The sequence below is a fragment of the Schistocerca americana genome, chromosome 6 (genome assembly GCF_021461395.2).
Source record: "Schistocerca americana isolate TAMUIC-IGC-003095 chromosome 6, iqSchAmer2.1, whole genome shotgun sequence".
NCBI classification, from domain to species: Eukaryota; Metazoa; Arthropoda; class Insecta; order Orthoptera; family Acrididae; genus Schistocerca; species Schistocerca americana.
In genome coordinates this window covers 513,931,269-514,219,626 of record NC_060124.1, presented here as the reverse complement: position 1 = coordinate 514,219,626, position 288,358 = coordinate 513,931,269, and the positions used below count along the sequence as shown (strand labels likewise).

The 288,358-nt window shown below is 42.7% G+C and overlaps 2 protein-coding genes across 2 annotated transcripts; one reads left to right on the top strand and one right to left on the bottom strand.

Moving 5' to 3' along the window:
* Positions 1–55,493: 55,493 nt before the first annotated feature.
* Positions 55,494–173,631, bottom strand: LOC124619577 (astakine-like). Its single transcript, XM_047146069.1, has 3 exons — positions 173,541–173,631; positions 62,237–62,359; positions 55,494–55,889 (listed from the first exon to the last, which is right to left on the bottom strand). The coding sequence occupies exons 1-3, from the start codon at positions 173,545–173,547 to the stop codon at positions 55,693–55,695; spliced, it is 327 nt and encodes a 108-aa protein (XP_047002025.1). The 5' UTR covers positions 173,548–173,631; the 3' UTR covers positions 55,494–55,692.
* On the top strand, positions 170,616–277,098 carry LOC124619576 (astakine-like). Its single transcript, XM_047146068.1, has 3 exons — positions 170,616–170,674; positions 254,261–254,415; positions 276,580–277,098. The coding sequence occupies exons 2-3, from the start codon at positions 254,265–254,267 to the stop codon at positions 276,813–276,815; spliced, it is 387 nt and encodes a 128-aa protein (XP_047002024.1). The 5' UTR covers positions 170,616–170,674; positions 254,261–254,264; the 3' UTR covers positions 276,816–277,098.
* The last annotated feature ends 11,260 nt before the right edge of the window (positions 277,099–288,358 follow it).

Sequence of the window (288,358 nt, the reverse complement as noted above, 5' to 3'; positions counted from 1 at the left end):
CTCTTCCCGTTGTCCTCGGGGAGGTAACACGGACAATCCATCGATAGTTACGTCACGGTTAATGTCCACTACAAAACCTAAATTACAATCAGTTCTAATTGTCTCGTTTCTTTCCGCACGAAGTTTCTCCAACCCTCATTGTTCAAAAAATTCTCTTTGCCGCGACTCGTTTAATTCTATTTCATTCCTGTCTGTTCGTTCCTTAAGAGAAGAGAGTTCTTGTTTTTCCTTTTCCAACTCACTTGTAATCTGAGATAATTTTTCTTCCTGTATATTGTTTATAACTGTTTTAACTTCCTCCAGAGAATCAGTAAATTCATTCCTGGTAGCTTTAACAATGTTTTGAATCTCTTCTCTTAAATCATTCTTGTTAATTTCGAGATCGGTGGAGAGATTTGATTTCAGACTGGCAAAATCTTCCGAAAGCTTATGTATATCTTGTATCAGCTTATCTTTTTCTTCTCTAGACTCACGAATTTGTGTTTGCAATTGAGAAGCTACTTCTGTTATCTGTTCCATAACTTCTTGTCTGGAAGTACCATTATCCTTTCTAATATCATTTACCTGTCCACCGATCTCGACTTTCAAAGCATCTATACTATTATCTAAGGACTGCAACAATTCGGTTGTCGTTGTGTCCATAGACTGTGACAATTCGGTTTTCGTATCATCTAACTTAACTGAAAGAGCCTGAAGAATACTACTAATACCGGCCAATTGAGTAGCTTCAGATAAATTTTCCTTCTCCAGCTGTGCACACCTTTCGTTCACATGCTTCGATTGTTCGGCTATGACTTTTCTAATTTCCCTGTGTTCCTTTCTGGTTCCCCTACGGTCTCGTTCGACCTGCTCCCTTTCATCTGTTATCAATGGTTCACCTTCTTGCGCTTCCATTTTATAGCGAAAACCCACAAATACAATGACTCAAAGCCGGTCGGTGTAGCCGTGCGGTTAAAGGCGCTTCAGTCTGGAACCGCGTGACCGCTACGGTCGCAGATTAGAATCCTGCCTCGAGCATGGATGTGTGTGATGTCCTTAGGTTAGTTAGGTTTAAATAGTTCTAAGTTCTAGGCGACTGATGACCTCAGAAGTTAAGTCGCATAGTGCTCAGAGCCATTTGAACCAATGACTCACAGTTATACTGTTGTTCCGTGCTCACTTCGGTCCTAGCCTTCTACAAATTAATACACTCATTCGCACTTCGCGTTACACTCCCGTAATGAAAACGACTCACCGGGTCTGTCTTGCACTGCTACAACGACGAGCTGCCGGCCTCGTCGTCTGCAACCCGCGTCTACTGCAACTGCGTCGCTGTCTCCGACCAGCGACACTGTAACGGCGTCGCTGACCACTAGCAGCTACTCTGCACCGGCGTCGTCGGCTGCAAACGGCACTACGGCAACGGGCGTCGCCGGCCGCTAACTGCTACACAGCTACGGTGTCGTCGGCTGCAAACGGCGCTACGGCAACGGGCGTCGCCGGCCGCTAACTGCTACACAGCTACGGTGTCGTCGGCTGCAAACTGCGTTACGGCAACGGGCGTCGCCGACTGCGAGCAGCGACAACTCGAACCTGTACAAACTCTTTACGAAATCGACGGTGGGGTTTCTTCCTCCCCACCACTGCAGTCGTATCGGCTGTCTTGACTTCAGCCGTTACGCACTCCGATCACTGCCACGCTCTATCCAGCTTCGGTGTCCTGTCACGGTCGCCACGTCTGCGCTGAACCGCCGATCCTGTCGCAGCAACTCAGCAACGATGTCTGCAGCAGGGGAAAGAAAGGCAATCTGCAAACCAAAAGGCTTCACAACAGCCCAACCGTGTACCCAATATCGACGGTCAGCCGCAGATCAAATTACAAGTTCTTTTCCTAGTTACTTGAAAAATCCTTAAAGAAAAACATTAAGCTGTAGCAGATTCAACCTAGAAGATAAGGATAGACGCAGCAAAATTCACCAGTCCCTGTTGTTGAAAAGTTTGGGTCTAGTTTAGCAGGGGATGCAACCCGTCGGCTTTGACCTTTGACGTCAGAATTGCCCAGAGAGCATGTATTACAAAGATGAAAGAGCTGAGAAGAATGTTCAGAAACAAAGGAATGCAAGAGAGAATGTACTTCACATATATAAGGGCCAGTAGTATTTTCACGTCAACGATATCGCGTGCTTGTATCTTAGTATTTCTCCGCAAAATACAATGGAAGGAAATGAATTAAATATATTACTAGCAAAGAATACATCACGCTACATGTATGTCAGTGGTATCTCGAAACTCTTTCGAACTGTATTGCTTAAGTGCAGTACGGGATACAAGTTTAGCGTAATACAAGTTTAGCGTACGTCGATTTCTTAGTTTTAATTAGCATTGCTGTCCTGTTGTTCACTTGAACTATGTATCCCCTGCTTCACAAAACCGTAAATGAATAACCGGGTACAAATTAAAAGCTCATTCGAAGTGTGTTGCTTAAGTACAGTACGGAATACGAGTTTGTCGTAAGTCGATTTCTTCGTTTTCACTAGCATTACTGTCCTGTTCTTCACTTGTACGGCCGGTCGCGGTGGTCTAGCGGTTCTGGCGCTGCAGTCCGGAACCGCGGGACTGCTACGGTCGCAGGTTCGAATCCTGCCTCGGGCATGAGTGTGTGTGATGTCCTTAGGTTAGTTAGGTTTCAGTAGTTCTAAGTTCTAGGGGACTTATGACCTAAGATGTTGAGTCCCATAGTGCTCAGAGCCATTTCACTTGTACGATGTATCCTCCGCTTCAGTAAACCCTAAATGGGACACGGGATACAAATTGTAGATGTGTTGTTTATTTCATCTCCGCTATTACTAAGAGTCTTTTCTTACGTACATATCAGTACTACTGATGACAGAAGGACCTAGGTATGTAATATATGTATACCAGACTTCCGTTGACCTCTATATATGTACACTGGTAACTAAAAGGTGGAAATAGACGTACGTTACATTTGCAACCTGTACCTCAATTGAACTACACGGAGATAAGAAGACGACACATGTACAATTTGTATCCCGTACTTCACTATGGGGTACAGTTTTTTGTTGCCTTGGACACTAATGGTATCCCATTCGTTACTTGAGCTATATGGCTATATGCAACATTTGTATCTTGCTCGCCAATTGACATATACAGTGCTAGTGTAAAGGCGAAGTGAAGGACGGGATACAAACTTTAGTTGTGTCGGGGGTTTCGCCTTTAATATAACAAGTATACATTCGAAAATGTCATACTGATGCAAGTGCTGGGAAACGAAAGAAGATCAACGTCTGAGAAATTTCTATTAAGTACTTCACAACACGAAAATACACATATTGGTGGAATAAAACAGTGAAATATGTCAAAATAGCGTAATACAGTGAAAGAAGCAAATGGAAATATGGAAGAATAACCGAAGCTCGCCTAGACAGACAGTAAAATCACATACCCACACTCACAACAAACACAACATTACGAAACCTCTCTCTCTCTCTCTCTCTCTCTATCCCTCTCCCCCCCTCCCCCCCCCCACACACACAGACTCATTCACCACCCCCCCAACCCCCCACCCCCACTGTGAAATTAGCTGAGATGTTTGGGACGGTACATTTTGCCAACATGTTTAATAAAATATTTAAACGTGCAATTGTCCGCGGAATACTTTTTCTCCACGGATACTCATCTAGGTGGCTTTGAAGTGTCGAAATTGACGTTTCTCTTACCCTATAAGAGATTTCACCGCTGACCAGTACCCCTCTCGCCCGCATCTCGTGGTCGTGCGGTAGCGTTCTCGCTTCCCACGCCCGGGTTCCCGGGTTCGATTCCCGGCGGGGTCAGGGATTTTCTCTGCCTTCGTGATGGCTGGGTGTTGTGTGATGTCCTTAGGTTAGTTAGGTTTAAGTAGTTCTAAGTTCTAGGGGACTGATGACCATAGATGTTAAGTCCCATAGTGCTCAGAGCCATTTGAACCATTTTTTGAGTACCCCTCTATACCGTTAGTGCAGGCGCCTGTGGATAATGATCTAAACTCAATGTTCTGGTTTACTACAAGATGTTGATAACCCCTATCCCCTAAATCCCTATATGAAGAAAACCCGTCTGATATAACGATAGAACCCTCTGCAACCTGATCTTCAACTAACCTAACCAAAACTTCCTTACGTCTATTTGGTACTACTCTGAACACTACATCGTCACAATGCTGACCTGAAACTACTGCCCGCCACACCCATAATCCCATCAGAGGTTCCCCCCTGTTGTACTTCCTTTTCCCAAAATGCGACTCGTAAGTTTCGGCCATAACACCCGCCAACCCCCCTTCCCCCCCCCCCCCCCCCCTCCCCCAACGGCCCACTATATTTCATATATTCCACACAAACTTCCCTACAAAACGAGTACCAGTCCACTACCGTACGCTTACTCACACGACATTCATGCACACAAAGCCACACAGGATATCTTAAACACCAACAGTAAGTGATTTTCATTATGTCTCTCAGGGCGAGCTTAGATTTCTCGAACCACGTTCCCCTCCTAATAGATCGCCAAAACCGGTCTCTGCTGCACCTCCATACAAATAAGTCGTGAGTACGGCGACTTGATACACTGGTGAGGCGCATATGTTCGCCGCACTCACGACATCGGACGTATTCAGCTACAAGACCACACATTTGCAAGAAACAAATTGTGGTCAACATATCTTCGCCCATAGCTTCGCTTAAATCGTCAAGATTCATTGCAACAGACAAATCCATTCCTATAAACGAAAATAAGAGACTAAAAATTGCTCTACAATAACAAACTAATACTCCGAATTACCTCAATATCATTTTGAATAAAATTAAGTACCTTTTGAATAAGAAACAACCAACTAATATAATTAAATCACACGATGAATAATTTAAGGAATACCAAGGGATCGCTTTTAGATTCACATTCAATTATTTTAATGTACAATGATAGCGCTTATCCGGAACACAGGGCTGTTTTATCATCTACGCCTCGAAGTGAAGACATTAATATCTATGACTAATGCATGACGTCATTGGTCAAAGCCGGCGGGTTGTCTCCCCTGCTTCACTAGACCCAAAAATTTTATCGCAAAAAATTTTTTTGACAGTTCAACAAAGTCACAGAGTTTCTATAGGTTCGTTGTGCGGTCTGATACTCCTTGATATCTTTGCCGGAATAAATTGAAATTCTCCTAATTTTTCCTTAAATAATTAATTAATGTCACTAAAGAATCAATCTTGTTCTCATTTAACGAAATATTTCACTTTAAAACCGATGTTCTTGACCACAATCGCCGATAAAGTTTTAAAACAGAATTTTAATACACTTCACAGTGTCGATTATTTTCAAAATGTCAATACGTGTCGACTTCTCATTAAAAAAAATTAAACTAGTTAATTATTGAAGATCGTCCACACTCCTGATAAAATTCTGCCAGAATCTGTTTAACAAGTCTGAATTTTAATAAAATTTGCAAATTTCACACAAAAGTAATATTTACGATGTTCGTCGTAACAACAGAGTCAACTGACTGTTTGAACTTCCAACTTGAAGTTTATTTAACCGTTGATAACCAATTGACATCCAATTACAAACTATATCATTCCACATTCAACACTGAACTCCCTTTCATTTTATAAAAAAAAAACATAAAACATATTTTAATAAAGGTCAGCATGATGTTTCAGCGGTTCTTCCAGCCGCCGGCCGTCGACTACGATGCAATAGTGGTTAGCTCTCGTCGTCCGCCACGTCTTGAGTCCCCACTGGATCAGCTTGCTGCCACACTCGACATGAAAGAAAAGAAACAAAATCTTTTTAAATAACAAGTCTTCACTTAAGATACTACAAATCGGTAAAGAAACGCGATGTTTCCTGATTAGACTTTTGAAACACCACAGCTGGAAAGGCGTTTCGGCTGCTGGAATTGGTATCAATCGGTCAGGTGGGTTCTGAGGAACTGCCTTTCTCTTCTGGCACTCTCTACAGTGCGACACACAGTATCGGACACTCCTAAATAAACCTGGCCGGAAAAATCTCTTGCGGATTCTATCGTAGGTCTTAATAAATCCTAAATGTCCGGTCTCAGGTGTGTCATGAAATTTCTGTAGGACATCTAATCGAATGTGTTTGGGAATCACTGCTGGCCAGCTCTTTCCAAACGGATCAAAGTTTTTCTTGCAAAGTAATCCATTAACTACCTTAAATTGTCCTTTCACATCCTCTGACCGATTTAAGGCAAGCATAATTCAAGATATCTTGGCATCCTTCTTCTGCTCAGCAGAGAGATCCTGGAGTGCAGCGAGACAGGCACTATCTTCATCAAAGTCTTGACTGTCTTGCACAGGGTTTCTTGAGAGACAGTCGGCATTTTGGTGCTTTTTTCCACTTTTGTACACTATGGTAATATCACACTCTTGAAGACGTAGTGCCCAGCTGGCGAGTCGTCCTGTTGGGTCCTTAAGACCTATCAGCCAACAAGGTGAATGATGGTCTGTAACAACTGTGAATGGCCTTCCATAGAGATACTGTCGAAATTTGCCCATGGCCCAGATCACAGCAAGGCATTCTCTTTCTGTAGTTGAGTGTTTCTCTCCGATTTTGTAAGTGTCCTAGAAGCTCTTTTCCATCCGAAATATGCACCAGAACAGCACCGAGCCCATACCCACTGGCGTCTGTGTGTAGTTCTGTAGGTGGTCTCTCATCAGACAGTCCAAGTACAGGGTCAGTCGTCAGAGCCTCTCGCAGCACATCGAAAGAATCTTGTTGAGCACCACCCCAGATAAATTTGGTATCAGCTTTTAACAACTATTGGAGTAGCCTGGCTTTGATACAAATGTCTTTGATAAATCGACTGTAATAAGTATTCCGAGGAAGCTTCTCACATCTCTAATACTTTTAGGAAAAGGAAATTCCGTTATAGATCTCACCTTTTCTGGGTCTGGCCGCACACCTTCGTTTGACACAAGGTGTCAAAGTATTTTGATTTCTTTTGCTCCAAAGAGACACTTTCTTGGATTACGTCTCAGTCCGCCTTGTTGGAAACACTTAAGAACGTCCGTCAGTCTTTATATATGTTCATCAAATGTCTCTAAGAACACTATGTCATCTAAATAACAAAGACACATCGTCCACTTCAGGTGACGTAGAAGATTATCCATCATCCGTTCAAAAGTTGCTGGTGCATTACACAAACCGAACGGCATTACCTTAAACTCATACAGACCCTCAGGGGTAATAAATGCAGTTTTGTCACGATCAGCCTCATCTACTTCGATTTGCCAGTATCCAGAGTACATGTCCATGGTTGAGAGGGTAAAAGTCCTTTTTAGTTATCTTGTTAAGATTCCTGTAATCAACACAAAAGTGCCAACTGCCATTCTTCTTCCTGACGAGGACCACTGGTGACGTCCATGAGCTCTGTGAAGGCTGAATGATGTCATTCTTCATCATTTTTCTATCTCGTCGCGAATTGTTTGACGTTCCGTTGCTGACACACGGTATGCTCTCCGGCTTATTGGTTGATGGTCTCTAGTGCTAATCCGGTGCTTCACCGTCGATTTGTCTAATTTGCTCTTCACCTGTGGATTGAAGCATTGAGAGAACTCTTGCAGAATGGCATGTAGCTTCTTCTGTTGTTTCTTAGTGAGATCTGGTGATAGTCGAGCTAGAAGATCTTCTCTCGTGTTGGTAGCTCTAATTTCGCCCACAGACTCGGCATGGGAGGTTTCTATGCTGCTCAGCTGTTCTTCAATCAACGGCTCGGCGTTTGCTACGCACATGCGTCTTGGAAGGATCTGCGGTTCTCGGCGAAAGTTAACTATCCACAATTCACCGAATCCGTTTTTAAACGAGACGACAGAGGCTGGGATGACCAAGTTATTCTTCAGTGGTATGCTTCTCTTACATTCCATTATAAGATCCATGGGTTGATGCATGGCATGACACTTGACAGTTACCTTTCCAGCGCTGACTGCAGGAATGATCACTTCATCCAGCACACATAGTCTCCACACACTCGGATGCACATCTTCCTGTCCACAGTATCTCATCTCGTCTAGCATAATCTTCGAACGACCACAATCTGTAATTGCCTGAGAAGCTTTCAAAAAGAACCATCCGAGAATGACGTCATGACTACACTCTTGTAAGACGATGAATTCTAAGGGCTGTGTATGTCCACTTATACCCACACGAATGGTACATCTTCCTGTAGGTTTTACATATTTCCCTTTAGCCACCTTCAGCATAGCTGTTTTGCTGTCGACGCATATGGTTTTCTGCAACTGGCGATGGTATTTCTCCGAAATGACTGAATATGATGCTCCAGAGTCCACAAGAGCTTGGGCTGGTCGGCCATCCACCTCCAAGGAAGGTCGCACCCTTCAGTTTTCCAGGTGCGGCTAGCTTCTAAACGGTGATGGAGTCCTTGATCGGCGTGTTGGGGAGCGTCCTCTCCAGCGGCTAGCTTGCAGCGATGGTGACCTACGTCGTCCTGCACCCACATCTTCCTGTTCATCTTCGTCGTCCCGGAGTTGGCGTCAGCTAAGATCGGTCTGCTGTCTTCTGACGCGGGCGTGATCAAATATCCGGCGCCTTTTTCGACAATAGCGCACCACATGTCCCGGTCGTCTACAGTGGAAACATACTGGTTGGTTATCCTGGGTCCTCCAGACGTCAGTCTCCTTGGTGCCCAAACGCGTTCCTCTTGCGGCATTGTAGGAACGTAACTCCGCCAAGGTCTCCACTTTTTCGCCGTTTTAAAGGGAAATAAAGGACGAGAGACTGGGTTCAATTTCTCTTCAACTTCCTTCCTTATGACCTCTTGAAGCGTATTGGTTTTTTGCTCGCCGTGCAATACAAGTGCCTTCTGCACTTCCTCTCTCACTATCTGACGACGAACACTTGTGACATCAGTTGCTTCCTCCATCACAGACATCGATATGACGCTTGGAATCCGTTCAAACTTCTAGCGTGTAATTCTTTTTTGATGCATTGTCTCGGTATACTGGCACCATTTTATGGATTCGTCTGCTGTCGAAACGTCATTCAGGAGTAGGGCTTGATACATGTCCTCAGCAACACCCTTCATGAGACGTGCAACCTTATTTTCCTCCTTTACTCTAGGATCCACTACTTTACACAGCTCGAAGACGTCTTGAATGTAGGATGCTGTAGTTTCTCCTGGACGCTGTGCCCTGCACTTTAATTTATCTTCAGCCTTGCACTTCTGTCGTTGTATGTCGCCAAAATACTTGCTCAGTTTCGCCTGGAATACTTCCCAGCTTGTGAACTTCTCCTCACTGTTCTCATACCATTGCTTGGCAGTGCCCTCCAAGTAGAAAAATACTTTAGCCAAACACACGGTGTCATCCCATTTGTTAAATTTGGCTATACGCTCATATACCTGCAGCCATTGTTTGGATCTTGGCCATCGTCACCAGAGAACCTGGGAGGATGTCTCATGTGGTGGCACACAGCGCTGTCATCGTAACGTCTTCTTCTTCTGCTTCCGGTAGACTGCGATCTGTTGAATATGGTTCGAACTCGGGTTCCTCGCCAATTAAACGGCAGCTCTGTCGTAACCTGATGGGAGGCACTGTGTCGTCTATAATGTGCGCTATCACAAGTTCCAATACCCAGCGTCTCCAAGAGAATAATGTCACGTAGAAGAAGGTGTAATTAGATGAATGACGAACACTAACTTCACTTAAAGAAGGCTTATTTTTCCTCAGACAACGCAATATGACAGGTGCTAAGTGATTTGGAACTACAGCATACCATCCTTTGATTCATGGTCTGGCTGAAGAGTGTCACTGCACATTGGAGGTGGCACTCATACGTCACAGAGGACTGTGGACTGAGACTGTGGGTCCTTCTCAGAGTTCGCATAGTACAAAAACATGGTCTCAGAACCATAGTGGTCTTATTTCTATATGAGGAAACAGTATCCTTGCCAGGGGACTTCGTACTACAAGAGTCTTCACCTACACTCCCACACCTAGAGGACTTAGTTTCAGATGTCAAGGACCACACAAGTATGCCTCCATTACCATTGTCCCTCCCACACTCGGTGCCTAAAGTCTTTGTTCACAAAGCTTTCGCAACCTGTGACTTTGTAATGTTAAGAAATGACACAGTAAGAACTGCCTTAGACCCATCCTAATAAAGCCCCAACAAAATGCTCCGAAAGGATGATTGAACCTTCTACATATTATTAAACAGAAAACATACAACCGTGTCATTTAACCAACTGTAACCCGTGTGGACAGTACAAGACACTCACCGAACGACCACACATGGCAAGCACCTCTCACTTGCACACTTGCTGATGCTACTATTATCAACGTCATACTGCGGACCTTAAAATTTTGATTGAACGTCTGCAACTTGATTCCCAAGGATCTCAGTGTCAGTCATAGACAATGACCTCATCACTGAAGGTCAGCATGCTGATAACCAGATTGTAGACAGCACTATCACACGTCATTTACTCAAGACCAGCAAGCTGCCAGACGACATCGATACCGTTGCCTTCATATCCAGTTAAGGTGTCCTCATAATCATGGCGCCAAGTTTACTTCTGATGAACCCCTCGCTATTGCTGGGCCTACCCAGCCCTTTCGGCACACCCTCCATGCTACCATCCCCAGATACCACTTACGCTATGACCAGCCCCACCGCAAGCCGACCCACCTCTTTAATTACCACCTGTGGGCCATTCAACGTATGCTACTGCCCGACGATATCACCATTGCACAGACGACAATGCACCCTGAAAACCTATCTATCTCCATGCAGTCCCTCTGCCACTTCACTCCATGCCCCCTCACTCACAGTGCTCCACACCTGGGGGGGGGGCAGTGTGTGTGTGTGTGGGGGGGGGGGTCTCTGTGGGAACACTGCACTCACAAATTGATAAATAGCATCACTGGTCTGTGACTGGAGCTGTGGGCAGCAACTCTGACAGATAGTCTGGTTTATGGCATTGTTTTGTTTGATTCCTTGTCTTGTGTATGCTCTGTGCGATAACAAAAGGCTTTACATTGTATCTGGGTTGAGATATTAGTAGTTATCATCATCGCCTATAACCTGCAGAAGGAAAGCCCTTACACATCGTCCATACAGTTCCAAAGCCTTCCCCATGCGATTTCCATATTTTTCGACCCATGAACGAGAACATTCGTGGCCACTAATTTGCTTTGGACGAGTTATATAACAAGATGTAGATAGAGGAGGTTAACAATATTAAATTCTTGGGATAACTGCTGAAGTGTCTAAACAAATCTTTATTTGCAATGTGAATAATGTCAGACAGGTGATCTAAATGCAAAGAAGCTTGCATACTTCTCTCACTTACATTCCTAAATGTCGTAAGGGATAATTTTTTGAGGAAATTCATGGAACCAACCTAAATATTTCAAAGTCCAAAATGTGTAATTCTATTTATTTGTTGTGTCAAACCTGGAATGTCTTGCAGAGGCCTGTTCAAGGAACTGATGTTACTATGTTCTCAATACATTTATTCCTTAATGAAATTTGTCATAAATAATATATCTAGTATCCATACCAATATCTTAGATCATGGAATCAATATCAGAACTAAGAATAATCGAAATACCGATTTCGATTTGGTCCAGAAAGGCGTCCCGTAATCAGGAACATACTTTTTCATTAACTTGCCAGTAGCCATAAATGTTTAGCAACTAATAAAGCTCAGCATAAAAAGAACCCCTCCTACACCACTGGCGAATTTCATTGTAGAATTAATTGATGCTGAAACGTGTTTGGCAATTATTTTGTGAGACATATGGAAATGTGTGTGTGTGACATCCCAATCTGACAATAATCAAATTTTGATTGAGAACAAAAAAGAAACAGAAATTAATTGTTCCTCCAAGGAATTATAGAGAGACCAGTTCTCAACTATCTGACTGTGAATTTTAAAATAATTCTCTAATGTCTCCTGACAACTGTCCTGCAATGCTCCTGTTCGCAACAGACAGCTTACCTCGTCTTGCTGCTACAACTGTGTGATCAGCAACATGCTAAAATATTTCAAAAAGCAATACTGCGATCCATGCATAGTTCAATGCATGGAATAATGGCAGCAATTGCTGCCATAATTTGATACAGAGAAATTGAATGATCATGAGGGTTTGTTCAACTAGCCTTAAATGATGTAAAGAAAAATTTAAGAAGCTAATAAAGTCTATAGTCTACTACATTTGCAAAATTATTTAAACACTGACAAACTTTACACGGACTTTTAATTATTCCACAATGTCTATACTCGATAAACATGTTTCTGGCCACAACAAAGATACAAATATTGCTTTCAATGTATGGATACACAAATCTGACAAAATCTCTCCACTTTGTAAGCAACCAACAACTACGTGCAGTGAAAAGGTAAATTATGAAAACTCCTCAATTAATACCAAAGTCTCATGAGGCACTACCAGCACAATCATGGCAGCCTGAGACCTCTCATGTCATGCAGCTTCTCTCCAGCACACACTGTATCCAATCACTTCCACCTCCCCTCGATTACTATTCGCTTGCTACTACTCGTGATAATAATATCTCAGACTCAGAGTTTATGTATACACACAGCACAATCACAGAAGTTCAACTTTCATACCACATATACTCTCTTCTAAGAATTTTGTAGGGTGATTCTTGCCTAACATGTTGGCAAGGAACAAATGCAAAATTTTTACATGACAAAATTAAGATGTCTTACAAAAGTGTTAGAATACATAAACATAAGCATAAGATCACATAAATTATGTACATAACAGGAAATTGATAAGGTGAACATGTAGTCAAGAAAAAATAATATACAAGTATCATCTTGTGCATCTAAGCGCTCATAACCACCTGACACTGACGGCATTTCATTTGAGAGGATAACAAAATGTTATTTATAGTTCTTCAAGAGCGTAAAAAAGATTCTTTCAGTTGTGTGAATACTTATATTACATAGAACTACAAATAGGGCAAAGGGAGAGAAATTAAATATACAAGTATCATTGTGCTGGTGAGCACTCAAATCTGCCTGACAGTGGCAGTAGATCATTTGAAAAGATAACAAAATATTGTTTATAGATGTTTAACAGAGTAAAAATCATCTGGCAGTAGAAAACCAGGTAAAGAAACACATGTTTTAGGTGCAACAGACTCAGGGACAACTCACAAGATGTCCACTGACAACCACACCGAAATGTCATTATATTAATTTGACAACACACAAATCTGAGGTGTAAGCAGACTCAGGGACTCATTACACACATTATGTCCACTGACAACCAGACCAAAATGCTTTAGTGTGTCACTCCTTTTCATGTTCAGATAAAGATACCGTACAGAATCAGTAGTAACAGTATGAAGCACAGGTATACCTTGTTAAGTACCAAAGAATTCATGATGATCATAAAACATTGATGTTGTATTCCTTTGAGAAAAAAAGTTCTCATAACTAACGTAGGAGATCAAAAGCCTCGTATATGACACTGTAACAGATGCAAGTCATAGTGAATAAATAAATAATAGTGAGGTATATGCACTTGAATATAAAAGTCAATATTACGTGAAGAGGCACATAACCTCAGAACTCAGTAAATAACTCAAAATATGTATGACCACAGATAATTATATAAGTGTGGCAAGTTCCTTGAAGTACAGTTGAAAATATGAAGTTTAGGCCAATCACATAGTGGTAAACTTGTTCTGTATAAATTCATTTTCTGATGGTACAGTATACAGCGTACCACAAAGTACATGTCTTGATCCAGAACGTACAAAATATGTGACATATAACGTCACTGAATAATATACAGATTTGTCCAAAGACATTAACGGTCACATATCCAAAAAATGTTACAATTAATAGTGGATTGTAGAGTTGATATGTATGTAGTATTACAAGTCGTTTAAATTATCATTGAATAGAAAATTATCATTGCTCAAAAATACATTTATGTACACAGAAGTTCACATAATCCAATTTCTGTGGGAGATATTAAGAACAAATATAAATGAATGTGCATGCAATTCCTTCTTATACAGTATAAGTAACTTGAGCTCCAGTCAAAATAAGCTGGTAAAGAATGTCATTTCTTATAACTGCATTTTCATTTAGTTCTTATGACTTATTACACATTCAATCATTGAGCAAAGGGTCTGTAATTATCACAAGTACTTCCTTATTATTACACCATAATAATTCATTTCTCAAAAGTCGTACTAACATTTACAGGACGATCATCGAACAGAAAATAGCAGGTAGCAACACAAGGTCCTTATCATCAGAAGTCGAATGTCTGATTGTCCATGAAACAGTGTGCACGCCATCATTTTTTATTTCAACTGTTTCTTCACAATAATGAAAAACTGCCCTACAGAGACGTGTACCAGTATAAAGTGCACGTCGTGGACATTAATTACAAAATTGATTTCAAATCTAAGAACTCGTTCATAGCAGAATTTGGTGGTTTAAATCACCGTGTACTGAACACTAGGTTATGCTCCATAGATGAAATGAAAAAAAGTCACCCGACACTAGCATGGATCCATTTGATGTATGTAGTTAATTTACCCTTAGTAATTTCTATTTGTATAAAAATTTTACTTGTAAGCTTAAAAACGATTTTCTTTCAGTACAATCTATGTAGGTTGTACATTACATAATAGTAATTCTATAGCAAAAACGTAGCATGTAACCTGATAACGATGTAGTATCTGATGCCATCATGAGACAATGTGAGATATGATGAAATGACATTCCTGCTGTCGTCCGTAGCTCGTGGTCTCGCGATCGCGTTCTCGCTTCCCGAGCGTGGGGTCCCGGGTTCGATTTCCGGCGGGGTCAGGGATTTTCACCAGCCTTGAGATGACTGGGTGTTTGTGTTGTCCTCAGCATTTCATCATCATTCACGAAAGTGGCGAATTTGGACTGAGCAAAGGTTGGGAATTTGTACGGCCGCTGATAACCGCGCCCCCACAAACCAAATCATCATCATCATCATCATCATCATCATCATCATCATCATTCCTGCTGTCTGACCATCAACATCTGTCTAACTCCTGAGTGCAGGGATGACTGGCAACGTCGCTTACATTATGCCCTTGGATCCACCGTCCCTTGTCATCATCTACAAAAAACCAGTCAGCCATCAAGCATCTCCTGTTTTCTGGCCCTGTAATACAGACTATAACAGTCATTTTTCTGCATCCATCCTACAGGAAAATTAAAGAGACCTTTGGAGAAAAGAGAGCCACTTGTATGAATATCAAGAGCTCAGATAGAAACCCAGTTCTAAGTAAAGGAGGGAAAGCAGAAAGGTGCAAGGAGTATATAGAGGGTCTATACAAGGGTGATGTACTTCAGGACAATATTATGGAAATGGACGAGAATGTAGACGAAGATGAAATGGGAGATACGATATTGCGTGAAGAGTTTGACAGAGCACTGAAAGACCTGAGTCAAAACAAGGCCCCTGGAGTAGACAACATTCCATTAGAACTACTGACGGCCTTGGGAGAGCCAGTCCTGACAAAACTCTACCATCTGGTGAGCTAGATGTACGAGACAGGCGAAATACCCTCAGACTTCAAGAAGAATATAATAACTCAAATCCCAAAGAAATCTGTTGTTGGCAGATGTGAAAATTACCGAACTATCAGTTTAATAAGTCACGGCTGCAAAATAATAACGCGAATTCTATACAGACGAATGGAAAAACTGGTAGAAGCCGACCTCGGGGAAGATCAGTTTGGATTCCATAGAAATGTTGGAACACGTGAGGCAATACTGACCCTACGACTTATTTTAGAAGAAAGATTAACGAAAGGAAAACCTACGTTCCTAGCATTTGTAGACTTAGAGAAAGCTTTTGACAATGTTGACCAGAATACTCTCTTTCAAATTCCAAAGGTGGCAGGGGTAAAATACAGGGAGCGAAAGGCTATTTACAATTTGTACAGAAACCAGATGGCAGTTATAAGAGTCGAGGGGCATGAAAGGGAAGCAGTGGCTGGGAAGGGAGTGAGACAGGGTTGTAGCCTCTCCCCGATGTTACTCAATCTGTATATTGAGCAAGCAGTAAAGGAAACAAAAGAAAAATTCGGAGTAGGTATTAAAATCCATGGAGAAGAAATAAAAACTTTGAGGTTCGCCGATGACATTTTAATTCTGTCAGAGACAGCAAAGGACATGGAAGAGCAGTTGAACGGAATGGACAGTATGTTGAAACAAGGATATAAGATGAACATCAACAAAAGCAATACGAGGTAATAGAATGTAGTCGAATTAAGTCGGATGATGCTGAGGGAATTAGATTAGGAAATGAGACACTTAAAGTAGTAAAGGAAGTTTGGTATTTTGGGAGCAAACTAACTGATGATGGTCAAGTAGAGAGGATATAAAAGGTAGACGCAATGGCAAGGAAAGCGTTTCTGAAGAAAAGAAATTTGTTAACATCGAGTATAGATTTAATTGTCAGGAAGTCGTTATTGAAAGTATTTGTATGGAGTATAGCAATGCATGGAAGTGAAACATGGACGATAAATAGTTTGGACAAGAAGAGAATAGAAGCTTTCGAAATGTGGTGCTACAGAAGAATGCTGAAGATTAGATGGGTAGATCACACAACTAATGAGGAGGTATCAAGTGCCATTGGGGAGGATTTTGTGGCACAACTTGACAAGAAGAAGGGACCGGTTGGTAGGACATGTTCTGAGGCATCAAGGGATCACAAATTTAGCATTGGAGGGCAGCGTGGAGGGTAAAAATCGTAGAGGGAGACCAAGAGATGAATACACCAAGCAGATTCAGAAGGATGTAGGTTGCAGTAGGTACTGGGAGATGAAGAAGCTTGCACAGGATAGATTAGCATGGAGAGCTGCATCAAACCAGTATCAGGACTGAAGACCACAACCACAACAACATCCTGTATATTGTATTATTTGTGTGGTGCTGTCTCTGAGAAACAATGATAATGAGAACATAAATTAAAAGTTGTGTGTGTGGTTTTAATCACATAAGCTGAAAGTTTTTCTAACGAATTTGAGCTGTATAAACAGTCACTAAGACTTGTACTAAATGATAATTTTTATTGAAAACTACTTTCCCAAAAATCGTTTTTTAAGGATCATGCTTAACAGAGTTAGTATGTGTAATCTGTTTTGTACCGTTCTCACCGTTCAGTGCTTCATAACAACTCGAACTCTGTAAAATGTTAACGTCTGAAGACCATGTTGCTGTTTTCTCAGGTTTTTCTGTTGACTATGCCCAAATGGAGGGCGTAAGGGGCAAATATTTACTTAAATAGTTCTGAGTATAGAAATAATTCCAGACTTCAACTCTAAGTCATGACAATATTTTATTACAAACTTTAAGCAATCTACTACGATAAAAGGGCTTATCTGTATGTCACGACAAAAAGATCAGTTTTCTCATATTAATTATCTGAAACTGTATGGAAAAATCTGTTGTTTACTTATTGCCAAACACTCTTTCGGCAAATCAACTTCGTATTACACTAACTAAAAGCATGTAATGACTATCACTGTGTCAGAGCAGAGCCCCTGAGTGAAACGTTATTGAATGGCGTTTCCAAAGTCTGTAATACACATTGTCTTCGCATTCAAGGGAGCAATATACCGAACCACTAGATTTAACTAAAATCAGCGATCAAATTTTGTGCTCATAATAGAGATTATATCTATCTAACGAATTAATATACCTTTTAGTGTACTCTTGAAGAATTTTTGCAGTAATAACTAACTGGGACTTAATAATGTTTCATTTGAATTATGTTTCATATATATTTATTCCCTATGAGCCATAAGTACGCCATCATTTACTACACACATCATTTGCGCCTGCTGTCTATTTGTAATAAAGTTCGATTATCATTGCTGTTTTTCTGCAAAGCTAACTTTTTTCATTGACAGTGACAATTAAACGGTGAAGTGTCACGAAGCTCACTATTTTCCAACTATGACCTTTGGCTATAAAAAAATCTCAATATTCCGACGAGAAAAGGTATGACGACACCACAGATAAATTTGATCGACATCACTAAACGTATTATTGTTTTCTTGTCGGTTGTGTAACGGTACACTCTCCTTCCACAAACTTTTTTTTTTACCAAACCTGTAGTGTTACACTGCATCATTTTGGAAATGGTGCTGTCATTCGACAAAGAGCCAGGTGAAGCTTTCAAAACTTGTGAAAGATAGGGCACAGAGTGTAAACTTCCTAAAAAATGAATAAAACAATAAACTAACATTTCGACGGGTTTTACGAGCACAAAAGGCTGACAGAAGCCTGTAACTATATTTAGTGTCATTTATTAGCGAAATGATTGACACTAATTGTTCAGAACTAAATGCAAGATTATAAGGGATGAAGGAAATTATAGACGCACACGAGATAATACAACTTCTCTTCTTCTCCTCTACCCCTTGCGTCGAATATTATAAAAATGAAGCACGTAAGTGTCCAATGACATTTCCTGATGATGTACTCCCTCTATTTCTAGACTAGCTGTTGTTGATAAAAACTTCAAACAATGTGCAAATTTCGAAATTTTCTGGTGTACAAAAGATGTGGCAGATTTGTTGTTAGTGACACATATATACTTGACAGAAAACAACCAGATGCCCGCATCTCGTGGTCGTGCGGTAGCGTTCTCGCTTCCCACGCCCGGGTTCCCGGGTTCGATTCCCGGCGGGGTCAGGGATTTTCTCTGCCTCGTGATGGCTGGGTGTTGTGTGCTGTCCTTAGGTTAGTTAGGTTTAAGTAGTTCTAAGTTCTAGGGGACTGATGACCAAAGATGTTAAGTCCCATTGTGCTCAGAGCCATTTGAACCATTTTTGAAACCAACCAGATAAAAATGGTTCAAATGGCTCTGAGCACTATGGGACTCAACTGCTGAGGTCATCAGTCCCCTAGAACTTAGAACTACTTAAACCTAACTAACCTAAGGAAATCACACACATCCATGCCCGAAGCAGGATTCGAACCTGCGACCGTAGCGGTCGCGCGGTTCCAGACTGTAGCGCCTAGAACCGTTCGGCCACTCCGGCCGGCCCAACCAGATAGCTGCGTGGTTTAGTACGCTGCTTCCGGGATTCTTTCTGGAAACGGATTTAATCGGGCTAGCAGATAAACGACGAGGGCCGGTGTCCCGACCAGCCAGGATGTGCTTTTTAGGCACCTTTCCGCATTCGTTTAGATGAATACCGGGATGGTACCCACGCCCCGTATCAGTCACACGACTCGCAAATATTTCGAAAAACTTTGTCACACTTCCACATGGGTAACATTCTCCAGGTGGGGAGGGGTAGCGAAACGAAGGGCATCTGGCATTGTCAAACGGATCAACATGCCGACCCCGTGACGACACTGTATAAGGCCAAGAAAAAAGAAAAAAGAAGATATAACTGGTATCGCGACACCATATCTCACGTTCTTTGATTCATATTCTGTATGATGGTTATCGGACTGCTGAGAATTAATTAAATTCTTGCTGGCCATACTGTCTGTGTTTATACAGCGCCTCTGCGTTCACATTACAGTTCAAATGGCTCTGAGCACTATGGGACTCAACTTCTGAGGTCATTAGTCCCCTAGAACTTAGAACTAGTTAAACCTAACTAACCTAAGGACATCACAAACATCCATGCCCGAGGCAGGATTCGAACCTGCGACCGTAGCGGTCTTGCGGTTCCAGACTGCAGCGCCTTTAACCGCACGGCCACTTCGGCCGGCTCACATTACAGTGCCCTTCAGACGTGCTGACGCGCTAATATGAAGATACAGACACCGTACAAACATTTGTAACCGTCAATAACATATACATTCCTCGGCAGGCTAAAACGAGTATAAACTATTTGCCACTCCCTGTGTGGGAATCGCGAAATGTGCTAGCACAAGGGTTACAGATTCTGTGACACATCGAGGTGTTGGTCGGTCCCCGAGTCGTGCACGTATAACCACAGTGGAATGGTAAAAATTTAAGGGATATCGTTCAATCGAGAAACACAGCGTACGGCGACCTTTACGTATCATAGGGTCTTACAACGACTCCGCACACAGGCTCGCCTTCAATAACTTTAAATCGCTGGACATTCTGCAACGAGCTCAGTGTGTCAATGCGTATATTGCTTCTCAACTTAACCATTACGCGCACGTATGACCGATGACAGACACGATGGCTTCCAGGGTACAACAGGTCACGTGGTGAAAGCTGGTGTAGTTTTTTAAGATACGTTTTGTTATCCTCACTTTACCCTTCCACAAAGGCGTTGGGCTCAATCACGTCAAGCACAGGGCACTGGCGCTGTACCTTCGCTCAATAGGGCGACTCTGGCTTTCACCAACAGAGAATCGACATGGCGTCCTGATAGCAGAGGTGTGGCCCCACACACGCTGTTCCCACCGCAGCCTGTTGGACATTTATCGCTCTCGCTGTCGCATGTTAGGAAGCTGTATGTCGGGAGTTATACCAGAGACATGGAATGCGACAGCAAAGTTTTATTATAGTGTTCTCCAACGCTGGAATCCGGCTAGCGATATTGTACGACCATATCCCAGGACGCGAGGATGGCGAGTCATCAACGCTCCCTTCCTGTCCACTTTTGTGCCGTCGACGTGGTATGTGGTCACTAATGAGAAATTTCCGACCCGACGAAAGCTACGAACTAACTGACTATCCCAGGTGCCCCCGTTGCACGACGGTGGATACGGACGAACAGAGACTGAACTGTGGCCCTGCACGCGAGTGCAGGAAACTGATCCGCCAGATGCTGGCTTTCCTCCTACGCCGCCACTTTGCTTGTGCCCCTGGACCTCTTTCATCCCGTCGAAGTCTGTTTCCCGATGACCCGGATGAATGGCGATACGCTACATGTACCGCGATGGCGCAAAGGAAGTCCTCGATTTGTGGCAATACATGATGGACGTTTTCATTGTCTTAACGAACAGAACGAAATACCGGAACTTTTTTGCTAACTATTTGGGGTCGTCGTTCATGGACCCACCGTCCAGCTGGGATGTGCCGGATGTGAGAAGTTGAGTTGCAGACGTAATGTTTGCACGATCTCTTTACGGTAACAGAAACAGTCTCTGACTGTGTGCAGCGGTCCCGGACACCGTTGAAATGACGACCGCGTCTTACTTCAAATGGCTCTGAGGACTATGGGACTTAACATCTGAGGTCACCAGTCCCCTAGAGTTATAACTACTTAAACCTAACTAACCTAAGGACATCACACACATCCATGACCGAGGCAGGATTCGAACCTGGGACCGTTGCGGTCGCGCGGCTCCATACTGAAGCGCCTAGGACCACTCGGTCATAACGGCCGGCGCCTCTTACTGGCCGCCCGCTTCGATAAGGTGATCCCAGCAGGCAAGATGGCTCTCTTTCGTTCACATTGTCGTCATAATGTTTGCGTATGACTCCCTTGTGTTCGTTGATTAAAGATCGCCTTGCCCCCCCCCCCCCCCCCCTACCCCACCCAGCCTGCCACTGACTGTGCTCCTCAATTTATGAAATCAAAAATTAGTAAAACGTGGTAGACTGCGGCACTCGTGGAGTATCGCTGCCGCATGTGGTGAGTTCTAGAAGTGTTTATGTTGTTTCTTCAAAAAGAAAAGCAAGAAAATGCAATATAAGTAAGAAAATCAATGGAAAAAAAATAAAAAATAAAAAATGGTAAGGCGACCACTCGCGACAAAAAAGTAGTCTGAAAAAAGATGGTGCGGCGACAGCGAAAAAAAAGGGGTTAAGGCAACCGTTCGCAATAAATGGGAAATCCGGTATCGAGTCCCGGTCTGGGACATATTTTCATGTGGCGCAAACAGCGGACGTCAATTCACATTCACAAAATCCGAATCCATTTCGTAATAAACTAAAGATTTACCTATTGTTTCGATGTAGACAGTCTCTTCGTAGCAGGACACCTCCAGAAAGGCTCTTCTCTTTGTTGGTGCACAAAAATGGTTCAAATGGCTCTGAGCAATATGTGACTAAACTTCTGAGGTCATCAGTCCCCTAGAACTTGGAACTATTTAAACCTAACTAACCTAAGGACATCACACACATCCATGTCCGAGGCAGGATTCGAACCTGCGACCGTAGCAGCAGCTCGGTTCCGGACAGAAGCGCCTAGAATCGCTCGACCGCAGCGGCCGGCTTTTGTTGGTGCTAATACACCACTGCGCGGCAGTTTGCCTTCTTACGTGATCTTACCAGGTTGGTGCGTAAGCTCGTAGTGCTTTTCCATAAGTTTAATAAACACGACAGATACACATAACAGATACTTCGGTCATCAATAATATATCCTCCATTGTTTACAGCAGCCTGCCAACGCGGGGGTAGCTTCTCGATTCCGTGATTGCAGAAGTCAGTGATTTTGAGGCGAGGTAATCGTCGAGCCATGTTCGGAGCGCATTTTCATCCGGAAAGGAAGTTCCTTGAGGTCGTTCGATAGAGAGCGGGAAAGGTGAAAATCTGAGGGCGCAAGATCGGATGTATAATAAGGGTGTGGAATGATTTCCCAACCCAACTCCTCTATAGTATTTTCCTTTTTTTTTCTTTTTTTTTCAGTGTAGCAGAATGCGAGCGGGCGTTATCGCGGAGTAGCATCACTTCATTCAGTCTTCCTGGTCGTTATTCTTGGATTGTGTCTGCAAGACGTCTCAGTTGTTGACAATAAATGTCAGGTGATGGTTACACTTCGGGGAAGCAATTTGTAGTACACCACACCGTTGCTGTTCCGTCAGATGCGTAACATTATCTTTTGTGGATTCTCTCTGGTCATATAACGGCTAGTTGCTATTTTGTTTGGGCTCACCCGTTCCATTCTTCTTGTTACGTTAGCATAAAGACGCCATTTCGTGTCACCAGTAGCGATGCAGCATAGGAATGGTCGGTGTTGTTCACGAGGCAACTGATGATAGCAAGCAGAGTTGCACATATTGCCAAACGCTGATTTTGTATGATTTTGGCTTAGAGCATACGATACCCATACATCCGATATTTAAACCTTCCCAATTGCATACAAGTGTCGCATGATGTTGGACTGATCACATTTCATCATATTTACCAGTGTTCGAGTACAGTGACGTGGATATTTGTGAATTAATGCGTTTGAGCGTTCTTCATCAGACCCAGAAGGTTTTCCTGAACGTGGAGGAGTCACTAATGTAAAAACGATCCTCCTTGAAAAGAGAAAACCATTTTCTTGCCGTTCTCTAAAGGCATTATCACCATACATGGCGCAAATTTTTCTGGCTACCTCAACTACTGTCACCCCTCTACTGAAATCAAACAGAAGAATATGTCGGAAACATTGCGATCCTTGGCACTCCATTTTCTAGTGTCATGTTTACCATCGTGATCTTCGCAGGCAAATTGGTGAAGAATACGTCAACGACTTAGCTGTCATTCCGTTTGCGCAGGAAGAGGTTGCGTTGAAAATTCAAAACTTGAAAAATAAGAAGGCCCCCGGCCCGGATGGTGTGCATGCTGAGGCTGCTGCCCCTCTCATTGTTCCGTACCTGACAAAATTGTTTAACGATTGTCTACTGGAGGATAGAGTTCCGGCCACCTGGAAGTTGGCTAGTGTCATAATCATTAAAAAATCGGAGGATAAAGATCCGACGGATGCCAATACATACAGGCCAATCTGCCTACTAAACATCTTAGGGAAATTGCAGGAGAGACTATTGTGTAATAGACTTCAAACTCACCGGCAGCTGAGGGGCCTATCACCCCATCAGTTTGGCTTTCGCCCGAAGAAATCTATTGAAGATGCAATTAACAGAGCAATCGATATTACCAAGAATACGGACTACAGTTATGATCTGGCAGTGTTCATAGACATTTCAAGCGCCTTTGACAATCTCTGGTGGCCTGCCCTGTTCGCAAGATTGCGGGACTTGCAAATTCCAACTGCATTGTACACAAACTTTCTTGATTACTGCAGACATAGGACGGTAGAATGGAGGGCAGGGAATCAGACGGTTGTCAAAAGGATATCTAAGGATTGCCCTCAAGGTTCCATCTGTGGTCCCATTTTTTGGGACATTGTAATTGAACCACTGCTGGACATGATAGATAAGGATAGGAGGGCCTTACGGATTGTTGCTTATGCTGACGACCTAATGGTGTCAGTATCAGCAAACTCTCGGAAACAACTAGAGATTATGACTACTGACTTGCTTCATGACATTACTGATTGGTGTAAGAAAAACAAACTGACTATGGCTGCGGATAAGACTGTGTATATGCTCCTAAAGGTTCAGCTGCTACGTAACCCAATTATTAAACTTAATGACGTGTCACTGAAACGACAAGAGGTAGAGCGGTATTTAGGGCTTTATTTGGATGAGAAGCAGTATTTCATAACACATTCAAGGATAATGACGGAAAAAGGATTGAGTATTGTGCATAAAGTGGCGAGACTGAACAGTGCCTCCTTCAGGCTGCCGCTGAACGTTATGAGAGCGTATCACACTGCTCTATTTGAATCTATTACATGCTTTGCAGCTAGTGTCTGGGCACATCGGCTGCACCTAGGTACCCACGTAAACACAGTTAGGCGTGGCCAACGGAGTGTTCTGCTCCGATTGTCAGGGGCGTTCAATACCACTTCCATCGAAGCCTTGTGTGTTGTACTAGGTGTATGCCCAATTGATCTTACCATCAGGCAACGTGCGGCAGCCTACTGGTTGAGGAAAGGGGAAGAAAGGAAGGTGAGAGATATTACGGGGCAAAATCTAAGGAATATGAAGGATTTAAGAGACTGGAAGCTACAGGCATGGCAGTCTGAATGGGAAGCGACAGACAAAGGACAACGAGTGTACAACTTTTTTCCTGATGTACGTGAGAGATTAAGATTGCGACACTGTGATCCTGCGAGCGGTAAGGTCCATTTCCTGACGGGTTATGGACCATATCCTGCGCATTTACAACGAGTGGGATTAAGAGAGACAAATGTATGTGCGTGTGGTCAACTCGGTACACCGGAACACGTCGTCCTACACTATCACAGGCTTTCAAGGACACGAGAACCAACTGTTAGCGAGGACTTATATAGTTTAATAAGACAGCAGGATGAGTGGGTGAGGCTGAATAATTTAAGTAACGACATTTCAAATGTACTCTTCGAAAAGGTTAGGGAGGATCGGCCTTATGCACAGGTCAGACTGGCTGCACAGGTTAGGCAGTATCAATGGAGCGACACTGACACAGACTCAAATTCAGACTGAGACTCAGATTCAGTTGTGGACGTGGACATGGTATGAAGGTTCTGGCATCCCAAGAGCGACTGGCTCCAAGTCAGTTTCGAGCCCTCGCACTTGGGCGTGCATGCATACAAGTAGATGTGTATTAATAATCCATATAATTGTATAACCACTATGTATTGCTTAAAATTGTTCCTGTTTTGGTAACTAATGTTAATGTGAACTGTATTGGTATTTATGTGTAATGTTTTAGTAACAAATGTTAATGTACTTCTAAGATTAAAAATTGGTATACACTTCTCATGAACACGGTAGTATATATTATTCTTGTTTTATTGTATGATTACTAATGTTTATGCTTCTTGTTTGCAATAGAGTAACGACGATATATAGAGGTTCAAATGTACAAAAGCCACGTTCACTATGACATGCTCGAGGATTTGCCGAGTCCTCATGTGGGTGTGGCTCACCGTGGAATCAGAGCTTCCAGTTTTTAGTCATTCTTGTTTTGTCCATCTGCTAAGGAAGTAGATCTTAAGTTTACAAATTATCTTATGTAAATTTTATTATTCTTTGATTTTATATATTTCTTAAATTTCAAACATTCAAATTGTTTTTAGAGTTTCTTCGTATTAACAATATATACAAAAAAAGAAATATTAAACAGAGGAAGGTTAATGGCAGACCGTGCAAGAAATCCGGTCCGCCGCCACGTGGCTAGGGACGGGCAACGGTGTGAGAACTTTTATGACCATCTGAAAGCTCTCACACTAACGCTACGTTTTATAGTAGCAGTACAATCCACCATAGCTACTAGACGGTGGGCTTCTCAGTAAGTTACATGGAAAAAAAAGTCCGCAACTCCACTATCTCCAAACGACAATATGTAAACTCAAAGAGCAACAGTGAAGTACAAATTAAAAATGACAATCGATAAATAAGCTCATAGCAATCGGAATACCAACATTCAAAACAAGAACGCTACTAACTTATGCACCAACCTAATATAATGAATATATCGCAATACATTTATTACTGTGTCTGTTATCATATATTATAACAGTCTTTTTCTCATGATATTTAAATACCGGTAAGTAAGAAGTTATCACTAAATTGACTATGTTCTCCGACAACCAGACGAACTGTTCTGCAGGTGCTAAACACAGTGTTGCCAACAGAGCGAAGGACGTAGTTTTAGGTCCTCCAGTATTTCTATAGCCAGTTTTCGACCAATGCAGTGTTCGATATTACCGCAGGACAATGTGTATAGAATTCTATTGTCTCATGGCGTTTATTTCATCTACCATGTTGTTGCAATTGACCGTATTCTCATTGCGGGTGGTTTGAAGATTATGGGAATTGGGACAACGATATCTACGACGAAATTGGCTTGCCCGGCTCTGTTGATCACTATTATGTCAAGTTTATTACAAGGGATTGTTCATTGGTTATTATGCTGCAGTTCCCGTAAATAATGAAATTTCTATTTACCACAAGAGTGAGAGGATCGTATCTGCAGAATCGAGGAAAGTCTTTCACTAATTGATACAGTTCTCTCTCCTTCTAGTAGATAATTTTGCCGGTAGTTCCTAAGTCCCCCAGTTTGTGCACCCACTTATTCTGTGCCTACAAGTCGATATTATTCCGGCTGTGGTCATCTGCATGTTTAACGTACAGTTTATAGTAATAATATTATTGCGCTGTTTGAGACTTTTCCGACATAGTAACTGCTTCATTGGTTCACGGGCGTCGCGTCGGACAAGCTGCACAATACTTCAACGAAACAGCTGCTCGTGATCTTCAGGCGTTTACTGACGTGTTGCTCCAGTGGCTCGCCAATACATAAGCTGGCTCGCTATGAAAGGGCAAGAGTCAAGGAGTGGGGCTATAACGTCATCGTAGACGAGTCATAGAGCACGGCGACATCCAGTGCCCCCTGCCGGAGAAACGGGCCTCGGTCTTCGCATTCGCGACTCTGGGAAATCGGGGCTCAGCGGGCGCGCGGCCAAACTATTGGCGCCCGATTTAAGAGTGCGGATTCCTATTCCCCATCTGTGTTAACTCTGAAAGGTGGCTACACTGAGCCACAGCACCAGAGATTGCGCCAAAGAGTATTATTCCGCCGCCTCCACTGGCAGTGCTTGTCGAGAACTCGTAGTAGTAGAGTGCTTGCTGAGATGTCGTAGTGAAAAGTTCTTGTCGAGAAGTCGTAGTGGAGAGTGCTTGTTCCATGTTTTATGCAGTTGTTTGATGGGATAGACAGCAGATGTTGTTCTAATGGAGATATTGTAATGATCAGAGTGCTTTTCGTCAATACATATGAAGGTAAAAAATTCCCTATTCTTTTTATTATTTCAATGTCTTAAACAATGCCTCGTCACAGGTTCAGTCAACAAAGCATCTGGCTTGTGTTCTTGTATTAGAGTGTGGTGGTGGTGGTGGTTAGTGTTTAACGTCCCGTCGACAACGAGGTCATTAGAGACGGAGCGCAAACTCGGGTTAGGGAAGGATTGGGAAGGAAATCGGCCGTGCCCTTTCAAAGGAACCATCCCGGCTGTATTAGAGTGTAATTCTGGTTTTCTTGCGCAATTATAGTATTTCTATTTTTTTTAATTACTTCAGTATAAATGGTATTTAAAATTTCTTGTCTTGTTGAAGAAGAACCGTGCCAGATGTGTACGTTGAATCACACTCCCACACACAGAACAATTACACTTGTGTTTTGGTTACGTAGGTTTTGTAGTTGCTGGGGACTTAATTAATTAATTGTGTTAACGAAAATTTTCTTTCATTCTTTGTTGTTATTCTATGCAGTCAGATGGCGTACAAATACTACTCAGGGCCAACCGTTTACGAGACCTCGTAATCGGACATACAGCGACTAAAAATTTAAAAAGTATTTGCATTTCATATTTATTTAATTAAGCCCCCATGCACGTGGCGACCGCTGCTTCGGATCGTCCCTTGGAATTCTTCTGATTGCAAAAATAGCAGACAGTAGTATTGTTGTAGTAATTTGTAGTTTAGTAATTGTAGTCTATATTGCATGTGTAGATTTGGTAATTGTCATTCTTCCAATGGTTTTTTTTTTTTTTTTTTTTTTTTTTTTTGCAGAATTTAATTTTTGTTGTCTTGTCTACGGGTTTGACAATTTAGTGCAATTATTTCAATTGTTCGTTAATCGTGTTTGAGTGAAACATTTCGTGTGAATGGTATTGTTGGAGATAAAGAGTCATTGTGTGTAATTTTTGTATAGTGACGAGTTTTGTATGTTTTGTAAATGATTACGCGATCGATGAAAAAGGCGAAAATGATGAATAGTGAGAATGACAAAATTGTTGACATGGCGAATTCGCCAACACAGGAGAACAGTATGATGAATAATGAAGTAGAAAATAATTTAATAAGCAGGGAAAATAGTCCGGAACCATTTCAAAACCTTTCACAATCAAAAAATTTTCAGAATACGAGATTAACGACAGAAGATTCTGCAATAGTATCGAACACAGATAGCTTTACAGCTATGACGAAGGAAACTGGTTTTGCGGGAAATGTTAGGGGCGAAAAGAATTTCGAACCAGTTACTATGGAGCGGTTGATGAATGCTATATTAAATGTGGGATCACAGTTACGATCTGAAATTAAAACTGATATGGGAACAATGGAAACACGGTTGGACTCACAAATAGGAACAATTAGAACTGAGATAGGAACAATTAAAACAGAGATGGGAACTTTGGCATTTGAATTAAAAACTGATATGGGAACAATGGAAACACAGTTAAGATCTGAATTAAAAACAGTGGGATCACAGTTACGATCTGAAATTAAAACAATGGAAACACGGTTAGACTCACGAATAGGGACATGTTTCAAAAACATAAAAGATGCATTAAAGAAAGAAATTAGAGAAGAAGTACTACCGATTTTGAATGCTCACAATAATAGATTATTTTCAATAGAAATCAGACAAAAGGAACAGGATAGAGAACAGGAGGAAAGAGATCGCGTGATAGTACAGAAATTTTCAGAGTTAAATTTACAACGTGCACACGATAAGGAAGAAATATTTGAGAGAATCGAGGAATCCGTACCAAATGACAGAATAAATAACCTAACACAACAATATGAACAGTTAACTACCAAATGTGTTAATACTGAAACCCGAGTCGCGACACTTACGGAAGGCGTAAATAAACAGAAAGAACAAATAGGTGATTTATCGGAAAGAGTTGAGGAGATTTCAGATAAATTGACAAGTCTTAGTTTAAATGGGGACAGAGATTCAGATGATACAGCACCATTGCCATTTGCAGAACCCGAAGAGTACCAGAGCATAAATAAGCATGTTGAAAATCAGGGAAAATTTAATGAACCCGTTAAAAGGGAAGTTGAGGCATTACGAAAGCAAGTCAAACAAATTGAAGGCGAAATCGTAGGAAAAGACAGCAGAAGAAATTTAGAATCACAGATAGCAGAGGGCTTTGACGAAAATAATTTGTTTCATTTACGGGATGCAACAAGAGAGCGCCAGGCGCGTGAACTTGACAATAATCGACATTCAGACTGGGACAGACGCGGTAGGTCTTTGTCGCCACGAGGCGAAAACTTTGACTATAAACACTTTTTGACTGTTCGGAAATTTAAGATCTTTCGTAATTCTAAGAATGACATACATCCATGTTCATGGTTAGATCAATTTATGTACGCACTTCCACCGAATTGGCCACTAAGTCACAAACTGGAATTTATGTGTGGATATTTAGAAAACGAACCGGCGACGCGCATGCGTGCACTTATTAGAGATTGTAATAATCTAAATGATTTTTATCATGCATTTCTATCGGCATATTGGTCCTAAAACACGCAAGACAGAGTCAAACATAGTCTGATTATGCAGCGTAATTTTAAACAGTCTGAGTTCCGCACGCCGGCAGAATACTTTGAAGACATGATTCGAAAGAATCAGTTCCTGTCCAACCCCTATAGCCCGACTGAATTAATTCGCATTTGTTTAACTAAGCTGCCGCAATCCATAAGACAAATTGCTTTAGCCAGAAGATGTAAAGACGACATTGAGACTTTTAAGACTTTGCTACAAGAACTTGAGTATGACAACGACGACGGGACTTCTTGTAATTTTTTCAGTAACAGTAATTACAATAGATTTTCAGAGAAAAGGAATAGTGAGCGGAACGGGCGTTATATGGGTAACTTTGAGAATGACAGACGAAACAGACAGGACAATAGATACCAGCCTTATGACAATAACAGACGTTCTAACAGAAATTACACAGACAATAACGGTAATTCCTATCGGAATGATTACTCATACGGAAACAGTAATCGGTATCATCAATACAGAAATTATTCATACAATAATAGAAATTCTTACTACATAAATGACCAGGGTAGTAGATCTAACAGTAATTTCAGAAGTGACAGTCGAAATTACACAAGAAGCAGTCATGCAGACAGACAGGAAAATAGAAATTTTAATGACAGACACAACCAAGAATTTACATGTAACCGACAGGAGGGACCTAACTGGCATCCTCCGCGTGACAGAAATTCAGAGACACAAGTGCAAATAGTAGAAATTGATCCGCGAAATGACGGGAATAATCAAAGACGTGACGCAAACAATCGTCAATGACTTGCAGCTTCGGCTTCTGGCAGCAATATAGACGGTTCAGAAAGTAATGACACTACGACTTTACACTACGTACGCCTGGAAGATATGAGAGACATTTTGCTAGACGAAAAGGAAAATAATGTAGACGCATTTTTACATCCTGTTATTGAAGTATGTGTGGGTAAGATTAAGTTCACTGCAGTTTTAGATTCTGGGAGCCCATTGAATGTCATTAGTGAATCAGTTTTTCGTATATGTGTAAGAACTATTGCTTATCCTGTGTTACCTGTTTCTAAAACTACAATTCGAGGAGCGATTTCTGGAAAAAGTGTGGAAGTCAAACAACAGACCAACTTAAATTTCATTTGTCAAGGATACGAATTTTCTGCTAATTTTATTATTGTTCCATTACTCAGTACACAAATTATATTAGGTATGGAGTTTCTTAACACACATAAGCCAATTTTGAACTTTAAAGAAGGAAGTGTGAATTTGACTGTTGCCGGAATGCCGAAATGTTTGAAATTTTTCGAGTGTTTAGCAAGATCGGAATCAGATACAAAATGTTTAAGGTTTCTTACTTCTGATGTTTTCGTTGAGCATTATGACGACAGTGTGTTTATTCATGACAACGACAATAGATACAGAGGCGCGATGGATGATATAATTAATAGCGAAGAATTAATTAATGAAAAGGTTAAGAAAGCTGAAGTGCCAGATGACGTTGCAAGAGAAGAGCTGCACCACATTTTGACTTCACATGCTACAGTATTTAGTCATCACATAGGAACTATACAAGGCTTACAATATTTATTTAAAGTAAAAGAACACACACCATTTCGCGGGAAAACGTACGCTATTCCTTTGGCGTACAGAGACAAGATTAAGAGTGAACTTCAATACATGATAGATCAAGGCATTATTGAGCCAGCAGTCAGTCCTTATACCAGCCCATTACACGTTGTTCTTAAAAAGGATGGGTCAATTCGTTTGGTTCTGGATTCCAGACAGATAAATAATATCATCATTCCTGAAACTGACCGTCCACAAAATTCAGATGAACTTTTTCAACATTTCCATGGAATTAAAGTTTTATCCACGATTGATATGCGCGCAAGTTTTTGGCAAATAGAACTCCACCCTGATTGTAGAAAATACACTACCTTTTTAGCCTTTGGTAACTGTTACCAGTTTCGGAAATTACCATTTGGACTTACTGTATCTTCAGCAGCATTCATTCGTAGTTTAAACGAAATCTTACCTGTTTATCTTCGTGACAATATTACTTCATATGTTGACGATATTCTTATTGCTAAACGTTCCTGGAGTGAGCATAACAAAATTTTAGATTCATTATTACGTATTTTTGCACGAGTTGGCATTACAGTGAATTTGGAAAAATCTGAATTTGGTCGTTCTCAGGTGAAATTTCTCGGTCACATTATTTCTACAGAAGGTGTTCTCCCTGATCCAGAAAAACTAGACGCTATTCGTAATTATGCTGTTCCTTCCACAAAACGTGATATTCGTAGTTTCCTTGGTGTCTGTAATTTTTCTAGACGCTTTTTTAGATTGGACAATTTGGCCACACCTCGTTTATGTGAACTGTCGGGAAAGAAATCTAATTGGTATTGGGATGAGGAAGCTCAGTCAGAATTTGAACAACTTCGTGATGCTTTAGTTGCTGCTCCACTTCTTTCACATCCGGATTTATCTAAAGACTTTTGTTTGGCGACGGACTCATCATACAAAGACCTAGGTGCACACTTATTTCAAGAGACAGAAGAAAACGGCGTTGTAGTACAGAAAACTATTGCATTTGGAAGTCGTGTTCTCTCTAAATCAGAAAAGAATTATTCGATTACGGAACTTGAAGCTTTGGCTGTTGTTTGGGCTTTCACAAAATTTCGCGTATTTTTGTTTGGCAGACATACTAAGGTTTACACCGATCATCGAGCTCTGGAATTTCTTATGTCAACAAAATTAATTCATGGAAGATTGTCACAATGGGGGTTGTATCTACAGGAATTTGACTTTAGTATTGTTTACATACAGGGTTCTTCAAATATTGTTGCTGATGCTTTATCACGTGCACCTATGGGTTTGAAACAAAGTGCTGAAGAGGACTGCAAGGAAAACCATTATTGTTTGATGTATATTCAAGGTGTTGCGTTTGAGAATTTTATTTCGTCTTCGCTCCAGGACATCGCTAAGGAGCAAAGAAAGGATCCAATCTGGAAGGACATTAAGGAGAAGTGGAGGAGAAAGGAAAGCGTAGCGATCAGACAGTATTATTTAGTGCGCAATGATATTCTTTTTAAACGAAAATCGGTCGACAACTCTGTTTGGTTAGTTTGTATTCCTGATGAGTGGGTTAATAAACTGATTTGGTATACGCATTTCAGTTATGCACACTTTGGTCCCAGAAAATGCTTTCATAAATTGCGAGAAAATTGCTACTTCAGTAATATGGAAAAACGTATTCGATCTGTTCTTGCCAAATGCAAATTATGTCAAAATGCTAAGCCGCCAACTATTTCTCACAGAGCACCGTTGTTTCCTATCATTCCAGCGAAATTAAAGGACATGGCTGCAGTCGATTTGTTCGGTCCAGTGGTTCGTTCTACTAATGGTTTTGCGTAGATTTTAGTAGCAGTGGAATTGACATCAAAATATTTGTGTTTTACACCTTTACGCAAAGCAACAGCTCGTTCAGTATCTAATGCTTTCATCAAACATTTTCTTAAAGAAGTGGGTCATGTTGATAAAGTTATATCAGATAATGGATCACAGTTTCGCTCTAAAATTTGGCTTTGTACTCTACGGCGTCGTAAAATCAAACCAATTTTCATTTCACTTTTTCACCCTCAATCTAATGCTTCAGAGAGATGGATGAAGGAAATCAATAAATTGTGCCGTCTTTATTGTCATCAGAATCACAGAACTTGGGATCAGTATCTTCATATTTTTCAAAACGTTCTGAACGAACTCCCTAATGACTCAACTTCTTTACCGCCAATACTGATATTAAAAAACAAAGCACCGACAAATTGCATTTCTGAAATCGTTCCTTTTCCGCCTTCACGAAAACTGCGGCATTCTGAAGTTGTGAATCTGGCTCTACAAAATATTGCATCTGCGGCTGCTAGAAGAGAGAAATCAGCTAAACGTCCTGGTCGTTTAAAAATCTTGTCAGTTGGTCAAAAGGTGTTAATTAAGTCTCATCGTTTGTCTCACAAAGGAAAGGGCTTGTGTCGCAATTTTTTTCTGCTTTATAACGGTCCATATAGGATTCGCAAAATTATTCATGATAACACTGTCGAAGTAGAAACTCTTAAATCTCGGCACTCTAAAGGAATACATCATATATCGAACGTTAAAATTTTTGTGGAATGACATACTTTTGAGAACTAACAGTTATACGTAAACACACGGAGAGTACAAGGATACCGCGCCGTATTCTGGCGGCGGCACATACTCAAAGCAACAGTCAAGTCTGCGCGGCGCACAAGGCAGTCGTTGACCGCAAACAATTACTTCCTACGTCACGCGCCTACAGCTGATCGAGCGCTCAGTGCGAATGCACTGATAGCCGTAAACAAATACACAGTCTAATTTCTCCGAATAAATTCAGTATAAAGCTATAGTGACTTGATAAATTACGTTATTAACGTTCAGTATTTTTCAGGATACGGTTGTATAAAATATTTAAGAACTTCAGGTAAATTCTGTGTGTCTCCGATGTTAAGAGAACTTGCTATCGAGAACATTTCAGGAAGAATGTAATTTCGAAGAAGAAACTAATAAACCAAAAAGGTAACTGTTAATTGAGTTTATTTTTCAGGTAACATAATTCCACTTAGGTACGTACTTTAGACGTAATTTGCTGCTCGCGATTACGTGATTCATACTTTGTGCTAATTTCATGTTCTATGAATTTACTTGTGAAGCGACGTGCTTGCGTACATTAACTGATATTGACAATGATTGATTAATGAACAGGGTTGTTACTTGTGTATATTATGCATCGCTTGGCTGCTATGCTTTTTCACTGATGTCATATTTTTCTATTATGTGCCTTCTGTGCTTATTTATTTAAATTATAATTGTCATCTGATTAATTGTGCTGATATGGTTATGTATGTAGGTTATACTTTGTGATTTATCTGCTTGCGCCTTCATGTTTACTTATTAAGATTACATATGAACATTTATTTGCTTATGCTGATATGATGCTAATGACCTGTTTATTACGTAAGATATATGTTTGCTGCTGTGCGTATGGATTGCATATTTACACATTTCTGTTTTGTTTTCATAACTACTCTTCAATTTAGAATATAGAAATGCTGATAAACTGTGTTCAAACATGGAGTTTAGGTCACACTATGGTATTAATTATAGATTGTTTGCTTGGCAGAGCCTCGTTGTAGGGATTGTGCTGCATCCACTTATTGACATTCTGTTCTCTACTGGTATATTTACTCGCTATTGCATGTTTTGCTTACGCTCAGTGCCTTATATTTTTAAGATAAGAAAATGAACTGCTATAATTCTACGAACTACATTAGTACAAGAAACTTCATTGAAGTCACATGAGCTGGAAGTTTTATGGAAGCTGTATAAATTTATGCTAATAGGAAGGAAGCTAACGACATGACATACCAACACTAGGTTTAGACCATTGACAGTTATTACACTGCATTCTTCGTGAGCAATTGAAATAGCAAGTTACACTTGACACAAAAAATACTCCACATGTTTGCTTCTGCCATGATTCTTGAAGTGGTGTACACACTGTGAAATATTATGATCATTCACACTCCGTAATCGTACTTAATTACTGAGAGTTATTCGAACTAAAGTCGGTTAGAGGTCATGTATGCATTTCTTTTATTTAATGATGGACAAGGTAACCAAAATGTATCTTATAATTCATAATGAGTAGAAGATTTGGGTCAGATGGATTACACAGAGGTTGTGTGTGGACATTGTGTCTACGGATTGTATGGGATGATGAACTGAAGTTTGCACTAGGATTTTATCTGTACTTGTTCGAGGAGACTGACTAGAGGAAAGAGTTGTTATGGAAGTGAAATGATATTGGTAATAAGGTTTGTATGTATCGACGTATTGAAGAGGTATTATTGAGGTATTGAGAATATGTGAAGTTGATGATTATTGGAGTTTTGGTGGACAAGAGGTAAGGTAAATGATATTGATGATAAGGTTTATACGTATCGACATAAGAGGTATTATTGAAGTATTGAGATTATGTGATGCTGATGATTATTGGAGTTTTGGTGGATAAGAGGTAAAGTAAGTGAGGAGCATTTTTTTTTGTTGGTTTATATGGAACAAGGATGATGAAGATGGCAGACTAGAACACTAAAGTGGAAGGAAGATTGTATACACACACTTTGTTAAATCACTAAGCAGTATATACTTTTTTTTGGAGAGAGGAAGTAATTGCATATCTTGGCTCACTGACAGTTGTTCAGCAACCGTACATTTTGATCTGGCTTGGCAAACATTGGTCTCGACATGATGACTATGACGTAGGCTAACTATTATTGACTGTTATACATTGCTGCCACTACTACTTGATACACATGATGAACATCAAATTTTGACAGAACTGCATTTACACAGTTAACACTATTCAATTACACAGTAGTACTTGTTGTTGTTGTTGTGGTCTTCAGTCCTGAGACTGGTTTGATGCAGCTCTCCATGCTACTCTATCCTGCGCAAGCTTCTTCATCTCCCAGTACCTACTGCAACCTACATCCTTCTGAATCTGCTTAGTGTATTCATCTCTTGGTCTCCCTCTACGATTTTTACCTTCCACACTGCCCTCCAATGCTAAATTTTTGATCCCTTGATGCCTCAAAACATGTCCTACCAACCGATCCCTTCTTCTAGTCAAGTTGTGCCACAAACTTCTCTTCTCCCCTGCCCTATTCAATACCTCCTCATTAGTTACATGATCTATCCACCTTATCTTCAGCATTCTTCTGTAGCACCACATTTCGGAAGCTTCTATTCTCTTCTTGTTCAAACTGGTTATCGTCCATGTTTCACTTCCATACATGGCTACACTCCATACAAATACTTTCAGAAACGACTTCCTGACAGTTAAATCTATACTCGATGTTAACAAATTTCTCTTCTTCAGAAACGATTTCTTTGCCATTGCCAGTCTACATTTTATATCCTCTCTACTTCGACCATCATCAGTTATTTTACTCCCTAAATAGCAAAACTCCTTTACTACTTTAAGTGTCTCATTTCCTAATCTAATCCCCTCAGCATCACCCGATTTAATTTGACTACATTCCATTGTCCTCGTTTTGCTTTTGTTGATGTTCATCTTATATCCTCCTTTCAAGACACTGTCCATTCCGTTCAACTGCTCTTCCAAGTCCTTTGCTGTCTCTGGCAGAATTACAATGTTATTGGCGAACCTCAAAGTTTTTATTTCTTCTCCATGGATTTTAATACCTACTCCAAATTTTTCTTTTGTTTCCTTTACTGCTTGCTCAATATACAAATTGAATGACATCGGGGAGAGGCTACAACCCTGTCTCACTCCTGTCTCACAGTAGTACTTAATGTGGATGAAAGATGAGTGAGTGTGTTTTGTGTGTTTGTCCTTCCTAATCCCAGATAAGTGGTACCGACTTATCTCCTATATATTATTTTACTTGTTTGTTGTGGCTTGCACTGACACCCATAAATATTATAGGTTTACTGACATTTGTGTATTTGTAATAGTTAATATGACAATTATCTGATATCATTTGTGTGTTTGTGTAAGAGCATTGATAATAATTTTGTAAAAGCAATTGTGTGTGCATTTAAACTATTGTTCATGCCTGAACTGTCTGATTAGTGATGGTGAATATTATGGACTGTTACCTGCACTTCTTCAACATAATGGGTGCCACTTAGAAATGTTTAATTTCTGCTGATGAACTGTGTGATTAGTGATAGTGAATTTTATGGACTGTTACTTGCACTTTTTCTACATGATTGGTGCCACTAGGTCATGTTTAATTTCTGCTTATAAACTCTGATGAACAGTGTGATTAATGATAGTGAATATTATGGACTGCTGTCTGGACCTGCTCATCATTGCTGGGTGCCACTGATGGACTGTTTCTACTGAAATGATGTCACTTGTTGCTGTCTGCACCTGTCAACATTACTGGGCGCCACTGATGGAACTGCTCCTACTGAAATAATTTCACTTGTTGGTGTTTGCACCTGTTCAACATTGCTGGGTGCCACTGATGGACTGCTTCTACTGAGATAATGTGACTTGTAGGTATCTGTACCTGTTCAACATTGCTGGGTGCCACTAATGGAACTGCTTCTGCTGAATGATGTCACTTGTTGGAGTCTGCACCTGTTGACCATTGCTGGGTGCTACTGCTGGAACTATCACATACTTGTTTTTTTTTAATCATTGAAAGCATTTTATGTGAACATTTGTATAAACTGATTTTTTGTGTATTGTGTAAACTATTATGTAAAGTCACATGTATGAAAGAATTTGTATTGCTTACTGTATTTCATATATTAGGTTATTGAAAGGTCAGTGCAAAGCCAAGATTTTATCTAATTAATATTATCTTTTATTTTTGTCTGTATTTTTGTGGACGAATTTGGTGGTATTTTCACCATCAATTCTGGCAAAAATACCATCAAATTCTGGCCCGTGGAGGACGGGCATATGAAAGGTGGCTACACTGAGCCACAGCGCCAGAGATTGCGCCAAAGAGTATTATTCCGCCGCCTCCACTGGCAGTGCTTGTCGAGAACTCGTAGTAGTAGAGTGGTTGCTGAGATGTCGTAGTGAAAAGTTCTTGTCGAGAAGTCGTAGTGAAGAGTGCTTGTTCCATGTTTTATGCAGTTGTTTGATGGGATAGACAGCAGATGTTGTTCTAATGGAGATATTGTAATGATCAGAGTGCTTTTCTTCAATACATATGAAGGTAAAAAATTCCCTATTCTTTTTATTATTTCAATGTCTTAAACAATGCCTCGTCATAGGTTCAGTCAACAAAGCATCTGGCTTGTGTTCTTGTATTAGAGTGTAATTCTGGTTTTCTTGTGCAATTATAGTATTTCTATTTTTTTAATTACTTCAGTATAAATGGTATTTAAAATTTCTTGTCTTGTTGAAGAAGAACTGTGCCAGATGTGTACGTTGAATCACACTCCCACACACAGAACAATTACACTTGTGTTTTGGTTTCGTAGGTTTTATAGTTGCTGGGGACTTAATTAATTAATTGTGTTAACGAAAATTTTCTTTCATTCTTTGTTGTTATTCTATGCAGTCATATGGCGTACAAATACTACTCAGGGCCAACCGTTTACGAGACCTCGTAATCGGACATACAGCGACTAAAAATTTAAAAAGTACTTGCATTTCATATTTACACTCCTGGAAATGGAAAAAAGAACACATTGACACCGGTGTGTCAGACCCACCATACTTGCTCCGGCCACTGCGAGAGGGCTGTACAAGCAATGATCACACGCACGGCACAGCGGACACACCAGGAACCGCGGTGTTGGCCATCGAATGGCGCTAGCTGCGCAGCATTTGTGCACCGCCGCCGTCAGTGTCAGCCAGTTTGCCGTGGCATACGGAGCTCCATCGCAGTCTTTAACACTGGTAGCATGCCGCGACAGCGTGGACGTGAACCGTATGTGCAGTTGACGGACTTTGAGCGAGAGCGTATAGTGGGCATGCGGGAGGCCGGGTGGACGTACCGCCGAATTGCTCAACACGTGGGGCGTGAGGTCTCCACAGTACATCGATGTTGTCGCCAGTGGTCGGCGGAAGGTGCACGTGCCCGTCGACCTGGGACCGGACCGCAGCGACGCACGGATGCACGCCAAGACCGTAGGATCCTACGCAGTGCCGTAGGGGACCGCACCGCCACTTCCCAGCAAATTAGGGACACTGTTGCTCCTGGGGTATCGGCGAGGACCATTCGCAACCGTCTCCATGAAGCTGGGCTACGGTCCCGCACACCGTTAGGCCGTCTTCCGCTCACGCCCCAACATCGTGCAGCCCGCCTCCAGTGGTGTCGCGACAGGCGTGAATGGAGGGACGAATGGAGATGCGTCGTCTTCAGCGATGAGAGTCGCTTCTGCCTTGGTGCCAATGATGGTCGTATGCGTGTTTGGCGCCGTGCAGGTGAGCGCCACAATCAGGACTGCATACGACCGAGGCACACAGGGCCAACACCTGGCATCATGGTGTGGGGAGCGATCTCCTACACTGGCCGTACACCACTGGTGATCGTCGAGGGGACACTGAATAGTGCACAGTACATCCAAACCGTCATCTAACCCATCGTTCTACCATTCCTAGACCGGCAAGGGAACTTGCTGTTTCAACAGGACAATGCACTTCCGCATGTATCCCGTGCCACCCAACGTGCTCTAGAAGGTGTAAGTCAACTACCCAGGCCAGCAAGATCTCCGGATCTGTCCCCCATTGAGCATGTTTGGGACTGGATGAAGCGTCGTCTCACGCGGTCTGCACGTCCAGCACGAACGCTGGTCCAACTGAGGCGCCAGGTGGAAATGGCATGGCAAGCCGTTCCACAGGACTACATCCAGCATCTCTACGATCGTCTCCATGGGAGAATAACAGCCTGCATTGCTGCGAAAGGTGGATATACACTGTACTAGTGCCGACATTGTGCATGCTCTGTTGCCTGTGTCTAGGTGCCTGTGGTTCTGTCAGTGTGATCATGTGATGTATCTGACCCCAGGAATGTGTCAATAAAGTTTCCCCTTCCTGGGACAATGAATTCACGGTGTTCTTATTTCAATTTCCAGGAGTGTATTTAATTAAGCCTGTATGTAGGCTGTTTAGGTTTTCTTATTGGTAACGCCACCTCTGTATGATAATCACTGGCTGTGCTGTGTGCAGTCTGTGGCTGCTTTGCATTGTTGTAATACTCGCCATTGTAGTGTTAGGCAGCTGGCTGTGAACAGCACGTAGCGTTGCGCAGTTGGAGGTGAGCCACCAGCAGTGGTGGATGTGGGGAGAGAGATGGCGGAGTTTTGTAATTTGTCATGAACTGCTATATATATTATGACTATCAAGGTAAATACATTGTTTGTTCTCTATTAATATCTTTCATTTGCTAACTATCCCTATCAGTAGTTAGTGCCTTCCGTAGTTTGAATCTTTTATTTAGCTGGCAGTAGTGGCGCTCGCTGTACTGCAGTAGTTCGAGTAATGAAGATTTTTGTGAGGTAAGTGATTTCTGAAAGGTATAGTTCAATGTTACTCAGGGCCATTCTTTTGCAGGGATTTTTGAAAGTCAGATTGCGTTGCGCTAAAAATATTGTATGTCAGTTTAAGCACAGTCATGTATAATTGTTCAAAGGGGACGTTTCATATGTCGACCCTTAGCCGAGGATACCTCACTGGAATCTTCTGATTTTTTCTTGTAGTTTGTGTACTTAGTGTAGATTTTGTTTGTTGCTAGCGCGTAATTGTAGAGAGAATCTCCTTTGTAGTTGCAGTCTTTCATTGTTGTACAGTAAAACAGTTGTGGCATGCATGTAGATTTGCACCAAGCATTTCGCTGCTGCGCTTGCAATTAACGAAATATTATCTTCAGTGTTATGTTAATGTGTTTCCCTACTTTTGCTCTTCAAATTGTGTTTTTCTGTGTTGTCGTGTGAAATATTGTGACAATAATGGCGTGTGAAAAACGTAACACTAGGCTCCAAAGTAAATTGAGAAATGACAGCGAAGACGAAAGCTGTGTGTTAGCGCCACCGTGTAATGAATTAACTAACGTTCAAAGTAGTAATTTGGTAATTGTGCATAGGGAAATGGAGCGGGCTGCAAATAAAGGTGTAGGCAGTGAAACAATTAGTGAACAGGGAAGCATTATCGATCGATCGGTCGGCAACAGCTCGCCTCAGGAATCCGAAATGACAGGACACAATTTCGCAAATACTGTAGATTCAGGTTTTGGGTCCTCACCGTTTTCTCAAATGAGTCAAGACACATTTTCTGCTTGTCAAAATGTAAATGTTGCCGGTGAAAATGCACTGCAAAAAAGCATAGAGAAACAGATTCCACACACTAATACATTACTATTGCAATTAATGCAACAAATGGAACAAAATCAGAGACAAATGGGACAAAATCTTCAAAAGTTAGACACAATGGAACAAAATCTTCAAAAGTTAGATACAATGGAACAAAATCAGAGACAAACACAGCAACAGTTAGACACAATGAAACAAAATCAGAGACAAACACAGCAACAGCTTCAAAAGTTAGACTCATTGGAACAAACTCTTGAACAAACACGCGAAGATTTAACTACTGAGTTACATAACATTGAATCGAAATGACGTAAAAACTCAAATTTGTGAGCATTTTCAACCTATTTTTTCGCGGCATGAAAATGCATTACAGAATCACGAAGCAGCCATAAAAGAACTGCAAACTATTGTTCATGAAAATCATGAGACCTTGCAAGCTAAATTTGACTCAGTTGCATCTACCGATTCGGTTACGCAACTTGCAAAAACTCAGGAAAACTTAAAGGACACAGTAGATACTCTGAAACTTGGTTCAGGAAAACACACTGAGGAAATAAGTACACTATCGGAGAAAGTAGCCGAACTTTCGGATCAATTCACTAATTTATCCACAAAGGTAGATGATGATCTGAATGACACAAGACCCGTAGCCTTCACTGACACAGAAGAGTATGAACAAATTAGAAAATTCGAACAAAATCAAAATCAAATTAATACGCAATACAAAAGAGAAATCTGGGAAGTACAAGATCAGTTGGCACAAGTAATACAAAAATTTCATATTTCAGAGGACACTCGCGCTGCAACACGGGAAGAGGGACTTAGAAATACGGAACACCCACAAGATAATAACACAGGACACTTCGGAAATTATGAAAGAAATTGGCAAGGTGCACCGAATTTTGGGATGGAACCGCCGACACGACGTAACAATGACCGATATGCGACTCGCCGACATGATGATTTTGACTATAAGCTGTTCATTACTACACGTAAATTCAAAACGTTTAAGAATTCTGCCAACGACATTCATCCACAAGCATGGCTCCATCAATTCTCTCATTCTTTTCCTCCCAACTGCTCGTTAGAACACAGGTTAGAATTTATGTGTGGCTACTTAGAGAATGAACCAGCTGTAAGAATGCGATCGGTCATTCACGATTGCCACAGTGAAGGAGAATTTTATCATGCCTTCCTCTCAGCATATTGGTCTCAAGTTACACAAGACCGAGTAAAACATAGCATCATAATGATGAAACATTTCGAACAATCTGAATTCTCCAGTCTTGTGAAATATTTTGATGACATGTTGCACAAGAATCAGTACCTGTCAAACCCATACAGCCCCTCAGAACTCATCTGCATTTGCTTAATCAAATTACCTGAACATTTACGACATATTATTTTAGCAGGACGTTGCAAAGAAGACAATGAGGCTTTTCAGGGACTGTTACAAGAACTGGAAATTGACACTGACAATCGGGGAACGCGGAAACAGGAGTACAACAATTACAGGTCACATCTGTCACAATTGCGAGATGAAAGAAATAATAACTGGACACGACAAGGCTATTCTCACAACGCAAATCGTGACCAAAACAGACACCACCCATATGACAACCACTGGCAGAGTAATAATAGTTACAGAGAAAGATCGCATTTCCGTAGTAATGACTATCACAGAGACAATCAGAGAAACAGACAATATGGGAACCAAAACAATTATTATCAAGGGAGGCAGAATAACTTCAGACGCAACAGTTCAGCGCGCAGTTACGATTCCGGGAGAAATTCTCCATCACATGACTGACAGACAAGAAACTACAGGTACTACCGACATGACGACAGACGATATAATCATAACGACAGACCTGAATTTCATCAGAACTGGCGGGATTTAAACAGGGCTGGGCCCTCTGGGCAAGGTGAATTCGTAGAAGTTAAGTCTCCTAATCCCAATAACGACGCGCGTCAACAAAGGAACAGACAATGACTCGCACCACAGGCAGCCACCTGCGCCGGCTGGCTCAGAGAAAAATAACATAGACGCTAACCTTGAGAAAAACTTTAGCATTCCTTACCGACGTATAAAACATGACAATTGCTTTTCAGTTGAAAGTCTGCGTGTTAGGAAGAGCAAAGGTTTACAACACATTTCACATGTAAGACCGTTTATTGAAAGATAATCTGCTTTTTAGCTTAGTCTTTGAAATAAAATTTTTCGCTTCACATTTCTAGTATGCTTTGTCAGACTTAGAATCTGTTACCATGCAACAATGTTTGAAGTTAAATATCCAGTCAAGAACCAAGAGAACTTATTTAAACAGAAATTACGAATGCATTGTTATTACGAACAGACGACACAGTGTTATTGTGTGTGTACATTCTTGCTTGTTAGTTGCACAATTACGTAACGACTATAAGGCTCACATACTTAGAACATTTACCAGTACTGCTAATGAGATTTTAATGCAACATTTTGGTTTACTTGAAAATACATTCTGAATTAAAGTACTTTCTGTGCGATACCAGATGACAAAGAGGTTAGTTTATGTGACAGCTACACGATTTTATCACGACGCTACTAATGAGTGTCAATTTACAATGTTGCTTTTGCGGTGTTTCTGTTTTATATCTGCACAGTTTTTCTGAATTATTCTGGAAAGTAAAACATGTTTTAGTAATAACTTTTGTGCTATAGTTACAAGGAGACAGCCTTTTCCTTAGGACAACAATATTTACAGCGCAGTACTTTCCTCATCACGGCAATAAGCGTAATAACTAAGATATCTATACGCAAAGCATTTCACTGTTGTTTATCATGAGGTAAGTACATTGACTTCTGCAGAACTTAGCTTTCGGAGGACAATAACTACGACACTTCCACAGAGATTACTCACAACAAGACGCACAGTTTAGCGCTACAGTACACCTATTTGTGTGATTAATTTTATACTTAAAACATTTATTTTTAAAGATATTTGAAGTACAATGATACAAAGGTTTTCCGTAATAATTTCATTCCATTGTTGTAATCTGTAACACCTGAGGGTATAATTACATTAATCCTCAGGGGGGTACACGCCTACTTTGTGTACCATGTGTTTGGCAAGCACAAGGAGCCCTAGCTAATATGGTATCTGCTTATACAACTTTACACATCGGTACCATATTTCTCTAACACAGAATTACACAGCTATCTGATTATTTGACAGAGAAACAAACATCTTTTTACTACGTCAGTGACAGATGTTTACGCAATTACACAGTTGGATAACTTCACACTTATGAAACTGTATTTTGTCTGTACTTTGTGAACTGTTCATATTTTTTCAGACCCATTGTGATACCATGAGAGCTTTGAATGATGTCTTTGGTAAGGGAGCATGATTTTTAAAGTACGTTTGAGGCAGATGACACTTTTGACATGAGCAGAGAATTTTTTTAGGTTTTGAAACTATTGAAGGAAGCTACGACGATTTTGAGATTTGGCTGAGGTTTTATGATGTTATGATAACGATGTGTATTACGCTGTTGTGGTATGTTTATGATTAATAAGCTGATGCTGTATGAGTTATTTGATTATGCTACGTATCTGTGATGATGAAATATTGAAGAAGTGTCGACGAATAAGGTAACAAATAATGAGTAGTGGTTAGGGACGCTGATTTGTGAAAAAGGTTGTTGGTAACCAAGAATCGTACTTTAAGAGTTATGAAATGTGTGTAAATGCATGAATGTATCACAATGCCGACGAAAAACGTTTTGAACACTGTTATATTCATACGATTTTGTATCTACACATTTGCAACGAAAATTCTCGACCTGTGAAATTTTCATATGAGACTGTCACTGTAGCGGAAACTGGTGTCGTAAATATTTCGGTAAGAAAGTTAAGTGACCACCTGCACCTAATGCGTCGTGGGCACCCAGCTGGGTGACAGTCGCCTTAAAAAAAAGCCATTAGCGTGTGCCTTCCAGAGGCACAGGTCGAAAAAAAAAAGGGAGGCCATTATCCTCGCTATTGACGTTCCTTTGTAGAAAGCATCGTAAATACGACACCCTCAAACTTGAAAACATGATTACACTGTAGAGTTCTTAATTTATGACATTTACTGAAATGAAATGATGAGAAACATTTTATGTGTATTGTCTTGCTAGTTGAAAGATTGTTTACTGCATTATGAAATGCCATATGGCTAGTGAATGACGTTTGACGCCTTGCTTTGCCTATGTTGTTTAATATTTAGTTCCTAGCTGCACTGCAGCATTGGTTATTATAAAATTTAATATATGTACTAATATCACTATTTTCTGTCTACAGACCCAGTAAAGAATACGTTTCTGGTAAACTTTCTTGGAAAAGAGAGCACAAATAGACATTTCCCTTCACAGGAATTGCATAAATACTATTTTTAATGACTTGGTAATTTCTTTTCTAGAATAAATTGTGATGCATCACTCTAGTGTTAAGATGTGACATAGGTATTAGAGATGGTCATTTTCAGTGTAATATTTTTTCTGCTTGAGCTTTGTCATGTTTAGATATAAGCTGCTGTTTGCCAGGCATAGTGCTACTGAATTTTAATTTGTGTTACTCTGCTCAGCCAGATTTATTTTTCTTGTTTGCTGCACATTGCCACATATTAGTTGTAATGTTGAATTGCTTGGTAATTTAGATTTACTGTAGCTTGCTTTGCAAATTTCCATTTTTTTATTGCTGTTTGTATTAATTGTTTTATGCTGCTGCATTGCATCATCCCTTAGTTTAGCATCTGAGCTCAATAGATTTAAGTTAGCTTACGAGGGGGTAGACTATATAAGAAACTGACTATGGACAATAGGAAAAAAATGCATTGAGAACTTACATGAAAAAGATTTGGGCCAAAATGAGTATTGTACAGCGGAGGAAAAACTATTTTGAAAGAGGATGTGAACAGAATACAGACAGCAGGCTTAGATAGTACTTTTGGGAATAATGATGAACAAAGGGAGATCTCCACGCAAAATACTGCAGTAAAACAAACCCTGTCCTTTCCTTTTGTGTCATCCCTCTATATGTTTGTGTACCCTTGTGTATTTGTGTTTTTCCTGTCTTTATGTGTTTATCTGATAAGACTTATGTTGTAGAATTTTTCTAGTACTAAGCTACATTCACTATGATGAGGAATACTGTTATCCTCAAATATAATTGGCATTAATAATATGTTATTTACCTTGTAAATATGCTTAGACATTATTTGTTCTGTTTTGTTTTAATGCTCATGTGTGAAGTTGATGTTTCAAAATTTATTCTGATCTTTTATGTATCTACTTATCTCATAATTCCTGTAACATTGATGTATATGTTTATTTCTATTCTTTTGTAAAGCCTGTATTACTACAAATGTTATCTGTATTATTATGTTTTTAATGATGTTTTCTGTATCTTTGTAATTGTATTCTTGTGTTATAAAATTGTAATTGTCACCATTCATCATATTATTAACTTGTAAGTTCCATTTCACTGCACACGTTTCTGTTGGTCATAGTATATGGACAATATGTGAGAAGTAGAGACTGATAGTGTTTGCACGTGTGTTAATAATTCAGCAAGGGACTGGATAACAGCATTGCTGGTTCTAAGGACAATTCCAAAAACTTTGTGAGTGAACAAGTGGGGGTTTGGGACTTGCGATATTATCCGCAAGACTCTTCAATGGTGATTGTGCACCTGCACAATCACAACAGATGGCTGCTGGCCATCTCTACAAGGACTACAGTGGGTCTGCATCTTTGATGATCCATCAGTACCATTATTTCTACAAGGACTGCAGTGGGTCTGCACCTCTGATGGCCCACCAATACCGTAATCTCAACCAGGACTACAGTGGGTCTACTCTGTGATGACCTACCTACCAATATTCTTCAAAACGTCGACTGACTCTGCTGTGGGTTTGCTCTGTTGTGGCCCATTATCTGTCAGCATGTCAAGAGTCAGCACTGTCTTTCCGTTGGAAGGACAATGCTACTTCTTCAAGACTGCATGGAAATCCACTACTTCCATGTGCATTTTCTTTTACTGCTCAGACTTTGAGAAAAACACTGCTATTCTACTGTTATGTACGATTAGGACTGTCTTTATGGACTGTGAGAAAATTTTGCCTTTGGACCAACATTGTATCAATAAGTGTGTGCATTTGATTTCTTTGTTATTGTAATTATGAAAAATTTTTTCAAGTCATTATTGGCCACTGCCCAAAGCAATTTGTAAAATTTTTTGTGGGGAGCATGGGGGCTATGTAAGTAGGCTGTTTAGCTTTTCTTATTGGTAACGCCACCTCTGTATGAAAATCACTGGCTGTGCTATGTGCAGTCTGTGGCTGCTTTGCATTGTTGTAATACTCGCCATTGTAGTGTTAGGCAGCTGGCTGTGAACAGCGCGTAGCGTTGCGCAGTTGGAGGTGAGCCGCCAGCAGTGGTGGGTGTGGGAAGAGAGATGGCGGAGTTTTGTAATTTGTCATGAACTGCTATATATATTATGACTATCAAGGTAAATACATTGTTTGTTCTCTATTAATATCTTTCATTTGCTAACTATCCCTATTAGTAGTTAGTGCCTTCCGTAGTTTGAATCTTTTATTTAGCTGGCAGTAGTGGCGCTCGCTGTACTGCAGTAGTTCGAGTAATGAAGATTTTTGTGAGGTAAGTGATTTCTGAAAGGTATAGTTTAATGTTACTCAGGGCCATTCTTTTGCAGGGATTTTTGAAAGTCAGATTGCGTTGCGCTAAAAATATTGTATGTCGGTTTAAGCACAGTCATGTATAATTCTTCAAAGGGGACGTTTCAAGCCCCCATGCAACTCTGATTAGTTCGTCTGCAGCCGACAGTGCCTTAGTACGCCAGTGCTGCTTCACATACCTTACTGGGCTGACCCCGGCGGGGTCAGGGATTTTCTCTGCCTCGTGATGACTGGGTGTTGTGTGATGTCCTTAGGTTAGTTAGGTTTAAGTAGTTCTAAGTTCTAGGGGACTGATGACCATAGATGTTAAGTCCCATAGTGCTCAGAGCCATTGGAACCATTTTTGTAGTACGGCCACATGGAGCAGCAATGTTTCCTGCATTTTTGGAACAACTTAACTCCCTCCTTCCGAGCATTTGCTTCACCAAGGAAGTGGAGAATAATGAAGACCCCTCCCGTTCTTAGATGTCTTGGTCAGCAGAAAAGAAGTTGGTTCCTTGGGTCACAGTGTGTTACGTAAACCAACTAACACTGAGCCATAGCTACGAGCTACTATCACCTATCTGAATGCAGTGGCGTATTACGGACTCTCGCCCATAGGGCTAGAGTTATCTCGGATGCAGCTTATCAGCAGAACTTAGCCATCTTCGCTCTGTGTTTGTACAAAACTGGTGCTCTGATAAACAGATTCGTAATGCACTTCAACCTACTCGCACTAAACCTCAAGAACAGCCTGAAGAAACAGAAAACACCACGAGGATCTTTTTTCTACTACCCTATGTTGGTGACGTATCCCTTAAGATCGGCAAGCTGTTCAAGATACGTCAAATAAATCGTGTCTTCCGCCATCCAGTGCGAGTGCAAACGATGCTGGGTTCTGTGAAAGACAAACTAGGCCTAAGGGGACCAGGGATGAATCAAATCCTGTGCCAGTGTGGGAAATCATACACTGGCCAGACGTGTCGCACTGTTAGAGATAGATGCGCTCAACATAGACGTCACATCATACTGGGCCAGCTGGAAAAGTCTGCTTTTGCTGAACACTGTCTTGACATTAATTAAGCCGGCCGCGGTGGCCGAGAGGTTCTAGGCGCTTCAGTCCGGAACCACGTGGCTGCTACTGTCGCAGGTTCGAATCGTGCCTCTGGCATGGATGTGTGTGATGTCCTTAGTTTAGTTAGGTTAACGTAGTTCTAAGTTCTAGGGGACTGATGACCTCAGATGTTAAGTCCCATAGTGCTCAGAGCCATTTGAACCATTTGTCAGATATGATGGATTTTTATCAACAGTTCTCTATCACTGTATTGTTTTCATGTGCGAGGAAGAAAGAGTACACTGGTTCAAATGGCTCTGAGCACTATGGGACTTAACTTCTGAGGTCATCAGTCCCCTAGAACTTATAACTAGTTAAACCTAACTAACCTAAGGACATCACAAACATCCATACCCGAGGCAGGATTCGAACCTGCGACCGTAGCGGTCTTGCTGTTCCAGACTGCAGCGCCTTTAACCGCACGGCCACTTCGGCCGGCCTTGTGGGAAAGGTAACTCTAAATGGCTATCCAGTATCCTCTGTGTGCACTTGTAGGTGTAATTACACTTGGCTTGATTTCCACCTACGTTGGCGTTTGACCATGTGGGGAGTCAGAACGAAGCTTCCCTAGTGTTTACACACTTGGCTAATCGTATGCCAGGGCGCAACGGCAGCAGTAGGCACAGCAGCGCGCCCCAGGCCTGGAACGCCAGTATACTGGCTCAGACACAGGCGTCCCCTGCAAGGAGTCTCATCCATCTTCATGGCAAACCAGCCCGCAGTCTGCAATTGCTGGGAATTCACAATCCAAAGTACGATGCTCACTATAGTAAAATGCATTGCAGCTCAGAATCTGAATCTGATTTTGACACGAAGTTCTGGTTTTATTATACATAATCTTTCCGATTCTAAACAGACGTTTCTGGCAAAGCAAGTACCTGAAACAAAACGCAATTCTCATGAACATTTTGTGCTCACATGTGAATTTTCTGACGTCCAGTTTATAAACAGTGCAGTGCAGTTCTTAGCTTGTTAAAGACCGTTACTTTCAAAGAAATTTTGATTGTTCATTATGAACTTAATAAGAATTTGCATCTGTTTTTCGTATCTCCATGGTCTTTAAATACTACATGCAAGAACACTTTTCCTGGCTTTCCTTCTAATCTGATCTCTGTGACAACGGCACAGTTTCATACACGAGGCTTTGACTGAAGTACTCCATCAGTCCTACAAAGAAATTGACTGTAACTACAGAGTGAATGACACAGCAGTCTGAGGAATAGTCAGCGAAGTAATATGTGCAATTATAGTCTCGAAGAAATGAAAGTTACATAATTAACTTTTTGTTTGTTTTCAGGTTAGTCATATATCTGCAGTCCTGGTACACGTTGGAATTCCAACGTCGTAGTACTGCAGCACGCCGCTATACGAACGGAAACAAAATGGCGCAACCCGTTAATGAAATGGACATGTGCTGCACTGTATCGGCGTGCTACGGTACCGTGTGGCGAGAACTTCAATGTGAACCAGGACTGGAAAAACGTATCTGCAAACAAACAAATAATTAATAATGTAACTTTATTTTTTGAAGCGATAATTAAATCTTTACCGCTCTTATGTGAAGGGCTTATTTCAATAGTGGTACAAGTCCATTTTGTTCATATTGAGATATAGAGTCTTAAAGTTAAATAAGCGCTGAAAAATCTGCAGTTGATATACCAGAAATATTCAAGCATATGGCTTCTTGCTAGAAATGAACCTTTCTTTCTGTTTGTTTGGCTCATTAATTTCAGAAGCATTTTAGACAGAAAAGTGGATGTAATGAACTTGTACCACTATTGAAATAAGCCCTTCATATAACCTACTTACCTCCTTGGGCTGACTTCTGAAACATGGAGAAAAATTGATGTCTTATAAAAAACGAATTTGGTTTTCCCTCCTTTCTGTGATGAAAGAGGTGGCAAATAGAGACTGTCAATTATAAACCGAACACCCGCTACAACAAGGCCACGGAATTGCACCACACGTGCCAAGACATTTATCCCACAGGGTCATCCGAATGAGAGCGACGTTCACGCATGTCTTTCTTCAGGTCGCCAAAGAAGTGAAAATCACACAGTGAAAGATCTGGGCTGTACGGATGATGTTGCAGTGTTTTCCAACCAAATCGCTGAAGCTTAGCCTTTGTCCGACTGGCAGTGTGGGGGCGGGCATTATCGTGCTGCGGGACGATTCTGTCCGACAGCACTCCTGGGCGACTGGCTTTCTCACGCGTCGCAGTTTCTGCAAAGTGTGTTCATAGCGCTGCCCATAGACTGTGGTTCCACGCTCGAGGAACTCGACCAGGGGACCCCTGCAATCCTGTTACGCGATAACTCCCACCCCAACACTGCCAGTTGGGCGAAGGCTACACTTCAGCGACTTGGTTCGGGAACTCTGCAGCATATTCCTTCCAGCTCGGACCATTCACTGTGTGAAATGGTTCAAATGGCTCTGAGCACTATGGGACTAAACGTCTGAGGTCGTCAGTCCCCTATAACTTAGAACTACTTAAACCTAACTAACCTAAGGACATTACACACATCCATGTCCGAGGCAGGATTCGAACCTGCGACCGTAGCGGTCGCGCGGTTCCAGACTGTAGCGCCTAGAGCCGCTCGGCCACCTCGGCCGGCTGTGTGAGTTTCATATCTTTGGCGACCTGAGAAAGGCATGAGTGGATGTCAGTTCCAGTCGAAAGAGGAAGTCCAAGAGTGGGTGCGGCTGTGTATCCGTCACCGGCAGACCGCGTTCTACGGAACGAGAACTGACTGTCTCATCTCCCAGTGGGACAAATGTCTTAACGCGTTTAGTGATTACTTTCAAATGGAACCATTCCATGGTCCCGTTGTGAAGGGTGTTCGGTTTCCATTTGAATACCCTCATACAACTGTTGCTAAACCCGATAAATGAAATGTGACACGACAAGCGATCTATTTGAAATACACTGTTTTATTCACAAATGCCCTGACAGCACTTGGTGGACAGATTACAGTTAACTGGTTCGATCCTAATGAGTAATCCTCATCAGTTAAAATCCAGTATCTTACTAGGAAAGTAACGTGTCAAATAATCAAACGTAATTTGTGACCACTTAAAAGCAACTGACAAGCGATCACAGTGCGCCCTTAACGACAACGAATTACCCGCTTTGAAAATGTAGCGCATCTTATTGTGTATGGCAAAAACTCTCTGTGTCACTTACTGCAGGATGAGCAGCCATAGGCAGCGTAGGCCAACTATACTGGAAAAACCAAAATTAAAACAGTGAATATCATATTGTAAAGAGAGAAATGTTGTTGAACCTCGTCATAATCAAACGTTTTTTTCTTCGTAAGTTGAACCGTAATGTAAGTAATCACCCACTGAGCACCCTGAATGGTTTGCCATAGCATTAGTATGAAATGCTTATTTAATTCGTGGCTCCCAAATATGTATGAAAGTAGGAACTGAAATAAATGAAAAATGTTATCTTCACATTTATTAAATTTTCAGAGGACAGGCCGACGTAAATTTGTGTTTCATTCACATTATGAGCCCCAGTAAAGCAAATACATCTGTATTACGTTGTAGTGATGTATTCCCACGTAGGTTATTGGACCGTGCCACGCGGGGTAGCCGTGCGGTCTTGGGCGTCTTGTAACGGTCCGCGCGGCTCCCCCGGCTGAGGTTCGAGTCCTCTCTCGGGCATGGGCGTAGGTGTCGTCCTTAGCGTAAGTTAGTTCAAGTTAGATTAAGTAGTGCGTAAGCTTAGGGACCGATGACGTCAGCAGTTTGGTCCCATATGATCTTACCACAAATTTCCAATTTTTTTATTGAACCGTGAAGTTCCCAACAGGTTCCTTTTCCTTTGTTGATTTTCTCGTTATTTGTAAACACTGTTCTGTGCTCCTGTTACTTTCATTTTTTTTTATATTTTGTGGGCAACGTGGGCAGTGCAGACTGCGACGACCGCCATTTCTGAATACGCTCTGACAATATCTGTCAATTCACTTCTAAAGCAACTGAATACAGTCTAGAATAGATCAGGCACAGGTTTGTAACCATTAAACTAATTCGTATAAATGGATCACTGACGCCAACAGTTATTTTACATGAAGGAATGAGAAATAAATTACTTTATGTCACCACATATAGCTTGTTTTATTATTGCTTATTCTCATGTCCTACAAATACCTTTAACAAACAAATGTAACAGTGCAGATGTTTCTTCGCTTCAGCGTACAAGGTAGTCTAATTAATGTAGAGTAACATAAAATTAAGTCATGAGCAGAGTAATTTCATAGCATGGAGACAGCCTGAAATGACCCCTTCGCAGAAAAAAAAATTGTATTTAATGTCCCATCCACATAATTTATTTGCAAAGAATGGGGGCCAATTAAAGATGAATGATGAGATAGAAACACATTAAGAAATTTTATATGAAATTTATCAGGGTTTGTATTTAACGATTTCCACAGAATAGCACGAGAAAGTACAAGGAATGTAAGGAAAGAGGTGTAGCTCTCTATACTTTACGTCACTGAACCAGGTGTGTAACTTGCAAGAGTCAGCCATTTACTGCGCGGATTTTTATCGGTCACGGGATGTCACTGCGAAAGTCAGTGAGAAAGACTTGCGTTTTGGACGCGACTCCAAATCATGAGAGACACTGCAATTTTATCACCTCAAATCCACATTAGACTGCATTACCGTGTTAAAATGTAATTTAATGGCAAGTAATGTTGTTGTCTTCTTTGCAGATGCCAATAGCGCCCTGCCTACGTCTCCGATTTCTGGATTCGTTAATGGGAAAACATAAGGGGACGAAATTAGGGTTCACCCTAAAGCTGACTAGGTATCGAAATACAAACTCTAACTGTACAAGGATCAAGAATGAGGAAGAAATAGGCCAAGTCTTCCTCTTTTATTGCCGAAAAGAACTATCTCGGCATTTGATTTGGGGGATTCAGAGAAACCACAGATCATCTAAATTGGGATGGACACAGGCTCAGTTTCAACTAGTCTCGCCCAGAATGTGAAACCCAAGTCCCACAGCTGTAGTGTCACCTCACTCGATATAATCTACATAAGGTATTCCAACTGTATACTGGTTACATGTAAAATGGTACATTCTTCTGAAAGCACAGTTGAAACATAGGAAACTGTGCGGGCCAGAAAAAGGCAGCGATCGCTAGGTATGTCTATTTGCCAGATGGATCTCGTAACTAAATGATTGATTTGAAAGTCACATACAATGCTTCATGTGTTTCGTTTTGGTGGTGGTGTGGATAGTGGGTTTACGTAATGTAGTCAGTTGTTGAATCAAATGACTAAGCTAGCAATACTTGCATGCATTTTCCTTTCATTTCTAGTAATGTTAAAATGTAGTTTCTTCTAGTTCGATTACTCTCTGGGTCTTCACATAATGCAAGATGCCCTTAAAACATCTAAAGTGTTCCTGAAGCACATCTTGATGAGTAATTTCAGTGCGAATAGTGCTCCTAACACAATATCTGAGTTTAGTTGGTACTAACTACAGACGAAGAACTGAGCGACTGAATACGATATGGGAAATGGTAAGATACAGACTCGGAAGGGAGAAAGGAAGGAATGGCGCAGAGAGATAATGCTCGATTAGCAACAATAATGTATCCACAGTCAGACAATTACAATTTGATTAAAATGACGTCATGGTTGACGACAAATGGGAGGGGTGGTGGCACCTGTGATGTCTGTTGGAGATGAAATCTTTGTCGAATTGGCGCTTTTCCATGTGACTGCCGTGACGTATTTTACGTTGCCTCTGGTTTACAACCTCTGATTATTCCAAACAACGAATCTTCCAGTTTGCGTCTTCGTACTGATGCTGATGAAGTTGTCGCAGTGAGTCGGTGAGCGTCTGAGACGCCCGCTAGTAGGTACAGGTTCCATCGGCGCACTGTAGGCCGTTCAGGCAGGGACAGACGTACGTGTAGACGCCCGTATACAGAGAACCCTCATCGCCCGGGTCGGCGGACAGCCAGAAGTCCTGTGGTTGGTTGTTCGGCCGGCAGGAGTCACCACTCACACCCTTCAGGGAACAGATGGGCAAACCGTACCTGCCGCCGCCTGTAACAGGAAGGAGTCGCCGTCAGACAGCAGTTAGGGTTCGCAGCTGTGCCACCAGGCAGCAGAGGAAAAATATTTGTTACATTAATTAACGGTCTGTATAGAAAAAGTATGACTGGCTTGCCGGCGGGCGCCATTGTGAGCCCATTGCAGAGCTGCTCATACTTAAATGGACCGCTACAGTGCACGCACTAATACAAAAAACGAAAAAGAAAACAAAAACCGACGCACAACGAAGAAGTTATCCGAATGGGACGGAAATCAGTAGATGTACATGTACAGATAAACAAATGATTACAATTTCAGAAAAACTGGGTGATTTATTGAAGAGAAGGAGCTTCACAAATTGCTCAAGTCAATAACTCATTGATTCACCTCTGGCCCTTGCTGTTGTTGTGGTTTTCAGTCCTGAGACTGGTTTGATGCAGCTCTCCATGCTACTCTATCCTGTGCAAGCTTCTTCATCTCCCAGTACCTACTGCAACCTACATCCTTCTGAATCTGTTCAGCGTATTCATCTCTTGGTCTCTCTCTACGATTTTTACCCTGCACGCTGCCCTTCAGTACTAAATTGGTGATCCCTTGATGCCTCAGAATATGCCCTACCAACCAATCCCTTCTTCTAGTCAAATAGTGCCAAAAATTTCTCTTCTCTCCAATTCAAATCAACACCTTCTCATTAGTTATGTGATCTACCCGTCTAATCTTCAGCATTTCGAAAGCTTCTATTCTCTTCTTGTCTAAACTATTTCTCGTCCACTTTTCACTTCCATACATGGCTACACTCCATACAAATACTTTCAGAAACGACTTTCTGACACTTAAATCTATACTCGATGTTAACAAATTTCTGTTCTTCAGATACGCTTTCCTTGCCATTGCCAGTCTACATTTTATATCCTCTGTACTTCGACCATCAGTTATTTTGCTCCCCAAATAGAGAAACTCATTTACTACTTTAAGCGTCTCATTTCCTAATCTAATTCCCGCAGCATCACCCGATTTAATTTGACTACATTCCATTATCCTCGTTTTGCTTTTGTTGATGTTCATCTTATATCCTCCTTCCAAGGCGCTGTCCATTCCGTTCAGCTGCTCTTCCAGGTCCTTTGCTGGCCCTGATAGAATTACAATGTCGTCGGCGAACCTCAAAGTTTTTATTTCTTCTCCATGGATTTTAATTCCTACTCCGAATTTTTGTTTTGTTTCCTTTGCTGCTTGCTCAATATACACATTGAATAACATCGGGGATAGGCTACAACCCTGTCTCACTCCCTTCCCAACTACTGCTACCCTTTCATGCCCCTCGACTCTTATAACTGCCATCTGGTTTCTGTACAAAATCCTTTCGCTCCCTGTATTTTACTCCTGCCACCTTCAGAATTTGAAAGTGAGTATTCCAGACAACATTGTCAAAAGCTTTCTCGAAGTCTACAAATGCTAGGAACGTAGGTTTGCCCTTTCCTTAATCTATTTTCTAAGATAAGTCGTAGGGTCAGTATTGCCTCACGTGTTCCAACATTTCTACGGAACCTGGCCCTTATGCAAGCCGTTATACCGCTTTGGTATTGATTGACGGTGTTGTTGGATGTTCTCCTGACGGATATCGTGTCAAATTCTGTCCAATTGGCGCGTTAAATCTTCAGAATCCCGAGCTGGTTCCAGTGCGGTGTCCCTAATGCTCCAAACGTTCACGATTGAGGAGAGATCCAGTGACCTTGCAGGCCAAGCTAGGCTTTGGCAAGCACGAAAAATTGCTGGGACTGCAGGTGTGTGCCTGCCCTCAGACTAATGCAGACACTCACGTGGAGGCGACTCCTCCACACCATCAGGGGATTGAGCGGTGCCGGTCATTAACACGACGATCCTCGCCAAGGCGTGGTATGTCGCTCAGCTGCTGACTGCCCCGAAACTTCTGGTAAATTCGATTACGAAAGCAGTTTACTGGCTGCTGTGGCGACACTCCATCTTCAAAGTGCGAGCCACCGCCTGTGACCTCGATCGGTCACTCGGGGGACTGGGATTGATCGATCTCCCGCGGAAGTGCACGGCACTCCTCGTCCACCGAACAAAAACGCTGCAGACCGACCATCCGAACGGGACAACGGCAGCCATATTGGATCGATACCGGCCTCAGTCACAATGCGCTCCAGTTTCAGTAGTGGGCATCCGCTACGTCAGGGAATTTTATCTCGCACGCAGTTATGTCTTGGAGGCGGCTACAGATCGGAATACGTCGGAGCGACGGATCTATGAAGCTCTCCTAGGCTGTCCACCAGCGCACAAACTGGAAATACGGATACCAGCGGTCGTCTTGAAGCAGGCATGGGCTAATATTAACAACCCATTCCTGCCGTCGGACATCAGTTCGTTGTGGTACCGAGTCGTCAGTGACACCTTTCCAACTAACAAGGGAACATCCCCATCGCACCCCCTCAGATTTAGTTATAAGTTGGCACAGTGGATAGGCCTTGAAAAACTGAACACAGATCGATCGAGAAAACAGAAAGAAGTTATGTGGAACTATGAAAAAATAAGCAAAATATACAAACTGGGTCGTCCATGTGTAATACAGCCACTATAAAGGGCAATATGAGACTGGGAGCGCCGTGGTCCCGTGGTTAGTGTGAACAGTTGCAAAACGAGAGGTCTTCAGTTCGAATCTTCCCTCGGTCGAAAGTTTTAACTTTTTATTTTCAGTTTATGCGAAAAACTCTTATGTTTTCATCACTTTTTTTGGTTGGTTGGTTGGTTGTTTTGGGGAAGCAGACAAGACAGCGAGGTCATCGGTCTCATCGGATTAGGGAAGGATGGGGAAGGAAGTCGGCCGTGCCCTTTCAGAGGAACCATCCCGGCATTTACCTGGAGTGATTTAGGGAAATCACGGAAAACCTAAATCAGGATGGCCGGACGCGGGATTGAACCGTCGTCCTCCAGAATGCGACTTTTTTTTGGAGTGATTATTACATCCACAAGAAAACCTACATCGGGCAAGGTAGAAGAATCTTTTCACCCATTCGCCAAGTGTACTAGTTAGGTGGGTCGACAACATATTCCTGTCATGTGACGCACACGCTGTCACCAGTGTCGTATACAAAATATCAGACGTGTTTTCCTGTGGAGGAATCGGTTGACCAATGACCTTGCGATCAAATGTTTTCGGTTCCCATTGGAGAGGCACATCCTTTCGTCAACTAATCACACGGTTTTGCGGTGCAGTCGCAAAACACAGACACTAAACTTATTACAGTGAATAGAGACGTCAATGAACGAACGGACAGATCATAACTTTGCGAAAATAAAGAAAGCAAAATTTTCAGTCGAGGGCAGATTTGAACCTAGGACCTCTCGTTCCGCAGCTGTCCACGCTAACCACGGGCCCCCGGCGCTCCTCGCCTCATATTGCCCTTAATATTTCCTATCTTACACATGGACGACCCAGTTTGTATATTTTGCTTATTTTTTCATAGTTCCACACAACTTCTTTCTGTTTTCTCAATTGATCTGTGTTCAGTTTTTCAAGGCCTATCCACTGTGCCAACTTATAACTAAATCTGAGGGGGGTGTGATGGGGATGTTCCCTTGTAAGCAGCGTCTAGCAGACATTCACCTCAGCCAGACGAACGAGTGCAGCCAGTGTGGAGCTGCCGACACCAGAGACCACCGTATAGCGTGCCGCTACGTATGGGGAGTATGGGAGTTGTGCCCACTGATGGTGGGGCTTATCAACCACACTGTACCTTCTAGTGTGACACCAATGTGGATTATCCGTCCTGACCTTAAACTGCACCCAAAGAAGAAGTGCACCGCCGTGGCCTGGCTCCTGGGACACACTGCCTACGCCATTTTTGAGTTACAACTCAGTGGCGCCGTGTAGTACATGGCCTACCTGTGGGAATCTCATCAACGATTGCAATGTTCACCGCAGTACCGCGAACATTTTGCCCACACTTTATCGGTTGCGTTATTGTACGGATATCAGAGGATGCTTCACTTACAGTGAATACTTTCGCTGGAAGAATCCCATTTGTTTCTCTTTTCTCATTATAGTTTTCCATTTTCTCTTAGTTTCTTACCTGATACACTTATCTCAATTTTTGTTTACGTTTGGCAACTCATACTGATTTTTTTTTAGAACTGTTTATTGTTGTAACGATGCTATGTTCATAAATAAATTTGATAGTCGATATTGCGTTCGCACAGTCCAGAACATTTATTTTTCCAAAAAAAAAAAAAAAAAAAAAAAAAAAAAAAAAAAAAAAAAAGACAAGCTATAGAAACTATCGCCCTGTGCGGGCGGTCATTATGTTGCTGATGACTTGCCATGAAGGGCAACGAAACAGGGAGTAATACATCGCCGACGTATCGCTTTGCTGTAAGGGTGCTGCGGATGACAACCAAAGGTGTCCAACCGTGGAATAAAATGGCACCCCAGACCATCACGCTCTTACGGCAGGCGACAGTTAGGTTGGTATTCCATCCCTGTCTAGGTCGTCACTAGACACGTATCTAGCCTGGAATCTCATTGACTGGAGTAGAACTGTCTTCAGTGATGCCTCCAGCTTCGAACTTAGCACCGATTACCTGCGAAGACCTGTCTGGAGGCGCCTCGGACTGTCAAATCTCACCTTGGCCAGTAAGGTTGCCAGAGTTCTCCAGAATTGAGAATGTTTGTAGCATTATGGGCAGGTGCCTCCAAATAGCTCTGAATTTTGACGATCTTACTAGCCAGATGGACAGAATTTGGCACGGTATCTCTCTGAGAGACATGCAACAACTCTATCAATAACTGCTTGCATAAGGGCCAGCGTGTAACTTGTTCGACGCTCAGTTTAGTTGCCCTTCTGGCGACCCAAACTGGGCTTACATTTTACACGGCGAGAGTTTGTACTGCTTGTCTTCGTGCTTGCCTAATCTCACCTTGGCCAGTAAAGTTGCCGGAGTTCTCCACAACTGAGAATGTTTGGAGCATTATGGGCAGGTGCCTCCACATAGCTCGGAATTTTGACAATCTTACGATCTTACTAGCCAGTTGGACAGAATTTGGTACGATATCCCTCAGAGAGACATGCAACAAATCTACCAATAACTGCTTGCGTAAGGGCCAGCGTGTAACTGACTTGCTCGCTTTTTGATGCTCTTTCCCTTGAATAAACCATCCGATTGTTCTGAAACTGTCATTTGTTTGTCTGTACATGTACATCACATAGATCGATTTCCGCCGTATTTGAATAATGCCTTCGTGGTGCGTCGTTTTGTCTTACAGTCCATATAGCATAGGTGCAGTGAAATGACGATTGCGGTTTGTTTTTTGTCTTAGAGTGTATTTAGCCGTTTCTAGTTGTGGAACTCCCCCCTTTCGCCCAACAGAGTCCACTTTGAATCTCCTCGTGATTTAGTTTCACACACATCCGCCCCTTTACAATTTTTGTGACCTACAATCCTTTCCCCTCTTCTTCTTCTTCTTCTACTACTACTACTGCTTGTCTTTATCCACTACTTCTTCCCCCTTCTACTCCAATTTTATTTTGCCCTTCCTCATTTCATTTTTGCTTAGTTCAAAGATACGTCTCCAAAGAAATTTCGTCCCGGTTCCCAAACCCTATAGCACGGTCGGCGAAAGAAGAACCCCTGTAGCTGGCAGTGCTGTTGCCTGCTTTCAACTGCAAGGTGCATAGAACTATATTACAGTGTCACACTTCTTTGAAATATATCTCTTGTAAATACTAGGACCTCACTCTAACTTTTATAAAAGGTATGATAAAAATACTACAGTAGAGCGTCAAAGATTTTCTACATCCGAATCTACTTCTGCTTGGCTACTCTGCAAATTACACTTAAGTGCCTGGCAGAGGGTTCTTGGAACCACTCTCACACTATGATTCCACTCTCTAACAGCTTGCGGAAGAAAACAACACCTTTATCCCTCCGTGGGAGCTCTGATTTCCCTCATTTTATTATGATGATCGTTTCTTCCTATATAGGCCGGCATCAACAAACAATTTTCGCATTCGACGTTGGTGACTGAAATTTAGTGAGAAGATCCCCCCCGGAATAAAAAAGCCTTTGTTTAATTATTCCCACCACAAATCCTTTATCATGTCAGTGACACTCTCTCCTATTTCGCGATAATACAAAACGTGCTGCCCTTCTTTGAACTATCTCGATGTACTCTGTTAATCCTATCTGGTAAAGATCCCACACCACGCAGCAGTACTCCTGAAGAGGTTGGATAAGTAGGCAGTCTCTCTAGTACATCTGTTATATTTTTTTATAATGAACGGGGTAAAGACGCTGCTGGCTCCTCTGGTAGCTGCAATTGGTGAGCGAGAGTCTGTAGCACTTACCGATCATGCAACAATGACCCTCAGGACACACCTCGCCCTTCCCGCAGGACAGGTAACCCGCTTGCACGCTCAGCACCATGGTGATAGCAAAGATGGCTGCTACTGAGGTCTTCATGGTGACACCTGAAACAATATCAGTGGACTAGTTCTTCAGAGCAATGCACTTGTAGAGACATCAGTGATGTTGCAGCAGCAGAGGCAATGATGCGAAGTCGGAATTTAATTCTGCTACCTTCCAGGTAAAGGTAGCACCCAACAGCGGCCAAGAGCGCACCTAGAATTCCTTGAGATCTCCATGCAGACTCGGGGACTTCTGAGAAGGCGATCCCACAATACGTATACAAACTTCCGCAGGCTGAAAGGCAGCTAAGAGCGTTTCATTATGTTCAGGTGTAATTGTGTCTGCATTACTCTGCCTGGCGGATCGTGGAAGGTTTCACTGGACTCGTCGATGTCGTAGATGTCTACATAGTATTGGTGTAAGCTACGCACTATATCGGCTTGCTCCATTACGATACGTCCATAATCTGTCGTGGGAGAATGAATACAAGGGCGTCGGCGGCGGGTCTGATGCTGAAGCAATGATATAAGGAAGTCAGTTCTTCCGTCACCAATGAACGTGTCTTGGATCGCATTTTCAAACCTTCCATTTATATTCTCTTCAAGGTCAACAATTTTGCTTTTACGCGCCTCTACATAATTCGTAGAGGGACGTGATTCGCAGCATCACGAAGTTCACACAGGATGGAACAGTAATATTAGTAAGTTCTCCGAAAGTCTCGCGCTTTGGCAGCACGGAAAAGTATCAATGTTTGCCTGAGCCTCGATTTTGCCAGCTGTGTCCACCAGTCAAGGGTGGAAGAGTACTTCCCAGTGGACCGTAGAGTACGCTCCCACACGCATCACGTCATCGAGAGAGGAGTCAGCTAGGTGAGCGACGTTTAACATCTACGGAGTGCGAAACCATTTGACTGGTCGCCGTTCAAAATTGAGAGTTATAGACACATTACAGTGATCCGTAAAGGAAGTTGGGGTGACTCCAACATTAAGAGTACAATCGCGCAGGTTGTCTGATAAGTAAAACCTATCTAATCTGCTGCTAGAAGTGGGAGTAAAGTGGGTAATTTTAACTAACGTCGGGTATTTACATGTCCAGACGTCTTGCAGGCATTAAGAGTGGACCAATTCATGTAATTCACGATAGAAATTAAAATTTGGAGATTGATCTGCAGGACCCAACACCCAGCTAAAATCACCACCCAACAGAATGCCCGGAGGACTCTTAAGCAACAAATAAACAATTTCCTCTTTAGAAAAACGCGAACGATCCACTGCGCGACCAGTGCCAGAAGGGGCATATAAAAGAACCAAGGTATAATTCAAAAGTTGACAACCAATGCCCCTGCCAGAATCCAACATTTCCACCTCAGCAACAGGAATGCTTTCGCGACAGAATAAGGCGGTCCCCGTAGAATATTCAGATGTTATATTAAAGATCACAAGAAAACCAGGTAAGGATAAATGTCTAAATAACACCTCCTGTAAGAAGACTATGTCCGCACATAAATGAAGTGGAGTATCGAAGCCAATCGCAATTCTGATTCCACACGATTAACATTTAAGGAAAGTAACGTGTAGGCTTGGGTCCCTAATCACAGTTATACAGGGATGTACGGAACGAACCGAGCAGAATTAGATAGGCAGCTGAGCGTCAAGGTCTATTGCGAAGCCCACAAATAAATCAATCGGGGGACCAGAATCCCCGTAATCACAACCTTCTTTCTTAAATTTCTTACGTGCCACCGCACGGTCAGGTTGTATACGCTGTTTCTGTCGGCTACGTGGCATGGCGGCCTCTGCAGAAGGGGATATGGAAGGGGTCATAGGCACAGCTTCCTGCCCCTCAGAAGAAGGGTCATCTCATACAGGTCCAGTCACTAAGGCGGAAGCATTCTGTGGACCTACCAATGCAAAATATGATACTTGGTCGCTAATTTTATTCTCCTCGAGATTTGTTCTAGCTCGCATGGATATGCGTGTTGTCCTTAGGTTAGTTAGGTTTAAGTAGTTCTAAGTTCTAGGGGAATGATGACCTCAGAAGTTAAGTCCCATAGTGCTCAGAGCCATTTGAACCATTTTTTTGTAGGCTGCAAATTCAGGAAACTGTAGGCGGCTGAATACGAAGGAGCAGGAGGACTTGTAACGAGGACCCAAAGACAAAGGGGGGACTCCGCTCCCTCTCCACACACAGGCGGCTCAGAAGGAGGCACATCGCGAGCAGGAGGGATGCTGGAGGTAACTTCTTCGCCACCCACCGTACCACGGACGGGATGTATCGTAGCATCGACAGGAGCAGGAGACACAATCGATGCGGAGAAGGTTGGGGCAGAAGGCGAAGCCAAGTCCTCACCCTCGCCAATTTGAATGCGACGTCGCTTCTTTGTTACTCTCCTGGGGGCGATGGAATCTGAACCTGCCGCGGAGGTAAAGGCGGATATTCATTTACACGGTTATCGGAACTGACTTTTTGTTCATTATGAGCCGAAGAAGAAGTAGGTGCAACGTCGGGAGTGGAAGGAACGAGATCAGCAACCGTCAATTTGCGACGCTGCACTAATGACGGCTTTAATACAAAAACCCTCCGCGGGCAATTAGAGCGAACGTGTCCACTTTCACTACATAGGAAGCAGGTTCCCTCTTGGCCGGTAACGCGGTAACCACTCACTTTTAACACTGTGATCAGAGTTGAGCAGATCAACGTTCACGACGGACGTTTTTCAAGTTATCGAAAGGAGTCGATATGTCCTTTAGAGCCGGCCGGGGTGGCCGAGCGGTTCTAGGCGCTACAGTCTAGAACCGCGGGACCGCTACTGTCGCAGGTTCGAATCCTGCCTCGGGCATGGATGTGCGTGCTGTCCTTAGGTTAGTTAGGTTTAAGTAGTTCTAAGTTCTAGGGGACTGATGACCTCAGAAGCTAAGTCTCATAGTGCTCAGAGCCATTTGAACCATTTTTTTTTTTTGTCCTTTAGAAAATTGTCATCAGCCCCCGGCGGGAGGATGAAGACTCGAAAATTGATATAGTCAATTTCAGCATCTGCGGGTGACACCATGCTAACATAATTATAGCGATGCTTGAACGGGACTTGAGAACCACTTCGCGACAGTAATCTTTCAACGTGAAGGGGATCCATAAATTTCACATAAAACACGTTCTCGTCTGCGTCAAAACAAGCGGTGTGGACGTGATCAGAGTTCTCATGGATTGTATCGACAAGCCAATCGTGGATTTCTAGAGACGCGGACTGCACGTGTGGCGTTGTTTTATCGAAAGTAAATCTCACAGTACCTTTTCGTGGAATACATGTGGAAACCATGGTAGCCACAGGGGAGCGCCCGACGCCGCTGCAAATAGACGAACACTAAACAGAAAATAAGGCGGAGTCGAGGCGCTACGAAACACTCGGTAGACAGAACAACACTGACGAGGAAAACTCCACACAAGCGACGCTGCGGCATCTGAAATAAACAAGAACCTTCCCGCTCGGTGCTCGAAGCGGAACTGAGTGGAGAAGGTGAATTCATTGCCCAGCTAGCTTTATCAGTTATATGAATGCGTGGTGTCTATTCTTTGGGACATGTTAATGACGCGTTCATGAAACTTAGCTGAACGAAGGCGATACATCAATTCAGACCAGTAGCTTATGGTGCACATGCACCCTCAAAAACCTGTTATATTTCATTGTTCAAGCAGATTTTTATACACTACTGGCCATTAAAATTGCTACACCAAGAAGAAATGCAGATGATAAACGGGTATTCATTGGACAGATATATTATACTAAAACTGACATGTGATTACATTTTGCCGGCCGCGGTGGTCTAGTGGTTCTAGGCGCGCAGTCCGGAACCGCGGGACTGCTACGGTCGCAGGTTCGAATCCTGCCTCGGGCATGGATGTGTGTGATGTCCTTAGGTTAGGTAGGTTTAAGTAGTTCTAAGTTCTAGGGGACTGATGACCACAGATGTTAAGTCCCATAGTGCTCAGAGCCATTTTTTTTTAATTACATTTTCACGCAGTTTGAGTGCATAGATCCTGAGAAATCAGTACCCAGAAACACCACCTCTGGCCGTAATAAAGGCCTTGATACGCCTGGGCATTGAGTCAAACAGAGTGTGGATGGCGTGTACAGGTACAGCAGCCCATGCAGCTTCAACACGATACCACAGTTCATCAAGAGTAGTGACTGGCGTATTGTGACGAGCCAGTTGCTCGGCTACCATTGACCAGACGTTTTCAATTGGTGAGAGATCTGGAGAATGCTGGCCAGGGCAGCAGTCGAATATTTTCTGTGCCCAGATAGGCCCGTACACGACCTGCAACATGCAGTCGTGCATTATCCTGCTGAAATGTAGGGTTTCGCAGAAATCGAATGAAGATTAAAGTTACAGGTAGTAACACATCTGAAATGTAACGTCCACTGTTCAAAGTGCCGTCAATGCGAACCGAGACGTGTAGCTAATGGCACCCCATACCATCATGCCGGGTGATACGCCAGTATGGCGATGACGAATTCACGCTTCCAATGTGCGTGCACCGCGATGTCGCCAAACACGGATGCGACCATCATGATGCTGTAAACAGAACGTGGATTAATCCGAAAAAATGACATTTTGCCATTCCTGCACCCAGGTTCGTCGTTGAGTACACCATCGCAGGCGCTCCTGTCTGTGATGCAGCGTCAAGGGTAACCGCAGCCATGGTCTCCGAGCTGATAGTCCATGCTGCTGCAAACGTCGTTTAACTGTTCGTGCAGATGGTTGTTGTGGTGTCACCGCCAGACATCACACTTGCTAGGTGGTAGCTTTAAATCGGCCGCGGTCCATTAGTATACGACGGACCCGCGTGTCGCCACTATCAGTGATAGCAGACCGAGCGCCGCCACACGGCAAGTCTAGAGAGACTTACTAGCACTCGCCCCAGTTGTACAGCCGACGTTGCTAGCAAAGGTTCAGTGAGAATTACGCTCTCTTTTGCCGAGACGATAGTTAGCATAGCCTTCAGCTAAGTCAATTGCTACGACCTAGCAAGGCGCCATTTATCCTTTGCTATGTATCTAATGAAGCATACCTCAAGCCAGCCTGCGTAAGTTTAAACGCGTGCCCTTCGGTTACCCGTCACTGTGGACTGGCTGTTTTGTCAGTCCACAACAGTTGTTGTCTTGCAAACGTCCCCATCTGTTGACTCAGGGATCGAGACGTGGCTGCACGATCCGTTACAACTGTGCGGATAAGATGGCTGTCATCTCGACGGCTAGTGATATGAGGCGGTTGGGATCCTGCACGGCGTTCCGTATTACCCTCCTGAACCCACCGATTCCATATTCTGCTAACAGTCACTGGACCTCGACCAACGAGAGCAGCAATGCTGCGATACGACAAAGCGCAATCGCGATAGGCTACAATCCGATTTTTATCAAAGTCGGAAACGTGATGGTACACATTTCTGGTCCTTACACGAGGCATCACAACGACGTTTCACCAGGCAACGCCGATCAACTGCTGTTTGTGTATGAGAAATCGGTTGGAAACTTTCCTCATGTCAGCGCGTTGTAGGTGTCGCCACCGGCGCCAACCTTGTGTGAATGCTCTGAAAAGCTAATCATTTGCATATCACAGCATCTTCTTCCTGTCGGTTAAACTTCGCGTCTGTAGCACGTCATCTTCGTGGTGTAGCAGTTTTAATGGCCAGTAGTGTAGTTTCTGTTCTATAAGCTGCACAGAACTGTGTGCAAGTGAATCTTGCTAAAATTTAAACAGAAACCACTTGCATTAAACCATCTGTTCTGTTTTCAGATACTTCTTAAGATGAATTTTCAGTAAGAAGACTGACAGATTTTATTAATATACTTGTATAATGTGCAAAAACGACGAATGGAACCCAGTAGTACACCACGCCGTTTTGCTTCGACTTCTGAGTGCAAATGCTATGTGATGGACATATAACATGGATCTGCTGTATTCTGGTTTCTGTCCTTCCGATAAGATGGAAAACCATAAACCAGGGGTATTTACTATTCCGTTGTTTTCACTTCTGCATGGGGATATCGTAGTTCACGCACTCAACAGCCTTAACCAATTCACAGATTATTCCCAATGGTACAAATTACTAATCTGTTGATTCTGCTAAATAATTTGTCAAGGTAAATAAGCCTGTTTAGTTGAATGTTGTTTTGGAAATCCAGACTCTTTTACTGTTGAGTTTGTTGCATACAACTTTCTCCGATTTTTTGGAACTATTGGGAATGATGGGACGAGTGAAGTGGCTTATTTCTGTTTGTTGACTTGACACTAGACATGTAACTAACGATGTTGAGTGGAGCATAGGCAATGTATCAAATAGTACTGTTGAAGACATATATTCATGGCTTGTAGAGAATAAATTAATGCTAAATCACAGTAAGACTCACTGTTTTCCAGTTTCTAACCCAAAACTGAACTAAAACTGACATTTTGATCACATAGAATTGGCATATGATTTGCGAGTCTGAACAATTCAAATTCCTCGATGTTCATATAGGTGGTAAACTGCCATGGATAACCCATGTTCAGGATCTTGTTTAAAAACTCACTGCTACTGTATTTACCATCCGAAACGCACGTGCAATGAGTAATAGTCCAATAAAAGTTAATCTACTTCGCTTATTTTTACTCACTTACGAGACACAGCGTTAAATTCGGGGGTGACTCTTCCCATTCACAAAGGGTATTTTTGGCTCAGAAGCGGGCAATTCGACCAGTGTGTGGCATACGTTTGTGAACATCCTGCTGCCCTTATTCATTGGTCTGGGAATTCTGACATTCGCGTCTTGAATTTTTTTAAAATTTCATTTATTATTAACAATTCGAGCTTAGTCCCATGAATTAGCAGCCTTCACGAAGTTAATGCTCGCAGAAATGTAATCTGCATTTGGATCGCCCCTCCTTGACTGTCGTCCAGAAACGTGTGCTATTCTGCTGCATTCATTTTCAGTGAACTATCACAAGAAATAAAAAATCCAAGCACTAACCGACGCACTTTCAAATCTAAGCTAAACAACTTCCTCATAAGTCACTCTTTCTGTTCTGTTGAGGAGTTCGTGGAAAAAAGTTAAGCAAATTTCTGCGTTGTAAGGTTATGGTAATATACACTGCGGAGACAAAAGTCATGGGATGACTCCAAATATCGTGTCGGTAATCCTTTTTCCCTGCATAGTGCAGCTTCAGACAAGGTTTGTTGTTGGAAGGAAGCAGTTAAGGTGATATCGTCTGGGTTTTAGAGGGGCGGCTTCCGATTTCGGTATGGATATATTCCGGTAGGCATTGTTGTAAGCTTGGATCATTTGTGACCACTGTCCGCTGCGAGATTGAGCGACACCTGGCAACGCCACGGGCACGTGATGGGCTTAGAAGAGTACATAAGCGGCACAGAGACAAATGAAGAATCATTCTAGCGACGACATGGGCCGCAAGTCGCTGGAGTCCCCTGCAGAAATACTGATCCATGCTACGTCAAAAAGCCCTCCATAATTGCGAAAGTGTGGCCGGTGCAGGATTTTGTGCACGAACTGAGTCTCAATTATGTCCCATAAATTTTATGGGACTCATGTCGGGCGATCTGGGTGGCCAAATCATTCGTTTGAATTGTTCAAGATGTTCTTCAAACCGCTAGCGAACAATTGTGTCCCGGTGACATGGCGCATTGCCATCTATAAAAATTCCATCTTTGTTTTGGAACACGAAATCCACGAATGGCAGGAAATTGTCTGCAAATAATCGCACGTAACCATTTTCAGCCACTGATCGGTTCAGTTGGACCAGACGACCCAATCCATTCCATGTAAATATAGCCCACACCAATATGAAGCCACCACCAGTTTGCACAGTGCCCTGTTGACAACTTGGATCCATAGGATTCGTGAGGTCTACGCCACACTCGAACCATATCATCACCGAACCTACCGACATCTGTACTCGTCCGACCAGGCCACGGTTTTCCCCGTCGCCTAGTGGTCACGAACCCAGGAGAGGCGCTGCAGGTGACGTCGTGCTGTTAGCAAAGGCACTCGCGTTGGTCTTCCCCTGCCACAGCTCATTAATGCCAAATTTCGCCGCACTGTCCTAACGGATACGTTAGTCGTACGTCCCACATTCACTTCTGCGGTTATTTCACGCAGTGTTGCTTGTCTGTTAGCACTGACAACTCTACGCAAACGACGCTGCTCTAGGTAGTTAAGTGAAGGCCGTCGGCCACTGCGTTGTCCGTGATGAGAGGTAACGCCTGAAATTTGTAATTCTCGGCACACTCTTGACACTGTGGGTCTCGGAATACTGAACTGCCCAACGATTTCCGAAATGAAATATCCCACGCGTCTAGCTCCAATTGGCATTCCGTGTTGAAAGTCTGTTAATCCCCATCGTGCGGCCATAATCAGGTCGGAAACCTTTTCACACGACTCACTTGGGTACAAATGACAGATCCCCCAATGCATGCGCTTTTATACCTTGCGTGGGCGATACTACCGCCGTCTGTATATGTGCGTATCGCTATCCGACGACTTTTGCCCACTCAATGTACTCGTATACTTAACTGCTAGTCGTCAGCATGGAATTTGTGCATATTTTATTTTATCTCTTATTAACTTTTCTGATGTAAAATTCATGCACTGACTCGTTCCATGGCCATCGAGATTTGCTCTTCAGTTTGGGCTGTTGGAACAAGATGTGCAAAATAAATAAATGAAAACACTAAACAGTATATTTAAATCTATATAGGAGACTACCACTATCGAGAAATTGATTACAAAGTGAGTTAACATTTTGCAAAGTTCACCTGAACAACATTTGATTGTTTCAGTATAGGCGCTGCAGTCTGGAGCCGAGCGGCCGCTACAGTCGCAGGTTCGAATCCTGCCTCGGGTACGGATGTGTGTGATATCCTTAGGTTGGTTAGGTTTAATTAGTTCTGAGTTCTAGGCTACTGATGACCTCAGAAGTTAAGTCGCATAGTGCTCAGAGCCATTTGAACCATATAGTAACAAAGTTAGCTGGGGTATGATGATGATCAAGTCCCATACACCGAGGAGCGTAGTGAACGATGCGGGACCCGCACCGCCGACTGGGCAAGCTCCTAGCGGAGGTGGTTTTCCATTGCCTTCCTCCGACCGTAATGGGGATGAATGATGATGAAGACAACACAAGAACACCAAGTAATCTCGAGGGAGCAAAAATCCCTGACCCCGCCGCGAATCGAACCCGGGACCCCGTGAGCGGGAAGCGAGAACGCTACCGCGAGGCCACGAGCTGCTGGGGTAACAGGAATACAAGCTGAAACGAACTAAACTTTAACTTGCCTCTGGACTAAAATCCTCAGTCTGTGAAAGTTTTCCATTACCAAAAGCTACTAAAATTTTACTATAGAACAATTATTTTCGTCAATTTGCATCATTACTGGAAGTCTTTGAAGTTTAAAATTGTATCACAAGTCTATCATTCTGAAGCACAGGCGTCCAAGGTGGAATGGTCAATATTCTGGAACATGACAAGAACGCTCATTCAAAGAAAAAACGTTTAGTAATCATAGTCCGAAAAACTGATACCTTAAGAGCTGTGGGCACTTCTTCATCTTAAGTAATTTGAAGAAACACTTTGCTTTCCTCATTCCTAATGCCTCGTTGTCGACGGAATGTTAAACATTAATCTCCTCCTCCTCTTTGCTTTCCACATTTCGGTACAATGTAATATGAACCAAATGGTTCAAATGGCTCTGAGCACTATGGGACTCAACTGCTGAGGTCATTAGTCCCCTAGAACTTAGAACTAGTTAAACCGAACTAACCTAAGGACATCACAAACATCCATGCCCGAGGCAGGATTCGAACCTGCGACCGTAGCGGTCTTGCGGTTCCAGACTGTAGCGCCTTTAATATGAACCAAGCCAACAAGAAATTTCTAGTAAACATGAGCTTGTTCAGTAAAAGAGGTTTGATTTGTTTCAGAGCATCGAAGATGAAGTAGAGCTCATAGCTCTTAATGTAGCCATTTTAGAGTCGGTGTTCACTAGTTTAACTTGGTTCGAATGATCCTTTCTGTCATATTCCTGAATACTGACCACTCCTCTTCGGACACCCAGTATGTTACCTATCCAGTACTAGAATCAGAAACTAAGACAACTCTGGAGGACTTAAGATGAAATAACGCAGAAGGGATAAATAAGATTCCTCCAGAATTTCTAAAATCATTGGCAGAAGTGGCAACAAAACGGCTATTCACGTTGGTGTCTGTAGAATATATGAATCTGGCGACATATCAACTGACTTCAGAAAAAACATCATGCACACAATTCCGAAGACTGCAAGAGCTGACACGTGTGAGAATTATCGCACAATCAGCTTAACAGCTCATGCATACAAGTTGCTGACAAGAATAACATACAAAAGAACTGAAAAGAAAATTAAGAATATGTTAAATGACGATCAGTTTGGCTTTAGGAAAGGTAAAGGCAAGAGACAGGGAATTCTGACGTTGCGGTTGATAATGGAAGCAAGACTAAAGAAAAATCGCCTCGGGCATGGATGGGTGTGATGTCCTTAGGTTAGTTAGGTTTAAGCAGTTCTAAGTTCTAGGGGACTGATGACCTCAGCAGTTAAGTCCCATAGTGCTCAGAGCCATTTATTTTATAAAGAAAAATCAAGACGCGTTCATAGGATCTGTCGAACTGGAAAAACCGTTCGACAATGTAAAATGGTGCAAGATGATCGAAATTCTGAAAGAAAGAAGGGTAGGCTATAGGGAAAGACGGGTAATACACATTATTTTCAAGAGCCAAGAGGGAATGGGAAGACTGGACGACCAAGAACTAAGTGCTCGGATTTAAAAGGGTGTAGGACCGGGATGTAGTCTTTCGCCCCTACTGTTCAATCTGCACATCAAAAAAGCATGATGCAAATTAAAGAAAACTGCAGGAGTGGAATTAAAATTCAAGGTGAAAGGATATCAGATTCACTGATGACATTACTACCCTGTGTGAAAGTGAAGCAGAATTACATGATCTGTTGGAGGGAATGAACAATCTAGAGTACAGAATATGGACTGGGAGTAAACCGAGGAAAGACGAAAGTAACGAGACGTAGCACAAATTAAAACAGCGAGAAAAGAACAGCGAGAAACTTGATTGGGACTGATGGTCACAAAGGTGATGAAGTCAAGGAATTCGACTACCTAGGCAGCAAAATAATCAGTGACAAACGGAGCAAGGAGGACATCAAAAGCAAACTGGCAAGGCAAAAAGGGCATTCCTGGCCGAGAGAAGCCTTCTAGTGTCAAACATCGGCCTTAATTTGAGGAAGAAATTTCTGAGAATGTGCGTTTGGAGCACAGCATTGTATGTTACTGAAACATGGACGGCACGAAAACCGGAACAGAAGAGAATCGAAGCGTCTGAGATGTGGTGCTACAGACGTATGTTGAAAATTGGGTGGAGTGATAAGTTAAGGAAGGAGGAGGTTCTGCGCAGAATCTGAGATGAGAGGAATGTATGGAAAACATTGCGAAAGGGAATGGACAGGATGACGGGACATCAATTAAGACATCAGGGAATGACTTCCATGGTACTAGAGGGAGCTTTAGAGGGTAAAAACTGTAGAGGAAAACGGAGACTGAAACCACTGAAACCAATCCAGCAAATAATTGAGGACGTAGGTTGCAAGAGCTACTGTGAGAAGAAGAGGTTGGCAAAAGAGATGAATTCGCGGCAGTCCGCATCAAACCAGAATCAGAAAACTAATGACTCAAAAAAAAAACAGTAATTAATATTCCTGTCACGCCCGGCACAACAGAGTGCATGTTGTAGGGGGGAAACCGAGGGCGAACTGCCGAAGGTTGTCAGGCGACTCACCTGCTCTGGAGTGGCTTTGGCGAGGTGGGCGGGCTATGCTCTGACCACTGGCAGGCTTGTCCGGTAGGAGCTCCGGGTATATACCCTCCGGTTTTTATCTCGGGAGCAAGCCAGTTGCTTCACGTGGTGTACGATTTTGAAATCGCGTAATCATGTTTGTCTTCTATTTAAATCGTGGTATCAGGTAGTAATCGGTTAATCTTGGCTGATCGTTTAATTTACGATAGAGGTGCATCACGTTTTTATTCTGTCTGCGAGGCTAAACAAGTAGATATGACGTGCGAGATAGCAGGCCTGTGGCCTTTCAAGGTCTTTTTTTTCTTTTTCTTTTTTTTTTAAGCGTGTGTGCCTCCGAGTATACCACCGAATAAACGAGTCACCGATACAGCACTACCGGACTGAAGACAATGGCAGTGCACCGCCCAGCGTGACCACAACTGATTCTGACCTTGGAGAGTAAAACCGATGGTGACAGACTGTGTGTTTTCTCTTGCACCTTCGTAGTGTCGAAAATTAAAGCAACAAACCGGTTTTCCTGCCCTGTGTCAAATTCGCGATATAATGATAGAAACGGTCAACCATGTGTCCTTACGATCGTGTTCTGCACGGAAGATGACATTCCGGTGAACGGGCAACCGTGCCAACGATGACGTCAGGGCACCTATGAAACGAGATAGTGTTTGTCGGGTAGCACTACATACACAATCGCTGTGTACACAATCACAGACGGTGCAGTATGGCACAAAGAAGATGCCTACCAGAGTCTCTGCGGTGGAGGGCCAGGGGAAGAATGGAAGCTGGAAAATCTCAAACTGATGAGGCCCGACGGCTTATTGTGAATCGTTCTGTTGTTTCTCGGATGCGGCGATAGTTTACAGAGACAGAAGCTCTATCTCGAAGACCAGGGCAGGGCCGACCACGTGTGACTTCAGAAGAGAGGACCATTATTCGGCTGTGAGGGCATGACAGTACCGCCTTAGTACTGCACGGCATCTGGCATGTGAGATGGCAGCACTCACTGGACGTGTTGTATAGAGGCAAAAGGCGCATAGAAAGCTTCGGCAGAGTGGCTTTTATTGTCAGAGGTCTGCTGTACGTCTACCTCCGACGCGTATTCACAGAAGAGAACATCTAGAGTGGGCCAATGTTGTTTTCGCAGATGAGTCCTTGTTTAGTCTGGAGAGCGATTCTCGATGGATTCGCATCTGGAGGGAACATAGAACACGATTTAGGGTCCCAAACATTGTGCAAGAAGGCCGATATCGAGGAGGATCCGTAATGGTGTGAGCAGGGATTATGTTTACCACTCGAACCTCTCTTCATGAAATTGTATGGGTGAATCGGCAATGTTTAACTGCCGTCAGGTATCATGACGAGATCTTGAACCTCATTTGCGGTTGTTGCGAGGTGCTGTTTGCCCAAACTTCGTACTAATAGACTACATAATGCACGACCTCATAGAGCACAGGTGGTTGATGTTTGCTTGGAAACAGGAGGTATTGCACGCATGGTGTGGCCTGCTATCTCTCCCGATTTGAAACCCATAGAGCGTGTCTGGGATCCACTAGGTAGTCGGGTTGCATCATGTCAGCATCCACCAACCACTGCTGGAAGAATGGGCGTTATTGGCTCAACATGAGACTGAGGACATCAGTCACAGCATGCCCCGACGTTGTCAGGCCTATACTGGTGCCACATGTGGCCACTCCCCATACTGAGCAGTTTAACAAGTTGTCGGACAGCCTGCAGGGGAATGGCACATCGTATTCCCTGCAGGGCTCCTCGACTGCTTGGTCTGCTTTGCCGTTCCCACAGATTCCCTCATGCCTAGGTACCCAGCGAGGTGATACATGCTAGTAGGGCACTGAATAAATCAGTGCAGGTAAGAGTCCTTTTGCTGGAATAACTGCTCATCAGATGCACTTCTGAGGTAAATACAATGTACTGATAAGAAAACTGGGTCGTGTGGTGGAAGAAAACGATTGGACAGCTATGGATGTCCCCTTGTTTCGAGCCATCAGCGTATACTCCATTAAAATCATGTTGGCTGTCTAAAATATCATAAAACATCTACCATACATTCCTTCTTAAAACTGTCGAATTTAAAATAATTCTAGGCCTCTTTAGCAGACGACGTGGAGATTTACACAAATCGTGGCGTAAAATTTTAAAGTCAATAATATCCGTAAGTCAGACCTTCGCGCAGATCCTAAAAGGCCTCGTTGCTAGCGTTCTACTGCGGAATACTTGTGCCACTAGCGGACGAGTCCAGTATGACATATAGACGTCTGTGGCGTAGATATGGTTTTGGAGGCTTTCCCCATCTCTGTATACACTACTGGCCATTAAAATTGCTACACCACGAAGATGCCGTGCTACAGACGCGAAATTTAACCGACAGGAAGAAGATGCTGCGATATGCAAATGATTACCTTTTCAGAGCATTCACACAAGGTTGGCGCCGGTGGCGACACCTACAACGTGCTGACATGAGGAACGTTTCCAACGGATTTCTCATACACAAGCAGCAATTGACCGGCGTTGCCTGGTGGAACGTTGTTGTCATGCTTCGTGTAAGGAGGAGTAATGCGTACGATCACGTTTCCGACTTTGATAAAGGTCGGATTGTAGCCTATCGCGGTTGCGGTTTATCGTATCGCGACATTGCTGCTCGCGTTGGTCGAGATCCAGTGACTGTTAGCAGAATATGGAATCGGTGGGTTCAGGAGGGTAATACGGAACGCCGTGCTGGATCCCAACGGCCTCGTATCACTAGCAATCGAGATGACAGGCATCTTATCCGCATGGCTGTAACGGATCGTGCAGCCACGTCTCGATCCTTGAGTCAACAGATGGGGACATTTGCAAGACAACAACCATCTGCACGAACAGTTTGACGACGTTTGCAGCAGCATGGACTATCATAGCGCAGACCGTGGCTGCGGTTACCCTTGGCGTTGCATCACAGACAGGAGCGTCTGTGATGGTGTACTCAACGACGAACCTGGGTGCACGAATGGCAAAACGTCATTTTTCGGATGAATCCAGGTTCTGTTTACAGCATCATAATGGTCGCATCCGTGTCTGGCGACATCGCTGTGAACGCACATTGGAAGCGTGTATTCGTCATCGCCATACTGGCGCATCACAAGGCGTGATGGTATGGGGTGCCATTGGTTACAGGTCTCGGTCACCTCTTGTTCGCATTGACGGCGCTTTGAACAGTGGACGTTACTTTTCAGATGTGTTACGACCCGTGGCTCTACCCTTCATTCGATCCCTGCGAAACCATACATTTCAGCAGGATAATGCACGACCGCATGTTGCAGGTCCTGTACGGGCCTTTCTGGATACAGAAAACGTTCGACTGCTGCCCTGGCCAGCACATTCTCCAGATCTTACCAACTGAATACGTCTGGTCAATGGTGGCTGAGCAACTGGCTCGTCACAATACGCCAGTCACTACTCTTGTTGAAATGTGTTATCGTGTTGAAGCTGCATGGGCAGCTGTATCTGTACACGCCATCCAAGCTCTGTTTGACTCAATGCTCAGGCGTATTAACGCCGATATTACGGCCCGAAGGGGTTGTTCTGGGTACTGATTTCTCAGGATCTATCCACCCAAACTTCCTGAAAATGTAATCACATGTCAGTTCTAGTATAATATATTTGTCTAATGAATACCCGTTTATCATCTGCATTTCTTCTTGGTGTAGCAATTTTAATGGCCAGTAGTGTACAAAAGGCCATGTTGCAACTGACTCCCTCTATCACTCACTGACGCATCATCGCTCAGCCGAAATCGCTAAGGATAGAAACTACTTTTTTGGAGAGGGTGTTGATCTTATACTGTAAGCATAGTTTAAGAAGGGATTGTTCGAAATTCCACCCTTAAGGGAGTGAAATAAGGGATGAAAGATTTTTTTTAAAAATATGTCTCTAGTATGGCAATTTTGAAGCTAGACTTACGAAAATTGGTATTTGGTTTCTCGGTCGAAAATTAAGTAATTCATTTTTTTTGGAAATGTAATCCTTATTGGGGTGAACTACTGGGTGGAAAGTTTTTTTTAAATAAATAATCATTAACGAACTGATAAAGTTCTTTTAAAGCTACATCCACGTGAACTCGTATTTGACCTCTCGGTTACAAATAAAAGGCAAGTATTTCAGTGTTTTACTAAATTCAACCCCTTAGGGGATTAAAGAGAGGATGAAACGTTTATGAAAATATTTTCATTCTCAAAGTATTTTTTAAGCTAAATCTTTGAAAATTAGTGTTTGGTTTCTTGGTTGGAAATGAAAAAATGCGTTTCACTGTTGTGGAACTTCAACCCCTAAGGAGGTGAAACACGGCCGGACTGATTCACTAACTCATCATCGCCCAACCCAAACCGCTAAGGACAGAAACTTTAAATTTGGAGAGAGTATCGATCTTACATTCTAGGAATCGATTAAGAAGAAATTCTTCGAAATTCCACTCTAAAGGGGCCGAAATATGGGATGGAAGGCTTTCCGAAAATACGTTGCTATTAAGGCAGTTATGAAGCTAAAACTACAAAAACTGGTGTTTGGTTTCTCAATCAGAAATAAATAAATACGTGTTTCAACTTTTTTGGAAATTCAACTACTAAGGAGGTAAAATAGTGAGTGAAAGATTTTTGTAAAATTAATCATTATCAAAGAAACTGCTAACTCATTTTTAATGCTACATCTATAAAAACTGGAATTTGACTTCTCGGTCAGAAAATAAAAAAAGATACGTGCTTCGGTGTTTTTGGCTGTCCAACCCACTAAGGATGTGATACAGGGAATGAAAAGTTTTACGAAATTATTTAATTATGAAAGTACCTTCTATGAACATTTGTATTTGGCTTCTCTGTTAGAAATTTTAAAAAATGTATTTCACTGCTTTTGGAAATTAAACCCTGAACGGGGTGAAGTAGGTGGTGAAAATTTTTTAAAAAATTTGTTTATAAATATTTAAAGCTAAATCTATGAAAATTGATGCTTCACTTCTCGGTCTGATATAAATAATTGTGTTAGGGGATAAAAGTTTCTGTGGAAATATCTTCACATGAATGCAAAATGCATTATGAACAAAAATCGCTTTTTGGTCAGAAATATATTCGGGAAAGCCCATGCTTGTATGGCCTTAAGTAGCGTGAAATGTTTGAAAGGTGTTGCAATTTTTGAACAACATGAAAATTCGATTAAAGGAAAACAAAAAAATCTGTGCTGACCATACAGTCCGCACGAGCGAAGCTAGTGGCACGCCACAGAGACACGGGATAGGGGTGGCCCTAAGGGCTACTGTAATCAGCCTAATTCCCTCACTATCCACCGGCTATAAATGTAACGGTATTCCAGACGCTTAAACCATGCACGCACAATCAATGGTACCCGTACGATAGTTTGTAGGAGGGAGGTGGGCTAGTACTGGGAGTATGGTGTATTTTTAATATTTTGAGAGACGAATGGTGATTGTAAGTAGCCTGTTAAAAATCTGTGTAATACCGTCTTTTAAAATAATTTTCCTGAAAGATAAACACGCAACTACACTATACTTATTTCCGTTATCCGAGAGCTGTGGAGGGCGGGTATACGAAGGTGCCATGATGGACGCCCCCCCCCCCCCCCCTTGCCCACGAGTATGGGTGTCCTAGTCCACAGTCAAGACGAAATTGCACCAAAGGGTCCTTACTTCTGGAGCAGATGGGCTCGGTCTACTCCATGCCAGCTAAAAGTAATGTAATTTGAAATACGGTCCCTAACTTAAAATCAATACCGTGGTTCAGAAATATCACCACTTCTTTAAAATTAAGAGCAATGTCTCTTATTCTCATTTCAGGAAAGTAAAAAAACAGAACGTGAACGGTTAAAAAGGAAACGAACAGACTTATCGCTTGAAAAATTAAAATCTTTCTCCTCCATCCATTCCTCCGTCTTTGTAATTGTCAGCTGCAAATGACGGGTTGCTGTTCCTGTAGAGTTGGAGGTGGAACAGACAACGAATTTTGCAGGATTTTTCACTGTCGATGTTATACTATTAACAGCTATAGCAAAGATATACTTACAGGGGGCAATTCCATTTTCCACCCTAGCTATTATATCATAAGTGTCATTTATACCATGACCATGTCCTTTCGGCTGTTTGCTATTTTCAAGTCCTATACTAGTAAACTCACACCACCGCTTTTTGTGGCTGCACACAAATGTACATCTATCATTTTAATATGTAGCTGCTGTCGTAGTAGACAAGAGCGACAAGAACGTTTCAAGCTTTGACGATTATGGAATACTGTTTTGCCGGCCGGTGTGGCCGAGCGGTTCTAGGCGCTACAGTCTGGAACCGCGCGACCGCTACGGTCGCAGGTTCGAATCCTGCCTCGGGCATGTATGTGTGTGATGTCCTTAGGTTAGTTAGGTTTAAGTAGTTCTAAGTTCTAGGGGACTTATGACCACAGCAGTTGAGTCCCATAGTGCTCAGAGCCATTTGAACCATTTGAATACTGTTTTCGCTCGAGTTTACTACGATAGTGGTTACATATTATACATATTAAAATGATCGATGTATATTTGTACACACTCACAAAACAGTACAAATCTGCTGATCGCGGTGTAAACGACAGTGATTTTATGATAACCAGGGTATGAAATGGAACTGTCCTTCAATGAGTTTGTGGGTGTGGCATCTGAAATGAAAATAGTTGCACCTCATTTCTTGTTTCAAGTAGTCAGAAAAGACGCCGCCAATTTGATATTTAAAATAACGTGGGGAGGGGAAGCACCGCATAACGACGGGAAGACATGCGCAGAAGCCCTATTCATGGAGCTGTCCAAGGATATTGTGCCTCCAAGTGGTGCCAAAGGCCTTCTATAAGACAAAAAATGCGCCTGTTGGTTGAAGCATAGAAGCTTTCAGAATGGCTAGGCTATCAAATGAGAAATGAGATACCCAGAACCCACGCTGAAAGCGACTAAATAGGTATCTGGACTCTAAGATCCAGAGAAGGCAGCGGTTGATTATAGGTTTCAAGAGTTTTCCTACGTAGCTACTGAGGGAAACACTAGCATTACTCGGCCGTGTGCGGTCCTCCCTTCAAGAGAAGAATTAAAATGGCTTCGCTCCGCGAGTCAGGAAATTATCCTGACTGGGCAAATTAATTGGAGGATTTCTTTTTTTTTCTTCTGTGAGGTGCCACTACGTGGTGCAATGGACCCTACTGCGGCCAGTGAAGTGTTACAGGCTTCAGACAACGCAGAAACTAGGTACCACGTGAGAGAGTTGCAGTTCTCTTTCATCACTGCTGAAGTTATAACTGCTTCTCACAGTGATCAGCTTGTGGGTTCGGAGAGCCGGGTGCTGACTGGAGGTGGCGGTAAGTCGGCGAAATATTCCTCACTGTCCAGGCGATGTCTCGTGGGATGATCTGGAGACTGGCGTATCGGATTGCAGCAGCCACTGGACATCTCCCAGAAATCCCCTATCGGTCTTCTATAAATGTGTACTCTTTAGTCTAAACGTTTCCGGTATCCAGGAACTATTGCCACAATCTCTGGCAGATTAAAACTGTGTGCCGGACCGAGACTCGAACTCGGGACCTTTGCCTTTCGCGGACAAGTGCTTTAATCTGACAGGAAGTTTCATATCAGCGCACACTCCGCTGCAGAGTGAAAATTTCATTCTGGAAACATCCCTCAGGCTGTGGCTAAGCCACGTCTCCGCAATATCCTCTCTTCCAGGAGTGCTAGACCGAGCGAGGTGGCGCAGTGGTTAGCACACTGGACTCGCATTCGGGAGGACGACGGTTCAATCCCGTCTCCGGCCATCCTGATTTAGGTTTTCCGTGATTTCCCTAAATCGTTTCAGGCAAATGCCGGGATTGTTCCTTTGAAAGGGCACGGCCGATTTCCTTCCACATCCTTCCGTAACCCGAGCTTGCGCTCCGTCTCTAATGACCTCGTTGTCGACGGGACGTTAAACACTAATCACCACCAGGAGTGCTAGTTCTGCAAGGTTCTCGGGAGAGCTTCTGTAAAGTTTGGAAGGTAGGAGACGAGGTACTGGCAGAAGTAAAGCTTTGAGGACAGGGCGTGAGTCGTGCTTGGGTAGCTCAGTTGGCAGAGCACTTGCCCGCGAAAGGCAAAGGTCCCGAGTTCGAGTCTCGGTCCGGCATACAGTTTTAATCTGCCAGGAAGTTTCATATCAGCGCACACTCCGCTGCAGAGTGAAAATCTCATTCTATCTGCTGTTCCTTAATAAATAGACATTTCACACTTTCTATCCGAAAGACGCTGAGCTTGGCCGGCACTTCAAACTACACTCAGCCGCCTGCTGTCTCTGACACCCAAACTTCCAGATGTCGGACACCCAGATCGGTACCGAACGTTGTGTGTCGGTAGAGTATCAACCAAAGCACCGATTTAGTTCGTGCTATGTGCTGTCGTCCAGTAGAACAAGCGTAAGAGGTAATTAAAAGTAACACCAGAAATACGGAGCCGAGGAAAAGCATGTCTGTGAGAAATTGCGCTACGCAACTCTCGCGGGTGTGTTGGTAGAACGTGAGGTCGAAGTATCAAAGGTCCCTCGTTCATACCCGACTGATGACAAATTTTTTAACTGTTTAAGCGTGAAGGTGTTATGTAGGAGAACATTTAACTGGCATGTGAAACGACTTTTAGGATTTTGTGGCAGTGTTCTTTTGGCAGTCTGCTTTCGCTTCGTTAGTTGCTAGAAGCAAACCTATAGAGTAGATGTATACGGATAAGTGTGATGTTCTGTCTCAAATGGTCACCAGTCGGGTTTGAACGCGGAACCTTTGATAATACTACCTCACGCTCTAACAACTGACCCAGGGGAGATGTATAACTTAAATTCTCACAGATATGCTTTTCCTCGGCTCCGAATTTGTGGTGTTACTTTTAATTACCTTTTACGCATGTTCCACTGGAGGACAGCACATAACACGAACTAAATCGGTTGGTTGATACTCTGTCGAAATACAACATTTGGTACCGATCTCGGTGTCTGACATCCGGAGGTTTCGGTGTGAGGAGCGGCTGCCTCTTCAGTTGACAGTCATGAAGACTGCGGAATGGATGATTCGGTGTGGTGAAATGCGTTGGTAATGTGACCCATCGATTCATTGACGCTGTGACGACGTTCAGACGTAGCAAGCTGGCTGTACAGCGTTCAGTTTGCATTATGGAACGTGTGAAATTGCAATCCTGGGTTGCTTCTGGCACTAGAGAGGTACTGCGTATTCTGAGCAGAAAATCGCTGCACCAGCGACAGCGTTCCTGGAATCTTGACATCATCACATGATGACAAATACATCAAGGCAGTGACATCATAGCCCCTGGAATTCTAACATCACTGCATCCCCAAGTACATGTAACTGCCCTGTAATGGCCACCCCCACCCTGTGGCCCCAGTTCGTCAATGCCATCGTACTGTCTGCAAATGATGTGCGAGCTCAGGCTCTTACATTTCATTTATATACCAACACTGGGCAAGCGACTTTCAATAAAAAAATGTTCAAATGTGTGTGAAATCTTATGGGACTTAACAGCTAAGGTCATCAGTCCCTAAGCTTACACACTGCTTAACCTAAATTATCCTAAGGACAAACACACACACCCATGCCCAAGGGAGGACTCGAACCTCCGCCGGGATCAGCCGCACAGTCCATGACTGCAGCGCCTCAGACCGCTCGGCTAATCAGGCGCGGCTACAATTAAAATGTCTGCCCTGTACATGAATGTATACAGGGTGAGGCAGCTAAGTCATAACATCCCTCATATCTCCCCAACCGTAATAGATACAAAGATGCCGTTGGGCAGTGAATTGCAGGGTCAGGGTCTACATGGCATTTCCGTCACAGTTTCTTGGATCAGACACGTACACCAACGAAGAAAACTTGTATATGCTTCTAGTGTATGGTGAAAGCAGAAGAAATGCTTTTAGAGTACTAAAGCGATATGGAGAGCTGTATCGTGATCGTGAGCGTCCTACGCGCCATCTTCTTGCACGTATTTGCAAGAAACTACTCGAATCGGGATCATGGAACGTCATACAGAGGACAAGGCAGAAAACTGCAACTGGCGAGGTACGTGAAGAGGGCGTTCTAGCGTGGGCGCATAACGACCCTACTATTTCGTCGCGACGTATCACCTCGGAATGTGGTATAAGTCAGAGAAGTTCAAATGGCTCTGAGCACTATGGGACTTAATTTCTAAGGTCATCAGTTTCCTAGAACTTAGAACTACTTAAACCTAACTAACCTAAGGACATCACAAACATCCATGCCCGAGGCAGGATTCGAACCTGCGATCGTAGCGGTCGCGCCGTTCCAGACTGTAGCGCCTAGATCCGCTCGGCCACTCTGGCCGGCCGTCAGAGAAGTGGTCTACGCATATTGCACCGGCACAGATTTCACCCGTTTCACTTCTCATTACATCAAGCACTCTCCGACGTGGATTTCGAACGGCGCCAGGAATTTAGCCGGTTTGCTCTGCAGCGCCTAGAAGATGATCCAACGTTTTTTTTAACGGGTACTTTTTACTGATGAAGCGACTTTCACCAACCATCGTAATGTGAATTTGCGTAATATGCATTACTGGTCAATAGAGAACCCTCATTGGCTTCGGCAGGTACAGCATCAGCAACCGTGGAGAGTTAACGTGTGGTGCGGCATAGTCGGAAATGTCATTGTGGGGCCGTACGTCACTCCGGGTATACTAACTGGCAATAACTATCCACAGGTCCTGCGAAACGTTCTGCCCTTTTGCTGGAAGAGGTACCACTAGCTACTCTTCAGTGCATGTGGTTCCAACATGACGGCTGTCCTGCTCACTCTTCCCGTGTGGCTAGAGAGCTGGCTAGAGAGCTGTTAAATGAAAAGTTCTCGGATTGTTGGATAGGACGACGTGTTGAAGTGAAGTGGCCAGCCCGGTCTCCTGATTTGACCCCTTTTAATTTTTTTCTATGGGGAGCAACCAAACATAAAGTGTCTGCTCAAATACCAACTACGCCAGACGATATGAAGGAACGTATCATCGAAGCGTGCGCTGATATCTCACGTGACACCCTCACAGCCGTTCGCAAATCATTCGAACGGTGACTACAAATGTGCATCGCAGCAGAGGGGAAGCATTTTGAGCACGTGCTTTATTAAAGTTTTTTTATCATGTACAGTATGTATTTTGCATCTTTCTGTGTATTTGCTTCGTATTGTGATCAATAGTAAATATTTTCAAATAAAAAACAAATACGTACGAAATAATTATGACCAATAAGAGCCTCCTCATTTACATTTGTATTTCTGTTACTTAAAATGTATTAATACCTTGTAGTATTTTAATACTGTATGTTTTGTACTATTTGGTATCACAGTTGTCAAATAACTGAATAATATTTTGCGCAGAATATCGCAGTATGTATTACTATTGTCGGGTAAATGGGTGTGTTTGTGTAAGGAGGGACTCGCAACGTTTACCATGTACTCTACACAACAGGATAGGTCGCATTGGACAACGCCGCTTCGAAGGACGAACACGATATGAGAACATATCTGTGTCTCAAAAACTATTCGCGTAAATATTATGATATACACATATTTGAAACCGTCTTTTTAAGCCCATCACGTTACGCTAAAATTTAACATAGGGTTCAATTTAAAAAAAACAAAGATGGCCTCATATCTCTGTAATAAAAAATAGCACAAACATGAAATATGAAGCATTCAAGTAGTCCAATTCACAGCCCAAACCCCATCTTTGTGTCTATTACGGTTGAGGAGATGCAGCGGGTGTTATGACTTAGTTGCCTCCCCCTTTATAATGAATGTGTAAGTCCAGGTTGTGGACACATGGTTGATGACATATCAGCTGCCCAGTTTGTGAAGCATGCTTAGATAGCCTAATGCAAAGGCGACTGCTCACCGTAAGTGGAAAATTTGGGTTCGAGTCCCCGTCCAGCTCAAATATTCATTGTTGTCATTCCATTATACACCTGATGATTGTCCATATTTGGAACTAGAAATACATTTCATGTAATTCAGGATGTTGTTCCTCCCAAACAGTCTGTAGTGTTGAATCAAATGTAGGGTTGACCAATGTTTTCTCCAGCACTGTTGTACAGTATTTTTTTGTAGTTGTGACATCATAGACAGCATCTTGTCCATTAAAATTTTTTGAGATTTCGTTACATCACACTCAGCATTTAACAGGCCGTGACAGAAAGAGCTCCTACAAAAACATTTAAGGTTCTGTGTTACCCCTTGATCCACTGGTTGAATCAGTGATGTAACCTTTGGTGGTAGGAGTGTAGCAAATATGATTCCAGAAACTAACTCAGGTACTGGCAGATGTCCTTTATAGTATTCCAAAATTAGGATGGCTTTGCTGTCTTCTTGTACGCTCTTGAAGTTTTCTTTGACTTTTGGCACAAAATGATGAAGCAGCCAGTTTTTGAAAACGGTGGTGGTCATCCACGCATTTGATTGAGAGTCATAATGAATAGGCAAGTTTGTAATATTGGTAAATTCTCACGCTTTTTCAGGTTTACCAATAACAAAAGTGTTATTCGCTGGCTTCCAGACACATTAGACACAGCAAAACTGTTAATTTGTCTCCGTTTTGTTAAAATCATTAAGCTGCCTTGCGACCTCCCTCAGCTAGAACAGAAGTTGGTAAGCACCACCACAGTACACCTATTTCATCGGCATTGTAAATCTCATCAGTTGTTGGATTACTGTATGTGATTATTTCTTCACACTCATATTCGTATTCTTCTGCTGAGTCTTGGTTCTCCGAAAGTGTTTTTCCAGTTACATCAAGTCTTCGAATTTCATGCCGAAACTTAAAGTTTCTCAGCCAACCATCGGGAAAACTGCATTCACTTTCTGCAACACCTAAATCTTGTCCAATTTTTTTTTTTATTTTGCCTTTTCAATAGCCATTGGCTCAATTACTGGCTTCCCTTCTAAGCATACTGCGCTGAACCATTTGTACACTACGATGTCTAATTTTTCCAGTTTAGGTTCTTATAATGTTCGTCTGGATGCCAATTTTTCAGTTGCTACCGATTAATCAAATTTCATTGGTTCATATTTTCTATTTTTATGCCATCAATAGTTGATGAGCCAATATTAAATTCATTCATCAAAATAGTTCTGTTTTCCCCTTTCTCCAGGCGTTTGATGATTTCCAGTTTCTGGTTGATGGTCAGAGTTAAGTGCATGCATTTCTCTCCTGATTTAGAAGTTGAAGGTTTTGGATTGAAGAACATTGTCACTCCTTAAATGTCAAAGCTTCCACAGTCAAACTGATATCTACGTTCATCACTGCAATGAAGATTCTAGTTTGCAAGACAAATTGGCGAAAAGCGCTCGCAATTAGAACAATGAACTGAACCTGTGTGTGGTGACACCTGAGATCGGCCGAGTGAAGTCAGAATGCTTCCGATTGATTCTGAACAATGCTTACTACGTCTAACACTAGCAGACACATAGTGCACCCTCCTGAGTGGTTCTGAACTGGGGATGGCGCCAGACCATTAGGCATTCCAGACTGTTTGATGCCAGACTAATGAAAGTCTACTGCACACCTTCAGTCAGGGATATTGGTCGAAGGAGACGCCGCAGGTGGTTCTAATGCGTCTCATCCCCAACCAGAGACACTGCTGGCAGTTTCTATAGCGTAGAGTGTATCCCTGATTGTTCCCCAGGTTGTTATCAGCTTGACGATGGATCCATTTCGTGGGACTAGTCACTCTGGACACAGCAGCAAGTCGCTGTATGTGTCATGCAAGTTGGCGGGATATTTCAGTCTGTCTCCAGAACATATCCCACACCTAAATCAGCAGCCATATGATGGATATTTTTCCCAATCCGAAAATTTCATCTTTGGACAGCGACTGGAACCCTCCAAACGATAGAGCTTGTTGCATAGTGTACCCGTAGAGATTATTGACACTCAAGTAGATGTAACTCAAAACGTCATATAGTCTGCGCTCGTCCTCGCTCATTCGTCAGGTATTGACCTTGGCACACCTGTGGACACACTGGCAAAGTCCCCACCAGAACCCAGGTTTGAAAAGAGGAAACATATCGGCATCAGTCAGCAGTTCGATATCGATACATGTCTTTTTAGACACTTCATCCCACGAAAGCTTGATACGGTGTAATAGAAATCAGGATCCACAGTCTTTGTTCCCAGACATAGACTCCATATTTTTACAAAAGCATCTGCGAACAATCACACGTTTGTCTCCATGTATAAATCAGCTTATATCTCTAAATTAGAGATGCTGAAATCCTACAAAACATATGCCATGTACCTCTATTCCATATCTGTTGCGGCAGTGCCTGTGAGTTAGTTGGTGAATGGAGTTGTACTGGGCAGTGTTGTTTCATGGAGTCTCTCCATGGAATCTATCTACTGATATGGGAATACCCCCTCTTTCTTCACAAGCTGAAACTTTGCATCATTGAGATATGTGGCTCTGGTGTTGAACATATCAAATGGTTCAAATGGATCTGAGCACTATGCGACTTAACTTCTGAGGTCATCAGTCGCCTAGAACTTAGAACTAATTAAACCTAACTAACCTAAGGACATCACACACATCCATGCCCGAGGCAGGATTCGAACCTGCGACCGTAGCAGTCACTCGGCTCCAGACTGTAGCGCCTAGAACCACACGGCCACTCCGGCCGGCTTGTACATATCCTCCTGATGTGTTGTCTCAGCAAGTTTATAAAGAAGTTTGTACATGAATCGTAACTAATCAAGGAATCAGAGTGATATTTTTGATGTGATTCACTTGGCGAATGAAATGTAGTTTTCTACATTATCAGGTATGACACTGACCTTATCTTTTCCCAAACCGATATCATCTAAGTGCTCAACAAAACTGTGAACATCATACCCGCTCAAATTATGGAAGAAGACAGATATGTGTCATGACAGTTTTTATTTCAAGTTGCGTGCATTGTGAGCTGCACCACAGAACTTATTCGCTAGACGACAGTGCTCTCTATGTGGAGTTTCCACTTTTCTGTCTAAAGGCAACCAACAAGTATGACACTCAGCTGCCTGCTAGTATAATGCATCATTGGCCTACAGGTTAGTCACTGTAATGTTGTTGCCATGAAGAACATTAACACTCAATGCAAGTTTCTCGAGCTCAGAGAGCAACAATCTCGCAGGATTATCCACGTCATACGATTCGAATTTTTGAGATTGGTGTCATATGAGCATACAACTTGGTATACTGCCACATGTGCTAGACTTTGTTCTGTGAAAGTGTTAGGCTGTGGGATCACAATCGCAGTTAACCACTGGAATCAGTAAGCACTCAAATTCAGTATGTATAATGAAGGGATAGCGTTCCTGTTGGTGAATGTCGTTAATCTTTTAAAACTTTTTATCCTCAGTGGGCATTTCCACGCGTACCAGTTCCTTGCTTGAGTAGACATTCAGACACCTTTCTAAATGCAAAAATGCATTGTCCCTTACTTTTACTCAGCTGGGAGCAAAGTAGGTGGGACATATTCTTGATTCAGGCAGAGTGATGCTTGTCACTTTTGGAGAAGGGCAGCAAATCTATATGTTTGGGATACTGACTGGCTGCTTTGGAAAAGTAGAGGTATCTAACTACTTGATGCTACACATCTACTGGCTTCCTTCTTTCTCACCTACACCCAGATCTTAAACATGAACTGAATATTCAGGGTTCTGCCTCTCAAATTTTGGTAGGTTTGGGATTGACATGAGGAATGAGGTGCTTTTGAAGTTATAATGCCTGCAGACATTAAATGTCTTGTATTAATGTGTAAGATCTGCGTTATCTGAATAATTTATATTGCAAGCAAGAAGTGACCATTCAAAGCAATATTCATCCTCATAATCCGGATTCTGGACATTAATAGACGATTTTTTAGCAGTGACATCTTTTGGAAGAGTGATGAAACAGGAACCCCCATTAATGGGATCAGAAACCTGTAAGTACGTATATAAGTGGAGCACTGGCTGAGTGAATAACCAAACACTCTTTCCAGCATATCGGAAAAACAGCTCAAAAGGATGCTCTCGGTAAAAGTACCATACCACTCTGCAATTGACTCACCCTGCGATATCACGCTATCCTCCCCCAAAAATTTTGACAATGGTTGTTTCTGCAGCATAACAGCCTTCTTGAGTGAGTGCATCAGCTCACAGCGCAGATTTCCTTTGCACCTGATTGTGGGGTGCCAATGACCAATGATGGTTTCAGGAAGCTTCCTTTCGAACACTGCTTGGCAATCATGGAGGAAGGTAGCTGGATCTCGATGTCTTACATTGATGTTAACAATGCAGGATTGCAAGACCATATGGGTGAAAGCACCAGCAACCACAGAGTAGTCTAACGCAAATGCAAGATGTACTTGCTGTTCATTAACAGAACAAAGTGCAGGACAGTTACTGCTAGGACTGGCATAATAGCTAGATGTGCCCAAACAAGGTGGTGACAACCCTTGGTGTTGTGACATAGATGGACCCACTTGCAAGGTGTAGGACGGTGCTGGCCACATCAGCAATGCGTTCTATGGCAGTGTTGTTAGCACCAGTGTTGCTCATGAAGGTCTGACCCTGTGTAGGGAGCTCACCTCTGATGATGCTCACAAAGGTGGCAATTACAGGTCATTAAGCAATTATGAAACACTTCACAACAGCCTAGAAGCGTAATGTGAAATTATACACACACGTACATACACATATATAAGCATAATTATAAAGACATTTGTTTTTTAGGCAGACGGGAGACAATGTGACTACTTATGAGCATCGAAAATTTATGCACACGCTCAAGTAGAAAAAAAATAAATAAATAAAAACAGATATTTATGTAGAAACTCTGCATCGTCATTACCATTTGCAGCAGCATCAGATATTTGGATAACAGGTAACCATCTACCAAATTAATGACACATATCTTTGACATAGATATTTGGTGTGACGTCAAAGCGAGTGACTGCGTGCCAGATCGCTCTTCAAGTTTTTATATATATTTTAGGTTTCAGATACATATTTTAACGGTTTTTGTAATAATATTTACTATTTAAGTGACTTATTAGTGGTTTCTTCATTCACCTCTGCCTTTCTTCTGTTGTGACCTGATATTTGTGAGTGTTTCGTATCGAGCAACGTAACCTATTACCTGTGTTTACATTCCGCGCTGACCAGTTGCAGCTGTAGCGGCGCATCGAAAGCTAAGTACTAATTAATTGTTTGTGTATAGTGGTTTATTTAGGAACTTTGGTAGTCTTCAACCGGAGTTTTTTGTGTTTTCTGGTGAAATAATTTCAGAAGAACCTTTTGAGAACTGTCTTCAGCTTCGTTACTGTGTCATTAGGCGCTTGATTCTCTTTCTGTATTAGGCTTTTCTTATATTCACATTTCTTGTTTATTAATACTGTTAATAATAGTAGTTACTTCCCTTGTAGAGTGAGTTTGTGATTATTGTAGTCAGGTTTTTAACATCTTCTTATTGCAGTAGCGGAACTTAGAAAAAGTAAAATTTTACCATGAGTGAGAAGTGTGGGCTTTGCCGTAGGTTCGTGAGTAGTGGATTGCGGTGTGAGACTTGTTCGAAGTATTTTCACTGGGAGGAATGCAGTGGGGAAGCCAGTGGGCATTCTGGTGAGATCCTCTCCTGGAACTGCAGGTTATGTAGTAAGAGTAAGTTGATAGAGGAGCAGGAGCGTAAGATCTGTGCCCTTCAGGTGCAGATGAAAAACGCACAGGAGGAGCTAGATAGGATGAGGAGGGAGAAGGGGGTTGGGGAATAGGAGCTGGCTGTTGGCAAGAGATCTGCTAGGAGAAGAAGATTTTCAGATCGTTTTACTATTGGTGTTTACAGTAGATATGACCAACTGTCAGAGTCTAGTGGAGAGGAATCTCTAGTAGCTGTAGATGTAGGAAGTATGCAGCAGACCTCAGTAGTTACGGTGGCTAGAACAGTTGCAAACTCGAAGAGGAAGAAGAAGGTTCTGCTGTTAGGTAGTTCTCATGGCAGAGGTGTAGGCCAGCAGTTGCAGGAAGTGCTGGGGAGTGAGTACCAGGTCACCAGCATTGTGAAGCCTCATGCAGGATTGACTCAGGTGACTGTTAACATAGGGGGGTTATGTAGGGATTTTACTAAAGAGGATCAGGTAGTGATTGTGGGTGGGGCTGGTAATAGCATTGATACAGATGGGGATTATGACATAGATGGTGACCTGAAAAAGATAGCCACTCATTTCGTGGAACTGTTTCAGCGTCACTATCGGCCTCATCTTAATATAGCCGTCAGGCGTAATAACATGAGACTTGGGGTGCGCTGATGACAGAAAGCATGGGTCACATTTCAGTGGTGTCGGTGGAGTCTATCAGCAGGACGGGTTTCACTAGACATGGCCTGCACCTCAACAGGTACGTGAAGGGGAGGTTGGCAAAGCTTATAGGTGACAGCACAGGTGGGGTTGGTGGGATCACTCATGGGAAAATTCCAACAGTAGTGGGTATTAGAGCTGCACCATTTTTAGATTGAAGTCAGCTGATAGGTATTCCTGCTTAAGGGAAGTCACTCTAACAAGGGAACCACTTTTGACAAAGCTTAGGTATCCGAGTAATGAGGGAATTAGTATATTTCATCAAAATATACAAGGTATTAGATATAAAGTTAGTGAACTGCTTATAGATGTTGACTCTGAAATTATTGGTATATCTGAACACTTCTTAAATAAGGAGATAATTCAAAGGCTTCCTTTACCAGGATGCAGGTTGGCTGGCAGTTTTTCGAGGAGCTCTTTGCGGTGTGGGGGAGTAGCCATGTATGTGAAAAACGGCACCACATTTGAGTCAATTGATGTTTCAAAGTATTGCACTGAAAAGGTGTTTGAATGTTGTGCAAGTGTGGTTAAATTTAACGGAGCTAAACTTCTAACTGTTGTTATTTATAGATCCCCAGACTCCGATTTCACAACATATTTGCTAAAGCTAGAGGAGGTTCTTGGTTCACTTTATAGGAAATACAAAAAGTTAGTTATATGTGGTGACTTCAATATTAATTGTATAAGTGATTGTACAAGGAAGAGGATGCTGGTAGACCTCCTTAATTCATATAATCTTATGCAAACCGTATTCTTTCTAACGAGAGTGCAAGAGAATAGTATAACAACCATAGATAACATTTTTGTTCATTCCTCATTATTAGAAGGGCATTCTGTTAGCAAAAAGGTGAATGGCCTTTCAGATCATGATACACAAATTTTAACTCTAAAAGATTTTTATGCTGCAACACGTGTTAAATATAGTCATCAGCTGTTTAGGAAAGCTGATCCAGTTGCTGTAGAGACCTTTGTAAACCTTATCAACGAACAAGAGAGGCAAGATGTTTATAGCGCTGATACAGTAGACGATAAATATAATGCTTTTCTCAAGACTTTTCTCATGCTCTTTGAAAGTTGCTTTCCGTTAGAACGTTCAAAACAGGGTACTAGCACAAACAGGCAGCCTGGGTGGCTGACTAGAGGGATAAGAATATCTTGTAGAACAAAGTGGCAATTATATCAAAACGCTAGAAACAGTCAAAATCTAAGTGCAGCAGTCCATTACAAACAGTATTGTAAGGTGCTTAAAAATGTTATTAGGAAGGCAAGAAGTATGTAGTATGCAGATAGAATAGCTAAGTCTCAGGATAAAATTAAAACCATATGGTCAATCGTAAAGGAAGTGGCTGGTCTGCAGAGACAGGTCGAGGATACAGAATCAGTGCATAGTGGGAATGTCCGTGTTACTGATAAGTCGCATATATGTACAGTATTTAATAATCACTTTCTGAATATAGCAGGTGAAAAGGAATCATATAGCGCTCTTAGAAAAAAGTGTTCCGAGACTGTTACCTGAAATGCTCCTCCATGATACTGACAAGAGGGAGATTGAGTTAATAATTAAATCACTAAAGATCAAGAACTCTCATGGATATGAGATATATTGTGGAAAGCCCATGTCCAGGATCTTGTTCAGAAACTAAATGCTGCTTTATTTACCATTAGAACAGTATCTGAAATAAGTGACACTTCAACACGAAAAGTAGTCTACTTCGCATATTTTCATACGCTTATGTCGTATGGTATTATTTTTTGGGGTAATTCTTCTCATTCAAAAAGGGTATTTTTGGCTCAAAAACGGGCTGTTCGAGCTATATGTGGTGTAAGTTCGAGAACCTCTTGTCGACCCCTATTCAATAGTCTGGGAATTCTGACATTGCCCTTACAGTATATATTTTCTTTAATGTCGTTTGTTGTTAGCAATATTAGCCTATTCCCAAGAGTTAGCAGCTTTCACTCAGTTAATACTAGGCGGAAATCCAATCTGCATGTGGAATGCACTTCCTTGACTCATGTGTAGAAAGGATTCTGCTGCATCCATTATCAATAAGCAACCACAAGAACTCAAAAATCTTAGCAGTAGCCCAAACTCTTAAGTCTAAACTGAAGAGTTTCCTCATGGCACACTCCTTCTATTCTGTCGAGGAGCTCCTGGAAGAGCTAAAAAATTAAGCAAATTCCAGTGTTACATTGTTGATTTTCTTTATTTAAACTTACGACTTGTCACCTGAATACGTTTTTTTATATTTCATTTTATCTGTGTCTAATATCGTGTTATAATTTCATGTATTGACTCGTTCCGTGACCATGGAGACTTCTCCTTAATTTGGTCCCACAGAACAATAAATAAATAAATAAAAATAAATAAATAAATTGTCACATTAACTCTCTAGAACAAACAAGGATAATTGTTAAGTATATACGAAACAACAACAGAACTGTTTGTAATGCATATATAAACACATACACATATACATGTATACTACATATCGTTGTTGTCATGGTAGATATCTGGGATGGCATGGCTAACGTATCAGTACATGGACTTACATCCACATGCCATCCCACTGATTCCATGAATGCTGATGGCATATCACGTGCATCAGATTCTGAAACAGCGAGGCAAAAGCATTGGCCAAGCAAGAAAGAAATACAGACACTCACACATGTATAGAGATATGTTCCATACCAGGTCCCTGACTTATGTCTTTGTGGCTCATCGAAAAATTTTCAACCAAATCTTAGCAGCAACATAAAAGTCAATATATATCGAAAAATAATAAGACACACACATAAAATAACTGCTACTTAAGCACAATATTCTCATCCTGCATTAACTCCACATATAATGTTTTGTTGAGGAGAAGTGATGAAGGATTCCTATCATCATAACCCCTCTCCCTGAAGTGGGAATGCTTACTTGCATCTGTTTGATGTTTCATGACTGACAGTTAGACATCGATCAAATAAAAATGGATAGGGGCTGTTCAGTGCTGGTTATATATTCGGCAGTCAGGATGCACATTCAACCAGTTGCACATACAAATGCACGTTAGCGCATTTCCTCGATTGCATTCAGCAAATTTTATTTTTGCACAGTACAAATTTTACTGCGCATGTTTCATTGATTCTAGTAAAATAATACCATGCATTTTCGCAACTCTTAGCATGTATGCATTGTAAGGTGTCAGGCAAATCCAACACCTTCCACGAAAACCCTGACATGATAAGCAAATTCAGTAGTATGTCACATAGCTCCGAATAAATCGTGACATTAAATTAACCAAAGTAATACGGGTAACGAGTGAGCAAATGGAATACCACAGACTAACACAAGAATGCCTAAATGCATGTCATACCTTCCCACCATGAGACAGATGCAGTTCCGAGGGGAGAAACGAGAACAGAAGCCGAGAGCAGAACCGTGTTAAGCTAGAAGGCCCCACGATAAGGGACGGACACCCACGTCGCCAGCTAACCACCAGGACCACCCCCAGCCCATGTTAGAAACTAGAGCCCTCCAGAAGAACAGTATAGATCTTACGACAACACTAAAAGGGCCACACCAGCCGCAGGTTTTAGAGTGAGACTCTTTCGCGTCTCTGTTACGTTGCAAACGTTAAAAACATTGCCCCACAACGAAAAGTATAGCGTTTCTCATTGGATAGACAGAATTTTTGTAGGCGGAGCTTAAGGTTAACATTGAGACCCTGATTGGTCAGATGAAAACACAGCCAGATATTTTTTTTTTAAACCAACTTTGGTAAATTGTAGTAAGGAGAAGTTAAGAGAGAGTTGCTTCCAAGACGGCGAACTGTATGGAGCTGCGCCGGCCGCATCCCCCTGACGAACACCGACAAGGTAATGAACGCACGCGATTCCGCACTTTTGAGCGCATAAAGCTTCACTCAGAACTGCAGAAGTCTCATCTGTTACATCCCCTTTTTACGTAATACTAGTGTCGATCGTCAATTAAATCTCATGGTATTCACATTTGCTACGTAAGTTAAATTCTGAAACGCAATGATTTCTCTGTTATATAATTACTGAGAAGCCACATCAGCCACTGTAATTTACAAGTTGGATAAGTAATCAAAGATAATTGAGGGTCACTGTGGACCATTCTGATAGTTTTCTCTTTTGTGAAACTTAATTTAAACCTAGATTATAGATGTGATATGGCATAGGTCATCCTTCGATCCATTGCAGAACTTGGATACCCACTCAGGGAATAATCGTTCACATTTTTGTTGAACACAGTTGGTTTTTATCATCCTGTAGTAAAATATTTCCTTTTATCAATAGTGCAATTTATAAACAATGTTTTGTGAGTAGAATAAAATTTCCAATGGTAAACTTAACTGCTTTTTCGACGTTATTTTACCAGCTAACTAAAAATAGGAAAGCCTTGAACCCCTTCCACTAAATTTAGTTAGAATTAAGATTCTTTTACAGGGAGTGCAGTGGAGCTGACGCTGAAATCATTAAGTATTTGGTTATATCATCGCTAGTCTCACTGAACTCTTCTGAACTCTACATGTCATGTGTGGTCTGGCGTCTCCTTACCAGCATATGGTCCCGGGTTCAAACTAGTCAATTCCCTAAAAAACAAGCTCAGAGCGTCATTGCGTAAAAGTGGTAGGGAGACACGACTTAGAACAAACAGACACCATGCAGAATGTTAGAGCATAACAAAACGATAAAACACAAGGTGTACTGTTGCCACGCAACATACGTGCAATCAACTGCAGACGTTGTTAGTACCTGCAGCAGCATCTGAAACTGGGATGCACGCTGCAGAACCACAAATGTATGTTTCAAGTCAGTTTGGATTGTGCAATGAAGTGGCAAGGTTAGCCAGACAAGATACTGAACCAATACCTGACAATGGAAAGCCAGGTCGCGAAGAGTACAGTGCAATGCATTCAGCTACACGTTCACAACCGATGGAAGAAAATTATTGCGTACCACTCCAACGATACTACGCAAGGGTAGGCGAAAGTTACAGTGGACAATATCCAATGGATCTACCACAATCGGAAAGAACGACGGGAGAAATGATCAGAAACAAAAGTGGCGAGGAATCGCGAATTTCATATGGAACTATGACGAAGTACGACAACGATCATTTCCTCACAGTCAGATAATTTCAACACTTTAGAGAAGGAAACTCATTACATCCACGAACCTTTATTGATCAATTCCGAGTAGGATTACCAGAACACTGGGCGCTATCACACAAATTAGACTTTATATGTGCTCACATGTCAGGAACAGTCGCAGAAACCATGCAGAATGTTGCAGCGACATGCCGATCGTACAAAGATTTCAGAGAGAGGTTTCTCTCACGATATTGGTCCAGCGAAGCACAGAACAGAGTGATGTAAGAATTGTTACAGAACCCATATTTTGAAAATTCAGGAGAGAAGAGTCCCGTGAAATTTTTCGAAGTAATGGAAAAGAAAAATGAATGCTTAGATGTACCATACAGTGACGGAGAGTTGCTTAAATTATGCGCGATGAAGTTACCATTGAAATACCAGCAATCATTAGTAGGTCGCGGAGGTAATGTCGAATCATTTAAAGGTATTCTAAGGGAACTAGCGTTCATATTTTCGGAAGATGACGCAAGAAAAAGACGAAGCGCACGTGAAAACGAAAGCAAAAAGCAGTGGAATCCACAAGACACAGTACGAAGAAACAATAATTACGAACCACGTGAAAACTTCGCACGAAGAAACGACAATAGATTTCAACAAAGAACCGGTTATGGATTTAGAAGAGAATATGGCAATAACTATAATTCACCCAGGAACGGCAACAACTATTACAGAGGGAATAAAGACAACCGGAACGGGTATTGGAGCGCCACTAGACCGACAAATTATCAACAAAGAAATCAATATCAACAAGCGGAACAAGAAAAGAGAATACAGATAGAAGAGGTGGATATAAGACCACCAAACCCCGAAAAACGTTTGATTTGACAGCTAAGCGCCCATGCCAAAGGGAATGACGCGCCGACCCAGGACAATTGCAGCACCATGAACAGAGAAGTAAATAACTTATCACGAGAAGAGAAGAAGGAAGAAACAAATCCGCAGGGACCAGATGAAAACGAAGACAGGAAAATAACAATATCGTGTGGGAACGAAATTAATTGGGAGAATACTGACGAGGAAGATTAATTACCAGAGGCATGCACAACGAATGTAGGAGGAAAGGACGAAGTAATGAGTATTGCAGAGCTATTTGAGATGGAAACCAGAGAAAGCGAATTCAATGAGGATAATACACAGTCGACAGAAGTTGAAAATAAGTTACTAGTGGGCACACAACCCAACGTATATAATGAAGGAAGTTATGAAGCGATAATTAGAGCATTTAGATGCGATTATGTGGAAGTAGCGACGAAGAAGGAGAAGATAGACGAGGATGAGGAAAAAGTAGAGGATGTTGAAGAAAGCGTAAATGAAGGAAGAAATAGAGAAAAGCAAATAAAAGAGAGAGAATTAGCAGTCGAAGCTTATCCTACAGAAATTTCGAATTCACAAGGAAAATTCCTGAAAAGACTCATGTATGATTCAGTGGAGGATTCGTTGATGCAAGAAGAAGAACAGAATCAACCCTTTCAAATTCAACCAATTGTAAAGGCCATGGTAAAGCATATCCCAGTCAATATTGTAATTGATAGCGGAAGTGAACTGACTGCGATCTCAGAAAATTTATTCATGCAGTGTAATGCCAATGAGGAATTGCCAGTTCTGAAAACACGTAAGATTAATGTAAGAGGTCCTATTAGAAACAATGCTGCGGAAGTTACGAGACAAACAAGGTTAACTAATTCGTGTCAAGGTCAAAAGATCGAAGCCAACTTCTTGATTATAGCTAAACTAACTGTAGATTTGATTATAGGTGCAGATTTTTTAAATGAGAGACGAGCGATAATAGATATGGGGAAAGGTAGCATAACATTCGGGAAAGTCACACTTCTCTTTGAGCAAAAGCTAAAAGCAAAAGAAATACCAGTTATAAACAGACAATTAAGAATGACGCGAGATAAAGAGGATGAAGAATTAGAATGGTATGCACAAAAGGGGGAATCGCCTCAACTCATGTTAGAAGTCCATAAAGAAATCGACGAAAAATTGCAAGAAGTTCAAGATATTTCGGAACACAGTAAAAGAGAATTAGAGGGTATTTTACGAGATAAAGCAGAGGTATTTTTATCTAAGACTGGCAGTATTAAACACTTTCAGTACAAGTTTGAAGTTAAACAGCACAAACCATTTCGAGTGCCACCCTATACAATCCCATTAAGCTACAGGAATAAAGTATTCCAGGAGATATCTAAAATGTTAGATGACTATATTATTGAACCAGCTACCTCCACATATAACAGCCCGCTCCATATTGTACAAAAACGAGATGGGAGCGTCAGGTTAGTGCTTGATTCCAGACAGATCAACACAATCATAATCACTGAGACAGATCGCCCAGAAAAATTAGAGGAATTGATACAAAACTTCCACGGTGCTAAGATATTTTCATCAATTGATTTACGGAGTAGTTTCTGGCAAATAGAATTGGCCCCAGAATGTAGAAAATTTACAGCATTTATCGTATTCGGTAGATGTTACCAGTTTAAACGATTGCCATTTGGTTTAAACATATCATCAGCAGCGTTTATTAGGGGGTTTAATACTATACTCAGTCCTGAAATTTTACAAAAAATTACTTGTTATGTTGATGATGTGATTATAGCAGAACCCTCTTGGGAACATCACAACGACACATTAAATCAGTTTTTACAGATCATGAAAGAGCATGGAGTCACAGTATATATAACAAAATCCAAATTTGGAAGGCGAGAGGTCAAATTTCTAGGACACATAATTTCAGAGAAAGGGGTAATGCCTGACCCAGAAAAACTAACGGCAATCAAAGAATTCTGTACTCCATATAATAAGAAAACTCTCAGAGGATTTCCAGGTCTCACCGGATTCTATAAAAAATTCATTTGGATCGACTCTCTCGCAACACTACGCTTATGTGCATTGACTGGAAAAAACACGCCATGGGTATGGGATCAACAAGCCAATGAAGAATTTTTAAAAGTGAAAAACGCACTAACAACAGCACCGATTTTAGCACATCCTGATCTAACACAAAATTTTTGTATGGCCACTGATAGCGCGAAAACAGGTTTAGGAGTTGTTTTATTCCAAGAATACTAACAGGCAGGGCTAATTTCATATAGAACAATTGCATTTGCCAGTCGGGTACTCACAAAAAGCGAGAAAAACTATTCAGTCGCGGAGCTGGAAGCATTGGCCATTGTATGGGGCTTCCAACGTTTTCGATACTTACTATTCGGAAGAAAAACAAAAGTATACACAGACCACAAAGCATTAGAATTTCTTTTATCCGCCAAACTAACTCAAGGGAGGTTAGCCAGATTGATGTTAATACTACAAGAATTTGACTTCACTATTACACACATACCAGGACCAGCGAATGTATTAGCAGATGCTTTATCACGATGTCCACAGGGTGCATCCAATAACATAGGTTTAGAAGCAGCAGAAGACCAGTTTACAATGTACTATATGAAACAAGTACCTTTCGAAAACTACATTACGACAGCATTGAAAAACATAGGCAAAGTACAGGACAGGATCCCGAAATACTAGGAATCAAACACAAATGGAGAAGTAAGGATTTTCCAGACATTCGACAGCACTATCTCATAAAAAACAATGTTTTATTTTTTAGGCGAAATGTTGCAACGAATGAATGGTTAATTTATATCCCAGATAAACTAATTAATCATATGGTATACACATTTAAGTAATGGCCACTTCAGACTAAAGAAATGCATTTTTAAAAATAGAACAAACAAGCCATTTTCCTAATATGGAAAGACGAATTAGAACAGTATTAGTCAAATGCAAAAAATGTATGAGGGCTAAACACGTCACTTTCCAAACCAAACCACCTATGTTTCCAATAATCCCTAAAAAATTAAAACAAATAGCTGCAACACATTTGATGGGGCCCCTGCCACGCACAAAAATGGATATATTTTCATATTTGTCGTTTTGGAACTTACTTCTAAATATGTTACCTTGACACCATTAAAACGAGCAACAGGTCTTACTATAAGTAAAGCATTTAGACAAGATTTTCTCAGACAAGTAGGTCGAGTGGAACGAATAATTTCGGATAATGGCCCACAATACAAATCAGTGCAATGGCAGAACACGTAAAAACAACACAAAATAAAACCCATCTACATATCTAAGTACAAACCTAGCGTAAATCCAGGAGAACGATCTATGAAGGACATAGGCACTTTATGCCGACTATATGCAGGAAAAAGACACAACACTTGGCATATATACCTTAAAGATTTTCAAGAAGTAATAAATGGAATGCCACATAGCACTACACTACTACCTCCAGTTACTGTACTAAAAAATATTGAACCCCCAAACATAACCAGAGAAAATTTTAGATTTCCTATTGTACCACGTAGACAGCACAAACAAGTCATAGCAACAGCACTCTCCAACATCAGAAAGGCAGCCATTAAAAGAAAAGAAAGAGGAGATAGAACAGCTATTAAAAGAACATTCTCAGTAGGCCAGAAAGTATTTGTAAAAACACAACTCAACTGCTAACTTTTAGAGAATACCACCACCACCACCACCTCTGATATGCTTCAGAGCACTCAAGAAACGCTACTGCATGGTTTGAGGTTTCTGTGTCCTGTTTGTGTACCAAATCGTGAAAGTTCATCCAACTGTTAAGCTTTGATGGGAAGTTGAGCAGTTTCGCAAAAGCTTGTTTCCTGACGTCTTATAATACCCTGTTCAAGAAACTCATGTGGTTCAGAGATTTTCTCTAATTGCTCTGTGTAAAAGCTTCCAGCAGTTTCCTCACCTTCGCTGTGCTTTAAGATGCATCTTCCTTTAACAGTACAGCTGGTAAATCTTCTCAAATGCAGTTTAGTATTTGGAAATACACGCCATATCACCTACGCTGAGCTTCCGCTTATATGGATCCATCATCTTAATACGACTGTACAGTGTATTTAGAAGCCTATTGTCACGGACATCAATAGGTCTCATCTTAATTGTATGATGGGTAATTCGATTATACTCTTCAATAATTTGCACTACCTTCAAAGACTAAATTTCATTCGCATCCAGTTAGTGAACATTCAGTTCAACTGTTCAACAATATTACCTTTCAAGTGGGAGAATAGTGAGCAGTGGTTTATCCCATATCGCCTATTACCACTGTGAGATGCCCATTGTAAAATTCGTAGGTTGTGAGGACACCGATTTGTTCCAGCCTACAGCAGTTGTTCAAACATCTGCATGAATTCCTTCTCCATCCTTATTTTCACAGGTAGATCCTCCCTTTGTATTTGTAATATATATCTATGATCATTAAAATGTATTTGAAACCTTTATTAGATAATGAATATTCTCAAATATTACAAAATCAGCCTGCCATCGATCATCAACATAAATCGTATTATGACATGTCTGTGCAGAAATGTTCTGTGCACTGGTCTGTCGAACTCATGAACAACCATCCCCATAGTTACTCAATTATATATCTTTCTCGAAGCCCTGAAATGATTGATGATATTTTTTTCACGTGACCTATATTCCCTGCACAGTAGTTGTAATTGTTCTATAGTTTCATTCAGGTCCTACGTGTACACCAGAAGGAGATTTTTCAATATTTTATGCTGAAAATCGTCGCCTTTTCCTCTCTTATGTGCAGCTGCTAACGTGGGTTTAATTTTATTCTTGTATTTTTTACTGATTGAGTCTTTCATTAATCCTTTTGAGGTATTTCCTGTCCCATGTGCATTAATCGTATGTAATATGTCACCATACACTTTTATGTCTTTCAGGAGAGATACTTTTAGACATTTAAAGTTTTTAAGAATATTAGCTCTATGAAACCTGGTGTTCTTTCAGATTCCCTATTCTGAACTTGTAATGCAATCTAAATTAGACGTATAGGGTAATTACCTAACGTACATGGTTTCTTCCAGCTACCCCATACGTTTTGTCTAACTCGTCTTCACTGTGATGGCTGATGAAACTGGTAACAGCACATCCTCACCCTCATCCTCCCCCTCCCCTCTCCCTTCCCCACCCCATGCTCCTCCCCTTCCCCCTCCCCTCCCCCTCTCCCTATCCCTCCCCTCCCCATGCCTCTCCCCCTCATCCTTCCATCCATAGGGTGTGACAGTCTTTTCAGATTTTCAGTTACTGGTTTGAACGTTTCCAAGAGAGATTAATCTCGTTACAAATGCCCTAATTTTAACAGTCGTAATTTCCTTTGAGTAGCTCTCTGCGCTTGAATAACTTTACACTTTGTCAGCGACATGATTTTGTGTACTAAGTCACGTTTGTGGTGGCATGCAACTTATATGTATACTCTGAAACTGCTTCATATGTCTTGCCCTGATAAAACTAAGTGCATTTATTAGTACTGCACTGACTTCTTCAATTCTGGCATTCAGCACCTCATCTTTTCTAGCTGCTGTCTCAATGCAGCCTTCCATTTCAATTAATTTTGCGTTGATTGCCTTGATTTTCCCATCGATGTCTGACTCAAATAAAAGGCAGCACTTTCATATGATGGCGGTCACAAAAATATTTGCTTATTGGACCCTAGTTATTCATTACGGTGTCATCAAATTGTTCGGTTTTAGTGTCTCAGGTGGTGGAATTTCAGTTCGCTAAATGTCTGGTAGCTTACTCCATCTCAACCTGCTTCCATGTGGAAACATTTTCACTAATAGGTAATATTTGGGATGAAATGGGGGTTTTGAAAATATATATAAATGTTCGACGCGAGTTCCCTCAGGATGTGTCAGCAGCGACAAAATAAGATTAGTTCAAAATACACTCCTGGAAATGGAAAAAAGAACACATTGACACCGGTGTGTCAGACCCACCATACTTGCTCCGGACACTGCGAGAGGGCTGTACAAGCACTGATCACACGCACGGCACAGCGGACACACCAGGAACCGCGGTGTTGGCCGTCGAATGGCGCAGCATTTGTGCACCGCCGCCGTCAGTGTCAGCCAGTTTGCCGTGGCATACGGAGCTCCATCGCAGTCTTTAACACTGGTAGCATGCCGCGACAGCGTGGACGTGAACCGTATGTGCAGTTGACGGACTTTGAGCGAGGGCGTATAGTGGGCATGCGGGAGGCCGGGTGGACGTACCGCCGAATTGCTCAACACGTGGGGCGTGAGGTCTCCACAGTACATCGATGTTGTCGCCAGTGGTCGGCGGAAGGTGCACGTGCCCGTCGACCTGGCACCGGACCGCAGCGACGCACGGATGCACGCCAAGACCGTAGAATCCTACGCAGTGCCGTAGGGGACCGCACCGCCACTTCCCAGCAAATTAGGGACACTGTTGCTCCTGGGGTATCGGCGAGGACCATTCGCAACCGTCTCCATGAAGCTGGGCTACGGTCCCGCACACCGTTAGGCCGTCTTCCGCTCACGCCCCAACATCGTGCAGCCCGCCTCCAGTGGTGTCGCGACAGGCGTGAATGGAGGGACGAATGGAGACGTGTCGTCTTCAGCGATGAGAGTCGCTTCTGCCTTGGTGCCAATGATGGTCGTATGCGTGTTTGGCGCCGTGCAGGTGAGCGCCACAATCAGGACTGCATACGACCGAGGCACACAGGGCCAACACCCGGCATCATGGTGTGGGGAGCGATCTCCTACACTGGCCGTACACCACTGGTGATCGTCGAGGGGACACTGAATAGTGCACGGTACATCCAAACCGTCATCGAACCCATCGCTCTACCATTCCTAGACCGGCAAGGGAACTTGCTGTTCCAACAGGACAATGCACGTCCGCATGTATTCCGTGCCACCCAACGTGCTCTAGAAGGTGTAAGTCAACTACCCTGGCCAGCAAGATCTCCGGATCTGTCCCCCATTGAGCATGTTTGGGACTGGATGAAGCGTCGTCTCACGCGGTCTGCACGTCCAGCACGAACGCTGGTCCAACTGAGGCGCCAGGTGGAAATGGCATGGCAAGCCGTTCCACAGGACTACATCCAGCATCTCTACGATCGTCTCCATGGGAGAATAGCAGCCTGCATTGCTGCGAAAGGTGGATATATACTGTAATAGTGCCGACATTGTGCATGCTCTGTTGCCTGTGTCTATGTGCCTGTGGTTCTGTCAGTGTGACCATGTGATGTATCTGACCCCAGGAATGTGTCAATAAAGTTTCCCCTTCCTGGGACAATGAATTCACGGTGTTCTTATTTCAATTTCCAAGAGTGTAGTTCAAATGGCTCTGAGCACTATGGGACATAACTGCTGAGGTCATCAGCCCCCTAGAACTTAGAACTACTTAAACCTAACTAACCTAAGGACATCACACACTTCCATGCCCGAGGCAGGATTCGAACCTGCGACTGTAGCGGTCGCGCGGTTCCAGATTGTAGCGCCTAGAACCGCTCGGCCAGTCCGGCTGGCTAAGATCAGTCTTTCTGCAATCAGGTGACCTGATAATCAAAGAGTGTAGGTATGTTAACAGGGAGTAATAAATCATTCCTTTTCTTCTCTTGGTTTCCATTATCATTCCAGGACCAGTCGCTTACTGCAATACTCTGTCCACTTGGTTATCATGGCTACTGTTAGGACGCAGGGGATATTATAGAGAAATAACACACATAAATCTCAAACTTTTTTATTTATTAAGACTTATGTATCGCTGGGTATATAAACAAACTTAAGTAAGACCGTAATACTGAGCCCACATCTGGCAAATTTGATTCATTGATTTCAATTTCCATTGATGCACAGCGTGAATCGTAGAGCTGAGTTATGATTTGTTCCAGTGGGTGGAGAGTTTGGCGAGCTAACTCGAGCAGATTACTCCACCACTTCTCATAGAATGGGTGAACATATGGCTGCCACCTTAGTTGACACTCCACCTTATGCTTTATTGCTTAGCTGGTATATATTAAATTCTTAAGTCTGCTCCTGGACATATATGCTGTCTCTGTTGTTTAATATTTCAACTGTTCTAGAGAAATCCCTTGCAGAGATTGTAGTATCACCCAGTATAACTGATGGAGAGTGAACGTTTCCATTTAACGAAGATGAAATCTGCATTGTCACGTCACATATTCCACACCACTCATCCATGGGTAATATTGCTTTGATGTCACTAACTCGAGGGTTTTCAAATACCACCACCAGGCAGTACACCTGATTCAATATCATAATGACACCGATACGGTACGTTTACAGCCACCGATGTTTAAAACTTTGGTTGATTGAACAGCACTGTTTCCACGCCAGCTGGCTGCTGCAGCAATCAATTCACCACACTTCCAAGGAAAAAAAGAGAAGGATTATTCGTTAAGCATATTTGTTTCTCATCTACTTTCTATTCATCATCGTGAGTGCCAATACTTACACTTCCTTCTGGCAGAATTGATATATGTCTCGACATCTTTACCTTTATACGTATATTATCTTGACAATCTAAAAAAAGGATGCACTGTCCTCTACTGTCAGTTCACCATCATTAAAATGAATGCAGAACGATGGTCACTGTCAACTTATATATACTGCAAGTTAAGACCACAGAACCACTTTGAATACGGTCTGTAATTTGCAAAACAGATATTCTGGAGCTAATTACCCATGTATACGTCACTGAAGATGTCTGTTGTATGGTTAACCATTATTTTTATAGGAAACCTTGGAATTACATTGGTTCTTTACAAGGACAGTGCTCCTCCTTTGCGGAGATGGGGGAGGTGGGACGGGAGTCGAAGAGAGAAGACTGCTAGACAACTGCTTCCTGCTGAATAAACAAAGGTTGGTTGTGATGCCAATGACCACTAACTGGTTGGGGACGCAGTGACACCAACAGCAGAGGTGAGTATCTACTGGAATAGCTATTGAAGAGCAATTTAGAGATCTTGAATAAGGGTAGGAAACCTAATTGCAGGAATATAAGAAAGGAAGAAGTAATGTACATAACTTTTAGGATCATCATAAGGGATAGCTACATCAAACAATGGCATGTGGCGATAGAGCTGTCCTCATCTTACCATAAGTACATTAAGTTTGGGGTTGAAACGGTTGTCATGCAGCCCATGGCCTACAGGAATTTAAGGAAAACAGATCGGGACTAATACAAGAAACATTTAAACTCACGCTTGTCTGCACTTAAATCGTCGATAAGAAATCGACTACATTTGGAGGAAATGACAGATGAACTGGCGCCTGTCATCATGCTTTCGTACTCAGAAAATTGTCCTATCGCCAAGAAGTGCACAAGCAGAAACGTACAATGGTGTAACTATAATCTGGAATTGTAAAGATAGAAGGTAAGAAGACTGTTGAATTTTGCAATAAGGAAAAGACAATGGGCAAAATACCAGGAGGTACTAAGACTGCAAGGAAGGAGGACCGTGGGTGTACAAGAAGAGTGCATGAAACAATAGGTGTACTCCTCACTTCCCTCAATGCATTCTGGCATATGACACAGCTCAAAATTCAATACCTGCGAGATACTGTTTTACAGGAAAGCAACGGGAGAAGTGAGAATCTGTCAGAGAATGCGTTGACTTCAAGAAAATCCATTGGGTAGGCGGCGGCAACGTTTCGACCGATGAGTTCACCCGGCCAGATGGAATTTTTCCAGCTCTGCTACAAAAGCATAAAAGGGATTAAACAGACCACTTTTCAGAATGCAGGAGTCATTCCTAATGCTCGGAGGACAGTGAACGTTGTTTCCAGAATGAGATTTTCGACCGAGACTCGAACTCGGCACCTTTGCCTTTCGTGGGCAAGTGCTCTACCAACGTTTTTCTCATTCCGATGCCAGGTAGAAGTGATCATACCAAGGCTAAGAACATGAGACCAATCAATCCGTCCTCCTTTCTTTTAAAGACTTTAGAGAAATTAGTTAATGTGCAGGTTAGGAAAGGAGGTTAATTAAGGACCCTCTACACGAAAATTAACAGGCATTTCATACAGACAAATCATGCGAAACAGCACTTTACTAACTTGTTGGAAAGGTGGAAAAAGCTCTTCACTTTGAGGAAATTGCTCTCTGCGTCTCTCTGAATATTGCAGGGACTTTAAGCAATACGATCTTCGAATCCATGGACAGGGCTGCAGAAGCTCATAGTATTAAGACCACTATATGCGTGTGAATTAAGATTTTGCTGAGTAAACGAAAGGTAGCAGCCGCCGTGACAAATAAGAAAATGGTAATCAAAACCAGCAGTGGAGGCCCCCAAGATGGGATTTTGTCCCCACTATTGTGGATCCTAGTGGTGAATGAACACATTAAAGAATTAAATGCTACAGGTTACTTTTGCCAAATGTATGCAGGCGAATTAGTTGTAGTAATAACCGTCAGATTTTCAAGTTCTGTTAAGAAAATGGCACAATTCTCTCTGAAAATTACGCAGAACAGCTGTAGGAAACAGGATGTAGGGTCCCTCCCAAACCATTCATGAGGAAGCATATCCGGCACACGTACTGAAATCTGAAACTCTTTGACGAAACTCTACCTGTAGATGCTTTTTGCTGAGAGCACCGTGAGGCTTATGAAGTAATGAAGTGGAGGAACCAATACCAAATTGATACCGTCAGTTTGCCCATGAGATGCACAAGGACAGCTCAACGGAGCGACCGACGCTTGCGATAGGTAGGTATCCGAGTCATGATCATCCTCACAGTTATAACACGCCTCAGATGTTGCATCCGTTTTTATAGGGGGAAAAAAGCAGTTGGTCTTATCATCTCGCTTAGTTATTCCACCCACAGAGCCACTGTTTCGCTAGACCAGCGAATATAAATACAGTACGGATATTTTTCAAAACTACGGAGTATAATCGTGTTTCCGACAACAAAACAGTGAGAACTTATCTCACGTAACACTGGAAAACTGTTCGGGAACAATTATTCGTAACTGGTTATCCTGTCTCGTGTAAAAGTATCCTAAACAGTAATTAATCTTGAGAGAGAGAAACAGTACTGATTTCAAGCACATCGAACAGAATGTAAAGAGACAATTGGAATTTTAACAAGCCAATAAAAGACACAGTGCTGAAAATAGCGACCTGACCCATATGTTAGCGACTTGTTGGCATGGAAGCTAAGTCACTACAGAAAGATTGTCGGTCTTTACTCCCGGAAAGTTTTCGATATCAAGATGACCCGGGAGCGACGGTTCATGATGGAACGTTACACTGCAATCTATTAAAATTGTAACAACAAGAGTTTTCCACGTATGCGGCTGATCACACGCTGTTTAGAGTACTATCAGATATCAGCGAATGCTTCTTTTTGTCCTATGGATATGGATGTTCAGTATCTTCTACAATTCATCGTAACTTACCTAAGGAATATGACGTAAAATATGGAACGTCCCTCTCACTCAAAACATTGTTTCTGCAAAACCCGAACCGAGATGGCGCAGTGGATGGCAGACTGGACTCGCATTCGAGAGGACGACAGTTCAAGTCTGCATCCAACCATCCTGATTTAGGCTCTCCGTGCTTTACGTAAAACGGTCCAGGTAAATGCCGGGATGGTTTCTTCAAAAGGGCAGAGCTGAATTCCTTCCTCATCCTTCAAACAATCCGATCGTGTCCTCCGTCTCTAACGACCTCGTTGTGGGAGGATGTTAAACTCTTTCTTTGTTTCTACAATACCCTCCCGTTCATATGCAATTTCTGTAACTGAATCGTTAGTGCTGGGTTACAAAGTCGTAGCTTCTAGTTTCGTGTCTTTCCGCCTAACAGATGTCGCAATTGTCACGACGTTTAGAGAATGTGTAGTACAAAATTGCTTTCGCCTTTCGTCGTTAATGGCTGAAGATAACTGACATACTAGCGCCAGTGAGGTTTCTCTACAAGGCGTCAACCTCAACTCCTCGGCCTACCTCTGCACAGCTACAACCAAAATATACTTAACGTTGTTTTTGAGGAACACTAATGAATTCTTTACATAGACATATTCTTGGCGAAAGAATTCATCAATTGTGTTGATATTATAAAGAGTAGTACATCGCTATTTTTTCAGTCTCAGTTGCAAATTATTTTACAATATGGTTCGGATTGCCTGTTCATCTTCAGATCTTCACTTTTCTTTTGCGTGGGCCTTTTCCCGTAGTGACGCAGGGTCGGCATGGTTAATCGGATTTGGCAACGTTAATTTAAGGGGTGGCCGGATGCCCTACCTGCCGCCACCCCGTACCCCCCAGGACGGAGTTAGTGTACCCCAACTGTCTGCGTCTAGTGTAATCCATGGAATAGTGTGAATGTGTTCAGATGTCTGCGAGCCGTGTAACTGAGGCGGGATGTGGGGACCAGCCCACTATTAACCAAGTCGGATGTGGAAAACCGCCTAAAAACGACATCCAGGCTGGCCGGCACTCCGGCCTCCGTTGTTAATCCGCCGGGCGGATTCGATCTGGGGCCGGCGCGCCTACCAGAGTCCAGGAAGCAGCGCATTAGCGCTCTCGGCTAACCTGGCAGGTATCTTCAGATCTTCACTGTCGGAAAAAAAATCGCAATGACAAGAAACAAATCATGTAGAGTAATGACATTTCGGGAATACATTTGTTTGGGTAATGTATTTAAATGATTAACGTTGCAAAATCACAGGCTAATGTTAGGAGAGACGTAAGCCACTGCAAATGTGAAACGCTGGCACATTAACAACCGGTGTATCTGCCAAAATGTTGAATGCGTGCATGCAAACGTGCATGCATTGTGTCGTACAGGTGCCGCAGGTCAGTTTGTGGGCTGGAGCTCCAAGCCTGTTTCACTTGGTAGGCCAGTACAGGGACGATTAGTGCTGGTTATGGATGAGACTGGCGTTGTCATCCGATGGTATCCTATATATGCTCGATTGAAGACCGGTCTGGTGACTGAGCAGGCCAGGGCAATTTGTCGACACATGTTGAGTTACAACAGCTGTTATGTGGGCAAGCGTTGTCCTGTTGGAAAACATCCCCTGGAATGCGGTTCATGAATGGCAACACAGCAGATCGAATTGTCACATTGACGAACAAACTTGAGTGCGTGGAATAACCGCGAGAGTGTTTCCGCTGTCATACGAATTCTCACCCGAGACCAATGATGTCCAGCCCAAATCCTGTATCATTTCTGTGACACTCTCTCCCATATTTCGCGATAATACAAAACGTGCTGCCCTTCTTTGAACTTTTTCGATGTACTCCATCAGTCCTATCTGCTAAGGATCCCACACCGCACAGCAGTATTCTAAAAGAGAACGGACAAGCGTAGTGTAGGCAGTCTCCTTAGTAGGTCTGTTACATTTTCTATGTGTCCCACCAATAAAACACAGTCTTTGGTTAGCCTTCCCCACAACATTTTCTGTGCGTTCCTCCCAATTTAAGTTGTTCGTAAGTGTAATACCTAGGTATTTAGTTGAATTTACGGCTTTTAGATTAGACTGATTTATCGTGTAACCAAAGTTTAACGAATTCCCTTTAGGACACAGGCAAGCTGGTTTAGATGGTCACCAGGTACCCTCCTAAAAAACACATGACCATCAGTGGCAACGAAACAGCACCGGATTTCATCGGAAAACACAACAGACCTCCGTCCTGCCCTCCAATGGGCTCTCACTAGACAGTATTGCCGTCACAAATGGGAATGGTTTGGGGTCAATGGAATGCACGCTACAGGTGGTGTGTCAGAGCTGTCGTTGAAGTAACCGATTTGTAACAGTTCGTTGCGTCACTATGCTGCTCAAATTGCTGCTGCAGATGCAGTACGATGCGCCAGAGCTATAAACCGAACGCGATAGTCTCCCCTCTCGGTAGTTCCACGTGGCCGTCCATAGCGCGGTCTTCTCGTGACCGTACTTTCCCGTGATCACCGCTGCCAGCAATCATGCACAGTGCTACATTCCTGCCAAGCCTTTCTGCGATATCCGGAAGGGAATCCAGCTTCTCGTAGCCCTATTACACGACCTTCTTCAAAATCAGTGAGCTGTTGATCATGGCGTCGTTGTTGCCTTAAGATATTCTTTACAAACATCATCTCACAACGTCCGTCTTCAAAGGTAACAAACGCTCATGACCGTTACAGCGACTATTTAAAGCCAACCCGATTTGTATCCTCATAGTAGGGCCACAGGCGCCTCTCTTATCTGACTGGCGCCAAATTTCAATAGACGTCATCCTTTGAATGTAGAAACATGCCTACCACCTTTCGTTTACCTCACTCAACTGCTTCTTGGTGTTGCATTTTTTTCCCGTCAGTATGTATAGTTGTGTAAGCCACCCGTCGTGTCTGTGTCGGAACTGCACACTTCAGTATTATGGGCCGGGACTATACATCAGTACTATGTTCAGTTTCGACACAAACACGACGGGTTTCTTAGGCAGCTACAAATAACTGAAGATGATCGAGAGAGATCGAAATTAGTCACACTATTACACAAAAAGTGCAAGTGTGACAGAAAAATAAGCAATATATATTTTTAAAAAATCTGAGATTGTTGAAGCAACAGCAATCACTGTGTCAGCGACAGAAGAACTAAATAAGAATTCGAGACCCTGTGCTTTCATTGTACCATAGAAAGTGATTGGTTTCTCCGTTTATTTTGTGGTTTCTCGGGTATGAATCTTAAGAAAAATGTCGGTTCTAAACTGGCCAGTATTGTTAAATGAAGCAGTTTTCTGAGGCAACAGACCCAATACACTGTACCAATGACTAGGCAGTGTAATGAATCTTAGGCTGCGTTCTACAATAGACCGGATTTTCACACTTAGGTTCAATGCCGACATTCACATTAATGTGGATAACGTTCCACGATGACACTTTGGTTACAAATAAAGCAATATTACTTTTATGTAACTCCTCAACTAAAAGTGTTTTTCATCGTATGGACGTGTAGGGGCTGCATCTGAAGGCGAGCAGGGAATGAAAAAAAAAAAGCATTACGAAACTAAAAAAAAGTATTGTGAAATAATAACGGCCACAAGAATTCTACTCGAAAGTACACATCTTAGTACATCTGTGAAATAAGAAGCTGCAGCTGGGTACCATTCAGCATTCCCTTCTCCTTGCGTCCTAGTATGCCTCAATCCTGTCTGGCATACTGTCCAGAAGGTTTTCGAGACGTTGCTGCTCAAATCGATCTCACTTTTCGACGCCAGCCCTCCTGAGATCAGCCAGTGTTTGAGAAAAATTTGTGTTTGAGAAAAAGTTTCAACTGGTCCCAAGCACTCCGAGTCGAGTTCACGCAGACTTCCACCTGGTGGAAGGTGTTCACGAATGCTCGTTCATTATCGACTTGAAAGGCGAACCCATGGACGAAATATTGGCTGTAGGGCCGCACGATAGGTTGTAAGGTTCTGCTTTGCAACTGCACATCTCTCAAGTTACTCTGGTGATCGAAGGGAGACGTCTCGTATCGGCACATGACACCGGCCAAAATAAGACTGACCCAGTTCCCAGCTTACCCGAGAGACAGCACGTTTGCCATTGGCCATCTGTACACTCTTTTACTAGCAACATCAGGCATCAAATAAACCTTGCACGTGAACGGAGAATCCGACGCTACTGGTCCAGGTTGCTTTTCGTGTGTTCCCTTGCTCACCTTCATCGCGCACCACGATCCTCTGGGGCTTTGTACTACTTTTCATAATAAACGGATAGATGCCAGACTGATCGGGTTGCAACGCTCGCATACCATACCGTCTAGTTCGACAGAGCCGTCCTGGTCGCTTCCAAAAGGTTAGCCTGAAGCGTGAAGTCTTGCATTGTTATGGGGAACCCTCTAACCACAGCTTATAGGCAGCGCTCATCAGCTCATATTGTTGTCCACTGGCGACCACTGTGAGGCAGTTCTTCAATGTTTTGTGTCTAGGGCAGTAACTGAATGTTCGAATGACGTCACTGTGGTGTACATCAGTTCAGAAGGTGGTGTGACAGCAGTCGTCGACTTCTGTACTGCACGCTGAAAACTGGCGTTTCCCACAACTCCTCTTCAGATAAGAAAGCTAACTATTCACAGTGGGGTTAGACACTTGTTACAAAACATACTTCTGCCACATTACTCCTCTCCATTGCGGCACTTGCTTCACCAGCACACTGCAACCCCATTTTAAAATCCACCAAGTTAAAATGTGTGCACTACACGTACTGTTTGTAAATCAGTGGACTGATGCACTTCTTACTTCTGAACTGGCAGAAACTGGAAGACTTCAGGCTGTTAATTCTTTGTGTCTGACCACAGCCGTAAACAGTAACAATATTACTCAAATGTTCAAATGTGTGTGAAATCTTACGGGACTTAACTGCTAAGGTCATCAGTCCCTAAGCTTACACACTACTTAACCTAAATTATACTAAGGACAAACACACACACCCATGCCCGAGGGAGGACTCGAACCTCCGCCGGGACCAGCCGCACAGTCCGTAACTGCAGCGCCCAAGACCGCTCGGCTAATCCCGCGCGGCAACAATATTTCTATTAATAATAATGTGTACAGCAGTATAGTAGGCCTTATGTAGTTATTGCTGTGTCGTGCCGTCAATTAATTCGTTTATCTGTTTCGAAGCGAGTAATGAAACAACTTCTACACTACTGCAGGTACTATCTACAAATTGGAGTAAACATTTTCTTGAAATATTTACTATTTATTACGCACGTGTCTCACTTTTATCATCAACAACGTACGGGACAAATCACGGTATACGTGTGTAGTGGATGGACTATGCCAGGAACCTGTAATGCTACTAATCGTGAAAAAGTAACTGTTGTAACTTATCCATTCAGTATTAGAGTCATAAAAACGATGATAATACTGACGATATTTTGAAAATAATTTAATTTCGTGACTGAAACAGAATCGAATCATTTAGTTTTTACCACTCAGAAAATTTTTCATTTTACCCCTCAGCAGATAATGACCCCCAGGTTGGGAACCACTGATGTAGATGCACGGGCCACACTACAGAATCAAATGATAACTTTTGACGTTAAGTCCAAGCCAAATGAGCTACAGGATCATTTAAACACAAAGCCCAAACTAAGAGAGTTAAATGATCTCTTAGATCCAAAGTCCAAGACAAATATTTGATAACGAGCAAGTTGGATGCTCAATCAATGGCTGCCTGATGACCACGGCTTGGTTGCACACTGAGCTCGTATGTAACTACGATACTGAAGTTTGATGCAATATCCGTTCGGACATGAACGCATGCATGTCCCCCCATCCCCACCCCGCACTCCGCCCGTACCGGAATTATAGTAAGTGTATGAGTGCAGGTTGTGACGCATGAATGACGACCTATGTAAATTTACGTCTGGTGGTGAGTCGTGCATGGATAGTCAAAGCGATTAAGATGACCGCTCTCCTAAAGCGGGAAATCCGGGTTCGAGTCCCTGTCCAGAACAAATTTTCATTGTCATCATTCCATTATACAGTTGATGGTTATCCGTATTAGCAGCTGCGAATACAGTTCGTATATCGGAGCTGTAACCCGGAACTGGATGGCCTGGGGCACTACGGCCTCCCAAATGCTGGCTGAGGGGAAGGTTACGTGCCCACTCACTTTGCGAACACGTGATCGTCGTACTTAAATAACTTTGGCAACGTCTGTGCCGACCTTCGCGCCGCTGATCCGAGTAGAGCCTTCCTCAAGCAGAACTGGGAACATGTTATTATCGTACTGTTGAAGTCTGCTGGGTATGCGGCCCGGCAGCACTGGCTGTATTGCCGTAGGACCTAACACCCAAACCTTCAGATGTCAGACACTCAGGTCGGTACCAAACGTTGCATATCGATAGAGTATCAACCACAACACCGATATAAACTGAAGAGCCAAAGAAACTGCTACACCTGCCTAACATCACATACGGCCCCCGCGAGCACGCAGAAGTGTCGCAACACGACGTGGCATGGACTCAACGTCTGAAGTAGTGCTCGAGGGAACTGCCACCACGAATCCTGCAGGGCTGTCCGTAAGTCCTAAAGAGTACGAGGAGGTGGTGATCTCTTCTGAACAGCACTTTCCAAGGCATCCCAGATATGCCCAATAATGTGCATGTCTGGGGAGTTTGGTGGCCAGCGGAAGTGTTTAAACTCAGAAGAGTGTTCCTGGAGCCACCCTGTAGCAATTCTGGACGTATGGGTTGTCGCATTGTCCTGCTGGAATTGCGTTTGACCGTCGGAATGCACAATGGACATGAATGGATGCAGATGATCAGACATGACGCTTATGTACGTGTCAACTGTCAGAGTCGTATCTAGACGTATCAGGGGTCCCATACCCCTCCAACTGCACATGCCCCATACCATTACAATGCCTCCACCAGTTTGAACTGTCCCCTGATGACATGCAGGGTCCGTGGATTCATGAGGTTGTCTCCATACCCGTAGAAATCCATCCGCTCGAAACAATCTGAAACGAGACTCGTCCGACCAGTAAACATGTTTTCAGTCATCAACAGTCCAATGTCGGTGTCGTCGGGCCCACGTGAGGGTTTAAGCTTTGTGTCGTGCAGTCATCAAGGGTACATGAGTGGGCATTCGGCTTCGAAAGCGCATATCGCTTATGTTTCGTTGAATGGTTCACACGCTGACATCTGTTGATGGTCCAGTGTTGAATTCTTCATCAATTTGCTGAAGGGTTGCACTTCTGTCGCGTTGAACGATTCTCTTCAGTCATCGTTGGTCCCGTTCTTGCAGGTCTTTTCCCGGCCTTAGCAGTGTCAGAGTTTTGATGTTTTACCGGGTTCCTTATATTCACGGCACACTCATGAAATGGTCGTGAGGGAAAATCGCCACTTCATCGCTTCCTCGGATATGCTGTGTCCCATAGCTCTCGTGTCGACTATAAAACCACGTTCAAACTCACGTCTTGATAACCTGCCATTGGAGCAGCAGTATCCGATCTAACAACTGCACCAGACACTTTTTGTCTTGTATAGGCGTTGCCGACGACAGCGCCGTATTCTGCCCGTTTACATATCTCTGTATTGGAATACGCATCTGTGTACCAGTTTCTTTTGCGATTCAGTATAGTTTGTGGTATGTGCTGCCGTCTAGCAGTAAGTGCGTAGACGGTAAGTAGTACGTACCACATGACCTATGGCGCATGGGTGAATCACAATTGTGAACATCTACTGTGTGGAGTTCACGTGGGGATGTCGGTAGAAAGATAGTTCGTCGTATATATACGCTTTTTTTGGTCTGGGTTATCCCTTTAAGCACCATTGCGAACTCTGGCGTTTTGTCTCTGAATCGTACTGAAAAAACTAACTTTCATCACCAGTGATAACACGACTCAACTATTCTAGATTGATTTCCGTTTGCTCTAACAGATCAGCTGCCACATTTTTCCTTGTTTCTCGCTGTTGTGGTGTAATATTTTTTGGGGACAATTTTTGTACAAATCTTTCTCATACAAAGATCTTCAGTTATTATTAGACGAACCGTTTCACGATTTATGTTCAGTTCTTCTGCAATCATTTTCATAGATAATCTTCAATCAGATCGTATGAGTTCACGCACCCTGGTCAAGTTGTCATCCGTCCGTGAGGTTGATGGTTGTCCACTGCAGTCTTCATCTTCAACATTCATTCTACCTTCACTAAACATTTTATGCCAACGAAAAACTTGAGCGCTTGACATAAACTCCTCTCCAAAAGCCTTCTGAAGCTTACTGTAAGTTGTCATCGCGTTTTCACCAAATTTAACACAAAAAGAAATGGCATACCGTTGCACAATATTATGCAGTTCCATTTCCGTGACGAGAGACACAAATACATGTTAACTTATTACAGCACAACTCACGGCCGGCCGAAGTGGCCGTGCGGTTGAAGGCGCTGCAGTCTGGAACCGCAAGACCGCTACGGTCGCAGGTTCGAATCCTGCCTCGGGCATGGATGTTTGTGATGTCTTTAGGTTAGTTAGGTTTAACTAGTTCTAAGTTCTAGGGGACTAATGACCTCAGCAGTTGAGTCCCATAGTGCTCAGAGCCATTTGAACCATTTGAACCACAACTCACGACTGAGCAGTTGCATCGATGTGCTGCTTGGACTAGAAGCAGCTTCAAGGCCAAAGATATTGTGCCTACGCAAGCCTGCAGGGATGCCACATCTTGCAGAGAAAATCAGTTTCATTACTTTATTGTTGCAGCTCGTATAGAATGCTGTGCACTTAAGCAAATTTTCTCAAATTTCTTCCTGAAATTTAGAAGAATTAACTTCTTTTAGCTCGAAATGTCCTTTTTGCCAGTGCTGATCTGCTGTTTTGTCCCCCTTGCATTGTCCGTAATGTGGTATTTTACTTCCAAGGCAGCAGCATTTCTCCACTTCGTTTACCATGTGATCTCCAATTTCTATGATAAGCATATCGCTAACCTCATTTCTGCTACAATCAATCCAAATTCTGTTGTCATTAGAATTTCAAGAGGTCCTGTAATTCTTATTCACCTTCACTGAATACAGCAGTACCACCCGCTCATGTTAATTCTGATATCCACCCTGCAATTTAATCCCACTCCCGATCGTTTCTTTCGTTCCTCTCACTGATTCTTCGTTGCACAGGTTGCATTATTTAAGAGAAAGACTGCAACCCCGCCATATGCAGTTTTTTATCTTTTATAATCTAAGCACTTCTTCCTTGGTCTTTTATCTTTATTGTACCTTCTTAGTTCCTATACAAAGTGACCTATATTTGAAAGACCAATTAAAAACTACAGTTAGAAACTTGTTCCTTAAAAAATGTGAAATGGTACTAAAAACAGTTTGTAAACTATGTGCTGTGTCATCAGTTGAAATACTCTGTGCTACTGTGTGGCAATGACTATATTGGCAATACGGTTTTTGTCAATATTTCAATATTACCTCATAATAAATAATAAAACGTCCTGAATGAAGGACTATCGTACTCTAATAAAGTAAATCTTTTATTCAGTTTACAAAAATGGCATTATTGTCCCATATTTCTTTGACTAGGAGGGTAAAACAGTTACAGCCACTTTCCATCATTACGTAGCCAAACTTGAAAACTTCTTACAGATTCAACTTCATAACTTAGGACTGGATAACAGTGATGTTTCGTTCCAACAAGACAGCTCTACAGCGCATATCGATGAGATATCACTGAGAGTGCTTTAGAGACCTAGTTTCTGGAAAACTTAATGGCGTTACGCGAAGATGTTGGTTGGCAACTCCGTTCGCCAGACCTCGCTCCAAATTTTTTTTTCTTTGGCGTGACCTTAAAGCTAAGCTCTACACACATCGACCCAACACTCTTGGCGACCTCAAGAAAGGAATCGAAGCTGAAGTAGTAGCCATTCCACAAGATATGTAATGACAGAAAGAAAATGTGGGAGATTTTTTAGGTTCAAAATGGCTCTGAGCACTATGGGACTTAGCATCTGAGGTTATCAGTCCCGTGGAACTTAGAACTACTTAAACCTAACTAACCTAAGGACATCACACACATTCATGCCCGAAGGAGGATTCGAACCTGCGACCGTAGCGGTCGCGCAGTTCCAGACTGAAGCGCCTAGAACCGCTCGGCCACACTGGCGGGCGATTTTTTAGGTCACCCAGTATATGTTATATATTATTTCTTCCCTGTAGCCTCTATCTGTTTTTTTCTCAGAAGTTCGACATCTTGTACAAGTTTTCGTCATCAAAAGCTTTTTCTTAAGTCTTGCTTCCATTAACAAGCACATAGTCAGAACGGATTATCCATCGTCTTCACCTTTCCAAAAGCCAAACTGTTTGTCATATTAACATATTCTCAAATTTTTCTTTTCAATTCACCTGTGTATTATTATCGTCGGTAACTTGGCTGAATTAACTTTCAGCTAATTCTGCGGTAGATCTCTCAGTTATCCGCCTTTGATGTGTTCGGGAGTGTCTTGATAACACTCTGAAAGACTGATGGTATGTTTTCAGACTCACAGATTCTGCTCTTTAACTTGAATAATTGTTTGGTGCCACATACTACAATGATTTTAGAAATTATTAATGAATGTTACCGTTACCATCTTCCTTTCATGATCGTTAGTGTTTCAAATATAGACTAATTCTGGACACCCAATGTCTTCCAAATCTATACACGTTTCTTCTCATATTACGTTATCAAACAGTTTCCATCCCACGTATTGACGTCAATCTACTCTTCACGCACATCCGATCTCTCCTTTGCGTTTAGTAGTGTAATTTCATTTGAATTCTTAATGTTCACTCCTGTGCTTTTAATTACACAGGAAGTTATTTTTACTTTTCTACGCCGTGCATCTGTCTTTCTTCTTAGAATTCTTTAGATGTTTACTGCAGGCATTTCAATTTAGTTTTCCTGCACTATTTTTTAATCCTCATTTCTAAGCAACTTATTTTGTTACATTCTTTTATTTTCCTGAATATTTTTGTGGCTTCCTCTTTCGCTGACTATTTTAAGTATTACTTGTGTTACGTAAGTTTTCGTCGTAGTCACCTTCCTTGTACATATAATCATTTGTCCAACTTCTGTGACTGCCCTTTTCAGAGATGCTCATTTTTCTTCAGCTTAGCTGTTTACTGTAGTATTTGTTGCTTAACTGGCTAATGTACTATTCGTTATGCCAATACCTACAGCCTGGGAGAACTTCAGACTCACATCACTCCCCATTACTTCAATACCCTACTTTTTTACTCACTGATTCTCTTGACGATCTCTGAGCCTTCAGTTTACTCTTCCACATTACTAAACTCTGATCCCAGCCAAGATCTGTCCCTGGGTATGCCTTACAATCCAACATCATCTCGTGTCTGTACGTCTTCTCCAAGTATACCTCCTCCTCTTGTGATTACTGAACAGTGTACACGTGTTTACTATTATTACTAGCGCATATCTATACGAAACCCAAGCCACATTTTTTTCTTTCTTATCCTCACTGCCGAGTCTGTACTCTCCCTTAACTCTACCTTCCTTCCATCCCGTTCCTATCCCAATGGTTTTAGATTTTTATTCCCCTTTTTGGGTTGGTTTACTGTTGATTCTGATTAGAATAATCTTACCATTGAACTCTCAACAGTAACTCACTTGGTGCCCTGCCCTTCCATTCATAATGAATGCTACTCCTGTTGATTTTCTCTGTTCCTGTTGGTGTTAACCTACATTTTCCGTAATACATCTACACTGAAACTTTATATTTCCACTAAGAGAGGTGTCGCAATGGTTAAAGCACTGAACTCGCATTCGGGGGACGATGGTTCAAATCCCCATCCGACCATCGAGATTCAGGTTTTCCGCGAATTCCCCAGGTACCAATGTGATCAAAAGTATCCAGACACCCCCCAAACATGCATTTTTCGTATTAGGTGCATTGTGCTGCCACCTACTGACAGATACTCCATATCACCGACCTAAGTAGTCATTAGACATCGTGAGAGTGCAGAATGGGGCGCTCCGCGGAACTCACGGATCTCGGACGTGGTTAGGTGATTGGGTATCACTTGTGTCATACGTCTGTAAGCGAGATTTCCACACTCCTGAACATCCTTGGGTCCACTGTTTCCGATGTCATAATGAAGTGGAAACGTGAAAAGACACGTACTGCACAAAAGCGCACAGGCTGATCTCGTCTGTTGATTGACAGACCGCCGACAGTTGAAGAGAGTCGTAATGTGTAATAGGCAGACTCTATCCAGACCATCACACAGAAATTCCAAAGTGCATCTGGATTCACTGCAAGTACTATGATAGTTTGGCGGGAGGTGAGAAAACTTGGATTTCATGGACGAGCGGCTGCTCATAAGGCACACATCACGCCGGTAAATGGTGTAAGGAGCGTAAACATTGGACGATTAAACAGCGGAAAAACGTTGCGTGGAGTGACGAACCACGGTACACAATATGGCGATCCGATGGCAGGATGTAGGTGTGTTGAAAGCCCAGTGAACAGCATCTGCCAGCGTGTGTAGTGATAACAGTAAAATTCGAAGGCGATGGTGTTATGGTGTGGTCGTGTTTTGCATGGAGGAGGCTTGCACCCCTTGTTATTTTCCTCGGCACTAACACAGCACAGGCCTATATTGATGTTTTAAGCATCATCTTGCTTCCCACTGTTGAAGAGCAAATCGGTGATGACAGCTTCCACTCTCGCGGATGTATGTTCAATCAGTTTCTGGAAGTTTTCTTGGGGAATGGCAGCCCATTCTTCACTGAGTGCTGCGTTGTATCGATGTCGGTCGGTGAGGCCTGGCACGAAGTCGGCCTTCCAAAACATCCAAAAGGTGTTCTATAGGATTCAGGTCAGGACGCTGTGCAGGCCAGTCCATTACAGGGATGTTAATGTTGTGTAACCACTCCGCCACACGCCGTGTGTTACGAACAGGTTCAAAAAATGACTCGGAGCGCTATGGGACTTAACACCCGAGGTCATCAGTCCCCTAGAACTTAGAACTACTTAAACCTAACTAACCTAAGGACATCACACACATCCATGCCCGAGGTAGGATTCGAACCTGCGACCGTAGCGGTCGCGCGGTTCCAGACTGTAGCGCTTAGAACCGCACAACATCAAGAGAAACTAGAGGAAATAACCGAATTTTACTGTCTCGGTAGCAAAGTGGATGTCTACAGTAAATGTCTCTCCCTACCATAAAATATCAGGGTACCTACCCAAATGTGACCTGAAGTGGAATGACCACATAAAACAAACAGCAGAAAAAGCAGCTGCTAGACGCAGATTCGTAGGCACAACCTTGAGGAAATATAACCGATTCTTGAGTATTGTGCATCAATTTGGGATCCTTACCAGGGAGGACTGATAGAAGAGATTGAGAAGATCCAACAATGAGTGGCCCTTTACATTACAGGATCATTTAGTCGGCGCGATAGCGTTAAAGTGATGCTACACGAAGTCCATTAGCAGTCTTTACAAGAGAAGCGTCGTGCATCACGGAGATGGTTACTGTTGAAATTTCGATAGACCGCTTTCCGAGAAGAGTCGGACAGTTTTTACACGCTCCCATATACATCTCGTCTAATGACCACGACGAGAAAATTCTAGAAACTAGAGCCAATACAGAGGCTAACCGACAATCATTCTTCCCACGCACCATTCACAAGTGGAACTGGGTAGGGGAGATCAGTTAGTGGTACCAGACGTACCCTCCGTCACACACCATTAGGTGGCTCGCAGAATATGATGAAGATGTCGATGAAATGATAACTTCCAATCAACCATATGAAATGCTTTTTGTGGATCGGTATATGCGAAACATGTTTTTCAGTTTACTTCCGTTGCCTTCTACATCTTCACGCCATTGACCATTGCTGATCCTTCCGCATTTTTAGGTACTTTTTCTCCTCGAGGGCAAATGTGTGTCGTCGACCGCCATCCGAACCTCCGCACTCTTTGACAAGGCCGTAGGCAACATGAAGGGGAATCCTCCTACAGAAAATATTCAGGTCGCCACTGGTAACTATTTTTATTCAAAATCTAACTGGCGGATGGCACCGAATTCGGGTCCCAGGACCGTTTGATAAATAACCAAAAACGCTACCAAGGTGCTACAGAGTACAAATAGTGTTTATAGAGGGTGGTCCATTGATAGTGACCGGGCCAAACATCTCACGAAATAAGCATCAAACGAAAAAACTACAAAGAACGAAACTCGTCTAGTTTGATGGGGGAAACCAGATGGCGCTATGGTTGGCCCGCTAGATGGTGCTGACATAGGTCAAACGGATATCAATTGCGTTTTTTAAATAGGAACCCCCATTGTTCATTACATATTCGTGTAGAACGTAAAGAAATATGAATGTTTTAGTTGGACCACTTTTTTTCGCTTTGTGATAGATGGCGCTGTAATAGTCACAAACGTATAAGTACGTGGTGTCACGTAACATTCCGCCATTGCGGAGGGTATTTGATTAGTGATACATTACCCGTGTTAAAATGGACCGTTTACCAATTGCGGAAAAGGTCGATATCGTGTTGATGTATGGCTATTGTGATCAAAGTGCCCAACGGGCGTGTGCTATGTATGCTGCTCGGTATCCTGAACGACTTCATGTAAGTGTCCGGACCGTTCGCCGGATAGTCCCGTTATTTAAGGAAACAGGAAGTGTTCAGCCTCATGTGAAACGTCAACCACGACCTGCAACAAATGATGATGCCCAAGTAGGTGTTATAGGTGCTGTCGCGGCTAATCCGCACATCAGTAGCAGACAAATTGAGCGAGAATCGGGAATCTCAAAAACGTCGTTGATGAAAATGCTTCATCAACATCGATGGCACCCGTATCATATTTCTATGCACCAGGAATTGCATGGCAACGACTTTGATCGTCGTGTACAGTTCTGCCACTGGGCACAAGAGAAATTACGGGACGATGACAGATTTTTTGCACGTGTTCTATTTAGCGACGAAGCGTCATTTGCCATCAGCGGTAACGTAAACCGGCATAATATGCACTACGGGCAGCGGAAAATCCACGATGGCTGCGACAAGTGGAACATCAGCGACCTTCGCGGGTTGCTATATGGTGCGGCATTATAGGAGGAAGGGTAATTGGGCTCCCATTTTATTGATGGCAATCTAAATGGTGCAATGTATGCTGATTTCCTACGTAATGTTCTACCGATGTTAGTACAAGATGTTTCACTGCATGACAGAATGGCGATGTACTTCCAACTTGATGGATGTCCGGCACATAGCTCGCGTGCGGTTGAAGCGGTGATTTGGTCGTCGAAGCACAATACCATGGCCTGCACGTTCACCGGATCTGACGCCCCGGATTTTTTTTTTTTTTTTTTTTTTTTTTTTGTCGTCAGTTTACTGACTGGTTTGATGCGGCCCGCCACAAATTCCTTTCCTGTGCTAACCTCTTCATCTCAGAGTAACACTTGCAACCTACGTCCTCAATTATTTGCTTGACGTATTCCAATCTCTGTCTTCCTCTACAGTTTTTGCCCTCTACAGCTCCTTCTAGTACCATGGAAGTCATTCCCTCATGTCTTAGCAGATTTTCTATCATTCTGTCCCTTCTCCTTATCAGTGTTTTCCACATATTCCTTTCCTCTCCGATTCTGCGTAGAACCTCCTCATTCCTTACCTTATCAGTCCACCTAATTTTCAACATTCGTCTATAGCAGCACATCTCAAATGCTTCGATTCTCTTCTGCTCCGGTTTTCCCATAGTCCATGTTTCACTACCATACAATGCTGTACTCCAGACGTACATCCTCAGAAATGTCTTCCTCAAATTAAGGCCGGTATTTGATATTAGTAGACTTTTCTTGGCCAGAAATGCCTTTTTTGCCATAGCGAGTCTGCTTTTGATGTCCTCCTTGCTCCGTCCGTCATTGGTTATTTTACTGCCTAGGTAGCAGAATTCCTTAACTTCATTGACTTCGTGACCATCAATCCTGATGTTAAGTTTCTCGCTGTTCTCATTTCTACTACTTCTCATTACCTTCGTCTTTCTCCGATTTACTCTCAAACCATACTGTGTACTGATTAGACTGTTCATTCCGTTCAGCAGATCATTTAATTCTTCTTCACTTTCACTCAGGATAGCAATGTCATCAGCGAATCGTTTCATTGATATCCTTTCACCTTGTATTTTAATTCCACTCCTGAAACTTTCTTTTATTTCCATCATTGCTTCCTCGATGTACAGATTGAAGAGTAGGGGCGAAAGGCTACAGCCTTGTCTTACACCCTTCCTAATACCAGCACTTCGTTCTTGATCGTCCGCTCTTATTATTCCCTCTTGGTTGTTGTACATATTGTATATGACCCGTCTCTCCCTATAGCTTACCCCTACTTTTTTCAGAATCTCGAACAGCTTGCACCATTTTATATTGTCGAACGCTTTTTCCAGGTCGACAAATCCTATGAATGTGTCTTGATTTTTCTTTGGCCTTGCTTCCATTATTAGCCGTAACGTCAGAATTGCCTCTCTCGTCCCTTTACTTTTCCTAAAGCCGAACTGACCGTCACCTAGCGCATTCTCAATTTTCTTTTCCATTCTTCTGTATATTATTCTTACAGTGGGGAATGTTGAAGGATATTTGCTATCGTGATCCACCGACATCGCCTGACAACATGCGTCAGCGCATTGACAATGCATGTGCGAACATTACGAAAGGCGAACTACTTGCTGTTGAGAGGGATGTCGTTACACGTATTGCCAAATGCATTGAGGTTCACGGACATCATTTTGAGCATTTACTGCATTAATGTGGTATTTACAGATAGTCACGCTGTAACAGCATGCGTTCTCAGAAACAATAAATTCACAAAGGTACATATATCACATTGGAACAACCGAAATAAAATGTTCAAACGTACCTACGTTCTGTATTTTAATTTATAAAACCTACCTGTTACCAACTGTTCGTCTAAAATTGTGAGCCATATGTTTGTCACTATTACAGCGCCATCTATCACAAAGCGAAAGAAGTGGTCCAACTAAAACATTCATATTTATTGACGTACTGCACGAATATGCAATAAACAAAGGGGATTCTTATTTAAAAAAACGCATTTGATATGCGTTTGACCTATGGCAGCGCCATCTAGCGGGCTAATCATAGCTCCATCTGGTTTCCACCTTCAAGCTAGACAAGTTTCGTTTTTTGTAGTTTTTTCTTTTGACGCTTATTTCGTGAGATATTTGGCCCGGTCACCATCAATGGACCACCCTGTATAGCTGTCGAAAGTAATGTGTTCCAGTTGATTGGCGTTCTCCATTGTTTATAATTTCTCTTTTAGTCACGTCTTTGGTTTTCTTCTGAAAAGCTTTATCACAGATACTGACAAACACTGCACCACTCGGCATCAGTTTTAACAACTTGAAGTTGCAGTAAAGTTGGTTTCGTTTAGCTTCAGTAAATACGAACTATTTATTCCTAAACATAAAGGCAACACAATTCGTAAACATATGAAAAACCTGAGACCGAACTGCCGCTCTTCAATTATGGGGTTCTAATGTCGTGAATCGTATTTGTATGAAATACTGCAAATATTCACGTCTCAGTGGCCGAGCTTCACCGTACTAGCTATAGTCTGATGCATAAACGATGGCGGTTCGCGCAGGTCGACATATGCAGTATTTGCAGTATGCGCTTACACATGCTTTGCCCTTGATATAAGCATGTGTCCTGCCAATTAAGTGCCTCATTTGCTTCTGTAGAGTTTGTACACAACTGGCCATTAAAATTGCTACACCACGAAGATGACAGGTTCCAGACGCGAAATTTAACCCACAGGAAGAAGATGCTGTGATATGCAAATGATTAGCTTTTCAGAGCATTCACACAAGGTTGGCGCCGGTGGCGACACCTACAACGTGATGACATGGGGAAAGTTTCCAACCGATTTCTCATACAAAAACAGCAGTTGACCGGTGTTGCCTGGTGAAACGTTGTGATGCCTCGTGTAAGGAGGAGAAATGCGTACCATCTTGTTTCCGACTTTGATGGACTATCAGCTCGGAGATCATGGCTGCGGTTACCCTTGACGCTGCATCACAGACAGGAACGCCTGCGATGGTGTACTCAACGACGAACCTGGGTGCACGAATGGCAAAACGTCATTTTTAGGATGAATCCAGGTTCTGTTTACAGCATATGTTGGTCGCATCCGTGTTTGGTGACATCGCGGTGAACGCACATTGGAAGCGTGTATTCGTCATCGCCATTCTGGCGTATCACCCGGCGTGATGGTATGGGGTACCACTGGCTACACGTCTCGGTTACCTCTTGTTCGCATTAACGGCACTTCGAACAGTGTGTGTTACGACCCGTGGCTTTACCCTTCATTCGATCCCTGCGAAACCCTACATTTCAGCAGAATAATGCACGACCGCATATTGCAGGTCCTGTACGGGCCTTTCTCGATACAGGACATGTTCGACTGCTGCCCTGGCCAGCACATTCTACAGATATCTCACCAATTGAAAACGTCTGGTCAATGGTGGCCGAGCAAATGGCTCCTCACAATACGCCAGTCGCTACTCTTGATGAACTGTCGTATCGTGTTGAAGCTGCATGGGCAGCTGTACCTGTACACGCCATCCAAACTGTGTTTGACTCAATGCCCAGGCGTACCAAGACCGTTATTACGGCCAGAGGTGGTTGTTCTGGGTACTGATTTCTCAGGATCTATGCACCCAAATGGCGTGAAAATGTAATCACATGTCAGTTCTAGTATAATATATTTGTCCAATGAATACCCGTTTATCATCTGCGTTTCTTCTTGGTGTAGCAATTTTAATGGCCAGTAGTGTAGCTTGCAACAACCATCAGTCAGAACAACTCGCAACGAAGGGAATAAAAATTCTCCAAGTAATTCGCTACGATCACATTTAATGCTCGCATTGGGAGCAGAGCGCTAAGACCACTATTCAACGCTTACTGGCTGTCGGAGAATGCGCTGCGTAGGTGCGCAGAACTACCGTAAACTCGACCGCCATCACTTGTGACTCCAGCTATAGTACGGTCCAGCCGGCTTATCCCAGATGCCCGCAGGCGGCCCAGGGCATTCCTAACTCACTTGCGTCGTTCTCCTCCTAAAACTGCTCAGTGATAACTTCATTCTGACAGGCAAGATTATCCTTTAACAAACAGAACGATAAGTGCAATTTACGGTCTAGATTTGAGAGACGACCTTGTCGTGCGATAATGAGATTTTAAATCTGACACGTTCTGTGCCTGTTTCAGTACAATCTGCTCATCAACGGATAGATCCCCGAAACGCACGCATGAATCCTATCTACTTAGGTGCACCAAAATAAATTGTTTAACGATATCAGGTCGTTACTCCCTTAGTAACTACCAGACAATGGCGTCCGCGCTACAGTCCCGTGTAAGAATAGGTGGGATCCTCCTTAACAGAAATCCCATCAAGTAGTAGACATAAAGAGATCAGCGTCAGCATGGTTACTAGAGATATATATAGCTATTCTTTGGGACGGGCGGACCTCTACGTCTACATAGATGCTCCGCAAGCCATTGTACGGTGCGTGGCGGAGGGTACCCTGTACCAATACTAGTCTTTTCCTTTCCCGTTCCACGCCCAGCGACTTGTATTTCTGTATTCCTGAGCTTCCCGGAACATTTTTGTGCTTCCTCCTTTCATCAATCAACTGAAGTATTTCTTCTGTTACCCATGGTTTCTTCGCAGTTACTTTCTTTGTACCTATATTTTCCTTGCCAACTTCCGAGATGGCCCTTTCTTCAGATGTGCACTCCTATTCAAACGACTATCTATATGCCTCCTTATGAAACTTAATTTCTCTTATCTCATCTTCGTGGTCGTTACGCGTAATGTACGTTCGCGTCAGTAGAATCGTCAAAGTCAGCTTCAGATGCCGGTTCTCTAAATTGTCTCAATAGAGTTTTTCGAAAAGAACGTCGCTTTCCCTCCAGGAATTATCATTTGAGTTCCTGAAGCATCTCCGTAACACCTACGTGTTGTTCGAACTTCTTTTTTTTTTGTCATCAGTCTTCTGACTGGTTTGATGCGGCCCGCCACGAATTCCTCTCCTGTGCTAACCTCTTCATCTCGGAGTAGCACTTACAGTTTACGTCCTAAATTATAAGCTGGATGTATTCCAATCTCTGTCTTCCTCTATATTTTTTGCCTCCTACAGCTCTTTCTAGTACCATGGAAGTCTTTCCCTCATGTCTTAACAGATGTTCTATCATCCTGTCCCTTCTCCTTATCAGTGTTTTCCACCTTTTCCTTTCCGATTCTGCGTAGAACCCCCTCATTCCTTATCTTATCAGTCCACCTAATTTTCAACATTCATCTGTAGCACCACATATCAAATGCTTCGACTCTCTTCTGTTCCGGTTTTGTTCAAATGTATGTGAAATCTTATGGGACTTAACTGCTAAGGTCATCAGTCCCTAAGCTTACACACTACTTAACCTAAATTATCCTAAGGACAAACACACACACCCATGCCCGAGGGAGGACTCCAACCTCTGCCGGGACTAGCCGCAAAGTCCATGACTGCAGCGCCCAAGACAGCTCGGCTAATCCCGCGCGGCTTGTTCCGGTTTTCCCACAGTCCATGTTTCACTGCTATACAATGCTGTACTACAGACGTACATCCTCAGAAATTTCTTCCTCAAATTAAGGCCGATATTTGATATTAGTAGACTTCTCTTGGCCAGGAATGCCTTTTTTGCCATAGCGAGTCTGCTTTTGATGTCCTCCTTGCTCCGTCCGTCATTGGTTATTTTACTGCCTAGGTAGCTGTATTCCTTAACTTCATCTACTTCGTGACCATCAGTCCTGATGTTAAGTTTCTCGCTGTTCTCATTTCTGTTACTTCTCATTACCTGCGTCTTTCTTCCATTTACTCTCAGTCCATACTATATACTCATTACACTGTTCATTCCATTCAGCAGATCATGTAATTCTTCTTCACTTTCACTCATGATAGCAATGTCATCAGCGAATCGTATCACTGATATCCTTTCACCTTGAATGTGAATTCCGCTCCTGAACCTTTCTTTTATTTCCATCATTGGTTCCTCGATGTAGGAACAGTAGGGGCGAAAGGCTACTTTCTTGTCTTACACCCTTTTTAATACGAGGACTTAGTTCTTGGTCGTCCACTCTTCTTAATCCGTCTTGGCTGTTGTACATATTGTATACGACCCGTCTCTCCCTATAGCTTACTCTGACTTTTTTTCAGAATTTCGAACATCTTGCACCATTTTACACTGTCGAACGCTTCTTCCAGGTCGACAAATCCTATGAACGTCTTGATTTTTCTTTAGTCTTGCTTCCATTATTAACGACAACGTCAGAATTGCCTCTCTTTGCCTTCACTTTTCCTAAAGCCAAACAGATCGTCATATAGCGCATCCTCAATTTTCTTTTCCATTCTCCTGTTTATTATTCTTGTAGGCAATTTGAATGCATGAGCTGTTAAGCTGATTGTGCGATAATTCTCGCACTTGTTAGCTCTTGCCGTCTTCGGAACTGTGTGGATGATGCTTTTCCGAAAGTCCGATGGTACGTCGCCAGACTCATACATTCTACATAGCAACGTGAATAGTCATTTTTTTGCCACTTCCCCCAATGATTTTAGAAATTATCTATCCCTTCTTCCATATTAGACCTTAAGTCGTCCTAAGCTCTTTTAAATTCTGATTCTATTATTGGATACCTTATCTCTTCTAAATCACACTTTTTTGACATAGCTAGTCTGCTTTTGATGTCCTCCTTGCTACGTCCGTCATTGGTTATTTTACTGCCTAGGTAGCTGTATTCCTTAACTTCATCTACTTCGTGACCATCAGTCCTGATGTTAAGTTTCTGGCTGTTCTCATTTCTGTTACTTCTCATTACCTTCGTCGAGGGAGGACTCGAACTTCCGCTGGGACGAAAAGGAAGTACAATTAAACCATTCACCAAGAGAAATGTGGCCGTTACTCACAAACGGTGATTCTTCTTCGTATGAGAAAAGATTAACTCACACAAAAATAGATTGCCAACTCCATTGGAATTTTGGTGGAATCCACGTAACCCATGGTATTTTTAACACTGAGCGACTGAAATGGAAACTTACCAAAGGATTTTATTCCTTCTCTTGATCTGAGCAGTATTAAAATAATGACGAGCGTTCCTTCAGGCGGAATGATAGGCACATGCCGGATGGTGGTTACTCACCTACGACTTGCCAAACTGACAATATGTGATCTGGAATAAAATAGTTGTTATGGAGAAAAATAAACAATTGATCTGTCGCACAAAACAATGGTCAGTGTATCGTCAGCAGCGGAGAATAATGCGCGCGACAGGAATGCACAAGCTAGCCATTTATGAATTGTTAACATCCATATCAGAGTAATCACAGTGAGACTTCTATACTTCAGATCTTGGACGCTTTTTACCAGGATCACACCTGTGAAGATTACCCCTTTCTAAATTTTTGTAACAGATCGTACAGATACGCCACCATACTAGGCAGCGAGAAGATAACCTTGTTTTACTTTCCTACCTTGATTCTTAATCACATGATTTTATAATATTCCTTGCTTCCTTATTCACTACCCTCTGTCCCTTCTTGCGATCTGAAAACATCTAGCCGGCCGGTGTGGCCCTGCGGTTCTAGGCGCTTCAGTTTGGAACCGCGTGACCGCTACGGTCGCAGGTTCGAATCCTGCCTCGGGCATGTATGTGTGTGATGTCCTTAGGTTAGTTAGGTTTAAGTAGTTCTAAGTTCTAGGGGACTGACGACCTCAGCAGTTATGTCCCATAGTGCTTAGAGCCATTTGATTTTTGAACTTCTCTTGGCCGGTCTACTTTTTATGCCCTCCTTTCTTCGTTTGTCACGGATTATTTTGCTTCCTATGGTATTAGAATTCCTTAACTTCGTCTGCTACTTAGTGACCACTAATTTGGAAGTTATATTTCTCGCTATTCTCATCTCTGGTGTTCCTCATTACTTTTGTTGTTTTCCGGTTTACTCTTAATCTGTATTCCGTACTCATTAGACTGTTATACGGCCAACCAGGGTTCGATCTTATCTACGTGCCGATAGGGTTGTATTTCATTTTTGTAATTGTTTTAAAAATTACAACGACTTTTAAATAAAGTTAATGAGCTAAAGAATTATCAATTACATCAAAAGTATTTTTTTTTTTTGCTTATGAAATGACTGTCATAGCTACTTAAAATATGAATTACACTCATCAATATATTTTTTTTAAAAACTTCAATATTTTAAATGTTTTTCAATGGAGGTAAATTAATTACAACTGTCACAAAATTCTGGGTGGAGTTTCCATTACACAAATTTCTCTACAATATCAAGTTCATTTGTCAATTTCGTACGATTTATGAGGGACAATTGCTTACAGGAACAACGTTTAAAAAAAAATAGTCAAAAAACATACTTCGTTGACATTCCCGGCAAACTTCTCTTTCATCAGAAAGCCCGGAACCATACCAAGCATATCGGATCATTTCCTTAAAAATTGGCATTGTCAGCTGATGATGCACTATTGATTGTATTTTTATACAGTTTTCACGAGAATTTTTTTCTCTATTAATTTCTATAAGATAAGCGCAATTTCGTATATGATTTATCAGATTTTTTTTCTTTCCTATAGAAATAGACGTCACATAAAACAAAGTTTTAATCTTGATGAAGGTTTCTCGGGTCTCCAGCCGGGTGGTAGCGTTGATATCTCGCGACGTTTCGGGAAGTGTCATACTACCCATCTTCTTCGCCAGAAGATGGGTAGTATAACACTTCCCGAAACGTCGCGAGATATCAACGCTGTCACCCGGCTGGAGACATGACAAACCTTCATCACTAGTTTACGCCGGGAAAGCCTACAGTCACACAGTTTTAATCTGCCGAAAAGTTTCATATTAGCGCACACTCCGCTGCAGAGTGAAAATCTCATTCTAGACGTCACATAGTTGAACGAGTGGAGTAAATTTCGAGGGACTCACTTTAATTGTACATGTTGGTGATTTCTTGCCATCCTGAAAGATTTCGTCGTATAATTCAGGTTTTCCTTGTTCATCTCGAGAGTCAATAATTAACAGAAACCGTTCTTGACCCACACAAGATTTCAAACACCGGCTGAGAAAGTCAGTATACAGCACTGTCGTTAGCTTCCCAGATTTGGAAGACGTTATAACAACGTTTTTTATAATTTTGTTCATATTCTTTTACTGTTTTTTGAACTCGGGAACCAAAGTTACCGGATAGCTCCTGTAAATAAACACGTGAGGTAGGATGTTTCCAGACAGGTTGAGAACATATTGAGCTGTGAATGTACGCGTCACTTTATTTATGTCGTGTCCTTTGTGGAAAATACTTTTGCTTCCATTGACAGCCAGAATAGTGTTGTACACCGACTGATACTGACAGCCTGGAAAGAAAAACCAACCGCAGTTAAAATATTTTGTCAGATAATCGTAAAAGTAGAGAGCACAATGAATTTTTAAATACCGTGCAATGAGTATCTGTCTGATCAGTGTTGATAACATAACCTTTCTTGGAACTCGGTAGCAATGTTAACGCCTGGGTTCGAAAAGTGTCTGCAAAACTTAAGGTTTCTTCGATCGTCGCAGTTTTTTTTCTTGAAACGAATCTTGTCACTTCTCGCTGACGAATTCCGTGCTTATTTTTTAATTTTTGAACCCAGCTGTCAGATGCTTTAAATTCAAAATCTGTAAACCGTTGTGCTGCTGCTAAAGCCCACTGTTATGAATTCCTCCTGGTCACCTGCTGGTAATTCTCTCGGGATTCAACAAAACGATCTTACGTCCAGGAAGTGATTGCTGCGTACTTACGAAACTGATTGCCTTCTTTTTTTAATTTCTTCTTCCCATTGAGCTAAATATTCCTTCTTTCTTAACCGGCTGCATCCTTCTTTTGCAATGTTTGTAGTTTTCACGTGGGTTGAGCCTTCGCGATATTAACAACGTTAATTTTGTAATCCAAAGAAAGACGACCTGCTTCTCTTGCCTTCTTTTCTTCTGTTTCATATTCAAAAGATGAGCTATGGTCTTTGTACTTTTCGAAAGGTTCACCTTCACAGTTTTCATTTTCGTGAGCAAGTTCATCATCAGCCGCAAGTAGTTTTTCAGCCAACATGTCCACAGTAGGTCTGTAAATTTATTCACCCAAGAACATTGCTTCACGAGAAACTGTCGTTGAAGATTCCGATGCAACCAAATTGTTTCCCGTAAGCAAGCTTTCGTAATAAATAAACGCATCTTTTAACATCAGCTTCGATACCTCACTGTACAATAAATCTGCACCTTCTCATACTTTAGCGATGTTTTCATCGACAGACATTTTTAATTGACAATATTGTAAAATTTCCGATAATATTGCATAGTACAGAGCGCTCCAATCTCTGCGAAAGTCAGGAATGAACTTGCACTGTAGCGGGAAATGTCCACTTCTCGGCCGGCCGGTGTGGCTGAGCGGATCTAGGCGCTACAGTCTGGAACCGCGTGACCGCTACGGTCGCCGGTTCGAACCCTGCCTCGGGCATGGGTGTGTGTGATGTCCTTAGGTTAGTTAGGTTTAAGTAGTTCTAAGTTCTAGGGGACTGATCAGCCCAGAAATTAAGTCTCATACTGCTCAGCGCCATTTGAACCATTTTTTGTCCACTGCTCGATTACTTCCGTGTGGGGCCTTAAAACTCCCTGACTGTCTGCCTGTTTGTATATGGGATAATGCAACAGCTACACTCTATTTCCACGAAGACACCGGTTCGAATTTACAACGAATATTTATAACGTTTCCACAGCTTACAAAATCGCCCAGTTTTGTAATAATATTGTAATGACAGTAATTAACGCTTTAATTTACCTCCATTAAAATGCATTTGAAATTATTCACCTGTTTAAAAATAAAGTTTTGACGAGTGTAATTCACATTTTAAGTAGCCTGTGACAGCCATTTCATAAACAAAATAAAATTATTTATAATTTAATTGGTAATACTTTAGGTCATTAACATTAGTCAAAAGTTTTTATAATTTTTAAAACATTTAAGAAAGCAAAATAAAACCAATCCTGCCGGTAGGATCGAACCCGGATCGGCCGAATGACATTCTAGCAAGCTACTGACTGCCTTTTATCATTATTATTATTATTCCACAAAAACAGTAACAAAAATCACTAGCCTACAATGAAATGACATAAATAAGATGACAGCTAATTGCAGTCATCAGTTGCAGCATTCATAGAATGAGGAATGGTATTCAGTCTTTAGCATTAGCACAAATTCAGCAACGTCCTCCATTCGAGAGCAACTTCACTATCACCTTCAACTGGTGGCAGTTCAGCGTCCACATTTTTTTCTTCTGCAGCCTGAGGTTCCTCTTCATCAATTTCAAGACCCAAGTCGATCATTCACTAAATCCTTGATGCATGCTCCTAAGTCTCCTCAAGGGTAAATTACGTGGACGGAAGAGCAGTTCCGAACAGCAACATCGCAAAATCCTTCACTGCCTTTTCATTTTTGTCGGTTTCAGCCTTCTAACAGCATGCTTAAGGAGTTAAAGATCTTTCTATGTAAGAGACACCAGATGTTTGCCGTCATAGTCTTATATCTGCTACACTACTTATTTATTTTTCATGTGTGACTTGTAGGCCCTGTTGATGCCCTGGAAAGGAGGACGGAAGCCAGGAGCAAGTGGCTGAAGGGGACAAATCTGGCACAGGGCAAAGCACAATTAGAGGAGGTCCCAAAGACTACACAAGCAACTCTGAGAAGAGCAAAGAGGAAATACATAAGGGATATCATCATTGAAGCAGAAACAGACTTCAGAGAACAAAAGTCTAGGGAAATGTTTCTGAAGATGAAGTACCTCTGCAAAGGTCACCAGGCCAAGCAGAAATTTGTCAAAGATTCCCATGATAAGATCCTGAAGAGAGACGGAAAGAGTACTTTCGACAGCTGCTGAATTGTGATGAACCCGAACTGCAGTTTGATTTCTAATACCCAATTACAGTCGATGCAGATGATTCCCCACCTACCCTGGATGAGATAAAAACCAGAATCAGACACCTTAAGCAGAATAAGAGTCCAGGTGAAGATGGAATACAGGCTGAAATGATCCTGGCAGGAGGAGAGAAACTTGCAATATGGACCAAAGAAGAATAACCAGCAGAATAGAAAACATCTCTGATTTGTCCAATACATAAGAAGGGCGACAAACCGAATGTGACAACGATCGAGGAATCGCCTTGCTTAACGTCTGCTATAAGATCCTGTCCAATTGCCTCGTAAATAGGATTCAGCCAGGGGCAGAATCGGTGATTGGGGAGTACCAGGGAGGTTTCCGGCCGGGACGGTCAACAGCAGATCACATCTTCAGTATCTGGCAGCTCACTGAGAAACTGGGTGAATATGGTAAAGATTTACATATTTTATTCGTTGATTTTAAGAAGGCCTATGACTGCATACATCGCAAGAGCCTGCTCAACTGATTAAGGTAGTTTGGCATGGCAGAGATACTCATTAATCTGATAAAGATCTGTCTGAACGAAACACGTGCAAAGGTGAAGATGGGAAATCGTGTAACTGAGGAATTTGAAATTGTGATAGGACTCAGGCAAGGAGATGGGTTGTCCCCTATCCTGTTCAACTTTGCCCTCGAGAAGATCGTACGCGAGACCTACCAAGAGAACGAAGGGATTGAAATCGAAGGAAAGAGACTGGCATACTTAGCCTATGCATACAACATCTGTTTACTCTCTAGGTCGGAAGAGGAGTTGGCGCAAATGACCAAAGCACTAAAAGAGGCTGCCAGCAAATTTGGGCTAAACATAAACGAAGCAAAGACAGAGTACCTCGTTATGACGCGTGGTCAGTGTCAGACTGCTGGTCATCTTCAATCACTGCAGGTTGGGGACCAGTCCTACAAGTGAGTGCATGAATTCAAATACCTAGGGGCATTTTTCACTGAGAACTCGTCATGTGAAGCAGAGATCAATGCCAGAATACAAGCAGGAAACCGATCTTACCACAGCCTAGCACAACTGCTTCGGTCCAGATATCTCTCCAGACAGTTCAAGATTCGACTGTAAAAAACGCTGATCCAGCCTGTTGTTCTATATGGCTGTGAGACATGGAGTATCCTTAAACAGGACTTCCATAAGCTCCTTGTTTTTGAGAGAAAAGTGCTTCGGAAGATCTTCGGTCGGGTTCTGGATGCAGATACAGGGGAATGGAGGATCAGATACAACCAAGAGCTTGAGGAACTATACCAGCAGCTCAATATAGCAGGAACTGTCAAAGCCAGATGAATGCAGTGGGCCGGCCATGTGGCCCGGATGGAGGATCGCAGATGGCCTCGGAAGCTCCTGGATTTCATACCAACAGGGAGACCCAAGAAGCGTTGGAGGGATGGACTCCATGAAGATTTAAACAAAGTGTCAATAGATGTGGATGGATGGCAGATAACAGCAATGGACAGAATACAGTGGAGGAGGAAACTTGTAGATGCGTGCGGTCCACTGGGCCTGTTCACGTCGTAGTAGTAGTAGTAGTAGTAGTAGTTGTAGTAGTAGACTTGTAGGGGAGGTTAGGGGGGGTACGCGCTGCGGAAGAAGTGGGGCCTCTCTCCGGCACTGCTAATTTTTCGTGGCCCAACCCATACCATCTCCACGAGGAGTCCACGTATCCCTAACCTATACCCTTTCTGTTGAAGGCAATCTGGAGTATGTTACCATATTTCTCATTGTGGTTCTGATACTTAACTGTCTCTTTGAATTCCGTTTCCATATACATTTTGTATTCAATATCTTCATCACTGCCAATATTGTTAAAAGTGTAACTTGTATATTTGCCCATTAACCAAATCACTGCGCTATTTTTCGCCTGAGGGCAGTAACTTTCTTCTGGTCTGAAGAAAATATTAGTCGATACATTGTTTGCGGAAGTTCTTGTTATTTGAACAGTTATCTCGCTGGTCCACCTCCAGTTGATAATCCGATCTCGATGGGCACAGTATCAACAAGGTTGCATTTACTGCCGAGGTTAGTGTCGCTTAAACCGATGGCACAGAGACGCACATTAGTACTGATGATTTTATTGATTGCCTTGTACCATTCTGTCCTCACGTCAGACGAAAGAACGTTACTGCCGATGTTTTTCCAGACTACATTCCTTGTTATTCTAGCATATTTAGTTTCTATGTTAATTTTCCTTTTGTGTTTCTTTCATTCTGCTAAAATCGCCTTTGCTGTAATGTTTTTGGATTTTAAAAGCTTTTTGCTGAGGTAGCTCCATTCAAGATAAAAACTCCCAAACATATCTTACTTTAAAGCTTATTTTTTTGTATATTGATCGGCGGTTTTACACTTTCCGGCCTAACAAGGTTTTACTGTAATACATTCTGGATTGTTACACATTATCCTCAATGTACGTTTGACATACAACGCCATCGCTTTAGACTTGGTATCGGTTAGACCCACTCCTCCACTGCTTGGATTCAACACTGCTGTCTTCACAGACACTCGGAACAACTCCCCTTTCCATAAGAACTTTGCTAATGGTGGTATGGGGAGAACCTGGCCATTAATATTGCTACACCAAGAAGAAATGCAGATGATAAACGGGGACGGCCGCGGTGGTCTAGCGGTTCAAGGCGCTCAGTCCGGAACCGCGCGGCTGCTACGGTCGCAGGTTCGAATCCTGCCTCGGGCATGGATGTGTGTGATATCCTTAGGTTAGTTAGGTTTAAGTAGTTATAAGTTCTAGGGGACTGATGACCACAGATGTCCCATAGTGCTCAGAGCCATTTGAACCATTTTTTTGAATAACGGGTATTCATTGGACAAATATATTATACTAGAATTGACATGTGATTACATTTTCACGTAATTTGGGTGCATAGATCCTGAGAAATCAGTACCCAGAACAACTACCTCTGGCCGTAATAACGGCCTTGATACACCTTGGCGTTGAGTCAAACAGAGCTTGGATGGCGTGTACAGGTACAGCTGCCCGTGCAGCTTCAACACGATACCACAGTTCATCAAGAGTAGTGACTGGCGTATTGTGACGAGCCAGTTGTTCGGCCACCTTTGACCAGACGTTTTCAGTTGGTTAGAGATCTGGAGAATGTGTTGGCCAGGGCAGCAGTCGAACATTTTCTGTATCCAGAAAGGCCCGTACAGGACCTGCAACAAGCGGTCGTGCATTATCCTGCTGAAATGTAGGGTTTCACAGGGATGGAATGAAGGGTACCGCCACGGGTTGTAACACATCTGAAATGTAACGTCTACTGTTCAAAGTGCCGTCAGTGCGAACAAGAGGCGACCGAGACGTGTAACGAATGGCACCCCATACCATCACGCCGCGTGATACGCCAGTATGGCGATGACGAATACACGCTTCCAATGTGCGTTCACCGCGATGTCGCCAAACACGGATGCGACCATCATGATGCTGCACACAGAACCTGTATTCATAAAAAAAAAATGACGTTTTGCCATTCGTGCACCCAGGTTCGTCGTTGAGTACACCATCGCAGGCGATCGTGACTGTGTTGCAGCGTCAAGGGTAACCGCAGCCATGGTCTCCGAGCTGATAGTCCATGCTGCTGCAAACGTCGTCGAACTGTTCGTACAGATGGTTGTTGTCTTGCAAACGTCCCCATCTGTTGACTCAGGGATCGAGACGTGGCTGCACGATCCGTTACAGCCATGCGGATAAGTTGCCTGTCATCTCGACTGCTAGTGATACGAGGCAGTTTGGGTCCAGCACGGCGTTCCGTATTACCCTCCTGAATCCACCGATTCCATATTCTGGTAACAGTCATTGAATCTCGACCAACGCGAGCAGCAATGTCACAATACGATAAACCGCAATCGCGATAGGCTACAATCCGACCTTTATCAAAGTGGGAAACGTGATATTACGCATTTCCGCTCCTTACACGAGGCATCACAACAACGTTTCACCAGGCAACGCCTGTCAGCTGCTCTTTGTGTATGAGTAATCGGTTGGAAACTTTCCTCATGTCAGCACGTTGTAGGTGTCGCCACCGGCGCCAACCTTGTGTGAATGCTCTGCAGAGCTAATCATTTGCATATCACAGCATCTTCTTCCTGTGGGTTAAATATCGCGTCTGTAGCACGTCATCTTCGTGGTGTAGCAATTTTAATGGCCAGTAGTGTAGTAGGCTTTGGATAAAATATGCGTGTTGATGAACTGTATGCTCTGGAACTGATTTATGCTACGTTGACAATTTTCAATCAAAGTTCCCTTGAGTTTCTTTGCCACTTCCCACCAATTTATTACTATCATTTTTAGAAGGCAAGTTGTCAGTACTATTCCAAGGGCCTTGCGTGCACTAACATGGTTCGCCCACTCAGTGTGCAAGTTGGCAAGCCCCTTTATATTCAGAAATTTACTTTTGTTTTCATCTACCACGGTCTTTGTTCCTTGAACGGTAATGTCTGTCCGTCTATGCCGTAGCTGTCTCAGGAAAGGTTCCAACGATATAACGAAGAGAAGCATTGATAAGGGGCTTCCTCAAGTAAGGCCCCTTTTTTTCAATTTGTTTTGGCAGTTGACACTTAAAGGAGTTTTGTGCCGTAACAGCCATTGCCATGTTCATGATGATGTCGATGGTTTTTGGCAAGAAGTCCATTCGGCGCATTGTCCCTGTCAGGTATTTGTGATTAATTTCATCAAATGCCTCATGGAAGCCTGTGAAAAGCAGTCCACATTTTATATTACGTGTGTGTGTCAGCGCAGTGACACTGCGGTACACAGTCGCAGTTTTTAAAATCGCAAAGGCACTGCTTCTATAAGCACAGATCTGCTTTTGGCTTATGATGTCAGCAGTGCACGGTATAAAGCGCTTATTAATTACTAGAGCTGTAATTTTATAATTGGAATTTAAAAGCGAGATCGGCAGTAGGTTCTTTATTTTTTTGCAGCGTCTCTGCTTCAGGATCAACACAAATTTGCATTGCTTGAACTCTCTAGGCACTGGCTTTCCCCGTAAGACTTCATTGACAATTTCGGCGAGCTTGTCTCCTTTTAGGTCCAAAATCGTTTATTGAATTCAACGGGCAGTCCGTCAGGTCCTGGAGATTTCCTAGATGGAGAGCTGCGCATGATTTCCAATACGTCGTCCTTGGTGATTTCCGAATAAATGTTCTCATCATCATCTCGCTCAGTTCGTGGAAGATACGTACCAAAGAGCTCATCATATTCTTATTCGTTGTTTCCCCCCGATGCATACATGCGATCATAGTACGTAGAGATTTCTTTAGTTATTCCCTCCTTGGTGGTGGTTATGGAACCATCATCGATTTTAAGTTTCTCCATGAAAATTCTTCTTCCATTCTTGGCGTGTCTGACATGATAGCACAATGCAGCAGTATCATCTTCGATTATACACTTTGCTTTCGATTTTATCTTAAGTCCCTCCCACGTTTCAAAATTGTTAACTTTGTTTTTCTTTGCTTGATGTCTTTTAATCATGTAGGAACTGCGTCTGTCTGATCGTAGAGGTCCCTTAACTCACTAAAGCAGAATTCTAGCCTGTTTACTTTCTCTGGTTTTATCTACAGAGAAAGATATTAAAACTTTCCTTACGTCCGGGTTCGCCCTTCGGGTCCACCACACTTGGAAGGTTGTACAGTGAATGGAGACACATTTCTCAAGCTCTGTTTAGGTCATCTTCTAAGACTTCTTCTGATAATAACGATACAGTTAGATTCCACTGGCTTCTTACTCTTCGGGTAGGTTGTGGTTTTATTTTACGTAGGTTAACAACGCACTATTGTCGGCAAAATTAACGGGAACAGATTCTGTTTTCAACCCTTTGTCAGATAATTTTTCCAATATGTAAATTCTGTCAATCCTACTACAGGAATTCTCAAAAGTATGAGCGAAGTTCACCATTGTCGAATATTTTATTCCTCACCCATCTTTCAGTTGTAAATACACAAAAAGACCTCTCAAGTCACTTGAATAATTGAAGTTGGGAATGGATTATTCCTCAGTGAATAAATTATGCTTTCTGTAAAGAATGTGGCTTTGAAGCTCTCTTAATGCTGCCAGAAGGCGCATATAAATTTACAATAGTAATTCCTGCTATATTTATTCCAATGCCTCGCCCCGATTCCAATTTATCAACGTTATGTACGGGGACAACTTCTCTAACTAAAACGGCGGTGAAGACACTTGTTTCAATGGATATATTGCAAAAAACCAACATAACTGGAAAAATTTAGTTGTGGGGACACCACTTCCTGTAGGAGAGCAATGTCCATCCTTGACTCTTATAGAAATTGTTTCCGTGCCTGACTCATAAAGTAACTGTTTCAGAGCAGCTATTTTTACATCCAACTCTATCCTATTAATGTTTAACGTGGTAATCGTATATGACTCTAGCACTGGAGAGTGACTCTTTTTCTTGTCTATAATTTCGTGCCATTCCTTGCTGGATCCTTCCTGAGAATCTGACGGGAGACTACCATCCCGGTTTGAACTGAAATCTTTCTTTTTACTTTCATTACGGTTTGCATTGACACTGGCCTTGACCGAATGTCTGCTCCGCCGAATCCCTGAGTAGTTTTCCATTCAGAGCGGTGTCGGTGAAGCTGAGTGTGCCAGCATCTCGTCTGCCGAGCGCTGTGCAACGCAGTTCGCAAACATTCCTCCAGCGTCCGGTCACTTCTGTGATCATTTGCGTTTGCTGTTTGTTTGTTACTGCTATAAAATTCCGCTTGTTCGTTGTGGTATGTGGGCGGTGACTTCACCTGTTGTTGACAATCACACTCTACCTCGTCACGTTTGCTTTCAGTTGCATCCGCGGGTGAGTCTGTTTACATCGACTGACATGCAGGTACTGCAGCGATGGGTTGTGACGTGGGCCGGCGAATTGCCACCTACTGGCGGGTCCTGGACTACAATATGGGCTGTGGCGTCCCCTCGCCCTGTTCGATTGACGGTGGCGTACTCCATTCATCTACTGATATATTTGACTCAGAGGTTGAATCTATGCTAACAATATTCTCTGAAATTAAAGTTTCCAATATTGTTTGCTGAATGTTACCTACATACAGCATTCAGTGTCAGGTTGATTTCCTCTCCATCTGTGCTACTGGCGTCACAGGTTCTCCTGTCAGCCCCGGATCTACGATATTTCCGAACCAGGGAAATGGCACCCCCCCCCCCCCCCCCCATCCCTCTCTCTCGAGCGTTTGAGATAGGACACCAAACTTTTAAAAAATCGTTTTTTTCAAAAATATGTTCATTTTCTAGTGCACATCATTCTGAAGAGTTTGATATACAGTGTGGTCCATTGGTCGTAACCGGGCCAAATATCTCACCAAATAAGCGTCAAATGAAAAAACTACAAAGAACGATATTGTCTAGCTTGAAGGGGGAAACCAGATGGCGCTATGGTTGGCCCGCTAGATGGCGCTACCATAGGTCAAGCGGATATCAACTGCGTTTTTTTAAAACAGGAACCCCCATTTTTTATTACATATTCGTGTTGTACGTAAATAAATATGAATGTTTTAGTTGGACCACTTTTTTTGCTTTGTCATAGATGGCGCTGTAATAGTCACAACATATGGGTCACAATTTTAGACGAACAGTTGGTAACAGGTAGGTTTTTTAATTTAAAATACAGAGCGTATGTACGTTTGAAGATTTTACTTCGATTGTTCTAATGTGATACATGTTCCTTTGTGAACTTATCATTTCTGAGAACGCATGATGTTACAGTGTGATTACCTGTAAATACCACATTAATGCAATAAATGCTCAAAATGATGTCCGTCAACTTCAATGCATTTGGCAATACGTGTAACGACATTCCCCTCAACAGCGAGTAGTTCGCCTTCCGTAATGTTTGCACATGCATTGACAATGCGCTGACGCATGTTGTCAGGCGTTGTCGGTGGATCACGATAACAAATATCCTTCAACTTTCCCCACAGAAAGAAATCTGGGGACGTCCGATCCGGTGAACGTGAGAGCCATTGTATGGTGTTTCGACGACCAATCCACCTGTCATGAAATATGCTATTCAATACCGCTTCAACCGCACGCGAGCTATGTGCCGGACATGCATCATGTTGGATGTACATCGCCATTCTGTCATGCAGTGAAACATCTTGAAGTAACATCGGTAGAACATTACGTAGGAAATCAGCATACATTGCACCATTTAGATTGCCATCGATAAAATGGGGGCCAATTATCCTTCCTCCCATAATGCCGCAGCATACATTAACCCGCCAAGGTTGCTGATGTTCCACTTGTGGCACCATCGTGGATTTTCCGTTGCCCAATAGTGCATATTATGCCGGTTTACATTACCGCTATTGTGAATGATGCTTCGTCGCTAAATAGAACGCGCGCAAAAAATCTGTCATCGTCTCGTAATTTCTCTTGTGCTCAGTGGCAGAACTGTACGCGACGTTCAAAGTCGTCGCCATGCAATTCCTGGTGCATAGAAATATGGTACGGGTGCAATCGATGTTGATCTAGCATTCTCAACACCGACGTTCTTGAGATGCCCGATTCTCTCGAAATTTTTCTGCTATTGATGAGCGGATTAGCCGCGACAGCAGCTAAAACACCCACTTGGGCATTACCATTTGTTGCAGGTCGTGGTTGACGTTTCACATGTGGCTGAACACTTCCTGTTTCCTTAAATAACGTAACTATCCGGCGAACGGTCTGGACACCTCGATGATGTCGTCCAGGATACTGAGCAGCATGCATAGCACACGCCCGTTGGGCATTTTGACCACAATAGCCATACATCAACACGATATCGACCTTTTCCGCAATGGTAAACGGTCCATTTTAACACGGGTAATGTATCACGAAGCAAATACCGTCCGCACTGGTGGAATGTTACGTGATACCACGTACTTATACGTTTGTTACTATTACAGCGCCATCTATCACAAACCGAAAAAAGTGGTCCAACTAAAACATCCGTAAAAACGCAGTTGATATCCGTTTGACCTATGGCAGCGCCATTTAGCGGGCCAACCATAGCGCCATCTGGTTTCCCCCTTCAAGCTGGACGTGTTTCGTTCTTTGTAGTTTTTTCGTTTGATGCTTATTTCGTGAGATATTTGTCCCGGACACTATCAATGGACCACCCTGTGTAAAACATATATGTTGAGGAAATGTAAGGCATGTTATTTCGGCTTAAGCGTGCCAAAGTGCAGTGCCACGCCTCTCCACATACTATTCTTCTGCCACATGTCACTGCATTTCGCTCTCTGGAATTCAAACGACTATACTTTGTAGTGGATGTCATCAAGTCTATGTTCAGGACAGTGGAAGTGTCCTGTGGTGCTCCTCCTGGTCCCAGTCGGCCGGATTGACAACCTACCTCCTTTGGAAAGAACTCACAATTAAATCTGGGAGGGGTTATTTGTAGCTGGAAGAATAAAAACTCTTCAGAAATTTGCACCCTTTATTGCCTATTAGCTAATGACTTTCTCTTTCGTGTGACATAAAATTAAATGTATAAAACACAAAACCAGTAAAGACAAGAGACAAGAGACAAGCAAGACAGTACACATCTCTTCAACCCTTAGGTCCCAGCATTCTTTACCCTCTAATCTTGCTACAGCTTTACACGGAGTGCCTTCCTTTCTGCGAAAGAATCTATTACCTCATCAAAGTTCGTTAATCGTTTTGCTACACGAAAAATCAAAATGTCGTTGCCTAATACTGAAAAAGCAGTTAACACGAATAGTTCCCAAGAGTGGTGTGATTTCTCGATTTGATTACCTTTATTCTGTCACTACTAAAACGAAATTGATCTTTCTAAATTTGCGGCAACTGTAACACGCCAAATAAGACAGGCTGTTTAGGCACAAATTGTCATTTTTGTCTAGCTAATCTGCATAAATAAATGACAGAGTGTAATTCACGAAGTACCATTATCAAATGGAAATAGTTTCACATTTCATTCAGATTCTCTTGCATCAGATAGAATAGTAGTAGTACGAAATTTTTATATACACTACTATCCATTAAAATTGCTACACCACGAAGATGACGTGCTACAGACGCGATATTTAACCCACAGGAAGAAGATGCTGTGATATGCAAATGATTAGCGTTTCAGAGCATTCACACAAGGTTGGCGCCGGTGGCGACACCCACAACGTGCTGACATCAGAAAAGTTTCCAAGCGATTTCTCATACACAAACAGCAGTTAACCGGCGTTGCCTCGTGAAACGTTGTTGTGATGCCACGTGTAAGGAGCAGAAATGCGTACCATCACGTTTCCGACTTTGATAAAGGTCGGATTGTAGCCTATCGCGATTGCGGTTTATCGTATCGCGACATTGCTGCTCGCGTTGGTCGAGATCCAATGACTGTTAGCAGAATTTGGAATCGGTGGGTTCAGGAGGGTAATACGGAACGCCGTGCTGGATCCCAACGGACTCGTATCACTAGCAGTCGAGATGACAGGCATCTTATCCGTATGGCAGTATCGGATCGTGCAGCCACGTCTCGATTCCTGAGTCAACAGATGGGGACGTTTGCAGGACAACAACCATCTGCACGAACAGTTCGACGACGTTTCCAGCAGCATGGAACATCAGCGCGGAGACCATGGCTGCGGTTACCCTTGACGCTGCAACACAGACACGATCGCCTGCGATGGTGTACTCAACGACGAACCTGGGTGCACGAATGGCAAAACGTCATTTTTTCGAATGAATCCATGTTCTGTTTACAGCATCATGATGGTCGCATCCGTGTTTGGCGACATCGCGGTGAACGCACATTGGAAGCGTGTATTCGTCATCGCCATACTGGCGTATCGCGCGGCGTGATGGTATGGGGTGCCATTCGTTACACGTCTCGGTCACCTCTTGTTCACATTGACGGCACTTTGAACAGTGGACATTACATTTCAGATGTGTTACGATCCGTGGTTCTACCCTACATTCGATCCCTGCGAAACCTTACTTTTCCGCAGGCTAATGGACGACCGCAAGTTTCTGCTCCTGTACAGGCCTTTCTGGCTACAGAAAATGTTCGACTGCTGCCCTGGCCAGCACATTCTCCAGATCTCTCACCAATAGAAAATATCTGGTCAATGGTGGCCGAGCAACTGGCTCGTCAGAATACGCCATTCACTACTCTTGATGAACTGTGGTATCGTGTTGAAGCTGCATGGGCAGCTGTACCTGTACACGCCATTCAAGCTCTGTTTGACTCAATGCCCAGGCGTATCAAGGCCGTTATTACGGCCAGAGGTGGTTGTTCTGGGTACTGATTTCTCAGGATCTATGCACCCAAACTGCGTGAAACTGTAATCAGATGTCAGTTCTAGTATAATATATTTGTCCAATGAATACCCGTTTATCATCTACATTCCTTCTTGATGTAGTAATTTTAATGGCCAGTTTGTATCAACGCTGATCTTTCGCACACCGAATCAACCACACGAACAAACAGCGATTGGCATTCACCCGTTTGAGTTTATTCGGCTCAGCTCGTATGGCCCCGTCCCCTTCTGTCTGCGGGAGTTTTTTATTTCTAGATCCGAAGGGGATTCTCCTGGCAGAGACATCATGTACACTATGCACGCATTCAAAAATCAACGTATGATTCGTTCAGAAATCAACTTAGAATGTGTTCAAAAACGTTTAAAAACCAACAGGGATGCAGTTCAAAATCATTTGAATAATCGACAGACCAATGTGCGCTGGATGCTAGGTGCGTTGTGAAACACGGTTTTCTTCTTCAAGAATATTAAATTGCCGCCCCCTGAAATTGCCGCCCGGGGCAGATACCCCAGTTCTCCCCCCCCCCCCCTCCCCCCTTTGCAACAGGTTTGTCTACAGTGTCTTTCCTAGGTTCAAATGTTCAAATGTTTGTGAATTCGTAAGGGACCAAACTGCTGAGGTCATCGGTCCCTAGGCATACACACTACTGAAACTAACTTCAACTGACTTATTCTAAGAACAACACACTCACCCATTCCCGAAGGAGGACTCGAACTTTCGGCGGCAGTGGCCGCGCAGTCCGTTACATGGAGCCTCAAACCGCCCGGCCAATCAGCGCGGCCTTTCCTAAGTGAAGGGAGAAAGGCTTCAAGAGTATCTTGTGGCCTCTCCTGCACATTTCCCGTAATCCTCGAATTTTCGCCACCCGTCATCCGTTTTTCTGTCACAAGATCAGCCATTGTTAATGTTTTAGGCTGTTGTAAATCGTTCTGCAACGCATACACCTTTTCTGGACAGTTTTGCCGGTGATGCACACCTTTATTACACATGTGGGAAGTCGAAGTCTATCCATTGTATGTAACGTGGGCCTTATAACCGCAGACCAAAACATGGGATGGCGTATTTCGTTTGACATGTATATCCTCAGAACGAACACCATTAAAGTATTAAAATCTATGTTGGCTTGACGATCGTTCATTACGAATTTGTCGGGTGTCTCCATACTTAGATGACACGTCTTTTAAGTAGCAGTTTTCTATTTCAGGAGGCAAATTAAATATTCTGACTTATCTATAATCAGCATCAGCATTTGAAATGGTAACTGTACTCACCGAAATGTCGCGATGGTGAAATTCAGCTTTCCCTTCAAATTTCTATAAACTCCGCTCCAGCGCCAACGGGGAAAGCAGCTTCACAAAAAAGCACTATCGCCCTAAGTCGTAACAGGCAGTGTGCGTCTGATCAGAAGTAATGCCAATTCAGTCATGAATTTCCAGTGAACTGGCTGAAAATTACGGGTTGCTTTGTCAAGTCCAAATCTTAGAGTAAGCTTCCTGGGAAACGTGAAAGCCTGTCAGTGGAACAGCTGGAGAAAACAAGGAAACTAAAAGACTTTATCACTACAATCACAATTTTACACAACACTGTAACGCACAGAATCAATACAAATTCGCGACATCCAAACAGAACAGCGCCGTGTTTGAAGCACCACAACGTGTCTGCTCAGGACGGCCGCAAAAGCCTCTATTCTGGTTCCAGATAAACGAAACTTTTGTGTCAGTTGCTTGTCGAAAGGTGGACAGCGCTTGAAGTTGAACTGTCAGGAATATAACCAAATTTTTAAATTATTTCTGAGAACGAACCATACTATGATCTCTGTTTACGTTACTGAGCAGAGCAACTACTGAGCTACTTCACCTCTGTCTTCGAACACTACTTTTGACCGCTTATGATATGCGTATCAGCTACGCTTAAACCTTTAGAAGCCTCTTTTCTCGGAATTTTTTCGATACTGCGCTTTAAGACTTCTGCGAGTGGACACCTCTGACAGCCGACCTGCGAAGTCTCATTCCGAACTAAATTTGCGAGACCGGAAGCTCCCCTTGTTAGAATTTCGTTATGAGGTGTTCTAACACAAAATGTAATTGTTCGTAAGATACTTTACAGTTGCAGGTAATAAACAGCTTTTCTCAGCTTTCCGACTAATTGTATTAACAGAACCTTTGAACTTTACCTTCCATACTCTCGTAAAATAAAATATCGTCACTCTCTCAAACAGAAAATCACTGAACACCAATAAATTACCAAACGTAATACTTCAAATATAACAACAAAGACAGTAAACGTGAAAACCAGAATACTGATTATCCATACAAAATTTGTTCAGAAAATCAGCAAAGTACTATCTGATTTTACATACTTTCCGAAAAATAAAAATTTAAAAAAAAATCTCGCTCACATTTGCCAGCCGAGCGGTCTAAGGCGCTGCAGTCATGGACTGTGCGGCTGGTCCCGGCGCAGGTTCGAGTCCTCCCTCAGGCATGCGTGTGTGTGTTTGTCCTTAGGATAATTTAGGTTAAGTAGTGAGTAAGCTTAGGGTCTGATGACCTTAGCAGTTAGGTCCCATAAGATTTCACACATTTGCACATTTGCCAACGGGTAATGGGCCGTCCCAAAGAAATCCATCGGAGCATTTTTTTCACTGTTTAGACTATGCAGACACTGTATACATGGAACACATTAACACATTATACATTATACTTACACACATTATACATTATACTTACAGGAACTTCATTTTTCTTTACTATAGTGCACTATCTTTACCATTACAGTTTTTTTACTAGCACTTACGACTCAAGGTTGTTCTTTGATAACTCGTGGTACTGACACATTAATTCTGGTTTTAAACACTGTTACTCGCCAACCGAAATTGCTGGTCCTAGGCGATGTGTTTCCTCCGTGTTTCCCTAACTACAGCCATCATGTGTGTGTAGGCCGACTGCGTCTCTTGTTACTGACTGCTCATCTGATTTGGCTCCTAGTGCACATCATTTGATTACATGTGCTCTGAAATTTCCCATGATTCCACCTAACATTAACTTTAGTATAAGTACATGAAACAAAAACACATATTTTAGAAGCGTGATAATACCAGTTGCTTAATTTGCCATGCTGAATATTTTCTTAATTATTTTCTTATTCTGCCCAAGTGGCAACTCAAAAGACCCTTCAAGTGACAGTTTTATTAACTTATGAATATTTCTTTTTCCAATTCATTTCTTTAATTAATTATCCTGTAATAAACAACTAGCTCATTGTATGAGAAACTAATATTTTCACTGTCTCGTTCAAATATTTTTTCAAAGTATAATTTCATTAACTAATGATTTTATTACATTATCCTTTAATTGAACACATAACCATAAATATAATCCCATAAACGGAAACAATTATATGTACGAAGTTCATTTACTCGTATACCTTGAGGTCAATACCTTTCACCTGGTCTGTTTTCTAACATACTGAGTTGTGTCCTTGATTACGTCACGCCTGCGTTCATGAATTCTGGTATTCCCGCCGCGTCAGCTGCCGGCCACGCCACCCAGAGGCTCTTAACACCTCTCCAGCCCTTTCCGGCCCTTGAGATGCCCTCCCAGCGCCACAACGTGTCTCACGTGCTCCCGTGGAGCTCATTCACCTCACGCTGTGTACTATGTACAAACATGGAACTGAGCACCCGTTATCTGTGCGTGTGTGTGTGTGTGTGTGTGTGTGTGTGTGTGTGTGTGTGTGTGTGTGTTGTGTGAACTCCTAAGGGATCAAACGGCTGAGGTCATCGGTCCCTAGTCTTACACACTACTTAAGGGGCTCCGGAAAGGCTCAAAATCATGAAAAGTTCAATTTTTACTTTTTTGCGTTTTCTGAATCTGCAGACTATTACCTTTTAATAGATATATAATTTATTCAATTCCGAAGACTACAACTATTTTTAAATTTTTTTTTGAAATGTGTTCTACATGGGCGTGACCCACTGTGGCGCTGTTAAACTGCTGTCAAATGGTGTTATTATTAACGTCCGTGTTCATCAGGTACATTTTAGTGATGTGAGATAAAGTATGGGTTGTGGCTAACCTGTGATGGTTCAATATATATCGCTGGTGTGATTGTCGATTGTTTCATGTTTATCTACTCTGTCGTTATCTCGAAAATATTCGTAATTAATTCTGTTTCTTGAGTCTCTGTTTTGTTAAAGTATAATAATGAGTAAAAGTAAAGTTATTAGAAATCCTCTGAAGGCTTTTAAGAAAAAGAGAAATGGTGGAAAGCCAAAGGTATGTGTTATTACTGTACACAATAAAGACGATAACCAAGTGAGTGAACCTAACCTCTCAAGTACACCTGCCCATAGCAGTCAAGGTGGGAAAGAAAATACTTCACAGAAGAAGCTTGGTTCAATGAGTGAAAACTATGAATGTTTTATGGGCGAATCGGATGTGAATGAAATATCTGATATGTCGGTTCTCAAAGGATTTTTTTCAAATTGTGTAAGATGTATTCATTGTAGTGAAGTCGGTCTGGAACTCTCCATAATAAAGCACGTAGGACTTGCTAATGAAATACAACTGAAATGTGATAAGTGTTCATACATGACCACCTTTTGGAACAGTGTTGCAGTAACTGCAACTGAAGAAAATGGTAGCAAAATCTACGAACACAACAACAAGCGATGCTTGCTTTAGACAAGGAACGTCTTCGGGCTGCAGACAGGGCTGTAAAGAGTCTAGAAATACAAGCAAGAGTAATTCCAATAAATAATCTGTAAAAAGTTCAACTTCCTACCTCAAATACTTTGTGAGGAAAGATGTAATTTATAAGCGTTATTTTAACATTGGAAGTATAGGGCGTTCCGGAGCCCCTTAAGATAACTTATGCTAAGAACAACACACACACCATTGTGCGAGGGAGGACTCGACCCTCTGGCGGGAGACCCGTTATCTCAAAATTCTTAAAACTATTGTTTCTCTTAATTCTCTTACGTTCTTACTGTGCATCTACACAGTGAAAGATGCGTCGCATCTGGGTCTTTTAAGTACGTTTCATGCGTTTGTTTAGTAAAGAGATGTTCTCTCGGTAGCTCGTATTCAAACTTGTCAGAGCCTCCAGGTTTCCCGTTAACTATCATGATATCTCTTAACATCAACTACATTGTGTATACTGAACCGTGGTACTGCTCAATTCTTTAGAAAATCAAAATTACAATCTCACCACAGTTATTTAAAGAAAATAGGAAGCCCGGGATCACTTTATTATAAACTTCAGTTCGGGCATTTGCCCTCTTACTGAAGCTGTACACAAATTTTCACATTGATTGAATTACGTAAACACGAATAAGAATCATATTTTGCATCCGCAACCAAAAACGGTGAATAATCAGTCAAACAATCGTTCTTGTTTAACCAAATCTCACAAGGCAAGTAACACTATACACTTCCAAATGGTTCAAATGGCTCTGAGCACTATGGGACTTAACAAACAAATGGTTCAAATGGCTCTGAGCACTATGGGACTTAACATCTGAGGTCATCAGTCCCCTAGAACTTAGAACTACTTAAACCTAACTAACCTAAGGATATCACACACATCCTTGCCGAAGGCAGTATTCGAACCTGCGGCCGTAGCGGTCGCGCTGTTCCAGAGTGAAGCGCCTAGAACTGCTCGGCCACATCGGCTGGCTATACACTTCCAGCCCGAAGTTACACAGCCACATAATACCACAACTTCCTTTAAAAAAAACAAAGATCTTAAAGCTTAATAAAACTGAACTGCCCACATAAAGATCCACAGTGAAACATGCTTATACTAAAATTGCAAAGTGGGTCAACCAAGGTCGCAAAACTGGCACACAGGAAAAATAACAAGTTGCACATTCACTAAAGATACACAAATGATTCACTTAACTGTTGAATAAGAATGGCTAATAATAACCAGTAAAATAACTTACAGAAACGCTAATATTAACAACGTGGCCTCACTTAATTTTAGAGAACAGCGTTAAGGCCCACAGCAGTATTTGGAAGCAATAACGCTGCGGCCGGCAGGCAATACGAGCGTTCACTCCCCACGGCTTGTGCACAAGCTCACAAGCAGGCGGTATATATTTATATCTAGTCCGACCGGCCTCACAATGTGCGGTCCTGACAAGAATCCATAACCGCACCGACGCCAGGAAACGAGCAGACTTAACAAATGGCCTGCAGCGCAAATAGATTGCAATGAAAACTGGAATATATAATAAGCATGCCCCAAAATTCTTATGGAGCAATACTCTAACAGTAGCCAACTCCCAGTAAATTAGCAGGAAACTTAGAGATCACTTGCAGTTGTCTTAAGGCACTTTCAACATTAAATAAACATACCAAATCCTGCCGTGACAAATGATTATAACATTAACTATACGGCTGCTGGGAGCGTACACAATGGCAACCAGTCCCCAAGCGGTCAATATGCCCTAAAACAAGTTAAAACTTGCATTAAAACCACTTAAAACACACACTCCACAAATGATGAGAAACGAAATGTGGAACATCAGCCTCCTTGAAATAGCCACTGTGGAACCAAGTTCAGAACCATCTCCGGCAGCTACCCATGCCGCAATAAGTTTCAACAATCTTCTTAGTTAAACACAGAATAACTTGGAGCTTGCAAATTGCGAGCTGGGAAGCTGTTCAGCGTGATACGACGAACCCACCACAATTTTATACGTCATGGCGCCCAGTGATCGGCGCCGGACATGCGACGCGACAAAAGACAAGGACGGCGAGGCCCATGCACCACGGTTGGGCACGCCGGCTTGTTTTCAACACAAGTTGGCTCGATGAACTCCGACCGGAGATTCCCCGTCACACGTTCACCCGGAAAACCCGCCGGGGGGGGGGGGGGGGGGGGGGAGCAGTCAAAGATAGCGAGACAGCCGAATATCGATATCAGCAATGCAAGTAGAACACCCTAGCACCAGCTGCTACGGCTCACATAACTCTTATTACTTTGGACTCAGGATGTGTCACTTTTACTACGTTTGGATTTGGTACTCTGCTCACCACATATAGGCTTTCAAACATTATTGACTTTCTTCATCTTAAAAATAAACTTCGTCTGAACAGGCCTTGGAAGGCCCAACGGTACCGCCCGGCTGTCGTGTCATCTTCAGCCCTTAGGCGTCACTTGATGCGGATATGGAGGGGCTTGTGGTCAGCACACCGCTCTCCCGGCCGTACGTCAGTTTAGGAGACCGGAGCCGCTACTTCTCAGTCAAGTAGCTGCTCTGATTCCCTAATTAGGGCTGAGTGCATCCCGCTTGCCGACAGCGCTCGGCAGACTGAATGCTTACCCATACATGTGCTAGACCACCCCGACAGCGCTTAACTTCGGTGATCTGACGGGAGCCGGTGTTACCACTGCGGCGGGACAGTTGACCTTTCATAATCTTCACCAATGATTTTTGGTCATCTTCCATTAATTTCGTACTTTTCAAAAATACGTTCTGTTTACCACTATGTCAATGATTCTCACTATTTTTTCTCTGTATCTCATTTTCATCAATATTTGTTTCTTTATTCCACCGGCGTCTACGACTTCAAATCGCGACGCTGGTAATCCTGCTTCGTTCTCTTTACCTGTCATTTCCTCATACGATCCTTCTTTTACAATGGCATCCTACATTTTGTCTACAATTATGACAATGTAAATTGTCGTCAGTGTTTTCTCTGTCACAATCATTATTTTGTTTACCGCTACCGATACGCGAGCTCCTTCGTTTCCCACCTGCTCCAATTCTCTTTTTTTTTTTTTTTTTTTTTTTGGGGGGGGGGGGGGGGTGCTTAGGAAGCACGACTCACGCCCCGTCCTCACAGCTTAGGAAACGAGGTACTGGCGGAAGTAAAGCTGTGAGGACGGGGCGTGAGTCGTGCTTGGGTAACTCAGTTGGTAGAGCACTTGCCCGCGAAAGGCAAAGGTCCCGAGTTCGAGTCTCGGTCGGGCACACAGTTTTAATCTACCAGGAAGTTTCATATCAGCGCACACTCCGCTGCAGAGTGAAAATCTCATTCTGGAAACATCCCCCACGCTGTGGCTAAGTCATGTCTCCGCAATATCCTTTCTTTCAGGAGTGCTAGTCCTGCATGGTTCGCAGGAGAGCTTCTGTAAAGTTTGGAAGGTAGGAGACGAGGTACTGGCAGAAGTAAAGCTGTGACGACGGGGTGTGAGTCGTGCTTGGGTAGCTCAGTTGATAGAGCACTTGCCCGCGAAAGGCAAAGGTCTCGTGTTCGAGTCTCGGTCCGGCACACAGTTTTAATCTGCCAGGAAGTTTCATATCAGCGGACACTCCACTGCAGAGTGAAAATCTCATTCTGGAAACATCCCCTAGGCTGTGGCTGAGCCATGTCTCCGCAATATCCTTTCTTTCAGGAGTGCTAGTCCTGCATGGTTCGCAGGAGAGCTTCTGTAAAGTTTGGAAGGTAGGAGACGAGGTACTGGCGGAAGTAAAGCTGTGAGGACGGGGTGTGAGTCGTGCTTGGGTAGCTCAGCTGATAGAGCACTTGCCCGCGAAAGGGAAAGGTCCCGAGTTCGAGTCTCGGTCCGGCACACAGTTGTAATCTGCCAGGAAGTTTCATTCTCATGTTTATTTCTGTAATTCCCTATTTGGCGCACTTTACTCTTGTGAGAATCTTGTGTAACCTCCCTACATTTATGTATTGGCCTTCATTACCAACTTTTCCATTCTTCTTCCTATGGTTACACGTACTCTGTACTTTTCTCTTAGTAGCAAATTTGCGGGAAGGAACTGTTTTCACAGAGTGGTCTTCTTTCGTATCATTTCCACGATTGATATATACTGCAACACAACTTCTTAATTCTGAAGTTTCTTCTATTCTTTCAGCAAAGATATCAGTGCCTCTCGCAGTAAAATCGCTGAGCTCCTGCTGAATGCCAGCTGCACTGTCAAATATCTCTTTGCATTAGTTTCTAATCAATGTATTCTGTTAGACATAGCTGACCCAGTTCCACCGACATTTTTATTTACATTGGAGATTGACACATCATATTTTTCAGTCAACTTACTGAAATTTTATAATTAATATTATGTTATATTTCGTTTATACACCTGCTCTGATTTACTGCTGCTGCTTCCCCACTCACATCTCATTTCGATAAATCTTTATTTCCTCGTCTACAGCTTAAATTTTTTTTAGTCTCCCTAATGTATTTCTCTGATGCATCAGTGGTTATTTTGTTAGTCTCCTGAATGACTTTCATTAGCTGCCGTTTAGTGTCCCTAGCAGTTTCTTCTATTTTATTGTCATCCGTTTCTAGCTGTTGGTTAGTCTCAACTAGCGGTTGTTTAGTATCCGTGGCAATCTCTTCTATTTTATTGTTAGTCGGTTCTAGTTGTTGGTTACTCTCAGCTAGCTGTTGTTTAGCATCCGTAGCAGTTTCTTTTATTTCGTTGTTAATTGCTTCTAGTTCACTCATCAACTGCATACTAAATTCTATGACTTCCTTTTTCTTATCTTCACTTCCTATAGTCGTGCACTCACAACCGCCTGAGTGTTTGACTTAACCATGTTCAATTGCTTCACGCGCGATGCCGTCGCGTCGCGTTATTTCCTCTGGTTATGCGGCGTGCAATGCTACCTACCTTCTCTTTTCTCTGCTATCTTCTCTTTTCTCTGCTACGACATCTTCTCGACGATCGTTCGTTAAGTATCACTCGCCAATGTTTCGTAATCTGTGGATTCTATTAGGATTTTGCGCTGCGCACCGTTTTAATATTGCTGCCCGAAAATCACAAATCTTCGTCACTTTTTACAGTTATTGTTCACTACCCGCTTGCTGTCGAACTGCACTTCCTGTTCTTCACACAAATGAGTAATGAACAGATTATTACGTCGCAAATTATCCAACTGCGTTCGTATTTCACACTCAAAAGATGCCTGTTACATCCACTGCAATTTACCCGAATGCGACCAGTTCATCCCACGCAAGGTATGCGAAATGCAATAACTCCCCACTTGTACTAATCCTCCACAAATGTCTCTGTTTAGTTAGTGAGTCCGTAAAGGATGGCATGAGAGGTATACAGTATGATTGGTCATGCTTTTCCATCCGAGTTTTGAGGAGATTAAGACAAACTGTCCTTGGACTACCTCACTGAATCGTCGCGTAGGATTCTTTCTACCTTTTTTTTGCCGAGAAGCTCTCAAATTTTATGCCCATCGCGTGAAGTGCAATTCTACTTCCTGTCGTTATAAATGATGAAACGGGAAGGTATTATTCGGAGTAACGTTCAAAAGAGATGCCATTATGATATATTTATTTACTAAACATCGTAAACTGATAATATTGTCACAGTTAATGATGATTAACTGAAAACTAACACTTGCCTGAGATCATGGTCTACGACAGAACTAGATTGGAAGGCACGTATCGGCAACTGGCGACTATGGTGCGCAGCCTATACCTCGTACTTACACTCGTGATATTTCATAGCCGTTCGTACATTTTCGCTAGCTTAAAATTATTCATTTATTTATGTAGGTGATCGATTTCTGGCTATGTAATATTGTTGTAAGAATTTACTTATGACCTGTAGGCTTCCCCTAATATATGCTTTAGAAAAAGCGACTTTTACTACCCGATATTTATTAAGCAAGATTACTTGCTTCACGCCAGAATAACTGTGTTTTCCCTTCATGCCTCGCTGCTGACGTAACGGGCGTTCCCATGTCTAGCCACCGCACCTCACACCAACGTCCACTGACACGCTATATGGTCCACCGGTTCCTTCAGTCAGCGTGGGAATTGAAATCTTATTCCCCTCTGTGTGCGTTCTGCAGTACCGCTTTAGTCAATGAATGGTACATGGTATCTCCAGACGCGATACAAAACTATACAACTAGAAAATAAGGAAGTAAAATGTGACTTGAAGAAAAGGGATATCTTCGTTTTTAGAGATGTCCACTCCTCGTGAACTGAACTGCCTACTGTGGTGTTCCTTATTGCAGTTTCATCATTCCTCACTACTTCACTATCCCACTTCCTTCCACACTGATCCTTCTGGACGATTCTCTTAAACTTCAGCTTACTCTTCATCATTATTAAATTATGATCGGAGTCTGTATCTGCATTTGGGCATGTTTTGCAATCCAATATCTACGAGGGTGAGTCAAATGTAAACCTTAAATATTTTTTTTAAAATATTATGTATTGTGCAGAAGTGGTATAAAGCTGTATCACATTTCAACATAATCTCCCCCACGCTCAATGCAAGTCCTCCAGCGCTTACAATGTGCATAAATTTCTTTAGAAAAAATAATCTTTTGATAGTCCGCGCAACCACTCATCCTCCGCAACCACTCATGCACCGCGTGGCGTTCCTCTTCAGCAGAAAGGAACTTCTTTCCTCCCATTGCGTCTTTGAGTGGTCCAAACATATGGAAATCAGTTGGGTCAAGGTCTGGTGAGTATGGTGGATGAGGAAGACACTCAAAATAAAGGTCTGTGATTGTTGCAACTGTTGCAAGGCCAGTGTGGGGTCTTTCATTGTCATGTTGCAAAAGGAAACCTGCTGACAACAATCCACGTCGCTTTCATTTGATTGCAAACCGCAGATGATTTTTTAGGAGATCTGTGTATGATGCACTGGTGACAGTGGTCCCTCTAGGCATATAAAGCTCCAAAATGACGCCCTTTTCGTCCCAAAAGAGAGTCAGCATAACCTTCCCTGCTGATGGTTCTGTTCGAAACTTCTTTGGTTTTGGTGATGAGGAATGGCGCCATTCCTTGCTCGCTCTTGCTCAGGTTTCGTTCCCAGTAACGATTCTTGCAAGGAAGCCATCACCTTCTCCTTCAAAGCGCCGAGGAAGTTCTTCACAAGCATCAACACGTCGTTCTCTCATTTCAGGAGTCAGCTGCCGTGGCACCCATCTTGCAGACACTTTGTGAAACTGGAGCACCTCATGCACAGTGTGGTGTGCTGATCCATGACTAATCTATAAACATGCTGCAATGTCATTCAGTGTCACTCGGCGGTTTTCCTTCACTATGGCTTCAACTGCTGCAATGTTCTGTGGAGTCTCAACTCGTTGTGCCTGACCTGGACGAGGAGCATCTTCCAGTGAAGTCACACCATTTGCGAACTTCCTACTCCATTCGTAGACTTGCTTCTGTGACAAACATGCATCACCATACTGAACCTTCATTCGTTGATGAATTTCAATAGGTTTCACAACTTCACTACGCAAAAACCGACTAACAGAACGCTGTTCTTCCCTGGTGCAGGTCGCAAGTGGGGCGGCCATCTTTACACTGATACTGCGACGGTATGTGTGCATCTGCACTATGCTGCAACATACAGGCACACATACTTACAGGATAACTGTGCGAAATTTCGATTTGTTATTACAAATTTAAGGTTTTCATTTGGCTCACCCTCGTAGTTTCGTAATCTCTGTCTGACAGTGATGCAATCTATCTGGAATCTTCCCGTGCTTCTGCGTCGTTTCCAAGTATACCTCCTCCTCCTGTGATTTTTGAACACAGTATGCGGTATTACCATCTGAAATTTATCGCAGAACTCAATTAGTATCCCTCCTCTCTGATTCCTAACGCCTAGCTCGTATTCTCGGGTAAACCTTTCATTCTGTTCCTTCCCATTCAGCAGCCTTGCAATCCCTCATGATCATTAGATTATCATCTCCGTTCACATACTGAATTACCCGTTTAATATCCTCATAAATTTTCTCTGTCTCTTCATCTTCTGCTTGCGATGTCGTCATCTATACGTGAGCGAGAACTAGACATTCAAATTTGAGCAGAACAGTTAAACATACATGGACATAGATAGTGTGGGGAGATGTGTTTGGCAGTGGCCGAAAGGGACAGAAAAGTCAATTTGGTGCATGTTCCAGGATTTTCGCTTTACGTTTGAGCCTCGTTCCCCATAATTGGACGCGCTAGGCGACCATTACATAATTCACCTATGAGCCGTGCACCGCTCGTGTTCATGCCATTTATTGTTTGTCATATTCTATTACTGTACTGCTGCCTCGTTTTCTTATTCCATTTACTGGCGTCACTAACTTCCTGCCCTACTTGTCCGTGAGCCGCAGCAGCAGCGCGTATCAATAAGTAGACTGTCGTACCGTCTCTGGATCGAGCGATAGTATTTCCGGTTCGTTGTGTATCTGGCAGGCAGTACGGGACGGACCTGCAGTGTAGTCGGGACAGAGAGCCGGTGAGGCGCGGACAGCCAGTGCTCGCCGACCGCTGGCGACACACATGAACTGTCCGACGGAGGGACATTGGAACGGGACGACCATTGGTTGGTTGTTCGGTTGGTCGTCTCATCGGCCGACATATATTTGGTCCTTTCAGCGTTTCCGGGCCTGGGAGCTGGTTGGTTGGCGTGGAGGAGCGAGGAAGTCTCTGTGGCGCTTGTGTGGCCGGGCCGGCTGGTGGCGTCCACGAGCTGTCGGAGTGTGGGGGCTGTTCCCACTGCTACGAGCTCCGTGGCTCACCGATCCCGGACACGAAAGTTGAGTCTTTACTTAATCTACCAGCCAGCCCCAACTGTTCACATTGTGTTGTTTGAACTTCGTTGTGGGCTGTTGGGACTTTCCCGCGAGAAACAACGTGTGTTTTCAAGTTGGCGAAATTCTAGCCGCTTTTCTGTGGAGTTAACTTAACTTGATTATTTTTTAATTGCCTTGTGGCCCTTAACGATCCTGTTACCTGTCCTGGTCGTTGACGTAAATTCACGCAATGTATTTTCCTCGTCATGTTGTGGCTGTCCAGCATGGCGTGTAGTTTGACAGCTGAATGTGTAATTCGTTGCGGGCGCCGATTCCTTCTGCTATGTTGCATTGAACTCCCTGTTGTGTGCTGGTCGGGTGGAGCAGAAGTTGTCCCGTCGCTTCCCCCGTTGACTGTCTGTCAGTTGGGTTGCCATCGGATTGAGAATTGTTTTGCCGACTGACTGTCCCACCTAAGCGAGCGTTAGTGTTTGAATTCCAGGCCGACCCTTGGAAACTTTTGGCCGCTGCCTTTTCTTATTTGTCCTTGTTGTTTGTTTATTGATGACTTCTAGACGATTTTAAATTAAAGTTGTTTTGCCCTTAAGGCGTCAGGCCTTTAGTCTGATTTAAAGAAATTTTAGGATAAGGCCTTCTGCCTTTTAAATTCAGATTCCTGTTTGTGAGTCTTACCTTATTGGCCTTCAGCGGATTTTAAATTAGTTTTGCCCTTGAATTGTGAGATTGAATGGCGCATTTAGCCGGGAATTAAGTTCTAAAATTAATGTTTGGCTTGCTCTGTTTTTAATGTTTTCTTTGCTCTTGTAATGCTTGGCAAATGAATAAAGTAGTATGTTCGAGTGAAACTGACAGCCACCCATTTTGACCCGTTTCCACAAACCAAACTATCTGTCCTCTCCTGCGGGTACAGCATGGGATCTCAGCCTATACGACCGGCTCAATAACTCTCAACCGTTTTTCGAATGTTTACATAAAGGTAGTGTCTGGAATTAGTTGTGTATACTGACAGAGCTTATCGACTATTAGCAGGTTTCTTTATTGGGGCTTCAGAGGTACAAACTGAAAACTGGACGAAGGAAGAGAGATGGAGAAGGACAGGACAACACGTACACTACGCAGCAAAATTAAAGGATCACTTTGTGAAACCCATTGCGACGCATGGGTTTGAAATTTGGGTCAAAGTTAACCACAACCGTTCTCTGTTATGGTCCAAATGCCTGGCGCCCTGCGACGTAACCCTCGGGCTCGTTGACGCTCTAAACAGCAAGGTGTACACACATACGAAAAAAAGGGCCGAGTTCAGCAGTTCATGTGAGTTGGGTTAATGATTGGCACCAAATTTCAGCACCGTTGAGCCCAACGCCGTGTCGTGTCACACCCCCTCTTACCAACATTTCACACTTTCTTTTGAAGCCGCTGCGATGGGGGTCACAACTGTAAAGCCCACTTTGAAATGGCGGTTTTCTGATGGATGACGAGGAAAATCTATTCAGACGCACCAACAGTAAGAATCGACACTAAACGGTCTTAGGGAGTGGCATATAGGGAGTCAATGAAACCGCCACTCTCCTTTGCCATGTATTCCCACATGTTTCGCGATCGAAAACGATAATTCGCAGCGTGATGAGCAACAGGACTATATTCTTGACACCTTATGACACTGCCAATACCCCTAGGTTGCTTCAGCCACACACTAAGAACATCTTTGGCTAGCAACCCCACTGAACGCCACGAAACCCTTTTGGAACGCAGAGTGAGGGCAATTTTTGCTCTGCTCTACAAGATGGTTACGTTAGGGACCATTCAAAACCATCCCACGAAATCTGCACATGATCCGTAGCAGCCTTCCTGCTTTGCGTCCTCCTATGATGTGTTTGCAGGGGGGAGAAAGGTGCGGCATTGACACATGGCGTGAATAAAGCGCCAAAGGGTCTCTCTACGACCAACCAGTAGGACAACACACTCGGTGCCACCTGTGTATCTTTCTTGAGCACCTAAAAAATGTACCTCTAAAGGGAAAACCCGTGACGAGAATCCCAGGCGCCTGCAGGTAGGCTACACTGCTGCTCTTGCACCTGTTAGTAGGCATGTTGAATCGGTAGACGTGGAAGGACAGGAAGGATTGCCTTTTTCCAAGTGCCTAGGACTTCGTCAAAGATTGTTTTTGTACAGGTACATTTTTAACATGCTCAACAATGGTGGCCGGGTGGCACCGAGTGTGTTGGCGAACTGGGGGTGGCAGACGGGCCCTATGGATTAATATTCACACATGTGTCAATGTCCACCTGCCCGCGAACATGCCAGAGAAGTGCACGAAACAGGTGGACTGAAAAACCATAAACACCTTTTGCTGCTTCAGACCACGTTCAGTTTCGCCAAATGGTTTTGAACAGTCCCTAGTGGTTCCACCCTACACAGTATAGCAAAAACTGCAGTCTCGCTATATTCCAAAGTGGTGTAATAACGTTCAGTGGCGTTGCTGGCCAACGATGTCTTTACAGTAGACTTGAATCGCCCGTGGGGTGTTAGCAGTGTCAAAGATGTCAAGAACGCCGCCTCGTTGCTTGTCAATGCGGAAGACCGCACTGCATTTCCTTCTCTAAATCCTCGAACGAACGAAAAAATGGTTGACATCGAAATAAGTGTCCAAGGAATAGAAAAGCAACTGAAATCACTCAACAGAGGAAAGTCCACTGGACCTGACGGGGTGCCAATTCGATTCTACACAGAGTACGCGAAAGAACTTGCCCTCCTTCTAACAGCCGTATACCGCAAGTCTCTAGAGGAACGGAATGATTGGAAAAGAGGACAGGTAGTTCTAGGTTTCAAGATGGGTCGTCGAGCAGATGCGCAAAACTATAGGCCTATATCTCTGACATCGATCTGTTGTAGAATTTTAGAACATGTTTTTCGCTCGTGTATCATGTCATTTCTGGAATCCCAGAATCTACTCTGCAGCAATCAGCATGGATTCCGGAAACAGCGATTGTGTGAGACCCAATTCGCTTTATTTGTTCATGAGACCCAGAAAATATTAGATACAGGCTCCCAGGTAGATGCCATTTTCCTTTACTTCCGAAAGGCGTTCGATACAGTTCCGCACTGTCGCCTGATAATCAAAGTAAGAGCCTACGGAATCTCAGATCAGCTGTGTGGCTGGATTGAAAAGTTTTTAGCAAACAGAACACAGCATGTTGTTCTCAATGGAGAGACGTCTACAGACGTTAAAGTAACCTCTGGCGTGCCACAGGGCAGTGTTATGGGACCATTGCTTTTCACAATATATATATAAATGACCTAGTAGATAGTATCGGAAGTTCGATGCGGATTTTCGCGGATGATGCTGTAGTGTACAGAGAAGTTGCAGCATTAGAAAATTGCAGTGAAATGCAGGAAGATCTGCAGCGGATAGGCACTTGCTGCAGGGAGTGGCGAGTGACCCTTAACATAGACAAATGTAATGTATTGCGAATACATAGAAAGAAGGATCCTTTATTGTATGATTATATGATAGCGGAACAAACACTGGTAGCAGTTACTTCTGTAAAATATCTGGGAGTACGCGTACGGAACGATTTCAAGTGGAATGATCATATAAAATTAATTATTGGTAAGGCGGGTGCCAGATTGAGATCCATTGGGAGAGTCCATCAACAAAGGAGGTGGCTTACAAAACACTCGTTCGACCTATACTTGAGTATTGCTCATCAGTGTGGGATCCGTACCAGGTCGGGTTGACAGAGGAGATAGAGAAGATCCAAAGAAGAGCAGTGCGTTTCGTCACAGAGTTGTTTGGTAAGCATGATAGCGTTACGGAGATGGTTAGCAAACTCAAGTGGCCGACTCTGCAAGAGAGGCGCTCTGCATCGCGGTGTAGCTTGGTGTCCAGGTTTCGAGAGGGTGCGTTTCTGGATGAGGTATCGAATATATTGCTTCCCCCTACATATACCACCCGAGGAGATCACGAATGTAAAATTAGAGAGATTCGAGCGCACACGGAGGCTTTCCGGCAGTCGTTCCTCCCGCGAACCATACGCGACTGGAACAGGAAAGGGAGGTAATGATAGTTGCACGTTAAGTGGCCTCCGCCACACACCGTTGCGTGGCTTGCGGAGTATAAATGTAGATGTAGATGTAGACACTGCGAAATATCGTTTCCGACTGCCAAATTCGTGGGAATCAACGCCGCAAGAAGAGGCGTGGTTTTATTGACGCCCTCTATGCCACTCCCTAAGGCCTTTTCGTGTCGATTCTGAGCCGCTGTCTGTCTGAAACATTTCCTCGGCCATCCATAAGAAAGCTGCGTTATTTCAATGCTGTTTCAGACCTCCATCGCAGAGGCATCAAAAGAAGGGCTGAAACGTTAGTAAGAGAGGGTGTCACACGTCCGCGGTAGCGCGATGGGCAGAGTTCTGGTTAAGTTTGGTGCCAGAGTGACATCATTAACCCACCTGATGTCTCACACGAACTTTTGAGCTGAGGCCTATTTTTCCCATGTGTTGACACCTTGCTTTTCGAAGCGTCGCCGCCGCCACAGGGCGCTGCGCTTTTGTACCATTAAGCAGAAAGGTTGAGCCAAATTTCAAACTTATACATCCCAATGGGAGACAATTACAGGTGAAAGTAGGCTGTTTAGGTTTTTATGTTGGTAACGCCACGTAGCACTCTGTATGAAAATCACTGGCTGTGCTGTGTGCAGTCTGTGGCTGGTTGGCATTGTTTGAATAGTAGCTATTGTAGTATTGGGCAGTTGGATGTGAACAGCGCGTAGCGTTGCGCAGTTGGAGGTGAGCCGCCAGCTGTGGTGGATGTGGAGAGAGAGATGGCAGAATTTTGAGAGCGGACGATCTGGACGTGTGTCCATCACAAAGAGTAAATTTGTAATATTGGATATCACTAACTGATATATATATGATGACTTTTGAACATTATTGAGGTAAATACGTTGTTTGTTCTCTATCAAAATCTTTCATTTGCTGTTGTGTTGGTAGAAGAGCGAACACCGTGTTGCAAGAGGAGGCCGAAATGCACGCGTTTTAGCTCACGCAGGCTGGCGTGAGGAGGGAAGAACTATACTGACATGAGGTCTGGAACATGACAAGGAATGGGAATTCAGAAAGCGGACGTAATTTGTTTCATACTTAACTTTAATCCATTAATGATTAACGTCGCTCTTGACGGTATATGATTCACAATATTATCTGTTCAGATTATAGTAACTGAAAATGGCGCCTTGCTAGGTCGTAGCAAATGACGTAGCTGAAGGCTATGCTAAACTGCCGTCTCTGCAAATGAGAGCGTATGTAGACAGTGAACCATCGCTAGCAAAGTCGGCTGTATAACTGGGGCGAGTGCTAGGGAGTCTCTCTACACTAGACCTGCTCTGTGGCGGCGCTCGGTCTGCAATCACTGATAGTGGCGACACGCGGGTCCGACGTATACTAACGGACCGCGGCCGATTTAAAGGCTACTACCTAGCAAGTGTGGTGTCTGGCGGTGGCACCACACTAACTATGCCCTATCAGTAGTTAGTCCCTTCAGTAGTTAGAATCTTTTATTCAGCAGACAGTATTGGCGCACGTTGTATTGCAGTAGTTTGAGTAACAAAGATTTTTGTGAGGTAAGTGATTCATGAAAGGTATAGGTTATTGCTAGTGAGGGACATTCTTTTGTAGGGATTACTGAAAGTCAGATTGCGTTGCGCTAAAAAAATATTGTGTGTCAGTTTAGTGATGATCAGAATAAGTAAAGAGAGGAATGTCTGAGTACGTTCAGTTTTGCTCAGTTGTTTGAAAATCAAATAACGTAAGAGGTTTATCAGCACAGTAATTCATTAATTTTTCTAAGGGGATGTTTCACAGAGTTTCGATAAGTGATCCTTTGTGTTGCGCAGTCTAATTGGAGTTGTAAGACTGCAGACACAGTAGCTCCAAGGATGAGACAGTCTGATTCCGTCATAAGGAAAGTACTAATCGCATATTTGCTGCCGTGCAGCATAACTTTTATCGCTGGTTCTGTATGAGGGCGGCGGACGACGGGTAGGGATACAAACCATACCTGGCCCTCCCTCTTTTCCCTTCCACATACTTCAAAGCTAAGCAGGGGCGAAAGCAATTGTGCAATAATTTTTAGTTTTATCCATTTGTGCTCCACATTTTCGTCCCCCGAGAAGAACTGTTGTATGTCGACTACTCGTACTACGCGCAGTTTGTGTTACGGCGTAAAGCCAAGCGCAGGCATGCCAGTCGGGATCGATAGAGCGGAGAGGGCTGTGACGTCAGCCAACTGCACGCTGACCGACCCATCTCCAGGACGACAACGCCACAGCAGCCGTCTCCGTGCGAAGAGGACATAAGCGCCACACCCGACTGGTCGCAGCCCAGTTGAACAGAAACTTCAAGACCAGCGACCTGAATACAAGCATCATCTCTATTACTTCGCTTGTATTAGGATTGTTTAATATTGAACAACCTTGCTTATTTTGCATGTCGCCGCCCTTTGCTTGCGACACATCTTTATAACACAAAGTTAAGTATTGTACACTACTGGCCATTCAAATTGCTATACCAAGAAGAAATGCAGATGATAAACGGGTATTCATTGTACAAATATATTATACTATAACTGACATGTGATTACATTTTCACTCAATTTGGGTGCATAGATCCTGAGAAGTCAGTACCCAGAACAACCACCTCAGGCCGTAATAACGGCCTTGGTACGCCTGGACATCGAGTCAAACAGATCTTGGATGGCGTGTACAGGTACAGCTGGTCAACTAGCTTCATCACAATACCACAGTTCATCAAGAGTAGTGACTGACGTATTGTGACGAGCCAGTTGCTCGGCCACCATTGACCAGACGTTTTCAGTTGGTGAGAGATCTGGAGATTGTGCTGGCCAGGGCAGCAGTCGAAAATTTTCTGTATCCAGAAAGGCCAGTACAGGAGCTGCTTTGCATTATCCTGCTGAAATGTAGGGTTTCGCAGGGATCGAATGAAGGGTAGAGCCACGAGTCGTAACACATCTGAAATGTAACGTCCACTGTTCAAAGTGCCGTCAACGCGAACAAGAGGTGACCGATACGTGTAACCAATGGCACCCCATACAATCACGCCGGGTGATACGCCAGTATGGCGATGACAAATACACGCTTCCAATGTGCGTCCACCGCGATGTCGCCAAACACGGATGCAACCATCATGATGCTGTAAACAGAACCTGGATTCATCCGAAAAAATTACGTTTTGCCATTCGTGCAGCCAGGTTCGTCGTTGAGTACACCATCGCAGACGCTCCTGTCTGTGATGCAGCGTCAACGGTGACGGCAGCCATGGTCTCCAAGCTGATAGTCCATGCTGCTGCGAACGTCGTCGAACTGTTCGTGCAGATCGTTGTCGTCTTGCAAACGTCCCCATCTGTTGACTCAGGGATCGAGACGTGGCTGCACGATCCGTTACAGCCATGCAGATAGGAAGCCTGTCATCTCGACTGCTAGTGATACGAGGCCGTTGTGATCCAGCACGGTGTTCCGTATTACCCTCCTGAACCCAACGATTCCATATTCTGCTAACAGTCATTGGATCTCGATCAACGCGAGCAGCAATGTCGAGATACGACAAACCGCAATCGCAATAGGCTACAATCCGACCTTCATTAAAGTCGGAAACGTGATGGTACACATTTCTCATCCGTACACGAGGCATCTCAACAACGTCTCACCAGGCAATGCCGGTCAACTGCTGTTTGTGTACGAGAAATCGGTTGGAAACTTTCCTCATGTCAGCACGTTGTAGGTGTCGCCACCGGCGCCAACCTTGTGTGAATGCTCTGAAAAACTAATCATTTACATATCACAGCATCTTCTTCCTGTTCGGTTAAATTTCGCGTCTGTAGCACGTCATCTTCGTGGTGTAGCAGTTTTAATGGCCCGTAGTGTATGTGCTCATTTTGTAATAAAACTCATTAAAACGATTTACCTGAATTGTTGTCTAGCGATCCTAGAAAGCAGGTTTCCTAGACACTCCATCTTTGACGACTAGGCAGGACTTAACAGTTTGCTTCCTGGGACACTTGGTGTGAAAGAAAAGTTTTTTAACTTTGTTAACATTCCTGCTGACACCGGTAGTCATTGGTGCTAAAACACGTTTGTGATACCCGATTCCCAGTTCTACGAAAATTGAATCGAAAAGTCCAGGTGTATTAGATACCAATACATCTAAGACGATGCCTTCTAATAAGTGGGAACGGTATTCGAATGAATATCCACCCGAAAATACTCCACGCCTGTTGTGAAGTGACGAGCACCCTTTACAATTCAGGAATTCTGTTGCTGGGCCAAATTTAAGTGATTTTCTGTAGAATACACACATTTTGCTCAAATTATGGCTGTGCTTAGTATTTTCGTGAAAAACAGTCTGGTTTTTAGGAGCATGACGCTGAGTAATCGATAGAGGATGGCGAAACCTTATCCATTTGTCACCGAGCGCCGAGGGGCAACGGGAGCGACGTTCAGAAATGGGCAGGTCACGGGTCACTGGTGACGAATGGCCGGTGACCTCAGAGCCATCTGGGACTGGGGCTGGAACTAGAGCGTGTCGCATGGCGAGGCTTAAGAGCGGCCACAGTCCGGCAGGCGTGTCCTGGGCAGGCGCAGGCGGGATCCTGGGGCGAATCTCTCTCTCTGCACCAAACCAGGTAAACAGACCGCATACTGCCGCCTGCTCGCTTCTGTGTATAAGGGGCGCAAAGCTAGGTACTTCTCATCGTTCATTCGCCTATTAAGGTATCAATAATTTCACCTCGTTATTCATCTCTTGGATGACACGCCTAGAAAGGTTGTAATCTTAGTCCGATAGTATAACATATAGTCACCATTCCACTTATGCGTTTCAAACACATAAAATGCACACCCCACGTTCAGTGACATCAGGCGAACACAATACTTGTTCTACTGTTACTGTGTACTGGTGTCACTATGCGGCATGTGCAATAGTTATTGCCTATAGATGATCACTGTATGGATGAAACGTTCTTGCGTTTTTTTTCAATGACAGAATAAAATAACACGATATGTCAATATCTCCGATGAGCGAATTTAATTGTTCTTTCAGTTCGTTATCCTTTCGTCACACGATGACAATGCTCTCTAGTTTATATACTGTGGATTACAGCGTCCCGCGATATTTGCTACATACAGGTATTTCATATCACCGGAAAAAAAAGAAAACAGGAAAAAAGGTTTATTTAAATTTCTACATTTCAAATAGTACCTGAGTGAAGGAACACGCACACATGACAATTCATAATATATCAATAGTAGTGCTGCTAGGAAGTGATTTGAGGATAACATATACAAATTTTGTATTAGCAAATAAATTGGAAAAATGAAAAAAAAAACATATAGAGTGAGTGTCTTCAGTACTGTAGCGTAAGGTATAGCAGTAAATTCGATTTAATGCTACACAGAACAAATCGTCATGGACAGGTGTATTTTGTGGCCGAGCGGTTCTAGGCGCTTCAGTCTAGAATCGCGCGACCGCTACGGTCGCAGGTTCGAGCCCTGCCTCGGGCATGGATGTGTGTGATATCCTTAGGTTAGTTAGGTTTAAGTAGTTCTAAGTTCAAGGGGACTGATGACCTCAGATGTTAAGTGCCATAGTGCTCACAACCATTTGAACCATTTTTGAACAGGTGTATTTGTGACATGTAACTGACGAACGTTGGTAGTAATGCAACAGAACGTCAAATTAGAACTGGAGACTGTTATGACTCCAGTTCTATGTATTCACATAGCACCTCTATTGGCAAACAAAACACCTTATTACAGCTGCAGCTTGAGATTAGACACGAATCCTCGTATGCTAACTTACAAATACCGTATATACCGTACTTCAGTCCATTTTAGGTCAATTAATATTATACTTATTGTGTATGTGCAATATGCGTATTTCATAACACATGTAATTAATAAGAAATCGATTTCGTTATGTATTAAGGAACGAAATTCATCCTCCTGCATTCAACATTTCTTAGAAATGGAGATATTCCTTGAACAATAAACAAACATTAACAATCAGTCATCATTAAGGCAAAAGAAAGGGAGATTAGGATCTGAAGTCCCGTCGCAGACGAGGCAAACTGAGACGGAGCACAAACGTGGGAAAGGATGTCGGCCTTGATCTTCCATGGAACCACCCCGGTTATCGACATACCCGATTTTAGAAAATCACCTGAAACCTAAATTTGTTTTGCTAGACAGGGATTTGAATCTCCGTGCCCCTGAATACAAGTCCAGCCTGCTAAACACAGCGCCACCTCGCTCGGTGAGATTACAGTGGAGAAACTAGAAGGATACATGAAAAAAAGCCGAGCTTGAAGCTCTTAAACGAGAAGTGCAGTCTTTTTGTATATGTGAGAATGTAAATGATAACAAAAATAATCTAGGTCTGTGTTTGTGATGTATGTGACCTAACAGTAAAATTGTGGCACAGAAAAAATTCTATGGAAAACCATTAGCAAAATTCCTGGTATTTAGGAATATTTAACCTGCTGCCAGAACAAACAGTAGACGCAAAATGTTGAGGCAGACAAAGATTAGAATATCTATTTGAGAATACGGAGAATTTTGAGTGAAGTAGAAATATAGAGCAAAAGTTTAGCACAACAATAGAAGAAATGGAGGGCAGCATCGTACCAGTCAAAGAACTGATGAAAAGAAGTCAGATTTGACAGGTGGAATATTTCGACATAAGGACACACAACAAAAGTGGGAAATTCTATTCAGGCTATCTTCAGGAATAAAAATGGCTGCGTGCTAGCAGCCCGGAGTGGCCATGCGGTTCTAGGCGCTACAGTCTGGAACCGAGTGACCGCTACGGTCGCAGGTTCTAATCCTGCCTCGGGCATGGACGTGTGTGATGTCCCTAGGTTAGTTAGGTTTAATTAGTTCTAAGTTCTAGGCGACTGATGACCTCAGAACTTAAGTCGCATAGTGCTCAGGGCCATTTGAACCATTTGTTACGCGCTAAGCAACGGCTATCTCTTCTCCTAGGTTGGACCTTGTTTTCCATAACCTCTGTTCATAACAACATTTGTCGGTGTTTTATTTCAATATCTGTCGTTGGAAGATGGCCTACACAAAAAAATTACGTGTGAGAAAAACGGAACGAAAACCAATACAGCTATCAAAATGTCTCATGCGGAAGGCACCTTATCATGACCGAAGAACGTCGAGAGACACGGCAAGGTAAGAAGCATTTTATGGAAAGATAAAGTTAATATATACATACCACCTTCTCCTCGTACCGTAAATCTTCCGACCCCTCTGAAGCTCTTGTCCCACATAATCTACCGTAAGCCAATGTTTTCATGTTCACATGCATGCTGCAATCAACGACCTTAGCACTCTTTAACATACATTTCAGTTTTCCTCTTCGACTGTTTCCTCCAAATAAATCAGAAGTGGACATCTTGTGACATATCCGCATCACTTCTCCGTGTAATAAACACACATGTCGCCTTCTGTCGCGTATTTATTTTCCGTCATTAACATACTGCTTACCTTTCATTACATGGAACCACGGACAAACAAGAAATCACGTGAATACGTGTGAAAGTTATGTCAATGAAGAATGCTTAGTGTTTGAAGGCTGCGATTCCGAAGTCTCTAAAAATATTGTACACTACTTGAGACACTCTACACGTGGACCAAAGGCACAGTACCCATCGACAATGCGAGACTTACTTCGGGGAGTTTCAAATCGATCGCCGGCCGTTGCGGCCGAGCGGTTCAAGGCGCTTCAGTCCGGAACCACGCGACTGCTACGGTCGCAGGTCCGAATCCTGCCTCGCGCATGGATGTGTATGATGTCCTTAGGTTAGTTAGGTTTAAGTAGTTCTAAGTTCTAGGGGACTGAAGACCTTAAATGTTAAGTCCCATTAGTGCTGAGAGCCATTTGAACCATTTTCAAATCGATCTCCGGCACTGAAATGATGTAAATAGTTGCTGACTCCTTATTTTTGTATTTGCGACGCCGTACAGTGCTGTACAAAGAAACAGAACATCGCAAACCGAAACATTCGACTCGTCTCGTCTTAGAGCACTTTACACAACTGTAGTCAGAATACAGAATCTACTATGAAATTTTCTTGTTTCGTCTAAAACCTCGCCTCAATGATTAAGGTTGCAAAATCTCCGTAAATGCTGTAGCGATCTGTTCAACTGAGCGATGCGGCACATTGGTGAGACACTGCGCTCGCTTTCAGGAGGATAGCGCTTCAAATCCCGGTTGCATCATCCAGATTCAGTCTCCTCGTGCTTTCCCTAAACGACTTAAGGCGATTGCCGCTATAGTCCATTTGATAAACAACGAGGACGATTTCCTTTCACAATCAGAGCTTGCCCTTCATCTCCAATGACTCGTCGTCGACTGTACGTGAAACTAAAATAGCTCCCTATGCTCAACTATACATCCATTCTCGATGGCTTCACATGTAGCAAAGCATAAACGGTGCACCGAGCGCATAAGGCTGCTACCGTAACGTAATAATACTGGAGTCGGTAAAGTGGCACACCGCCCATAAACATATTTAATTTGAATAACAGCTTGGAAATAATTGATGTTATTAAGCTAATTTTGCTTCCTTCCACCCTTCCTTCGTGAACAATTCGCTGTAGCTCGTCCAAAAAGTATAATTGCATTTTTTCATCTTTTGCATTCGATAACATCGAATTGCGACGCTAACTGACAATGTTAACTAACTCTACAAAACAGTCATTGCTTTATTTGAATATGTAAGAGCTATAGGAAATGCTACAAGTGCTCTGATTGAGAACCTAACTATGTTATAACTAGATGGCGGATTGACATGTACTGGAAGAAAAATATATATGCTGGATTGCAAAACTTAAGGACGAAAGTAACTTTCGCATAATAATCTTTCCTTCATGGGGGACCTCAGTCATATGGAATTGATTGAAAGAAATTTCCTCCATTTGACTGTTAATTGTTCACTTATTTTGCACAATCATGATTTCGGCTTTGTGACCATTATCAAGTGCATGTTGAAACGTTAAAATATGTCTGACCTATCTGTGACATGTCATAGTCGAAAGAACATATTTCTGGTCTTATGGACCACTTGTCGTATGAAAGGATACGAGTACATATCGAATATACATGATATGGCTGACATTGTGCACAATGAGAAACCATTGACAGACTGTATGGCGTATTTAACAGCTAATATATTCGTGTGATCTGAAAATTGTTTTGTAATGCCCCAGAGACCATACTGAAACGCGACGACTCCAGCGCAATTATTTTATCTGAATAAAAATGTCGTTTCTGTTCGTCTCATCGCGTGTTTCTTTCAGTTACCTTCTGTACTGTACTGTACTGTACTATAGCAGTCATTTCCATGTATGATACCAGTTTCATCGAGTTACGTTACTTTTCAGTGCCACATCATGCGAAGGTTACTTTTCTCCTTATGTTTTACACACCAGTGAAATATGCTTGCATTTATGCGCAAAAATAAACACTAAAATTCCGTAAATATACAATAATACAATTGGAGGCCTGCCCCACCTTCGCAGGGTATTGAAATGGAAATGCAGTCCCATGCTTCTTTACAGAGCGTAGGGGAACGATGCGGGACACCCGCACCGCTTTACTAGGCAAGGTCCTAGTGGAGGTGGTTTTCCATTGCCTTCCTCCGACCGTGATGGGGATGAATGATGATGATGAAGACAACACAACAACACCCAGTCATCTCGAGGCATGAAAAATCCCCGACCCCGCCGGGAATCGAACCCGGGACCCTGTGCTCGGGATGCTACCGCGAGACCACGAGCAGCGGACTCGCAGCGTATTATTAAATAACTAACAGCCGGACAACTTGTCTGCCGTAGCGGTTACGATATAAATTATACATAAGCAAATCTTCCTTTTGAATCAGTCTATCAATTTGTGGAAACCTTATCGGTGGTGGTGGTTAGTGTTTAACGTCCCGTCGACAACGAGGTCATTAGAGACGGAGCGCAAGCTCGGGTTAGGGAAGGATTGGGAAGGAAATCGGCCGTGCCCTTTCAAAGGAACCATCCCGGCATTTGCCTGAAACGATTTAGGGAAATCACGGAAAACCTAAATCAGGATGGCCGGAGACGGGATTGAACCGTCGTCCTCCCGAATGCGAGTCCAGTGTACTAACCACTGCGCCACCTCGCTCGGTAAACCTTATCGAAATCTCTTCAGACTTACTGAGATTAGCCTTCACATACAGACAGAAAAACGCGGAGGGGGGGGGGGGGGAATGAGGGGGGAGGGAGCTTTAATTTATAATATATATATAGATTTGGAAAATATAAGTACAAAAAATTTAACAGCTAGACAACTGAAAGTAACGAACAAGTATAAAATGGGAATTCCTTACAGAGTCGCAAGCACATTTCATCTTACTACTAGCGTATCTGTTATGAGGTACGGAGTGTCTCAGGAAGAATGGGGAATATTCAGAGCTACGACAGGAACGACAATTCGTAGCAAAAATGATAGTGAACATGAATGCTAAAATGCATACTTCAAGAGCCATGAGCACTTCATTATCTTCGATACTGCGAAGTAAATCTCTTCCATCCCATGCTCCTTACTCTCAGTATTTTGGGAGATAGTAGTATGGACCAAAACAAGAAAACTTTATCAAGTAAACCACGGCTCTAAAATGCATGCCTTAACAGCTGTGATCACTTGTTCAGTAAAACAGATGTGTTTCACAGTAGCGAAGATAAACAAGTGCTCTTAGCACTTAAGGTGTGCTTTTTAGAGCCCATGTTTACCCTGTGTTTTTTTGCATCGAATGCTCATTCCTACCATTTCCCTGAATACTGATCTTTCCTCGTGCGATTCTCTGTATCAAGAAAAAAAAATTTTAAGATTTTTTGTAATAAATTCATTTGTTTTTGAGGAAATAGATAAATTTCAAGTGCGAAAAGTTTGTTTGTACTTCATGTGGTTTTAGATGGGAGGCTGCAAATTTATTTAAACGCAGCTCAAGGTATAATTCAGTTTTTTGTTCTTATTTTTTATTTTATTATATTTTATTTATTTATTTATTTGCTAACGGACGTATACCGGATATTCTATACATTTTATTTGTGCACTCAGCTCTGAATAAAGTGAACCAAATCAGTTCTTTCTTCATATCGAGTCGACAGGAATTTTCATGCCAGCATATTTTTTAATAAATGTAAGCGCAGAATTGTTCAGGTCATCCGACACTACGTTTGCCGACACAAGAGCTCTGAACTGACTCATGCAACGTACACTGTTGTTTGCAGTACTTTCAATACCAACCAATTTCATAACGTTTGCATGGTCACACGAATTTTATTTCACTTCTTTTTTTAACATGGAACGAAATCTGATTGTGATGCTTAATCTCGAAACAATATTTACAAGCTTTCTGCAGGTTACACCGGAACGTTTATTAATGTAATTTCAGAATTGTGTGTATTTTACTAGCAAACACAAAAATTGCTTCCCGTTGAAGCCGTACGAGCTTTAAACTACTGTCGCAGTAAAAAATTGATTCAAATGGCTCTGGGCACTATGGGACTAAACATCTGAGGTCATCAGTCCCCTAGAACTTAGAACTACTTAAACCTAACTAACCTAAGAACATCACACACATCCATGCCCGACGCAGGATTCGAACCTGCGACCGTAGCAGTCGCGCGGTTCCGGACTGAAGTGCCTAGATCCGATGACTTGGACAGGGTTTGTGATTGGTGTAAAGAATGGCAGCTAACTGTAAATATAGATAAATGTAAATTAATGCAGATGAATAGGAAAGAGAATCCCGTAATATTTGAATACTCCATTAGTAGTGTAGCGCTTGACACAGTCACGTCGATTAAATATTTGCGCGTAACATTGTAGAGCGATATGAAGTGGGACAAGCATGTAATGGCAGTTGTGGGGAAGGCAGATAATCGTCTTCGGTTCATTGGTAGAATTTTGGGAAGATGTGGTTCATCTGTAAAGGAGACCGCTAATAAAACACTAATACGACCTATTCTTGAGTACCGCTCGAGGGATTGAGATCCCTATCAGGTCGGATTGAGGGAGGACATAGAAGCAATTCACAGGCGGGCTGCTAGATTTGTTACTGGTAGGTTTGATCATCACGCGAGTGTTACGGAAATGCTTCAGGAACTCGGGTGGGAGTCTATGGAGGAAAGGAGGCGTTCTTTTCGTGAATCGCTACTGAGGAAATTTAGAGAACCAGCATTTGAGGCTGACTGCAGAACAATTTTACTGCCGGCAACTTATATTTCGCGGAAAGACCACAAAGATAAGATAAGAGATATTAAGGCTCGTACATAGGCACATAGGCAGACATTTTTCCTTCGTTCTGTTTGGGAGTGGAACAGGGAGAGAAGATGCTAGTTTTGGTACGAGGTACCCTCCGCCACGCACCGTATGGTGGATTGCGGAGTATGTATGTAGATGTAGATGTAGATGTAGATGTAGTTAATCGCCTAAGGCCGAAATTGCAATCGTGAAATAAAGAAAATGTTACAGTCACTGGCGTAAATATGATGTGTTTTATATACATCTTAACAATTCAGGTGCTGCAACATCGTAAATAAATAAAAAGTGCAGGAAAACCGAGGCGGAATGGCTGCGGGAAAAATGCGAAGACATCGAAAAAGAAATGGTCGTCGGAAGGAATGATTCAGATGTAGAAAAGTCAACACAAACTTTGATGAAATTAAAAGAAAAAGCGTCAACGTTAAGAATGGAAACGCAACTCCACTGTTACATGCAAAGGAGAGAGCGGGTGGATGGAAAGAGTATATTGGAATCCTCTACATGCAGAATTAACTGTTTGATGACGTGATAGAAGAAGAAATAGGAGTCGATATAGAAGATAAAGGGGATCCAATATTGGAGTCAGAGTTTAACAGAGTTTTGGAAGAAATGTTATCAGATAAACCAGAAGGGATAGCTAACATTTCTTCGTAATTTCAAAAATCGTTGAACGACGAGGCAGCCCAAAGACTGGTTGGTAGAATTTATGATACTTACCATCAGATTTTTCGAAAAATATCACCAACACCACCCGAAGATACCAAGACCAAGTAAATGCAAGAACTATTGTACTATCAGCTTAACATCTCATGCACCCAAATTACACAGAAGAATGGAAAAGAAAATTGATGATCCGTTAAATGACGATTAGTTTGCTTTAGGAATGGTAAATGAACCAGAGAGGCTGTTCTGATGTTGCGCTTGACACAGGAAGCAAGAGTTAAGAAAAATCATGTGAGCGTTCATAGGATTTTTCAACCTTGAATGAGCAAACTAGTCCACGATGTTCGAAATTCGAAGGAAAATAGATGTAAGTTTCAGAAAAAATGGCTAATATACAATATGTACAAGAACAGAGAAAAGATAAGACTGCAAGACCAAGAACAAAAAGCTCGGGTTAGAAAAGGTATAAGACAGGTATGTAATCTTTCGTGCCTACGGTGAAATCTCTACATAGAAGATGTAATGACTGAAGTAAAAGATTTAAAACTGGGATAGTGGAAGAGGATATCAATGATAAGATTCACTAATTACATCGCTATGCTCAATGAATTTGAGGAAGAAAAGCACGACCTGTTGAATGGAGTGAGCAGTCGAATAAGCATAAGCTAAGGATTGAGAGTAAACCGAAGGAAGACATATGTATCGAGGAACAGGAGAGATGAGATTAGTGACAAACTCAACATCAAAATTGGGAGCTATGAAGTAGACGAAGTAAAGGAATTCTGTTATCTTGGAAGCGAAATAAACATGACGGACGTAGCAAGAAGGGCAGAAAAAGCAGACTACCACAGTAACGAAGAAATTTCCGGGCAAAGAAGTCTATTTGTATGAAATATCGTCCTTAAGTTAAGGAAAAAATTCTGAGAGTGTACGTTTAGGGCACAGCATTCTATGATGTGAATCACGTATCATTTCGCTAATGGATTATGTGAAAATCTGAAAAGAAATTAATCAAAATATTTGAGATGTGATGCAATACAAGCATGTTAAAATTAGATGGACTGATAACACACGAAATGTGGAAGTTCTCTGCAAAAGGAGGGGAACATGTGGAAGAAGAGGAACATGACATTGACAGAAGAGGGAAAGCATACAATTTGTGTTAAGACACGGGGGGCATAAAGTTCAAGTACAGTTCATGGAACTGTAGACAGTACAAACTGTAGGGAAGACAGAGGCTACATCCAACGAATAATTGAGGACGCTGATGCGAGTGCTACTCTGAAATGAAGAGGTTGGCACAAGAGATTTGTGGGGGCCCCATTAAAACCAATCAGAAGACTGATTACCCCAAAAAGTAAAGTATTCTGCAGTTTACATTTACGTGTTTGGGAGAGGGCTGATGAAACCATTTTCGGATTACTTCTCCACCGTTCGCCTCTCGAATAGCAATGGGCAAAAATGGATATTTAAATTTTTCCGTGCAATTTCTGATTTCTCTCATTTTATTACAATGCTCATTCTTCCCTATGTAGGTTGGATCGACAAAATATTGTGGCATCCGAAAGAGAAAGCTGTTGGTTGAAATTTCGTGATAAGATTTCGTCACAAAGAGAAACGCCTTGTTTTAATTATTGTCACCCACAACTCGCTCAGCGTATCTGCAACACTCTCTCCCCTATTTTGTGATAATAGAAAACGAGCTGCCCTTGTCTGAACAATGTGGATGTTCTCCATCAACACTATCTTATAAGGATCCCACGTGGCGCAGCAATACACCTGAAGAGTACGGCCAAGCGCTGTTTGTGTAACAGAATTTTTACACCTGCTAAGGTTTCTTCCAATAAAACGTAGTCTTTGATTCATCTTCCCGATGACACTTTGTATGTGAACATTCCAGTTTAAGTTGCTCGTAATTGCAATGCCTATGTATTTAGTTTAATCAACAACCTTTAAATTTATGTTAACCCTTTAAATTTATGTTACTCCTTTAAATTCATGTTATTTATCGCGTAATCGAAATTTACTGGAATATTTTTACCACTCGTGTGGAGGACCTCACACTTTCGTTGTCCAGGGCCAGTTTCTACTTTTCGCACCATGCAGATGACCTGTGTAAACCATTTAGTATTTCGTTTTGGTCTTCTGATGACTTTACTAGACGGTAAACGACGGCATCATCTGCAGAGAATCTAAGAGGGGCTCGTAGAGTGTTTCTAAATCGTTTATACAGATCAGGAACAGCAGAGTTTCTTCCCTGGGTAACGCCAGATATCATTTCTATTTCACTCGGTGACTTCCCGTCAGTTACTACGAACTGCTACCTTTCTTATAGGAAATCATGAATCCAGTCGCACAACTGAGACGATACTCTATTGGTACGCAATTTGATTGAAAGTTGCGAGCATCAAAAGCGTTCTGAAAATCTACAAATATGGAATCAACTTGAAATCCACTGTCGGCATCACTCACTAGTTCGTCTCAAAACGAGGCCAGTGACCATTATTAAGACAGTTTTAGAAGTGTAGCGGTGCCAAGAATATATTCGGGTTCAGCTGATAAAAGTTTCCTCGATAACCAGTGGTGAAATACGTCGCATAATTTTTCTCGTGCGCGGCACAATGCAGTGAGCATAACTCCTGTCACAGAAGTGCGTGAGACTTCATCTTGGAGGGCGATCGACAGAAACGTTTCAATATGACAAGTAGCTTGTTCTGCCCGTTCCATACTAAAGAGTCTTAAGTCATCTGCAGGAATTCACTTGTCACTATTGCATGCATTAAATGTTTTGTCATAGGCGTGTTTTTCGCTGCTGGGTTCTTCTGTAAAACTGTACTCCACAGATGGTCTCATGAATCTAATCTGTCTGGTGTTATACAGCAACATCGATGAGAAACTGTTCACTTACTTTGAATATTCTGAAATTTTGCTCACTAAGAGTGGCGATCTTTCAGAGGCTCTTCGCATCCAAACAGTATCGCTGCTTCAAGGAGAACCCGTTTTCTTCAGTGGGCACCCAGAAATGAAATGAGTAATGTTCTCCATGTTCATGTGGTCAGAATTGGGAGTGTCTGTTCCGCCAGTTTTGCATAGGTTTTTTCCCAAAACGGCCGTGGTTTAACTTCAGCCAACTAGTTGTTCTACACAGTCTTGTTTCAGTATTCCTCTTCTTGAGGTACTTAAATAGGTATTTCCTTGTGATGGCTGTAGTCAGCAACCGTATTTTTCCATCGTCATTCAGTCTCGTCCTCTGTTTCCTTCTGAGTATATTGCTTAGGTTGGTGTAGGGGCTCCTGTAGTGTTCTTGACTATCTTTTGCTATAATGTCTTTTACGGATTTACCTAACCATGCACAGTCCCTTACCGACACAGTCGTAATTTCTTGTCGCCGGACTTAAAGATTCGCACTCAACGTCAACCATCGGAAACGGTGAGACGAAACCTGAAGCACTGAAAGTGTAGAGCTGTCGGAAATAGTTTAAAATTAAACGGACACATAGAGAACGAAAGTGAGTATTAAAAAAAAAAAAAAAGGAACAAGTGTATGAAAACCCGTAGGAGAACAAGGAACAGAATAGCATCTGATTAGGCTACGTCTACATCTATGCTCCGCAAGTTATGTATGGTGGATGATGCTTGTAACGTATACACAACAAATATGTCTATGTTCATGTGTGAAAATGGACTCGATAAGCAACCTGAGTTATCAGTAAACGGAATCTAGCCCGTGTAACACTGTATGCGTGTTGTATGAGTGTCAGTTTCACTGTCCTTTAAGTCCTCAACAGATCGTTGCATGAAAAACTTAAAACTATCATTTGGAGAAGGTATATGACTGCGTTTTTTAATAAGAATTTGCAAGTGATACAGAATCTGGCTTGCGCAGCGGGATTTACTGGATTAGAGTACATGACATGTTGTGGTGTCAGTGTCTCTGTTTTGGCCCTAAGTTTTGCACTCGCCTCTTTAGATGACTGCCTTTTTCCATGTGGTTTACAGCAATGCGCAGCAGCATGCAGCAGCAGCGGCTAAAGCTTGTTGTTACTAAGAATGAATTTATCGACAGGGAGTTTTTTTGGGTTATTTAGTAGTTAACTACTAAATAACTTGTGAAAAGGGATTTCATAAATTAAGTCTTCAGAAACCAATAACAGACAATGACAGTAACAATGACGTAAGTATCAATAATGACCGAGTGCTAGATTAACAAATTCGATTTCAAAGTTACACTAACATTTGATAATATTATTATTTATTAATTAGATGTGGAGAATAATTATTATTATTTGGAGGATAAGGAGGCTTCTTTAACTGACAAGCAAAACATGGGATTATTGCAAACTCGGACTAACAATCACGAGCTTAACCCTGCAATTTCTTTTGCGCTAAGGTTGCGAATTTTACCTTGAATTCATCTTCAAGCGTAGTTAAGCCATCTAAATCTCTCCCGGCAATATAAAAAAAATCACGCTTTGAGTGCGGTAAGCTATACCATCAACGACGTGACGGCAGCGTGACACGTCTTCTGTCTCCTACCTTCGACTGACACTATACTACTTCCACTCTCGCAGACAGACCTCGTCTCACAACAATGCATAGAATGTCGCTCCCATGTTTCGCCCTCACATTGTTACTATCGATATCAGAGTGCTTACACAACGCAAAGAATAGCTTTAAGTTGGGTATATTGTTTTTCAATGTAATGGAGAGTTCTGACACACTCCTTACAAACTTTCACTGCCAACATATTGCCCCCCCCCCTTTTTTTTTCTTTTTTTGCTCTGATTATTGCCAGCATCATATTTAAAGTACCAGGGAAGCAGGTTGCTAGCCTTACTTGCCCCGAGTCCCATTGGGTTTTACCCCTAACGGCTGAGGGACTAACCGGTGGATTTGGTAGTCTTTGCCGTATGAGCACAAATGTGACCACGACTCAGAATATGCCCGAGATGCCCAGCCTTATTCCAAAGTAACTGGTATCCCGACTGTCGGGACCACTTACTTGGCCACTCATACGTTGCCCGTGGTTCATGAACTAGGATATGACTACAGGAACCCACACCATGAACCAACTTTTGCAAGCAATTAAAGGTCTTTACATGGATAGTCAGGCAGCAGTTAGAGTTGACGGTAAATTGAGTTCATGGTTCAGAGTAGTTTCAGGGGTAAGACAAGGCTGCAACCTGTCTCCACTGTTGTTCATATTATTTATGAATCATATGTTGAAAACAATAGACTGGCTGGGTGAGATTAAGATATGTGAACACAAAATAAGCAGTCTTGCATATGCAGATGACTTAGTTGTTATGGCAGATTCGATTGAAAGTTTGCAAAGTAATATTTCAGAGCTAGATCAGAAATGTAAGGACTATGGTATGAAGATTAGCATCTCCAAAACGAAAGTAATGTCAGTGGGAAAGAAATATAAACGGATTGAGTGCCAAATAGGAGGAACAAAGTTAGAACAGATGGACGGTTTCAAGTACTTAGGATGCATATTCTCACAGGATGGCAACATAGTGAAGGAACTGGAAGCGAGGTGTAGCAAAGCTAATGCAGTGAGCGCTCAGCTACGATCTACTATCTTCTGCAAGGAAGTCAGTACCAAGACTAAGTTATCTGTGCACCGTTCAATCTTTCGCCCAACTTTGTTGTATGGGAGCGAAAGCTGGGTGGATTCAGGTTACCTTATCAACAAGGTTGAGGTTACGGATATGAAAGTAGCTAGGATGATTGCAGGTACTAGTAGATGGGAACAATGGTAGGAGGGTGTCCACAATGAGGAAATCAAAGAAAAACTGGGAATGAACTCTATAGATGTAGCAGTCAGGGCGAACAGGCTTAGATGGTGGGGTCATGTTACACGCATGGGAGAAGCAAGGTTACCCAAGAGACTCATGGATTCAGCAGTAGAGGGTAAGAGGAGTCGGGGCAGACCGAGGAGAAGGTACCTGGATTCGGTTAAGAATGATTTTGAAGTAATAGGTTTAACATCAGAAGAGGCACCAATGTTAGCACTGAATAGGGGATCATGGAGGAACTGTACGAGGGGGGCTATGCTCCAGACTGAACGCTGAAAGGCATAATCAGTCTTAAATGATGATGATGATTTTTTTGCCGTGAGACCGAGCTGCTAATTGCGACAGGAATTGGCGTAATCGTCCAGAAGGGTATTTCTCGTATCGAAAGTACGGCGAAATGTATGGCGACGAAATTCTCTGCTGTGATAAGGCGTTTCTACGACATTTATTTACTTCCATGAGTCCTACTTCACCAAGGTACGCAGGAGATATGTAGAGTTTGGAGAAAGAGGAGACATGTACTGGTAGAGGGAATAACTGAATGAGGAGTTGATCTGTTGGAAGTGTGTCGCCCGCAAAAGGTAAAGATTCAGTCCATACTGTTAAGTTCCTGTATTGGCTTTTTACCCACCTACGACAGATTCTGAGTGATATTTCATCACACAGTACGATGAAAGTTCAAAAAATTTAAAGCAATATTTTTAGTTTAACTAAATGTGCAATCAAGTACGGTATTTTTAAATTTTTGTAAATGTACGCGTACGCTTTTGTTCAGCTGAATGTCTGACGCTAAGAAAGACACAGCAACAAGCAACATATTAAACTTACAGAGTCTTACACAGAAATTAAATGACACGAGATGTAACAGACAGATGGGAAAAACGTTCTCGACGAGATATAAAGAATACAGAGACCCTTGTAGGCTACGCACTTACGGAATATATCATTACGCCTAAAGAACGTGTATGAGAAAGCCATCCACTAAAAGGAATTGAAGGGAATTTAGAGGTATTGCGCACAGAGAAGAAGATAGAAAAACGTTTGACTCGAAAAACAATTCACTACCGTAGATTTGATAACGAGCTTCATAGACGAAAAGGGGATAGAATGGATTCCACAACGGCTACTTGTGTCTTCATGACATTAACATAAACACGTCTGATAGCTAATATCAATATATGCTTCAGTATAAGCATAGCTTATTGTCTTTGGCGTGGGGAATAACAGTTGACCAATCGAACTAGTAATCAAGGGTCTGACAATGGGAGTGCGCGATGGGAGACACTGATGAAGTGAAGACATTCTGGTGATTGTAATGTGACAGAACAGAAGGATACGAGTTAGCGATTTTAAACGAGGACTAAGGCATTTCGTCCGATTGGATGTTCAGGTGCGTACGTTTAATGGTTTAAACACACACAGCCAGATGACGACTTTACTCTCGAAACGCATATGTAAGATTAAAATTGTTTGTTGTGTATTAGATACTCAAAAAGTACACTTTTGGTCATGAAAATTAGAACACCAGGAAATTTTTTTTAAAAAAATTACTTATTGTGCGTCTACAGTATAGCAGGAAGAATACGTGATTACATTTATAGATTTGTTTCTTGAAGTTTCCCCTGCGGATCGAATATTCCACCATTTTTCGGTAGTGCATTCGGGATATTATTAACACGTGCGCCGATACTTCGGCTGACAACCGTTCAGCAATTTTCAAGGTGAGTTGCTTGCAAAATTTTTAACGCACCTTACACTGTCCAGTAAACACGCGTGCGTCAAAGGCAGTACTGTTGGTAACAAGCATGAAGGTGAAAAAAGAAGGGAGATGGCAGTGTAGACTTAAGCTGTGCGTTGTTTTGGAACCAGTGTGTGCGAGGCCAGCGCCATCTTAAATATCCCAAAATATTAGCAGACTGTTTATCTTAACCACTATGTTTTATAATTACGTAACTAATAACGCCGTAAACAACTGTATTCTCCCTCCTTCATTAAAGCTGACCTTTCCACTTAGAACGTTATTTTTATCAAAACTGATCCGTTAACTTATCTTCTTATTTATACACATTGTGTGCCTAAACTCCGTTCTGTTATTGTAAAACCTAAACAATTTTTCGCTTTCAGATTATCTAGCCTCGCTTGAGTAAGAACAGTGAACGGAAAAAATTACCAAGTCGTCAAGCAACATTTCCACTTTGCCACTGAAACAATGCGTAATAACAAAATGAAAATTAAGAAGACATAAAAGCATGAAGTCCACTTCTATAACATAAATGAATGCGTCGGAAATAGGTTAACTTACGTTGTTAGCAGACGACTATACCGTCAAAACTTTCTTCCCGAGAAAGCTCGACGTGCCGTGATGTGAGTTGACGTTCCGTTGACGGTCTGTGTGAAAGCCACCATTTGAAATGCACTGTAAAATATTTTGTTGTGACGTGAGTTGATGTGATGTGACGTAACGTAACGTGACGGGCAACATATATTGGCCTGAAACAAGCAACGTCGTCCCGCCATCACGTCAGAGTTCCAGTTTTACGTTAACAACATCCGCAGAACACAATGCTCACTCCGGAAATATTTCTACTCTGTGGTTATTATAGATGGCATATGTTGTAATGCCAGGCGGTGAAGACTTAGAACAATATTTTATTTGAGTGCGCAGACATGAAATGAGGGTTTCCAGTTCGACAAATCATGTTGCATTTTTAATGGCGAGCAGTGTACGACGATACGTGGAAATCATTTGTAATTTTTCTGTTGTTTTGCATAGAAATAAACCTTAGGCTAAGTTGTAAGATAAGACCTAGTAATATCAAAATCCGTTTTCATAATTGGTATATTCATTCTTGTGAGAAGGTTTCGCTGACCGCCGTGGCCGAGCGGTTCTAGACGCTTCAGTCCGGAACCGCGCTGCTCCTACGGTCGCAGGTTCGAATCCTGCCTCGGGCATGGTTATGTGCGATGTCCTTTGGTTGGTTAGGTTTAATTAGTTCTAAGTCTATGGGACTGATGACCTCAGAGTTTCAGTCCCATACTGCTTACAGCCGTTTGAACTATTTGAGGAGGTTTCACTTCTTTCGAGAAACTTATTCAACAGAATTCCCAGTTTTTCATCAGCTTCAGCGGTAGGATTCTATCTCATCATGATTTTACATTTTGCTTTACTTCCTGACATATATATCGTCAGTGATTTTTAGTTTTGATTTTTATGTGGCATTATTTCCTTCGATAGTTTTACATCGTATTATGTGTGCATATTTTAATTAGTCACTCTTGGGTTGAAATTATTAGCATCTTTTCAGAGATTCAGTTGCAATGCGAATTCTGCTATAGTATTTCATTCTCCATCGGTTGCTGCACTTGACAAAGAACTGGGACTGCTAGTGGAATTTTCTGTACACGCTGTTTGTTAAACAATTACTCTAACATAACAGGTTTCCGTTCAAGTAGGTCTCCCCCTTAGAAGCGGATACATACTGAAAGAATAGTGTTTGCTAGCCGTCTTCGGTCTGTACCGTTGGCCCACTGTAGAAAACTTTTTGACTACCTGGGCTGTGCTAATATTTTATGAACGGACATAATGGAAGTTCCGGAAAGTGGGACTATGAGCTCTGACGCCACGTTCAATCACATCTCAGATGTGTTCGATCTGGTTCAGATCTGGCGAGTTCGGGGGCCAGTACACCGATTCGAACTCGCCACTGTGCTCCTCGAACCATTCCATTACACTGCTGGCCTTGTGACAGCTTGTGGAAAAATGCCACTGCCGTGGGGAACATGATCGTCAGGTAGGACTGTATGTGGTCTGCAACCAGTGTACGATGGCCGTCATGGTGCCTTGCACACTTTCCACTGGACCCATGGAAGCCCACGTGAAAGTTCCCCAGGGAAAAGTGGAGGAGCCGCCAGCTTGTCTCTGTCCTGCGGTACAGGTGTCAAGGAGCTGTTCCCCTGGAAGACGACGGAATCGCGCCCTCCCAGTGGCATGATAAAGGTATCGGGGTTCATCACACAATGCAACGCTCTGCCACTGCACCGACGTCCAGTGCCGATGGTCACGTGCTCATTTCAATCGTAGTTACCATTGTCATGTCGGTTGTCGGCTGCGGAGACTCATCGTTACGAGTGTTCGGTGCACTGTGTGTTCAGAAACATCTGTACTCTGTCCAGTATTAAAGTCTGATGTCAGTTCCGCCAAAGTTCACCCCCTGCTCTGTTCTATCAGACCGCCCAGCCTACAACATCCGACATTCATAATGAGAGGTGGAGGCCCAATCCCTTCGACGTCTGGACGTGGTTTGACCACTTGTTGAAGACACTCACCATGGAAGACATGACAAGCCGTGCAGTTTCAGAAATGATCGCGCCGAGTCTTCGGGCCATCACAATCTGCCCTCCTTCAAACTCAGGCAGATCGCACGCCTTCATCGTTCTACATATAGACAGCACGCTCGCTGATACTACAAGCACCGTGCGTGTGTCTGATAGCAGTGATTCCTCGCCAGGTGATGCTGCAATCACCTGGACGGGTTTATATCGATAGTAGGTCGGTGGTCATTATGCTCTGGGTGATCAGTGCAGAGAGAACTATTGGTACAAATGGTTCAAATGGCTCTGAGCACTATGGGACTTAATATCTGAGGTCATCAGCCCCCTAGACTTAGAACTACTTAAATCTAACTAACCTGAGGACATCACACACATCCATGCCCGAGGCAGGATTCGAACCTCCGACCGTAGCAGTCGCGTGGTTCCGGACTGAAGCGCCTAGAACCTCTCGGCCACCACGGCCGACGAACTTTATATTGTTTTGATGGGAATTTTGGTATTTTATGATTTTAAGCAAACACAGGACTCAGTGTTTTAATAGGCCTTATAGGTAGAGCGCCCAAAAACCCTTGTATCATTAACACTAGCATCACAGCTTCAGCTAGTACGTCGCCTTTACTGTAGTGGGCCAATGCACATGTAGCACGTCTCATCTTCCCTATCGTTACAAGTGTCATTCACCCATGGGCTTGGCTTTTTATCCATCTGCCCTGAGCAAGAAAGCAGATAGAGCACCAATCACATGAAGAATAGGACCTGTACATTTAAGTCAATGTATTTTAAACAAAACGCAGTTATGAGCACATGTCAAGTGCTTATTTCAATATTGGTACAAGTCCATTTTTGTTCATTTTGAGATACTGAGTCCTAAAGTTAAATCAGCGCTGAAAAATTTGCAATTGAGATGCTAGAAATATTCAAGCATATGGCTTCTTGCTAGAGATGAACATTTCTTTCTGTTCGTTTGGATCATTAATTTCAGAAGCATTATAGGCAGAAAAGTGGAGGTCATGGACTTGTGCCACTATTGAAATAAGCCCTTCATGTAAATGTCGCTATTAAGCATGCAACCGTAGCCAGTGGCACAGATAGTTTTACTAATAACAATAATTTATGTTTGAACTAACATAATGCGCTGTAGATCTCAGAATACTAACTGGACATACTCAAAGATTGAGACAGGTTTATTTTGTCTGCAAGAAGTGGTCAAAAATAAGATACTTCATCAATATTTGTGGGAGCGGTGCAGAAGCTAGACTGGATCTGAACAAGATCACAGCGCTGCAGTGATGACTTTTAGTGACATGTCTGAAGCTAGCTGTGTTACCTTGCCACACACTGAAGACTATTTCACGCTCGCGGTGGTCAACATGCTAACACATCAACAAGTTAAGCAAAGTCAACCGAATAATGATGATGGCTAAACGCACAGTTACAAGTTGTTTCAATGGCTCGTGGCTGTGTTATGTGCCTCCTTTCCAAAGGAAATATGTAGTGCATTCGCAACATTACCGGGGGTTCTTGTAACAGACCGTCTCTGGACGCTACTGGCTCCAAGTGGTCAAAAGTTTTTCGACAATCAGCCAATGCTACAGAATAAAACATTTTTCTCTCAACATTCGCTTCTAAAAAGAAGGCCTATTTGAACGGAAAACTGGTTGATAAACTTTATAACATGTTAATGGAAATTGATGAAATTATTTAATGGAGTGGTCGAGCGGTTCTGGCGCTTCAGACTGGAACCGCGCGGCCGCTACGGTCGCAGGTTCGAATCCTGCCACGGGCATGGATGCGTGTGATGTCCTTTGGTTAGTTAGGTTTAAGTAGTTCTCTGTTCTAGGGGACTGATGACCTCAGAAGTTAAGTCCCATAGTGCTCAGAGCCATTTGAACCATTTTATTTAATATTTCAGCATGTTTCGAGCTATAATCATATTATCAGGGGAAAATGACGATGCAAAAACATTTAATATGAATATACCTAAAGCTTAATGTAGTAGGTTTCTGTCTCTGAGTGTGTTATGAACTACTGTGTTCAAAGAAATCGACAGCAGTCCCGAGACCGAAAACTAGCTAATTATATTGATATTGAATGTTATAATATTGCCAATTTTTCCTGAGGATGAGATCACCCCTCGAAAAATGTTGGAATATTAAAATAGTTCACATACGTTAACAAAGAACTTGTGAGTGGCAGTCGTATCTAAAAACCTGTTAATTAATTTTAACAAACACTCACCGTCGAATAACAACGGATACACCATTAAATTACAACTAAATGTTTTTCATCAACTAGTCATGCTACTGACTTGGTGCCTAATGCTAATTGAAACTCCGGCACCTCAGGATTCTCGCAGCATCATTCATTGCTCTTTTAATCGAGGCTCCAAACATTACAGAATGAACACATGCAAGGTACGAGAAATAATATTTTAATTTGAAATATACCTAGCGCAAAAGTTACTACTGGGTTATATGTTTCATATTCCATGAAATAACTTCAAGAGCAGCATATGAATCAGACGTCGTTTAGATACGGTGCTGCTAGCTCACCGGGATGTACTTTCACACAGCTACTCGGCGAAAGATTCCCCAGCGGTCAGGGGCCCTCGGACAGCCAGTATCTGCAGGGTTCACGCCAGTTCTGCGATAGCGCAGTCCCACGGACGACCGCCGCCCCTGACAACACGAACGTCGCAACGTGGGCTCACACCGAAAGCTCTCAGTCCACTCACCCAGTCTCGAGAATGTTTATTTTCGAACGCTGGTAACGCTGCACGAATGTTCTCGGCGCAATAATATTACATTTGATCAGCTAAGCTTTCCACTGAGAAATCTCTCGATGCTTGCATTGGCACCAGTCTCTTGGAATTTAGTTTACAAATTTAGAGACAAATGTAGTATCAGTCACCGTATTATCATCATCATTATCACCACTACCACCACCACCACCACCATCACCAGCCATCTGACAACAAAAGCCGTGAAACGGCCTCCATTAGACTCCTGCATGCATTATAGTCTTCATTAAATGCATTCATACTGCTGCATGGCATCAGATGTCACCTAAACATGTTGTAATCTTCAAACAGATAAATTCTGTAACCTCGCAATAAGAAATGACTAACCTCCCAATAAAAATGTGACTCATATATAAGCTTTCAAAAGAAATCTCGTAATGTAACCTTTCAATAATTAACTGACTGTGAATCTAAACTGGTAAATCTGGACGTCAGCAGCGCTGCGTCATGGCCCTGAAAAGTCATTCTGAATAAACTGAAAATTCTTACCTCAAAGATGTCGCCGGATAACGCGTATACAGGGTGTTACAAAACGGTACGGTAAAACCTTCAAGAAACATTCCTCACACACAAAGAAAGAAAATATGTTATGTGGACATGTGTCCGGAAACGCTTACTTTCCATGTTAGAGCTCATTTTATTGCTTCTCTTCAATTCACACCAGTCATAGAATGGAAACACACAGCAACAGAACGTACCAGCGTGACTTCAAACACTTTGTTACAGGAAATGTTCAAAATGTCCTCCGTTAGCGAGGATACATGCATCCACCCTCCGTCGCATGGAATCCCTGATGCGCTGATGCAGCACTGGAGAATAGTGTATTGTATCACAGCCTCCACAATACGAGCACGAAGAGTCTCTACATTTGGTACCGGGGTTTCGTAGACAAGAGCTTTCAAATGCCCCCATAAATGAAAGTCAAGAGGGTTGAGGTCAGGAGAGCGTGGAGGCCATGGAATTGGTCCGCCTCTACCAGTCCATCGGTCACCGAATCTGTTGTTGAGAAGCGTACGAACACTTCGATTGATATGTGCAGGAGCTCTATCGTGCATGAACCACATGTTGTGTCGTACTTGTAAAGGCACATGTTCTAGCAGCACAGGTAGAGTATCCCGTATGAAATCATGATAACGTGCTCCATTGAGCGTAGGTGGAAGAACATGGGGCCCAATCAAGACATCACCAACACTGCCTGCCCAAACGTTCACAGAAAATCTGTGTTTATGACGTGATTGCACAATTGCGTGCGGATTCTCGTCAGCCCACACATGTTGATTGTGAAAATTTACAATTTGATCCCGTTGGAATGAAGCCTCATCCGTAAAGAGAACATTTATACTGAAATGAGGATTGACACATTGTTGGATGAACCATTCGCAGAAGTGTACCCGTGGAGGCCAATCAGCTGCTGATAGTGCCTGCACACGCTGTACATGGTACGGAAACAACTGGTTCTCCCGTAGCACTCTCCATACAGTGACGTGGTCAACGTTACCTTGTACAGCAGCAACTTCTCTGACGCTGACATTAGGGTTATCGTCAACTGCACGAAGAATTGCCTCGCCCATTGCAGGTGTCCTCGTCGTTCTAGGTCTTCCCCAGTCGCGAGTCATATGCTGGAATGTTCCGTGCTCCCTAAGACGCCGACCAATTGCTTCGAGAGTCTTCCTGTCGGGACACCTTCGTTCTGGAAATCTGTCTCGATACAAACGTACCGCGCCACGGTTATTGCCCCGTGCTAATCCATACATCAAATGAGCATCTGCCAACTTCGCATTTGTAAACATTGCACAGATTGCAAAACCACGTTCGTGATGAACACTAACCTGTTGATGCTACGTACTGATGTGCTTGATGCTAGTACTGTAGAACAATGAGTCGCATGTCAACACAAGCACCGAAGTCAACATTACCTTCCTTCAGTTGGGCCAACTGGCGGTGAATCGAGGAAGTACAGTACATACTGACGAAACTAAAATGAGCTCTAACACGGAAATTAAGCGTTTCCGGACACATGTCCACATAACATCATTTCTTTCTTTGTGTGTGAGGAATGTTTCCTGAAAGTTTGGCCGTGTCTTTTTGTAACACCCTGTATATCTGCTGCTATAAGAATTTTTTCTGGCACAGCCCAGTGCAATGCTGGTCACTAGATTTTTGTTATGTATTAAAAACCACTGATTTTGTGTACGATAATCGGCATGACTATGGATAGGAGAAATTAGTAAAAACTTTAAATTCAGATGAATGACTGTCAAAAGTTATCTTTGTAAGAAAGATTATTATTTAAGGATTTTTTGAAAATATTTACGTGGGACTTCGATACAACAATAGTACAAAAATCAGTTGTAGCAATTAACATATGCGCGCGGCAATAAAGAACAATAATATTTTGCTTTTACCTTATACTACAACGCTCAGGCACGGCCATCGTTCTTCACGACCGGCCTTGGTAATTCCGTAACTCTACTGCTCTTCTCGAGCTACAAAACACCACTGCTGGACTGCACTGTCCAGAGCACAAGTGCTCTGTCAGCTATACAACTCGACAACTGCTCTCTACGAGCGACCTGACCCAACCGCCCGACTGCGAGCTACTACTACTGCTGCTGCCGACGCTGCTCTCTGGTCTGCGATTCTATTGTAGCTTACATATCGCAAGCAGCGCGTGAGCAATCCATCGAAGTTACATCTGCTCGACTGCGCTAGCAATAAATTCCTTAGTCATGGACCTCTTACAATGTCTATTATGTCCTTGGTCCACTGCAATCCATTCGGGTGACTGCATGCCATGCCTATCTGTGCACTATCCGATCAAAACCGTCCGGACATCACTAGGCAGTTGGCCTATCGAGATCACCACTAGATGTCACGAGAAACGGACCCACCAGTAGAAAAGGGGGGGGGGAGGAATGTCGTGTTGTCAGCTAGCAATAAATTCCTTAGTCATGGACCTCTTACAATGTCTATTATGTCCTTGGTCCACTGCAATCCATTCGGGTGACTGCATGCCATGCCTATCTGTGCACTATCCGATCAAAACCGTCCGGACATCACTAGGCAGTTGGCCTATCGAGATCACCACTAGATGTCACGAGAAACGGACCCACCAGTAGAAAAGGGGGGGGAGGAATGTCGTGTTGTCAGCTAGCAATAAATTCCTTAGTCATGGACCTCTTACAATGTCTATTATGTCCTTGGTCCACTGCAATCCATTCGGGTGACTGCATGCCATGCCTATCTGTGCACTATCCGATCAAAACCGTCCGGACATCACTAGGCAGTTGGCCTATCGAGATCACCACTAGATGTCACGAGAAACGGACCCACCAGTAGAAAAGGGGGGGGGGGAATGTCGTGTTGTCAGCAGATAGCCAGTAACAGCAGGATGGGTCAGTCAGCAGAACTTCGTGACTCCGAACGTGAACTAGTCATCGGATGTCACCTGAGTTACTAATCCATCTAAGACTTTTCAACCTCTCAAAAGTTGCCCAAGTCGTTTGTGATGTGATTGTGAAGTGCAAAAGCGAAAGAACAACCACCACTGAAACAAGGCCAGGGAGACCTCATGTGCTGACGAGCAGGGATCCTCAAGCATCGCGTGGAATGGTTGTAAAGACTCGCGTGAAATAAGTGGAAGGATCATTCGTGGTTTCCAGTAGTCCAGTTAGTAAAGAGGATCCTCGAGAATTGTGTGCGATGGTTGTAAAGACTCGCACGAAATCAGTGGAAGGATCATTCGTGGTTTCCAGTAGTCCAGTTAGTAAAGTGGATCCTCGAGCATTGTGTGCGATAGTTGTAAAGACTCCCTCGAAATCAGTGGAAGGATCATTCGTGGTTTCCAGTAGTCCAGTTGGTACAGAGATTGTGCGTAGGGAGTTAAAAATAACGGGTTACAATGGTCGAGGAGCTTCTCATGAGCCACGTATTTTTGCAGTCCATGCTAAGCGACGCTATGGCGGTGCAAACAGCGACGCCACTGGACTGTGGGGAAACGAGTGATTTGCAGTTATGAACCACTCTGTACCCTTTGGTAATCCGATTTAAGAGTCTTTGTGAATGCCTGAAGAACGTTATCGGCCATCAGGTTTAGTGCCAACAGTGAAGACTGCAGGAGGTGCGTACTTAGGGTGTACATTCCTTTTTGCGCTTAAGAAAACGGTACAAAACGAATGATATGTACACACATCAGAAAAAGTTTTGCATCACCCCGGTTCCCAGAACTCCTGAAGATGACGTTCACTGTGGATATTGTATCACACAGTCCCTTTGACTGTTTAGAGATGTCACTAAACCCGCCCAAAGATATAAACGACCATGCATGAGCAGCGCCTATTAGACGGAGGGGGTCCGACAGCCGATCACTTCCAGTCATTCCACCAGGATGGCTCGTGTTTTCTGTAGTTCAAATATGCCTATACGGTCAATACCACGGTTCGACCGCGTCCGCATTGTTACTTCGTGCCAGGAAGGGCTCTCAACAAGGAAAGTGACCAGGCGTCTCCGAGTGAATCAAAGCAATGTTGTTCGGACATGGAGGAGATACGGAGAGGCAGGAACTGTCGATGACATGCCCCGCTCAGGCCGCCCAAGGGCTACTACTGCAGTGGATGACCGCCACCTACTGATTATGGCTCGAAGGAACCTCGAAGGAACCACCATATTGAATAAGGCTTTTCGTGCAGCCACACGACGTCGAGTTAAGACTCAAACTGTGCGCAATAGGCTTCATGATGTACAACCTCACTCCCAATGTCTATGACGAGGTTCCATCTTTGCAACCACGACACCATGCAGTGCGATACAGATGGGCCAAACAACATGTCGAATGGACCCATCTGGATTGGCATCACGTTCTGTTCGCCTATGAGAGTCGCGTATGCCTTCAGCCAGTCAATCGTCGGAGACGTGTTCGGAGGCAACCCGGTCAGGGTGAACGCCTTGGACACACTGTCCAGCTAGTGTAGCAAGGTGGAGGTTCCCTGCTGTTTTGGGGTGGCATTATATGGGGCCGACGTACGCCACTGGTGGTCATGGAAGGCGCCGTTACGGCTGTACGATATGCGAATGCCATCCTCCGACCGATAGTGCAACCATACCGGCAGCATATTGGCGAGACATTCGTCTTCATGGACGACAATTCGCCCCCCTATCGTGCACATCTTGTGAATGGCTTATTTCAGGATAACGACATCGCACGACTAGAGTGGTCAGCATGTTCTCCAGACATGAACCCTATCGAACATGCCTGGGATAGGTTGAAAAGGGTTTTTTATGGACGACGTGAGCCACCAACCACTCTGAGGGATCTACGCCGAATCGCCGCTGAGGAGTGGGACAATCTGGACCAACAGTGCCTTGATGAACTTTTGGATAGTATGCCACGACGAATGCAGGCGTGCGTCAGTGCAAGAGGACATGCTGCTGAGTATTAGAGGTACCGATGTGTACAGCAATCTGGACCACCACTTTTGAAGGTCTCGCTGTATTGTGGTACAACTTGCAATGTGTGGTTTTCATGAGCAATAAGAATGGCGGAAATGATGTTTATATTGACCTCTATTCCAGTTTTCTGTACAGGTTCCGGAACTCTCGGAGCCGAGGTGATGCAAAACTTTCTTTGATGTACGTATAAACTTTACAGCGATGTGTATTGCGTGCTGTAGGGGAACAGTTTGAAGACGATGATAGTACGCAAGTCATAACGCACCCTTACATAAAGCAGCATCTGTGAGACAATGATTTCTGGACAATAATATTCCTGAAATGGACTGGCCTGCCAGAAGCCCCGATTTGAATCCATTAGACCATCTATGGAATGAGCTAGAATATCAGCTTTGCTCCTGACCCCAGCGTCCATCACTACCTCCTCTGGTATCGGTTCCTGAGGAACAATGGGCTGCCATTCGTTCATAGATATTGAGACACCTCATTGAAAGTGTCGCAACAGAGTTCAAGCCGTCATAAAGGCGAAGGGTGACGTACCTCATATTAATATCCAGTAATAGGTGCTCCGACACTATTGGTAAGATAGTGTACTAACAGTTGCGCCCTACGATCCAGTTACGTTCGTAGGCCATTTATTCTTTTTTCCCCTTATGTTTCTAATAATTACTTACATTCATCACGCCACTGACCGCTGGCACAATGATTTTCACATTAAATGTTTTGAAAAAATATCTCACTTCAAAAATAACTCCAGGCCATTTTTACTCTTCCGTTTATTTCTTTTTCTGTCCATCCATTGCTTGTCTTCAACTGGCCTATTTAGAAAAATCATGCTCTGCGTCCGTTGTCTTCGTTGTGTTATTTTCTTTTAGTTATGTTAGTTATTTATTGTTTTAATCTTATTGCAATTGATTTTCAGGCGTATTTTCAAACTTGTTCTAATCAAGTTCTTATAACCATTGTTGAAATTTAAGGACCTTAGGGGCATATAGTACAGTTTGATCCAAAAAAAGAAGACGATACGGTTGTGAAATATTAATCTGCATTCCTTATCCGAATCCCTAAATATGCCCTGGCGTTTCCGTATTTAGTTTCTATCCTTCGGAAGTAATACATTTTATACTTATCGGTATAAGTAGTCTCTCTGTGGTAGATGCCAAGTCAAAACATACGATAATACAACTTTATTTTCAACTTAACACTGCTCACACTTTTTTAAAGTAAAGTGACCATATTTTAGCTTATGTGAATACTACCTTTACGTGTTACTGTAAATAAACTCTTTATAAAAATAATGATATTACGCCTACAAATATTTCTGCGTGCTCTACTGAAGAAATGCAAAGGCACGTATTTACTACAAGCTAGGAGTAATCTCTGACTACTTTGCTACTACTGTAGTTTATAGATAATGCAACTTTTGCATACCCAGTTGATGGTTTTCTAACTACTATACTAATAAGGAATAGTAATTAAACTTCCCTTTATTATTTTACAATACAAACGTTACGAAAAGCACAACTTTCATAATAAATCTTTTCTTTGTTATCAAACATAGCAATAATTGAGAGTGCAGTACGTTCATAGTCAGAAATAACGCGCCCTAAATTATTGATCAGTTTACAAAGCTGTTTTTTTTATATTGTACAATATAAATATGAGTAATTACGTTTCTCTCTTTCTGTGTAATTTTTTAGTTATGTGTTCTGAAGATCATTTGTACGATTCATCAACCGAAGTTATGTGGAAGAATCAGTTTACTGGACATAATATTATCCATGCAGTAGAATCAGTTGTTCAGGAGAAACGATTTTATGTTAGACTTAAAACATGCTTTGCTACCTGTTAGACATTTCATGATCTTGGCAAATGATCAAAACTTTTCGTTGTTGCATATCGAACACCTTTCTGAACCACAGACAGCTTTAATAATGGGTAAAAAATAGTGTTGCAGTTACGGATAACATTATTCTTCTCAAATTGTGATGGATTATGTACTGACGAATTTCAATGGCGAATATACGTATTGTGATGGTGCAGTTAAAATACTTAATTCCTTGAAGATGTACGTACGTGACGACTGTGAGTGAACATCACAAATAATTCTTACTGCTCGCTTTTATGTAATCAGCACTTTCTTTCTAAGAGATAAGTTACCCTAGGTAATTATTCCATGACTGAGAGGAATATGCTGATTCGTTTGTTTCTACGACTAGCAATTATACGAAGAGCGAAAATAGCTGAACTTAATTGTTTGAGAAGCTTAGTAATATGCTTCTTTCACTTCAGATTTTCGTCAATACGTACACCCGAAAATTGGGAGCATTCTACCCTATTCACTAATTCTTGTTCGTGTGATACATTAACTGTTGGTATGACTCTATTTATTCTACAGAACTGAGAGCAGTGCAGTTTCTTAAAATCTGGGGATAGTTTATTTTCAGGAAACCACTTAATAACTCCTTGTAAAATATCATTTACCAACTCTTCTGTTATTTTCTCTCTAATGGGACTTATTGTAAGAGTATTATCGTCTGCAAAAAGTAGCAGTTCGATTTATTAAATGTTAATTGGTAGGTGATTCATATATATAGTGTAAGATGCCTCCAAATTTTCTCAACTTATAGTTTCTTTGCTCTACTATCCCATGCGTGTTGGTAACAGGCAATTTCTGCCTCGTGACTAATTAGGAACTGAACGGAAAACCTATAGTGTTGGTATTGAGCTAAAGCTGCTGCTGAATGTACTCAGTTGTTCTTTAATTTACTTCCTCAATACAAGTCACAGTACTTTACGTGGCTGACTCACCAATCCAGTCCATTCTCGATCCAAATTTAAATTATGCTAAAAACCACTCTAAACCAACTTCAGAACCATAAAAGGAGCAAATTAATAGCGATATTATCAATTTAAACAATAATCACAGTGTAGGTCGTGACTGTCGACGCATCATATAGTGACTAGCTTCCTTGCAGAGAGCGCCAAATATCCACCATGGAGCGTATGCACATCTTGCACTCCTTTCATCAATGTCTGCATTTACCAAGCTGACCCTTCCTCGCCTTTCTCCAAAAAATGAGCAAGAAATTATACGTTTTAAATAACAACATACATAAAAATGACAACAGACTGATAACCATCGATTTCATCATATTTTCTTTTAAAGTTTATCTGTATCTAAGGTGATGGGACTATTGCTCTCGCAACGTCTCATATTCACGTATGACCCATCATACTGAATCCTTCTTCCATTACCTTACTACAGAAAAGATACACACATATTTCTACTCCTTTAATATTCAACAATATGATATTCATATTCAGTCTTTATGAACTTACTATTTATGCACTGCCCGTCCAAAAAGTCATTTTTGTCATTGGTTATTTGACTGTTCGCCTGGCCGTCCGTCTGTAAAGACCCGTTTTTCTCAGGGACGGGTAGATATATCAAGTTAAAATTTGTGTAAAATACTAAAGTCTACGGTCTCTTGATAGTGTAAAAAGTTAAGCTTCTGAGTCAATGCAGTCAAAATATACGACAGTTTATGTAATGTATTTTGATAATTGCAATCGCGCTAATTGAAACCTATAGAGTACTTCCTATTGACCTAGAATCATAAGTTTGGCAGGAAGCGAGGTTTTACAATGCAAGTAAAGGGAAAAAAATCAGAAATAGTTAATTTTTAACTACAGGGAACACAAAAATATTTCTTTTGTCATTTGTTATCCGACTTCAAACTTAAAATGAAACATTCTCGAAAATTTCGGAATTCCCTGGCATGATATCTGCCGGTATCAATGACGATAATATGTAAAAATTGTCGAGATTCCCGATTCCCAGGATGGATGAACTGTCCATATGCACAATTAGGCCAATTCTTTTCACGAGTTAACCCCCCCCCCCCTATTTCCCCAGCACAGTGCGCTCTCTAAGCTTCAAGCTGTTGGCACATCTGCATTTTGCAATTTATAGGCTAAACACTCTGATCCTGTGCGCAAAATCCAGAAAATTCGCCAGCTATAGTAAACGATATATAGTATCATATGACGTTGTCATACTGCACGATTCTGGTATTATGTGTCACAAAACTGCGAGTTTAAACTTCTCCTACTATTGCACACGCGGGTTGATAAACACGAGAGAGGATTCTATTTCATTCAGTACTGTAGATGCCGGTGCATTGTCTGAGGGACATGTGGCTGTTCATCACTACACTAGCACAAATAAACCAACGAAGATTTCGATACAAGATGTGTAATAGTTCGTACAGTACGCATAACTTGAATAACATAATTCGCTAATAATAGTTTCACCTCACTCACTGTAACATAAACTATATCACACGTTACCCAACGACTGTACAAATTCACGAAATTCTGAATTTCAAAATTCGGAAACCCAAAAGGCTACGAATTACAAATCGCTTGAAGGGCATTAGTTCCATTAATTATTCCTAAGAACTAGATTGAGTTTATTGGATGAATGTCCCACAAATATGCACTTCCTTAGTAAGCCTTTTTGAAGCAGCTAAAACAACTTAGTTCTGCCACATTTGTACTTAGAATCATTGAAAATCTTGGGGTGAGAAAAATCAGTAAGCTTACACATTTTGCGTATCTTCATCCATAATGTCATGGGAATTTGTCTTTAAGAAGGAAAGTCTTCATCGCTCAAAAACGTAAGAATAATATCTGGTACTAATCAACGATCATCTTGCAGACATCTGTTTTAAGAAGTTGGGCATTCTGACTACTGCTTCACAGTATATTTATTCCCTCATGTAGATTATTGTAAACAACCAAAGGAAACAATGATGTATATAATTAAAATATCAAAAGGAAAAAATGGCATTCATTATTACACATTAACGTGTTCTTTTGCACAATAAGGGGTCCACAATGCTGCAACAAAAATTTTTGATCGCTTACACAGTGATATAAAATGTCTGACAGGCAGAAAAGTAAAATTTGAAAACAAGCTGAAAAGGTTTTTCCTTGACAGCTCCTTCTATTCCCTAGATGAATTTCCATCATAGCAAGGTGTAAAAACAAAACTTTGGTTAACTTCTTTCCTTTATAGCCTTGTACCTCGAGGGTTGAAGCTTCTCTTTCAGTTACCCCCCTTACCGTAAGCAATTCTTCCTCTAACACCTGCTGTCCCTGATACCTCAAAAAAAAATACTCTTCAACCTACATTGGAACTGAGATGTACTGAACATGCAGACAGGGATGTTACTCTCCGAAAGTTCCTGTATAATTATTTGTCTGTTTCTTTGATAACTGCTATATTATTTTCTTGGTTATTATTCTGTCCCCATATACTGCTTTTTTATTTATTTATTTATTTTCTGTCCATGTAGCAAAAAGTTTTCGGACATTGTCAGGAAAATTTAGCTTAGATTGCACATATACAGTAAAATATTTACATTCTTTCATAACATCATATGGATCAGACAAATGTCTGTACACACTATTTTTCAAAAGGGCACTACAAGTAGATTCCTCTTTAGTGTTACACAATTTAGCTTATATTTATAATAGTACAGTACACATAATGCAGTGTATAATTACTTTCTTTCATACCACTGATAGATTGGAGACATTGTCTATATACACTGTGTTCGAAGATGGCATTACAACTTAGTCCTCTATAGAGTAACAACACTTCTCTGTTAATAATTGCTTCAGTCTGTTCTTTAGCATATTTAGATTTGCTTTCTTGAGTTCACAGGGTAGTGCGTTGTAGAAAATTGCTCCCATTCTATGTGGGCTGTGGTCCGTTGCCTTGTCACAATTTTATGAAAATTTTCCCTTCCCTGTGTATCATAGTTGTGTACATTACTGTTTGTCATATTAAATTCAGGATTTTGTTTCACGAACATGACTGTCTGCAGTATATACATGGAGTACACCACAAGAATTTTATATTTTCTAAAGATATTTCTGCAAGGCTCTCTCTTCTTTACCTTGGCTACCATTCTTACTGACATTTTTGTAATCTAAAAAGTCTATCTATATGAACTACTGATGCCCCACCCCATTTCTCAGTACCATACTGAAAGTGTGGATGAATCAACCCAAAATATATTTGTCTTGAAGTATCATGGTCCAAGAAGTCTGAGACCGGTTTCAGTAGATACACATTTCTACTGATTTTCTTGAAAATATTATCTACATGTTCTTTCCATGATAAGTGTTCATCAACAACGATGCCCAAAAATATATGTGAATTTGCATATGCAAGACCCAATGGGGATGTAAATACAGTATCAGTTATGGCAGCACTATAACTGAGGATGAACTTCACTATTACCATTTTGTCTGTATTTACAAGAAGCTTGTTTGCTGTAAGGTATGCGGACAGAGTATTGAAACTGATCTCGGTACTGTTAGCTGCAGACTGCATATCACTGCCACAGCTGATGAAGGATATGACAACGCATAGGTTACAACCATGCAATTTTGATGTTCAAATAAGTTATCTACATATACAAGGAACAGAAAAGGCCCTAGTATGCTTCCTTGAGGCATGCCACATTGAAGTGTCCTGAAGGTTGATTTGGTTGGTAGGAACTGCTCATTATTTTTATAAGTTAGCTTTACACACTGTTTCCTGTCTTTCAAATAGGAGGTGAGTTGTTTCAAGGCTAGTCCTCTCAACCCATGCTCATCTAGCTTACGCAGAAGAATGGTATGATTCACAGCATCAAAGGCTTTACTCATATCTACGAAAGTGCCTATTAGCTTATCACTTTTGTCCAGCTTATTTAATATTTCATGTGTAAAAGATGCTACTGCTGTTGTAGTAGATCTCCCTTTTCTAAATCCATATTGTAGGTTGTTTAACAGATTGTGTTTGGTGAAATATGATTCAACTTGATTTAGTATTACTCTCTCTAACAATTTGTCTTGTTCTGAGGTTAATGATATTGGCCTGTAGTTCTTAGTGTCAGTTTTTAATCTCTTTTTATGCACTGGTATAATTTCAGTAATTTTCAAAAGGTCAGGGAATACACCATTACTGAAAGAGGTATTTATCAAGTGAGTCATGGGTTTCACTAATTCATCCCTGCATTCCTTTAGCAGTTTAGGTGAAATGTCATTCCAGCCACAAGACTTTTTGGTCGTAATCCTGATATGATTGCTAGGATGTCCCTCTCAGTAATGCTGTGGATATAAAAGGACTGGCTAGATTATCCAAGTCTAAAATTTTGTGTCTTGACATGAACTTCATTTTTACCAACTGTACTGAACTTTTGTATAAATTTCTCACACACTTCTTTTGGGTCATTTATTTCTTCACCATTTTCTTTTAATGTTATGTTGCTGTGTTCACAGGAATTCTGTTTCCCACTTTCTTTATGTTTTATTTTCCAGGCAGTTTTACTGATACAGCTAGAGTTCTGTATTTCAGAGGTATATTTTTGTGCTTTTAGGTTAGTCAAGGATTCTCTGTATGTTTTTCTGAACAGTTTATATTTTGCTGAGAAATATTGTAGTTTGGTATCTCTAAAAAGTATATAGCAATCTTTCATTTTCTCCCTCAGTTCAATAATTTCAGAAGGGAGATTCTCAGCTTTATGGTTTACAGCTTTATTTACTTTTTTAACTAAAGGACAGGTTTCATTTAAAGTGTTACTGAATAACATAGAAATATTCTCATTTTTCATTCAGTTCAGTTACATTGTACACTGGTTCCCATTTTTCATTTCCTAGTGCCATCTCAAGTTTAGAATAATTAAATTTTCTTTTATATATAACTGTATCACGTTCAATTAAATCTATGTTCCCCACATCAATTTCCATAGTAAGGGCTCTGTGATCACAAATGTAGTTTTCTAAGGTGTTTACATTTACTTTCTCTTTTCCTACATCTGTGAGATAATGATCAATACATGTCTTCATATTTGCAGTGACTCTTGTAGGTTCTGAGTTCAATTGTTTGAAGTTATAGCACTGTAATACATCTATACATCGCAAATAATTAACGTTATTATTTACTGAGTCTATGTTGATGTCTCCAACAAGCAACAAGTGTTTTTTTATACATTGCTGTCCCCTCCAGCAAGTCCTCTAATCAATTTAGAAACTCTCCTGTGTTACTTCCAGGTGACCTATACAGTGCTGCTATAATAAGGCTGTTGTTTCCATACTTTAGGTTTACAGCTGCAACCTCAAATAGCATTTTAGTACTCTGATCATCTATCTATTTCACTTTTTCACATTTTACATCATTTCTACTATAAATGCCTACCCCACCACTTTTGTGTGTCTTTCTGCAGTACAAATTTATAAAGTTTGTAATTTTTTAGCCTGTAACCATATGCTTCCTCTTCCTTACATCCCAATTCACTCGCTAGGAAGAGGTGTGGCTTACTTTCATTTAGGTAAACACTCAGCTGCTCTGTTTTATTAGTTACATACAGGACATTCTGATATGCAAGGATTAATTTATTATGCTTTCTTCTAAAAAACATCATTGTTTACTTTGTGACTGCGAATTTTGTTTAAATCTTCTTTTTTATAATCTCCCATATTTTTTCATACAAGAATTTTTTGCCTTCAAAATTTAGGTGCATACCATGTCTGGTATGTAGGCTTCTGTTCAATTTGCCTACATCTAATATTTTACATTTGCCAAAACGAGCAAACATTTGTTTCATTTTAATGTTTGTTTTTCGAATCAACTTACTTACACACGAATTTTGTACATGAGATCATACCTGTGAGGCTGCGTTGTAGTAATGGTGCTTCGTGATTTATTTGCTTCTAGCTTATTTGATTTAGTTGTAAATATTTGTCATGTATTGTTGTTTTTCTGGCATGTTCCACATCCTGGAGGACCTCCTCACTACGGATCAGTTGGAATGAAAGTAAATCTAATCTAATCTAATCTAGGAAGTTTTCCAGGCTTTCGAGGCAATTTCGTTCTTCATTTCTTGCGATGTCATTGGCACCAGATATACACACTACATATTCATTCTCTTCTTTCTTGTTTCCCTGCAGATCGACATTAGTAATAGATTTCGTACTTGCGCCTGTTTTCAGTATTCCTATTGCTTGGATATCTTTGTAATTCTCCTGTAAAACACTCGCCAAATTTCTGCCGTGGCTGTCTGTTAATAAGAGTACGTTGTGCCTTTTTTTCGACGGTTTGGCGATCGTATTCTTTACCGTTTTTTTTTTTTTTTGTTTTTTTTTTTTTTGTTTTTGCTCTCCTGCCTCGAATCTGGTAACTGCAATTGTAACAACTATAGTAATTATTCCTACTTTTCTTTCGAAACCTGCTTTTTGCTTTATTTACCATACATTCATTTTCATTCACATCTATCCATTTCACTACTTTGGTCTCTGTTGTATCTCTGAATTTTTTATGTAATGCAACTAGTCTAACAGATCTAATTAAGGTTGGGCTTGGTCCACCTTGGTCCACTGTACAAGCTTGTAGAGTTTTAGGTTACCTTGCGATTAAAACCTCAGTAAGATACAATTCACTAAATGGTTCACCTATATATAACACTTGCTTGAGATGATATTCCACGAAAACTCTGAGAACCAGATAAAGCCAGTCTCAGTTTTCTCTGAATATTTTCCAAAGAATACTTTGCCTTAAAAAGTGGGGAGAGGGGGTAAAAGTCTTCTACAATGGCAAAAGCATATTCTCCTAGATTACTAATTGTAAACCTAATACTACTATTATTGTTTCATTATGTGGATAAAGCTTGATAGATTATACAGTTTGTTTTGAAACTTGGGAAGTGATTATCACCATGCTTTATTCCTGGTATTAATTCTTCCACCCAGTCCCATTTATTTTCACCAGACATATTTTAACTATTACTGCTGGTACCTGAACTCTGTAGCCCGTGGACCTCAGCTGAATTAGAACGACAAGCACAGGCGCCGACTCCATGGGGCCTGAGGGGGGCCCGACCCCCCACAAAAATTCGTTCGGGTGGTGGGGGAGGGGGGGGGGGGGGCGGAGCCCTCCCCTATAACTTAATTATTAGTTATATTATGCTTTGTAAAAGCACAAAATTATGTTTGAATTTTTTATTTTCCTTGTTTGGCGATAGTTACTTTTTAAAATACATTCAGTTATGAGTTAAAGCAAATAAGTATTACGGTAGTAAGCACGGTAACTGAAAACGAGTGGTGTGAATCATGATAGTGTCACGGTGCTGCGGGCACACTTAGAATTTGTGCCGGTGCGCGAAACCTCGGGTAAAGTCTGGTGCCGGCGGGCCAGCGCTGCGGCCGCGACGACATCAAAAGGACTGGAGCAGAAGCGCCTAGAACCCTCCGCCTCGCGTCGCCTTGACGCTTCGAGACATTATGACGCCGCGGCTATATAAAGTCCACCCTGCTGTCGCAGTCATTCAGTGTGGACAGTTTCGGTCGGTGCATGCTGCAGACGTGTTTAGTGTTCCGGCTTTAGTGTGTAGTGGACAATTTTATATAACTATATTTTATTTGTTTACTTTAGTCTCTTAGTGTATTGTGAATTAAGTTTCCAGTGGATAAATTTGTTACCAAACAGGCGCACTTGGAAGTTGATGATACTTCAAGTCAACGTCTAACAATTATTGTGTCGTCAATTGCTTCGACATCTTCAGGCGAGAATCATTCACAGCCAAAACCTGGACAATCCGGTAAGAGAAGATCATTTCAGAAGTCTTGGTTGATCAAATAAACGTGGTTAGAATATGAAGCATCTACCGAAAAAGTTTTTTGCAAAACCTGCAAAGAGGCAGATGCTGAAAATCTATTACAATCTTTTTCAGAAAAAATGCATTTACTTCCGTAGAGTTTTCTAACTGGAAAAAGGCTTTGGAAGAATTCTGTCTTCATGAAAATACGTTTACGCATAAAGAAGGTGTTCTGAAAGTAAATTCTATCAGTAACCGAAGTGTGGCCTCCCAATCGAATGAACAGTTAGACAGTGATAAGAAGAAAGGCCGTTTAGCTCTTGAGACAATTTTTACTACCGTGCAATTTCTATGCCAACAAGGACTAGCAATCAGAGGGCACAAAGATGTAAACTCAATTTTTTTTCAATTGTTATAACTTCGAAAGAATGACATACCTGAGTTTAAAGATTGGTTAGGGCGTTCAGGGCATAAGTGGACGCATGCAATGAACCCAGTAGAGGATGTCAATGAAAAAATTCAATGCCCTCATCTAAGTGTTGCTGATCTGGAAAAAATATTGAATAGAAGGCGTGATAGTTTTGAATACTTTTGAGAATTGTGTTTAAAAAAAACCTTCACAAGTTGATGATCGTTCACTTCCTCAGAATCAAAGTATACCAAAGAAGTATGAAAACAACAGAACCTACACTTCCTCAGAATCGAAGTATACCAAAGAAGTATGAAAACAACAAAACCAGCTCACAACACACTTTCAAAACCCCAAAGGAACACTACAAAGCTATTTACACTGAAGTTTGTGAAACGGTGCAATCTAACATTACTGAGCGGTATGCTTCAACTGGACCCACACAGGTCATTACAGTTAAACAAAAGTGCTTGCTTTTAGTAAACAGAGGTGAAACAAATTTGGAAAAATCAACTGAGTTTTTCAAAAATGACCTAGACATTGAGAGGCTGCGCTTACACTTGAATATGTTAGCCGATATCGCTAGTAAAAAAACAACTGGTCTTAAAAAACATGCGTGATGTAAGATAGTAAATTACGCCAGAGAAACGTTATGTGAAGCAGTGAAGTGCATTAAGCTTCTCCAAGTAGTTCCAATCACGACAACAACAGCAGAACGGTCATTTAGCGCCCTTAGACGTCTGGAGCCATATCTCCGATCAACAACGGGACAGAACCACTTGGCTGTTCTTCACGCCCACCGAGATGTGTTGGATGAATTGGATATCTGACCAGTCATCAACGACTTCATATTTAGTAATCCAGTCAGACGGTCGACATTTGCACCTTTCTAAAGACACTCTAACCCTAATAATGGCATTTAGAGCAATATTAAAAATCTTTATAAAATAGAGAACTAAATACATACATAATGTTAAATTTTCAGTACTAGTTTAGTGCTATTTTACCAAATTTTTATAGTATTATATTAGTTATTTTCAAATACTTAAATATTTTTAGGATGTAAGACCCAGTTAAAACCCGCTATTTACATACTTTTTGACTGAAAGTACTCGTATTAGACATACTGTATTAATTTTATTACCTGTATTAAAGCATTAACTTTGAGATATTGTTTTTATTTAATTAACCCTAAGCCTTATTCAAAGTACGCTTAAATTGGCTATTTCACTTATTAATCAAAGTGCTATTACTGTGCGACAGCAATATTTTATGTTTTATTCTTTTAATGGTAGTTTAGGATTTATTTCAATATAATTTCAGCCCTTTCAGAGCTATATATTCACTACTCTGTAGTAGTCTATAAGCATGATTATTGCTGTAAATTAAATTAGCTTTCTACGAAAATACCGTGCGTGTTTATGTTTTGTTTCTTTTTTCAAAGCCAAAAAATATGTCAGGTTTGTTGAGTTTCCCGGAGTGTCGAGTTACCGAGAGTCCAGTTTTCGGGGTTCTAATGTTGATCATATGACTCTAAAATGCTTAAAAACCTTTAAAACTCACTATTTTTCATCTAGAATTTAGAAAATTTCCCGGGGCAAGACCCCCAGTATGGCCTCCTCAATTTTTTTTTAAAGGTGGCGCCCCTGACCACAACAGTCACCATTAATGATTTCCTGCTTTGTACTTGGAGTGGAAGCTACCCGTTCTTCCCGAGTCAAGTTGGTTTCTAAATCAAACTTTCAATCTTTACTGTAAAAGGTAACTTCTTCTGCAGGACTGTTTGCTTGCTTTATCTTCTCAACCATCATTCTTGCGTTCTCTGTTATCGAATTAACAACACATCCTACACTTTTAGTATGACTTTTGCATCTGTTTATGACCTCCATCTATGTGAGAGAACTTTTCTCTGGTGTCATTTATATGTGTCTTAATAGTATTATCTAATATCTTACATTTTTCATCTACATCCTCGGTAACATTTTTTAATAACAAGCCTATGGACACATAGCTCTGCAATTTCCACAGGAAGTGAGCTCAATTCTTGTACTTCGTCTTCCAACGCTACTATCTTATCATAACCACTTCATAATTTATACTTAACTCGGCCTTAATCTGTAGCCTCCGCCAGATCCTTTTCTAAGTTCTGAATCTTACCACCCAGAGATAAGCTGTCCTAACGTCTGTCTTAAATCCACATCCATTTTGTTAATTGAGGCAAGTCCAATAATAATTGTTGATAACCAATGATGACCTTTAGTCTCTGTTCGGCACTACCTATACAGTGTTTTGCAATCACAATTCTCTTACTGACATCTGCTTTTATTATAATCAGTCTATTATCAATTACCAGTCTACGGCATTACAGCGAAAATTCTTGTATAGTCTCAGCAAATGAACTTCTGTCAATCAACTACAGCAAAGAAAGTAGTTTTTCGCTGTCACCTATCTCTGTTCGCCACTTACAGCGACGACTGCACCTACGATGAGTAGTGTCGTAGCAACTTCTCTGTTGTAACAATTTCATGTCCTGAAAGCTCCTATTGGTTTCCTCTAGTGAGGCAGGACTAGCGGCTCTGGCTCCCATCGTGCCAGTTCACTCAGATAACCTGTCCCTGTACAGTTACTTATGACATATTTTAATTACTAACATCCACTTGAAATAAATACGCTTATACTAATAATTACAGTCTTTTATCAAAGTTATTTAATCTTCAAGCCACTACGGGAAACAATATCTCCAATCGACTGTTTTGTGTATATGTCAGGAGATCAACTCGAGTACAATTCTGGCAGCTGCAGGAACCTCTTTTATGTTTCTATTAATAGTGACAGAAAAAGGCACCAACTTTATGTACTATCCAAAAAGATGTTCTGGCGCTTCCTTATTTCATTTCTACTCTTTTGGAGCAATACGAGGTTTGTTCAAAAAATTTCGGGACATTCGTAATTTCGCTCCAATGGTGTGCTGAAGCGAATTGCGGTTGACATCCCTGCACACGCCTGTATCTGATAACTGCGGGAAGTTTCGTTGTTGTATGTCTGTTACTTATTGTTCAGTGCTGTATTGAGTAGAACGTTGTATCGCACAAGTTGCGAATTTCGAGATGGCAGAGTTAGGATGGTAACGCGTCTACGTTAAATTTTCGTAAAACTCAAGAAAAACTTTACAGAGACACACCAAGTGATGCAGGAAGCCTACGGTGTGCTTAAGCCATACTCGATGTTGCGAATGGTTCGCACGGTTTAAAAATGACCGAACGGAAGTTAGAGCTGACTCACGTTTAGGATGCCCTTCGGCGTCTACCGACGAAGTTCATGTTAACAACGCCAACGAAATTGTGCTTTCCATTCGCGACTGACTGCCGAGAGATTGGAGAAAAATGCAACATTTCAGTTGGATCATGCACGAAATTCTGACACAGCATCGTGGAATGCATCATGATGCCAAGAAGTATGTCCCTCGGTTCATGAGTCAAAACCAGAAAGACCCTCACCTCGCAGTCGTTGAAGAGCTTTTGGATCGCGTAAATGAAAGCGAGATTTTCTTTAAGAGAATCGTAACACTCTCCAGACCTGGCCTCCTGCGGACTTTTTTTTATAATTCCAAAGTCGCAAGCCCCATTGAAAGGACGAAGATTTGCATCGATAGAAGAGATAAATGAAAATTCGCAGATGGCGCTTGGCGCGATCCAACCAGAGGCGTTCTAAGACTGCTTCCGGAAGTGGAAACGGCGTTGAAAGTGGTGTATCAATTGTGGAGGACATTATTTCGAAGAAGCCAATGCACAACAAGTAAAAGTTACCTGTAGAAAAATTTTGTGGACATTCGTAATTTTGCGCCAATGGTGTGCTGAAGGGAAGTGCGGTTGGCATCCCTGCAGACGCCTGTATTTGATGTACAACTGCCGGAAGTTTCATTGTTGGTACTTCGTAGATAAAACTGTTATCGGTATAAGCAGCTTCCCTGTAGTAGGTGGTAGGGTAAAACATGCGTCCTTGCAATTTTCTGTCTAACTCAGGACTGCTTACTCTTTTTATTGTACAATGACCTGAATCTAAATCATGTAATTACTATCTCTATATGTATTAATACAGTAATACACCAGGCTTACGCGATAGGTGGGACCAGACGATAATCTTGTAAGCCGAATTCGTGAGAGTCAGGGTTCAGTTTTGCATATAACTATATATTAATTACGTTCATTTGGACCAGAGACTAAAGAAAATAACGTAATGTAGAAGAAAAATGTTTAATAAGAAGTTTAACAATACAACCAATTATGTTACAGTATTATGGGTTGCTACAATGAGCTAACAATTTTTTTATTCCTCGTTGTGTAACAGAAATGTGCATTTCATTGTAGCCCTTGTTTTCTAAAATCTATAACCACTTTTCAACTGAACTGAGGTCTTCTGTCAAGTTTGGTACCGTCATTTGTTCTTCTGATTGAACTGGGTCTAAAGAATCAAGTTGCTCAAGTTGCTCTTGCTTGCGAATATCTGTAGGCTCAACTGTCAGTTCCTAATAGAATGAATCCAGCAGCTATTAAAAAGCCATCACCATACACCTCTAAATTCAATTGTTCGGCAAGATAGACCAGTTCTTCAGACACGCCATCAATTTGATCAGGATCTGGTGCTGATTCCCCCTGGGTTTTAGCGGCGAGAAAAAGAAATGGACACAGTTTTTCCCACACGGCATTTAAAGTTTTCTGTGAAACTCCATTCCAAGACTGTCCAATAATTGCCGGCCGAAGTGGCCGAGCGGTTCTAGGCGCTACAGTCTGGAACCGCGCTACAGCTACGGTCGCAGGTTCGAATCCTGCCTCGGGCATGGATGTGTGTGATGTCCTTAGGTTAGTTAGGTTTAAGTAGTTCTAAGCCTAGGGGACTTACGACCTCAGAAGTTAAGTCCCATAGTGCTCAGAGCCATTTTTTTGTCCAATAATTCTCACGACATCTAAAACATTGACTTGCTTCCAAAAGTCATTGTACTGTCTTATAACTTCTTGTGGATGCGTAAACAATCGTGTAGGAAGGCTTAAATGTTAGAATGAGTCCCTGGTCCACCAGTTGAAGCTAGGTGGTTATATTCGGTGGCAAACATGCAACTTTCCGGCGTGTGTTGAAATTAATTAGAGTAACAGGAGGACGACCTGTTGTGCAGCCGATTAATATCATCACCTTGAATGGGATTTGTTTTAATTGGCAATAACTTTCGACTTCAGGTACGAGGTGGTGACTAACCATTCCTCGATAAGGGAAGCAGTCACCGAAGCTTTACCATTCAACTTCCAAATCACGGGTAATCCATCTTTAGATGTATTTTTTGAGCTCTTGAAATTTCTGAGCGATAAACTAAGAGAGATTTTAAGCTGCAATCACTAGCTGCATTCGAGCCAACCACCACTGTCAATCGACCTTTGGCGGCTCTAAAACCCGGCTCGCTTGCCGCCCCTTCACCTTCTGTGATGTTATGCCAGTTACGACTTTTGGACCAACAGGACAATTTTTCACCCTTACTTCATTATTATACCACAATTTTAACGTTACTTCCATCTGAACGATAATACTATGCCGTTTACGAATGAGACTAGCATTCAAAGACAGCAATTTTCACAGCTTCGACAATTTTTTCTTTCCATTTTACAAGTAATCTGACTGTTGATTGCGGTAGATCAAACTTCTTTGCCAGTCCACAAATTGTAATTTTTGCATGAAAATCGTCGATAATATTACGTTTGCTTCTAATTATATAAATAATAGAAACTTTGTCTTGCCCAATTGATGGTTTTCTAATTGTCATCTTAATATGGAACAGTAATTAGATCTTCCCTTTATAATTTTAAATAAAGAACGTTACGAAAAGCACGGACTTTTGTGCTAATAGTTTGTTTGTTATCAAAGGTAGCAACAATCCAGAGATGCAATAACTTCCTAGTCAGTGATAACTCGCGCTAAATTAATAGCGAGTTTTAGATGATATTCTCTTGGTACGTTACAACACACACATATAATCAGTTACGTGTTTCAGAATGAAAGTCAGAACCATAGTAAGATCGTTACCCATCCCGTGTAGTCCCTATACACAGTGTTCTGCGGCTGCCGACTTGTTACACTGCAGCAGTTTGGTGTGTCGTTTACATTCACGGCAACGATCTTCCACAGTGCTCACCGTCTGACCTACGTATGTCATACCACATTGGCAGGAGATATGATGGGCCCTGCCTTCAATATCAGATGAAAATTTTTAGAAACAAGACGTCACTTGATGACCCAGGTACATTTCAAAAGTGATTGTCCTTTTACATGGGAGCGGAAATTTGTTATGGAAGAAGAAATCTGGTAGCGAGAACAACGATTCCAGGATATGGGGTGGTTGTAATTAAGTTTCTGCTACTTGAACTAGTGTAGACGGAAAACAGTTTACCGTATAGGTACCAAATTTTAAATGTATGATTTCCAGACTGTGCACTGCAGGGTTTTGCGGTGTTAGCTGTGCTAGTATCATGAATTGCCGTTTGGTGGCCGTACTGGTACGGCGACGTAGGGTTGAGGCATAAGCATCAGTGTGCATTGCAGTTGCAGACAGTCAACATCGATCTGGATCTGGACAAGGTGAACACTGAACCCGGCGGAGGTTCGAGTCCTCCCTGGGGCGTGGGTGGGTGTGTTTGTCCTTAGGATAATTTAGGTTAAGTAGTGTCTAAACTTAGGGACTGATTACCTTAGCAGTTAAGTCCCATAAGATTTCACACACATTTGAACCTTTTTTTTACAAGGTGGTGAACAACGTTTCGCTCGTAAAGCAACAGCAGTAGTGCTGCTGCTACTCGCGGTACGGAGAGGTCCTCTTTCCGTACCTTGGTTGAAGAACATGATTCAGAAGTTCGGCATACAGGTAACTAGCGATTTGAAAAAATGAAATGATCGCATGGCATGCGGGGAAATTCGGCCGCCGTATTGCAAGTCCTTTTTAGTTGACGCCACTTCGGCGACTTGCGAGTCAATTATGGTGAAATGATGATGAAGAACACAGAACACCCAATCATCTCGAGGCAGAGAAAATCCCTGACCCCGCCGGGAATCAAACCCGGGATCCCGTGCGCGGGAAGCGAGAACGCTACCGCAAGAACACGAGCTGCGGACTGGCGATTTGAGAATTGCTCCTGAAAGAGGACGACTGCCAATTGCACCACAGAAATGTTGCCGTGGCTGTGAATGCTCGGTCCATCATTCGAAAAGTGCTGTGAACAATTGTGAAATGGTATCTCAAGTGCGTTTCCAGGCTGACGTGGATGCAGATGCTCGTCACATGGAGCAACGTTCGTAACCTGCAACTCAACTAACAAATGTTACCCAGTCATATGGAAATTTCTCTCAATGTTTTATTCGTTATTTCTCTTCCTCGTTTCCTTACAGGTGTTTCCAGAAAGTTTCACTGTCGCTCGATCACTCGTTTTTCGTGGATGCCCTGTCAAGCAGCAGAGGTTTAATTACAACCGTCCTGCAGATGCAGGAGTCTTTACATCACCAACCAGAAGCGGTAGTGGCAAATCGGTTTACGAAATCCGGTTTTGGGAGCTCCATGTGTACGTAGAGACCAATTAAAAGTTTACGTGAGTATAAACGTACACCAAAATGCTTCCTTCATACTTGAAAAACGTGTCTGAAAATTTCGTACCGTTTGCCCTTGACACATTCTCTGGAGCTTGGCTAATCTGCAAATCTGTTTTGTACCAACCGCGCTGAAAAATGCTGCTGAAGAAGGTAAACGTGCGCAAATAATCTCTCCCATTTGACTTCATAGCTAATAAAGATCACAGCGGATGTCGTCCTCACGAAAGCGAATCCATTGTACTAATCACTGTGCCACCTCGCTCGGTCTGAACATTGAGATACGAGGCGTGTTTTTCAAGTAAGGTCCGTTTGAACATAATTACGCAACGAAAGGTTCTTTCAAGAAAGTAAATTTATTTTCAGAAAGTATATACTTCCCTCTATTTTTCAACATTGTTACCAAGTTTGTTCAAACACGTATCATACCTCTCAACCAATTTTAAAATACGCTCTTCATAAAAACTTGCGGCCTGCTCCGATAACCAAGAGTTCACTGCAGTTTTCACATCGTCGTCATCATTGTAACGGCGCAAGATCAGGACTGTAAGGTGGTTGGTCTAAAACTTCCCAGCCAAAACTGTCTAATAGATCGCGGGTCTGACCTGCAGTGTGAGGTCCCGCATTGTCATGGAGAAGGACAATTCCTTTTGTCAGCATGCCGCGTCTTTTGTTTTGAATCGCTCTGCGTAGCTTTCTCAGCTTCAGCATTGATAGTGGTTCCTCGTTGCATGAAGTCGACCAATAAACCACCATGGCTATGCCAAAACACCGACGCCATAATTTTGCACTGGGACAGAGTCTGTTTGGCCTTCACCTCTGCAGGCGAGTGTGTGTGTCTCCATTCCAATGCTCGGTTGCTCACGATAATAACCGGCGTAAATGTGGCTGTTATTTAGATTGTATAGAAGAAGTTGAAAATACCGCTTCATTTATAAGGTTCTTTTTATTTGAAACACTACCAGTTTCGGGCTTTTACATGGTCATCATCAGGTGTTACAACTTGGTGCTGTGATCACGAGCGCCACGGCGGGCAACAACAAGACGCGGTGTATCACCGCTGGTGTACTCGTCCACATCGGTACTCGGAGTCACAGCACAAAGCTGTAACACGTGATGATGGGCATGTGAAAGCGCGAAACCGGTCATGTTTTAAATAAAAAGAACCTTACAACTGAAGCGGTATTTTCAACCTCTCCTGTAACGCTCAGTTGCGGGTGTTCGCCCGGCGGGATTGTTTGTAGGTTGTATAGGTGAGCTGCGAAGGAGGAAGGACATTCTGTAAGGTGAAAATTAGAATCTAGATTGACGGCTGCGCTGTGTTTCTTTGCAACAGTGTAGTGTAAGTATTGGAAGTGAGGAAAGAGGAGAGCAGCAGAGGTGTTACAAAAAGATACGAGGCGTGTGTTTTAAGTAAGTACCGTTTTGAAATTAAAAAAGACATGCTAAGATATCTCAATAATTTTATTTTTACATGAAAGCCTGTACCTTAATTTGCGCACTGACGCCGTTACAGTCTGATTCTTCGTTGTTTACGTTGTGTACGGAGTGCTTAACATGCCTCCGATAATCGTGAAACCGGCCGACTGTGAAGTACGGGCTGATATAAGATTTCTTAGTGCTAAACGCCTAAAAGCGATCGATATTCATCGTGAGATCTGTGCAGTTTACGGAGAAAACATTATGAGTGATGGAATGGTAAGAAAGTGGGTGAGAGCATTTAAAGGTGGCCGCATAAATGTGCATGATGAAGAACGGAGCGGGCGTCCTTCGGTCGTTAATGAAAGTTTGGTGCAGGAAGTGGACAATAAGGTGAGAGAAAACAGACGCTTTACGATTTCCTTCCTTGCGGGATGACTTTCCTAATGTTTCTCGTAGTGTTTTGTATGTCATTGTGACGGAGCACTTGAATTACCGAAAATTGTGCACACGTTGGGTACCGAAAATGTTGACGGATGTGCACAGAACCAAACGTTTAGACAGTGCATTGACTTTCCTTGAGCGGTACCACAACGACGGTGATGATTTCTTAAGCCAAATTGTTACGGGCGATGAAACATGGGTGGCCTACGTCACACCAGAATCAAAGCAACAGTGCGTGGAAGATGAGCAAGGGCATCGTTTTGCTGCAAGACAATGCCCGTCCGCATGTGGCGAATCAGACCAAACATCTCATCACATCTTTTCGATGGGAAATTCTAGATCATCCTCCGTACAGCCCCGATCTTGCTCCCAGTGATTACCATCTGTTCCTGTACTTGAAGAAACACCTGGGCGGTCAGCGTCTTCAAGACGATGTCAAAACAGTGGTGATGCAGTGGTTAACAAGTCAGGCGGCAGACTTCTGTGAGGAGGGTATTCAAAAACTGGTAGAACGTTATGACAAGAGCCTCAATGTTGACGGAAATTATGTAGAAAAGTAGATTAAGGTACAGGCTTTCGTGTAAAAATAAATTTATTGAGATATCTTAGCACGTCTTTTTTTTTAATTTCAAAACGGTACTTACTTTAAAAACATTCACCTCGTACCATATGCGACAACCGGCGTCGCAGTCCCTCCTAGGCTATCATGAATTTGCTCGCGGTTACGCGAACCGCAACTCTTCTCAAGGAGCCCTGGGTTGCTGGCCTACGGGCGTGTCCGGGGCACTCAGCAGATAACAGGCTGGCGCGCGGGTCACCGCGGAACGCTCTCACCCAGCATAGCACATTCCTGTCACTTTTCTGACGGCTAATCGCGTCTGTGATGAAACTCTAGAAATTTGCTGCGTGATTTGGCGAATAATTATATCGCAGTTGCGTAACACATTCGCAGGCACAAAGAAAACATATGAATCATAGTGACACTGGTACATGTAAACATTTGCTGTACACAAATAGAATAATGGGTGGAACAGAAATAAAACGCCAGATAATACTTAGACTGACGAGCCACAGCATTACGATCACATACCGAGTACATCTACATCTACATTTATACTCCGCAAGCGCACTGTCATTAGCTCCCTTTCCTGTTCCAGTCGCGTATGGTTCGCGGGAAGAACGACTGCCGGAAAGCCTCCGTGCGCGCTCGAATCTCTCTAATTTTACAAAAATGGTTCAAATGGTTCTGAGCACTATGGGACTTAACATCTGTGGTCATCAGTCCCCTAGAACTTAGAACTACTTAAACCTAACTAGCCTAAGGACATCACACACATCCATGCCCAAGGCAGGATTCGAACCTGCGACCGTAGCGGTCTCGCGGTTCCAAACTGACGCGCCTAGAACCGCTCGGCCACACTGGCCGGCTCTAATTTTACATTCGTGGTCTCCTCGGGAGGTATAAGTAAGGGGAAGCAATATATTCGATACCTCATCCAGAAACGCACCCTCTCGAAACCTGGACAGCAAGCTACACCGCGGTGCAGAGCACCTCTCTTGCAGAGTCTGCCACTTGAGTTTGCTAAACATCTCCGTAACGCTGTCACGCTTACCAAATAACCCGGTGTCTATGTTAAGGGTCAGTCGCCACTCCCTGCACCAAGTGCCTTTCCGCTGCAGATCTTCCTGCATTTCGCTGCAATTTTCTAATGCTGCAACTTCTCTCTGTACTACAGCATCATCCACGAAAAGCCGCATGAAACTTCCGACACTATCTACTAGGTCATTTATATATATATTGTGAAAAGCAATGGTCCCATAACACTCTCCTGTGGCACGCCAGAGGTTACTTTAACGTCTGTAGACGTCTCTCCATTGAGAACAACATGCTGTGTTCTGTTTGCTAAAAACTCTTCAATCCAGCCACACAGCTGGTCTGATATTCCGTAGGCTCTTACTTTGTTTATCAGGTGACAGTACGGAACTGTATAGAACGCCTTCCGGAAGTCAAGGAAAATGGCATCTACCTGGGAGCCTGTATCTAATATTTTCTGGGTCTCATGAACAAATAAAGCGAGTTGGGTCTCACACGATCGCTGTTTCCGGAATCCATGTTGATTCCTACAGAGTAGATTCTGGGTTTCCAGAAATGACATGATACACGAGCAAAAAACATGTTCTAAAATTCTACAACAGATCGATGTCAGAGATATAGGCCTATACTTTTGCGCATCTGCTCGACGACCCTTGTTGAAAACTGGAACTACCTGTGCTCTTATCCAATCATTTAGAACATTCCGTTCCTCTAGAGACTTGCGGTACACGGCTGTTAGAAGGGGGGCAAGTTCTTTCGCGTACTCTGTGTAGAATCGAACTGGTATCCCGTCAGGTCCAGTGGACTTTCCTCTGCTGAGTGATTTGCAGTCAGGGACTGGGCGGCTGGTCCCGGCGAAGGTTCGAGTCCTCCCTCGGGCATGGGTATGTTTGTTTGTCCTTAGGATAATTTAGGTTAAGCAGTGTGTAAGCTTAGGAACTGATGAACTTAGAAGTTAAGTCCCTTAAGATTTCACACACATTTTTTGTTGAGTGATTTCAGTTGCTTTTCTATTCCTTGGACACTTATTTCGATGTCAGCCATTTTTTCGTTCGTATGAGGATTTAGAGACGGAACTGCAGTGCGGTCTTCCTCTGTTAAACATCTTTGGAAAAAGCTGTTTAGTATTTCAGCTTTACGTGGTGATGATCAGAATTCGTCTGGTATTTATACAAAGAAACTGAGGCCAGCATAGGTCCAACTTTGGAATGCAAAACAGCAGCGGTTCTGGATGGAATGGATTCGACAGGCCATTGGTAGGCTTCCGGAGGTATTGGCACCCGCTGTCTATGCACAATCACGCAGTATTTCTAAACTGGGGGTGATGGCTTGTGGCCACGAAGACTGCAACCGATAGCATCCCATATGTGTTCTATCTAGTCTAGATTTAGTAGCCGAGCCATCAACGTGAGTTCGCTATCACACTCCTCAAGACATTGCAGCCCTTCTGGGACGGACAGTTATACTGCTGGAAGATGTCGTCTTCGTCGGTACACCATCAAGCACGGAGTAATGCGAGTGGTCTGAAATACTGATCACGTAGCCCATAGCAGTCAATGTGCCTTCGATTACTACCACAGGTTCCAGTCCAGGTGAATGTTACGTTGAGCAGTCATCTGCCTGGAATGGGGTATCCGTTCACCACAGTTGACTTGGTGTAAAAAGAAACCCGATTCATCCGACCAGGTGACATTTCCATATATCAATTGAAGAAATAAAGTCTGAAACTGAGTCCGTGATCATATTTTGGCACTTTATTTTACTGGTCCGTCTTGATCACACAAACTCTTACATTTCATTATTACCGGTTTCAGCTACTGCCATCTTCACATCTGTTACAAACAAAACCAACTAAGTTCAGTTTTCTGACGCTAAATCTATAAAACGCCTGGTGCTACATAGGCAAGATAAAAAGTGTTTACATGATTAACAGCCATGTATACCAGCCATACATACCATAAAATATTCTGATGTAGTATGAACGTCAAACTAAACATGTAGATACATAGTAAGTGCTGGTGATGATCTGAATGTGTCTGGTATTTATACAGTGAAACTGAGGCCAGCAGAGGACACTATTGCTAGGGTACGTGATTAACCAGTATCGCAAATGTAATGGTTAAAATGCGGTATGCGTAGTCATTAATTAACATTACTTCACATGACATTAGGGTTCGTTATGAACAGGAAGGTAGGGCGGAGAGTGAATTACTGTGAACAATTCACTAATATATTTGTTCTCATCAGATCAACAGCAAAGCAGCACCAACATGCTAATATGCAGGTACACATGCCGACGTCCAAAGCAGAAGACGAAGAGTTAGAGAAAGTATATGAGAGTAATGAACGGGTAATTCAGTACCTAAACAGTATTGAAAATGTAATAGTTATGGGGAGATTGGAATGCAGTTGTAGAGGAAAGAGTAGAAGAAATGGTTACAGGAGAATAAGGGCTTATTCTGTTCTGGAATCACAGCAGGAGGAGGTATGCTTGTAAAACGCCGGGAAGATTCTAGTTAGATTACATCGACAAGCAGAGATTCCGAAAACTTACACTTGATTGTAAGGTGTACACAGGTGCAGATATAGACTCTACATCTACATCTCCATGGCTACTCTGCAATTCACACTTATGTGCCTGGCAGAGGGTTCATCGAACCATTTTCATACTACTTCTCTACCATTCCACTCTCGAATGGCGAACGGGAAAAAGGAACACCTAAATCTTTCCGTTCGAGCTCTATTTTCTCTTATTTTATTATGATGATAATTTCCCCCTACGTAAGTGGGTGTCCACAAAATATTTTCGCATTCGGAAGAGAAAGTTGGTGACTGAAATTTCGTAAACAGATCTCGCCGAAAAGAAAACCGCCTTTTGTTTCAGTGACTGCCACCCCAACTCGCGTATCATATCAGTGACAATCTCACTCCTATTGTGCGATAACACAAACCGGGCTGCCCTCCTTTGCACCCCCTCGATGTCCTCCGTCAATCCTACCTGGTAAGGATCCCACACAGTGCAGCAAAATTCCAGCAGAGGACGGACAAGTGTAATGTAGGCTGTCTCTTTAGTGAGTTTGTCGCATCTTCTAAGTGTTCTGCCAACAAATCGCTGTCTTTGTTTCGCCTTCCTCACAATATTATATATGTGGTCTTTCCAATTTAAGTTACTCGTAATTGTAATTCCTAGGTATTTAGTCGAATTGACAGCCTTTAGATTTGTGAGATTTATCGTATACCAAAAATTTATCGGATTTCTTGCAGTACCCATGTGGATGACCTCGCACTTTTCTTTGTTTATTGCCAATTGCCACTTTTCACACCATACAAAAATTCTCTCTAGATCATTTTTTAATTGGAATTGATCGTCTGATGGTAAATTACAGCATCGTCTGCAAACAATCTAAGGGGGTTGCTCAGATTATCACCTAGATCATTTATGTATATCAGAAACAGCAGAGGGCCTATGACACTACTTTGCGGAACGCCAGATATCACTTCCGTTTTACTCGATGATGTACCGTCTATCACTACGAACTGTGACTCCTCTGAGAGGAAATCACGAATCCAGTCACACAACTGAGACGGTACTCCATATGCACGCAATTTGATTAATAGTCGCTTGTGAGGAATGGTATCAAAAGCCTTCTGGAAATCTAGGAATGTGGTATGGATCTGAGATCCCTTGTCGACAGTACTCGTTAATTCATTGGAGTAAAGAGCTAGCTGTGTTGCACAAGAACGACATTTTCTCAGTCCGTGTTGGTTATGCATCAGTAAGTCGTTTTCTTCAAGGTGATTCATAATGTTCGAGTACAGTACATGCTCCAAAATCCTACTGCAAATTGAGGTCAGTGATATGGGTCTGTAATTCTATGGGTTACTCCTATTCCCTTTCTTGAATATTGGTGTGACCTGTGCTACTTTCCAGTCTTTAGGAACAGACCTTTCGTCAAGTGAGTGGTTGTATATGGTTGCTAAGAAAGGCGCTATTCTGTATGCATACTCTGAAAGGAACCTGACTGGTATACCATCTGGACCGGAAGACTTGCCATACTTAAGTGATTTGAGTTGTTTCGCAACACCTAATATATCTACTTTTATGTCACTCATGCTAACAGCTGTTCTGGTTTCGAATTCTGGAATATTTACTTCGTCTTCTTTCGTGAAGGAATTACGGAAAACTGTATTTAGTAACCCTGCTTTAGTGGTACCATCATCGGCAACATTTCCATCGCTATTGCACAGTGACGGTATTGACTGTTTTTGCCACTGGTGTACTTTACATACGACCAGAATCTCTTTGGGTTTTCTACTATATTTTGAGACAATGTTTCATTGTGGAAACTATTAAAGGAATATGCGTTGCCGACCACAGCGCCATATTCGGCCAGTTTACATATCTCAGTATTTGAATAAGCATTCGTATACCAGTTTCTCTGGCGCTTCAGCGTAGTTTTCCGTCTACATTGGCTAAAGTAGCGAAAGCTGAATTATAGCCACCCTGTGCAACAGCGCCACCATCAGGCTTGGCTGTCATCTACATTTATGTTCATGCGTGCATTTATCGCTATCTTTCCTTATTTTTGTCCAACCTGCAGGACTCTGGAGTGTAGTTTAAGATGTGTTGGACGATTAGAATCTGTTGCCAAAGAATCAGCAAGGGTCCAGGAAAAAACACAACAGTTTGCTTTCTTCATACTGTATCTTACAAACAGTCGATGCAGATGAACAGATTTCATCTTCCCAGACTTCCCAAAGGTTTTCGACTTTGTACTACATCTGTCGGGTAATAAGATACCATCATAATGATACGTGGTTGGCTCAAAGAAACTAGAACATTATATTGGACCTAAATGCTCAATGGAAACGAAAATAACATCACGTGTGCACCAAGAAGTAATAAGACCATCAATACGCTTAACATACGTTAAAGATTTATCAGATAGAGGCAATACTGATTTCTATGTCTCTTGCAGCGACTACGACCTACGTTCTGAGGTGTTTCGTTCTTTATCCAACGCTTTTGCTATCGAGATGGACAATTCGGAGTTGTGTCCTTGATAATAATTCGTACTTACAGAGAAGGAGTAACCTTCACTGAAATATTATGCTTGCATTGAACCTCGAGCCTCCCGTATAGCCGGCCGCAGTGGCTTCTAGGCGCTACAGTCTGGAACCGCGCGACCGCTACGGTCGCAGGTTCGAATCCTGCTTCAGGCATGGATGTGTGTGTTGACCTTAGGCTAGTTAGGTTAAAGTAGTTATAAGTTCTACTAGGGGACTGATGACCTCAGAAGTTAAGTCCCATAGTGCTCAGAGCCATTTGAACCTCCCTTATAACAACCCTTTTGTTAAATGCTGTGCCAGCTCGTTAGGTTTTAATGTAACCGTAATTTTGAATCTGTTTTCGCAAACGGCAACCATACTATTAATGTATCAACTCTTGATCACGTCTCGCGTACATGTACACTAAGGAGACAGAAGTTCTTTTTCTGTAACGCGGCCGATATCTCCAATTCAGTTACTCATGAGAGCATCTGTCCAATTTGCGACGAAAACGTTTCCACTGGCTCGTAACACTCCCTGTTGATAACACAGTTAAATGTCCTCCAGCCTCGCCCCCCCCCTGCCCCCTGCCCCCCTCATTAGCTTGCACTCTGATAGTGATAGGACACGTCCACGAGAGAAGGAACAGATAACTGGTACTTACTAAATATTGACTAAAAAATAATCCTCATATTGTACACCAATAAACGTAAGAAAATATAACTTTTTTACAGTTTTAATTTGCAAGAGCTGTTCTAAGCTTCTGCCACCAATATCACGACAGACTGGAAAGCATTCCCGAGAAACAATGCACATGTAAATACACCCATACGGTGTCACTGCTTACGTATAATGAACGGTACTAGAAATATAACGTGACTTCGATTAAGCAGTACACAAATAACTTATGAGGGAGAGGGATGGGCAAGGGGGAGCTCTACCGTGTTATCTACACCGAGGAACGAAGATTACGTCCGCATCTCGTTGTCTTGTGGTAGGTGTTGATGCCTCTAGATCGCTGGGTCCCGGGTACCATTCTGGGATGGGCCGATTTTATTCGGTTCGAAACTGGGTGTTCGTATTGTCCTAATCATTCTACCTTACCTTCATAGACGTTCAAGTCGCCAAAGAGCATTATTAAACAGGGAAACACACACGGCGGGTCTCTCGGCCACTAATGCTATACAACCATTTCATTTCGTATGCCAATGATACAAAAAGTGATGCGTTTTATACATAATCTACTCAATACATATCAAGAAGTCAATACTCCTCACATGAAGAAATGTACAACTTCGATTCAAACGAACAATATGTTTCTTGAGTAAGCCAGCCAATAAGAAGCCGTCCTTTGCATATAAAAGTGGGAACCTCGCTAGTTCACGACAGTCAGTTTTAGCCCTGACGACGACCATGGAGGTAGTGGTCGAAAGCTCGGAGATTTATCCTGATTTGACGCGGCATGTACACCGAGAAATTTTTACTCAGGAAATACGTCGCGAAAGACTTCGTAGCCATAATATGTTTCTTGCTGAAGTCCAATAAATAATAGCTATAGTGACCCTAAAAACTGTCAGTTTAGTGTTATGAAGTCTTTCTGAAAGCATTTGTCTGGAGTGTAGTCTTGTGTGGAAGTAAAACTTGGACGATAAGTAATTCAGACAAGGAGAGAATAGAAGCTTTTGAATATGAAGCTATACAAGGATGCAAAAGACTGGATACTTACGAGGTTGGAACTTTAATAGTGGCAGCTATTTATTCACAGCTCGTACAAAATAGATACATGTTTCAAAGTTTTACTGACCTTCAAAGTAGTCACCAGAATTGTGTATAGCCCGTTACCAGCGATGTGGAAGTCGTAGGATACTCTTAGCAGTGCCAGTTGTGTTGACAGTTCGAGCGGCTCGGTCTATTGCCCGCCGATTTTGTAGCAGTTCTTCAGCAAATGCCGCGAAGTGTTTCCTTCAGTTTAGAAATCGAGTTGAACTTACGAGGGCTTAAGTCAGGGGAGTGCAGTAGGTGCTATAGCACTTAGCAGCCCCATCAGTCAAACAAATCAATAACAGCTTGCACTGTACGTGCTTGAACACTGTCCTGCAAAATGATACTTAGGTTCTGCAGCAAGTGTCATCACTTCTGTCTCTAAGCTGGTCGTAGGTTGTGTTCCAAAAATGAACAGCGTAGAGACAGAAGTAGTGACACTTTCTGCAGAACCTGACCATCATTTTGCAGGACAATTCTCAAGCACGTACAGTGCAAACTGTTACTTATTTGTTTCACTGATGGGGCTGCTAAGTGCTATACCACCTACTGGACTCCCCTGACTTAAGCCCTCATGAGTTCAGTTCTGTTTCTAAACTGAAGGAAGCACTTCACGTCATTCGCTTCAGAATTGCTACAAATTCGTCGGGCAATAGACGGCGCCGCTCGAACTGTCAACACAACTGGCACTGCTAAGAGTATCCTACGACTTCCACATCGCTGGCAACGGGTTGTAAACAATGCTGGTGACTACTCTGAAAGTCAGTAAAACTTTGAAACACTTATTTAGTTTGTACGAGCTGTAAATAAATATTTGCCACTATTAAAGTTCCAACCCTCGTAGATCGCGTAACTAATGGGAAGGTACTGAACAGAATTCGAAATAAAAGAAACTTCTAGTACTAATTGACTAAAAGAAGGGACCGGTTGACACATTCTGAGATATCAAAGATTCGTCAGTTTAGAACTGGACGGAAGTGTGGAAGGTAAAAATCGTCGAGGGAGACGGAAGAGATGAATACAGTAAGTAGGTTCAAATGGGTATAGATTGCAGTAGTTATTCTGAGATGGGGAGGCTTGCACAGGATAGGCTAGCAAGGAGAGCTGCATCAAGCCAGTCTTTGGACTGAAGACCACAACAACATGAGTAGTTACTGTGTATCTTTCGTCGATTTATGCCCGTGTAAAATAAGTATTAATGGGTCTACATTTTCCTTTCTAGTGTTTATGTAAGCTAATGTTAATTTTAATTACAACTGGGCTGAAAACAAAATTGGTAAATGCTCTAAATCAGGCCAGTTCACGCCTGTGCAGTGGGCAACTTGCCGGCTCACGGCGTGTAATGGTGGATGGGGGAGAAGGGCGAATCAGGACGAGGTAGCTGTTACAGATAAACTACTGCCAACGACCGTATTTTAGGTCGCTGTCTGCCCCCGGTAGCTGAGTGGTCAGCGCGACGGAATGTCAATCCAAAGGTCTCGGGTTCGATTCCCGGCTGGGTCGGAGATTTTCTCCGCTCAGGGACTGAGTGTTGCGTTGTCCTAATCGGCATCATTTCATCCCCATCGACGCGCAAGTCGCCGAAGTGGCGTCAAATCGAAAGACTTCCACCAGGCGAACGGTCTACCCGACGGGAGGCCCTCTCACACGACATTATTATTATTATTTAGGTCGCTAATGTTAGCTCTATCGAGCTATATCGCTTCATGGTGACTAAGTAATGACGTTTGTCACAAATTTATTTCCAAAGATTGACGCACTGATGACATATGACAATGAAATGAAATTTATATATTTTGAAACTGATGAGCCAAAGAACACTGGCAGCTAAGTACGAAATATGAGAGTCCAAAAAATGATTCAAATGGCTCTAAGCACTATGGGACTTAACATCTGAGGTCATCAGTCCCCTAGTAGAACTTAGAACTACTTAAACTTAACTGACCTAAGAACATCACACACATCCATGCCCGAGGCAGGATTCGAACCTGCGACCGTAGCTGCAGCGCGGTTCCAGACTGAAGCGCCTAGAACCGTTCGGCCACATCGGCCGGCGAAACATGAGAGTAGACGTTCGTTTTCGAACGAAGTTTGAATTGTACTTCGTGACTATTTTATATACACATTAAACATAAAAACACTGGGTCTCAAAGAATTCTGTTAATTTTCCCTTTCACTAAAGCATCAATGTCTGGTACCACTTTCTGGAGGCTACTAATTCGAAGGTAAGCTCCAAAGTTGCAGTCTGTGAGTGATCTTCTGTGGGTAGACTTTGTTCTCTTCATTGCCGAAAATGGATCCAAAGAAACTGGTACATATGCCAAATATCGTGTAGGGCCCCCGCGAGCACGCAGAAGTGCCGCAACACGACGTGACATGGACTCGACTAAAGTCTGAAGTAGCGCTGGAGGGAATTGACACCATGAATGCTGCAGAGCTGTCCACAAATCGGTCAGACCACGAGGCGGTGGAGATCTCTTCTGAACAGCACGTTGCAAGGTATCCCACATATGCTTAATAATGTGCATCGGCCGGCCGAAGTGGCCGTGCGGTTAAAGGCGCTGCAGTCTGGAACCGCAAGACCGCTACGGTCGCAGGTTCGAATCCTGCCTCGGCCATGGATGTTTGTGATGTCATTAGGTTAGTTAGGTTTAACTAGTTCTAAGTTCTAGGGGACTAATGACCTCCGCAGTTGAGTCCCATAGTGCTCAGAGCCATTTGAACCAATGTGCATCTCTGGGGAGTTTGGTGGCCTGCGGAAGTGTCTAAACTCAGAAGAGTTTTCCTGGAGCTACTCTGTAACAATTCTGGACGCGTGTGGTGTCGCATTGTTCCGCTGGAACGTCCGGCGGAATGCACAATGGACATGAAAGGATGCAGGTGATCAGACACGATGCTTACGTACAAGTCACCTGTCAGAATCGTATATACGCATATCCGGGGTCCCATATCACTCCAGCTGCACACGCCCCACACCATTACAGAGCCCCCACCAGCTTGAACGAACCTCTGCTGACATGCAAGGTCCATGGATTCATGAGCTTGTCTCCATACCGGCACACTTCCATCCGATCGATACAATTTGAAACGAGACTCGTCCGACCAGGCAACTTCTTTCCAGTCATCCACAGTCCAATGTCGGTGTTGACGGCCCCACGAGAGGCGTAAAGCTTTGTGTCGTGCAGTCATCAATGGTACACTAGCAGGCCTTCGGCTTAGAAAGCCCACATAGATGATGTTTCGTTGAATGGTTCACACGCTGACACATGTTGATGGCCCAGCATAGAAATGTGCAGTAATTTGCGGAAGTGTTGCACTTCCGTTACGTTGAACGACTCTCTTCGGTCGTCGTTGGTCCAGTTCTTGCAGAATCTTTTTCCGGCCGTAGCGATGTCGGAGATTTGATGTTTTACCAGATTCGTATATTTACGGTACACTCGTGAAAAGGTAGTACGGGAAAATCCTCACTTGATTGCTACCTCGGAGATGCTGCGTCCCACCGCTCGTGCGCCGACATAACACCAAGTTAAAACTCACTTAAATCTTGATAACTTACTATTGTAGCAGCAGCAACCGATCTAACAACTCCGACACCTGTTGTCTTCTATAGGCGTCCCCGACCGCAGCGTCGTATTCTGGCTGTTTACATATCACTGTATTTGAATATGCATGCCTATACCAGTTTCTTTTGTGCTTCAGTGTAGTTCCTCCCACAAGTATGCAGGCCCAGACATCGACAAAATCGTAGCTGCAGACGTAGTAAGTCGTCGAAATTTATGTTGAGGAAAATTTTTATACTTCTCTAAAACACTTATTTTCTTTCGAAACTTATCAGGCAACTGGCCGTGACGGCGCTGTAAGTTCTAACAGTAGCTAGCTAGGCATCTACATCTACATCTACATCCATACGCCGCAAGCCACCCGAAGGTGTGTGGCAGTGGATACCTTGAGTACCTCTACCGGTTCTCCCTTCTATTCCAGTCTCGTATTGTTCGTGGAAAGAAGGATTTTCGGTATGCCTCTGTGTGGGCTCTAATCTCTCTGATTTTATCCTCATGGAGATATACATAGCAGGTAGCAATATACTGCTTGACTCTTCGGTGAAGGTATGTTCTCGAAACTTTAACAAAACCCCGTACCGAGCTACTGAGCGTCTCTCCTGCAGTCTTCCACTGGAGTTTATCTATCATCCCCGTAGCGCTTTCGCGATTACTAAATGATCCTGTAACGAAGCGCGCTGCTCTCCGTTGGATCTTCTCTATCTCTTCTATCAACCCTATCTGGTGCGGATCCCACACTGCTGAGCAGTATTCAGGCAGTGGGCGAACAAGCGTACTGTAACCTACTTCCTTTGTTTTCGGATTGCATTTCTTTAGGATTCTTCCAATGAATCACAGTCTGGCATCTGCTTTACCAACGATAAACTTTATATGATCATTCAATTTTAAATCACTCCTAATGCGTACTCCCAGATAATTTATGGAATTAACTGCTTCCAGTTGCTGACCTGCTATTTTGTAGCTAAATGATAAGGGATCTATCTTTCTATGTATTCGCAGCACATTACACTTGTCTACATTGAGATTCAATTGCCATTCCCTGCACCATGCGTCAATTCGCTGCAGATCCTCCTGCATTTCAGTACAATTTTCCATTGTTACAACCTCTCGATACACCACAGCATCATCTGCAAAAAGCCTCAGTGAACTTCCGATGTTATCCACAAGGTCATTTATGTATATTGTGAATAGCAACGGTCCTATGACACTGCATTACGGCTCACCTGAAATCACTCTTACTTCGGAAGACTTCTCTCCATTGAGAATGACATGCTGCGTTCTGTTATCTAGGAACTCTTCAGTCCAATCACACAATTGGCCTGATAGTCCATATGCTCTTACTTTGTTCATTAAACGACTGTGGGGAACTGTATCTAACGCCTTGCGGAAGTCAAGAAACACGGCATCTACCTGTGAACCTGTGTCTATGGCCCTCTGAATCTCGTGGACGAATAGCGCGAGTTGGTTTTCACACGACCATCTTTTTCGAAACCCATGCTGATTCCTACAGAGTAGATCTCTAGTCTCAAGAAAGGTCATTATACTCGAACATAATACGTGTTCCAAAATTCTACAACTGATCGACGTTAGAGATATAGGTCTATAGTTCTGCACATCTGTCCGACATCCCTTCTTGAAGACGGGGATGACCTGTGCCCTTTTCCAATCCTTTGAAACGCTACGCTCTTCTAGAGACCTACGGTACACCGCTGCAAGAAGAGGGGCAAGTTCCTTCGCGTACTCTGTGTAAAATCGAACTGGTATCCCATCAGGTCCAGCGGCCTTTCCTCTTTTGAGCGATTTTGTTTCTCTATCCCTCTGTCGTCTATTTCGATATCTACCATTTTGTCATCTGTGCGACAGTCTGGAGAAGGAACTACAGAACAGTCTTCCTCTGTGAAACAGCTTTGGAAAAAGACATTTAGTATTTCGGCCTTTGGTCTGTCATCCTCTGTTTCAGTACCATTTTGGTCGCAGAGTGTCTGGACATTTTGTTTTGATCCACCTACCGCTTTGACATAAGACCAAAATTTCTTAGGATTTTCTGCCAAGTCAGTACATAGAACTTTACTTTCGAATTCATTGAACGCCTCTCGCATAGCCCACCTCACACTACATTTCGCTTCGAGTAATTTTTGTTTGTCTGCAAGGCTTTGGCTATGTTTATGTTTGCTGTGAAGTTCCCTTTGCTTCCGCAGAAGTTTTCTAACTCGGTTTGCCGGCCGAAGTGGCCGTGCGGTTAAATTCGCTGCAGTCTGGAACCGCAAGACCGCTACGGTCGCAGGTTCGAATCCTGCCTCGGGCATTGATGTTTGTGATGTCCTTAGGTTAGTTAGGTTTAACTAGTTCTAAGTTCTAGGGGACTAATGACCTCAGCAGTTGAGTCCCATTGTGCTCAGAACCATTTGAACCATTTTTTTCTAACTCGGTTGTTGTACCACGGTGGCTTTTTCCATCTCTTACGATCTTGCTTGGCACATACTCATCAAACGCATATTGTACGATGGTTTTGAACTTTGTCCACTGATCTTCAACACTATCTGTACTTGAGACAAAACTTGTGTGTTGAGCCATCAGATACTCTGAAATCTGCTTTTTGTCACTTTTCCTAAACAGAAAAATCTTCCTACCTTTTTTAATATTTCTATTTACGGCTGAAATCATGGATGCAGTAACCGCTTTATGATCGCTGATTCCCTGTTCTGCGTTAACGTTTTCAAATAGTTCGGGTCTGTTTGTCACCAGAAGGTCTGATATGTTATCGCCAAGAGTCGGTTCTCTGTTTAACTGCTCAAGGTAGTTTTCAGATAAAGCACTTAAAAAAATTTCACTGGATTCTTTGTCCCTGCCACCCGTTATGAACGTTTGAGTCTCCCAGTCTATATCCCGCAAATTAAAATCTCCACCCAGAACTATAACATGGTGGGGAAATCTACTCGCATCCCGCACTGACACATTGTAATCGTACATTGATGCTGGTGTGTTTGATTTTCTGTTTGAAGTTCATAATAGGAATTCCAGCTGAAACAGCTGGTCTTCGATTATTCCGGTTTTTGTCGTCTCCAATTTAACCTGTCTTTTAAAATCGCTGCCGGCCGGAGTGGCCGAGCGGTTCTAGGCGCTACAACCTGGAACCACGCGACCGCTACGGCGCAGGTTCGAATCCTGCCTCGAGCATGAATGTGTGTGATGTCCTTAGGTTAGTTAGGTTTAAGTAGTTCTAAGTCTAGGGGACTGATGACCTCAGATGTTAAGTCCCATAGTGCTCAGAGCCATTTGAACCATCTAATGAACTGTATACGAGAGGTTACAGTGTAGAAGTGTAATTTAGGGGCTTTACACATTTCTGAGCAACGAACGCTATTTTCATTACTGATGATTTTCAGCGAATAATATAGTTTAATTCCTCAATTAGTAAAGAAGAAAGAAATAAGGTAGTTTTTATGTATATATCTCCTAAGTGAGTAACTATCCACAATTCAAACGTTGAACAAACTATACGCCTTAGATCTGTAATACAGAAATTGCAATTTAGATTTTAGATTCTTGTCAGTGTGCTTTTCCAAAATCTTTGTTTTGTTTAGAAACAGTCAGTTGTCTTCATGAACATTCTCTTCACATCATCGAGTAATTAAATGCCTTACATCATCGACAAAAAGACTTAGTCTGAATTTTGTAATACAGAATAAAAGTTTAGCAGTCGTAGCCGCTATCTGTAGAGGACGCAGCCACTTTGTAATTAATGCAAATACAAACAAAAGGTTTCGAACGCCAGGAATATTTTTTGACTTAACTAAGGCGTTTGATTGTGTTGATTACAAAATATTGCTCCAGTAGTTGGACCATTACGGAATCCGGGCGTAGCTCACAATTGGTTCACCTCTTACATTAGCAACAGAAGCAAAAGGTCATATTTCCAGTGCTGAAAATGGCTGTGATGTGGGGTTTGAGTGGGGTACAGTCAAGTGGGTGGTGCTCCAGAGATCAGTGTTGGGGCCACTCCTGTTCCTTATTTATATAAATGATATGCCCTCTAGTACTACGGGTAATTCTAAATTATTTATGTTTGCTGATGACACTAGCTTGGTAGTAAAGGATGTTGTGTGCAACCTTGGCTCGGTTTCAAATGGTGCAGTACATGACATAACTTCATGGCTTGTAGAAAATAAACCAACGCTAAATCATAAAAAATGTTCAAATGTGCGTGAAATCTTATGGGACTTAACTGCTAAGGTCATCAGTCCCTAAGCTTACACACTACTTATCCTAAATTATCATAAGGACAAACACACACATCCATGCCCGAGGGAGGACTCGAACCTCCGCCGGGATCAGCCGTACAGTCCATGACTGCAGCGCCTCAGACCGCTCGGCTAATCCGCTGAATCACAATAAGACTCAGTTTTTACAGTTCCTAACACAGATTTCAACAAAACCTGATGTTTTACGAGTAATTTCGCAGAATGGGCATACGATTAGTGAAACTGAACAGTTAAAATTTCTAGGTCTTCAGATACATAGTAAACTGTCGTGAAAAGCCCACGTTCAGGATCTTGTTCAAAGACATAATGCTGCTATTTTTACTATTCGAATGGTATTTGAAGTGAGTGATCGCTCGACAGGAAAATTAGTCTACTTTGCTTATTTTCATTCGCTTATGTCGCATGGTATTGTATTTTGGGGTAATCTTCCCATTCTAAAAGAATATTTTTGGGTCAGGAACGGGCGGCTGGGGCAATAAGTGGTGTAAGTTCACGAACCTCTTCACGACCCCTGTTCACGAGTCTGGGTATTTTGACACTGAACTCTCAATATATACACTCCTGTCATTTCTTGTTAACAATATTAGCTTATTTCCAAGAATAAGCAGCTTTCACTCGATTAATACTCGCCAGAAATCAAACCTGCATTTGGATCGGACTTCCTTAACTCTTGTGCAGAAAGGTGTGCAGTATACTGCTGCATCCATTTTCAATAAGCTACCACTAGAATCCAAAAAATCTTAGCAGTAATCCACGAGCTTTCAAATCGAAACTGAAGAGTTTCCTCGTGGCTCACTCCTTCTATTCTGTCGAGGAGTTCCTTGAAAAATTAAGCTGATTCTTGATGTATTGTTGATTGTATTTACTTAAGCTTATGGCTTGACTTTTTTCAGGTTCACAGACATTTTACTTTTATCTGTTATTACTTTTATGTTGTAATTTCATGTACTGACACGTTCCATGAGCTTGGAGATTTTCTCCTCAATTTGGTCCTACGGAACTTGACGTGTAAATAAATAACATCCACAGGTGGTGTTTTACATCATTTGTTTTGACCGATTTCGGTCGTCAGGTGCGAGCATCGTCAGATGCTGTTTGCGTTGGTGGCATCACTTCGGAAATTTAAAGCACCGCTGTGCACCATCGTCAACACGAAGCCATCAAAGATGGTGCTAGGCTCTCCTTCTTACTTGTGACGTGTCGCCACTAGGGATGCTCGTGTCTGACGAGTGAAACCGGTCAAAATAAATGAAGTAATACACGACCTGTGGTTGTGTTCTATACATGAACGGATTATTTAAACATAATAACAATAAAAATGAACTCGTTATTGACAGTTGTGATACACCAGTTGTCTTCAACATCGAGATTTGTAAGGCATCCTACGAGATATAAAATAGTGGCCCAAAGCTGAAACCACCTCGCTTCGAGTCAGTGTGCACAGAGTTACTGGAATAGACGGTTGAGGTAGTGACCAAGGAAGATGCATTAATGGTTACTGGTGTTATACGAGAATGATACAAAGCCAGATTTGCGGACACTCTCTTCTTTTACGCGTGGAAATAAATAAAATGTAAATGTCGTCTGACTAGGGCCTACCGTCGGGTAGACCGTTATCCAGGTGCAAGTCTTTCAGTTCGATGCCACTTCGGCGATTTGCGCGTCGATGAGGATGAAATGATGATGATTAGGCCGGTATTACACTATCAAATTTCTTTGTCAAAGATTTGATCAAAGATGTGATCAAATATTCTGTCAAATATATTTGACAAAGTTCTTTGATGTTGCTCTAGAAGGGGTATTACACTGTCATCATATTTTTCGGCAAAGTTCAAGATGGCTGACAACAACAGCTTGTTATTAACCGCAGCGGTTGCATGTACCACAACTGCACTGTGTGCACATGCGGAAGAGAAGTGGGGGAAAAAAAGGAAACATATCTGGGTGAAGCCGTGGGTTTTACGACGACACGATAAAAGCATTCAACAAAACTTGTTACGTGAGCGTATAGCGGAGGACGCCAAGTCGTACTCAATTACTAAAGAATGGATGAGGATACATTTCTGTATGTGCCCAGTGAAGTGTATCCTCACATCAGAAAGCACAATGTTCACTTAAGAACCGCTACATCTGCAGAAGACAGGCTCACTGTAACACTCCGATTCCTTGCTACAGGAGAGGGTTGGGTTAGGTTAGGTTAGGTTATGTTAGGTCAGGTCAGGTCTCCCATCTTCTTAATCTACAGGGTTATTACAAATGATTGAAGCGATTTCACAGCTCTACAATAACTTTATTATTTGAGATATTTTCACAATGCCTTGCACAGACATACAAAAACTCAAAGTTTTTTTAGGCATTCACTAATGTTCGATATGTGCCCTTTAGTGATTCGGCAGACATCAAGCCGATAATCAAGTTCCTCCCACACTCGGCGCAGCATGTCCCCATCAATGAGTTCGAAAGCATCGTTGATGCGAGCTCACAGTTCTGGCACCTTTGTTTGGTAGAGGAGATTTAAACACTCAATCTGTCACATAACCCCACAGAAAGAAATCGCATGGGGTTAAGTCGGGAGACCGTGGACGCCATGACATGAATTGCTGATCATGATCTCCACCACGACCGATCCATCGGTTTTCCAATCTCCTGTTTAAGAAATGCCGAACATCATGATGGAAGTGCGGTGGAGCACCATCCTGTTGAAAGATGAAGTCGGCGCTGTCGGTCTCCAGTTGTGGCATGAGCCAATTTTCCAGCATGTCCAGATACACGTGTCCTGTAACCTCTTTTTCGCAGAAGAAAGAGGGGCCGTAAACTTTAAACCGTGAGATTGCACAAAACACGTTAACTTTTGGTGAATTGCGAATTTGCTGCACGAATGCGTGAGGATTCTCTACCGCCCAGATTCGCACATTGTGTCTGTTCACTTCACCATTAAGAAAAAATGTTGCTTCATCACTGAAAACAAGTTTCGCACTGAACGCATCCTCTTCCATGAGCTGTTACAACCGTGCCGAAAATTCAAAGCGTTTGACTTTGTCATCGGGTGTCAGGGCTTGTAGCAATTGTAAACGGTAACGCTTCTGCTTTAACCTTTTCCGTAAGATTTTCCAAACCGTCGGCTGTGGTACGTTTAGCTCCCTGCTTGCTTTATTCGTCGACTTCCGTGGGCTACACGTGAAACTTGCCCGCACGCGTTCAACCGTTTCTTCGCTCACTGCAGGCCGACCCGTTGATTTCCCCTTACAGAGGCATCCAGAAGCTTTAAACTGCGCATACCATCGCCGAATGGAGTTGGCAGTTGGTGGATCTTTGCTGAACTTCGTCCTGAAGTGTCGTTGCACTGTTATGACTGACTGATGTGAGTGCATTTCAAGCACGGCATTCGCTTTCTCGGCTGCTGTCGCCATTTTGTCTCACTGCGCTCTCGAGCGCTCTGGCGGCAGAAACCTGAAGTGCGGCTTCAGCCGAACAAAACTTTATGAGTTTTTCTTCGTACCTGTAGTGTGTCGTGACCATATGTCAATGAATGGAGCTACAGTGAATTTATGAAATCGCTTCAATCTTTTGTAATAGCCCTGTATTTTTGTATTCAGGGTGCCTCACGTTGTAAAGCGCCTCATCAGCTTCATACATCTCTATTAATTTTGTAGTTGACGGCACAGGCCAATTGTATTTACCGGCAATGTTTATAAAAACATTACAGACGACAGAACGCTGCAGCGATGCTAGCGCTCCATGTGGTAACATGTCACTTTGCAGTGAACAGAAGACAAGCGACTTCTTTGATCAAATCTACAACGAGACCCTAGATTTGATCAAATATTGGACGACATTTGACAAAGTTCCCTATTGCACCACCAAATATCTTTGACAAATATATTTGATAGTGTAATACAGGCCTTAGGACAACACAACACCCAGTCCCTGAGCAGAGAAAATCTCCGACCCAGCCGGGAATCGAACCTGGGCCCACAGGAGTGATATTCTGTGGCTCTGACCACTCAGCTACCGGGGACACAGGAGTGATATTCTGTGGCTCTGACCACTCAGCTACCGGGGACGGACACGCGCGGACATGTAGAAGCAGAATTTGAAATGAGACGGAGATTCACCAGCGAGAGTGGCGCCGTCTGGGCTATAATGGCGCCACTTGCCGGGGCAGAGGTGACGGCAGGTCGCGTGGGAAAGGCCTTGCCTGCAGCAGCGCGCGTCCCTGCGTCACGGACCACTGAGTTACGGGCACGTGGCATCTACCAACAACGCACAGTGGACGACGGCGCTCACAATCGCGCTTTACGAATGCCGAAGATGGCGTACCCCACACAACTCGAAACAACTCGTAGGCTGATACTCGACGCGAAATGGTGTTCTCTATTCTCTCCAGTTTTTCATGCTACTCTATACTGTGTGCCCCGCTTCATCTTCATCCACGTCGCCGGCACCGCCATCCCGTTCCTCTCACCATCCTGGAGGACTCGGATTCGGGCTGTGACTGACGATAGGCCCAATACGATCACGTTTTTCTATCCGTTTTCGTGCAGTCACTAGCAGTGGCCTGTTCTCGTCCAGCCACTTCCTTCTTTGACAGTAGAGTTGGCGCATTGCTGCACCCCTCCTCTGTACTTCCACCGTCGGAAGGTGGCGCGGAACTTATAAAGTTCCACCGCCACACCTTCAACGTGATATGCTCGGCTGTTATTCAGCAGTTGCTTTGAGTATCCTCTCACTTGTCCACCGAGACAGTTGGACCGGATCTGAACCGGTGACGCTGTGTATTAGTCAACTGCCACAAAATAATCGTCTTCAAATAACTATTGCTACCTACATCCATTTGAACCGGCTTACTGTACTTGGTCTCTTGGTCTTCCTCTACAAGTTTTACCTGCATACTTCTCTCCAGTCTTAAACTGACGACTCCTTGATGTCTCAGAATGTGTCCTATCAACCAGTCAGTACCTTTCTTTTATAGTCCGATCCACGATAGATGGCGCTTCGTGCATATCGAGACACGGACAAGGATTGCATTGTTGTCGATTCCAACCGACTGTTGCGGTCCGCACATGCGCGTCCTTTCCGCTTGAAGAAAGCATATACCCTGCAAGTTATGTCTCTCGCTTGCTTATGCAGAATTTATCACTTACCACCACTATCAGCGATGACAACTCACAACAAATGGAATCGAAATTCACTCAACAACTCACTGCAATCATGTTTAATGCTCGCATTAACTACGGCATTCACAGCAGAGCGCTCAGAACATAATGAACGCTCATTGGCTGTTAGAGCATACGTGACGTAGGTGCGCAAAACAAGCCTAAACTCGACCGCCATCGTTCGTGACCGTGCCAAAAATTTTTCTCTCCTATTCTATTCAGTACACACTGCGTCGGCAAGACTCAGCATAACCAGGAGCACCTCCGAAGATGTCCAATGTAGTTCTGGACGAAACGTCAGGGATAGAAGCGTTCCATGGACCACGGCCATACAACCCGGAAGAATTCTCGGCAGCTGAAACATACGGTCGTGAAAGCCTTCATTGTATGACTTGTCTGAACTGATTATCATCTCCCTTTCACTTCCTTACTGAGGCTGCAGTCCAGATAAATGCCTTCAGAAACGACTCCCTAACACATTTATATTCGATATTAACAAATTTCTCTTCTTCAGCAAAACTTTCCGTGTCATTGCCAGTCTACATTTTATATCCCCTCTATTTCGGCCATCAACAGTTGTTCTGCTGCCCATCTAACAAAACAAAAAAATGGCTCTGAGCACTATGGGACTTAACATCTATGGTCATCAGTCCCCTATAACTTAGAACTACTTAAACTTAACTATCCTGAGGACATCACATAACACCCAGTCATCACGAGGCAAAGAAAATCCCTGGCCCCGCCGGGAATCGAACCCGGGAACCCGGGCGCGGGATCTAACAAAACACATCTACTACTTGAAGCACCTCGTTCCCTAATCTGATTCCCTCAGCATCATCTGTCTTAATTCGACTACATTTCATTATGCCTGTTTTGCTTTTATTGCTGTTCATCTTATATCCTCCTTTCAAGACACTGTGCATTCCGTTCAACTGTTTTTCAACGTCCTTGCTGTCTCTGACAGAATTACTACGTCATTGCAAACCTCGAAGTTTTTATTCCTTCTCCTTGGATTTTAGCTCATTTTGCAAATTTTTCTTCGATTTTCTTTATTTCTTATTCATTGTACAGTTTTAATAACGTCGGGGATCCGCTTGAACCCAGGTTTGTTTGTCATTCTTCAACCTATCTAGTAAGATAAGTCATAGGTTGAATATTGCCTACATTTCTCTGTAGCCGAAACTCGTCTTCCCCGAGGTCAGCTTCTATCAGTGTTTCCATTCTCAACGACATTTGTAGGTGGATGACACTATAAGGACTAATGACGGTGGGCCAACAACGCTAGGTAAAGAAAAAAAACCTTAATGAAGAGACGAAAGTAACAATTAGAGCGACTCCCCCCCCCCCTTTTAACACACCACTCGGTAAAAGTTTTTAAGATGACGGGCGTTCATGTACGAATACACCGAATCTCCTTGGCAAGAATGCTACGGAGAATAAAGAGTAGAGCGCGTTCTAAAGCGTGTGCTGTATCTGCTAAAACTTTGGACATCTTACAACGTAAGTGGTTAGAAATCTGATGCACCGTCAGTTTTTCGAAACAGTGAGCAGTAAGCGATGCATGGTCGCCTCTCAACAAAGACGATAACTGAAAACATAGTACATAACACGTTGTCTGGAAAAAAATCTCACCTCGCGACGAGATGGTCGAGAGAGAGAGAGAGAGAGAGATAGAGAAAGAAAGGATAAAGCAGCTTGACCACAGTATCAGAATAGTTTCCAAACGAATCGTTTTATTTGAAGTACACATTAAAAGAGTGAGGTATAGATTCCAGTTTGTTTAAGGTTTGCTGTTATTCTACTCCAGACGCGTGCAGTTATGGCACGTTGATGAACGCTGTTGCCTATTCCCTAACCCGCCCAGGATCGAATTCGAGTTTGTGCTTCAGTGATGACATCGATGTCTTCAGTGATGACATCAATGTCCCGCTTGTCGGTAAATGCTAACCTAACTTCTACGTAAGTTATTCTCAGACCAGAAGATTCGTGAGAACATTATTGCCAGAAGAGCAGGTAGAAAGATTAAAGTTTTATCGCCCAGTCGACATCGAGGTCATTAGGGGCGGAGCATATGCACAGTTTCGGGAAGTATGGGAAATGAAATTGCGCAATGTCTTTCAAAAGAACCATCCCGGCATTTCCTGGAGCGATTCAGGGAAAACATGGAAAACCTAAACTCAGACGATCGGACGGGGCTTGGAACTGCCGTCCTATCGAATAATTTCGAATGATTAACTGCCTGACAAAAAAACATGAAGCACCAGGAAACGGGGGGAGACAAGGAAATGAAACTTCACGGCCTGAGAGGGTGAATAATAATATCGACGAAAATATACAAATAACTTGTCTGTATGGGCCCATTTATCAGTATGACGTTGCATTCCCTTTGGTGTGGATGCTGGCATTTATGTGGTTGGGTAGGGTGTGATAAAACCATTGTATCCTCTCGTGAGTCAAGCAGGTACAGACATCCTGTATTGGGCCGAAATTGACGTGCGAACTGTTCCCGCACATGTTCTATCAGAGAAAGGTATGGGGATCTTGTTGGCAACAGGAGTACTTCAATATCACAAAATAATTTCAAAAAGACACTTGCTATGGGTGGACGAGCATTGTCCTGTTGAAAAATGGCAGAACGATACTGTCGCATAAGAGGCTTCTCAAGAGGACGGATTATGGCCGTGTCGTGCAGTTGTGCCGTCAGCGATTCCTCAGTCACTACCAGCCGTGACCTGAAGATACATTCAATACCTCCTCACACTATGACGGCACGAGGAACATCGTTGTTCCTATGCGAAACATTGGAATAATGCGACGTCTTCCCGGGTCGCCGCCATTCTCACGGGCGATGGTCATCCAGGGTAGGACAGTTGATATTTTTTAAAACATCCAAATTTTTAAAAATTGTCATTATCAGCCGTCGCTACATCGAAAAGAAGAGATTGATAAATCGACGGAAAAAATATCGACGCTCTGGCCCATAAAAATATCGGCTGCAATTGCAAATATAGTGCCGGTTTTAAAGCTGTATATTCAAGTATTGATTTATTATTAGATATTCTAGCAACCTGCTTATCCTTCTTAGAGCAAGAATTGAAAGGAAAACTGTGGTGTCACCGCCAGACACCACACTTGCTAGGTGGTAGCTTTAAATCGGCCGCGGTCCATTAGTACATGTCGGACCCGCGTGTCGCCACTGTCAGTGATCGCAGACCGAGCGCCACCACACGGCAGGTCTAGAGAGACGTACTAGCACTCGCCCCAGTTGTACGGACGACTTAATAGCGATGCACACTGACGCAGCCTCGCTCATTTGCAGAGCAGATAGTTAGACTAGCCTTCAGCTAAGTCAATGGCTACGACCTAGCAAGGCGCCATTAGCCTTAGATAGCTTGTATCTAAAGAGTCTCACTTGTATCGCCACAATCTCCAGATGTACAACAAGGATGGATTAAAGTTAAGTATTCCAGAAGCTACGTACTTTTCTTTATAGCATTCATTACGTATCCTGTTTCAGACCTCACTCCATCCTTCGTGAGCTTATAGCGTGCATTGTGGTCCCCTCAAACCACACTGTGTCGGCACTTCTGCCGACACATCAAAAACGATGCACGTGCACGTTTTTGCGATAACCGCTTTGCTAATAATGGTAACTGCATGTAAGTGGCACAATGAAAGGTGGCAGATGCGTCGGTCGTTCGGTTTCGTCGCGTAATGGATTTGTCTGGAACACGTCACATTGACTTCCTTGTTTTTTTCATTTCTGCAAACGCCAGTGACCTAGTACTTGTAGTGTCAAAATTGCGTGGTGAAGTTAAACGTTGCAGTTTCTGTTGCTAGCGCCGAGCGCCGATTACGTCAGAATTTCCCCTCGCAGGTATCCGCCCACTGCAGATGCCAATCTTTTCATTTAGATTTTTGTTCGTCACTTTCAGCAGCTGTTTTTGAAGGAAGCTGACGTGAAGAAATAGCACACTAGTTGCGTTCAAAATCGTGTTTTAACGCAACTGGTGAGCTATTTCTTCATATCGGAAATCTGGTTTCTGCACTCACACCGCCAACTGTCAATACAATCGAACTAAATCTTTTGTGCCACATATACTTGCTTCATACAGTCCAGGAGAAAGATTGAACTTGACGAAAACTGAAAAAGTAGTAAGACTCCTTCACACAGTGAAAGTAAAATTATGTTCTACAATTTCAAAAGAACAGCTTCAAATAATCCATTAAATTTGGGACATGCAGCCAATAAAATAAAATTTCCTCCACTGATATTTCGGCCGCGTATCGCCGGCCATCCTCAGAGTGAGTCACAAGACTGACGACAAGATGCCAAGCGCGGCCTTATATGCTCCATCGCGGTGGTACTGCGCATGCCGGTCACAGATGCTGGTCGGCGGCAGAGACATACGCTTACACATGCCACCTGTGGCGAAGGCGTACAGACACTCGATTCGGTTATCGATGTATGATTGGCGGCGGTGACGCCATGACGACTTCTCTGCAGTTTAACTACCCCAAGAGCCGGATTTCATACTTTGTCCAAATTAAAACCATCATCTCTATTTTTTAAATTATTAGCTAATCTAATCTCTATCACTTCCTTGAAGACAGATTCCCAAAAGGAAGAGGTGGATGTTAAAATCTTCACATCACTGTAATTCATGGAACGCCCTGTGTCAATACAATGTTCGGCCACACCTGACTTGTCTTGCTGTAATAAGCGTCTGTATCTTCGATGTTCCACACATCTCTCATGAACGGTGCGTGTTGATTGACCTATGTACGACTTCTCACAATTTCCGAAAGGAATCTGAGAATCTGATACACACCCGCTTTACGAAGCTGTAAACCGTCCTTCACAGAGCCGAGTAAAGCTGCAATCTTCGCTGGGGGGGGGGGGGGGGGGGGGAAGATCACCTTAACACAGTGTTTCTCAGGAATGTGGCCTATCTTCGAGGAAAGGGCACCCACATAGGGCATAAACGCACTAAATCTGATGGAATTACTGTCTTTTTCCCCATCACATACCTGCATTCTATGTTTTGCAGTGAATGCTCTATTTGTTGCTGATCCATTCGATTTAAAAATGCTCTTGAGATATGTGAGCTCTTCTTGAAAATTATCTTTATCTGATACACAGTACGCCCTATGCACTAAGGCCTTAAGGACACCTATCAACAGCCTCAATCCAAGGTAGTGGAGAAGCTCGATTCCTTGCTGAACACAGTCCGACATCATTCATGAGCGGAACCACTTCAAAATCAGCCGTCTGTGTTGCGGTGTTCACGGCATGCTACGAATGCGACGGTAATTCCCTAGTGCGGCTGCTGTTAGTTTCCTATCAATAGTACAAGATAACACAGAATGCAGCGGAGAGTCCTCTACGTGTTCTCGAGTGGCAGGCGTTACGTGAAGGCGTTACGGTGTGCTTGGAGCACAGTGCGGCGATCCCCCCTTGTGTTGGTCGGACGTGGTTGACCGGAACCTTGACGACCATTATGCCAGCCCTCACGTTCCTGCGCAGTCCAACATCGGACCACCGTCCATCAGAATGCCCCACAAATCTGAATATTGCACGATTCGACCAGCCGGCCAAATGTAGATGTACTTTAAGGTCCCTTCTAAACTCTTATTGACATTGATGACCTCGCCATTTAGCGCTCTACACCACTAATCGTCATCAGACATCAAAGTCTGATAAGGTCTGATAACGCTGTCTCAGACGCGTACGCGGCGTCTCCCTGTCCGCCGCAGTCGCAGTCAACATCTGACGCTGTTCACGCGCCTTATGTACCCTACCAGGCCTCATAACAACACGAATGCACCCTGATGGTTACCTGTCACAGAGAACTGCAATTCTTATTAATTTTCATACCCGCTTTATGCCACCTTCCCCAAACGAGTCAGGCTTCCAACCAGTCACTCACTGATCAGTCTGGCCTGGCAACGGAAGACAGCAAAACGAAAGCTGAAATTTTAAATTTAGCATTTGAGAAATCTTTCACGCAGGAGGATCGTACAAACATACGGCCGTTTGAGTCTCGTACAGATTCCCATATGGAGGACATAGTGATAGACATCCCTGGGGTTGTGAAGCAGCTGAATGGGTTGAAAATAAATAAATCGCCAGGTCCTGATGGGATTCCAATTCCGTTTTACAGAGAGTACTCTACTGCATTGGCTCCTTACTTAGCTTGCATTTATCGCCAATCTCTTGCCCAACGTAAAGTCCCGAGCGATTGGATAAAAGCGCAGGTGTCGCCTGTACAGGGTAGAAGGACGGATCCTCAAAATTACAGACCAATATCCTTCACATCGTTTTGTTGCAGGATTCTCGAACATATTCTCAGTTCGAATATAATGATTGTCCTTGGAGAGAAGTTGCTGTTCATGCATGAGCACGGCTTTAGAAAGCATCGCTCCTCCGAAACGCAACTCGCCCTTTTTTCACATGATATCTAGCGAGCCATGGATGAAGGGTATCAGGCGGATGCCATATTCCTTGACTTCCGGGAACCGTTTGACTCGGTGCCCCACTGCAGACTCCTAACTAAGGTACGAGCATACGTGATTGGTTCCCAAATATGTGAGTGGCTCGAAGGCTTCTCAAGTAATAGAACCCAGTTCGTTGTCCTCGATGGTGAGTGTTCATCGGAGGTGAGGGTATCATGTGGAGTGCCCGCTGTTGTTTTCTATCTACATAAATGATCTTTTGGATAGGGTGGCTAGCAATGTGCGGCTGTTTGCTGATGATACTGTGGTGTACGAGAAGATGTCGTCGTTGAGTGACTGTAGGAGGATACAAGATGACTTGGACAGGATTTGTGATTGGTGTAAAGAATGGTAGCTAACTCTAAATATACATAAATGTAAATTAATGCAGATGAATAGGAAAAAGAATCCCGTAATGTTTGAATACTCCATTAGTAATGTAGCGCTTGACACAGTCACGTCGATTAAGTATTTGGGCGTAACATTGCAGAGCGATATGAAGTGGGACAAGCATGTAATGGCAGTTGTGGGGAAGGCGGATAGTCGTCTTCGGTTCACTGGTAGAATTTTGGGAAGATGTGGTTCATCTGTAAAGGAGACCGCTTATAAAACACTAATACGACCTATTCTTGAGTACTGCTCGAGCGTTTGGGATCCCTGTCAGGTCGGATTGAGGGAGGACATAGAAGCAAATCAGAGGCGGGCTGCTAGATTTGTTACTGGTAGGTTAGATCATCATGCGAGAGTTACGGAAATGCTTCCGGAACTCGGGTGGGAGTCTCTGGAGGAAAGGAGGCGTTCTTTTCGTGAATCGCTACTGAGGAAATTTAGAGAACCAGCATTTGAGGCTGACTGCAGTACAATATTACTGCCGCCAACTTATATTTCGCTGAAAGATCACAAAGATAAGAGAGATTAGCGCTCGTACAGAGGCATATAGGCAGTCATTGTTCCCTCGTTCTGTTTGGGAGTGTAACAGGGAGAGAAGATGCTCGTTGTGGTATGAGGTACCCTCCGCCACGCACCGTATGGTGGATTGCGGAGTATGTATGTAGATGTAGATGCATGCATAAAGGCTAGAGGTGGTGCGTGTGTGAAGTTACACAGACATCCGACCTTGTCTCTTAGGTTCTTCACTTTTTTGACGTGAAAACACCTACTCTCTCGTTGCTCGAATTTTTTTGTATAGCAAAATACCGTCAGATTTGAATCACTGGTAACTGGGAGACCAATAATGAGTAAACAGAGATGGGTCTTCCCTGTAGGTGTTTGTCACAAATTATTTCTCTTGCCTGTGACGTCATCGTATCAGCGTACGCGCATGCTCGTGATTGTTACGAAGTAGTTCTGTCTATAAAGTCGTGAATTAGTGTAGCGTGGAAACGCCTTAGGTGGGACACAGATTCGGGCGTCATTGCGAGCAGCTTCCGGAGCCCTAATGGGATTTAAAACGAGATGAAAAAATATTCTCCGGAATATAAGTAGAAAACAATATTAAATTTCAAAATACAAAATAATGAAAGATAGTCTCATATGAGGCGTAAATATGCTTGGAATTATGGAAACCCCAAGGACTACAAAAAGCCTTTTAAGTCCAGTATCAGCGATTGCGAGAGCTAAAGCAGCATCGAAAAGGAAATGAAAAAACAGCGCAAAGCGATTACTTAGCTTTCCTGTGGGCATAACAGTGAGCAGCGGCTGTCCAAGCCTTTGATTTATCTATTCTGTCAACATTACACTAAATTTTGAATCCATTGTATAAAAGAGATTGTTACGTATAAAAATAAAAGAAATTGTTACATATTAATACCAAACACTTGTTACGATTTTACCCTGCCGTTTTCACGACAAATCTATGGTACAGGCCCTTATTGCGCAACAGAATTCTTTTTTCGAGCAGTATAGTTCGCCTGAATTAGCTACACGACGCTGCTACAAAATAAACCACCCTGAAAGACAGTCTCAAAATATGGAAGTTTTATTCACAATGTATATAACTTATCATAACTGCATGGCTGGTTCAAATGGCTCTGAGCACTATTGGACTTAACATCTATGGTCATCAGTCCCCTAGAACTTAGAACTACTTAAACCTAACTAACCTAAGGACAGCACACAACACCCAGCCATCACGAGGCAGAGAAAATCCCTGGCCCCGCCGGGAATCGAACCCGGGAACCCGGGCGTGGGAAGCGAGAACGCTACCGCACGACCACGAGATGCATAACCGCATGATAATAGCTTCTCTAGTGCAACAACTTCAGTGTCTTATAGACGTGCATACTAACATTGAGTGTCATCTTGCGAATAAGTGTTCAATGCTATTTCCATTTGCTGTAGCAACAGAAACGCGCAACGTGGCGCATTGGTAAGGTACTGTATTCGGGAGGACGACGGTTCAAATTTACGTCCAACCATCCTGGTTTAAGTCTTCTGTGATTTCCCTAAATGGCTCCAGACAGATGCCGGAATGGTTCTTCTGAAAGGGCACGGCCGATTTCTCTCCCCATCCATGAAACAATCTGAGCTTGTGCAATAGCACTAATGACCTCTGTGGGACGTTAAACCCTAATCTTCCTTCCTTTTTCCTTTCTTCTATGGTCCGAGCGGCAACGCCGTCTCTAGTGACAGCCAACACGACGCTAAAACCCGCAAGTTCTCAATGCCCGGTCGCAGGTTCGAATCCTGCCTCGGGCATGGATGTGTGTGATGTCCTTAGGTTAGTTAGGTTTAAGTAGTTCTAAGTTCTAGGGGACTGATGACCACAGCAGTCAAGTCCCATAGCGCTCAGAGCCACTTGAACCATTTCTCAATGCCAAGAGGGGGCAACAGTACATTTGGCGACTGTACTAACCAATAGTTGACGTACATATTGCACAGGACAGCACTGTTTCAAAGAAAATCACATCTTCTTGATGCAGCAACGGAATAGCACGGCTAGACTGATGAGCTTGAAGTATCCTGCAGTGTTTAGTATCCTCGACAAACCCCAGATACGTTTCATTATGCTCTGAACTGTAACTCGCCGCACACCAGTGACTATAGTCGGCTCTGGATGTCGTTCGCTATCGACTGGACGTTAAATCTAATCTCCCTTTCTTCCTTCTGACTGTCGTTCCCGATGCACTCTTCTGCTAATTGCTGATGTCCTGGCCCATGTTACCCTATGTGATCAAAAGTATCCGGACACCTGGCTGAAAATGACTTACCAGTTCGTGGCGCCCTCCATCGGTAATGCTGGAATTCAATATGGTGTTGGCCCACCCTTAGCCTTGATGACAGCTTCCACTCTTGCTGGCATACGTTTAATCAGGTGCTGGAAGGTTTCTTGGGGAACGGCAGTCCATGCTTCACGGCGTGCTGCACTGAAGAGAGGTATCGACGTCGGTCGGTGAGCCTTGCCACAAAGTCGGCGTTCCAATACATCCCAAAGGTCTTCTACAGGATTCAGGTCAGGACTCTGTGCAGGCCAATCCATTACAGGGATGTTATTGTCGTATAACCATGTAAGTAGGCTGTTTAGGTTTTCATGTTGGTAACGCCAAGTAGCGCTCTGTATGAAAATCACTGACTATGCTGTGTGCAATCTGTGGCTGGTTGGAATTGTTGGAATATTTGCTATTTTAGTGTTGGGCAGTTGGATGTGAACAGTGCGTAGCGTTGTGCAGTTGAATGTGAGCCGCCAGCAGTGGTGGATGTGGGAAGAGAGATGGCAGAGTTTTGAGAGCGGACGATCTGGACTTGCGTCCGTCAGAAAAACGAAATTTGTAAGACTTTGAACATGGCTGACGTTTGCAGCAACCGTATACACAAATTTGAAAAATATGTAAAAATCTGCCAACCGGTTGCATAGATTTTCTATATACCTTGACCGGGTTTCGTCACCTCTAAGGGCGACTTCATCAGAAGACTCTATGCAACCGGTTGGCAAATTTTTAGATATTTTTCAAAAGAAATTTGTAAGACTGGATGTCATGAACTGATATATATATTATGACTTTCGAACACTATTGAGGTAAATACATTGTTTATTCACTTTCAAAATCTTTCATTTGCTAACTATGCCTATCAGTAGTTAGTGCCTTCAGTAGTTAGAATCTTTTATTTAGCTGGCAATATTGGCGCTCTCTGTAATACAGTAGTTTCAGTAACGAAGATTTTTGTGAGGTAAGTTCAAATGGTTCAAATGGCTCTGAGCACTATGGGACTCAACTGCTGAGGTCATTAGTCCCCTAGAACTTAGAACTAGTTAAACCTAACTAACCTAAGGACATCACAAACATCCATGCCCGAGGCAGGATTCGAACCTGCGACCGTAGTGTGAGGTAAGTGATTCATGAAAGGTATAGGTTATTGTTAGTCAGGGCCATTCTTTAGCAGGGATTATTGAAAGTCAGATTGCGTTGCGCTAAAAGAAATATTGTGAGTCAGTTTAGTGTTGTTCAAAATAAGTAAAGAGAGAAATGTCTGAGTACGTTCAGTTTTGCTCAGCTGTTTGAAAATCAAATAACGTAGAGGTTTAGCAGCACAGTAATTCATAAATTTTCCGTAGGGGATGTTTCAACCACTCCGCCATAGGCCGTGCATTATGAACAGGTGCTCGATCGTGTTGAAAGATGCAGTCGCCATCCCCAAATTGCTCTTCAACAGTGAAAAGCAAGAAGGTGCTTAAAACATCAATGTAGGCCTGTGTTCTGGTACTGCCACGCAAAACAACAAGGGGTACAATCCCCTCCATGAAAAACACGACCACACCATAACACCACCGCCTCTGCGTTATACACGCTGGCAGACGACGTTCACCGGGCATTCGTCATACCCACACCCTGTCATCGGATCGCCACATTGTTTACCGTGATCCCTCACTCCAAACAACGTTTTCCCACTATTCAATCGTCCAAAGTTTACGCTCCTTACACCAAGCCAGGCGTCGTTTGGCGTTTACTGGCGTGATGTGTGGCTTATGAGCAGCCGCTCGACCATGAAATCCAAGTTTTCTCACCTCTCGCCTAACTGTCATAGTTTGCAGTGGATCCTGATGCAGTTTGGAATAGCTGTGTGAAGGTCTGGATAGATGCTGCCTATTACACATTACGACCATCTTCAACTGTCGGCGAACTCTGTCAGTCAACAGACGCGGTCGGCCTGTACGCTTTTGTGCTGTATGTGTCCACTCACATTTCAACTTCACTATCACATCGGAAGCAGTGGACCTAGGGATGTTTACGAGTGTGGAAATCTCGCGTACAGACGTATGACACAAGTGACACGCGATCACCTGACCACGTTCAAAGTCTGTGAGTTCCGCGGAACGCCCCATTCTGCTCTCTCACGATGTCTAATGACTACTGAAGTCACTGACATGGAGTACCTGACAACAGTTGGCAGTACAATGCAACTAATATGAAAAACGTGTGTTGTTTGGGGTGTCCAGATACTTTTGATCACATAGTGTAGCTCTATTTCGCTTCAAATCCTATTTCGGTCACTTACATATAAGAGAGACAGCTGACTGGTTGATTGCAGCAGTTTTTCATATTACGTTCAGCAACCGATTAATTTACTATTCATCTCTGTGCTCCATATATCAATTGATCCACTTGCAGTCCTTCATCGGTAGTGCGATTTCTGTGTCGATGAATACGAAAAACGTTGTTACACAGCGGTTTGACAAGAAATATTAATCTATACTCTCTCGTATAATGTTACTAATCGAAATCATTTATTACAATTCTAGTGTTTGTATGTGATGTTTTAGCACGAAAGCCTCCAACAGATCAGTATCAGAGTAATCAGAAACTACAGCATCTTGGTCTTTCTACTACACTGTTCGAAGTCAGGGGTAACTATTTTGACTTGTAGCAAAGCGTCGTGACGAACATCGATCCCGGAATGTCTTGATAGAAGTAACTTTTGTGTCATCAATTTTTTGTCTTTTTTTGGATCATTAGTCATCTGTTTCGATGCCGCCGGCCACGAATCCCTCTACTGTGTCACACTCTTCACTTCAGAGTAACACTTGCAGCCAATATCCTCAATTATTTGTTTGCCACATTCCATTCTCGGTCTTGCCATACAGTCTTTACCCTCTGGTGTTCCGTCAAGCACCGCGGAAATTTTCATTTCTTAACACATGTCCTACCATCTTGTCCCTTTTTCTTGTCAGTATTTACCACATGTTCTCTCCTTATAGATTCTACACGAACTTCTTCCTCTCTTTACCGATTCCTTCCCTTATGAGTCCACCTAATTTTCAACATTCCTCTGCAGCACCACATCTCAAATGTTTCGATTCTCTTACAATCTGGTTTTCTCACAGTCCATTAATCACATAGTGTGCTCCAAACGTACATTCTCAGAAATATCTTCCTCGAATAAAGGCCGATGTTTGATACCGGTAGCCTCCATTAAACCTGGTAATACGCAAGAATGTATTCGGACGTTCTGGACGTAATATGTTGTAGACAAAAGATATCATGTAAATACGAATAACGAAAGGGCAGCAAAGAGCATCTATGCTGCTTGCATGCTTCCTCAAAATGCTTACGTATTTTTTCCATCAGTGTTCCGACTGGTTTGATGCACCTCTCCACAACTTCATCGTCTCACAAGGGTAAGTCCCCATCGCACCACCCTCAGATTTAGTGGTAGGATGGCGCAGTGACGATCTGACATTTATGTTGTTCTTAAAAATTTTACTGGTACATTTGTGTGATGTATCTTAAAGTGTAACACGTGCAAAAAGGAGCAACATTGTATGTGAAAGCTTTTCTTTTCTTGTAGCAACACTATGTATATTAATTTACACCATTAACTTTTCCTATTTGTGTGTTCTCGCTACTTAACAGTGGTGTTGCTATTGGCTGATTACACCACGTGTCATATGTTCTGAATATCCGCTGTTGTCGGCTGGCGAGATCACGTGACGTGTGCTATGGCTGGCTAACAAAAGCGCCACGCAATCTCGATTTCAATGCTTCGGAAAGTAACATACGGTGTTTGGTAGAATTCGAATTTATACTTTCATAATATGAAAATACAGTGTACATGTTGCTGCACGTCAGACATCTTCCCAAAATGTGTTTTGTTCCCTGAGTTTATTTTAGTAAAATGCTGGGAAATTCTATGCCTGTGTATAAAACCATAACCATTCAAAAGACATAACTTCCACAGTTTCGAGGAAAAGTATACTCTCACTTAACACGGAAAAAGTGTATTTTCACCCAGGAGGAAGTGTACTTTTAACCGGGAATTCTGGGAAAAATCCGGGAATTTTTTTTCGTCGTCCACGTATACACCCTGCAACAGTTTTTGCCCTCTCTAACTCCCTCTAGTGCAATGGAAGTTGTTCCCTCATGTTTTAATACACGTCCCACAATACTGTACCTTCTTACGGCCAATGTTCCCATAGGTTTCTGTCTTCGCCCATTCCTTTCTAATCAATCTGCCTAATTTTCAACACTCTTCTAGCAACACATCTCAAACGTTTGTATTCTCTTCTCTTCTTTCCCACAGTCAGTGTTTCACGACCATACAATGCTGAGCTCGAACCGTGCATTCTCAGAAATTTCTTCCTGAAATTAACACCGATGTTAGGTACTTACAGACACTTTTAGTTCGTCCAGGAGAGCCCCCTTTGTCTGGGCTAGTCTATTTTATGTACTCCTTGCTTCACCCGTCGTGCACTGTTTTGGTTCCAAGGTATCAGAAATCCCTCACTTCATCTATTTCGTGGTCCTCAGGTTTGATGTTACGTTTATAGCTAATCTAGTTTTTGCTACACATCACTGTTACGTCTTTTTCTACCTAATCTCAATCCATACTCTTTACTCGTTAAACAGTTCATGCCACTTAACATATCATGCAATTGTCCATGAATTTCATTGAGGATAGCAATGTCATCAGCGAATCTTGTCACTGATATCGTTTCACCCAGAATTTTAATCTCACTCCTGAACTTTTCTCTTATTTCCGTCACTGCTATTTCGATGCACAGATTGAACACAGACTACATCCCTGTCATAAACCGTTTGTAATCGGAACAGTTCGCTCTTCGTCTGCCATTTTTTATTTTTCACCCCTGGTGAGTGTACATACTGTACATGGCGCGTCTGTCCTATAGCTTATATGTATTTCCCTGAGAATTTCGAACTATGCTACACTGTCGAACGCATTTTATGTGTCAACATTTCGTATGGACATGCCTCGATTTTTCTTAATCCTTACTTCGATTATCAAGCATAAAGCCAGAAATGTCTCTCTAGTCTTTTACTTTTCGTAAAGCCAAACTCGTCATGTAACAGATCCTCAGTCTTTGTTTACATCCTGACTGCCATCACCACTGATATTAAAGAGCCCTGTGTGAAAGCAGTATCCTCGGACACCAGATATGTTTACTTGCCCGCACGTTTATAAGCTCTCGTGGGATGCGTTGTGTTTCAGGACGATGCATCAGGCATCCCTGTCTCTGCTGCTGGCTGCCAGCGCCGCCCTGATCCTGGCGACGTCGGCAGGTCTGGTGAAGAAGGTCGTCATCCCAGGCTACATCGACTGCGTCAGCTCCAACGACTGTGGCACGACAGAGTGCTGCGTCCTCGGTAAATATAGTCGCAGCATATCGTCGCATTATGTGTTTCCCACCCTTCTCCTAAGGTCCAGACCCTGGAGTCACAATGTTAGGGTCACCTGATAGCGTCCGAACCAACAGAGGATAGGCCACTGAACCTGATAAGGTATGTTTGGTGTCCAGAATCGCTGAATAGAGAAAAGTACGGAATCGTTTGTGGCGCAACAAAAGAATCAAGTTGACTAATATGATAAGAAATGAGGAAAGAAATACAGGGGAAAAAATATAGGGGAAAACTTGCTAGGTAAAGGGATAATCAGGTATTCAAGTATTCGACATGGGCTTTGTCGAAAGCTCTGATTTATTCACGCACTGAAATATCAGTCGCAGCGCCTGTCGGGGTGGCCGTGCGGTTCTAGGCGCTACAGTCTGGAACCGAGCGACCGCTACGGTCGCAGGTGCGAATCCTGCCTCGGACATGGATGTTAGTGACGTCCTTAGGTTAGTTAGGTTTAACTAGTTCTGCGTTCTATGGGACTGATGACCTAAGAAGTTAAGTCCCATAGTGCTCAGAGCCATTTGAACCAATCTGAACAATCGCAGCACAACAAGAGAATGAGTTCGTAGCCTGTCCACGCCACGTCGATGTCCAGTTGCAACGCTACTGGGATCGCGTAACATTAGATAAACGGTGAGTCATGCATTGCTCTTGTAAGTCCTTACTGAAGCGTCGATCTATCACGAGATGCATTAATTTAGTAAAGACAAATACGTGAAATTTTTAACAATAGAAGTTAATGAATGGATTAATAAAATAAAGCTGACATTAAAGGTATGATCGCTTAGGAAGCCTAGAACCACAGAACTGATGTTCACTATCAGTTGATTGAAACCAGACACGAAGTTACTTCGAATGGTGGCCTCACACAGACTGTTATTTCAGCACAGTACAGAAACATAGAAATCAAATTATTGACTCAGCAGAACAAGAAGAGCATTCACAGACAGTAACGAAATGTAAACCAAAGGCTCTGAGTTGTCCACCAAATCACTTAAATTGAATTAAATGCTTAAGTTCAGACTTTATACAATAATAAATTAATCTTACTAAAAGTTCACTGATAGCTGTACTAACGCAAGGGATTCAAAATATTTCTGAGTCCCGAACTGGTACACACCAAAATATTCGCAAGTCCTGAATGCGTACACATCGAAATAATTCAAAGTTCCAACCAACAGTTGAGCTCAGGCAATTTACCTGTAGCGCAAACCTTACCAAACAACCTTATAAGCCACGACATGAACATCAAAAGACCCCGCAACCTGCTCTGCCAGCGTATTTAAAGACTTGGCCATGTGGCGCTCTACTAGAGGTCAAGGAGCAACTTCTAACTGGACCACCATTGCAACGATTATCGATATTACAAGTTTTATGAATTCACGACGTACATTATACGTATATTTACGAGGGCTAGAACTTAAATAGTGGCAACTATTTTTTCACAACCGATACAAAAGACCTACATGCTTGCACCTGTTTCTGTCCTTCAAAGCAGTCAGCAGCGTTGCCAGCGATGTGGAGGGCGTAGTATTCTGTTAGGAGAGCCTGTTCTGTTGATGGTGTGAATGGAGCGATCTACTGCCTGTCGAATCTCTGGAACAGCTCTGAAGCGAATGCCACGAAGTGGTTCCTTCATCTTCGGAATCAAATCAAAGTCACAACGACTTAAGTCCGGGGAGTATTGTGGACGGTACAGTACTTCCCAGTCCCATAGACCGAACAGAGCAGCCACAGCTTGCGCTGTATGGTGGGTGGGTTGCGCAGAAAGTGTCGCCGCTTCTTTCACAAAGCTGGTCGCATGCGCTTCTTCATCAGAGACGCTAGGACGACCTGCTACAGTTTGCCGACCTTCGTTGAAGGCTTTTACCCAGCCAGCCACTGTTCTGTAAGGCAAAGCCGATTCCCCGCACGCCTCTTGAAGACCTTGATGACACTGTCGTGCTGTACGACCTCTGGCACATTCAGTCGTGATCCAACTCCTTTGTTCCTGTTTCGAAAACATAGTGACACCGTTACGTTTAACCGCTCGCTTACAAGTGACTGTTTTTCCCTCGATTGTGTGCACGCCGGTGCCGTGGGGCGGGCGAGTCCATTTGCTCGGAGGTAAGATAAGTATGTCAGCAACGTGTGCAATCAGTGACAATAGTAGATTCCATTGCATACTGTCTCCACAGCAGTGTTGCCACTATTTAAGTTCCAACCTACGTAGTTAATTTGCCGTCCGATGTTACATTAATAAATGCTCAAAATCGCTGAATGATCATCTTTTATTTTAACTTTATGCATCATAAACCACAAACGGAATGGTGAAAAACTAATTAAGCATATCTTTATCCAGTTTACTGCTCCACTATTGTGTTACACGTATGATCATCTTACAACCATTAACTTAACACATTCTCTAGGATAATACGACGCGCGCTACAGTCTGGAACCGCGCGACCGCTACGGTCGCAGGTTCGAATCCTGCCTCGGGCATGGGTGTATGTGTTGTCCTTAGGTTGGTTAGGTTTAAGTAGTTCTAAGTTCTAGGGGACTGATGACCTCAGAAGTTAAGTCCCATAGTGCTCAGAGCCATTTGAACCATTTGATAATACACTAATGGCCATTAAAATTGCTACACAACGAAGATGACGTGCTACAGACGCGAAATTTAACCGACAGGAAGAAGATGCTGTGATATGCAAATGATTAGCTTTTCAGAGCATTCACACAAGACTGGCGCCGGTGGCGACACCTACAACGTGCTGGCATGAGGAAAGTTTCCAATCGATTTCCCATACACAAACAGCAGTTGAGCGGCGTTGCCTGGTGAAAAGTTGTTGTGGTGCCTCGTGTAAGGAGGAGAAATGCGTACCATCACCTTGCCGACTTTGATAAAGGTCGGATTGTAGCCTATCTCGATTGCGGTTTATCGCATCGCGACATTGCTGCTCGTGTTGGTCGAGATCCAATGACTGTTAGCAGAATATGGAATCGGTGGGTTCAGGAGGGTAAAACGGAACGCCGTGCTGGATCCCAACGGCCTCGTATCACTAGCGGTCGAGATGACAGGCATCTTATCGCATGGCGGTAACTGATCGTGCAGCTACGTCTCTATCCCTGAGTCAACAGATGGGGACGTTTGCAAGACAACAACCATCTGCACGAACAGTTGGACGACGTTTGCAACAGCATGGACTATCAGCTCGAGACCATGGTGCGGTTACCCTTGACGCTGCATCACTGACAGGAGCGCCTGTGATGGTGTACTCGAGGAACCTGGGTGCACGAATGGCAAAACGTCATTTTTTCGGGTGAATCCAGGTTCTGTTTACAGCATCATGATGGTTGCATCCGTGTTTGGCGACATCGCGGTGAACGCACACTGGAAGCGTGTATTCGTCATCGCCATACTGGCGTATCACCCGGCGTGATGGTATGAAATGTCATTGGTTACACGTCTCGGACACCTCTTGTTCGCATTGACGGCACTTTGAACAGTGGACGTTACATTTCAGATGTGTTACGACCCGTGGCTCTACCTATCATTCGATCTCTGTGAAACCCTACATTTCAGCAGCATAATGCACGACCGCACGTTGCAGGTCCTGTACGGGCCTTTCTGAATACAGAAAATGTTCGACTGCTGCCCTGGCCAGCACATTCTCCAGATCTCTCACCAACTGAAAACATCTGGTCAATGGTGGCCGAGCAACTGGCTCGTCACAATAAGCCAGTCACTACTCTTGATAAACTGTGGTATCGTGTTGAAGCTGCATAGGCAGCTGTACCTGTACACGCCATCCAAGCTCTGTTTGACTCAATTCCCAGGCGTATCAAGGCCGTTATTAAGGCCAGAGGTGGTTGTTCTGGGTACGGATTTCTCAGGATCGATTAACCCAAATTGCGTGAAAATGTAATCACATGTCAGTTCTAGTATAATATATTTGTCCAATGAATACCCGTTTATCATCTGGATTTCTTCTTGGTGTAGCAATTTTAATGGCCAGTAGTGTACGACAAATCACTCATGCTGACGCTAATCTTCAGTGTACATAAGGAGGGAAATCCTGGCTTTGGTACTGTGTGTATATGTACTAAAACTAAATTCCGCCCCAACAGGCTTGGGAAGGCCTAATGATAGCTATGGACTGCCGTTGTCATTCTCAGCCGATAGGCGTCACTGTATGCGGATATGCAGTGGCTCGTGGTCAGCACACCACTCTCCTGGCCGTTGTCGTTTTGGTGACCGGGGCCGCTATTCCTCAGTCACGTAGCTCCTCATTTGGCCTCACAAGGGCTGAGTGCACCCCGCTTGCCAACAGCGCTCGCAGACCCCAACTATCACCCATCCAAGTGCAGGCCAATCCCGCTAGCGCTTAACTTCGGTGATCTGACGGGAACCGATGTTACCACTGCAGCAAGGCCGTTGGCATGCATATGTGTACCATCTTTTCTTATCTTATTGACTATTTTCACTATTAATGTCAATAACTTCGTTAATAATTGTTTTATGTACAGTCGTGGGCAAAACGAGCGAGACCCCTTGCCTTTTCATTATGCTGATCCGCACAGCTTTAAAGTCTGCTACACAGCATAACAGGCAAGGCGAAGAAGTGCTACCAACATACTATGCACAGGCGTGAAATTGAAAACCGCCCGAACTTTGTCAGACTGTTTTCAGTCATGTGTAAGACAATATTAATGCTGATTAGTGTGTTAAACACAACACGTAAATATAAGATATATATGAATGACGAAACGCTAATTAATATGAACTGTACTAATAAAAATGAATTTCAGCTTATCCAGGTAACATAACTGTTTTAGTAAGACAAAATACCCCAGATCGTTACGAATTAGCAAAATATTATGCACATTCGGCCGCGAAACGGTCTGTGTCAACGTTCATACCAGTCATATTGGATTACTGTTGCTGACCTTCCATGAAAGTGTGCAAATTTAGCAATGTGTGAAGATTCACACGAAATTCAGTTAAAAATCATTCAGCACCACACTTAAGTCAATTCAATTATTGACAAGCGGAAAAAGTAGGCAGTAACAAGTATAAAATTCTACAAGAGTTTCATATTGACATCCACAGGACGCCGTTACAGAATAAGGGTAGCAATAAAACGTATTGGGGTCGCGAGAATTTCTTAAAACTGCTTTACTGATATTCTATCTGCCTCCATCGAGATTAGAACCGAAAACAAACCAGATCTCATATTAACAGAATCTTCCGTCGTTTCTTGGTAGAGCAACATTATAATAAATGAAAAGCGCCAGTTTGCAGTAGCAAACACCTTTCACTACGCTAGCAGAAAACCCAGGCAAACAGCCCTCTATTGTTACCCCAGACATGATTAAGTCAGCAATTTCGCAATGAAAATGGTTAAATGTTCTGCAGTTTACTGCAGTTTGTGTTGCATAGAGCTTTCTGGACTCAAAAACATGATTTTTTTTTATTTAGATAAACATCCCGAATGATTGTCACATAAGCGGTGACATAAAGGTAGAAAATTCATGTTTTTGAGTCCAGAAAGCTCTTTGCAACACAAACTGCAGATAATTTAACCATTTTCATTGAGAAATTGCTGGCTTAATCATGTCTGGGGTAATAATAGAGGGCTGTTTGCCTGGGTTGTCTGCTAGCGTAGTGAAAGGTGTTTGCTACTGCAAACTGGTGCTTTTCATTTATTATAATGTTGCTCTACCAAGAACCGACGGAAGAGTCTGTTAATATGAGATCTGGTTTGTTTTCGGTTCTAATCTCGATGGAGGCAGATAGACTATTAGTAAAGCAGTTTTAAGAAATTCTCGCGCCCCCAATACGTTTTATTGCTACCCTTATTCTGTAACGGCGCCCTGTGGATGTCAATATGAAACTCTAGTAGAATTTTATACTTGTTACTGCCTACTTTTTCCGCTTGTCAATAATTGAATTGACTTAAGTGTGGTGCTGAATGATTTTTAACTGAATTTCGTGTGAATCTTCACACATTGCTAAATTTGCACACTTTCATTGAAGGTCAGCAACAGTAATCCAATATGACTGGTCTGAACGTTGACACAGATCGTTTCGCGACCGAATGTGCATAATATTTTGCTAATTCGTAACGATCTGGGGTATTTTGTCTTACTAAAACAGTTGTGTTATCTGGATAAGCTGAAATTCATTTTTATTAGTACAGTTCATATTAATTAGCGTTTCTTCTTTCATTTATATCTTATATTTACGTGTTGTGTTTAACACACTAATCAGCATTAATATTGTCTTACGCATGATTGAGAACAGTCTGACAAAGTTCGGACGGTTTTCAATTTCACGCCTGTTCATAGTATGTTGGTAGCACTTCGTCGCCTTGCCTGTTATTCTGTGTAGCAAATTTTAAAGCCGTGCGGATCAGCATAATTTTTGTCCACGACTGTACATGGTGTAATTTTTGGGATTTCAATACCATTCGTTGATTTTTCGTAGCACGTTTGGAATTGGTTTTTGTGTTTTTAGTGAATATTCGATGCTACAGTTTTAGCACACTCAGAACCTTGCCATTTTGCTTTGCGTCCTTTACCACGTGGAGGTATAGTTTATTCCAACTGCCACGTGATTTCCAAATAGTGAGCACACTAGCACCAGACAGCCAAACAGCCACCCCATCTCTTTCCACAGCTCGCTGCAGGGCTCAGAACGCTGATCAGCGCTTGCCCATCTAGCTTGCCCAACCACTCACTACACGGCAACTTGCCAGCCATGTTGCTTAACCAAATACTCTCTTTTTTAAAGCAGTTGCGTAGCGGACTTGCAGCCTGTAATGTCACACAGCACAGCCCAAAACTGAACAAGATAGTTTAACCAGTATGTCCAGAGATCCAAGTCCAAATAGCTGTATACATTAGCAAAGTCCTTCAGTGTAGGGATCCAGTATATATCTAACTGCACAGGCAATGGCAGGTTTTCTCTTTTGGTTCAGGCGATGTCATCAGCTGTTTGGTTATCTGAAATACTCTAGCACAAGCGATGCGGGCCTCCATAGAGTGGATGCCCGTCTTAGTTGAGGCCACCACTTAACATGCTGTAAGCTGTGTCGATACCGATGTCTGAGTCAAGAGCCTGAGTTGCCATCAGGTCGACATACAATAGATAGAGCATATCTTAATGCAGTTGCATATTGTTGCACAATATTGTGACGAAATATCGATAAGATGAAATGCATCAAAGATGTTATGCTCTTTGTCAGGATGTTTCAATGTGCTTACATCCCATACAGAAACGATTTGCGAGGCTGTAGCATTGTCGAAAATAACGTAAAAGCGGTTGAAATCGAGACGTCGTGATTGGTAATATGCATGCGTAGTCTCTGTGTATGTGTGTAGTGCTGTCAGTGGTGGACAGTTGTGGTTCGAATGCATAACTTGCTAACTGCTCGTTTACAAATTACGCAGCCGGGGGCGTGCACTCTGTAAATATGGGGAAGGATAATTCCTCATGGTCCAGGATTCTATGTGCAGTCGACACACAGTCAACTACCGAATAACGTATTACTAGGATAAAAAGAACCTGAAACCTACAGCTTTCAGATGTCCTGGCGTGGTTGCGGGGGCCTAACAGAGTTGGGTGATGTAACCAAAAGTAGCGAAGCTCATATGGTAAGCGATGAGAGCACTTACTTACGGGGGAAAAGAATATCAAAGCAGCAGCAGCAGAAATCACTTCTGCACACATGTGAACTCCCTGTTCCAGATGCCTACACGGTAGAGTGTAAGTCAGATGAACAAGTAGAACTGTGACAGACTTTGAGTTTCCATCAAGTGCATGGCTACGTGAGTCTGCAGACAAGCTCTCTGATGCACCATAGCAGTACACTGATTTGTTTCCAGGCTACGAGGTTCCAATCAGCACCGCTGGCTGAGTCTCATTAAGGTATGAGGCGAGCGTTACTATATGTTTCATGACCTTTCTACGCAAAATGCATGCATGTAGATCATCAGGAAGAGGGGAATTCTTAGATTTTTTAAAATGGCATGTGTGTAGGACAGGCAAATATCCTCGTATAAAATACACTCCTGGAAATTGAAATAAGAACACCGTGAATTCATTGTCCCAGCAAGGGGAAACTTTATTGATACATTCCTGGGGTCAGATACATCACATGATCACACTGACAGAACCACAGGCACATAGCACAGGCAACAGAGCATGCACAATGTCGGCACTAGTACAGTGTATATCCACCTTTCGCAGCAATGCAGGCTGCTATTCTCCCATGGAGACGATCGTAGAGATGCTGGATGTAGTCCTGTGGAACGGCTTGCCATGCCATTTCCACCTGGCGCCTCAGTTGGACCAGCGTTCGTGCTGGACGTGCAGACCGCGTGAGACGACGCTTCATCCAGTCCCAAACATGCTCAATGGGGGACAGATCCGGAGATCTTCCTGGCCAGGGTAGTTGACTTACACCTTCTAGAGCATGTTGGGTGGCACGGGATACATGCGGACGTGCATTGTCCTGTTGGAACAGCAAGTTCCCTTGCCGGTCTAGGAATGGTAGAACGATGGGTTCGATGGCGGTTTGGATGTACCGTGCACTATTCAGTGTCCCCTCGACGATCACCAGTGGTGTACGGCCAGTGTAGGAGATCGCTCCCCACACCATGATGCCGGGTGTTGGCCCTGTGTGCCTCGGTCGTCTGCAGTCCTGATTGTGGCGCTCACCTGCACGGCGCCAAACACGCATACGACCATCATTGGCACCAAGGCAGAAGCGACTCTCATCGCTGAAGACGACACGTCTCCATTCGTCCCTCCATTCACGCCTGTCGCGACACCACTGGCGGCGGGCTGCACGATGTTGGGGCGTGAGCGGAAGACGGCCTAACGGTGTGCGGGACCGTAGCCCAGCTTCATGGAGACGGTTGCGAATGGTCCTCGCCGATACCCCAGGAGCAACAGTGTCCCTAATTTGCTGGGAAGTGGCGGTGCGGTCCCCTACGGCACTGCGTAGGATCCTACGGTCTTGGCGTGCATCCGTGCGTCGCTGCGGTCCGGTCCCAGGTCGACGGGCACGTGCACCTTCCGCCGACCACTGGCGACAACATCGATGTACTGTGGAGACCTCACGCCCCACGTGTTGAGCAATTCGGCGGTACGTCCACCCGGCCTCCCGCATGCCCACTATACGCCCTCGCTCAAAGTCCGTCAACTGCACATACGGTTCACGTCCACGCTGTCGCGGCATGCTACCAGTGTTAAAGACTGCGATGGAGCTCCGTATGCCACGGCAAACTGGCTGACACTGACGGCGGCGGTGCACAAATGCTGCGCAGCTAGCGCCATTCGACGGCCAACACCGCGGTTCCTGGTGTGTCCGCTGTGCCATGCGTGTGATCATTGCTTGTACAGCCCTCTCGCAGTGTCCGGAGCAAGTATGGTGGGTCTGACACACCGGTGTCAATGTGTTCTTTTTTCCATTTCCAGGAGTGTAAAACAACGCATGGACATGCCTATAATATGACCAATACCTACGGTAAAATATTAAAAAAATCATGAAAAAGATATAAAATCCATAAAAATCGAGGAAAACCTGGTACAATTAGTACAAAATGATGATAAATACGTAAAATTGAGGGAAATAAGACGAAATATTTAAAACTGCTAAAAAAACTTGCAAAATTACTTAAATTGACTGAGAATACATAAAATTAGAGAAAAAAGAACCACGAAATGCGGGGAACTGTGGAGGGTTGGGGGGTACCTGGTCACTCAAGACCAAGAAAAGCTTAAAAATTATGCTCTGGCTGCATTCAGTTTTAACTATCTCCCTTCCCCTTGTAAACTACGTGGGTTTTCGTAACACACACTCGAACTAAGGCGACATATGTATTACACAGAGGCGTCATATTAAACAAGGCAAATCATATGCGTCCCGATCCATAACTGCGTTCTCACACATGCAGTCGAATATATATATATATATATATATATATATATATATATATATATATATATATATATATATATATATATATATCCGAATTACGGCAGGTTTACACAAACAGTGTTATTCCTAAAGTATTAAACAGAAGAATCATTGCGTTTGTCGGACTTAAATCTTTCCCTAGAGTGTTCTGCAGGACATTGGATCGATGTCATATATATCACCTTTAACAGTGTGAGGGGGGTGTACTAGAGAGATGTGGTGTTACAATGAATTTGCTGTATTATCCTAAACATGATCAAAGCTATCTAACATGAGACCAGGACGACTTTGTGCAAGAGGAATAATACCAAAACTTCGGTGAAGCTACTGTAAACAATAATAAGACTGTTAAATCTCCTTTGTCTATTGACCGTGGTGCTTACTCCCTCGTCAGAAGTTGCTCTCCTTCGTGTGCATTTTCCTGCAGAAACGTGTATGTGGTACCTCAATGTATCAGCTATCGAAAATATTCAAGTCGGTTTCTCTTCGCTCTATTTCCTAGAGAGACATATCCGCATCCGTCAAAATCGATACTACTACTATTACTAATGATATGCACGACTAACATTGAATGTTTTATTGAGGGTACGTACATTTCCGACTTCAAAAGACGTATAAAATACATTAATTTCGTAGGAGCAGTTTCTAGACTTCGTTCTAGTTGATTTATAAGCAGCTCGAACTGTGGATACACACTGACGATGCCTTCCTAGGACACCAGAATAGTGTAGAAGGAAGTAGTTTTACCATTTTAAAATTTGTCACCATAGTAATTGGGGTAACATACTTGCGGGGTGGTTGTATGTCTGATGTTGTATTACGAGCGTTGCGTTTCGCACGACTATAATTTCGAAAACCGTATGGCTTTAACAGTATAGCATTTTTAGGTGCAGAACTGTGTAATCATCGGAGTGTGCGTTTATGCTCTACGATCATTTCTCTCATGCCGGTACCTTCCTGGTACTGACTCTGGACAGTGGAATAATGCTTCAGACTTGATTGCACAGTTGATATACGTGAAATGTTTCAAACTCCATAAGTCTGAACCTCTACAGACGTTAAAGTAAGCTCTGGCGTGCCACAGGGGAGTGTCATGGAACCATTGCTTTTCACAATATACAGGGTGTTACAAAAAGGTACGGCCAAACTTTCAGGAAACATTCCTCACACACAAAGAAAGAAAATATGTTATGTGGACATGTGTCCGGAAACGCTTACTTTCCATGTTAGAGCGCATTTTATTACTTCTCTTCAAATCACATTAATCATGGAATGGAAACACACAGCAACAGAATGTACCAGCGTGACTTCAAACACTTTGTTAGAGGAAATGATCAAAATGTCTTCCGTTATCGAGGATACATGCATCCACCCTCCGTCGTATGGAATCCCTGATGCGCTGACGCAGCCCCGGAGAATGGCGTATTGTATCACAGCCGTCCACAATAAGAGCACGAAGAGTCTCTACATTTGGTACCGGGGTTGCGTAGACAAGAGCTTTCAAATGCCCCCATAAATGAAAGTCAAGAGGGTTGAGGTCAGGAGAGCGTGCAGGCCATGGAATTGGTCCGCCTCTACCAATCCATCGGTCACCGAATCTGTTATTGAGAAGCGTACTAACACATCGACTGAAATGTGCAGGAACTCCATCGTGCATGAACCACATGTTGTGTCGTACTTGTAAAGGCACATGTTCTAGCAGCACAGGTAGAGTATCCCGTATGAAATCATGATAACGTGCTCCACTGAGCGTAGGTGGGAGAACATACTGACGAAATTAAAATGAGCTCTAACATGGAAATTATGCGTTTCCGGACACATGTCCACATAACATCTTTTCTTTATTTGTGTGTGAGGAATGTTTCCTGAAAGTTTGGCCGTACCTTTTTGTAACACCCTGTATATAAATGACCTAGTAGATAGTGTCGCAAGTTCCATGCGGCTTTTCGCGGATGATGCTGTAGTATACAGAGAAGTTGCAGCATTAGAAAACTGCAGCGAAATGCAGGAAGATCTGCAGCGGATAGGTTCTTGGTGCAGGGAGTGGCAACTGACCCTTAACGTAGACAAATGTAATGTATTGCGAGTACATAGAAAGAAGGATCCTTTATTGTATGATTATATGATAGCGGAACAAACACTGGTAGCAGTTACTTCTGTAAAATGTCTGGGAGTATGCGTGCGGAACGATTTGAAGTGGAATGATCATATAAAATTAATTGTTGGTAAGGCGGGTGCCAGGTTGAGGTTCATTGGGAGAGTCCTTAGAAAATGTAGTCAATCAAAAAAGTAGGTGGCTTACAAAACACTCGTTCGACCTATACTTCAGTATTGCTAATCAGTGTGGGATCCGTACCAGGTCGGGTTGACAGAGGAGATAAAGAAGATCCAAAGAAGAGCGGCGCGTTTCGTCACAGGGTTATTTGGTAAGCGTGATAGCGTTACGGAGAAGTTTAGCAAACTCAAGTGGCAGACTCTGCAAGAGAGGCGCTCTGCATCGCGGTGTAGCTTGCTGTCCAGGTTTCGAGAGAGTGCGTTTCTGGATGAGGTATCGAATATATTGCTTCCCCCCTACTTATACCTCCCAAGGAGATCACGAATGCAAAATTAGAGAGACTCGAGCGCGCACGGAGGCTTTCCGGCAGTCGTTCTTCCCGCGAACCATACGCGACTGGAACAGGAAAGGGAGGTAATGGCAGTGGCACGTAAAGTACCCTCTGCCACACACCGTTGCGTGGCTTGCGGAGTATAAACGTAGATGTAGACGTCATGTATAAACCGTCTGTTATAGCAACGCAGCACTTTCATGTCTACTATACACCGTTACAAGGTGCTACCCTCCTCGACACGCTCGCATCTGTGGAGATCTTGTGCTTTCGGATGGGTGTCATGGGTAAGATTAGTGTTGCAGGAAGGATCGGTCAAGGACAATGTTGGAGGAACCTGTCAATCTCCGATTTTATCCTACGAATGCGACGATAGACTGTGGCGTCCATCCACGCAGGGAAAAATGACCAGTCGTAATCGTAAACTCTGCACTATGATCGATGTGCTGGAAATATGTAGGTCACTGTCTGATATACTTTGGTGTATATGGTCGACTGGATGTACTGCACAGTCATCTAGCTGCATTCACAATCTAGTATAAGGTACTTGCAGAGTAGTGGAGTGGTGATTTAGCGATGTCATTGACTTAAGTTGAAATTACGGAACCACAGGTAAAATTGCTAAAATTTATCTCGCCATCAACTGCAGTGTGTATTACAGTACATCGTCTCATATCAGTGGTGTCTCTCCCATCCCGACTGTCCACTGGCTACGCTGTTGATTACTCCATAATGAATGACTGACACCACTCGATTGAGATGGAAAGAGCCTTGGCGGAACACTGGATATCTGTTACTTGTCGCTGTGGAGCATGGGATTAAATGTAGAGGCAATCACCTTCATTCAGTTTTTTTGAAAGCGTTCCTCAATACTGCAGACTCGTCCTATTTCCATATGCTACGATGCCCTTCTCATGCTTTTATTTTTACTTTTTCACCAACAAGGTAAAAGTACCCCTTTTTATTTGCACTACCTCACGCATGTTGCGAACAGCACCTTCCAGCGAAGGTCAACACCAGAACAGTAATCATGTACATGACTGCAAAATGAAGGAACAATGATATTCGAGATCCCACCGAGACGTCCGCTACCCTGTCGATGGGGAAGATAAGATTAACTGTACAGGTCATCACCTTCGAATAGCTGTTGGAAGCGCTCTACAATACCGCAAACTCTTCCAGGTTCCATATGTTGCGATATCTTCCACATTTTTATCAATGAGAAACATCGCCTCTGTGATTTATTTCTACCAGTATGTGTTGTGGTAGCTGTATAGTTTACATCATGCGATGTTCAGCTTTCTGTGAAAGTCAAAGGATCGAAATGTATTAATGTCGGTTTAGCAGCAGCTGACATGGGCCTGTAAGTCAAGGTAGAAAAAACAAAGCATTTGGCGGTGTACACTGATTGGATGTGTTACAAACAACAAAAACAATGTATTAAACTGCTTATGAAGGAGCAATACAGGAACCCTCTCATGAAATTGATAGTCTATTGCATACTGTCCTCCTACAGTACAGATGATGAGGCTTTACACGGTCTGTGGAAGCAAGTTCGATCAAGAAGCCACCTGTTCCAATGAACCAATACCTATATATTTAATAGGATCGCCACATATGGTCAATGCCGGAAAGCAGACTGTATTTGTTTCAGATATATCAGAGGACAGGGACATAGTAATGTCTTATCGAGTTCTCTAACGGACGACGTTAGCTGAGTTTTTATAGATAGTAGGTTTCCTCAGTTGGATGGTACAAAATATCAAGGTAGGAGAGAATGTTTAGGTGATAAACATGAATGCACCCTAAGAGATGCAGATCTCCTTCGAACTGCAGTATCTGTATGTAATTTGGAGATGTGTTGCAATGTAGTAGCAAAATCCTCGTCCTAGAGTCGTGGAGTCTTCCTAGTTCTCCCAACAAGAGACACCGCTGTAGACGCTCAAACTATCTTTTTGACTACCCTGTGCTGCAGGGGAAAGCTTCGTTTACCACTGGCCTTACAGAATGTACTAGGCGCTTCAGTCCGGAACCGCGTGACCGCCACGGTCGCAGGTTCGAATCCTGCCTCAGGCAAGGATGTGTGTGATGTCCTTATGTTAGTTGGGTTTGCGTAGTTCTAAGTTCAAGGGGACTGATGATCTCAGATGTTAAGTCCCATAGTGCTCAGAGCCATTTTTACAGAATGTACAAGGTTGGCGGAGCTACGACTACATGTTCCCATTTCCACCGAGTGGTGAAAACGTGCTCCTGTCAAATTAACTCAGCTCGTCCTGTTTCTCCACGAGATGCAGAATCTCCTAGATATAGCACTCTTCGACTTCCATTCAGGTCCGACTTAAATTGGGACGATCACATGGACGAAGCTGCAGGGAGGGTGGGGCAGAGACTGAGGAGCAGTTACAAGATGCAGAGGGACTGTCCAAAAAACAGCGCTGGAGTTCTTGCTGTATGGGATACTTAGCAGATAGATTCGAAAAAGGTGACTCATTTCCAGATATGAGATTGGCACCAATATGATTCACCAGTGGCTGTTCAAATGGTTCAAATGTCTCTGAGCACTATGGGACTTAACTTCTGAGGTCATAAGTCCCCAGAACTTAGAACTACTTAAACCTAACTAACCTAAGGACATCACACACATCCATGCCCGTGGCAGGTTTCGAACCTGCGACCATAGCGGTCGCGCGGTTCCAGACTGTAGCGCCTAGAACCACTCGGCCACCCCGGCCGGCTTAAAAATGTTCAAATGTGTGTAAAATCTTATGGGACTTAAATGCTAAAGTCATCACTCCCTAATCTTACACACTACTTAACCTAAATTATCCTAAGGACAAACACACACACCCATTCCCGAGGGAGGACTCGAACCTCCGCCGGAATCAGCCGCACAGTCCATGACTGCAGCGCCTCAGACCGCTCGGCTAGTCCCGCGCGGCTCCAGTGGCTGTAATCATTAGAAGACGTCTCTACAGGATCCAATGCAAGTATGTGGTAGAATGGACAGACTTGATTCCAAATCACAGGCAGCTGTTCTAACAGAAAGCTTAACGCTATCAGTGCCTCGTGTGCATGTCTGTAGACTCAAGACCGCTCTTTATGCATAACATAGTCACTACGGTCTTGTTTTTAATGGCGCGATCTTTACGCGAAATGTATGATGTGAGGTGTAGAATCCCTCTGTGGCCAGATACATAGGTCAGTTCTCAATAGTGTTCCTCGAAAAGAACATTGTCTTCCCTCCACGGATTCCCATTTCACCTACCTGGTGAGTGTAATCTGACTACTGAAAAAAGAAAATTACTCGTCATGCAAACTGACTCTCATGATCAATTTAACTATAGCCTATCAAATTGATACCAACAACGTGCTGCCTGGTGGGTAGAGGAGATGACTAGGGCACCACGGAATGATTCTTGACAATTATTTCTTTTTTTCTTTTTTTTCACTGCGGTGATATCTTTTAACGAAATTTCAATCTCCCACCTACACAGGGCGAGATGGACTCTCATCATTTGTTTCGTAAATGCTAGCATGATATAGCATCGCACTGGCAAAATGGGACCGGCTGTAGTGTACATAACAGCTATGTCCTCTTGACTTATAGCTTCTTGTTGTCGAACATAAAATGACTCTGTTTTTTTTCCAAGATGTGAGCCAATGGTATGAACGATTGTATTCGCTAATGTTATTTCATGTGTCTGAAATGTTTGTAATACACACGTGCATGACAGTTTATTTACAGACACTGGACACAAGAGGTGCTCTGAGGTCATGTAATTTGTTCATCAAGCTGAAAGAAATTGCTCAATATAGATCTTTTGTTTTCTTTAGAGTTTAAATTCTCGCTTTTGCTTTACTCCTATGACTGTTTCGGGATAATAAGGACAGTCTGCGGTGATCGGTAATTTTCGCAGCAAAGTAGTTGAAGCTTTTTTACTAATTTTACGCAGGGTGGACATGTCTCTGCTGATCGTTTGTGATTGTTGGCGGTGCACTTCGTTGGACATCACAAAATAATGAGTTGCGAATTGTATCCTGCAGTCGAACGTAAAAACTATACTTATTTTGCTTATAGACCTAAAAGAAAAAGGAATGTGCCTATTTTTGTGGAAAGTGGACATTTATTATCATCACGATTGTATTTTCCTTTTTTGATGGTTGCTTTATTATACGAGTCGCATTGATGGTAAATACAAATGTTACAGTCCAGTGCTCAGAACGGTGTGTTGGCCGAGTTCCTTAAGAGACCGTGGCTGCCCCTTTAGACATACAGCCCGCCGTCAGGATAGCCCTCATTATCAAGGGTTTGTTCTGAGGGATGCCGGCGTCGTGCTCTATGGTATGTGCTGCTTTTGTCAGCGTCAATAACACTAACCACCCAGCAGCATGCTTGCTAGAGCGCATTGTACTGAAGACACTGCAGTGTGTGGCTGCGGTTGCTTTAGGCGGAAGGCTTCCTGCTTTACAAGCAGCTGACTTTGAAAAAGCCATCTCAAGCATTCTCTGGAGGGGCAGTGTGGGTATGCTAAAATTTCCTTCTGTGCTGACTAAAACCATCACGCCAAGGCATGCCGCATACTGCGGAAGATGGCGGAGGGCCTTGGTGAGGCTAGCCTGCGCAGAGGAGTGACAGTGGGGGCTCAGAAAAACGGCATAGGGCGGAAAGCCTAGTACGGACAGCGGACAGCACCTGCTGGGAGGCGTTTGGCGGAACAGCTGGCCGTTTAAAAACGCCTGTGTCCTCCCTGTAGGTGGATGGAGGCACGGAGTGGGGGAGGACATGGGGGAGGTGAGAGGGCCTCGATTTTCGGCAGTTTGTGGTTGTACATAGAGGAGAACGCACGTTCAACTACCGCCCCCTCTGCAGTCTTAAGAACGATGATTTTCCCCATTACGTGTGTTGCATTATGACTCGTTCATTGTGACCAATGGGTTTTTCACGACAGTTTCGAAGTGTGATTAGAACTGTGACGCATTTTTTCCATCAGTTGTGGTAATGTGTATTGGCTTCGGTTACCTGGGCTCCATGGTGATTTTTGAGCAGGCGTCTGTAGCCACCTCTGATGATAAACAACGATAGATACTGTATGCTTACAGATAATAAACTTTTAAACTCCTCTATGTGGTTACGGTTACTACAAGCCACACCACAAGTTGGGAAACGGGGCCAAATTTCTAGTAGTTTACTGTCGAGTTGAGATTTTCACAAATCTTTTATTCATATCTTACAGAAACTAGCAATACGGCAATAAACAGCCTTTTAAACACGCCGCTAACGGCAATCAAGTAATTTATAGCAATACAACAATAAAAAAATTTAAAAACAAGTTACGGCAATAAATAACATTTTAAAACACGCCGCTAACGGCAATCAAGTAATTTATAGCAATACAACAGTTTTAAAAAAATTAAAACAACACAGAAGCTAGTAGTACGGCAATAAACTACCTTTTAAAACACGCCGCTAACGCCAATCAAAATAATTTATAGCAATACAACAATTTTAAAAAATTTAAAGAACATTAGTAAACAGGCTACTAAAATAAATACAAAACTTTGTTAATAAAATACGGTGAGGTAGTGAAGCTACCACCACCGCCATTAAAAAAATTAAACAGGTCTCAGCAAACACACGATTAATGGCAATAAAAGGAATTTACAAACTTGGAGGAATTTAAAAAAATTTTAAACAAATGTGTCCTGGAATATAATTAGAACATAACAGATATGACGGACCGTATAAGACGGCCACAAATCACCCACTCAGGGATGCTCAGGCTAGACAGAATACTGACCAATTTAAATACGCCCGTAAACACAATTGCCACTCTCAGGCTGGTCACTGCACCGATTTTTAGCCAGCGAAAACTTGTTATAAGATAGCTTAACTTGCTGACAGAATTAGAGCTAACCTTTAGCAAGGAAACGTTACGCCACACAGTCCTGAATGAGCGACCACATGATCAACCAACAAGAAGCATGAATTTACTCATAACCCACGACAGAATAGCGAAACAATTAAACTGCCAAAACTACACCTCCCATCGGACAGTAACGAGAGGAGGAGGAAAGATCACTGTCTTCAATTACACCGGTGCCAGGGACAGGAAACCCGGGCGCCGGAGGCCACAAGGCAGAAGAGACGCTGGTTACACAAAATTATTACTTAATGATTAAACCCCCCACGAACTTAACTTGCGATTATGCTCGAACAGGCAGTACACGACCTCCGATGGCAAGGATCCACACATCCGACCGCGCACGCGTCGCCAGCGTACCCAACACGCAACGATCACGCGACAACACGCTGTCACCGCAGTTCACGTCTTCTCTGCAACGTTGACGGGTAGTGACCGCTCCTTCATGTTACGTGTCTCCTTTTGAACTCCAGTGTTGAAACGGAGGATTTAAAGAAGCTTGTTAACGTCCCACCAAGGCGAAATGAACAGCAACTGCTCGTGGGGCGATTCTGTATACAATCGACACGCGGGGAGCTCTTCCGTCAACTCGACCCGCTCGTTACACACAACCGACATACATCACGTGGCGACTCGGTACAACCGACCACGCCTGCTTCGCGCTGGAGAGCCACACTGCCCTACCATGTCCACCACACTCTCTTTGCGCGCAACCCCCTACTTCCGCGCCACCACACGAGGTTACAACCGGTCAAAGATCTCACTTCCTCCGTAGCAGTTTCCCGGAAGCAAAAACGCAGATATCGATAGCAGAGGGAAAAGACAACAAAGCAGCCACTTCATGACAGACAACATATCAAACAAACATGTCAGGGGAAGAAAAGGAAAACCAATGGAATCTAAACACAAGGTGTAGCACGAGTCGATACACGGCTCAAACACCAGTTAATATCAAGAAGGCACAGGGCCAATCACCTTGTGTAACAGATATTAAACATCCCGGGCAATGCTGGGCACTGCAGTTATCGGTAGTTGTTACACATGCACCATCTTACATTGATTTATGGAAGTGTAGAAAGGAATTCGTAAATGGACAGAATAATCACCGAAGTTACAATAAAGGTTTTAGGAACCTGTGGTACTCTTTTTGAGAAGAGATGATTTATAAAAGATGTGCGTTCGTGTCCTCATTATATAATCAATATTACGGCATTACATACATTGGCTTGTCAAATCGGAAGGATCGACAATTAGCTGGATGAGAGACAGGACCCATAACTGCTTACCCATTTCATGTGGAAGACAATAATATCCGACTTGAACTTCCACTTAATTACGAGGGCAGTTCAATAAGTAATGCAACACATTTTTTTTCTCGGCCAATTTTGGTTGAAAAAACCGGAAATTTCTTGTGGAATATTTTCAAACATTCCCGCTTCGTCTCGTATAGTTTCATTGACTTCCGACAGGTGGCAGCGCTGTACGAAGCTGTTAAAATGGCGTCTGTAACGGATGTGCGTTGCAAACAACGGGCAGTGATCGAGTTTCTTTTGGCGGAAAACCAGGGCATCTCAGATATTCATAGGCGCTTGCAGAATGTCTACGGTGATCTGGCAGTGGACAAAAGCACGGTGAGTCGTTGGGCAAAGCGTGTGTCATCATCGCTGCAAGGTCAAGCAAGACTGTCTGAGCTCCCGCGTGCGGGCCGGCCGTGCGCAGCTGTGACTCCTGCAATGGCGGAGCGTGCGAACACACTCGTTCGAGATGATCGACGGATCACCATCAAACAACTCAGTGCTCAACTTGACATCTCTGTTGGTAGTGCTGTCACAATTGTTCATCAGTTGGGATATTCAAAGGTTTGTTCCCACTGGGTCCCTCGTTGTCTAACCGAACACCATAAAGAGCAAAGGAGAACCATCTGCGCGGAATTGCTTGCTCGTCACGTGGCTGAGGGTGACAATTTCTCGTCAAAGATTGTTACAGGCGATGAAACATGGTTTCATCACTTCGAACCTGAAACAAAACGGCAATCAATGGAGTGGCGCCACACCCACTCCCCTACCAAGAAAAAGTTTAAAGCCATACCCTCAGCCGGTAAAGTCATGGTTACAGTCTTCTGGGACGCTGAAGGGGTTATTCTGTTCGATGTCCTTCCCCATGGTCAAACGATCAACTCTGAAGTGTATTGTGCTACTCTTCAGAAATTGAAGAAACGACTTCAGCGTGTTCGTAGGCACAAAAATCTGAACGAACTTCTCCTTCTTCATGACAACGCAAGACCTCACACAAGTCTTCGCACCCAAGAGGAGCTCACAAAACTTCAGTGGGCTGTTCTTCCTCATGCACCCTACAGCCCCGATCTCGCACCGTTGGATTTCCATATGTTTGGCCCAATGAAGGACGCAATCCGTGGGAGGCACTACGCGGATGATGAAGAAGTTATTGATGCAGTACGACGTTGGCTCCGACATCGACCAGTGGAATGGTACCGTGCAGGCATACAGGCCCTCATTTCAAGGTGGCTTAAGGCCGTAGCATTGAATGGAGATTACGTTGAAAAATAGTGTTGTGTAGCTAAAAGATTGTGGAATAACCTGGTGTATTTCAATGCTGAATAAAACAACCCCTGTTTCAGAAAAAAAATGTGTTGCATTACTTATTGAACTACCCTCGTACAACACAGTTTTTGACACATCTTATCCACTAGTCGACGCCGGCCGGAGTGGCCGAGCGGTTCTAGGCGCTACGGCCGCAAGTTCGAATCCTGCCTCGGGCATGGATGTGTGTGATGTCCTTAGGTTAGTTAGGTTTAAGTAGTTCTAAGTTCTAGGGGACTGATGACCTCAGATGTTAAGTCCCATTGCGCTCAGAGCCATTTGAACCACTAGTCGACGAACTGTATACACGCACCCTACATATTCCTTGCTACCTCACCTCAGGCTGAAAAGTGCTTGTGTCCGAGTCGCGGTCGAATACAACTGAATTTTAGATTAGCTTTATCAGAGCCGAGAAGACACGACCAGAAGAACCAAGTCAGATATTTTCACAAGTAGTTGTGGACATTCAACACTCCTCTATGTACACATACATAATCACAGATGAACTTCCTCATACGTGGTGTGTAGTGTAAAGTAAGATTCCCATGGAAACATATAACCACAGTAGTTGTAGAACAGCCGGCTGGAGTGACCGTGCGGTTCTAGGCGCTACAGTCTGGAGCCGAGCGACCGCTACGGTCGCAGGTTCGAATCCTGCCTCGGGCATGGATGTGTGTGATGTCCCTAGGTTAGTTAGGTTTAATTAGTTCTATGTTCTAGGCGACTGATGACCTCAGAAGTTAAGTCGCATAGTGCTCAGAGCCATTTGAACCATTTGAGTTGTAGAACGGCCTTGTAATTTTCGTCAGTTGCTAGCGGGAGACCATTTGTCTCGCACTGAATACAATACCAGAAATCGTGGCGTGCCACGTGAAACACCTCAGAAGCATGACGAACCTCACCCCCCCCCCCCCTTTCCCTCCCAACTCTGCCTTCAAAAATAAATGCAACTCTGTAGAAATGCTGCTGAGGTCGTCTCCACCCGCCTTGACGGACTGACATTTCACCCGGCCGTTCCTCCACAGGGCTCGCTTTTCTGTCGCAGGCACTGCGCGCTTCAGCATCCCCTCGTGCCAGATCCGCGGCGAGGTCGGCGACCCGTGCAGCCCTATCAGCCAACCGCGCAACATGTCCGTCAGCTACCTGGACGGGAGCGTCGTCCAACTGGTCGACGTGTACAGCGTCGTCTGCGCATGCGCGCCGGGGCTGCTGTGCAGTCCGGACTCAGCCACGTGCGCCGACCCGCTCGCCAAGCAGTCTCTCAACGAACTCGACGATTGATGCTCCTTGGACAGTTGTCGACACAGTCTACGATTTCATAATACGTCTGAAAGAAAAAAGGCCTTGGCTTTTTATTCGCTTGATAAAGTACCGCACAAGCCTTTGAGAGTTGTTTAAAGAAACTCTGGGCCGTATCCTTCGACTAATTTCACGTGAATCTCATTGTTAAATTTCATGTTGTATCCGTGACATAATAACACATTCTTGACATTACATGTCCTCAAAACCTCATTCTTGTATTTCATGTTGTATCCTTGATATTATAACACACTCTTGACATTAATGTGCATTCTCACTTTTTTCTTTAACACTGATCTCTAATGTTTCCTATGTTACTGTTTATAATGATCCCGTTGATATCAAAACTTTTACCTTTCGTGTAAATGATTAAAAAAACTTCTTCTTTCACTTCTCCTGAATCCTACTTCTTAACTAACCTAATTCAGCAATTTTATACCACAAAAAAGACTAAATCACTCTAGTTCTCCTTTCTCCGTCAACTACCCTTTTTTGAAATGTAGCCACAGTCCAAGATCCACAACATTCTTTATTCTATGTTTGATCCTAGGTTTCTATTCAATCGCTGATTTTGTGCTTCGTTTCTCTATACGTATCTTTTGTGATTTTATTTTGCAAGTGAAAGGATTTATGCATCTCTTTTTTATAAATTCTCTATTTACCTTATTCACTATCGTTGAAACTTCTCCTACTGCTTGTAAATTTTTCGCTGCTTCTGATATCTATAAAGCGAATGTATCGCTGACTAAGAAATATCTCTATTCGGTATGCTGAATGTATACAGATTTTTACACTCAAAGTAATCTCGCGAAAATATTAAACTTGTCTCCTCACCATACAATTCTAATTCCATGATGGATGTCTGTTTGACAACGTCCATTGCTCGTTCACTAATGAACATACATAATATGTAACGTAACGAATTATAAGTCCATTTTTTTTCTTATATAGTTCTGCTTAATATTGAAACTATTTTATTGTAAATATGTCATGTACTTTTTATGTACTTTTGTAGTTGGACTCTACAAATAGAAATGATGAGTTACACGTAGTTTGGAATTATTTGCTACATCCTACTTCAGTACTTTTCTCTGCTTATCAAAAGTGTGTGTGTGTGTGTGTGTGTGTGTGTGTGTGTGTGTGTGTGTGTGCGTGCGCGCGCGCGCGCTTGTGGAGGCAAGTTACAGAAGGGGGCTATGTTCTTCCTGATTTCATTTGAGATGAAAGAACCTATATTGTTTCCCTATCTCTTATTAACATTCCTGTGCGCAGCTGCGGAGTGATACGCAAGGGTTTAAGTTTTACTTCAATTCGTTCTACACTGTTTTAGTACATACCTAACAAGGAGTGTTTCAACAAGGAGTGACATACTTCAGGTATAAAATTTTTATCGTATTTTGCGCAGTTATCTGCTGTCCTAAAGACGACGAAAGTTTTCTGTCGCCGTTCACCTCAGATTTGAATGGTTTCTGTACACTTGGTCATTCAAGGAGATGAGACCAGGTCAGTGCCAATAATCATACAACATTCTTAGTTTATCCCATTGGTTCAGGCAGAGGGCACCAATTAAAATTCTATCCTTGCTCTAAAGGGGAAGGGGTGGGGGTGGGATAGAGGACAATTCTTAGTACTGTGGTGGTAAAGCGAGGGACATATGAAACGAAACTTACTTTCTTACAAAATAAAGATGAAAACTATTGACAAAATCTGCTTATGAGTCACCAAAGATATTGATACAGGCACTTTACAATGGGGTGACCAAAGTCATCGGATACTGATACGCACACACGCAGAAAGCAGTGGCATCGCGCACACAAGTTTTGAAAGGGCAGTGCATTAGCGGAGCTGTCATTTGTGAGCAGATGATCCACGTGAAAAGGTTTCCACCGTGATTATGGCCGCACGACGGGACTCTGAACGCGGAATGGTAGTTGGAGCTAGACGCTTGGGACATGCCGTTTCTGAAACCGTTAGCGAATTCAATATTCCGAGGTCCACATTGCCAAGACTGTGCTGAAAATACCATATTTCCGGCATTACCTTCACCACTGAACACGCAGTGGCCGACGGTCTTCACTTAACGACCGAGAGAAGCGGCGTTTATGTAGGTTTTGTGACCTCCTCTCTCCTTCTTTCTCTCTCTTGCTCCGTCGTCGTCATTTTCTTCCTTTCTCCTCGGCTGTCCAAACCCTCTTCCTTCGTCGTACCGCGGCTATGTCTCAGGGTTTTCGACAAAAGGGTGGGAGAAGGGGCCACATATGTGGTTGATCACGCTGACGTAGTGCTGTGTGTGAGTGTCACCCTTATCTCCGTTTTGGGAAGATTGATGACTAAAGCTGAAACATTTCTCTAAAAAGGTAAGTGCTCTTGTGGTGTCACCGCCAGACACCACACTTGCTAGGTGGTAGCTTTAAATCGGCCGCGGTCCATTAGTACATGTCGGACCCGCGTGTCGCCACTGTGTGATCGCAGACCGAGCGCCACCACAAGGCAGGTCTCGAGATACGGCGACGTAGCTAGCGATGCACACTGACGAAGCATCGCTCATTTGCAGAGCAGATAGTTAGAATAGCCTTCAGCTAAGTCAATGGCTACGACCTAGCAAGGCGCCATTAGTAACATTGCATGTATCTAAAGAGTCTCACTGGTATGCCACAATCTCCAGATGTACCAAAAGGATGGATTAAAGTTAAGTATTCCAGAAGCTACGTACTTTTCATTATAGCATTCATTACGTATCCTGTTTCAGACCTCACGCCATCCTTTTAACTTAGCGCGTGCCTTTCGGCTTCCTCTCATTGTGTCTAGGCTGTCTTGTCTAGACACAACAGCTCTCTTTTTCAAAAGGTGAAAATTGTAGTGTAGACTACAATGTTTATCGATCTACTAAATTGAAGGGACACGACACAGTTTATAAAATTCCAACTTCGGATGAAGTTTATTGATCCCAAGGAGCTGAAACAAAACTCATCCGTTCCAAATGTCATTCACAACGGGAGTAGTTAGTTTTATGGAGTGTGTGTAGTAATAGTCACCAATGTTTGAAATGATCGTTCCGGCAATTCCATTACAATCTGTTTATTGGTTGCTAACCAACGTATCGACCAATAGACTATTCCGTGATTAATATATGTCGTATTGAAACAGTAAATCAAACCCCATTTACTGTAAGCACCAAGAAAGATTACTATAACCTCTAATAATTCTTTAACAATTATTACCAAGTTAATGTCAAGAAATTACGGGGAGTATCAGTTAACCCTTCACGCGACTATAACGCGCGATAGCCTACCGCGTATCTCGAACTTCGCGCCGTTATTTCAAAGTCCGCGCGCGATCTGTTTATAACCAAGTTTGCCCGTGGCTCTCTAGAATGTTTTCCAAACCAACTCCGGATTATGGATTATCAGTTTTAGGTCAATTCTTTAAAATTAAAGAGGACCCGCACTCGATTACAACTTGTCCACGCACTTGAGCAACTCAGAAATTATTATCTTTTTCAAAGAAAAAAAAAGTCACTCATAACGCAGCATTGTTATCTGCTATATCTAAAAAAAATACCTATTGATTCTTATACGGTGTCAATCGCCCAGCAAAGATTTCACTACAAAAAAATCTCGACTAGAGATGACGTCACGCGTTACTACTTGTTTTCACTCTCCTCCTCTCACGTGACTCAAAGTACGAGGGTAATCCCAAAAGTAAGGTCTCCTATTTTTTTATAAGTACATAGACCTGTTTATTTATACAATGGTTTACATCAGTTTACACCTAGAACATTTAGCTATTTTTGACATAATCACCATTTCTTTCGATGCATTTTTGTAGACGCTGTGGCAGTTTTTGTATGCCTCAAGTCATACCAGCTCGCCGCCATGCTGTTCAGAAAGTTATGAACTGGCGTGATTGTTGCTTGGTCTCAGGTGTAAAGTGGTATGCCCAGGTTTCGTCACCCTTGACAATTGAGTCAAGAAATTTGTCCTGTTCGGCTGAAAGGCGTTGAAGAAATGCGCGGGAAGCATCAACTCGTTGCCGCATGTGGTCCTCAGTCAGCATGCGTGGCACCCATGTTGCTCACACCTTCCGGTAGTTCAATGTTTCCGTTAAAATTCTGTGAGCGGCGCTTCGGGAAACCTCAGGAACCAACTTGCAGAGATCATTCGGGGTGATCCGCCGATCTTCACGCATGCTTTGCTCAACCTTCAACACGGTCTCCTCAGAAATTGACGGTCTCCCGTTCCTTTGTTCGTCGTAAATTTCGGTCCGATCAGCTGCAAACTCTCTACACCACTTACGAACATTTTTGGCATCCATGCACGACTCACCATACACTTCCGTCAATTGGCGATGGATTTCAATCGGCGCAGTGCCCTTTGCATTCAAAAACCGAATAACTGCGCGCAATTCGCACTTGGCGGTTGCATCCAACGAGAGCTCCATTCTCAACGGCTGCGAAGCCAAGACTGAGCGCCTCAGCGCGGCGTGCGCATGTTTACTCACAGCGCGTGAAGCACTCTTCATAACAGTGCGACCAACTGCGACACAAACAGAGTTCTGTACCTATAATAAAATAGGAGACCTTGCTTTTGGAATTACCCTCGTATATCTCACTTTAATGTACATCCCGACGAGATTATTGCTTAAAGATTTCGTGGGCTACTCGGACGATTACCCATGTAATGCTACAAGTTGTGAGTGCTAACAGACATGCAACGCTGCTTGAAATAACCACAGATATCAATGTGGGACGTACGAAGAACGTATCCGTTAGGACAGTGCTGCGAAATTTGGCATCTATGGGCTATGGCAGCAGACGACCGACGCGAGTGTCTTTGTTAACAGCACTGTCGCCTGCAGCGCCTCTCCTACGCTCGTGACCATAAATGTTGGATCATAGACGACTAGATAACAGTGACCTGGTCAGATGAATTCCGATGTCAGTTGGTAAGAGCTGATGGTTCAAAAAGACAAAATAAGAATTGCTGTCACAGTTCGTAGTAATTGACGGAACGTCATCGAGTAAAACAGAAGTAATATCTGGCTTTCCCCAAGGAAGTGTTATCGACCTCTGCTGTTCCTGGTCTAAATGACATAGAAGACAATTTGCGCACCCCTCATTGATGGTATGCAGATGACGCTGTCACTTATCGTCTAAAAAAGACATCGGAAAATCGAAACAAATTGCAAAAACAATTTAGACAAGACATCTGTATGGTGAGAAAAGTAACAATTGTCTCTAAATAATGAAAAGTGTGAGGTCATCCACATGTGTACCGAAAGGAATTCGCTAAATTTCGGTTACACGATAAATCACACTAATGTAAAGGCTGTAAATTCAACTAGGTACTTTGGGATTACAATTGTGAATACGTTAATTTGGAACAGTCACGTAGATTACGTTGTGGGGAAAGTAAACCAAAGACTGCAATTTATTAGCAGAACGCTTAGAAAATGCAGTGGGTCCATTAAAGAGCTTGTCCGGCCTCCTCTGGATTTCTACAGTGCAGTGTGGGATCCGCATCTGACGGCAAAAAAGTCCAAAGAAGGGTACCTCATTTCGTATTATCGCGAAATAGAGGAGAGAGTGCCATGGACATGGTAAGTGACTGGGGCTGACAATTATTAAAACATAAGCGTTTTTCATTGCAGCGTATCTTCTCGTGAAATTTCAATCACCAACTTTCTCCTGAGATTGCGAAAATATTTTGTTGGTGCCCACCCATATAGGGAGAAATGATCATCACGATAAAATAAGAGAAATTAGAGTTCACACATAAACATTTAAGTGCTCGTTTTTCTCGCGCGCCTTTCAAGAGTGAAACGGTACAGATATAGCTTGAATGTGGTTCGATGAACCCTTCGCCAGGCACTTAACTGTGAATTGCAGAGTAATGATACAGATGTAGAAAAGAACGTAATGATTTCAAAGAAACATATAACTGGCCGTTCAAGTACATAAAATGGAATGTAACTTGTAAATGAATATAAGACATGTCCAAAGATGCCTACAACTGTGGGCAGAATTTCCTTGAATTTCATCGTCTTGCTGTTCAGTGACGGAAAACAAGTCAGTTTGACGTGAGACACATTAAAAATATGGACAATATATCACAACCAGATGTCCCAAGTAACTGAGCTGTTGATAAGAAGGGGAGTGAAAATTGTGATTGTACAGGCACGCAGTCTTGAATATTAATTCACAGATTAACTAACTTGATTTTCAGACGAAATCAAGATTCCTGCTGAGCTAGTTTTCCAATGCGAGAAATAAAAAAAAAAAAGAAAAAGGAAAATGCGAGGAAAGTTTATCACCGTTCATGCATGGACTGATTGGGCAAGATCGGATGAAGACTTGGTTTAAGACAGTTTGAAGGGGAGACCAGGTAGAATCTCACGCAAACGTACATTATTCATCAGTTGGGAGCATAATGCAGTATACCTCGAGTCTTGATATCTCAGCTCAAATGATTTGATGTCGGCATTTGTAACGCCGGAAATGCATATCCTCCTATTTCCATCTATTGCACTGCAAATTTTTTTCCTTATTTTGTTACCTGAAGATATATCATTTCTGTGTCTTTGTATATTGTAATTGTTTTACTATTTGTATATATATATATGTATTTATGTCGATGTGTAATTGGTTTGTTTTGCGAATATTATTTGTATTTTTACGCTGGGTCTTGCCTAGGGAAAACTATGCTATCGAACGAATACATCGATAGGTCGTGTGGAGAACCAAAGTGTTTAGGATCTTTGGTAGTGTTAACTCTGCCGCGTGGAGCGCGGGCAGAGAGGGTCTGGCTGGAGCAGTGCAGTGGAGCAGGTGTGTTGTGTGACGCTCCCGCGAGTTGCCGCGCTTTCGGGGTTTGGCAGCACTCGACTTGCTATGTTAGTTTCTGACATGGTGTCGCGGACGGGAAGCGTTAGCTGGCACACATCAAGAGCCCGTTTCGGCTGGAGACCGTGTCGAGAAGAAGGCGCGCCAACATATAGCTTCTGCAACAGTGACGGCCGACAATGGGTTACTGTCGCCACCTCCTCGATCGACGACTTCAAACCTTCAATCAACCAACAAGGAAGACTGGTAGCACGTAAAGTTTTAGAACTGTATGGCAGACCTCAGCTTTTCAAACTGTTAAATTTTTCTCACTAAATTACAGCAATGTAGCACGAACCTTTGTTGCTCATTGTCCCAATTGCATTACCAAGCAGGGTCCCTTCCTTTTCCGGAATGAACCCGAGTGTCGTTGAAATTCAAACGCCAGCATTAAAGTAATATCATTCGATTTCACTGCTTTAATTTCAAAGTTCAGTTAAGGTATTCAAAGCTGACTACAATATTTAGATTACACAAGCACAAATTAAGAGTGCGAGTTTTGTTACCGTATTTTAGCTTACCTGTGACTGCAGCTCAGCTTGGTACGTACTAAATTTTACTATTGTTAATTGTTCAGAATCATTTAATTCAAGTTCAAAGTTAAATCTCTTATTTCTAAATTGCGTAGGTTCAAGTAGCTTTTGAAATGATTGTTGAGGTAGCCCAAGACTAACCGTATTTTACTGAATTTCGATGTGCTTCAGAAACAAAGCTCACTATTAATTTCAGTCACTAAATTAACTTTCAATTTTCCGGTTTTATTCATTCTTTTGCTAAATTAAGTCAGAGTATAGCGAAATTTATTACTTCTGACAAACTTTCAGTTTTCACACTACACGTGTCAACCTTCAGTTGCCACGCTTCTAGTGCTAATTATATGAGTAATAACCTTTCTTTTTCAGTTACTATAGTAATTGTCCATAGGACTGGCGAGCGTAATTTCTTCCAAATCTCAAATATCTAATTACCGCTAGTTAATTGTTAACGTAACGGCCGCACATTTACTTTCTTTATTAACTTTACCCCTTTTCAAAATTAATTTCCACCAGTTTCATTTGCATTTTTCCTTTCATTTAGATGTAACCCTTTCCTCCCTCTTTGCCGACAGATTAACTTCGGTGACGATTGCTTTTCCCAAATTTCCATTAGGTACACGCGGTTTAATTTTTCACTGTCATTAAGGTCGATAAGTGAGGGGGGAGATTACACATTAACAGATCCTTCAAAGTTGCCATGAGGGACGAGGGGAACCAATGGATAGTGCCTTGAGAGCACAATACGACACAAATAGGTAGAGTGAACAAACGAGCTACTGGAGAAGCATGTATCTGTATAATATCAAGGTTGAGATTGTTGCTACGTCATTTAAGAAATGTGGCATTTCAAAGGCTCAAATTTTTAGCCTGAAATTCGGTGAATCTTATAGATCGGAACAGTCTATATGCAGGGAAACGCGGTAGAAAGAGCTAGGTAGGAGTCAAAGCAAGAGATTTTCTCACAGGCGATAACTGAGTAAGCTTCCATTATCAAGCTCCACACACAACAGCGAAGGCTTACACAGGAGTTAAGTTTCATGAACACAGCGAGGCTCGTAAGGGACTAAGATATTCCCTGTGCGGCCAGAAGCCTCCTAAGCCGATAAGGCTCTTCCGTCTACCTGATTAATGCGGAGTGGTACAGGGCTTTGAACTCTAATCTGGCCGGCTACCCAGAAGTGTTCCACCAACGTAAGCAATGAACAGTACCCTCGCTGGTAGTAAACAGAATTACTTGCACTGCGGCTCAGAGATTGGGCATTGCGGGAAACAGCAGAGGCCAGTTGCTGTTCAGAGTTCGCCTGAATTTGATTTACACTGTCTGCAATTGCTAAAGGAAGAGGTTTGCAGAGAAGAAAAATGCTATCCCTATCCATACCGTATCCACATGTCTTTTAACAGCATCCGCGGAAATTACGATAGTGTAATGGATGTACTGGAGTAGTGACGGTAGGTTTGCGCCTGGCCCGAATTTTGTCTGCTGAAGTCTGACCTTGTGATATACATTTCATAGGCCGCTCATGACCACGTATTAATAGAATTTTAACAGATACTAATGATACGTTTATTAAGTTACAGATTTCTATTTATAATAACTATAACATATTTTGGAGATTTTCTCGAGATATTTCCTCATCACTCCGATCTAAAATTTAATCCTGTTACATCTAGCACACTGCTACATAGTTGCTGAATCAAACATAGATCAGCTGTCTGTCGGTTGGTTGGTTGTTTTGGGGAAGGAGACCAGACAGCGAGGCCATCGGTCTCATCGGATTAGGGAAGGATGGGGAAGGAAGTATGCCGTGCCCTTTCAAAGGAACCATCCCGGCATTTGCCTGGAGCGATTTAGGGAAATCACGGAAAACCTAAATCAGGATGGCCGGACGCGGGATTGAACCGTCGTCCTCCCGAATGCGAGTCCAGTGTCTAACCACTACGCCACCTCGCTCGGTCAGCTGTCTGTAGTATTAATAATGTTGACATGAGAAACTTCTCAATATAATAAACCCTGCAACGTGTGCTTGTAAATACTTTTAAGAGAAACGATGATAGTGTCACTGATTTTATACCGAACATTATTTTGTGATACACAAACCGAAGTCATACCATTAAGCGAAGATTTCAATGGATTAAGTATCCTAGAACATCCTTCATGTTACTTTGTGGCACCTTTCAATAATTAAGAATGTGACCGCTGTTAATGTTGATGAAACAGGAATGAATCAGTCGTAAGACTGCTGCTAGTACGACTGAAGCGGGATGGCGACACGGTAGTCCTACTGATTTTTCGCATTTTGTGCAAAATCAGGAAGATCGCCTTTGCAGATTTGGGTCAAATGGCTCTGAGCACTATGGGACTCAACTGCTGTGGCCATAAGTCCCCTAGAACTACTTAAACCTAACTAACCTAAGGACAGCACACAACACCCAGCCATCACGAGGCAGAGAAAATCCCTGACCCCGCCGGGAATCGAACCCGGGAACCCGGGCGTGGGAAGCGAGAACGCTACCGCACGACCACGAGATGCGGGCCTTTGCAGATTTCAACTACACAACTACCGTCTCCAGGATACTGCGCATTCATGCCAGTATATAGGCATTCCGTCCCGAATGTGTAATAATGATGATGGCAGCCAAAAACAGTTGCAGTTTTGGCTGCCATCCTTTATTGTGAAGAATTTTAACAGTTGCTGCTGCAGCCATGTTTAAAATCTTGTAATAATGATGACTTACACAATAATAATTATTATTGGTCGCTTGTAATGCACAAATTTACGAAAATCGTAATAATGACACCGTCCTTTAACATTTATCCTCATAGTCATTGTTATTCCGGATGTCTGTTTATGTTGTTGTTGTTATAGTTGTGGTCTTCAGTCTGAAGACAGGTTCGTTTTAGCTGTCCACTTCCACAATGGTCCGTTCTGTGTAAACCTCTTCATCTCTGCAGAACTATTGCAAGCTATGTCCATTTCTAGGCGTTTACTGCAGTGAAGCCGCAGTCTCCACATACAACTTTTATCTTCCTTTCCTTCCTTCATACTTCCTTCCATTAGCAAATTGACGATTCCTTGGTGACACAAGATGCGTCCTGTGAACCTACCCTTCTTTTGGTCAAGTTATGCCACAAATTTCTTTTTTCCGCAATTCGATTAAGTACCTAATTACTAGTTATTCAATATACCAGTCTAGACTTTAGTATTCTTCTGCAGCAACACATTTCAGTTGATTCTATACTCTTCTTGTTTGTGCTGTTTATCGTCCATGTTTCAGTTCCATCCTTTATGACGTGGCTGTTCCATGGGCTACTGCAATGGATTGGCATACATACGTCTCTCGGAATCATCATTGATCATTGTCCATTCAAAATGACGACGCTCAGCTTGAAGTCTGTTACGCACAAAATTCTGGAAGCAATACTAGAACATGAAAGGCATTCTTCTGCTCCACAAAGTCCGAATACTGGATACAATATGCCTTATGCAAAGCTTATTACGTAGCCCAAATTTATCCGTTTTCCTCGATGATAGCGAAGAAATTACAACAAATGTCTGGTCGTTTCTTATGGAAACGTCATATCTTTCGCTTACGGTATGAGGTGGTGTCGACGCCTCGTTCCTGTAGGGGGGGGGGGGGGGGGGAGTTGTGCCTGTCTGATATACGAAGGAAGACCCCGATGCTATATGTGGTACGTATGTTTTGACGATAACTCAAGAAACTCACACAGTCATGTCCCGTTCATTTCTTTGTTATCGTTCTGTTAGTTGTGACCCCCCTCCCCCTTATTGATGTTGGTCGCATAAATTTCAAGTTAAAACACATTCGTGAATACTATATTGCGGCGAGCTATTTAGGGGCTGACATTTCATGGAGACCCGACCTTACCATGAAACTTATAGAGACTCATTGAGAAGGAGTTTATTGCTCGAATCTCGTTGAAAGAGGATCGCCGAAAACAAACTGGATGACAATTTGGACCAATATCAGCCTTCCGATTTTGCCTATGTGCGTAGCGTCCTCGTGGTATCGAGCGACTTTTCAGTATTGGGCTTAGCGACACAGATTCATGCAGTCGTTAAACGTGTACAGACACGATACAACATCGT

Excerpts from the sequence above, each read along its gene's own strand:
- LOC124619577 (XM_047146069.1), bottom strand. Across the intron at positions 55,890-62,236 it reads GGGTCATTGTTGCATGATCG|GCGGCGGCAGGTACGGTTTG; the intron begins GTAAGTGCTACA and ends TTCCTGTTACAG.
- LOC124619576 (XM_047146068.1), top strand. The coding sequence starts at position 254,265 with ATGCATCAGGCATCCCTGTCTCTGCTGCTGGCTGCCAGCGCCGCCCTG. Across the intron at positions 254,416-276,579 it reads GACAGAGTGCTGCGTCCTCG|GCACTGCGCGCTTCAGCATC; the intron begins GTAAATATAGTC and ends TTTCTGTCGCAG.